The sequence below is a fragment of the Podarcis raffonei genome, chromosome 4 (assembly GCF_027172205.1).
Source record: "Podarcis raffonei isolate rPodRaf1 chromosome 4, rPodRaf1.pri, whole genome shotgun sequence".
NCBI lineage: Eukaryota > Metazoa > Chordata > Lepidosauria > Squamata > Lacertidae > Podarcis > Podarcis raffonei.
This window is the reverse complement of record NC_070605.1, coordinates 55,647,877-55,936,234: the sequence shown is the minus strand read 5'-3', so window position 1 is coordinate 55,936,234 and position 288,358 is coordinate 55,647,877. Positions and strand designations below refer to the sequence as shown.

The window sequence follows — 288,358 nt, the reverse complement described above, 5'->3', positions numbered from 1 at the left end:
TTTAATAGTATGTCTTTATTGAACTGGTTCCTAAAGTTGGTACTGATTTGTCAACTTTGCATATTAATTTTGACTGACAATGCTACTTGGAGACTGGCATTCATAGCCTTATTCAAATAAAGGTGTGCTGCTCTGCATGTACCAATTATTGAAATTTTAATAAAATAGTACCTGTGGAGAGAGGTGTGTGGCATCAGTCAAGTTAAAGAGATGAATGAAAAGACAACCATTGGTTGCTTCAGAACTAAGATATATAAAACCCTCCATTGAAGGATGTGCCACCAAACCTCATTCCTGTGACCTGCTGACTATCACAGTTGGAGTTCTTTGTTGACTTCACATTCAACAAGTGTTTTTTCTCTATATATACTACCTTTCACCTCACTAGGATTCCAAACACTCTGAGTGTAGAAATGTGTTTAGTATAGAGATGCGTACTGCACTGATCAGCCAATAAAGTAACAACTTTTGTATTACCACCACTGTTACCAGTGATGTTGCATAGATCAGCTCTGAGATTAAGCTCTTTTCTTGCAAGACCGTTTCCTTATGTTTTACACAGAAAGGTCAAGAGTTACCACCGTTTCCTGAGAAACTCAGTGCCTTGTTTTTTACAGTGGGGCTGGCAGTCTCTCAAACTAATGTTCAATACATTGCCAGTCTGGGGAAAGCTGAGAGGAATTGATTCTGCCTCAAATGACTCTTATCAAGAAGAGCTAGCCTGATATCCTTCAAAATACAGTTTTGAGGCAGAAAATGTTCAAAGATAAACTTGAACACTCTCCATCTTTCTCACAGCTTTCTTCTGTGAGAAGAAATGAGGACTAGTTCTTACTACACGAAAATGCACAGTGATTAAATGCTGAGCCACACCGTTCATTAGCATACGTTTCACAAGCAAGGCCATTTCCATGAAGGTGACGTTACCAATGGCAGGCAGGCTCCACCTGCTTGGTGACTGAGGCAACCCTGGGCTCACCTTCATTAAGCAAAAGGACTTGTCTAACAGGGAAGGTCTGTGAGGACCAAACCTAGGAAGTTAGAAATATGCCGTCCTTTTCCTCTCACAACTTAAGGCTGCCTCCCCTACTTTTTTCCTCTCTGGCTGAGCTCTGATTCTGGTAATAGTTGTATGACAGAAATAAATTCAATGGACACATACAACTTCTGCAGCAGGGGAAAAAACATCACATGTTGAATTTCTGCATGGCATACAGTCTTCAGAATGAAAACTTCTGAAATGCTTCTTCAGAATGAAAGTGCTCTCAAAATGAAGGTGCTTCTGAAAGCTGTCAAACCCATGGAGTTCTATGAGGGTTGCCAAACTTTTTCTTGGAGAATTATGCTCTGCATTCCTTCAGGGCCAGTGCTATCATTAGTCCAGTGAGGCAGCCACCTTAGGCTCAGGAGGCCACAAACTCTGAAGGACACAGTCTTATACAGATTAGTTTTTGTTATACCTTAAGAATTTTATCATTTTTTAAGTAATCCATACATTAAAATGGTATGCAGGCTCTTTAAAAATGGGACACAGTCTAACTTCCATGTAAGCTTTGTGCAAGCAAATCAGCATGAATGTTCCATAAATAGCTCACCTGGAGGAACTTTTCTTGGGATTATCAAACTTCTGTTTGTGCTGTGATTTGTAGGCCCAGGTCTGTGATATCCAGACCCAGGTCTGAGTGGGGTGTGTTGGTTTTTTTGGTCCCTCCAGTTTCCCCAGTAAAACCCAGAGTTTCTGCTGAATTGGAACAAATGGCAATCTGGTTTTTCACAGATGCTGTTTGTTCTGATTCAGCAGTACACAGCAGATTTTCCCATGTAAAGCGGTGGGACAAAACAACAAAACACTACTCAGACCCATGTCTGCAAATCATGACACAAATGGAAGTCTGGATGAGTCCCTTATCTCCATGCAACAGTTACACATGGTCACATTCCACCCCTTCCATGTGTTCCTTACTGTCTTGATTGACTGAACTGGGCAACACCTAAGAACCCCGTTGGTCCAGCCCATTCACAGGAGCAGTCTTCATTGCGCAAGGGTGAAGAAGAAGTGCACTGCCAAGCTCACCTCCTCCTCACTAACCTTCTTCTTTTTCAAAGTCTCCCTTTGAGGGCTAAAGGTCAGCAGCAGGGAGCCTCCTGTAAGTGTTTTAGAGCTCTGATTATGCACTTGCCTTCCTGATGACTCCACAGCAGGTTGAAGTACAGTACTTTTGAAATGGAGATAACAGACATGAATGGGAGATTAGAAAGGAGGAAACTCTTGCAGTCCAGCTATGTGGTGATTGCTATACCATTTCCAGCATAGCTGGTATCAGTGTAAATTTCAAGATAGTTCTGATCAGGCACCTCAAAGGAGGAGCATATGAAAGAGAGAACCAGCCATTATCTGTGTGTAAAATCTTCCTAACTGCAAACACAAATGATGAAATCCCTTTAACAGATTAGCTGTGAGAGATTATTAACTTTCAAAAACTTTCCATCGTTTCTGTTCCTGTGGCTCTCTAAAGTAGCTCAGGTTTATATGTGGCCTTTGCCAGCTAACACAAAGTGCATTGTTTTGAGAGTGTGGTAGCAGAAATGTTCAATCTCACCCACCTTCTAGCCTGACTTTCCCAATTTATGTTTGCAAGGCTTTTGAATGACTATTATAAAGATGACTTTATTTTCAGGGGCTACTTTGGAGGGTATACTTTGTTCCTGCCCCCACAGAGAAAGGAAGCCAGGTTCTTTCTCAATGTGAATTCACAACTTATCAAATTTAGCCTGATCTGCACCATACATTTAAAGCACTATTATGCCTTTTTAATGAGTTATGGCTAACAACAACAATAACAATTATGTATGTATGTATGTATTTGTACCCCACCCATTTGACTGGGTTGCTCCGGCTACTCTGGGTTTAAATAATATTTTAGATATTCTAAGCCAAGTTGCTCTCATTCCCTTTATAGTAAATCACCCCATGCCTCTGTGGGGTGGGGTGGATTTTTCTTTTCATTCATTACCAGGAGAAGTTTGCTCATGCACTTCTTAGACACTCAAGAGAGAAGCTGTCACTGTAATTCATGGCAGCAAATTGCACTGTCCCTTAAAAATGCTTCTCTTTCCTTATCCTGAAACTCCTGCACGTGTTTGGAGTTTATCTCACTCTGCTTAAACCATGAGTCAATACATTAGCAAGGATAGTGGAGATTCATACGTCCTCTGGTGTTTCATAGGCATAGAGTGTGGTGCTGATGATGCCAAGGTTGCAAGTTTGATCCCTGTATGGGATAGTTGCATATTCCTGCACTGCACTAGAGGATCCTCAGGCTCCCTTCCACCTCTACAATCCTTTGATTCTATGATTCTCCCCCAAAGAATCCTGGGAGCTATAGTCCTCTGTTCCCCTCACAGAGCTACAACTGTCGGAGTGGTTTAACACTCAATCCATATTCTTGGGGAACTTTGGGAATTTTAGCTCTGTAGCTCTCCCTCTATTTCCCAGGAAGTAGAAATGACATGACCAGATGGATATCAGATGGATGGTGGCATCCATCCCTCCACAGCATCTCCTACTGTCTCCTTCATTATTTTCTGCTGTTGGAACACCAGAAAATAGGAAGCACAGAAGGGAGATACAGAATGGAAATCTTACCCTTCTTGAGACAAGTCCAAGACATTTCGCTGTCTAAAGCAAAGGTCTCTCCATTTCAAGTACAGAATTTGATTGGCAAGGGGATCTTACTTGGATGCTGGTGATGGGAGAGCATCCTCCCCCCCAGCTGTGGCCAGGAATCATGTTAGTTTAGGGGGCTCAAGGCAGGTCACATGGCATATGCAGCACTGTCCCCTAACAAAAGGAAATGATACTGGAACTCAGAAATAATATGACTGTCGCTGCTGCCTCTCCATCCACCCCAGCACCTGCCACCTCACTCTGCCTAATGATAGGGCTGCCCTGATTCTGCCTCATTCCCGCCCAAGACCAAAAAAAAAAAGGAAAGGAAAAAAAAAGAATGCTAGCTGTAGACAAATCACTGGCAACAGTTATTACTGTACCAATGGGATATAACTTTTCCCTGTGCCTATGAAACACCAGAGGACGTATGAATCTCCACTATCCTTGCTAATGTATTGACTCATGGTTTAAGCAGAGTGAGATAAACTCCAAACACGTGCAACGTTTTCAGGATAAGGAAAGAGAAGCATTTTTAAGGGACAGTGCAATTTGCTGCCATGAATTACAGTGACAGCTTCTCTCTTGAGTGTCTAAGGAGTGCGTGAGCAAACTTCTCCTGGTAATGAATGAAAGGAAAAATCCACCCCACCCCACAGAGGCATGGGGTGATTTACTATAAAGGTGATGAGAGCAACTTGGCTTAGAATATCTAAAATATTATTTAAATCCATCCAAACTGGGAGTTAAGCATTTCACCACCTGCCTGGCCTGAGCACTGAGAAGCCTCAGGGCTATACTCCAGGGTTTACAGTGTTATCCTGTACATGTTTACGCAGAAGTGAGTTCCATGGTGTTCAGTAGGGCTTACTCCCTGGTAAATACCTTTCAGGCTGCTGCCTTCATTTCCTGTGGACAAGACAGCATTGTAGTTTTGTGGTTTTTCTGGATACTTACATACCACACATTTAAAGCAACGCCTTCCCCCAAAGAATCCTGGGAACTGTAGTTTACACCTCACAGAACCACAAGTGTGGTGTAATGGTTAGAGTTTTGGACCAGAACTCAAGGAGACCAGGGTTCAAAATCCCTGCTGAGCCACAAAGCTCACTGGGTGACGCTTGGACCGGTCACTGCCTCTCAGCCTGACTTAACTCACAGAGGAGTTGTGAGGAAAAAATTAAGAGGGGGAGGACTATGTACACCACCTTGAACTGCTTGGAGGAAAAAGGTGGGGTGTAAATGCAACCAATAAACAAACTTACTGCCTTGCTGTTCTGCTAGTGTCTTTCCCCGCCCTCCTCTCCAGCGATCTCCAGATCCTTGTGGAATCTCCCCACCCACCCCGCTCCAGTAATTAGCTTCAGTGCTTTCTTCAAACCTAATTGCTGTGAGGATGAGAATGAGAATCTGGATAGATCTGGATAGATGACTGACTGACTGATTGGGTAAAGGGTGTGTGTGTTATGCCTGAAAACAGATTTGTGAGAGGCTTGTGTGTATGAATATGTGCATTCATGTATGAAGGTGTGTATGAGAGAGTGTGTGCATGCCCACTGACAGCATTCATCCCCAGAAGATAAAACACAACAACAAAATGTGGCCCTCAAGATAACCCCCCACCCCTGTTATAAAAGGCCAGGCACCATCTTTGGCTGAGGGCTCGGCAACTCCACTGGGTGGCCTTAGACAAACCAGTCTTTCAGACCCACTTTTCTTCTATAAAATGGGAATAGAAATGGCTGGCTTTTCACTCCTGAGTTGCCGTAAGCATTGCTGAAAAAATAGTGAATATGAAGTATTTAGGAAATTCGTTGTGTAATATGCCCATTTATGGGATTTACTGGGCACACTACTGTCAGTTCACTAGGGCATTCACTGGGTGGAAATTGAGCTGAAAGAACATATGAATTGTGGGTCAGGGCTTGGCCAAGAAGCAAGCTGATTAGGTCTGCAAACAGGCCTTCATCAATGTGGTGTTAGCGTTCAGTCAGCACTTATTCTGAACTCTGCAGCGGCAGCCTGGAGGGGAATGTAGCACCCGCTGTGGTTGCATCAGAGAATGCACTTTCAGCTTCTGTGTCTTCCCACCAGCGTTGAGCCTGTTTCATTGAAACTCAGCCTACATTGATGTTATTGATTACTTTACAGCTATGCAGGCTGAAGTCCAACCATCTGGTTCACTTTAATTTGAAACTATAATGGGAAGGGAGGCCCAGATGCTGTCAACACATGCCTAGGATGTTATATTTTACTGAAGGTATGCCCTTGCATTCACTTTTCAGTATATATAATGTGTCTCCATCTCCACTTGATCTGCAGCAACATTACTTGCATTCCAATTGGGTTTGCCCTTAGTAATGTGCATGGATAAAAGCTGCCTTTGGCTCAGTTCTTTCAGTTTAATTGGCTTGGGTACTGGAAACTTTATCTGCTACAGTTACTGGCTAGAGAAGGTTTGCATGCAAGGCCAGTCCTACTTTAAAGCAGAGGCAGGTGCCTCAGGCGGCAGATGCTGAAAGTCAGGGATAGGTTCACACTGTGCCATCCAGACTGCTGTGTGTCCACTAATCTAGCCGGCTGCCCACATGTGCTGCAGAGGATGCTGTTCCATTGTCTCTGTTGAAGAACAATTCAACTATCAATCTGGTCAACTTTTGTACAGTGAAAAGAGGGAGAAACCATATTGTCCTTCTCCTTACATCAAATACCTTGGGCCAGGCCTGTTTGCCTGTGATGCCAAATAACTTTCAATCAATGTAGTTTATGGGTAGGCCTGCTGAGTACGCCTATCTTTTGTGTTCTTTCAGAGGTGTTTCTTGTGCATTCATCCTGATTTGGTTGCAAAAAACATACACAGAGGTTAGGGCCATGCCTCATCTTTATTGAGCATTTGTTCTGTTTGCAAGGAGGTTATATGACAACCACAAAAAGGCAGAATTCCCCAGCTTTGGTGGATGGGGCTGAGGGGAGTTGGAGTCCAACAACACAGCAGAATTGAAGCCCTTTTGCAAAAGAAGAAACCAGATGTTGACTTTTCACCAGTCTCCTACGTATTGCTTTTAAACTGGCTTAAAACGAGTTACTTGATTTCAAACTGGTTGTTTTAAACTGGTATAAACCAGCCAGCAACCTGGCTTGTCTAGGGCTTATGTGCTACTTCAAGGAGTAAATGGCCCAGATGGCTGATTGTTCTGCCTTTAAGGCATCAAAGAAACTGCTTCAGACTGAAGCCAATTTTATTATGAATGATGAATTTTGTGGATTACCACATGCTAGCCTTAAAGGATAAATAAGTTAACAACTGCATCAGCCTTAGAGAGATCAAAAGCAAGAATGCACAAATGCCTTCAGTCATGAAAATTACAGTAAATGTGTAGTTGAAACAAACTATTCATAATAATAAAATGAAATATCACAGATTTACATGTAATAATCCAAAGCCATGTTTTGCTCATCTAAAAATTTAAAAATAAAAGGTTGAAACCTCTTCATCCATCACACGGCCTGGAGGCTTTATCAGTGAGGTTTATTTTTAGACGTCTCTATACCAGATTCTTCTGTTTAAGCACTTTCCAAATTGCATGAATTATTGTGAACATATAGGAACGGTGTTCAGTGATCAGGCCATTTTAATTCAGATTTGGGTAACTCTTTACATTCTCTGCAAACTGATTTTCTCTGGGACTTGGGAAAAATATATATATAGTGTGCTTTCAGGTTGTACACACCATACATTTAAAACACGTTCCCCTTCCAAAGAATTCTGGGGACTGTAGTTTATTCAGGGTGCTAGAAACTGTAGCTCTGTGAGGGGAAAACTATAGACCCCATGACTCTTTTTGGGGAGAGAGGAGGTAAAGCGCTTTAAATATCTGGTGTGTACACAGCTTGTGTGTTTAGCTAAATCTGGTACAGTGACAGCAACCCTTTACCTCTGGCTATGTACAGTGGTACCTCAGGTTAAGTACTTAATTCGTTCCGGAGGTCCGTTCTTAACCTGAAACTGTTCTTAACCTGAAGCACCACTTTAGCTAAGGGGGCCTCCTGCTGCCACCGCGCTGCCGGAGCCCGATTTCTGTTCTTATTCTGAAGCAAAGTTCTTAACCTGAAGCACTATTTCTGGGTTAGCGGAGTCTGTAACCTGAAGTGTATGTAACCTGAAGCTTATGTAACCCGAGGTACCACTGTACAAGCAATTAGCTCTGTATCAGCAGACACTTCTAACCATTCAGCACTATGGCGAAACTAGTGCCAGTCTTCCTTCAGTATCTTGATAACCATGCAAAGTATAATGAGAGCCTTGCTTTAAGGGAGCACACTTTTCCCTCCTCCTCAAAAATACAGTCCAGAAAAGGCATTCACAGCCAGCGCTTAACTCAAGGGATAGCTTGATGGCCTATCACTGGTCAGGCCACACACTAAGCCCTAAACAAAAAGTCACTTTTCATAATCAAAGAAGGGTATGTTTACAATTGTATAGTAGGTAGTACACTATTATGCAAATTCACATACCAGACAGCCACTAAAGGGCAATGTTAAGGTAAAGAGTCACTAAGGATTAAATGTTGGATGTGCAGGCATAAAAAGAGTCAGTTTTGCCTCTAGCCAGTCAGAAGCACATTAAAAGGTTTATTAAGTAGGAATGACTTATTAACAGCTTCAGCTAACTCAAAGCACTCCTTACTCGGCTAAAAGAAAGTGGCAATTATGGTTATGTATTTGTAAAAAACTCCAATTCGTTTTTGGGATTTCAAAAAACTTGGCAATACTTTGTTGATCTAGGATGTGTCAGTTTACAAATGATGAAACCTTTGGCCAGCTGGGTGATTTGACTTATTATGTTTAAGAATTTTCCATTGCAGTTAGATTCTGTGGGTGAAACGTTATCTGAAGATATATCCTACAAAAGCTCACAGATAATTTCTGAACTCCAGAAAAAGCTGATTTCCTCAGATCAGGGGTCAGCTAGGGTTGAAAGGATCTGTCAATTTCTGCTCTCTCAGTTTCTCATTTTTCTAGTCTTAAATTCAGTTATCCACATTTCTGCAGAAATTTGCAAAAAACAAACAAACAACACTTCATGGAAATTTCTCCTAAAAAACACATTTTTGTATGCAATGTACACATTTTTGCAAGAAATTTCTCCTTTTAGTACAGTGGTACCTTCGGTTACATACGCTTCAGGTTACATACGCTTCAGGTTACAGACTCTGCTAACCCAGAAATAGTGCTTCAGGTTAAGAACTTTGCTTCAGGATGAGAACAGAAATTGTGCTCCGGCGGCGCGGCAGCAGCAGGAGGCCCCATTAGCTAAAGTGGTGCTTCAGGTTAAGAACAGTTTCAGGTTAAGAACAGATCTCCGGAACGAATTAAGTACTTAACCCGAGGTACCACTGTATGTTATTTTCAACAAAATACTCATTTTATGCACATGTTCCCCATTGTATCCATTTTTGTAAACACTGATTGGAGAGCTGCATTGCAAAATTCTGATAAGCATGAATTTCAAAGGATTTCTGTGTTTCAATTCTCATATTGTTTCAGAAAGTGTGGATTTGACAATTTCACTTTCAAACTGAATTGAATTTCTCCTCCAACCCTTCATCCAGCTTGCTTGCTTACATTCAGTGTTGGCTATCCAAGCCCAACTGCAAGTTTAACCAGGAGACTTGTGGGTGTGAAGAAGGGTGCGTGGGGAGGTAGAGGACTTTGGTAGTCACTGCAGGTTGGGGATAGGATTAACAGGTTGGGGATAGGATTAACTTTCCTATTAAAAATGTTTCCAGGTGTCAGAAGTGAGCCAGCAATAAATAACATTGAGTAAATGAAAACTCTTTATTAGAAAAAGAAACAGTATCTGCACAGGAGTGCCAAGCCTAATGAGCACAGCAACTCTTCTTTGGTACGTCTTGCCCCTATGAGCAGTTGCAGAATCTGAAGGTCCCCACCTTCCCACAGCTGCCTAAGTGTCCTCCTCTCCAGGGCTTTCCCCAATCAGTCTGAGACTATACTAGCATCCCTGCCTTTGCTCCTACCACTTCATGCCTCTCCTGGTTCTGGAAGACCGGGGGGAGGAAAGCTTGTTGCAGCAGCAGCAGGAGGAGACCCTTGTGCTTCTTCACCAGCCTGAGTCATCTCTGCCTGAGTCTTCTCTGCTATCCTCTCCTGCTTCTGCTTCAGCTTCTGGACTTCTCTCTGCTACAGACTCTCCCAGCTCACGAAACCCTGTTACCTCTTCAGCTTCCAGCAACTCCTCTTCCTAGTCTTCTCCCTCTGACCATTCATTGTTGTTCCACACCAATCCCCGGGCTCTGAGCCTTCTTCCTTTGTGGGTTCCCCAGCTGGTGCCTCTCACCATTCCTCTGCATCCAACCAGTCCATGTAACTGGGTAACCCTACTCCTTGTAAAAGCAATAAAAACACTATTCCTGTACTTATGCTAATATCAGGTATTCTGCACACCATCAAGGTTATGAACATTGTGAGTCATTTGCCCTCTGCTAAGGACAGCCATGTTGAAATTTTTTTCAGCAGCCCCAGCATGAGAATCATTCCCTCCCCCAGCTTAAAATATGGGGGCTGTGCCACTTTTATGTTCTGCAAAGGGGCTAGCTCCTTGTTGGCACCAACATTGCTAGGTTTTTGGTTTCCCCAAACAGCACACACTGTGGTTTGATCACAGTCATGCAGATTTCCAGGCCCAGCAGGAAACTGAAGTCCTGTGAAAAGCTTTTTATGTTCCATGGTGTTGTGTTGTCAGCCTTGAACACAGTAAGCATCATCCACTTTGAAGATAAAACAGAACAGATGCCTGTGTATTGTGGGCTCCATTTTATTTTATTTTATTTTTAAATGCAGTTGCTAGATTATTATTTTTTAAAAAAGAAAATTAAATCTCTCTTAAAATTATTTTGTAGGCCTTTGAGGTAATAATTAATAAACACAATGTGTTGTTACACACACCACAGTTGCCTACTGGTCAGAGTTAGTACCAGCACATAAATTTTGTGATATAAGACTTGTTTACACATATACAGTGGTACATCAGGTTGAGAACTTAATTCCTTCCGGAGGTCCATTCTTAACCTGAAACTGTTCTTAACCTGAAGCACCACTTTAGCTAATGGGGCCTCCCACTGCCGCCGCACCGCTGGAGCACGATTTCTGTTCTCATCCTGAAGCAAAGTTCTTAACCCGAGGTACTATTTCTGGGTTAGCGGAGTCTGTAATCTGAAGCGTATGTAACCTGAAGCGTATGTAACCTGAGGTACCATTGTATTCAGGTTGTGCATAAGATGGAAGCACTCACAGCACTAAAACACCAACAGATCGTGCCCTGCTATTGTCCTTTGGAGTTCAGCACAGGAAAGATTCTTACAGGGAGCAAGTCAGGTCTCTGCATGTGCCTGCCCTTCAAGAGGAGATTGAATATTCTTCTTTCACCCTCACCCCCATCTCTCTCTCTCTCTCTCTCTCTCTCTGTGTGTGTGTGTGTGTGTGTATGTGTGTGTGTGTGTAAGTGTAAGCTGAGCCCTGATTCCCAATCAGTTCTCTCCTTCCAGTGTAGACCATCCATTCAGAAACACCCCATTCACAAAAGCTGCTTTGGCAGAGTCATCAGATAAGTCACCAGCATTCCAGCTTGTTCCGTTAACCCTCTCCTGTCCAATGCTCAGTTTTACAACCAAGAATCACGGGACTGGGAGGGACCCCTCAGATGGCACCTCCCGAATGGGCAACTTCATTTGTATGTGTGTGTGTAAACCCCCCCCCCAATATATATATCATAATGCCAGGCTAATGGAGAACATTTCTGCCTGTTATATTGAAGCAATTCATCGTGGGCTTAAAGGACAAAGTTCTCTCTGAAGGTGATACGGGCTCATGCAGCAGCTCTGAACTTTCGGTTAGAGAACAACACCTACGCTGCTGGGCTGGCTGCCAAGGCAGCTGCACCCACAGAAGGACTTAGCCGTGCCAAGATGAAAGAAATTAGCCTTCTACCAGCGTGGCGGGTCCCCCGCTCCTTTCTGCCTTTTCTTATTTTAAAAGGAACAATTTAGTGTTTATTGCCTACCAAGCTTTATTGCTATTTTCTTCTTAACCTTCAAAATGTGTCTGCTTCCTGACCACCAGCACCTCCAGAGAAAGTTTTGAGGACCTCTCACACATATCTGAAATGACAAAACCTGCTGTGTTTGCAGCTGCTCATCAGTTATTGACTAAGAAGGGCAGATGAGCTATGAAAACAGTCAGTCCACCCTTCTCCCCAGCCACCTCTGTCTGCCCCTTCTGTGTGCAGCACTGGCCTTATACGTGCTGGCTTCATAACTTGTCACCTGGCTTCTAAAAAGATCTTAGAGACAAGAGGAGCTCTTGCTCAATGGTCAAGAGGCAGCTTTGCACAGAGAGCTCAATGTATCCAGCAGCCTGCCATATTAAGGAGGACTTTTATTCATATAAATATGTGCTGCGCCAAGGAATTGAATTCAGATTCACAGGCTATTGTTCAAAGGATGAAGACAAGACATTGTGTTCTATGTTTCATGCCGTCCAGACCTGACTTTTCTTTTTTTGAATGACAAGATTTATTAATAAAAAACAACACGAATATAGGAGGTTGACTTGTAAAAAGCTGGCACAGCCTGATTTAGACTGCCTGCATGCTAGCCGTCACTGTTCTGATAATTGCTACCTTCTGGGATGTATTAATTTCTGATGCTATCTTGTCTGTTCCTTGCCTTACATCACTTCACCCCTTCAGCTGCCCTCCTGGCAAGTTCTCAGCCTACTTTGCTTACCGTATTATCTTTTCTAATGAGTGAGCTTCCAGTAATAACTGCACAGGGGAGGCTTGGCCTCATTCTTGTTAATGTGCCTCCCATAGTCCATGTAGGGCAACCTGGGAGGAGTCCACACAAGGTGTGGCTGCAGTGACTCTACTAGAATTGAGTACAAGGCGAGGTTGGAGTTGATGAAGCCGTGTTAAGAGATCAGCACAAATCAGCTGATCCTACACTGGTCGGATGATATGCTACTCTTGTCTCATGAAGGGTTCTCTTTCTTTTCATTGGGCTGGGGAAAAACAACCATCCACCATGGTTTGTTCAGTCCCACTAAAATACCTTACCTAATAATCCTCTTTGTCAAGCTAACATACAGGGCTGGCCAGTGACAATTTAAGCATCCTTTTGCAAATTTGAGCCTTATCATCTCTGTCTCCTCCAGCAAACTGAGTGACTTTTATCTGTGGCTGTGCTTCAGTGGAATATTAATCACTAGCCCTGGCTCTTCCTTTTGAAGGATATTTTCCTCTCTGGAGGCCAGAGCCGGCACTACTATTAGACAGATGGAGGCAGCCACCAAATGTGTTTTTCCTCATTATTCCTCTCTGTTGAAGGGCAGAGCTCTGAGCATGTTACGTGGCCTGTCATACCACCCCCACCCCTTAAGTCCTCAGGGGCAGCGGAGGACACTGTCCTGTCACCAGCATGGAAGTAAGATTTAAGGGCTGCTCCTGTTTGTCTTCTGTAAGTGGAACTGTGGGGGCAGGAGGTGCCAATCTTGTTCTTTGCTTCAGGCAGCAAAGTGTCATGTGCTACATCTGCTGAAGGCCTAGCTAAATGTGAGCCTACAGTGACAAAATATGATGGTTTTTGTTTATTTTTACTTACAGACTCACTACTTTTGGAGGAGGAGATTTGGCATAGACACAGAGGGAACGTGCTTAACCTTTCCCATGTCCCTTGCTTTCCCAATGCTCCTTCCTCAGCCCCAAGATTCCAGATGCCCCCCTTTTTTGGCAAGTACAAACACATGTCTGGAACTCTGGGGGGGGGAGACAGTGAAGCAATAATAATAATTATAATTTTATTACTTGTACCCCACCCCAGTCACTCTGGGCTGCTGTGGAGGGGACGAAATGCAGCTGAGCAGTGGCAGACAGAGCAAGGGTGAAGCACACGCACACCAGCTGTTTACACTGTGCAGGCCATGATCACAACTCCCTCATAGCAAATACTGGCAACAGGAGGTCAGGGAAATGTCGTCGCCCCACTGACAGCCACCGACACACATTCTTCCCTGCCCTAGGCAAGCAACTCCCAAGTGCCTTTTCTGTAACAAAAGTGGCCAATAGAGTTTTATTTGAGTGCAGTGTGTGTACTCAGTGCATTCCTGAGTGCAGTGCACAGCTAGATCATCATAACAGGAGCACCAGGGAGTGCTACGTTGCAGTCATATGCTGGAAACCAGTGAAAGCATTGTGTGGCAGGGAATATAATCCTTTTCCCCATGCCAGCCAACCAGATGGACAGATGCATACCTGCTAGGAAAAAGAGAGCTTTGACCCTCAAATCTAAGCAGGGCAGCTGGTGAGGGCTGTGCAGAGCCCTGCCAATAAATATTGGGAGTGGGGGCAGTTTATAGTGCATGGTGCTTTAAGATGATTTAAAGAAGCCACTTTCATAAAAGGACTGTTTTTAAAATGAGCAGGGAAAGCAAGCTCAGTCTTGCCTGAACATTGATATCTCCTTGAACATTCAGCCTGTTCTTAACTTGCTAGAAATCGCAGGGGCACAGAGAAAAGCAGCAAGCCTTTACAAGCAAAATCCATTTTGAAGGAGACATGACTACCTCCCCTGCTCCCCCGTCCTCCTCCAATAATGAAACTAGCACAGTCTGATGAAATGTATCCTGGAGAAAAAAGCCTCACCAAAGAGGAGTGTTAAACTGCTAGTGTGGAAAGCTCTGCCACTCCCCCACGCCTGCCCTGTACGTCAGTTCAGTTAAGGTTCTGCAGGTCCTCAAACTCAGGTGAAACTTGTAAAAAGTGGCTTAAACTATTCATATGCATTCTCTTGGGTCTGCTGGAGGGATTAAGGCATGAGTAGACAAACTAAGGCCTGTGGGCCGGATGCAGCCCAATCGCCTTCTAAATCTGGCTTATGGACAGTCCAGGAATCAGCGTGTTTTTACATGAGTAGAATGTGTCCTTTTATTTAAAATGCATCTCTGGGTTATTTGTGGGGCCTGCCTGGTGTTTTTACATGAGTAGAATGTGTGCTTTTATTTAAAATGCATCTCTGGGTTATTTGTGGGGCATAGGAATTCTTTCATTATTTTTTTCCAAAATATAGTCCGGCCCTCCACAAAGTCTGAGGGACAGTGGACCGGCCCCCTGCTGAAAAAGTTTGCTGACCCCTGGATTAAGGAAAGACAGGACATTAAATAACCTTTCACTCATTCCTGGGGGGTGGGTAGGTACCAATGGTTAATGACATCTGAGTCAGAGTTTAGAGGATGAAAGCACAGGCCTGCTTGGAACTGTTTCTTGCAAAAAAAATAAAATAAAATATTTCTATTTTTACCTTTATATCTCACCCATTTCCCCCAAGGAGCTCAAGGTGACATACATAGCACTCCCTCTCCCAGTGTTATCCTCACAACAACCCTGTGAGGTAGGATCAGGTTGAGAGTGAGTGACTGGCTGAAGGTCACCCAATGAACTCTATGACTGAGTGGGGATTTGAGCCCTGGTATCTCAGAGCCCAGTCTGACACTCCAACCACTATGCCACAGTGGAGCTCTGTGAACCTTGCTTGAGTTTGAGACCAAACATTTAGCCTTCCATGTTTGTGTTGTCTTCTGGAGAACCCCTTCATGAGTCTGCCACAGAACCTCTGTTTCTTGCAGATGATTCTAGGGAATCATCATTCAGGCCGGGTTAAAACTGGAGGGAATCAGGTGCTGTTTGCGGGGGGTGGTGGGGGGTGGTGGTCAGACTTGTGGATTTCACCAAGCTCTCCCCACCATTTCTCCCATAACTCCATCAGAATGCACTGTGATATACCCTCCTTCCTTGCACACAATTATTATTTCAATTCATGAGTTATTTGCCACCCAAGGAATCTTCCCAGAATGTTAAGAGCATAAAGCATAATATAACATCGGAAAAAAGAGAGGAATGCATAGAATAAAAGCCATACAATAACCTATAAAACCAATCCATTTCAGGCCTGTTGGTAACTAGGCAGCGATATCAGATTTGTGTGAGTAACTGCCTGTCTAGATACGCCGCTATTTTGTTTTGTCTCCATTGCTACTGTTCCATGTAATGTCTTCTGACCTTGCATCAGCCTGATTGCAGAGGTCTGTGGTTTTGTTATGAGTCTCGCAGTGCACTCACTGACTCTTTGTAGGGAGGAAGCTTGTAGGATAGATCTGGTGTTATTTTCTACTATGCTGGACACATCCCCTGCTCTGAGCCAATTCTCCCCAATAGCTCATCACCCTTTAAAAAACCCTTTGTCCCAATTTGTAAGTTTAAGTGAGTGAGGACTGAAAACCTGAGTCACTGGTCCATCACACGCGAGGTGGTGTGATGTCAGCACAACAGAAGAGTGAATCAGGTTGTATGGTCTTTACTAGCAAAATACCAGCTGGATCCAGCAAGCAGCTGACCTCATCCACAGTTAGTGGAGCTGGCTGTATTTCTCGGGGACTCTGCACTGCTTAAACTTGATCAGAGTTTTACCTAATAATGTGAGTAAAGGCACAGAATGACTCAGCAGAGAGGAAAAAACCCATGGCCCCAGGCAGCAGGATGGTTCCTTCCGTATGCAGAATGAAGACTGCAAGGAGGTTAAATCACACAAATAGGTTGTTGTGCCCTGTGATTTGATCCAGCAGGGCTGGCAACCACATTTTCTGAGCCCACTCCAAAAACTGCACTTAGGTGCTCAACAGAAGCCTGACCCTGAGTGTATTGATCTGTGCTCCTGGAGGGAGAATGGGATAAAAAGGTTGCCACCTTCACAAGGGATGGGGGAAGAGAAGAGCCGGAGCAGGTGCAGCCACTTTCAAGCCCCCATCTTTCTCCTCTGATTTGTATCTGGTTAGAGATGAGCAGCCTCAGGCACAGAGTTCATGTGCAGCCCTGTGGGCCTCTCTTAGTAGCCCCCATTACTCTCCCCAGACCACACTCCCTCCTCAGCCTCACCCAACACCAACGCTGCTTTGCACCCTCCTTGCGTTCTTGATGCTGTATGTGAGTATTGCCAGGCGTGGAGAGTCCTCTCCCCCTCTGGTAGCATCAAAGGCAAGAATAACAAACAGTTCATATTTTATAGTCCTTTTTATTCAGTCATCTGGTTGCAAGACAAGAATCCATGGCTCCACACAAAGAGAGTTGGCTACTCTGAGCCAGGCCTCTTCCATCCCCAACAACGGGAAGTCTCAGGATCCCACCCCTCTGCCTTCTTTGTTCTAGGGTGCGGAGGGACCGGCATACCCGTGGAGATGGAGGATCCCCCGTACTGTCCAGGGAGGTCTCTGCCAGCTGCTCTCTCACCTCCCCTTCCTCCTCCACTATCTTGTAGCTCGGTAATTCTTCCTTGAGCAGTATAGCATCTCCTTCTCTCTCTCCTCCTGAAACTGCTGTAGACAAAGGCCATTTCTGGCGCACTTCTGGGTTGGAGAAGCACCGGAAACAGCTTGTGCACATGTGCACGGGCCTCCTCTGACCCAGATGTACACCAGAAATAATGCTTGCGCATGTGCAAATAACACTTGCACATGCGCACAAGCTATTTCCGGTGCTCCTCCAACCCGGAAGTGGGCAGCCGCACAGTGCCAGTAAGAGCAGGCAGCGGCGGCGGCGGGGGTCACCACGGGCCAGATAAACAAGTCCCTCAGGCCTTATCTGGCCTGCGGGCCTTAGTTTGGGGACCCCTGGTCTAAGCTGCTACTACTTGTACTGCACAGTTGTAAGGACCCAGAGACGGAGCACTACTTCAGAACACAGGGTGCAATTGTTTACTGAGAGCAAGATGTAGTTGGGAAGAGGTGAAGTTGTCATCCTTCTCTTACAAAACCCCAAGAACCAGGAGAACATGGGCATAGCCAGGATTTATGTTGGGGGAGGGCTTTATATTGGGGGGGGGCAGAACCTCAGTTAGTTAAGTATTTTTGATTGATTTACTACTTGAGGCGGGGAGCTATACCCATGCAAGAGACGTGGGAATGCAGAAGCTTGCAGGAAATACTAGAAAGCAAACAGGGTTTTGTTCCATACAGACCTCCTAAATGGTGCTCTGGAAATTTCCATCCCAGCTGATGCTGGAGAATTACATATGGCCCTGTTAGTGAAGAGTTCTTGTTCTTGAAGAGCAGAGGTGGTGCAAACTCTGTTTAGTCAGAGTCTTCAGGTAACTGATAGGACTTTTTGTGTGCGTATTGTCTTCACCAAACTGTCTGGGCAACAGAGGTTCCTTTATAAACAGTCTGCTTCTCTATCTAAACACACCATTAAGAGACTGGTGGCTAGCACACAAGGAAACATCCAATTATTATTACCTTAGGTCTAAATATTTGCCTTGCAAGTGAACAAACAGAAATAGAACCTCAATAAATACTTAAACTGTTACTTAATAGGGAATTTAGAAGGTCATGTATTGCCTTAAGGCTGATGCACACACACACTTGTATAATGTGTGTGTGCAGTATAAGTTGGACATTGTTTTTAATTCTGAAGCTCACAGAAACACTTTCGTATTGTCACTGCCTCATCATATATATTTTTTGCAGGCGGAGTTGGTGTCTGCATAATGAAAAGTTGAAAATAAATGGGGAGAAATATGAGACATTTCATTAGATGTGATTATACTCATAATTATCTTACCTGATTCATTAGAAACTATGTTAATATCAGCAAATAATAAACATGGAAAATTATTAGAAAAAACTGCATAGAAATAAAACTAATAATAATAGTAGTAGTAGTAGTAGTAGAGATGGAGTTTATAAGATAGAGGATGCCTTTGCATATGATAAATGATTTCAAGATCAAACAATGTGCTGCATAAGTTTGAATACATTTTTGTTGTTGCTTGTAAGTTCTTTTCAAGTCCTTTCTTGGTGATACTGCCAATGTTCTTCTGAGTCAGGTTCAGAATTTTTTTTTCAGGGGTCATAAAATATATGAATTTTATAAACCCTGAATTTTCTCTTTAGCTCATATCAAAATCTAAGTGAGGGAATTCTTGGCTATCTTTCTCCATGGCACCACCAGTCCTCCATGTAAGCCTCAGGGGTAGAGGAAGGAGGGAGGCAGAAAATGAAGAGAAGAGAAAGCCTGTTCTGCAATATGTTATTTTAAGATGGAAAAAGAAAGAGTCTTGTAGCACCTTAAGGGTGCCATATTTGTTGTAGGGTGAGCTTTTATGTTCTAGAATCCATTCCATCAAATGCATGAAGTGGTATCCTCATTTGTCAGACACACACACACATTCATTTTCCCATTCCCTCCAAGAACTATTTGTCTGCAAAAACTCACTTTCTGTTAAATTCCTAACCGGTGTCTTAGGTTAGCGGAACTTTGAATGAGCTAGTTGCAAACTGCACATTCTAAAGTTAAAGTACAGTCCTAACCTCAGGCAGAAATTCAGAATGCCTCCTCCTGATTTGTCCTATGATTAATGAGACATCATTGCCAACTCCTTTAGGCTTCATTCTTCACCTCAGCAGAAGTACAGCTATCATCTCAAAGAAATGAAAAACTTCAAAAACTCACTGCAGCAAGGGGGCAGAATGTGGGATTTTCCACGCTCTGCTTTGAGATGATCCAAGTCCCCCTTTTGCAAGCTATGTGTTACGATCGTGCAAAGACATGAGCCATCATGTGCTTGTTGCGGAACGGCATCTCAGACAGCACGCACATTGCAATGGCCCCAGCGGGCAGATAAAAAGTTGTACTTTATCTGGCTCAAAATGGGAAATGTGCTAGATCCTGTGCAGCCAAAGAACAGCTGACTCTCTGGAAAATGCCTCCAGCATGAATTAGTGTAGAGTTGTAAATTTGCAAGCAAAATTACCCACCTTTTTTTTCTTTCAAAAAACAAACAAACACAAAACTTGTCTGTAGTGCTCAGATAATGAAGACTAAATCTGACCACTTATGGATGCAGGAAACTTAAAAATCCCATTTTGTAAAACAAAGCAACGCCTTTCTCCCTTTCCCCTTGTAATGCAGGAGTAAGAAACCTCAGGCCCTGGGAAAAATATGAATATTGCACTACAGGCGTCTTCATCTAGCTCTCAGAACTGGGCCACAAATCCACTCACCAGGACACAGCCATTACTACTCATTTTTTGCATCCTGAGTCTTTCTTTTTGGCTGCAATGTGACCTTATACTCTAATAATACCTCTTGCTTGCATGGTTGGAGGATGGAGAGGGATGTGCAAGTGTGTGTTGAAATTAGCTTATATGAAGGTAAAATTTACATTTGTTGCATCTCCCACTTTTGCCACTGGCAAAATACAGTGGAACCTTGGGTTATGTACTGCCCTCCTTATGAACGCTTCAGGTAACGAGCTCCACTAGCCCGGAAGTAGGTGCTCCTGGTAGTGAACTGTGCCCCAGGATGCGAGCGGAAGTCGAGTGGCAGCGGTGCGGTGGCAGTGGGAGGCCCCATTAGCTAAAGTGGTATCTCGGGTTAAGAACGGTTTCGGGGTAAGAACGGATCTCTGGAATGAATTAAGTGTGTAACCAGAGGTACCACTGTACCTTCAGAAAGCTGCCCAGTAGAGAATATGACCCTCAGGCTCACAAAGTTTCACCATCTCTGCTATTGTTGTTGACATCTGGCTGTAATGGCATATCATCATGTTTCTGTGCTTTGAAGGTCCTGAACCGGAAAGGTGCAACAAAGACTGATTTCTCTTGTGCATGCTGCTAGACAGGTCTTACTGTCAACATTATGTGTGCCGGGGGCACAAGATGGCTCAATACAGGCCAAAGTCATCAGTGCACATGGATTGCCAGAAATGAACGTGACTGTTTTGGAAAAACAAACTATGCAGTGCTGTATTTCTGGAGGTGGAAGGGCTTAAGTCTGCTTTGAATTCACACTACCTGATCTGGAAATCCTTTCTTCCTCAATCAAGGCAGGTGAGGGCTGGTTCTGGTTATCCAGTTGTGAGGGGATGGTTCTCTGCGCATACTCATATGGGCTCCTCTATTCTTGTGTACTGAACACTGCTAGGAAAGCCACTCCCAAAGCTGAGCTCAAAGCAATCTCTGATTTTGAGTCATAACCAAGATTATGTGAGCCTAAGAGATTACCTGAAATCTTTTGCTCCCCAGAGCATCTGTGAATAGTTTAGGTGGGTAAATTAAAGGCTGCAGCTTAACCACACGAGACTTTGATTAGTTAACAAATGGTTAATCAAAACACCCAGCTCATCACTCTTTAGAAGACTAATACAGTAGTCAGGACTTTTTTTTTAGTGCTATGATGTAACATCTCTTTTCTGCTTTCCTGTAAATGATTACGGGGCTTTGCAATCATTGCCTTGTCTGTCCTTCAATAGAAATACAGCAATGTTTTGGACACCAAATTTACCACAAGGTTAGCACATTTGCCACGTAATTCAGAACATGTTTCATAACTTTGTAGGCATACATGTTCACACAGTAATCGCCCATGACTTGGCTGGCGGTTTCATTTCCAGTTCCTAGATTTATTTTTAGTCAGCTTGGCAAAGTGGAAAGTTTTGTTTCCTCTGTGTTGGAGAACGGCAGCTGCCCCACTTCTGCCACTGCAATACATGGGTGCATGTTTGCTGTCATGGGAACCTAGTGGACACTGCCTGTGATGTCACTGGTGATGATGAGTAACTGTCAGGAAAGGTTGTATGTCCATAGTCACATGCAGCCTTCTGGAAAAAAGGAAACACAGGGCAACCTGCTTCATACTACGGTCCGCCACCAATTCAAAATAATCCAAGCAGTTCTGTACTCTACCTCTCAGGACATTTCCAGCTTTCCTCAGAGAGAAACTGACTTCAGTAGAAGCTGCTGAGATCTCAGCTAGTTAGCTTCACTATTTTTGTGACAGATTTGGGGAAGTGAATTAATGAAAAGCTTTCCCCTTCTGCAGCAAGTTCCCCTTCTGTTACATTTGAAGTTTGTCAGTATGACTTTGTTGGATCAGGGACAGTTGCAGAGTTGTGATAAGGTTTTAGATGCTCCCCTTCTCTCCATAAATGACTGTCTAGGTAACCCACATCTTCCTTGGTTAACAGTGTTGCTATCAGCCGCCTTGGTGAGGATATGGACTCAGACGTGGAACAACTTGCTCATCGACAAGGTCCTTTCCTCCCAACAAGCCATCTTGCATAAGATTAGTAGTACCAAGAATCCAAAGCGGGTGAGAAGGAATCTTTTTGGCAAAACTATTATGATGGAAGACTCTCTTGCATAAAGTTGACAGTGAAGCTGACCCCCTCTATTCTTCAGTTTGTTTTAAATTGTTTCATTGGATTGTAACATTGTAGGATTCTATGGTTTTAAGCACCCACATACCTGGCCAGGATATTGTAGTGAAGTAAGAAATCCATTTATAATTATAAAATAATAAAATGGGAATGATTCACAGAAGAAAAAGTCTAAGGGACTGAAGTTGTGAATTAAGGCATATCTTTAAGACCACCATCCCACATAACAGAAAGCCTCTTTAAGATCTCTGCACTTAAAGAAGCTGAATTTGCAAGAGGCAAATTGTTTAGGCTTTGAGGTTGTGTACTCTGCATCACATTTCACATGCTTAGTTACCAATGAAAGACAGGACTCCTTCATAAAAGTAACACATGCACTGAATTACAATCTGAATTCTTTCAATTTATGAGGATGTACATCTCCCCCTCCAGTATTATGCCAGTCACATGCCTGGCATGTGAGTTGGGGCGATGGGGGGCAGAACTAGCTACTAAGCAGTAGGCCTGTATATCCATGGAAAGATGAAAGCATCAATCCAGACATAAAGATGCGACCTCCAGGGCATCTGATTGGGTCAGGTTTGGGGGGGATGCTTGTTTTCTGTTTTCTGTTGTAAACACTAACAAAATTAGCACCGTATTAAGTTATCCCTTAAAGTCACCCTTTAAGAGGGAGTGTTGGAAAGCTCTTCTTGTGGGAAGTAGAGATATTGGATGCATCTGTAAACAGGATTGTATTTACACACACAGAAAAGATCCCAAATATTTTCCAGCTGTGTTTGCATGTACATTTGTAGCAAATGCCTCCATTTGGGCCTGTTTTACATGACTCACAGCAGAATTTCACAGTATTTCAAAAACCCCATACTAATTAGAAAACCACTCCAGGGTGTGTGTGGTTTTTGGAGTCCAAATCAAGAACTTGAAAAGTTCCACCATTGAAGGCAAGCACTATAGAGTATATGCAGTTTTATCAGCTATTGTGATCGTGTTCTTCAGGAGCATGTCTTGTTGGCACATACACAATTCACGCCATTCAATTTGATAGAGACATGAGATCTAGCTAAGTAATGTATGCATATGGGTATTTATTGCTTCTGCTGAAAGATTGTCAACCTTGCAGGAGATGGAGCTGCTTCTCCGCAATACGTTTGCATTCAAATCTTGATGGACACTGATATGATGGAGAGTATTGCCCCCTGTGTCAACCCCCAGGACTTATTAGACACTTAGATATGTACTTATTGAATTGCTGGTAAGTTTCAAAATTACTGTTAAGAATTCATAAGCGCATAAACACAACTGTTAATATTCGTACAAGAGGTTTTAATAACATTTTAAACATCAGACTGTACATTTAAATTTACATCATTCTCAAGATAAAAAATACTTTTCTTTTACAATATTTTTCATTTACAAACCATTTTTTTCCAGTGAAGCATTTTTGTTTTTGGCAGTAAAAATAGCTGCTACATATAACTTTCTCCTAACTGCTTAAAAGGAGTCAGAATTATTTCCAAAAATAGAATTCATATTTTAATCAGGATAGTTCATGAAGGGTGAGGGCAAAGGTTGGGGAATGGCCAACTGAAGAAAAAAAGTAAGGACTATACATATAAATTGTTTCCAAAAGGACATGCATAAAAGAGATATGCCATTAATAAATATATTTGAAAACAATATTAACATTTTCAATTTCAGTTAGAATAAAAGGCAAATTGGGCCTTTTATGTCCCAGGCTATATTATTAGTCTCTTGCAAAAAAAATGCTCAAAGTGTTTTTCAGCCAGCCATGAATTATTCTCCTTGCACAAAAAAGGCACTCAACATGTGCCTATGTGATTTATCAACTCCTTCAGTAGATTAAATACTTGTTCCACGATGCTTAAGTGCTGCTGTTCTGAAATGAAACCTTAACTTTCCTCCTCTTTCAGATGCTTATATGAGCTTAAATTACAATATACAATATGTTAAATAGGAGCATTAAATTGCCAGAGAATCATTATGAACGTGCTTATATACAAACACAAATTGCAGACTTTGAAATGGTACATATTTCCTCCCTCTTTGTGAGGACTCTCTGCCACTGCTCCACCTGGCTCTGAGACTACAGTTTATTTGCGGAGGGCACATGTGCTGCTTTGGCAAGAACGCCCAATGCAAATTCAACTCAGTACCCAGACTTAAATAAAGGATGCCTAACCTTCCCTCTCTTAAATCACACGTCATGACATATAACATCTGCAAGGTTGTTATTTTAGGGTTTGTTCAAGCTAGAAATTCTGGTGGCTATCAGCCTTTGGTATGGGTAACACCCTTAATTATATGGTGGTATAAATAACCAGAACTCTAAACCCTGGAGTACTTTCGTATCTTCCAAGTTACAGCTGGGAACTGTGTTGACCTCACTCGTTGCTGCTCAAAAGGTTGGACACATCAATATCTGAAGCCATGGTGCCCCCAAATACGGCCATTTCTCTTTCCTTGGACTTCACCTGGTTCACAAAATCACTTCTTTTAAGGTCTTTTACAGCGCCCCACTCCAAACAGCCAGAAGGTAAAACTAATGACTGGTGCAGGAGGTCCCAGTTCACAGTTCATGCGTTGTTGCATTCTTCCATCAATGCTACAGAAAATTGCAACGCTCAGTCTTCTGTGTCTGGCTGCACTCCTAGCATTGCATGCAGCTCCTCTGCTGTATAGCCCAACAGATTATGTAGGTCACATACAAAACGGTATACGTAGCGCTTCCCTGAAGTCTTGTGTATGATGTTCTTGTCATAGTAATAGCGGAGGCCGCGGCTCAGCTTCTCATAGTTCATTTTGGGCTTGTTTTTCCTTCTGCCCCATCGCCGTGCAACCTTAAAGGAGAAAAATGTGGTAAGAGTTATTAATATTCAAGGCAACCGCTGAAAATCTGGATTTTAGGAATGGAGTCATTTAGATTATTCCAAATGCCATGTTCTTTAAACACTAGCACATCCACAAGGCCAAGTTAACTGGAGCATACTAGGAACAACAAGTTCAAAAGGGAAAGGTGGAATGAAATGCCTAATCCTTAAAAGCTTAATGAATAGCTAAAGACATCTAGGGCATCTAGAGAGTTACAAAAAAAGGAGGTTTTAAATAATGAAATACTTCCAAGTCACACTTGAATTATGAGAATTATGAGTATATCTGAAGTGAAAAGCTTCAACAAATTAACTTTGCTGCAGCATTTTTATAACTGAAATAATTTAAATCATGAAGCAACCACTTGATACCTAATAGAATTCATTCATTCTCTCATTCTCATATAATGTTCCTATCCTGGTTCAGAGTTACCGTATGTCTTTAAAAAAAAAAGCAAGCTGGCCAACAAACTATACATGGGAAACAAGTTTTATACATCTAGTTAATACTGCTTATATTAAGGTGCAGAGTACAGGCTGTCCTTCCTCATAACTCCACCTAAGAGTAGGCGCCAAACAATTTCTATTCATGACAACTGAACTACTAACCTCATCTGGATCTGTTAATTTAAACTCCCATCCATCTCCAGTCCAGCTAATGAATGACTGACACGATTTGTCAGTTAGAAGCTCTAAAAGGAACTGCCACAATTGTATCGGTCCACTACCTGTTAATACCAAGATAAGATAAAATTATTGTATACTGTCATACATAAATTAATGTGTTAAAGAGACTAGCACTCAGGATTTTAGTATAATTGCTTAGTATAACTAAAGTCTTCCTGGGTAAAGGTAAATATGACACCAGAAGTTGAATCAGAAAAAATAAAATATACAGCTGTAGTTAACAGGATTTTCTTACAGTAGATCTGGATTCCCAATCTTAAAAAATTCATGGCAGCAACTTGAAGGAAGCTTCCTGCTCTCCAAACTGTTGGCTATACTTTGCAGTATCCCTTATGTTTCACTCTGAAATCCGCCCCAACAATTGAATTTCATCTGAAACATGGATTTCAGAAAAGAACTTGCACTGGGCACAAAAGAATTGTTGAATTCTGCTGTCATTTAGCTTTCATACACACAGAAAAGTGTACAAATAGTGGCTTTAATTAATCTTTATTTTGACGGTAGTCCGATATTGCTCCAGTTACATTTGTAATGGCTACCTCTGTTGTCATTTCACCTAAATAAAAACGCACCCCCACGGGGCATTATGCAATCGGTGAAGGGGCAGAAAAGCCCCAGAGGCAAAAAACAAAAAAGGTCAAGGAAAATATTGTAGTACTTGCCTGTAAACCCAGCTAGAATTGCTGCTGGTATAACTGGTTTCCCTTGCTCCACAGGGTCACTCCTTTCTTGAATGTAGTCTTTAAAGGACATTGTGGGTTTGTTCAGACACAAGGACTGGCTGCAGTCATCATCAAAACTCTCATAAGATGGCACACGCTGGACATCCACCAACGAGGACTGGCTGTTCCAAGACTGCAGCAATGAATCTGAGCCTTCATAACTTTCTGTGCCACTGTCACTTGAGTCATGCTCTTTAGGTTTACCTGAAAGTATGGAAAAGTCAAAAGTTTGGGTTCACTCAAGTTTTTCTTTGTATTAGTATCGCAGCTAAAAAATGGAAATGATAGGAACACCCAGGTTTGAATGGATGAGGCTGAGAATACAGGCTCAAAACTGCAATCTTAGGCTGGATCGAGACATATCAAATAAGTGTTTCAGTTAAATGCGTTGTAAATTAAAACAGAGAAAACAGGTGGCACAATGTTATATCGCATATACAACGCATATCAATCGCATTTTCCTTTGCCAGTCTAGCTGAGTCCTTAATTCAGTGCAGCAAGCCAATGAGAATGCAGCTTAGTTTCATCTCTTTTCTTTTTAACAGTTAGTCTGCCCCACTCCACCAATTAAGAACTCAAATTAAAGAGGTTGCAATCCATCGTAGTTCAGATTATGTTTAAGTCCGTCAATTTTGCCCAGTTGTAGTCAGTAAGAATACTACTTTGAATCCAAGGGTTTTACTTAATAGATCAGCACATCACTTGAAATTGACTGCAACACCTCAAGGACCACTTCTCCTCATATGAAACAACCTGGCCCCTGTAATCATCATATGAGGCCCCTTTTCTTTGTTACTATGGTATGCATTTTTGTTTATATATTGTAAATCGCCCTGTGATCTTCAGGTGAAGGGCAGCACAGAAATAATTAAGTAAGTAAGTAAGCTTATGAAATTTATAGCTTAGTTGCCAACAGCTTAACAAGACAGGTTTTTTTTCTTTAACAAATTGTACTGTACTCCGTTGACCTATCAAAAGGCACTATGAGTTCTCAGCATCTCAAAATAATGATTTGTGGTTGAGTAATAAAGAAGTAAGTTGGGTTGCTAACTCAGAAACAATAAGCTTGGGTTTTTTTAAATACATAATTGCTAGAGCACATGTTAGGAACTGTATTATATTCATGTTTATTTCTCGGAATCTTCTATACTGTAAGCATTATGAACAACAAGGGATCATAGGGAAGTGCAATCTTACCAGAGTTATCCAACATCAAGTTCAAGTTGTTTCTTGCGAAGTCCTGGTTCATGGAGCAGTAGTTCACATTGACAGTTTCTAACTGTGCTTTAGGAAACATCTGATATTCTTGTTTTAGGTTAACTACATTTGGTCCAACAGATGTCTGACATAGGTCATCCAAAAGACTGGATTTTGGATAGCTGAGGGCTTTTGGATAGCTGGGCACCTGAGCACAATACTGTGCTTGTTCTATGTTAATACCTGGGGAGGAAATGCACATTTGTTTTTATAATACTCATTGCAGACTCCCCTAGAACAGTATCAGAGGTCAAGTAGAGCAATACATGTATGGCCCTAACACTTGTTAGCACAATGTCAAATGCCAAACATGACAATTAGTCAACTCAATCTCCCCTGGCATCTATAACCTTCTCACCTCTCCCCAGGCAAATATATTGGGGTTTTTCCTTTAAGTTTCTAGTCCTAACACATCAGCATTTTGAAGCATATCCATTCCATTTATCACCAGTTCCTGGCAAAAAAACATACACCCCTCCCCAAATAACTTGACTACCTCCCTCACCCGTCTGAAAGTAAAAGGTATATAAAGCAACTTTCTGTAGATTGCTGAATATGCACATGCAATTTCATCCAGGGTGTATACTCTGTACAGCACAGGTATGAAATTGGCTATCTACTGACATCAAAAGGAAATTCAGTCTTTCCAGCTTTCCTTAACTGTTGTAATTAGCCTAATTAAAGATACTTACCTAATGTGTTGTTGTTGACCCAGTGCATGGATGAAGTGAGATGGGCGTTTTCCATATACTGATCTTGTGGCTTTTCTTCACTGTCTGGAAATAGAAAAAGTATTTGTTTATACATTTTGGACAGGGGAATTTGCTTTCATCTGTTAAAAGGCAACATGTGACATTTGTATAACACTTAACAAAAAGTTTAGCATTTACTTTTGCAAGTTTACCATCCACTGCCCCCAAACAAAACTTGTCATATGTTTCCTGGCTCATGCCACTACTCTGGTTAGACTTATTTACCTTTTATCATTTGATCCAGATGTTCCCAGAGAATATCACCCACATAATCAGGTGCCAATTCCAAGAAGCGCTCCTTTCCCAGTCTGCACAACTCTTGCCCATCCATGGCAAACCTCTCAAAGTTCACATTTACCAAACTAAATTCATTGGTGGCCCAGATAAGCCACTGGCACACCTGATGATGTGACCATAACCACGGATCTGCAAGGAGCAAGACAAACAAATTAACATTAAGGAAACTCTCTGCAGGACACACACTTATGCCTACTGGCTGCTGCCTCTTTTACTAACGCCTCTCCATATATTCTTTTGAGAAGCATCCAGTAAACTAAACCTACACCAAGCTCAGGCTACAATCCTCAAAAGATCATTTGCAAGCATTTAGTTTAGTTCAGAAACTCTCATTTTGTTTACTGGTATTATAATAAAACTACCTTTCTAAGGCTAATCAGTGTAGTCTTTTGCATTAGAAATAAAGTACTTACTATTTGGAATACCCAGTCTGCGCTGTTCCTTTGTGAAACCACTGAAAGTTGCTTTTAAGGCCTGACTCATCACAGCCTTACTGCATGGGGTTAAGAGAGGCAATTCACAGCTGTTTGATTCTGAAAGGCAGAAGAGTTGCAATACTTTAGAAAAGGGAAAGGGGGGGAATGTTTAAGTTTCTTCTTTCTCAACAGCAGCAATGCTTTGTTATTAATATAGATTTTGGACCCAACTGTATTCTTTACAGAAGTTGCCAGCGACGTAGTATTAGAAGAGACTAGCAATATTTCAACACTAGAAAAGAACATAAAGTAACCGTGTTTAGAATTGTTTGCAGAAACATAGTAATTATTCCGAACTTGTTATTTAGCTCTGCATTCCTTCAGGACAGGATCACCAGCATTGCTATCAATGATTTTAACTCGCTTTTTGTAAGAAAGAGTTTGCCTTTGGTATACGGAGTCATAATCATTTCAAAACCACAATACTTCGCTTATCTATGTTCTATTGACTATTTCGTCAGGTGTACAGCACTATTATGGCAAGAACAGTGTTGCTGCAACTGGGGCTCTGACGAACTATCTGAATTCATTTACTGATAGGCTACCTGCCAGTGTGACTTTCAGAGTAAAATACTACTTTCATTATCAGAAGAACTAAATGAACTTTGCATCCTGATCAGTTTCAAGCCTAGGACCAAGAAAGCAGTCATAGTGCTCCTTTGCTTGTAATGGCTTTGCCATTAATTCCAACAACTATGCACATCTTTGTACTTTGCTAGTCAAGCTAATGGAGCCACATGCACAATCTGGACTGAGAATTTTAAATTTATATTACGAGGGGTATACCTGTGCCCAACTCTACCAAGACATTTCCTACATAAGCACTATAGTGGAACCTCTACTTACAGACATAATCAGTTCCGGAGGTCTGTCTGCTGGTCAAAACAGTGCGCTAGAAGAGGCGTCTTGTGCACGTGTGCATTCAGCAGTAGTGCGCTTCTGCGCATGCGCAGACGGCAGCAGCCATTTCTGCGCATGCGCAGATGGCAGAAGCTGCTTCCACGTACGCGCGAATCGTGGCAAACCCGGTGTTTACTTCTGGGTTTGCCGTGGATGCAACTTGGAAAGTCCGCGAGATGAGTCGTATGTAAGTCGAGGTTCCACTGTACTCAAATTAATAGGAGCTACACATGAGCAATGACTTTGCTTCAACGCTATCCTATTATGAATAAGAGGAGATGCCCACAGATTGTGCCTTCTCTAATTTTACATACAGGTGACTTCGGACCACATCCTGTTTTAGAGTATTCCATTCTATTAACTAGCATGACAGTGGTGTTACATTTATTAAACTGGTATTTACCATAAGAAATAGAATCAAGGCCTGTTGGCACTTCCTGGACTGTCTGATCTTCATTTAATGAGGGAAAGTATCCAGTAAACAAAGAATTTCCACCTTCAAAGCAATCAAATGCAGGCTGCCGCTGAAAAAGAAAATACAAGAAGTTCAGTTTGGATATTTTAGTACACGCACAAGTTTATAGTGCAAATGTGATATGGTTATGTAACTCATTGTTCCAGGAATCTTAACAGCTCCATTCTATGTTAAGCAGCCATTTCTTAGTCAGTATCATTTCCCTTGAAACTGACTAAGTACATACAAAGGATTGACGTTGGATTTCCTGATTTACTAAAATCTGTAGCAGTAGTTCAAATAGGAAGTTACAAAAGCATCTTCAGATTCATAATGTCATGGAGCATATCCTTGCAACACTTTAAAAGCAGAATCTGAAATTTGAATTAACAAAGGTTTAGGTATTATTTTAAAGGATTTGCTTTATTTTATGAAGCACTGTTCGCATTTGAATGACCACATAGCACTATAAATTCTATTAAGGGGGGAATAGGTATGGTCTAGACTCTAGAAAACAATGGTAGACACACATGAAATCTGAACAGTAATCTGAGGTTTGAGGTTTTATAATTATTTACTTTCCTAAGTAACTTCCTTTTTATGAAGCTATTCACCAGAATAGTTTTATGAAATGCACACTAACTGCATACTGATATACAGAAACTGCACACTAACCTTTCTTCTAAATTGTGTATAATATGTATAAGCACCTATTTGATAAAACAAAAATCACACACACACGAGAATACAACACTACCATCTTTGTAGCAGCCATTGTAAAGCAAGTCTGAAATAAAAGATTTGATACATTCCACTATTTTTTTCACCCACTAACTCACAAACATAGCCGTTCACTGAAATGTTTTCACATCATTAAAATGGTTAGCTTGTTGAGGTGTTAAGATAGACTTCCAAGAACAATGTGTTTGACTCTCTACTGCTTTTATTAATATATTTGTATTCAAATGGTCAGGGAAGCAGCATATCTATGAAGTTTGGGTGCCAGTTTTGGGTAACTTCTCTAATACATTGCTACTGATTTCACCTTTTAAATTCAAAAAAGCATATCACAGGGTGGAAAAGCCAGCACAAAGTACATCTCTCAGATGTGTGCCTCTATTGGCTGGTTTTAGCCCAACACTTATTTAGTCAATGTGATTCAGTCTAGAACAAAGAAACTGTTCATATAGACATTACTCCAATAAGAAAATTCAGCTTTAAGAACTTAACTTGAGCAAGTTGCTGTACAAATGAAATGATTAATAATAAGCCAGCTGTCTAGCCTTCTAACAACATAAATTCTTTCAATGTTAACTGATAAAAGATCTGAGTCAACACTTTCAACATAATCTGGAAACTCCTGTGTTTTGTGTAAACAAGTGACCCTTGTACTGAGTCACTGGAAAAAATGCAGCAGAATTAAGAGTGAGTAAAAGGCATGCTGTACTGAAAAAATGTTTTGAATATGAAACTAAACAGCACAACGAGCACGTTAAAAGCATAGACACATAAAAATCCTGAACAAATGAGGAACAGTTGTACAATGTTGGAACTGTGCCCAGAAGGCCAACGTAAGTCAACCAATATGCCTTCAATATTGTTTGTGACTGGCCTACCAGCCAAGAAAAGGTTAGCAAGCATCTTCCATAAGGCCTACATTTATATTCTTTTGTCTTAACTAAGTAAAAACCTTGAACAGTTTATTGCTAAATTAAGACATAGCTTCATTTTGCTAAATTATTCTGTCTCCGATTCCCTCAAAGGATTGAATGTCAGGCAGTATTGAAAGAAATCAATAGTGGAATTTTTAAAGAGACATTAGTTGTTGATGTCACAGTAAGCCAAAACAAAAGACAAAGCACTTCTCATAGAGGACTTTGAATTTTTAAACTACAGGACAGTTAGGGTGTAAATACAATCAACTGTACATAAAAATGCTACTTGACACCAGCACATTAAGATTTTGGCTATCTCAACAGTGCATTTATTTTATACACCTGTCTTGGTGAGATCACCAGGCAGGATTTGGCTTTCAAATTGCATAGCAAATAAGAAAACAGTTTCTGTTATTCTCTTTTCAAATGTAGAAAGCCTATATGCAAATGTAAAAATAGTTTCATGCATGCAAAATTAAAGTGTTACTGAAAATGTTTGTTTTTCACAACTCACCTTGAGCAGTCCTCTATATGCATTGCACACAGGTGCTACCTGATCCATGTTCTTGATTCCAAAGTCACTCATCTAAAATGAGAAAAGATTATATATATGAGAGCTATTTGTTGACAGGGGGGAAAACCCTTTTGGCTCATGCATGAACAGTCTATCTGCTGCAGTTTACAAAGGTCATACATGAATGTCACCAATTTCCTTCATTCAGAAGGGAGAACATAGGAGAATCAAATCAAGAATTATTATTTTAAAACGTTCTAGCCGCACTAAATTAAACTTTAATGTCCCAGCTCCAAAGAGTTACATAACTAGCTTTCAAACATCACCCCACCTCACAGAAATATTTTGAAAGAGGGTAATTTGCCAAGCTGTATGTGATATGGCTTGGTGGGTGGAGGGTGTGCCACTGACCAATCCAAAACTCCAACAATTAGTATGTCAGACTTGGCTATTTTAACTTACAAGTTACAACATAATGTTCTACCAACACAGAACATTTTTTTATTTTTAAAGATCATTATATACAATTGGGTGCAACCATCAAAGTACTCACTTTGAGAGAAGACTAGGCATCAAACACCAAAATACCAATCGCTACAACAGCATCTTGACATGTATGCTATAAAGGTTACGTTGATGCTGCCTAGTATTTAACTTACAATAAGGATTATGAAATAGGGAGGCATTTTGGCTCAGTGGCTGGACTTTGGTATGGCACTGTGAAATACAAGTTCAAATCAACAGTAAGCCATGAACACAATGGGTGGTCTAACAGCATCTCAGCCAAACCTATGTCACAAGATTGTTGTGAACACAATATTTCATTTTTGCTCTACTTCATTTCTATTGATGAAATCTCTCTGTATGCAGAATGACTCCCTTCAGCTTCTGCCAAAAGTATAGACTGTCTGAATTATAAATTATTACTGAAACACTATAAAATGCTATTGCTATCTAAAGATGGTATTATTCATCATCCACTCATCATGAACAGCTGAATACTTAAGTATGCATGGCCTTAAGTGAGCTTTCCCAAAAATCCATAAAAGTAAGCGTACACATAGATCAAACAAGAAAAAAGGTTTTAATACTTTTTTCAATTCTTTCTAAAATCTCCCCTCCTTTTTTTGTTCACAGTACGAGATCATCTAAAAAGAATACTGTTGGAACTTAATACTGATAGTCATTTGAAAACTAAAGAATTGTTAGAGAGTAATGACACAGCAAGCAGCACCTCATCATCCTAATCGCATCCATTTGGTTAGAGAATCTCCCAGCTATTAGTGGAATTTACTTCCATATAAGTGTCCTTAGGGTCATCACTCTTCATTAAAACAATTACTTTAGAACAGATATATTTTATCGGACCTAGTTCCATATTTTTGTTAGCCTTAGAAAAGGTACACTCTAGTTTCCTACCAACTCAAACACCAATTTTGTACTCACTTGCTCCAATTATCCAATCAGGCCTATACAACCTACAGGCCTGAAGTGAAATAAAACCAGAGCCAATTCTTATTAGCCTCCATTAATTCTTAGTCCTACTAAATGTAAGTAGGCTGCCCTGACTAACTACCCATGTTTCAAGCTCAGCCTTGGGCAGTGGTGTTGTCTGTGCCACCCCACCCCACCCCCCCACTTTTGGCTCTAGACTCTAGAGAAAATGTGAGCCTTGCCCTTGGGCTGTTCTTCCCCAGCACTACCTAATGATCAACTTTTCACACCATAAATATATTTTACTAGGGGTTTCCACAGGCAAACTGTACACACCACTGTAGACATCTCCTCTATTTCCCCATTCACTATAATGGAGAACCTAAAAATAGCTTTAAACTTTTCTCATTTTCGCCAAAGTGGATGAGATTTACAGGTACAGGAGCTCCTCCAGAGTGGATTAAGCTTGCCAAATTGCAGGCAAATAGATCCGGGGGCTTTTTGTGGGGAAAGTAAAAGGCATTCATTTTCTTCCATAATCTCTTATGAAAGCAGAGCAGGGGTTTCTCTCTTGCTCTTTCTTACCTTAAAACAGTTAAGAAGTGGTTGGGTCATGTGTATTCTTGATTCTAAAGTTTTAAAAACTCTGCAGTTTCACATAGGGCCTAGTTTCTGGTGCCCTTCAATAGATCTTACAGACCTTGCCTGTGTCCTCTGATAGGCCACAGGACTCCAATACAGGCTTTAAATCGTGATGCTTTTGTAGAACACTCCTGTGGAGTTCTGAAGAGCTCTGGGTTTGTTTGTGTTAAAGCAGAACGATGAAGGTTTTTTTTTAACACCTTAACTTTCATTATTTTTTTGAAAAATACCTCTATTGCTGGGCTTAACAAAGAACAACCCAGAGTCTTCCGTGCTCTGCAGGCAACATGCTGGACAGCACCACTTATTGCAAAGCCCACAAACCTAGGATAACTAGATATACAATGACATAGTAATTCTGTGTTTAAAAACCTAGAAAATAAAGTGACACTCTGTGCAAGCCCTGTTCTAAACTGGGGGGCGGGGCGGCAATTGCCTACATCATGTTTTAACAAGACTTCACTCCAATTCGCTTCTTTATTCAGCTCCCACACATAACTGATGCACACGCTATTTGATTATTGTTGGGATAAAGGATTTAAGGAGACGAAGAGCAGACTGCACTACAGTGAGGGGAAATGATAACGTACTTTATATTTAATAGTGCCAGGAACAGTATAATGTGAGGTCTCTGACTAAAACTCTTAAAACTACTGTTGATGGAACTGTGATAAGACCTGAGTACATTAACTCAACAAGAGAGGATCAAAGAGAAGGCTATAAAAGCAAGCTTATGGGGCGTTGTTCAGTTCGTCACAATTGAACACAAATGTTTTATAGTAATGCTTTGGCACAGAGTTGGTTTAACCCTTATCTTTCAGACTGGTTATCAGTTTCCAGGAATGCAACTGTGTATCCACCTCATGTACTTTGCGTAAGGAGGTTATCAGCCAACAGATCAAAATGCTGTAATTTTAGTGTAGGGTTTTCCCCCCTTAAGAATTCCACACCTGGCATGAAAAGGTAAGAACATGGCCCAGGTTTTTCTCCCTTATGTCAAGTCTTTAAAATCCCTGACTATTAAAGTGGAAATCCATTTTAATTTAGTGTCACTTTTAGTTGTCTGCTCATATAGAAATCTGTATTGATACTGAATTTTAAAACCTCAGGTTTATATAATGAGCTATTTAAACTTGAAAGAATTTATGTGGTAAGTATGAAATACTTTATATATTAATTATACTGGGCGAACTCCTGGTCTCTGTGTGTTTTCAAACATACATGGGCTCTCTCTCCTCCTAGTCAAAAATACATTTTTTTCTGATAGCTCCACTGACAGTTCTTTCAAAAATCAAATTCCAACAAGCAATGCTTTCTTAGCTTCAAGAGAAGCTTTCTTTTCAAACAGCTTTGTTTATGTAGTTTCCTGAGGTTCAGCACTGGCTACAACTGCATTTTATATTAAAACTGGGTATTATTGACCAAAATCTCCTGAGCTAAATGGGTTCCTGTAAATAAGCATCTTCGACATAAACGACAAATATAAAGAGCCCTTGCCCAACTAATTAGCTGATATTTCTTCCAGTAAAATATAAATAAATGTTACTGATGTTTAAGCAAGATTTTCCTGCATTCATTCATTTTCTGGAGAAGTTTCAGTTACATACATACTGCCATGACTGTAGCATGTTTAAGAAAAGCCATATGTAACACGTGGTGCTCAATTGTACAAGTATGCATAGGTATATCTTCTGGGTACATTATTTATAAAGGGGGAAGGGGAATAGGTGAAGAGATAAACAGCCTGTTGCTTGTTGTTACTCTCTAGCAAATCATAGTATACCAAAAAACAAGTCTTGAGGCATATACTTTTTGTGGATAAAACTAGGCCTTACTTTTCCATTTGCCTTATAAACGCATGGTCAAGCTAGCAGGTAACTAAAAACTTACTTATGTGTAGGTGATTGCCAGAAGCAGTTAATGCATTCATGGTCAACATTTAGTAACCAAAACGTTAAAATACTAAAAATACTAACTATAAAAGATCACTAATGATTTTATCCCCTTGTCCTTTTCAAAGCAACATTATAAACAAGTTAATTTCTTACAAGAAAGTTTAAAAGCCTAATCAACAGTGAACCAGTATTAATGTGAATATGCCACACAAACAACCTATTCACTCTCACAAAAGGTACACAAAAATGCAGCAAGACATTTAGCTGTTTTTTTTTGGGGGGGGAACCCATACAGACATAATTTTTTTAGGGCAACAATTTCCTTCTCTGATCCTGCTCATATCCAAAGAAACATCCATTAAGTGTCATTAGCACGTGGGTCAATAGCATTACAAGATTCATTTATATCGGAAATGAAGACTAATGCGGTAAAAGCCTTCTGCATGCAACACTTTATGCAAAAAAGGAATAGTGATCAAACTACAGATACTGTGACACTTGATCTTAACAGCCCAAATATTTACCAGACTTAATATTTACCAGAGTAAGCAAGAAGAACACACTAAAAGTGGGGTTTTTTTAAAAAAGGTTGTTTTTCAAACTCCTATCATTCATCTTATATGCGCCTCTCCTCTTTCTTCTAATCACATGGAGATCAACTGACTTGCAAAGTTAGATCTGAATTATTCTAGTTCACGGACCCCATTCACAAATCCAAACAAAAATAAATTACACCAACGCATTTTTAGAAGAGCTGCTCTAGTAAAACCGAGATAAGGCCAAAACAACTGCTTTGCCGGGCCGGGGAGATTTTCGCCTTTGATCCCGAAGCACACCAGAACAAGCATTTTCAAGGCAGAACTGATGGCCGAAATCCCAAGAGCCCAGTTCAGAAAGAACTCAAAGAAGCTTCCGGGAAAGCGGAAAGACCTGTTACTCGCTAAGCAAAGCAACGCCTGCTCCCTCGCTCCGCCGGGATGTGCCCGGCATCCCTACGACGAGAACCGTCGTGAGAGAAAGAGAGAGAGAGAGAAAAACACACGGAACAGAAGACCCGTATCCGGCTTGGCGAGATGCTCTTCCACCACAAACGCCGATTAGCGCCTCTGGCCCATAGAGCACGACAAATCCCTGGCCAGAAAGGCTGGGGGAAAGGGCACGGCGCTCTCCGTCTTCTCTCCGCCCCCGCCCCCCACTCTCTCTCGCCCACCTGCGCCCCGTCGCCAGTTACCTGAGCCCGCCTGCCCGAAGGCGCCTCCCTCCAGCCCAGAGAAGCGCGCGCGCGCGCCAGCCTCCCCGAGCCCAGGTTCCCTCGCTCTCCCTCCCTCCGTCTCCCGGCTTGTGTTTGCCGCGCCCGGCGGCCTCGCTCGAGGTCCCTCACCTGGCCGAAGAAGATTCGCACTCCGCCCCGTCGAAAAAGCGCCTTTGCTTGCGGACACCCCCAAAAAAATATCCTTGCGCGGCAGCCGAAGGCGCGCGCACAAAGCACACGGCGACGTTATCCCAACACGGCTCCGGAGGTGGAGGAGGAGACGACCCTCCCGGCAAAGCACCAGCAGCCGCGGCCGAGTGAAAGGGGCGAAGAGGCTCTCAAGCAAACTCCCAGGCCGCCGAAGGACGTGTGTGCGTGTGTGTGAGGGAGCTCGAGGTGGCTTCCCGCCGGCGCTGCTGGTGGCCCTGGAGTGACTGCGTTGCGCTGGCGCGGGTTGGGCACGCCTGGCTTCTTGACGGGGCGAGGGCGGCGCCGAGGGAGGGAGGCGGAGCGCGAGCAGGAAGATCCGCCCCTCGGCTCTGCTGCTGCTGCTGCTGTGCTGCCGCGCCGCAAGCAGGAGAGCAGCCCCGGCTGCCTGCGTCCCCTCGACGGAGACGCCGGGAAGCCTCGAGGGGGAAGGGATGGAGAGGCTCAGAAGAAGCCTACTTCGCAGAACAAGGCGAAGGAAGACCAAAGCCCTTGATCTCTCTGAAACTGAAGCTTTCCGAGCACGTCGAGAGCGCAATGACGAGAGCCTTTTTGGATCAGACCAAAGGCCTATCTTAGTCCAGCATCCCGTTTCTCGCAAGGGCTAACCAGATGCCCGTGGAAGCCCCCAAATAGGAAATGAGCTTGCCCTGAGCTTATTGTTGTCATGCTCAGGAAGAAAATCCATAATTCTTAAGTTTATCTGTAAACTGTCGGGGGGGGGAAGCAGGGTATAAATAAATATTATAATCTTATTATTAATAATAATTTTATTATTTATACCCCGCCCATCTGGCTGGGTTTCCCCAGCCACTCTGGGCAGCTTCCATCTGAATATAAAAACATAATAAAATGTCAAGCGTTAAAAACTTCCCTATACAGGGCTGCTTTCAGATGTCTTCTAAAAATTGTGTAGTTCTTTGACTCCCTGAGTCTGATGGGAGCGCCCTACTGCCAAGAAGGCCTTTTGCCTGGTTCCCTGTAACTTCACTTCTGGCAGTGAGGGAACCACCAGAAGGCCCTGGGAGGTGATCCACAGAAAATATATATATATATTGCTCCACACAAAATGTATGAATGAATACACCTCTATCACCTCTTCCACCCCCCTTTTTTAAACAAAAGCCCCAAATGTTGTGGCCACTCCTCATAGGGAAGTTGCTAAAGCCCCATGATGATTTTGGCTATCCTTTTCTGAACATTGCCCAACTCTACAAGATCTGAGTGATGTGCTGACCAGAAGTGTATGCAATACTGCTAGTGTGGTTGCACCATAGATATGTATACAGGCATTCAATATTGGCAGTTATAATTTCAAACTTGTTCCTAATGATCCCTAGCATGGAATCGACCTTTTTCATAGGAAGGGCAGAGTACAAGGTTGATGGTAAGTGAACAGACATTTCTGAGAGAGAGTGAGGAAAGGCTACTTCAGGGGTCAGCAACCTTTTTCAGCCGTGGGCCAGTCCACTGTCCCACAGACCATGTGTTGGGCCGGACTATATTGGGGGGGGGGTGAATGAATTCCTATGCCCCACAAATAACCCATAGATGCATTTTAAATAAAAGGACACATTCTACTCATGTAAAAACACGCTGATTCCTGGACCGTTCACGGGTCGAATTGAGAAGGCGATTGGGCCGCATCCGGCCCGCGGGCCTTAGGTTGCCTACCCCTGGACTACTTTTTACCATTCATGATCTAACTGATAATACAAACAAAAGACGAGTTAATGCGCATTAAAGGATAGCTCGTTTTTTACTTAGCTTGAGGGTGTGCCACAAAGAGAGGAGTCTAACCCAAACACTGGAGCCAGCTTCAGTATATTTGTGGGGCTGGGCCCCTACAAAGTCAATGGGCAAAGTTGCGGGCACCCACAGTCTTCAGCATGAGATGGCGCCTATGAACCCAAATATGCAATATATTTAGTTACACAAATAAATGTTCACATAGATTCTATAGACATTGTATTGATCATACCAATTTCTAGGGCCTGTTCGTGTTATTACTGCTTACATGCTACAACGGCTTCCATAGACAATGAAGTGGCCTTGATATGTTAGATGGTTCAAAACTCTTCATTTCCACGGTAAGTGATAACTGGTGATTTCTCCAACTTTCCTGACTGGTACCATGGATTATGTTTATATGTGGTCATAAATTGTATTCCAGGCACCAGAATAGCATTTATATTTAATTGATGTGATCTGAAGTAAATGGGCTGTGAGACCCACTTTTTATCTCCTTACAGAACACACTGCATGTGAGATGTGCTAGTCCAGGAGTATATAGACAAAAGCACATCAGGCCTATTTTATTATTATTAATTCTCTTAATGCAGGAAGCTCTTGGACTGAATTGCAGACTACATCCCATATCCCGTAGGTATGTTTAATTATGTATATCATTATTATGTTGTTCAATACAAATGCTTAGGACTTTTCAACAGTTTTGGAAACTCACATTTATTTGCTTTTCAGTCCACTCTTGTACATGTTACGTCTCAGTGTGCCCGATGGGGCTTAGTCCCAGGTATGTATGCATGGACTATCCCTCCTAGTTCTAATTATTTTGCTTGTTTTCTTGGAAATAAATCCCACTGTATTATTCAGTGAGGGTTACCCCTAAGTAAGCAAGAATAGGATTGCAGGCTCAGCTTCTATATCTGAAAGAACAGTATCTCTTGAAGAAGTATTTATGATATGATAATGCTTTGGTCTCTTTAAGGTTGCATTTTCTGGAAGCTATCATATGATGAATGGTGGCAGGAATGAATAAATATTTCCTTTAACCCTTTGGTGTTCTTTGTTTCATTAATCAGATTATTGTACTGTTTACTGTTATGCTTTAATGGCTGCTGGTTTTGTTTTTATTTGGTCTTCCTTCAAGTGCTGATTTTATTATTGTCTTTACTCTGTTAGATTTGAATAAACTAGGGCTCAACAATTTGGGGATGTTATCCTATACATGTCTAATAAGACGTAAGTCTTAGAGCTTTCTTTGATGCTTGCTCCGAGGTTAGTAGTAACAGGATTGCTGCCCAAAATAGACATTTCATTAGGGGCTTTTGTACTGTTTAAATTTATATTTTTGCTGCTGTTTGGTATGTTTCTAGCATTTTATTCTATATTTTAATGTAATGTGAAATCATTTCTGGCTGTCATTTTCCACATTCACTGCCTTGAATGCCTATGGGCAGTGAGATGACTCCTAAACATCTTTTGTAATAAATTAATATCCCTTTCCTAATGTGTGCCTTATTTGGTTTTATGCTCTTCTGAAGGATGCAGAATAAGCTAAAATTAAATGTGTACTTAAGCAGTCATTCATATTGTGATACAGCTAATATGTTAAGAGTATTGCAGCCATCCTGTTGCAATAAAACGCCACTAGTTCTTTCTCAAGGGCCAAAGGGTTTATTTCTACTCAACTTCCTCCTTAATATACCAAACAGTCCCCAGGAGGACACCAGCTCTCATTATTCTATTTCAGGCCTTATTTTAATAGGTGTTATGTTAATGCCACACAGCTGCTGGAAACATAAAACATTCCATGGTCATTTAAAAAAATTAAGCTTTACCCTTTATGACAGTAGAGGAGGTGATAAACCGAATGTAGGGTATCCCCCACGGCCAGTAGTGCAGAAAGTAACTTTAAACATTCCCATGATTTTCAGTTAAATATTTCAGGACTGCAGCATTTGGGGTAGACCTAATTGGCTATTATTGAAGGATGTGAGGCAGAACTGCGCTTTCCTGATAAACGATGTAAAATAAAACGACCAATATCACAATGCCATTATGCCAATCTATTCCGCAGTTGATATGCTGCGTATGGTTCTGGCTGCCTCACCTCAAAAAGGAGATTGTAGAGCAGGAAAGGGCAACCAAAATGATCAAGGAGCCCTGTTCTATGAGGGATGTTCAGAACATTTGGAGCTTTTTAATTCAGAATGAAATGGTGGGGGACATAGCAGAGGAGTATAAGAAGCGTATGGTGTGGAGAAAGAAAATAGGAGGGGACACACACACCCCAATCTCAAATTTGGGGCTGTGTTGGAAGATTCGGGACAGTGCATAGTTAAACATAGCTTAACAAAGCACTTATATTTTAAATCAAGTGTAAATGTGCAATCATTGTACTTTAGATGAGATATACCATTGCAAGCTCATGCTTCTTTTTTTTAAAAAAAAACAACCTTGAATATTGAACATTATTATTATTATTTATTGAATCTATATACAGCCCTATACCCAGAGGTCTCAGGGCGGTCCCTCCCTTTTACTTTGGGCCCAACTATTGTGACATTAATGTGCAGTTGTAGCTGTGCTTTTTTGTTGTGTGGAAATAAGTTCTTTCAAACTAGGAAGCACTTGGGTTTCAGGGATATTGCAGCTTCTCAGCACATGGATTGCAGTGTACTGTTGCAAGCGTAGTAAAGTAATGATCTCCCACCAGCAGGTGAAGTTTGGGAGTAGTGTCTTGGGAGTGGTTGTGTGAGTGATACAAGGACCTATTGGACTTGTGTTTGAGACATCACTGATGATGATGAGTGAGAGCACACCCACATAAACCCCAAACAGGCCGCCCCCATATTATGAGCCTAACCCCAGTACTCAACCCACAAAGAGAGGAACTGCACATGCTCGACTGAAACGAACAGACCAAAGTTGGAAGACCCTTTGTTGTTTATACTTCTGGCAGTATTCAGTACAGTGGTACCTTGGGTTACATACGCTTCAGGTTACATACACTTCAGGTTACACACTCCGCTAACCCAGAAATAGTGCTTCAGGTTAAAAACTTTGCTTCAGGATAGGAACAGAAATCAGGCCCCGGCGGTGTGGCGGCAGCAGGAGGCCCCATTAGCTAAAGTGGTGCTTCAGGTTAAGAACAGTTTCAGGTTAAGAATGGACCTCCAGAACGAATTAAGTACTTAACCCGAGGTACCACTGTATTTAGATGTTTCATTTAAATTTCAACAGTGAAACTGAAAATGGACTTCTCCAGATTTTCTGTTGAACCTGGTCAGTTTTCACTCCTATGCAAGCCCCACCCTGCCTGTGCTCCCTTTCTTAGGTGCTGCAGTTTGTGCTACCCAGCTTTAAAAACAGATAGGGAGAGTCTTTTTCCTTTCTGGAACCTTCTCCACATTCCTTTGAACATGATCTGTCAGGGCCAACATGCTGGTGATGGGAAGAGTTGAAGATGGTAGTGGGTGGAGCAGAAAGTGGCCCTAACACCCCTTTTCTCAACCTCTCTTTGCCACCACCTCCCCCCCCTACAGGTTGCCCTTCCCTGTTTTAAACATAGCGGTTTAGGAAGGGACAAGAGTGGGTTTCCCCACATCTGCAAGGCTGTTCCCCCTGCAGTAGTATTACTCCATCCCTTTGGCAGGTGGAGGCCCTGGATGGAGCTGGTGCCTGTGGGTTGAATAATACAGGACAGCTTTTGAATAAAAGCTTGCAAGGCCACCTCACAAAGGATAAACAAAGATGGGAGAGACACTTTAAACTGTGGATAACCCCCTTGAGACCTGATATCTGATTTCTGTTCTCAAATGTGTACAATCAAGAAGATTATGACAACAAACATTAAGGGAGGCGCACAAAAGCACTGATTATGATGATAGCACTTCTTAATGCAGCAGAGGCATGATCTAATAAGGCAACATCTGTTAAACTCATAAGGGAAGCCTCTGCAAATTGTATGTCAGCTGGATAGTGATTTTAATTATAAGACTGATGAGAACAATTATACTGCCCTTTATATTGAGGAAGCAGCTGTCAAAAAGGATAAGATGGCAGAATGGGGGTTCTTTGTTCTTTGTCAATTATTTCTCTCTCTCTCTTGTATGCGATGCCGTGAAAAAAATGTTTAAACATTTTCCTCCTCCTTTTGAAATAACTGTCTGATAAATGAGAGGTTTGCTTCAATTCTGGACTTTTCACGATATGTATATATTATATATGTGTGTGTAATTTTAAGATGGGCCAATGAAATCTATGTCAAGGTTTCAATTTTCAAACTTAAAGTGCACAAGAGCTGCAATCCTCAGTGCTTCCTCAGTTACAGATCCAAGGACCAAAACAGTGAAAAGCTGGACTTACAAGAAGGCTTCATACATTTAAAGCCGACCCCTTTCAACAAATAATCCTGGGAACTGTAGTTTGTTAAGGGTATTGGGAATCATAGCTCTATTAGGGGAAAACTACAGTTCCCACGATTCCTTTTTCGGGGAGTGGGTACGAAGAATGTGCTTTAAATGTGCTTTAGATGTGTTATAGTTTTTTTTGCCATGGCCTGGGCATGACTTACTGTTCTTCAGACAAAAAAAGAGCCTTGTGTGTGTATGTGTAGTGCTGCACATGTCACTGAACAATGGCAACACCATCAATACTGTTGTGAAACCCATTGAGAGCTGTACAATTGTGAAATCTCTGGCTGGGATTTTTTATTTTATTTTTAAAGCAAGCTCTTTTTCATGATAGTTTTCACATTATTGCCAAATGCCTAAATCTGTGAACACCAATTGAGAGGAAGCTATGAAAGTGTTGCTGCATTATAGTTTACTATAAACGGCAGTGGAATGGAATTCTCCACTCATTCTTGGCATGACGTTTGACATGCCTGAGCCTGTAATTTTCTGTAAGCATTTTGGAGTCCCTTATTCTATGGGTTCCCTCTGCAGTTTGGTTTATGTGGTATGTTATATATATATATATATATATAAATTGTTAGATGTCACTGGAAGTGGGCACCACGTACTTCCATGGATATCAGTATCCTTAACTCCGTCTGTTTTAATGTTTGTGTAAAAATGCCCCGGGCACTCCAGGCTTGAATCATGAGCTGATCTTGGGAAACCTGTTTGGATTTTAAGAAATATATGCATAAAGTAAAGTGGGGTTCACAAATTTATTGCTTATCAAGGGATTGTTGCTTTTGTACAAGCCAATTTTGAAATGAAATTGCATAAGCTGAAAATCTTCCAATTATCTCTTTGTGCTGGTTTGTACCACTGTTTCCTATCATTTTTTAACTGTAAACAAAGCAACATTTTACTGGGACATAGGCTACTAAGGGAACATGGATATAAACCACTGGCATCTCAGAGATTTATAGAAGGATACTTTTAACTAATAAGTGGAACAATATGCTTGCTTGAGATAATACAGTATTGATAATGGTTTTCCTACAGAGCTACACTAAATTTGTACTGAATACTTTTAAGTATCAAACCTGGCAGGCAAAACTGCCTCCTGATAAGTTAAATGATATGGTGGGGGGTTGTAGTGAACTTAAAAACAAAAAAACTGACAACAAGCCTCAATTACAGGGCTGAGAAAGAAGGGAGCTTGTTTTGAAGGGGAACACCTCTACAAGTTTAGTAGTGGGTCTCTGGATTGGAGTGTATATTGTACACGCAGCTCCAGTGAGTAGATGCAGGAGATCTCTCCACTGTCTTCTGAGAGCCATGGATGAGTTTTTTTTAATCAGAGGCCACATTTGCACATAGACCACTATTTGTTTGATTGGAACACATGCTGAAATTATTTAGGGAAGTTTGAAAGAAGATCATGATGTACCCTGTGCTCTGTGTTGCATAATACAGATGATCGTAAATAGCAAAGTGGATTTTTTAAAAAAATGCTGTGAATTTTGAATGGGTTATGATTTTGCAATTGACCCATATTTGCCTTGCATAGTATCTGCATGGGAAAAGAAGTGGGAAACTGAATTTTGTTATTACATGACATGCAATCTGCACAGTTTTGCTTCTTGTAAGTCAGTGCTTAGTCATGTTACCACTGCAGCTGTTACTTATGGTTGCTCGATCAGTGTAGAGTATATTCCTTTGGTCAAAAGTGAGAAATGCATAGCACATGTGGATTTTTAAAAAAATTTTTTTTATTTAATTCATGAAAGAAGAAAGAATACAAAAAAGAAAAAAATATAATTAATGTCCTTTGTATACATTTGGACAATAATTTACAGATAACAAAACAAATATTCATAAATTAACACATTAATTGTGAGCCTGGGTCATTCAGATTACCATTGTGCAATAAGATGGGTTCTGCACGCACAGAAGCAAGTAGTAGACATTCTCAGAGTTCAAGAGCAAACATCCCAGCCCTGTGAAAACATCAGTGGCAGGTGTGAAGCAGGGCCAGTGAGGAGAATCACCTGAGAAAAGGGGGCGAGGCTAGGCAGAAGGTACAGCTTAGAGAGGGTTCCAAGGGCCAAGTAGACAGGCCTGGAAAGCTGCAGCCCACACCCACCACGGGCCTGAGGTTCCCCAACCTCTGTGTTACGACATTCAGCCAAAATAGCTGTGTGCTGAGAGATATTCCATGGTATAGGAGAAAAGTCTGCAGTTTGTAATATTGTTGTGACGGAGAATATGAGGAGTTGGCTGTCACTTAGGGTGTGTAATGTCCTAGGTGAAGTGGCACACTCCAGAACTGTACACCTGGCAATTGTTTACAGAAAAACATGGGTAGGTAAACTCAGTAATCTGGACCAAGCTCATTGCACTTAATAGTAGTATAACTATAGGACAAAACAGCTGCAGCTCATTGCCATAGGGAATTCACAGTAGATCTCACCCTACATTATTGTTTTTCAAATGGGTCACGTCAACATTTCCCCACAGTGTAGAACTGAATGATTTGTATTATTTATAAAAGGCATCACCATAAGAAGTACTTGGTGTAAGGGGAGCAGTGCACATAAATAAAGCTGACTTACTAGTTGCCGTCCATTTTGCATATGTGCATTTGATGTTTCTTTTCGGTATCTTTTGATGGTGCCCATGGTAAATTTTCAGCCAAATCCTAAATATGCTTACATCTTAATATTACTGGAGAATATAGTTAGGATTGCAGCTCCTAGCTTTCCAGTTTAGCAACATCATTTGGAAGAGAAAAAACGAAACTTGCCATAATTAATCACACCAGCAATATTAACCATAATATTTACAGTACAGCGGTACCTTGGTACTCGAATGGCTTGGCTCCTGAACAGATCAGCTTCCGAAAACCACAAACCTGGAAGTAAGTGTTCCTGTTTGCGAACGTCCATCGCAGCTTTCGCTTGAGTGCAGGAAGCTCCTGCAGCCAATTGGAAGCCGCGTCTTGGTTTTTGAACGATTTCAGGAGTCCAATGGACTCCCAGAATGGATTAAGTTTGAGAATCAAGCTGCCACTGTATATAGCCATGGGAAATGGTTAAGAGTTCTGAGGGCCTCTCAGCTGCATTATTGTGTGATAAATAGTTTTAGCAGAGGGGAACTCATAGAGTTGGAAGGGACCCTGAGGATAATCTAGACCAATTCTCTGCAATGTAAGAATATGCAGTTGTCTCATACGGGGATCGAACCTGCAACTTTGGGATTATCAGCACCATGCTCTATGAAGGATCAGTTGTTAGATTACATTTGGTGCACCTATGGACAGAGAAGAGACCTGCAGTCCTAGAAGAAAAGAAGTAGGAATGTGCAGACAGGTAACTGAGCATCAAAGTGTCCATGTTCATCAGGCACTTGTCTTCTCCCTCATTGGCTTTCAGCCAGGGGTAACTAATCCCATGTCAGGGATTATGTGAGTTAAGATCTGCAAACCTTGGTCGCAGCAATTTGAAAAATTGCTACACAGAAGGCCTTTGAGGTTGCAGAACTCGCCACAGCCAAGAACTCTGGATTTCCTTGCTGCATCAGGTATGATTAAATCACCTGCATGAGCCCACTCTCAGGGTTGGTTGGTAAGACTTATGCAGTTGGGTGAACTGCTGAAAATATATGAGACAACCCACTAAAAGAGGTTGGAAAAACCAAGAAGCTCGTTTGTAGGGTTTCTGGTGGCCAGCAAATAATTTAAAGTAGCAACTAGTAGAGAAATGCAATGGGGAATGTTCCAAATATCTGTGCATAGACAGATTAGAGAACCATCCTTGATCTTGGTTTGATTGATTCCATTTGAGAGCCAGTGTGGTGTAGTGGTTAAGAGCGGTAGTCTCGTAATCTGGGGTACCGGGTTCGCGTCCCTGCTCCTCCACATGCAGCTGCTGGGTGACCTTGGGCCACTCACACTTCTCTGAAGTCTCTCAGCCCCACTCACCTCACAGAGTGTTTGTTGTGGGGGAGGAAGGGAAAGGAGAATGTTAGCCGCTTTGAGACCCCTTAAAGGGAGTGAAAGGCGGGATATCAAATCCAAACTCTTCTTCTTCTTCTTCTGTCACAAGTTACATTTCACAATGCATGCCAACCTTCCCCAACCAGGTCCCTTCCAGATATTTTGGACTATGACTCCCATAGCCCCAGCCAAGCATAGCTATGTTGGCTGGGGCTAATGACAGTCATCGTCCAAAACACCTGCAGGGTATCAGCTTGGAGATGAGTAGTGTATGTTGATGCCTGAACACTCACAAAGCTGAGTATCCAGTCGATCAAGTCCAGTCACCTTTAATTTCCCAAAGGAATTCCGATTATATCGCTTCCATTTTGCCATTGGCTTTTTGTAATAATACTGCTGTCAGAAATGTCTCCTTTAAAAACTGTTACTCAAAAAGTAAATCAAGGACACAACCCACTAAAACATTTTTTTTCTTGTATACACTTACCAATGCTCCTTATTTACTTTTTTGCAGAAGATTTATATACCACTTGATTGTAATAAAACCCTCATAGTTGTTTACAGAAAGAATAAAAGAACAAAAGTATCAGTAAAAATTAAAAACCACTATTTAAAATATTTAAAATAATAATTAAAACCAGTGATAATTCAGATTGTGCTCCAGTCCTTTTGCAACGTGAGACTAAAGCAACTTGCTCAATGTCGATCGAAGTGGCTTCCAATGCTCCTTCCATTGGTACTGGAGAGAAGATCACCCTCAAAGATTGTGTTTGGCAATGTAGACCAAGTGACTTGATGAATAGGTCATGCAAGATGTCAATACCAACAGCTAGTCTACATAGTAAACAATGTCAGTCACCCCTAATTACTGGGATATAACTACCAGTCATTAACTCCTCTTCACACAGTGCTAGTATTTATAGAAATGATTGCTATGCTCTACTTAAAATTGAGATGCACACTTCATTTAATTGAGAATTAAATCTGAATTTGTCTGAAGTGCTCTAAATTCCTCTTGTTACTCACCTGGCTATCATTCACAAAGATTATATACCTTTGAATGTGACGTGTGCCTCATTAACATCCATTAAAGCCACCTACAGCATGCTGAAAGGCTGGCAGTTACAAAGGAGCTGAATAATTAAGCCAATTATCCAGAATTACTTATTGCAATAACTTCTTGAAAAACATTGATGTAAGAAATATAAAAGTGACTGATGGACAGAGCACAATTGTTTTTGTTTGGATTTTGTAGAACTGAACAAGCTGGGGTGTTGAAAGAACCAAAAGGCATTGATGGTCAGTAATATCCAGATTGCGTTTTGAACTTACCTACCTTGTGATATGTCAGGGTGATCTTGAGAAGAGTCTACTGCCAGGATGGGCTTGTGGGGTCTACGATGCGTGAAGTCCATCAAATGGAGCCAAGTGCAAAATAGCGACTGGGCAGGGGCAACATACTCTTAGAACACTACCATATGACCTGTTTATTGAGTATTCATCCTGATCTGTTTGCAGGGAGGTTAGGTAACATTTGCTATTTAATGAGCATTCATTCCAATTTGCTTTCAGGGAGGTTAGAGTAGGATCACCAGATGTCCCCGTTTCCCAGGAACAGTCCCGGATTTGTGAATAAGTCCCTGGACAAATTCCATCCCCAGAATGTCTGCAGATTTCATCTAATGTCCCTGGGAAACACAGCAGCAGCAGCAGCAGTCTCAACAGCCCAGAGAGGTTGGCTCTGGCCGGCTTCAGAAGCTGCTCGGAAGTCCCCATATGATGGGGGTGCAGGGGCTCTAAGATGCAGCTTCTGGGCTGCCTCCAGCTTCCCTGACCCCAACAACTAAGCTGTGAAGGGAGGCTTCATGCTGCCTATCGGAGCAGCCTCCTAACTCCAATTTGCGTGCAAGCAGGAGCAGTGTGGGGATCTCTCAGCTGTGAAGGGAGGCTTCACGCTGTATCAGAGCTTGCGTGCAAGCAGGAGGGGGCAGGGATCTCTCAGATAGGCAACAGGAAGCCTCCCTTCCCCGCTGAGGGATCCCTGCCCCCTCCTGCTTACACCCAAGTAGGAGTTGGGATGGGGCTGCTCCGAAAGGCAGTGTGAAACCTCCCTTCCTTCTGCCCCCGCCATCACTTCAGCATCAACATCCCAAACGTGTAGTATGTATGTATGTAGTCCCGGATTCATTGAAAAAACTCTGGTAACCTTAGGTTAGAGGACATTGTGTCAAAGCAAGCAAAGTGCCGCTCTGGGCTCTTTTGGAATTAAGGGCAGATTAAAATGAATGAATGAATGTGATACCCCACACTCCCCTGTGCATTTCCCTGTCCCTTTCTTGATCACCCACCCAAAGTTCAGTCTGTTGCAGGAGTGTGTTTGTTGCGCAAGACCTCCAAATTAACTGTAACAGTGGACCCTCAATTTGCCAGCATGCGATTGAATCCCACCCAAAAGTAGTAGCAGGCTGGAAGTGTCCTTAGGATGAATAGTATTGTTTTCAGTACCAGCACTGAATTCACAGACCACACACACACACACACACACACACACACACACACTGATTTTGTCCTTGAGCTTTCTTCAACTCAGTTGCCTAAATTTTAGGTGTGTGTGCATGTCCTTTTTGTTGTTGATAAACAAGTGAGAATCAGAATCCTGGCTGGTCTATTGCATATCAGAGATCTACCAGTAGCTCTCAATTCACTTTCTGTCTTGCCTACCTGACCCCAACCCCTTGCGGTCTACCATGGCAGATTAAGCTCAGAGTATGTAGGAATTTATATGCCTATTTGGTGCTTGGCTGGTCTGCAGACTCTCCCTCTCTTCAACTCCTATCTTGTCAAAACCCTGCTTAGCTGCATCTGACACCCCCAACCCTTTAGGGGTGTGTGTGTGACTGAGTGGGGATCTGCAAGATCTGCCCTGCAACAACAGAATTGCCTCCACCACCGCCACCTCCACCACCTGGGGATTCCTGCTTGTAAACATGGAACGCAGGATGCCAGCAGTTTGTCTTGGGGGAAGAGATCATGAAGTTCAACATATGCAAAAGGAAAAGCGGCATTGCCTAAACTGTGTGCAGTGCTCTGCACTACCAAACACCCATTTTCAGATGGGAATGTGAGAATACACATACTGGAAAAATGAGATTAATTTTAAGCCAGACACTTAAAAAATGGGTTTTTAAAAGGTGTTTCTAAGAGACGCTCTCAATTAGCATTCCAGTTGTGATGTGAAGCTGGAGGGGATTGGGGTGAGGAAAGTTGGACCATCTTTGATCTAGATCCTGCGTCTTTAAAAACTCAATCAATCCACTGTGCCAATAAAAAATATTCACAGAATCGAAGCCGTTGCAATTTTCGCTCATAAGGGGAAATGCTCGTTATGAAAGAGCACTTAATGTCTCAATGGGAATGATTTCCCAAATTTAGCAGAATACTCCATGTATTTCACCTCATTTAAAATAATAATAATAATCTGCTAATCTTGCTCCTTGAAAACCGAGGACGTAACAGTTCTTCACTATCATGTTGTCTGTTAGCTGTTGGCCTTAGATCATCAGCTTATGAACATGATACAACGTGGCAAGAAAACTCACGTTTTTTATTCTTCCCTGTAGGCTTTACTCACTCCCTATTTATTACAGATAATAAAACTTGCAAGTGAGATGTGAGGGAATTTGACACCTACTCGCTGGAAACTCACCAGTCTGTCATCCTAAACATAGAAACCACACTGACAGCAATTAGATGGAGTTGTAATCGGGAGCAGGAATGTGGTCTGAGCAATTTACTGTACCAGGATATTCAGCATATAATCTTTGACAGTAACATCAATTGTTACTAGAGTTTGAGAACTTATCCTTTTGATTCCCTACTCACCTGAAAGCTCTCAACATTCAGGTTCAGGGAACAGTTAAGAATTTCAGTTTCTATATAAAGAAAGAGAGGTAGGTAGGTAGGTGGGTGGGTGGGTGGGTAGGTGTTTATTTTATTGTTCTGGGGAGAAAATCCTAAAATCCTAGCAGCTATGGGGGCTTCGCCCCCCAACATTAAAATATTTGAGAGGACTGCCCCCTCCAGTTAATGGGCATTCGCATTCAAATGGTGTGTGTGCACTGCGCCATGTGGGGCAGGGCTTACCTGGGTCCCCACAATATTTTATTCAAGTTAGTACCCCTGCCAGATGGTCACTGTTTTAAATTTGCCACACACTGGCAAATTTAAGTTGCAAGGTTACAGTTGATTGGAAAGTCTTGAATTTTAAAGGTGCGGCTTATTTGCGGGTGCGTCTTATATTCAGGCCAATACGGTATCATCATCATCATCATCATAGCATAAAATAATAATAAACACCCAATAAGCATCAATCCCCAACAGTTCTTTACAAGAATTTGTAAAGATGTGTTTGGTAAGTAAAGGCTCACAATTTTTTTTTAGCTTTTGCCAATAGGCCATTGTGAAGATATCTAGCTGGTGCATCTTCAGACCCATGGATGAATTGTTTCTCAATATTTTCTAGAGGGGAGGCCAGAAGTCCAGGCTGTCAGCTATTCATGGGAGAAATTCAGGCACATATTGGGAATTTATGTGTTTGCAATTAAAGTGGATTAAAGCACTCCGTTGCCCAAGTTCAACAAATCCATTTTAAAATACACACAGAGAGACTTTTTGTGGTTCACAAAGTGATGCACTGAAAAGTATGGAATTAATTAACAATTAACGGGAAGATGTATGAACACCCTCAAACGGATCAAGATAAATGCTCATTGTTATTGAATGGAAACAAATGCTCAATAAAAACTGGACATGGTCTAACTATTGTGTACTACATTCATTGGCCACTGTTTTTAACCAACTGAGAAATAATTTTGCAGTTTAAACAAAAATTACATGACAGAGCCCAAGGCGAGCTGCTTCAAAAAGAGGAAACAAAACCTTAAGTAAAGGAAGACAAACTACCGTATATTCCCTTTTGATGTTGCCAACTTGTACCTTCAGAAGAACAAATTGTCTAACTTCCTTCCTATGTGGCCATTTTATTGCTCGCAAAGATGGCAATTACTGGCAAGCTTCCTATTTAAGGTCCTGATTGTGACACTTGGAACATAAACCTGAAGTACTAATTGTGCTGAGCAGCATAACCCTGCGGTGACCCTGGGTTTTTTTCTGTCTTGTTGAAGGAAGAAGACTTCTCCAAGTGGTTTGTCTCCTTGCTAAAGTGGCCTGAAAATGCAGGCGGCAGTGCTGGCCCATCAGAAGAAAAAATCCAAACAGAAGCTTATCTTTTTAAGGACCAGAGCTTTTTTTTTTTTAACCCAGTCAGAACTTGGTTCAGGCACCTTTCAGGTGGATGCCATTGCCATTATAAGAGAACAAGGCTCATTGTGAGTTCTGGCAGCTCTTTTCCTAGAAAACCAGCACTGATTAAGGACCCACTAAAACACTACAGACCAGTGAGCTTGCTTCTATGTTGGAATGATTTTCAGGCTCAGTATTAACTAAAAAAGAAAATGGGGTGAGGGGAGCACAGAAAAAGATGTTATTGCTTGAGGATGGGCTCCTTCAGATGACCTGATTTGCTTACATCAGGTTTACACAGTGGTTAGACTATTTCCAGCCTTTAATGAGCATTTGTTCTTATTTGTTTATGGAGTAGTTGTATGACCACTTTCATCCTGCATTCATCCTGATTCGCTTGTGGAGTGTTTACATATCTTCCCACAAACCAATTACTGACCCTGCACTTTTCAGTGTAATTCCCCCATCACTTTCCACACCTCTAGAAGTCCAACTGCTTTAAGTGGGTTTGCTGTGCTAGGGCAGCAGAGTGCCTTAATCCACTTTTGAAGAAACTTAAATTTCCAACATGAGCTTGAATCCCCCCTATGAAATACTGACAGTCTGGAGGCACACAATATGGTAAAAGTCCCATGTGCATTGCACTGCAGTCTTTAGATGATTCAGGAAGCACTTGCAATAGTTTAACCAGTGCAAAACAATACAGGTTTTACCACATCAACCTTTGTCCATGAATGCTTTGGTGCAATCTGTGGTCTTTTGCATCAGGTACAAGCTTCTTTAATTAGTCTGTAAATTACAATATTAAGATGTGGTGTTGTCACCAAGCTGCTGTTGGGAACAGTCACTGTGCTTATTTTGTATTTATGCTTTAATTGAATTAGCACACAATTGGTACTTTTTGCATTTCACTGCTGCTTCCCCCCACAGTTTCCCCCTTTATACCGTGTGTGTGTGTGTGTGTGTGTGTGTGTGTGAACTAAGAACACGTCAAGCATCTCATGAAATGGATTATAAACCACTAAAGCTTACTCCATAATCAATATATTCATCTTTAAGGTACCACCATTTTCCCCCCTTTTTCCATAGTAAAATAATATATTGCACAATGCTATCTTCTCTTCTCCCTCCTTCCTTAGCTCCATGGGGCCTGTATGGAGAAAGATAGCCAAGAATTCTCTCCCTTAGATTTTGATCTGAGCTGAAGAGAAAGTTCAGGATTTGGAAAATTCATATTTGCTTTTTGAGCCCCCACAGTTTCTTTCTGAGTCTGACTCAGGAGAACATTGGCAGCATCAGTAAGAAAGGACTTAAATAATCTTACAAGCAGCAATAAAATTGTATTCAAACCTATGCAGCACAGCACTGAATTTGGAAATTGTTGTGCATATTCTACCTGTATGGCTGTTGAACCTAAATTCAACACCGTATTTTAGAGTGCAACATATCAACAGTTTTTCACATTGTATCAAGGAAGCCCCCCTCATACCCAGAGTGGAGAACATCATGATAGCCATCTATCAGGACATCTGTGTACCACCAGTTAACCTGGTAATGCTTTTAAGGCTATCCAAGCAGGATCCAAGACTGGCCAAACCATTAGTTAAGGACCAAAACAAACAGTGTTTCCTCTTTGCATCCTGGCTTGAATGTTTGATTCTGAATGAGGACTTGAAGAATTTTTTTATCTCGCAAAGGCTGAAAAGGTGGGTGTCGACACATTCTCTGATCATCTGGGTAACTCCCCAGTCATGTCCGATTATGCATTAACACTAAAAGATAGCAGGGATTGTGGGAGGTGAATGCACAGTGGACCCCTTAGTGCATTCTGACTTCTGAAGTGCAGGCAAATGAAAAGGCTTTGGACCTAACTATGATGGAGATGAGGCCTTAGTGTTGCATGCTTCCAGTTCAACATCTGCAGTGGGAACTCGTGCATAGGTATGGGGAGAAATTTCGCTTGGTTCTCATTTTAATGGAAAGCTACATGGCTTGCTCTTTCCAAAATGCAGCGATGCACTTTGCAGTCATCTAAAGTCCTCCAGTTAAACGGCAGATTATGACTGCTGCTGAGGCCAGTAACTAATTGCCCCAATTTGATCCTGACCTGCTTTGCTGTAGGATGCTTTCTCTTATACTGTACTCAGCCACTTCTGTGTTGGAACAGTAACTTTTATTACTCATGACCTGTTGCCTTTTATGGCTTAACGCTTTGCCGTGTTTATTGATAAGGCGCTAACAGTAAAGTTGCATTGCATATAAAAGTCTGGAGACGGTTGGTGAGAATACAGAACGTTCTGTTTGGGTCAATATCTTTTACAAGGAGGGGATTAGTAGGTTTCATCAAACGGCTGCTTTGACAGATTAATATTTTACCACCACAGCAGGAGTGGCGCTGCGCAGATGCACAAAAGTTAAACTGCCAGGTTACTGGGCCCTGAATCAGAAGTGAAGGAAGCCCAACCTGTAGCTTTCAAATACAGACACCCCACCATTTTTCATTAATATGGCAAGTTGGGTGACCTGTGCTGTTCCTATGTTTGCTGCAGCTTGCAAGATTTTCTGGGCCCAATACACTATATATATGGATTGGGCCCTCCAAACATACCTTCCATCTTTTTCTGATGCAAGATCAGTATGCGCAGCTTCCGGAATGTGCTCCAGGGCAAGTCACATGACCCGTGTCTTGCTCTCACCCCCCAAAAAGCACAAAGAGGTGGTTCTGGGAACTTTGGTGGGATGCTAAGAATTCTCTATACACAGAGGGCACATTTTATCACATGTGGTGGAATTGTAAACCCATCAAAAATTATTGGGAAATGATTTATAATTAAATGAAAAGAATGCTTAAGATAACCTTTGTTAAAAGACCAGAAGCTTTCTTGGAAGGTATTATGGGACAAGACTTGCCAAAAGAGTGGAAAAAACTATTTATGTACGCTACAACAGCAGCTAGGATGTTACTAGCCCAAAGATGGAAAAATGACAAGATACCAACGAAAGAAGAATGGCAAGAAAAACTGACGGGGTACGCCGAAATGGCAAAACTAACTGGAAAGCTAAGAGACAAAGACAACAGAGATTTTAAAAAGGACTGGAAACCATTTATTTTGTATTTACAGAAATACTGTAAAGAAGTGGACTCACTAGCAGGGTTTGAGTAAACATTTACAATTAGGAAAACAAGTAAATAAGTTAAGAGGTAATAAGGGGGAAATAATAAAGGGTAAGATGTAATATGGAAGAATATGGTATTAAATGATAAGACTATAATAATATTTAACTTAAAGATTATAAAATTAAAATAGAATAAAACAGGCAGGAGAAGTAAATATTTAGAGAACCAGAAGAAGAAGTTGAGGTAAGTCACAGGAGGGGTGGGGTGGGGAGAATAGGGATTTATATATTCTTTTTGTGATAATAAGGATTGTGTTGAATATAAAATTGTAAAATTAAATTATTATTTTTTTAAAAAAATGTATTAAAAAATTCTCTATACACTATCATGAGCCTCACTTCCTTCAGAGAACTAAAATTCCCAGGGTTTCCTGGAAAAAGAATGTATTCTCAAACCAGGTTGTTATATGGAGGTTAATAATGTTTTACAGCTTATAAATGTATTGATTTGCCAATTGAATAATATGGCTTTTGCTTTAATTGTGAAGTTTAGCTTATTTTTAAATTTTTGTTTTGCTAACAGTTTACATATTGTAATCATCACACTGGTGGTTTGTTAATTGTTCCATCTTACTTATGCTGTATCTGCGATGTTCTGTGATGTTCTGTCATGTTATTGCTATTTATTGCTTGTTAGCTGCTTTGGGATTCAATTGAAGAAAAAGTGGCACAGAAATATAATAAATCAAATCAAATCAAATACAGACCCACAGAACGGAGATGACTGTGAGTGCTGAATGTACCTCAAGGCAGAATAATCCAATTGTATCTGAATCATCTGAGGAAAGCACATTTTCTCCTGACTACTCCCTTCCTGGAATCCCCCCCCCCCCCCGGGCATGGCTGAATTCTTGCTTGATCCTTGTACAGGGAGATCCTATGCAAAAGATCTCTCTCCTATTCCCAGGGCACATCCCTGAATAATGTGGTCCTGATCCTGCACATATCGAGGAGTAACTAATTGAGATCCCCCATCCCCATCTATAATTCTAGATAGAAAATATTAGAACAGAGTCTACAACACTGCAAGCTACCATTTTTAAAAATAGTACACTAATCAACACCAGCAATAGTACACTAATCAACACCAGCCAATAACATGAACAGCACAGATTAGGCAATTCCTACTAAAATACTATGCAACCATGAAGTCACTTAGAGGAGGCATACACAGGAGATTCCAATCCATGAACCATTAGAATATTAGAATTTTAATCTCGGTTAAGGTTGTGGGTTTGAGCCACACATTGATTCCTGCATTGCTAGGGGTTGGACTAGATGACCCTTCCAATTCTGAGAGTCTACGAATCTATGTTACAAGGTAGACAATAATCAATGCACATGTGTTTTTCATACGCTAGTCATTCCACAATCCCTCTTGCTCCAGCAAAGCTTAATAAAACATTGTGTTCTCTAGAGAGGCAGTGAAATGCACTCATGTGCCTGTGATTGGATTCCATGTACCTGTTTTTGCTGGACGGCAACCAGGCAGAAGGCACCAATCACATTTTAATCTTTGCAGGATAGTCCTGCAGATGCTGATTGAAACAGCAAGATGTACAGTGGAGGAGCAACGAATGAGATGGGTGGGGCCCTTGGTGTCGCAGCTGCTACAGGAGAATTGCCACAGTGTGCAGGCATATCACAGGGGTGGGGAACCTGTGGCCCTCCAGATGTTGCTGGACTACAGCTCCCATCATTCCTGACTGTTGCTCATCCTGGCTGGGGGTTACGGGAGTTGAAGTCCAATTGCATCTGGAGGGCCACACAGGAGGTGAGCTGCTTTGTTGTTCCCCACAATGCTCTTTTTAAAGCTTAATGAGGTGCCTCTTAGAACATAAAATGGACAGCGCTCAGCTAGCAATTAGGGGCCCCGGCTCAGGAGCGGAAACTCAGTAGCCTCCAGGCAAAGTCGGAGGTTTCCCTGTTGCTAATTTTGAAAAGCGTTCTTCAGACTACAGGGACTTTCCCGTAGTTTGAGGGAAGCCCATTGTAGCTCTCGTGATTTTGCCCTCATTGAAAGCTGAGCCATGGAGGCAGTGTCATGACTAGGGCAATTTGGGATCTGAATTCTGATGTGAACTGATCTGATCTGGAACTTTGTGGACTAATGCTGGTTTGTTACTGAACGAAATTCAGAGTGTTGCTGTTAGTATATAAAACCCTTAAAAGCTTGGAGCCAGTGTACTTGAGGGGTTGACTTACCCATATGTGCCACCTGACCACTTCAGTCTGTCAAACTGTTACAGGTGAACATAATATGCATTCTGCACTTGTAAGGAACCAATCTTTGAGCATAGCAGCACCAACACTCCCTGCACATTGACATCAGGCAGGTGCCTTCACTGAGCTCTCTTCAGTGCCTGTTAAAAACATTTTTGTTCAGGCAGACATGCAGAAGGTGACCTGTGCTTGAATCTGTTTTCAACTGTTGGTTTTAATTAAATTTTGCATTTTTAAAAAATATTTGCTTTTAATTTTGTCTTTTATTGCCAATTTTAATATTTGCTTTATTTTGTAAACAACTTAGAAGTTCCTTTTACAATAAAGTGGTGTGTGCGTGTGTGGATTGGAACAATGTAATTATCTTTTGGATTTCAAAGTTCTCAGAATTTTTCAATACAATTCTTGGCTCAAAAAAATGTACCAAAATGTATTAAAAATGTGTATTTTAGGATAGTACTGTGTGTGCGTCCCAATTTTCCTATGAAAACATCTATCAAGAGTACAAACATTTCTTCTTTCCTCCCATCTTTGACAAATCTATCAGCAATCATTTTTGTTGATATTTGTTTGAGGTGGTGTGGGAATTGGAAATTTCAGCTTGATAAACCAAGGTTGCCCCCTTATCTGGGAGAACGTCCCACAGAACACAATAGGACTTGTTTCTGACTAGACACGCCTTAGATTGTAACTGGACTGCAGGCGTTATCATAAAATCACACAAATCCTGGTTTTATTACAATCTTTTTAAGTAAAGATCAATGTTTGCTTCAGGGAAAGACAAACTTCAGGTGTGCTTTACCTTCCAGGGTTATTTCCACACTCCATTAACAGGCTGAGGCAGGCTTTTAAAATAAGCAGCCTTATGTTTCCATGTACCTTTGATTAAGAACAGAGAGTCCTTAGCAAAAAAAAAAAAAAAAAAAAAAAAGTAATGCACACGTATGGAGTGAGACCTTGCCTAAATAATTCATATCATTATCCAGTACTTCTTAACGAAACCTCTGGCACAAGTTACACAATGCATACAACCTTCTCTCCCCCCCCCCATGTACGCAAATGAGCTACATCATCAATTTCAGTAAAACATTAAACCAGTCCAGCAGAATACAAAGCCCTTGGGCTCCATCAACTTGGCTTTGTGGCTCACCGTATTGTGAACGAGTGGAAATGCATTGTATATTATTATTTTCAGTGCCTGCAGTGTGTGTGTGTGTGTGTGTGTGTGTGTGTGTGTGATCTTCTAGTCTTCCTAATGCTTTGTCTATGTTCTGGGACTCATTTCTGATTTATAGGAATGTGGACTATATCCCTTCAATAACCTGTGCAGCAGAGCTGCAGGCCACTATCCTTTCTCACTAACCAGGAGTGGCCGATCCAGTGTTGTCCCCTCATCCATGATTGAACGTTTGGTCTCTCGGTTGCTTGGGCTGGTCCCACATTGGGTCCTTATTGATGGTCAACTTCTATGGGTATTCCTCAACAAGTGTTCTGGGATGCATTCTTTGGAAGGGAAAGCAAATCCTTATCACAAGGCCATGTCAACCCCGTTTCCCAACAAATGCACAGGTAGAACATCAACGGCATTCAGACCTCCTGGCTTTTTTTGCTGGTGAATGTGCAAGATCAGGAATGTTGGATCATTGAGGCTTTGATTTAACCCTCCCTCTTTAGCACAACGTGAGTGATCATTTCCTAATCTTGGAGATCATGATATCCTCCTGTGACTTCGTCTTGTTTTTGAACCTGCCTCCAGCAATCATTTCTTGTCTTTTCGCTGCAAAAGAGAACTGTGAAATCAAATGTGCATGTTATCTAGTCATGAGGGTGGTGGAGGAAATTATTGCACTTGCACCTTTTACCGGGGGTGTATATCCTCTGAGTAGCCCCAAAACTATGTGGAACTAATTATTGTGTTGCAAATTGATACTGAGCATCAACACATGAAGTTGCCCTACGCTGAGTCAGACCATTGGCCCATCTCACTTGGTATTGTCTACTCTGAAGGACAATGGCTCCTTGGGCTCTCAGTGGAGTTACCTCTTCAGCTACCCTGTCCCCAGACCAGAGGTTTTCCCCAGGATTTCCTTATTGCTCTTGCCTTTTAGGTAGTCAGGGAGTTATCCTGGTGCCTTACACTTGCAGCACCTTGTACCAGGGACAGGAAACCTGGTGTCCTCCATATCTTGATGGACTCCAACTCCCATCAGCCCCAGCTAGCACAGCCAAGGGACGAGGACAATAGTTGTGGTACAGAACATCTGTAGGATACCAAGTTCCCTCACCGCTGCTTTATATTCTCTATCACTTATACACAGCTGCTTCCTTTACATTTTTTTTATTCAGTTTTGTAGCATTGAAGAAGGAAGTGTTAGAGATATGAGGTCAGGGCCACACACAGCAACCACACTACCTGTCTGTGCCTATCTGTGACATGGGAGCTACTAGCCACATAAACCACCCCATGAGGTGGAGAGATGTAAAAGCGCTCCTTCCTAGCAGTGAGAATAGCAATGGAATGCTAATATTTTGGGGACCAAGATGGTTGCTTTGTTTTACAAATGCAAAAAGCACTGCCACTTTATTCTTCCATAGAAAATGCAAGCGTATAATGTTAATGCAAAGCAGTCCCTGTTCCTCCAAATTCCTCTTCTAGAATTTGTATTGCTATCTAAAACCATAACCTCAGAGCATTATAAAATGTTTAAATAACATCGTGATTTCCTTTCAGCTTCCGATGATATTCTGCTCGGAACATTTTGAGGTGCAAATTTTTCTCCAGGGTATGAATGAGTTCAGTTTTCTAATTTGATTTTATTAAGGAAATGAAGTTTTCTCCTTATACGGACACACAAATTTTAATGCACTCAAGAGATGTTTCGATATTTGTGTAGGTGTTTTTAATATGTTATTTCCCTTAATTGTATTTCCTGCTCACTAAATTAGCAAAGCCCTGATTTAGAGGGATTAATCTTTTGTTTCTCCTCACCCCTGGTTTTAATTGTGCTAGTCTTCACAAGCATATAATTTAATTATACACTTGTAGCATTCATTTAGTGGGGGTCTGCACACATTAGGGTAGGGTTGCTTGTAAATGGAGTAACAATCCATTTATTCAGACTTCCTGTAAGTGGATTGATTCTTTTCTGTGTACAGAGAAAAAACTAGGTCCCTAATACAGGATTCTCATAATCTTTACACCCATTTTTTAACGTAGGCTTTCACATTGCCATATGTAATTCAAATAATAATTTGAGAAGCTTCTGCCTTAGCTAAGCAGTCCAACTTTTCATACCAAGGGGGCCACAAGAGTACTTAAACATGGAACCTGCAGACTGCACACTGCCTTGTCACATGGGGAAGGGGGCATTATGTAGTCGTGCTTTTGGCAGCCCTGTTGCCATGAATCCCACTGTGTGACCTCATAGGATTGGGGACCAACCAATTGGATTGTTACAGGCTATAGACTTCAACAACAAATCCCATATGGCAAACCATAGCGTGTCAGGGGTTGGACTGAGAAGGACTGGTGGGGAAGCTTCCCCCTTCTCCCGAACCTTCCCGAGAACAGGTGGACGGTATAGATTTAGAACAGTGGTTTGCAGAAGGCCAGAGTTCAGAGGCTGCAGAGGGGAAAAGCTTGGAAATATTGGGAGAAGAACAGCAGGAAGAAAAAGCATTGGGGGAGAGACAGCTGACATACGCAGTGTCTTTGGAAAGTACTCCTGAGCGCGCACACCCCTCCCAGGACTAGGCAGGCATTGAAAGTAGTAGAACAGAAAGCTCAGATCAGCCGGCACAGGGATGATGTAGAATAGGAGCGACGGAGGGGATGGGACTTTACTCGGAACAACGTCATTATCTTAGGGAGATTGCATTCCTTCGTCTCTCTCTGTGCACAGTGAATAAATTACTTGGTAAGAATTCTTCTTGTTTATCTGTTTCTTGGCTGCCACCATGGGAGGGATTGGATTCTCTGGAGCCTGACATTGGGTGGGCTCCTAACATAGCAGAATAAACACCCACAAATGCATGCTTAAACAGACTGCCATTCCTGACTTTCGGAGTGCAGTGCCTACATTTTAGGACCTGCACCTGAACACATTAAGGACTGGATTTCATAACAAACCGAGTGAGTTTACAGCTGCGGAAAAGAGTTACCCTGTAGCTCAGTTTGCACACTTTCCAAACCAGCAGTCCCCTTTGCATGGTGTGGGAGCAGGTCATAATCGCTGGATTTGCTTAAGTAAAATTTGTGCAATCACTCCCATCCACTCCAAAGGGAAGAATCACACAAATCACATGGGAATCTGTATTCCATCTGGAGCACCTGCTTCACACATGATATGATGCGTATGGCGGAGGGGGAGAGCCCATGTCCCTCTCCACCATATGAGTCACTGACCTAATCGCCCAATGGTGTCATGTATGTGAAACCTGCCACAAACACATACACAGGTTCCTGCATCTGCTGGAGGTGAAAAGCTATATGGCCAGCCTTGCAAACAGTTGTGACATCCCTAAGCTCTAGGTTCAAGGAATGTATGTATAACTGTGAGAACTCTTAATTCAAGAGTGGTGAGAAGATAAAACTAAGTTGATGACAAATGAGAATGCAAATCAGTCAAGAACAGCTGCTATGAGAGGAGTTGAATTATTATGGCGTGGCACCACTGAAACTTTATTTTTCACCTCTGTTAAAACTGAAATTATTTTCTGGGGGCCCCTTTTAAAATTAAATAAATACATACATGAAAACTGTCCTTCTGCCTCCATTAGACTGAATCAGGTCAATGAACAAAATATTACTGGCAATGCCCAGCCCAGCCAGAATTTATTATCTCAACTGCAATGTTAAATATTAACATGATAGTAGCACAGAACACACAGTGAACTGTATCCACCCACATGGATAAACAATGGTCCCTGTGATTAAAACAAAATAAAAATGAGCAAACCCTTTGGTGGCACAGCATGAAAAACAATTTGATCTAGATATCGCACATTTGTTTTTTATTGTGTTGTATAAAAAAAATTATAGTATGCTGTCTGAGGACAGGGAAGGGCAAAGGGAAGCTTAGCAGAACATATTTTACCGGACAATAAATACGCTGACGTCTAACTTAATATCCGCCTTTTGGCTGTTCCTAAAAACAAATACTGTATACTGCGGTTCTTTGGGTGTTTCTGATTTCTTGCATGGATCCAGTTCCAGGACAGGATTGTATTATTTGTGCATGGCTTGTGATTAACTGGTGGTTTGTCTCTTGGAGTAATTCAGTCTTTTACACTATTGTATCTTCTTTGTTCTGATATTCTGACTTTGACTAAATAAGCTGCTGCTTTGGGGGGGGGGGATGTTTTCTTTCTTTCTTCACCGTTGCTGATTGTGTTTTGTATTTGTAACTGATGACTGAGCGGCAAATCACGCCCCAGAGATCCAGCAGAATCAGCTCATGTCTGGATATCTTATGCCTTGAGTTCCAAGAACTTGGGCCTGTGCAATTCAGAGAGGAGGGAGCACACAGAGTAGAATTCCCCCTATCTAATAGGTAGAGGTAGATCCAGTTCTGGATCTCAGTGTGGCTTTCTGCAAATACTGATGTCAAATACTTAGGTCAGGAATGGGGTGACTTACAGCCTTCCATATCTTGTTGGACCACACCTTCTATCACCAGGGCCGGATTTAGGTCTGATGAGGCCCTAAGCTACTGAAAGTAATGGGGCCCTTTATATGTCCAGCTGTCCTTTGTCAACAACAAATTGTCATTGTTTTTTGTGTTGAATATATGCTGTATGGTAATTTATGGACCTAATAGGTATCTAAAGCCATTTGCACGTAACAAAATATGTATTTTATCGAAGTAATTGTTGAACTGAAATACAATTAAGAAGAAGTATATTAACAGTGAAATAATTATTAAGCTCTACCTGTATGTAGGTTTTATTTTATTTGCTTTTTTATCTTATATTTTGGAAATGTACATCCAGTTGTTTTTTCTTTAATTTTTTGGGGGGCTCCCAAGAGATTGGGGCCCTAAGCTATAGCTTGTTTAGCTTATATGTAAATCCGGCACTGCCCATCACCCCTAACCTTTGACTGTGCTGGAGCTCAGTCTTCCTAAACTTTGCCACCACTCACGAACTGTTTTACTGGCTGTAAATAAAGCAGCAGCAGCAACAGCATGTCCCATGTGAGCTGAGCAATGCATGAGTCTAAATGAGCAGCTAAGCCAGCCAGCCAGCCAGCTCAGGCCAGAAAGAAGCAGACATTAACCATGCAGGAGAATAGGAATGGATGGAGGAAGGAAAAGTTGGGTATGTGTGTGGCAGCAGCCAGTTGAGATGGCCCCTTCAATCTGCTCAATGGGAAAGGCAGCTCCATTGTCAGCTCTGGAGGTCTCATCTTATCATCTCTGAGAGGAATGATGGGCCTGGCCAAAACTCAGGTCTGACAACCTAGTGCCCAGCTAGTAGCCAGAGGATTCCCATCCACTGGGCAAACTTGGGAGGACACAAGCCCATTGCATGTTCTAGATTCTGGCCATGAACAGCTCTGAGAAGAGGCAAGGCTCTCTCTGGCAGAATCATCAGTCCCTGGCTGCTCAATGCAGCAGCTCCATCACTTCAGCCTCAGCTCCTTGCTTGGCTGGAAGGAGATGCTGTTTTCTACTGCCCAGCTTCCAGAAATCAGGCTGCAGCAACTCCAAGCAACTGTGTTGTGAGTTTCCATCATGGTGCTGCCGCTAGCTTAGGTCTCATTGAAGGATCAGGCTTAGTTTATACATTCAAAGTGATAAAATGGTACACTTCATTCCTTCAGTCATTTGATAGCTCTATCATGTTTTTCAGTCCTCGAAGGCAGCTTCTAGGTTAAAATGTAAAATACAGCAAAACCCAATAAGACAATCAATACAAGAACAAAAGCCAAGAGCATTATATTGCTTAAAACAACAGCAGCAGCAGTAGTAACAAGAGAGGGTATAAAAAGGGCCCGTGTGACAAAATACAGAACTATAACAGGAGGCTGACAGCAGGGTAGATTTAAAGCAAGATGAAACAAACAAAAAGTGATCACTATCCTTCTAAAACTCTAGTGAGAGGGAACCAATTGAAACTCACACACTTCTGTCTCCTTGCTTTCCTCATATTGTCCCAGAGAGTCGTTTTGTTTTAAAGCTTTATGGCAAATTTCCTCTCGCATAGGAGGTGCATTACAGATGGGGATAATTACCAAGTGATAATAATAGTACATGATCAGCTGAATTTTCTGTTACTGAAATGTCTGGGTGGGGGCAGGGGGGGAATGAGCTGCGAGCATGTGGAAACTGATACTTCTTGTGGGTCTCACACATGAATGAAAGGAGCCACAATTAGCATTTTATAGGAGCGGCTGAAGAAATTATAGAAGGAGTGGGTATTGTTCTGAACATTTTAAAAAATGAAACTGGGTTCTATTTATTTAAATACCTAAAACTTCTTAGAATGGCAGAATTCAATAACTGTTCTGAGAGGATTTCTTGTTCAGTTATTCTTCAGAGCAGATGTTATTTCATTTTCTTATCTTTTCTTGTGGCTTTGTTATCTCTGAGTTTATTTCTTCACAAAACCGCAGGAAACACCATAATTTTTAGTAGGCTTTCTGTCACCCCCAAGGGTAGATTAGCATGTTCTCTGGTTAAACCACTGGCCACAGTTTTCTATAGCCAGGATCCATGGATGTGTTAGTGGAATTTTTGCTGGCTGGGGCTGTTGAACGTTGTAGTTCAAAACATCCAGAGGGCACCAGGTTGGCAAAGGCTGTGTTCATGCATTCCCTTTCCCTCCTGCAGCTGAGAAGACAAATTGCTTTCTAAACTGCTCATACCACCATATTTTCTCCTGCTTCTCACACTCAAGACCTGAGATATAGGTGCATTTAATGTGGCATCTGATTGAAAAGGCAGGCTATTTTGCATGTGTGGCTTTGTACTCTGTTTTGGCGATTCTAACCAGGCTGACAAGTAAGGAACATACTGCAGTGAAAATGGAGCCCATACATGTAGGCTAAATGCATGACATGTGCTTTCCAGGAAAGCTCCTAAAACAGCTCAGAGTTTCATGCAAGGCAGAACAGACTGTTAAGAGCTTCCTTCTGATATTTATGTTTAGATGTCTTCTGTATTGAATCACAGAATCATCTAAAGGTGATCTCCTCTGAATCCAGACTGCTGAGCACCTGGTCCCCATTTCTAATGACTAGGGTCATATGAAGTAACACATTACTCATGTTACAATGCTATAGAGCCTAAAATTTTGTCTATGTGATTTTACATAGAGGTTTTTTTGCTTTTGTTACAACAATTTAATTTCTGACTTATTTATAGTGTTTTTCCCCTGTGTGTGTAGATCTAGCCTAGATGAGTCAGCCTGGATAGCCCAGCTGGTTAGAGCATGATGCTGATAATGACAAGGTTGCAGGTTCGATCAACATATGGGACAGCTGCATATTCCTGCATTGGAGAGGGTTGGACTAGATCAGGGGTCGGCAACCTAAGGCCCATGGGCCATAAGTGACCCATGGGGGTAATTTAACCGGCCCATGGACCCCCACTGCCTGCTTGGTTGGCTCCTGTGCACTGCGCTAAACTGGCACGGAGCAGAGTTCCCCTTCTGCGATGCTGGCCGGCTTCCCATTGGCTGAAGGAAGCTTCTGCAGCCAATGGGAAGCTGCACACGCCTCCTCCGCACTGGAAGGAGTGCTGGAAATAGCATTTGAGCTTGCGTGCATGCGTGCGCACACACACACTCCGGCCCACCGCAGCGTCTGTGGGTCCATGAACCAGCCCAAGCCACAAAAACTTTGCCGGCCCCTAGACTAGATGATCCTCCGGGATCCCTTCCAACTCTACAATTTTATGATTCTATGAATGTGTTAGGGATTAGGTTGAGAGGGGAACCCATGATCCCCCAGTGGGTTGCTGAACTATAACTCCCATCATCCCTGATCACTGGCCATGCTGGCTGGGCAGGATGGGAGTTGAAGTCCACTAGCACAGTGAAGACCACAGGTTCCCTACCCTTGGATTAGGAGAAAGGGATTTCATATTAGCATGGGGTGCTTCCAGATAGACAAGCCATGGGATTTCTTCCCCCCGCTAGAAAGTGAGAATTATCCCTCTCAGATCATTTCGTTGACAGGGCTCTTGAGCCTTCAATAGCTGCCTAAGAGAAGAGGTTTTGGCAGGCACAGCTTAAACAGCATGATGCGGGTAGAACTGACGCAAAACAACATGCTCCACATAGCAGCGTCCACAGAAGACATAGAACCTTGTCCCATATTGGTGCCATGTAGAGATCAAGAGACATCATGGAACTCCAGCCAAAAGCTCACCTCGGACAAGGAACACATCGAAGAAATAAAACACCGTTGCTGATTATCACTCACCTCATTCTGCTGTGTGTTTCTTGAGAAGCCTAAGATTACAGACACACAAATGAATTTGCTAATTGCTATGACTCATAAACTGAGTTGGCTTTGCTAGCAGAGCTGTTTGCTTTCCACAGCCCATTGAAATCCTCTTCCTTGTTGCTCTACTGCAAATAGTAATGCTTCCCCTGGTTGCTTTTCTGGGAGGCTGCTGTGGGCTGCTTTGTTGTTATCTTAGACAATGTCTGTCAATAAGATGCGTACTCTTACCATTTTCTCCCTCTAAAATCTATTACACTTTACAGTTGTACAAAATGCACCTCTACTTTTCTGCTATTGCAAAATGGAAATAAACCATTTCACATATCATTTCTCAATATTCGAAACACATTTGAATCGATGTTGCTCAAAATCTTATTTTGTCTGAATGGAGGAAAGACTTCTTTTGTGGTACTGTGGGAAAATCTTCCTGATTTACACAAAATACATTGTATGTAGGAAAGTGGGTGCTTCACCATTTATTTATTTAAAAACTGTCGTTATCTTTACATTTGGATCCTTCCCCGCCCCCCTGCCCAGAAAGCAATTTGAGAAAGAAGGCATGACAGAATTGTACCTGTACTGACTTTATACAGATTGGTGCTATTTGATCGGGGCTAGTTATAGGGATCATATCACTAACTAACTTGTTACAATAGCTTCACTGGCTAGGGGTCAGTTTTGGAGCACAATTAAAGTGCTGGTTATGAGCTGTAAAGTAGTTCAGTGGGTCACTATGTCTGACTGTTAACCAGAAGGTTGGTGGTTCAAGCCCACCCAGGGATGGCTGTGGACAAAATTCCTGGATTGCATGGGGTTGGACTAGATGACTCTTGGGATCCCTCCCAACTCTACAATTCTATGAAAGCCCTATGCAGCTTAAAGGTAAAGGCACCCCTGACCATTTGGTCCAGTCGCGGACGACTCTGGGGTTGCACACTCATCTCACTTTACTGGCCGAGGGAACCAGCGTACAGCTTCCGGGTCACGTGGCCAGCATGACTAAGCCGCTTCTGGCGAAACCAAAGCAGCGCACAGAAACACCGTTTACCTTCCCGCTGGAGTGGTACCTATTTATCTACTTGCACTTTGACGTGCTTTCAAATTGCTAGGTGGGCAGGAGCTGGGACCGAACAACGGGAGCTCACTCCATCGTGGGGATTCGAACCGCCAACCTTCTGATCGGCAAGCCCCAGGCTCTGTGGTTTAGACCACAGCGCCATCCATGCCCCACAGGCACCCGCATCCCACAGCTATGCAGCTTAGGTTCAGGCTATTCCCTTCCTAGAGAAATTAGACTGTCTCCCTTCTTGTTGTCATTCCACCAGTAGATAAAAACTCTTTTTATACCAACAGGCCATTGGAAACCGGCTGTTTTTTATTATCTGTTCTGAAGTTGGGGTAAGAACTGAAGTAGCAAATTTATATAAGAGCAATTGTAACAACACAACACTTCATTTCCAGGCTTCAACTGCACACTGGAGTGCCTACCCTTGACTTACCGGTAATTCACCCGCGTAGAGGCACAGCAATGTGCCATTTTAAGTGGAGATTCCTCTTGAACAAGTTTATTGCCCATGGGAGAGGGATATGCTATCATTCCACTTGAAACACAAAGTGATTTGATTGGTGACTTTTCCCCTTCCGCTTCAGTGGTGTCTCTCGCTCAAAAGGAGGTGCAGCAATGCACTGCTTAGTATGACACCCCAATTTGGTTTCTCCTCCGCTGGTCCTGGGCTGTGCTTTGCACACATAGCCTGCAGCTGCACAAAGAGCAACTCAGGAACAATGAGAATCAATAAGAGATATGAGCTAGTTTCCAGTCTCAGGGCTGGCTGAAGGAAAAACAGAAAAACTGCTGGGGTGGATTATAGTGTAGAATGGAAGGCGGGTCATCTGCTGCCTGCCAGTGTTTTTCTGTAAGTGTCCATCACCTCTATCTGTTTTACGATGCAAACACAGGGTTGGGAAACCCATGTTTGCTCTATAATGTGTGTTTCTACCCTACAATGCAGTATTAGGCTGTGCACACATTCCCATTAAATGGTCACCATTTACATTCCCATTTACTTTAGCTCCCACTGCTGGGATTTGAAGGCAAGTACGCATGTTATTATGCCTGATTTGAAAACATATGCCATGCTTAAGCTGAGGTGTGTACATTTGAGACAGCCGTTGCCCATGTGCAGAAGACAGCAGGGAAACCGAACAGGTAACGCACAACGGGTAAATACATTCCTGCCCCACTTTGGTGCATACAGTAGTGATTTGAAACGCAGTGAGGAGGGAGCAACATTTAAAGCTGCTAATATGTTCTTCTTCTTCGGCGATCACTCATAGCCAAGGAAGATTGTCTTCCGTAAACACGGTTTTAACAATGAGTCCATAAGTGACTGTGGAGGCCAATTCTGGATCCACATATCCGTCCACAGTGGGGACATTGGTTTCCGGGTGGGAGTTGATCACGGTGTGGATTTGCCAAGTGTGCCTTCCTCTTAGTACGTTTCTCCCTTGTGTCCTGAGTTTGAGTGTCTTCAAAGCCCATGACACCTTTGGTAAAGGCTATTCTCCAACTGGGGCACATGCAGGCCAGTGTTTCCCAGTTGTCAGTGTTTATATACTACATTTTAAAAGATTTGCCTTGAGACAGTCTTGGTCTGTAATACAAATACACGGAATTACAAGTGCTAATGTGTAATGGAAAAATAGTGCCTTGAAACACACACAGATAGAATATGGTTTAGCAGCCAGTGCAGTTTATTTACATTTGAATTACAGATGTGGGACATGTTAACACCCACACACTCACACCACTATCACAAAAAACCCTGCACTAATATATATAAATCACACAAAAACATCCTGACAACCCCTGACCTTCGGTGTATGAAACCAGTCTCTTGTTTGCGTGACTGGTTTTTTTGTTTCAAAAAGAGCTCTTTCTGTCTGCTTTGACATATGCTAATATGGAAATGCTTTCTTATCATAGCAGCCTAGTCAGTTTTGGCAACATACCAAAAGTTCTGCATCAGCTTTAAAATAATGGCAAATCCCTCTGAATTTGTACCTAATGAATCTGGCTAACTAGGCTTTTATACCCTTTTATAAAAAACATTCATCCTTTCATCTGATCCTACTGACAGCACCGGATTATGGACATTAAACGATCTAGGAAGCAGTATCACAAACAAGGACAAGATGGGTGATTGTAAAATTATACTGCAGTCAACACAAGCGGCTTTTCGGAATTCAGCAAGCAAGTATTTGGTTTTAGTGCCACCACCTGGCTGAAAACTGAACTGCTACAATTTGCTTTGGCACAAGTATGTCTTCATTTAAGTTAGCACATAGGAACATTATACCTTGGTTATACACTTTTTTCTTTACTTTTTATGAATGCTGAAAGTGTAGAAAGGCCAGCTCTTAATGAGTCTGGTTAGTTATGGCAGTGCCTGAGCGTGAGGTTTTTCCTTGTGACCAGTTATCCTGATCTGTTCACATGACCCTCTTGGTCGTCTGCACAGGTTTCATGTGCACGTTCAGTCCATGGGCAGAGAGGGAGGATTCTTAGCCTCTTCAGGACTGAATAGTCTTTTGTGTGTTACAACATGAACTACACTGTCTGCCATTCACCTTCTCTTAAATATTTATTTACGGTACTTGCTTCATTTGTATCCTGCATTTCCTCCAATGAGGTCAAGGCAGCATTCGTGGTTTTCCCTGCCTCCATTTTATCCTCACAACAACCTTGCGAGGTAGGTTAGACTAAGAAGTTGACCCTAGTTCGTCTACTGAGCTTCACGACTCATTGGGTCTCCCTGATTCTCGTGCAACGCTCTAACCACTGCACCGTACTGCCACCACATATAACACAAGCAAAAAGTGTCTTACAGCCTGTGCCTGTCTATTCAAAAGTTAAGACCCATTGACTTCAATGGGCCTTCCTCCCAGGTAAATGCACATAGGGCGAGTGTTCAAAACTCCCATTGTTCTAGGCATATTTTGCGACAGGGAATTTCTTTAGCACGAGCAGTTTCTGAGCTCTGGGTGCAGGACTGCACCTAAGATTTCAGATTAAAACTGCAGAGTGGAAGGAAAAGAGGACCTTTTTCTACCCCCCCCCCCCACTTCCAGCTACTCTCCAAAGACTGGAGAAGAGACCTTCTTAAGAATATTAGGGGGTGGGCAGGGGGAGGACTAGACCGTGTGAAAAATGAACATAATATTTTAGCTGCAGTTCATTCATTTTCAGCTTTGTATTCTGGCTATTAAAAAAGTGTGCCTAGACATTCTGTTGTCACAACCATAACCTAGCCTTAATGTGCCATTTAGCTCCTAGATTTCACATCTCAGTTTCTAACACTGCATAGGACTGCAGCCTGAAATTCCCACTAAATCAGCGCTAAGGATGAAAGTCCCCAGAGCACAGCAGGGCACTGAGCAAAGCAAGCAAGTGGTTTTTGAAATGAGCTGCTATACATGTGAAAACTCTGTTTTATTTGATTATAAATTAAAATAGGATGGTCTGGAGATGCCTGACTTCACTGTATTATGCTTTTCAGTCAGGATCTTCTTCTTCTTCTTCCTCTTCTTCTTCTTCTTTGGATGCCCGACAGTGGGACTGCATTGAGATCCTGGATTATTGCCCTGCTGCCTAACCTTGGTGAAGCTAATACAGTGGTACCACAGGTTAAGTATTTAATTTGTTCCGGAGGTCCGTTCTTAACCTGAAACTGTTCTTAACCTGAAGCACCACTTTAGCTAATGGGGCCTCCCGCTGTTGCCGCGCCGCCACCGCATGATTTCTGTTCTCATCCTGAAGCAAAGTTCTTAACCTGAAGCACTATTTCTGGGTTAGCGGAGTCTGTAACCTGAAACGTCTGTAACCTGAAGCGTATGTAACCTGAGGTACCACTGTAATGAGTAATGGAGTGGTAAAAGATAGGTACATAATGAAGAGCTGGATACTGGGAGGATGGTGAAGCGCAAGAACCTGGGGCCATGTGTCTACCCTGCCTTGATGTGAGAAAGACTATAACATTATTGTATCTCACCACCTGAACACAGTTGGGTGAACTGGCTTTTGTTTTCCTGTTGTGTTGAAGGATGCTTGTTCTTCTGGTGCAACTACCATTGGCAGCTGGTAGGGAGAGTTGTTGTCAAAACTACCAGCCCTCCATGCTATGAGTCATTCATGGGCGCCAGCTGGTCATGTGGATCGATCACCATCACAACATGTGGTTGTTGTTTTTTCTCCGTGGAAAGAATTCTTGGTGGAGGCCTGCAATACTTTGTAAACAAACAACATGGCGGAAATTGCTTCCGAATGGGTAAATAACTGTATGTTTCACGTGGATGGTACTCAGAGACCATTAGCTGCTGATTTGCCACCAAAACAGGACATTCAATCTGACCATTTTGATTTGGAGAAATCCTGCCTGTTCCCATTTCAGCCCCGCATTGAAGGCGCCCGTTGAGCTCACTGTTATATGAGGTTTTATGGAAACAGAAAGCACACTGCTATCATTGTATTCTCTCATTCAAAGCTGAATTACCTCATGACAGAATATTTAACTCGGCTGGCCTCCCTTTGTACTCATATTTCAACGCAGCACATGAAAGAAATGAAGAATAGGTTTAAACTTCATTTCAACTGTTGGAGAGTTATGGGCCATTTTGCCTTTCATTCAGTCAGTCATTTGGGTAACCTCTGGTTCTGGGAAAGCAATATAGGCTGAGAGGAGAAGCCGTTTAAGGGAAGGCATCTCCCTCGTGAGGTCAGGCGGTTGACATATTTGCCTCACATAAAAGACAATGTTTTGCTTTGACTTGCTGCAAATAAAGTGGGAATTTCTTCTCCAGTGCCTTACTTGTCTGGGCAAACATTAATTTGTATAAATATGGCCTATGCCATTTTCCTTGAGAAGGAAATACACAGTGACCTTCTGCTAGTTTTACAAAAGGCTTTGCATTGTTAAATGTCAGTCAGGTATGTGTGTGTGTTTTAAAAAAGCGGAATTAATATTTTTCCAAGGCTAGAAAGGTGCCCTCTGATGCCTGGGCAAGACAAATGCTTCTTGTCTAAGTAGTATGATGTGGGCTATCTAAATTATGTCCAGGAATGAAGAAACCATATGGGAAAGGAGGGTTAGTGTAGCAAATGAGGAATATCACTCACAATCAAAGAAAAAAAACAAAAACAAAACAAACCTTGTCCCAGTCAGTATTTTCTAAAATGGCAGTAACTCAGGGATAACCTTCTCAGGATCTCTCAAAACTCTGTAACAAAGTTCTAGAACAAATGTTTGTCCAGATATGTGCTTCCAGGAGTTGAATCTTTGGGTTGTATTCAACTAAGTTACAAAGTTGACTCACTAAAATCTGAGGATATGACTAATATAGCCATTGATTTCCGTGGGTCTCCTTTGAGTATGACTTGGGATATGTTCACATTAGTGGCTTGAAACACTGAAAGGTCATTTCCCCTGCTGTTCACACCATTTTCTCTGTTCACACCAGAGCTGTGTGGGGATGTTTTCAGCTGATGATTTCCTTCCCCATGCCAAACACCAGTCTCATGAAGCTTTCATTTGCACGCACACCATTATCTGTGCATGCACAAATGTTGCCTGAACTTACTATCATTATTTTATGTTGTTAATTTTTTTTGCCATTGCTAATGTTTACCCTTCTCTTTTTAGAAAACACTTCTTTTATGAACATCAAGTGGGATAGCCCAGCTTTTTCCTCTGAAGCACCTCAAGTATGCATTTTACTTTTTTAAAAATCCAAAACAATGTACTTTCTACCAGAAAATTGGTGTATTATCCAATGAAACCAGGACAAAGTTTATTCATGGCTATTTCCTTCCAGTCTTGTTTCAGGCCTCCCAGCGCCATCAGGTTGGGCACTCTGGAAAGCAGGATACAGAGGGGGTTGGTCTTTGGTTGGGCTGGGTTCCTCCTTGGCCTGCATAAGATGTAGTACAATTCACTCCTTGTCCTGAATCCATTACAATGGCCTGGGTGCTCATGTGGCTGAAGAGGCATTTCTGAGTGCCTACAGGGTCCTCCCCCGTGCTTGAGAGAAACACTCTGTTGCAGCTGATAGAATTAACTGCAATGTGTGCTTGGTTGCCATGCGTGTGTGTGGTGTTCATGAGTTTCTCTGATTTGTAGACATGCCCACAGGCCCCCAAAAGTCAGTGATCCCTGCACTGGCGACAGTCAATGAAAGGTGTAGGGAAATCTGCCGTTTGGTGGCATCAGGACACACAGGGCTGACATTTTTTGCACAGCCCCACATTTCCTATAATGTGTTGAACTGCCTGTGATTCAAGCTAAAGAGTGTGGTGCTTATTTCTAGGTTTGGAGAAGGGCTCGCACACACCAATCTGTCCCCATAGTTTACATGCCCTGGGACATTTCAAAACAATAAGTAGTATGGCGGAGTGGAAGGCCCTGGTGGGCTTACATGGTGGTGCTGTGGGGGCAACAGTGGTGTGCCAAGCAGTTTCTGGTTGTTGAGTCTAGCTGCCATTTTAATTTCCCTCAATGTCCTCAATGTAGTGTCACTCTAGAGCGTTGTGAGGAATTAAAATGGCAGCTAGACCAAGTTGCCTAGACCCAGTTGCCTAGTGGTGCTTGGAACAGCAGGATGGGAAAATAAATTAAAGGGGCCTGAGAGTGGGTGTTAAGGGGGACAGTTGCCCAAGGATGCCAGGTGCTGATGCCAGTCCTGAGGAACAGCAAGGATGAGCAGCGTGAGACTTCATGAGTTGACTGTCAACTTCCTGCCAGGATGTAAGCTTCAGCAATTGCCTACCTGTGACAACAGCCCATTTCCTATCATCACTACCAAAATCCTTTATTCTGGAGATGCCAGGGATTGAACCTAAGTCTTTGTGCTATCGAAGTATGCACTCTCCCACTGACCTTCAGGCCCTGCTCAGTGGCACCAGAGTTATGGGCCTGGCTTGATGAAAATGACAAATATTTTCATTTATTATCAGAATCGGACTTGTTGAAAACAATGTCAGGGTTATGGGTTTGAGGCCCACACTGGGCCAAAAGATTACTGTGTTACAGGGACAAGATGGCCGCCGTGGTCTCTTCCAACTCTACAATTCAGCTGCTTTTCTTTTGGAGCACATAGTGACAAATCCTTCTTTGGAAGAGGATTTTGTTCTTTTGCTCATGCTGTTTGCCACGTTTGTGTTAAGGTGAAAGAGTCAGCTAACAAAACATCGATGCCCTTTGAGGTTTGGCTTTGCGACTCGTTTTGCCTTTGAGCTGAGGGAACATTGTACGGATTTTCCCTGCATATTCATTTTCGTCACTAAATAGATTCATTTTGGCTATGCTCGTGTCGCTTTTCATGTTCCCTTTCTTTGAACATTTTGCGTTATTGAGTTTCACTGGCACAAATTCATGGAAAGTGAATTTCAAAGCCGAACCCATGAGCTTGATTATTATTGTTTCCAGTAGCACCCACTCGGCCTTTGCTGCTCAGCGCTCACAAACATAAAGGGTTTTCAACTGCGGCTGTGAGAGGACACAATATGCACAGGGGCAGAATTAATTCGCTTGCTCAGAACTGATACAATTAAGAGTAGTTTCACCCAACAGTGTGTTGCACCACATTTTGGACTGGCAACTCAAATCCAGAACAATTCTGTGAAGTTCATCAGCTCCATTCCTATCCCACAGCTGGGAAACTGCAGCTGAGCAATGGTGACCATTTAAGATCCAAATCCATTATTGTGCAAGCCATTGTTAATATTTTTGACCAAAATCCTTTGTGTTAGGTACCCCAATCCAGCATCAGGGGTCAGTATGCTACCTTTCAGTGTACCTTTTGTTACCATTTTTATTTCCATTAACTTGTTTACTGACCCAGCAGTTGTACAGAGTAAACAGGCATGACTACATGCGTGTTCATAGGGGTCTTGATAGTGCTCCAGCGCACGACTTTTGTGCAGCATCCACACAATGCCATACCATAGTACAATTGTCCTGTTTAATCTGGATTTACTACTTCCATGGAAAATCTGGAAAGTTTATCCCCCTGCTTGGAAAAACAGCAAATCCAATTAAAACGAGCCAGCATGTCGATGAGGGCAACATCACTTGGATGCTGCACAAATCCCTCAGCATCCACAATAAATGACGATATGAAAACGCCCTAAGCTGCATAGGAAATGGTGCCAATCAAAATCATCTGGAGAGCTTTGTGGTGATAAAAATGTTGAGTCTCCCATGTCCAAGGCCAACACACTGTGGTTGGAGACAGACACTTTTTTTTTTAAGGAGTTGTTGGTGATTTGAAATAGGAGTCATCCATCTTTTACCTCTGGTGAACATAGGTATCTTAAAAAAAAAGATTCAGAAACCTGCTGGGGTAAAATGTGTGTGTGTGTGTGCGCGCACACACACACACACACTCATGCACGCACTACAATAAGGAAAGTGATGTTTCTCTCAAACCTCTTTCAGCTTAGAAAACATTGTCTATCATCAGCTATATTTGTGGTGGCAATTTCTACTTTTTTAGGTAAAACAGATTGTACTGTTGTTGTTGCTTTTGTCTTGGAGCATAATCATGAAATATTAGTCCATTCCTGGAGCAAAATAAAAGGCAGGCCTCAACGAGAGATTGGTAAATCTGTCAATCTAAGTTTCTCTCCATTTCTCTCTCTCTCACAGTCACACACACCAGTCTTGTGTTCAACTTGCCACATTTCCATACTGGAGTACAATTCTGTAAGTACTCCTGAACACTCATCAACACTTTAGTGTGCATTTCTCCGAATACTCACCATTTTTGAATGCAAGTTTACCATATATTTATGTGTGTGTGTGTGTGTGTGTGTGTATACAGTGGTATCTCTAGAAACGAACGGGATCCATTCCGGAGCCCCGTTCATATCTAGAAGTAAACATAACTAGCGACGGCGCGTCTACGCACGAGCGCGTTGCTTTTTGCCGCTTCTGCGCATGCGCATGACATCATTTTGAGCATCTGCGCATGCGCAAGCAGCGAAACCCGGAAGTAACGCGCTCTGTTACTTCCGGGTTGCCGAGGAGTGCAACTCGAACGCACTCAACTCGAAGCGTCTTCAACCCGATGTATGGCTGTATATGGAAGCAATTTCCCTTAATAGAATGCATTTATGTGTTTTCCTTAATGTATGAATTTATGCACACTATCCCATAATATACGCCTTTCTTGGTTGGAGAACTGCAATGCTTAATTTGGGAAAGGGTACATTTTGAGGGGCAGCTGTGCTTCAGTTCGCATACTGTTTCAGAAAGGGAGAATGAGGGAAGTTTGCATCAAAACAAGAACTAAATTTCTCCCTTACCACTGGCCTTCATGCAAAGCTCTTATCTTTTCTCATCTCCTCTGGGCCTGCCCCTTCCCCTTCCCCTGCCCCGAGAAAGCAGATACAGAAAGGGAAAGAGAGAACATTGAAATGGGAGCACTCCAGAGGAATTACATCAGTGTAACCTCTGTGGTACGTTCCGTGTGTTGTTTTTATTCTCAAAATCAATAAACACTTTAGGGAAGAGAAGAAGAAGAAAGGAACCATACAGTAGTACACACAGTGTGTGGTGCTGGCACATTAAGCCAAGAGAGAGGGAACCTGCAAAAAGCACGATGAACAAGTGAGTTATTTGTGCGGCCACGTGATCCAAAATGGAAGACATGTGTCACGCTACAGATCTGTGTGACTTGGCAAGCAGGCACCAGACAGGAGCTGCGGGGCCTCCTGGGTTTTCCACCACCCTTCATATTCTTGGCTGTCATCTTAATCCTCTTTAAAAACCCACCCTTTCCAGTGATTTGATTCCCTACATCTTTTTTTCATCTCTCGGAGCAGCCAGAAAGAGAAGCATCCTGTGCAGCTGAAAGCTGTTCGGATCCAGAACAGCAGAACAAGACGCACTCCGGAGGAGAAGCGTTGGCCGCTCTTGGCTCATGCCACTGGCCAAGAATGTGTCCAATGTGCATCGCCCTCACTAGCCCACACAGCAAGGGTCCATGATGGATCACCCCTTGAACTTGGATGTTAACACGCTCCTCCTTGCTAGCATTTAATTACGATGAGAAAATGTCATACTCTCTGTGTGCCGATCTGAACATTGGCTCACAGCTAGATCTTATAGTAAGTGTCCCTATAGAATATTAACTGTGTGCAGGCGTGAGTGCACGCACTGTGGCTTTCTTTAAGAAAACACCACATCTTGACTAAATCTTATTTTACTTCTTTGGCAGAATATCTTATTCCAACTGCCTTTCTCTGGTGTTTGTCGGATTTGCTATTAGCAGAGACTTGGTTTCCCCCTCTTTCATGAAGTAAGAAAGCCTCACTAATCTAGTAGTCTTCCTGCTGTGTTCTGAGAAGCACCAGAAGAGGTCCTTCTGTTAGAGGTTCCTCAAAGAAAGGCCTAGTAATGCCAGGCAATATTCTGTGAAGCAGAGGCAGATTTAGGGCAGAGCAACCGGTTCCGCTGCACTGGGTGCCACAGTTATGATGTAGTGAATTGAGCAGAATGGAAGGCAAGAGGTGGGGTGTGCAGAATTCTGGCCTCGCATAGAGTGCTGCTGAAATTGGAAAGATCAAAGTCTGCCCCTGTGTGAAGGATACCTAACCTATAGTTGCCAATTGCCCTGGCTCCCACTCACGGGCACTGTACTTGAGCTCTCAGCTCGGTTTTTGCCAAACGCTTTGTTCCAAAATTCACCACACTGCCCAAACGTAGATCAGGCTACAGGTTACGCAGTTCAGAAATTCATAGCAGAGTTCTAAGGTATGTGGCTAGGAAGGGGTGCCAACTTGAATAAAATAGGGGGGCAGGTAAGCCCCGCCCCACATGACATGGCACACACAGATGATATGAATGGCAATGCCCATCAACTTTTTTGGGGGCAGCCTACTCAAATATTTTATTGGGGGGCCGAAGGGACCCCGACACCTTGGAGTTGGCTCCTGTGTGGCTAAGTAATGGAGCCAGTGTGGTGTAGTGGTTAAGAGTGGTGGACTCGTAATCTGGTGAACAGGGTTCGCTTCCCCACTCCTCCACATGCAGCTGCTGGGTGACCTTGGGCTACTCACACTTCTCTGAAGTCTCTCAGCCTCACTCACCTTACAGAGTGTTTGTTGTGGGGGAGGAAGGGAAAGGAGATTGTTAGCTGCTTTGGGACTCCTTAGGGTAGTGATAAAGCAGGATATCAAATCCAAACTCTTCTTCTTCTTCTTTTAAGTGTAAGTGAAGACCATGTCCCAACACTTGACATGTCCCCTTAAGCTCACCTTTTGAAGAGTGGGGTGGGTATGCAGAGAGAAGCTGTGAAATCCCTGTTTCTTCACCTTGTCAGTTGATTTCAGTCAGAAAGAGGCAACCTGGAGTAGGGTCACTTCTGAGGGTTTCAGAGCCAAACCAGATGAGATGCCCATTCCTGCCTCTTTCGAAAGACCCTTTACAAAGTGTAAGTAGTCATGTATGGCCTCATATGGATCAGGACCCTGGGACCCTGGTGTAGGGGGTAGGTGAGGTCTAATCTTCCCCCTTCACTCAGGTCCTCAATCCAGATCAGACTGCATGCACCTGGTACTTGCATCAAATGGGAGCTTCTTAGAAACCAGTTTTAAAAAGCAGGGTCAGGGCCCCCAATTCAGATCAGGACTTCAGTGAGGGGCAAAGGGTTAAAACCCACCCACGCCTTCCCACCAGCATCTTGATCTGAATCAGGGGGCCCATACTTACTTTTAAAAAGCTGTTCACAAAATGGCTAATTGAATGAATGGTGTTGTGTCTAATTTGCCCTCGGTGCACAAGGAGGCTGGTAATGGAAAAGGCATTTCCTTTGGTAAGTTGGACCCAGACTGTTTAGGGCTTAAAGTTTAAACACAACACTGCTTGGATCTGGAAACAAGCTGGGAGCTAACTTTGCTGTTTTAGTACAGGAGTTAACGAGCTCTTTTCATCTCACTTCCAAAGCTGTAGAGCAAGAGGCCACGTATTGTGGTAACTGAAATTCCCTGATAGTCTTCAGAAGGTAGTCCCACAAAGAGTGAGTTGCTGTGGTCTGCTGTGGAGGCTATCAAGGCACAAAGCACAGTGGCCAGGCTGTCATTCTCTAGGAGAATGGGAGCAGGTGGCGCTGTGGTCTAAACCACTGAGCTTCTTGGGCTCGCTGATTGGAAGGTCGGCGGTTCGAATCCGCAAGACGGGGTGAGCTCCCGTTGCTCTGTCCCAGCTTCTGCCAACCTAGCAGTTCGAAAGCAGTGTAAGTAGATAAATAGGTACCGCTGTGGTGGGAAGGTAAATGGCATTTCTGTGTGCTCCAGCTTCCCGTTGTGCCAGAAGCAGTTTAGTCATGCTGGCCACATGACAAGGAAAGCTGTCTGTGGACATACGCCGGCTCCCTCAGCCTGAAAGTGAGATGAGTGCTGCAACCCCATAGTCACCTTTGACTGGACTTAACTGTTCAGGGGCCCTTTGCCTTGCCTTTGCCTTTCACCATTCTCTAGGAGTGGCTGTAGGTGGCAAACTGGCCTAAGCTGATGAAAACAAACCCTGCTTGTCACAGCACTCTCAGAATAATGCTGGGTCAAGCCCCAACCCTAAGTTATGCACCTAATTCTTTGGGGGAAGGGTGACCCCATCCTACAGAGGGGAATCACCACCTCCCAGATCAAGTGGGCCCATCACATCTTTGTTTCATTTTGTCTGGGTGGAATTCCTCACCACCACCTTTGTGGGACAGCAGGATGGGCAGTGAAGTTAGGTGGTAACACACCTGTAGCATCATGGAAACCTCTTGGATTCATCAGCCTTAGGAGACAGGGCATCATGACTGGTCCACCATCCTGCAGGAGCTAACCATCACAATAATGTATGTGGAGCATTATAAAAACACCATCTAGTTTCTGAATATTAGTATTATTTTGGGAAATGGTTCCTTTCATCTTGATCCTGAACACATTTCCGCGGCAAGAAGCATCCCTGAGTTACAGTCATAAAATATATATAGTAGTGAATAAAATACATAAAAGCTGTATCAAATATAACTAAGAATCTCCATTTCAATTCATATCAGATCCTCCAAAAGCTTACAAAAATTCCTCTGCCATAACTCTTCACAAAAGCTCAGCCAGTGTCTGTCAGAAAAGCAAGGTCTTTTTTTGGAGTTTAATTGCTTAGATTGAAACATCACAAAGCACACTTCCTTGGGAAGGACATTCCATAGTCTTGATAGGACCCTTATGCTGTTCTTTCATCACATTTGATTGTGTCATAGGTTTCTCATATTTAAAGTTGAAATGTCCTCTTAGGGACTTACATGAGAATTAACAGAATAATTCCTATGAAGCACTTTGCACAATTTAGGCTACACACATTACCAGCTTACAAAGCAGCTAGGTCTCTCCCCCCACCCCGCCCCTGTGTTTAAGTTGAATTTGCCCATTGCTCTGCACATCAGCAAGGGCTAAGGTGTACTGAAGTCACTTGCTATATGTCCACACCAGGGAGCAGAGATTGCATGGAAATGTCTTCTCCTGGTGGAATTGCCTCATCAATTTCCTTGCCCCATCTCTGCCCCTGGAAATCCAGAAGGGAAGGAAGGTTTCTCAGGTGTAGGCACACTTGGGATTCCATGAAACTTGAATAAGGACACATGCTCAAGCTGGATTGAAGCTGGCTTGGGGTGGGGGAAAGCCACATAAAAATGCAGTATCTCACTAGAAACTACAGGATAGCTCTGGATCCTGGATAACATTATGTGTACATGGATTCAAAAATGAGCAGTGGGAGCACACTGGAGCCAGAGGAAATGGTAATGTGTATGAAGTCTAAGACTGCAAGCCTAATTATCCTTGCCAGGAAGAAAGTTCCACTGAATGCAGCAGGACATAATCCTGACCAAGCTGGTGGTCTGTTACCAAAAAAGTATAGTAATGTTTGGACACTAAGCCTTTGGTCCTATCCACACTTACTTGGAAGTAAGCCCCCGACAAGTAAGCAGGGCACTGCGAGTAACCAGAGCATACTTTTGAGTAAATATGCACTGAATTAAATGACACAGCTGCAATACTAGATGACCGTATACAAGCACGGGAGAAGCACATACATACCTAAGGTGACCACTTCTGCAGTGTCAAGAAAGAGGAAATGAAAAATAGAGTACAGAAAAGATTCCTAATTTGCATAAAATATGTGTATGTTAATATATATGCATTTATCATCATCTTTATTATTTACTGAATTTATATACTGATCTATACCCGCAGGTCTCAGGGCGGTTCACAGGATAAAGGTGCAAGCAGCAGACTTAGAAATCATAGGTAATGTCCAGTCATTCATGGAATAGATCTATTGAAATCAATGGGCAAGTCATTTAAGTTCATCGTTTTCTGATGTTCAGCAACGGGCCCAGGACAGAGCCCTGTGGCACCCCACTTGTTACTCGGATGATGAGGAGCCATTAGTAAGTACTCTTTGGGTTCAGTCAGTCCAGAAGGGGGTTGCAGTGGGTGCAGGCCACCCTGGGTGTCACCACTGAGGGAGGTGACAAAATGCTGGGCGGCACTCACTCTTGGGAGAAACGCAGTGACTTGGGCGTGCACAGGCTCTACGCTGTCCAAACGGTCCGTCTGCTGCCTCCCCCCCAGCTGTAGGGCGGCTGAGCGGGAAGAGGCAGCCAGACTCCGGAGGCCCGGCGGTGTGCCCTGCCCCAGGCGCCAGAGCGGCTTCTTCCGCCACTGAGTCAGTCAGCCAGCTACAAATCTACTTAACAGTCACATCCTCCAGCCCACATTTTACTAGCATCAGGGACTTTGTCAAAAGCCTTACTTATGATACACTACATCCACAGCATTCCCCTGATCCATCAAGCTTGTAAGTCAAGTGAGAGAGAGAGAGAGAGAGAGAGATTCTTCTGGCATGACTTGTTTTTGAGAAACCCATGCTGCGTCTTAATAATCACAGCATCCTTTTCTAAGTGCTCACAAGCCAACCATTTAATTATCTGTTCTAGGGCTTTTCCTGGTACCTACGGTACATCAAGCTGACCAGTTGGTAGTTACCTGGGTCTTTGTTTTGAGAGCTTTTCCTGCAACTGATTACCAAGCTGAATGGGCAACTCACATCCTCATTTAAAACCTGCTTGCCTTTTTAACCAAGTGATCAACTGCAATGAAAACTTTCAACACACCTCATGCTTACATTCCTCGTGCCCGCACATATGGCTGGTCTTGGATTGCAGCCTCAGTGTCTAAATATTATTCTGATTTCTTGTCTTGAATCTGAGGCCGATCCTAAATATGTCAACTTCAAGGGAATTTATAAGCAGCCTAATTGTGTGCAAGATTTCAGCCAAGAGCAGAAAAGACTTTTTGGTTCTGTCCACAACATCTGAAGTCTTGCTTTTCATTTAGAAATGCTTGAATTCAAATGTGCTTCATGCTCATCTATTAAAAGTTGAGTTTAAAAGACTCTGAATGTTTGTTGGATCTTTGGCTCTTCCTAGGAGTGGATTCCAAATAACAGAAAAAAGAAGAAAATTTAAACAATGTTTATGCCTCGATGCCTTTTTTTTTTTTTAATGCAAACATAGAGCAGGAAAGCCCCATTACAATTCTCCCCTCTGAGACAAATAATCCAAACCCAACTCCGCAAGATTTGTAACACTATGATCTGCCAGATTTGTAGTGTAGTTTAGAAGCACATTTTATAAAAGTGTGAACTGGTGTTTCATGAAACCCCAGGGATGTTTCATTTTTATATATGTGTGGAGTAATACTGGACGAGCCTTTTGAGCTGGCAGTCTGCTGTTGAAAGGCCTTTTCTAACTCTCATAATAGTGCCTTTATATGAGTGTATTTGCAAAAATATGTTTAAAAAACTACACTGTGTAAAAAAGAAAAATCAAAGAGCTATAGTTTTAATCTCTTTTTAAAAAATCTAATAATGAAATTTGAAATCCTTCTTTTTAAAAAATGATTTCTGAACATGAGAGGTAGCATATATATTTTTAAGGACAATGGGGTAGATTTAGCCATAGCTGCAACCTTCAAACAGAGGAACCTAGCTTGTCCCCATCAGCAGAAGCCCTTTGCAAGGACTTCCACTTGCTCCACCTGTGCGCCACCTGTGCCCTCTGAAATTGACTTGGGGGAGTCAGGAGAACCCCCAGAACAGCATACACTGGTACCTCGGGTTAATAACTTAATTTGTTCTGGAGGTCCGTTCTTAACCTGAAACTGTTCTTAACCTGAAGCACCACTTTAGCTAATGGGGCCTCCTGCTGCTGCTGCGCCACCACTGCCCAATTTCTGTTCTCATCCTGAAGCAAATTTCTTAACCCAAGGTACTATTTCTGGGTTAGCGGAGTCTGTAACCTGAAGCATCTGTAACATGAAGTGTCTGTAACCCGAGGTACCACCGTACTGGGCAAGGAGAGGGAATAATCACTCCGCTTGGCAAGCTGCAATGCTTACCCAGTGGAACATTCAGAAGAGAAAGACACTGAATTCCAGAGAAGATCTGAAATTTTTCAATAGTTCAGGAGCAGCTAAAAAAAAAAGAATAAATAAAAGAAATTGTGTGAATTAATATATATTTTGGCAACAAACGGTGGACTCCTAACCTATAAAATGGTTGTGAAAATCCTATAATGGGGGTGGTAGCTTATTAGAGAAAATAATAAACTAGTAGGAAGTCTGGGCGAATGGATCATTTCTCTGCTCCACCCAGCTCTGTAGTGTCAACACCGGCTGGCAGCAGCTCTCCAGAGCTTCAGAGAATGGACCCTCCCAGCCCTACCAGGATATGCCAGGGATTGAACCAGGAACCTTCTACATGCAAAGCAGTTGCTCTAGCCCTGAGCTATGGCCCTTCCCCTTCTTTCCCAACAAAGATGGCCACAAGAAGGAGTTCCAGAGCACCTTTCTGTAGGAGAGCAAAGTCCATGTCCATAAAAATGCACTTCAAAACGCTTCTTTTTTCTTTTGGTTTGCCTTATTTGTTTCTAGCTCTGTCCTGCATATGCCCAGAAGATAAGATAGAATTAATAAGATTTGTTAAAAATGACTTAGCCATGGGCAGCGATATTATTACAGGAAGTGGTATATTTCCTGTGGTGGCTCCCTCTCCCATGCCCCTGCCTTTTGAAGAGGAAATGACTGAAAATAATTTAAGGTATATCATAAGGAACTCATTAATAGATTCATCTACATTGCTATGATAATATTTCCCTCATCATATGGCTCACATTCACATCCCAACACCACCTTTCACTAATAGGGTATGTAAGTTTTAGGCTCATATGTTTACGTATTTTATAAACCAACCAATTAGCCTTTATTTTTTAAGGGGGGGGCCTGCCTTTTATCACCTACCGGTTAAGCTTTCTCCTCTTTTCCTGAGGCAAGAAGGGGAGGGAAATTGGTCTAGAGCAAAGGGGAAGGTGATCAGGAACTAGGTCTGTGAAGAAGAAGAAGAAAAAGAGTTTGGATTTGATATCCCGCCTTTCACTCCCTTTAAGGAGTCTCAAAGCAGCTAACATTCTCCTTTCCCTTCCTCCCCCACAACAAACACTCTGTGAGGTGAGTGGGGCTGAGAGACTTCAGAGAAGTGTGACTGGCCCAAGGTCACCCAGCAGCTGCATGTGGAGGAGCGGAGACGCGAACCCGGTTCCCCAGATTACAAGACTACTGCTCTTAACCACTACACCACACTGTGAAAAGTTGGGGGAAAGACCCAACTAGTGATACAGGAACCAGTTCAGAGGAGGATTCTTCAAATTCTTGGGTAGTGACCAAGACACCAACAGAGAAGATGTCAGGCAATCCCATCCCAATCCAACTGAAATAACGCATGTGTGAGATGCAGATCTTACAGGCTAAACCAGGCATAGTGGTCAGGGATGATGGGAGTTGTAGTCCCAAAACATCTGGAGGGCCGAGTTTGCCTATGCCTGGGCTAAACCCATGGTCCCTGAGGGATAAACCGTACCTTTTGCATGTTCAGCACAGGTGAGAAGGAATGCATATACATACTGATGTAAACGTGCATAGTTCCTCCATGCAAGTGGGATCCCACATAGGTTCCCCTCTCATGTCAAGGAGCACTAAATGTGCATGTTCTGGAGGAAGGGAGAGTAAGAAGGGCTTCAGCTGCAGCAGCGGCCTCATCCACAAGGCTTGGATGTTTGTGTAGAGCAGAGGTGCACAACCCTCCAGATGTTGTTGGACTACACCTCCCATCATCCCTGATCACTGGCTATGCTGGTTGGGGCTGATGGGAGTTGTACTCCAGAAACATCTGGATGGCCGCTGGTTGTGCACCCCTGGCGTTGAGCTTTATTTCATAGACTTCTAGAGTTGGAAGGGACCATGAGGCCATCTGGTCCAACCCCTGCAATGCAGGAATCTTTTGTCCAATATGGATCTTGAACCCATCACCCTGAGATTAAGCGTTTCATGCTTTACCGACTGAGCTGAAGAACCTGGGAGACTGAGTTCTTAATGCCTCTCCGTTTCAAATGGAGCTGAATGGCATTCTAACAGAATTAAATTTGGGAAACTGATTTAGTTTTAACTAAAAGCTAAAGGACCATTACATGAACTGGACCAAGTACTGAGATAAGCACTCCAGTGGTCTTTCTCCGGGTACCCTGGTGTTATGTACTGAGTTGAATAGGATCCAAAATGCAGCAGTATGATTGGTCTTAGAACAATGCAGCAGTATGATTGGTCCGCAGGAGCCACCCAACCCAGCTCCAGATGGAAGTGAACCCGCAACCTGATTGGCCTACAGGGGAATCCCGGAATTAGCCAATCACGTGTGCCCATTCTGTAAATAGTGTATATAAAGCAGATATTTGGGGGGAACTTTCATTCCTCACTACTATGAGCTGAATAAAGAGCATGAAATCCACACTCGACTCCGAGTATATTTCACCTGCCATCTGAGGTAAGGGCCAGAGAGAGGACCTCTGCTGCTCTATTAGCTCTGGCCAAAGACTTTTTATTTTATTTTCTCAGGACTCATTTTCATTTTTTACAACTTTCGCATTAGTCGGTGCTGACAACATACACACGTGTTTAGAAAGCTGCTTTTGTTCCTTTATTTAAATTTGTCTACTCTATCTTTCATTGCAAGCCACCCTGAGAGTGCTAACTGAATGGGAAGGAGGGTGTTAAAATGGATGCATGTACAGTATGTAGTGTATGTATGAGTGAATAGAACAGTGATCCTCAGATCCACTGGCTCAGAGGTGGGGAACCTCAAGCCTGGGGGCCAAATGCCACTCTCTAAGGCTCTCTGTCTGGCCCCCAGGACACTCCCTAGTCACACCTGCTCCATAAGCCATGCCTCTTACCATGACTTTCATGAGTGTTTTAGCCTGGCTAGACTATATCCTCGATAGGGATGGGTGAATCTGTCACTTTCAGTTCCTTCCAGTTCCTCATTTCCACAGTCTTAAGTTCACCTCCCTGCATTTCCACCAATGTGCTGTATTATTGCTGTCAGGAAGGGCGTTCTTGAACTATAGCAGTATGAAAAATGTTCAGGATTTCAGTAGGAAGCTACAGACATGCACCAAATGGAAATGAAGTTGTATGAGAGCAAAACTTTGCAGGCATAAACAGTTTTGAAATTAGGATTCCTCATCACTGCCCTGATGCCATCACAAACACAAATAGTCACAAATGCACAATAAAAACAGTGTCCAGAGGGGCCTTCAATCAACCCCAAGCCCCCCTCCCAGTCTCTTCAATTTGGGAATTTTATAACTAGTAACCTTAATTTTGTATGTTTCACTGCAGGGCAAATAGCAAGGGAGGGTTGTTTTACATCACGAAAGCATCACAGGGAAAGAGTTACATATTGCCAGCACTTCTCCCCAATCTGATCCCTGCCACTACACAGCTAATTACAAAATTATGATCATCACCACTACCACCATTGAGAGCAACAGCAAATCAAAATCCAAGGCAGACCTGGCCACACATCTCCTACTACTCTACTAAAATGGTCTCGTTTAGTGAGAAATTCAGTGTCTGATGACAAACAAGGGTTATTTTAGTTGCAAGTGTATGCTTTTATTCGCATCTCTCTCTTTTTGCTCTAGTCTTATGGATATTTTTTACATTCTCTGTCTTATGTAAATTGGAATAGGTTTGGAGGTTTCATTTGATTCATTTTATTTTCATTTCTAATAAGCCATTTTCAGAGTGACTATCTGCTATATTTAGAAATTATTTTTAGTAGTAGTAGTAATAGTAGTAGTTGTAGAACTTTTTTTTAAATGCAATTTACTTTACTAACATATTGGGAGAAATGCATTTTAAAACACAAGACGGTGGGGGAGGGAGGAGAGAAAGGACTTTGGTTGTAAAATGTCAGTTTCTGAAATGTTCCAGTTATGTGCAAACTGCCTGTGTAGCTGCAGTTCACAATTGCCATCTGAACATCTATTTTTCCAAGCATTTAAGAGGAGTGATGTGTACATTTTTCATGTGTAATTAGGCAGTGTAATGTGATCCCTTTCTGCAGTCAAGCTGCCATGTGCTGTAGCCTCACTGAATAGCTTCCAGATTTCAACCCAATCTCTTCTGTCTAGACTCTACGTTGCTGGTTCTCCCCCTCTGCCTGCCCCCTCCCTGCCTTCTGAGCCTAAAACAGGCTCCAATACAAAATGCCAAAACCAGAAGTTTTTTTTTGTCCGTCTTTCTCATAAAGATTTGGGACAGATCTCCCAGGCCCAGACAAGGGCTGGATCCCAGACTTCTTAAGACACGTGTCATCTGAAACTGACATTAAAGACTCTGCAAGCTTTTCAGCAGGTCATGCACACACAAACAATGGCTTTAAAAATATGGTTTTCATTAAAAAGTGAGTATTTTTAGAGAGGTGTGGTTCAGTTCAGATGAAAAAGGAGGGGGTATGAACAGAGAGGGAGGGAGGGAGGGGGAGAGAGAGAGAGAGAGAGAGAGAGAGAGAGAGAGAGAGAGAGAGAGAGAGAGAGAGAGACTGAAACATTATTTACACTGCTGTAGAATTTATAAGGCTGCTTTGGGGACTGAAGGAAAATGAAACAATAGATGCTGTCCAAAAGCCAGGTGCATCTCATGCAGACAGTGTTTATAATCAGGGCAAAGTACAGCTGATTTGAACAAGAAAGAAGTTTCTATGGAAAACCTTCCAACTTTATTATACTTCCAAACGTACACAGTATGTACTTTTAACCGTAAATCTTATCCCTGGGGAGGGAAAAAAAGATTTAAAAATGATTTCACAGATCATGGGGGACAGTTTTTGACACTGCAGCAACAGTTTGCTGTTGACTTACAGGCTTTCTTTCTTTCAGCATCTTTTATTCCAGCCGTGTCATTTATTTCCTCTAACGAAGAGATGCATGTATGCTGCATGAGCAAAAGTTTCATTTATTTGAAATTGGATACTCCGCATTGTCGCTTTAGGCTCAAGGTGTCTTGCAAACATTAAAAACTATCAAATACAATGTAACCCAATGAAATTCAGTTATTTCTCAGAACTGTATTTTTTTCCATGTTTATCCCAAAACCTTGTTACAGTTTGAAATGTCGCAACGACCATGCCTCCCAAAGCCACAGTCATATGTTGTTGCTTGTTTGTTTTCATTTTGGAAAACCAAACTGTGTAACCTTCTCTGTTTTCATTTTGCCACTCATGAGCAGGGGTGGGGCACAACTTTTTATTTCCATTCGCTATAATGTTGCAGTGGTCTGCATCCTATATGTTCATTTCAACTGCATAATTAGTCAGTTTCCAGGCTCTATACCTGGCCATAGTTGTTGCCCTTGGACTGTACATTGCTGAGGTTCAAAACCTTTTGCCATGTTTACTTGGAGGTGAGTCGCACACATACAGGTAGTCTAAATATTGCCTTTACATTAAAGTTCTCAATCACCAACTTCCCACGTGCTCTAGACTACTCACAGCTCTACAGGTGTGGAGGCAAAACGATGGAGCCGTAAGCTGTACAACTCAACTGTCGAATGCTCTCCTTAGGGAAGCTAACCTGGTACCTTTTCAGCATCAGCTTAAGTCTTTTCTGTTCTCCCAGGCATTTTAAGACCTGGTTTTAGACCACTGTGGTCCAGTTGGCAGTTTTGATGTATTTGATGGCAGTTTTAGTCTATGCTGGTTTTTGTTTTGATTTTTACAGTGCTTGCTTTATTGTGCTGGCTATGTGTTGAGTTTCTATGCCCATTGCCTCTTTATGGTGCTTTATTGTGATATGGTTCTGTTGTTATGTTCTTCTCTTATGTGTGTGGCACCTAGAGAAATTATTTTATGAGACATTTCAAATAAAATAGACAAGCAAATGTATTCTCAGTTCGAATCCCCTCCTCTATCATGACTGGAGGAGTGTGGAGAGGGTTGATGTCTGAGGCTGTCCAGTCCGGTGGTTGCAATGGGTGTGGTTTTAGCCAGGTTCTTTACATATTTTTGAACCAGCAAAGTGGGTGGAACCAGCCCTTGAGGAAGCCTTCCAGCGCAAATTCTAACGCAACCACTCCCCCCGCCAATCACACTCCATCTTTGCCCATTTCACACCTCATGCTAACATTTTATGACCACATAGGTCTATGGTGGCTTGAAGTTACTTCAGCATGACATTGTGCTGTGCCATGATAATGCTCAATTGCATCAAAGGATTTTGTTGTGATCCTATTCTGCTTTGCTGACAGGAGAGGAAAGGGTCACACAACTGGTTGCTTTCAGTTCAAACTGGCTTATTCACAGGTATTTCCATTTCAGCTGTTGCAGTGTTCTTATTTCTCATGTTAGTCCCTTTTTTCTCTTCACAGCCCTTAAATTCTTTTCTTTGAAATTAAGCGTCTCAGGTATGCAGACATATCCATCTGGTCTGTGTTATTTCTTGCTGTTTTCTACCCAAGCCTTTGGTTTTATCATAATTTATTTCCAGGTTAATTCTTCTGTTCTGGGAGAAATATTGAGAAACTTCCCGTCTTCTGCTTCCAAACAGATTTCCGCCCCTTCCCCTGTGAAATGAAGATTATTCTTCTAATCTGCCACATTTTCCATCCAAAGCATTCTTCATCTTGAAAGATAGCATGATCCGCATTGCCTCTGCTCATATGAGCCTCTTCTCATGCTTCTGAGAGCTCTATCTCTGACGAGCAGCTCAGCTAGTGGGAAAGAAAGAAGTGGCCTTTCCCATCACGACATCCAGGTTATAGGAATACTCTCCTGAATGGGGTTTGGCTGGGCCCCATTTTTAAAGGAGCATGGAAAACAGCTACAATTCTTCTGATGCAGTAAGTTTCCACTGCAGGGAGTTTTTCATGGGGGAGGGGAGAGAATTATATGCCTCTTTTTTTATATACAAAATGACACAGCCCCTCTATCTTGCTATGCAATTTATTTGCTTATTAAATATTGCATGTATTGTTACACTGTAATTTTTGCAACAATATTAAAGGTAAAGGTACCCCTGCCCGTACGGGCCAGTCTTGACAGACTCTGGGGTTGTGCGCTCATCTCACTCTATAGTCCGGGAGCCAGCGCTGTCCGCAGACACTTCCGGGTCACGTGGCCAGCGTGACGAAGCTACCCTGGCGAGGCAGAGCCGCACACGGAAATGCCGTTTACCTTCCCGCTAGTAAGCGGTCCCTATTTATCTACTTGCACCCGGGGGTGCTTTCGAACTGCTAGGTTGGCAGGTGCTGGGACCGAGCAACGGGAGCGCACCCCGCCGCGGGGATTCGAACCGCCGACCATGCGATCGGCAAGTCCTAGGAGCTGAGGTTTTACCCACAGCGCCACCCGCATCAATATTAGGATAGAAATAATTTAATGACCCTTGGTAGAGAAAGTACCTATCATGGGTTAGATCCAGACTAGGTAGACCTATCAAAACCTACTTAAGTTAATCATCTGCTCTCCAGATGTTTTGGATTACAGATTGTATCAGCCCTTGCCAGGATATGGTGTTGATGAGAGTTGTAGTCCAAAATACCTGGACACCAGGTAGCAAAGACTGGCCTAATCAATAACATTCCTGCAGTTACTAAAAAAAAAGGTCTTTGTTTTGTTATTACATTGCAGTTAAAGTGCAAGATCAATTGACTTGTACTTGATTTAATTCTGGTACAATCTGAAACTGATGGTTAACTTGTTTTATTTACAGCTGCCTTTCTTATTTGGAGAGCGCCATATTTTTTGTTCTCTGCGCAAGCTGGTCATTGACTGCAACAAAGTATTCATTCGTTAACTAAAAATGTTAATTTGAAAAACAAAGTGTCAGTTCAATCCTGGGTCCAATGGCAGGATAAAATGTCCTCCTTCTCACGCTGCAGTGTGAACACAGTAGAACACCAGTTTATTGAACTTATTTTGGGGGTGGTTTAATTCCTCTGCTCCTGGAGGCTATGGTACCAGCATACCATGAAAAGAGTTCTTTTCATGAGATCTGGATCCTTGTTTTGATCACTAAGGAATCTTATGACAATTTAGATAAATCTCAGCCAAACATCAGAATTATCAGGCTGTTCCCTGGATCAAATGTCTCATACTTTTGAGGCTTTTCTACCATAAGTTTGAGACTGATCCAGACCGCTAGTGGATTCAGAAAGAATATATCTATTCACACCCACTGAGGCTCTTTTTTACTTTAAAAAAGTCCCACTGAAATCAGTGGGATTCACTCCCAGATAAGCGTGTATTGGATTACAACCTAGCAGCACAATATTATTCAGGTCTACTCAGAAACAACTCCCACTGAGTTCACTGGGACTTACTCCCAGGTAAGTGTGTACAGAAGTGCAGCATAAGAGCTCCTTCCAGAGAGAGAAAAAACATGTTATTCCGTTCCTGTCAAAGCAGCTTGGAGAAACCACTCAAATGTCCAACTCATGTCAAAAAGGTTGTGAGCAGAGAAAGGGATGTGTCAATCTACTCCTCTCTGCTTTGGTTTAAAATGTCATTTTTAAAACTAGGGAATCTTTTTAATGAATGCTATCCAAATGTGTGATAGGTGACATTAGCATGACTGTCAGCTTTTCATACAATTGCTGGATTCTAGTTATTTTCGTAGAGGAAATGTTCATTTCTTTGATTTCAATGGCGAAGGCAACTGCTGGAATGATTATCTTAAACGTAGAAAACAGACTCCCCCCTCTCCCCTCACGAAAGTATGTTTGTCTTTTCAAATCATGATATGAGAGTTGATGCTTTGTTTTCTTGGTAGTGCAATCTTTACCACTGATAGTTAATGCTTCAGGATTGTATTAAAGATACAAGGACTTATATTAAAGATAGCTGATACTTTGGGCTTTTATTAAATATGCTCTTTCAAAACCATTCCTTTTTCATAACCAGTATACAGATTTGTCTGAATTCTTCCTAAAGCAACAAATATGAGAATGACAAGGGAAACTGCATAGATACTCCTCTGAGTTTGGCAACTTTCTCTTTAGCCTTGCTACATCTTAAGCAAAGAGAGGTAAAGCTGAAAGAGCAGTGAAACTTAAGTGAAGTATTTCACCTAAAATATCACTGTCCAGTGTGGGAGGGGGCAACCCTGCTTTCTTTTATATGGCAAACATTAAGAATATTAGAAAAATGCTCCCATGTTTCTCATTAATCTTTCTGCAATGCTAAAACAAGCACCATTATCCTAAACCGGCTATTTTTTCCTGGCCTGTGGGCTTTAATAGGTACCCTGAACTCTCCCACCTAGAAGAGTTTCCTTATTCTTTCCGATAGCAGCTGGCAGATTTGCACAATTTACTTTGCAGTGTGTTAGCAGATAAGCCTAATTGCACAATATACTGAAATTTCAACCTGGCCCAAGGAAACAATTAAACAAATGGTTAATTTGTACTAATCACCTTGATTATTATTTTTTTGTACTGAGAATCTTTCCTGATCAGGACTGGATATAAATGCATAGCAACAAACAAACATGAATCCAGTTAAAATATAATTTCAGCAACAGTTCTTTTAATATGTAAATACGACATCAGCTGTGGACTTTGGTCTTTCAAATTTCAGCATTGCAATGTGAGAGGCCAAAATTCAGCATCTCTTGCCTCTTGCTTTCCAGTCTACTCAATTCACTCTTAAGGACCACCTGCTTTCAGAATTCCCTGATAACATCGAGGAATACTGGACCAAACTAAAAACATCCATTATTGCAGCCTGTGAACAAACTATTGGATACCAAACCAAGAAACACCAGGACTGGTTTGATGAGAATGACAGTGAGCTTGAACGCATGATTGACAAGAAAAGGAAGGCCTTTCAGATCTAGCAAAGAGATAGAAACTGTGCCACTAAGAAAAAAACCTATGCCAACGCTAAGGCTGAGGTTCAAAGAAGAACCAGAGAACTAAAAAACACCTGGTAGATAAAAAAACCTTAAGAAATCCAGCACTTAGCTGGCACTCATGACGCACAGAGTTTCTTTAAAGCCACAAAGAATGTCTATGGACCAATAAATCATGGCATATGCCCCCTACGCTTAGCAGACGGTATCACACTTCTAAAAGATAAAGAAGCTATTGCACTGCTCTGGAAAGAACATTACCAACATCTCCTTATAAATATAAAACAAAAACGAATATGAATATGAATCCAATAATATTGACTTCCTAGAAAGTATGCTTACAACTGGAGCTTTAGTGGAAGCACACATAATGGTAAACTGATTCTCTTGGTTAAAATAATAAATATGTTTGTGATTCCCACCCCCCGGCAAAAAAATAAAATTGATTTATCCTGCATAAATTTGTCACTAGAGCTCAGTGACAGATGTACAATGTGTTTCATATTGTCTTCTTTTTGCACACCATGCCAGTTGATGGGGGTTATGCATTATGCAATTTTATGGAACCCTTTGTGGTCGCCATGTGTTACTGGGAACTACGGCGTGTGCAGAAGACTTAAACTGCAGCAGCCATACTTGCCAAATGTTTTAGACAAAATCATGATCATTTGCACTGAATTTGTCTTTATCAAAATCTGCTCTTCATGCCCTGCAGATGATATTTCTAGACCAAAGTGGAACAATCTGAATGGTTAGATCAGACCGATGTAAGAATGACATGTCCTGAAGGGAATTTACTTTTGTGTTTTGGTGTGATGGCCAAAACAACAAATAAAATAAATGATAGTGAACATAAGATGAGTCTGCTGGATCAGGCCAATGGCCCTTCTAGTCCAGCATCCTCTTCTCACAGGCTGGCTGACCACATGCTTGTGGGAAGCTTGCAAGCTGCACATGAGTGCAAGAGCACTCTGCTCAGCTGTGATTCACGGCAACTGGTATTCAGAGGCATATTAGATTACTTTGCATTTTCCACATTCTCCACCCCCTCCCTGCAACTTCATGGTTTGGCTCACATGTCTGAGTTGCCTGGAGTGATTTGCTCTTCAGGCATATTTATTGTGATACACCTTTTCTTAGCTTCTGGCATGCTGTTGCTTGGATTGCATTGAGTGGATGCAAACTAGGTTAGTTCTTACTGGAGTTCTTACTACCAGTGATTTAAATGGGAACCAAGTACAATCTCCAGAGTAATCCTACTGAAGAACTAGGGAAGCACAGAGTAGTTGATATTTCACCACATTCAAAATCCCACTTGCTTATGCCAGCCAGCCAGAATGGGGCAGTTTCCCCCCCTTATTTTTACAGGGCCATGAGGGGGAATGAGGATTTGACCCTTTGCGGGGTTCATGGAGCTTTGGATCTAGAGAAGCCAATGTCTCCAATCCTCTGCAACTACTTGCAGGGGAACCAGAGGCAATAACTTCTCATCCACCGTGACAAAACTAGAGGCCTCCACCACAGTGGACACTGCTGACCAATGGTAGCAGAGAAGCAATGAATGCACTGCTCTGCACCCTTCCCCCAGCCATCTACACAGGGAGATTAGGATGCCACTCTATTTAACCTTGAATCCAATACAGAGAGTCTGTGTCAATTGTGTGACTTGATTTTCTGGTTTTAATTTACACATGATGTCTTCTCCCATTCCAGGTTTGTAAGCACAGTCCCAAAGTCTCCAGATGTTACCTTCAAACATTATCCAGCTCATTTTGTCATTGTTTTCTCAATATTTTCCATTTAGAATCTGGGATGAAATGTTGCCAACGTCAGCATGTCTCCAGTGGAATGTCCCAAATATATTTTCCAACGGTAAGGATCTCTGATAAAAGGACTGAGAAAGACTTTGGAGAGCTTCTGCCAGTCAGAGCTGAAAAGGCATGGCTTACAGAGATCAGGAGTAAGACAGTTCCTACCTTTAGGCTTTCAATCTAATAGACATGGCACATGAGGGAAAATAAATGGGGTGAGGAAAGGATATAAAGTAAGCATAGGTACCAGTTTTAAAATTTAACAATTTTTTAAGCAACCAGTTGGGATGGAATTGGTTCAGGTAGCCTGATGGAATAGCTGCCACTAGGGGACAGTTGAAGGAGGATCAAAAGCAACGAGTCTCTCAAGAAAAGTGCTCAAATAGTGCTGCTTTTGCTTCATCTGCAGCCTGATAGAATGGCTGCTTTTAGGTAACACTCCACAATTCCCTGATCAGTGAGAATTCCCAATAAAGTGCAAGTAGGTTTGCTTTCTTTTGGAAATGTGAACATGGGATTTATGGCATTTTTGAGATATTTTCTTTATTTACAAAGTCAAGTGTAAGCAGAGTCAAACAGCAGGCACTTCTGCAAGGCACAAGAGTCTTTGCCCCACATCAGATTCCCAGAAAGAAGGCCTGCGCTTTCCACAAAATCACATACCCCCCCACCTCACCCTTCCTTCTCCCAAACAGCTGCTGCTTCACTTACTTATACCTTACATCAGCCCCTTCCTCTTAGCTAGAAGAGAAGCTCATTTCTGAAGGCCCTGACAGCTACTGAGATTAATATAAGGAGAGATCCTCTGGTTAGAAGGGAAACTCTTCTAACAATTAGCTCCCATGAAGAAACATTAACTGACCATTCTGAACAATCTAGACTAAGGAATCCATGGCCCAGAGTCATCACCTATTTAACAGTGTGCAAAAAAATAAGGTGTCATATAGCTTTGTGTTGATTACAGGACTTTAAACCAATGCCTTGCCTAGAATAGATGGTGGATCAGGCAGTTTGACTGGAAGTTAGTAGTATTCAGGACTGGATCTCATGTGCAGCTACAATTAAATTCCTATGGCAGAAGGAGATAGTGCGCAAATTGCTCTCATCTGTTTTCTGGGCATCTATCCAGTTTGAAAGGATGTCTCAAGTACTAACTGGGCTCCAGCTACATTTTAAAAACTGATGGAGAAAGTTGTGGGAGCATGAAATTCCTTGAAGTACTTGTGTATCTTGAAGACTCAATAGTATTTGGTAGGACAATAGAAGAACATGAGATCTGTTTGATGAAAGTTCTCAGTTGTTTGGGAGCAACGCACCATGCTAGTCTAAATGGCCTTGGTGCAGTGTAAAGACTATTTCGAGACAAGCCATCCTGCTGCATTCACAAGCAGAAAACTGTCTGGCTCAGAATGAAGCTGTGTCCAGTACATCAACAAGAACTTTTTACATTGAAATGGTCGTTGTTGGATAAGGTTCGTGATCCTCTGTATGGGGCCAGATTTACTGTGTATAAAGATAATGATCTACTCATATGCATTTTACACATGCCAAATGCAGTTCCATGGGACATTGATCCCATGCTGCTTGGTTGACATATGGGTTTACTTTTTAGTATTGTGCTGGCAGGAACAACATAGGTATCTGAAGAAGTGTGCATGCACACAAAAGCTTATACCCAGAACAAACTTAGTTGTGCTACTGGACATTTTAAAAATTTATTTTGACTGTGTCAGACCAACATGGCTACCTACCTAAACATAGGTGTTGTTACTTTATCTTAAAGGTAAAGGTAAAGGACCCCTGACAGTTAAGTCCAGTCGTGAAAGACTCTGGGGTTGCGGTGCTCATCACACTTTACTGGCCGAGGGAGCCGACGTTTGTCCACAGACAGTTTTTCTGAGTCATGTGGCGTGCTTTCAAACTGCAAACACTTAATGAAGACATGGTGGTTTCTTGGACTGAAGAAGCCATTGAAGGAATCAAGGTACTCTGTCAATAGATGAGTGTAGCAGGAGTAGTTAATCAGCTGGCACTTCTCCAGGGCAGTTCCTCTTGTACTTCTGCCACGACATTAAAATGAATAATCTAACTAATTTGAAGAAAGAAGATTTGCAGCATGTGCAACCAAAGGACTATAACTCTGCTGATGCTTGGTGACCAAATCAAATCAAAAGTGTATCCTGTGCTATAAAATTTAAGCATCCTCATGGAGGACTCTTTCTAAGGGAATAGGGTAGGCTAATTTTAAAATATGATTTACATCACCACTAAGGATTTAAATGCCCAGTATGATCATGAAGGCTGTGCATTCCACAGTGGCACTGCTGAGATTTCAGGAATGATACCTCGGTAGTATTGTCACTGTGTGATGCAAAGCCTTCATGATGATTCTAGATAGTTAGATGAGAGCTGAGAGCAGAATGGGGACAAAAGGTGGGCAAACTGCTGTTATTTATCCTATCCCCACTTAGGAAGCACACCCACATCATCTCCAAACTAAGATGACTGACCAAAGCTCTATGCAGAAGTCAGCATTTATTTCATTTCCTGGTTTTGGGTCCAAGACAGCTCTGGTCACCCTAACAGATGATCTCTGCAGACAACTGGATCGAGGCGGGTCAGGACTGCTGATTCTCTTAGATTTGTCAGCATCCTTTGACATGGTCGATCACGATCTTTTGGACCACCACCTCGCCAACATGGGGATACAGGGCATAGCCCGTAACTAGTTGTGCTCTTTTATCTCTGGTCGGGGACAGAGGGTGGCACTAGGGAGGGAAATGTCGTCGCGCCGCTCCTTGGTGTGTGGAGTGCCGCAGGGCGCAATTCTTTCCCCAATGCTTTTAAACATCTTTATGCGCCCTCTTGCTCAGCTTGTCCGGAGCTTTGGGCTGGGTTGCCACCAATTTGCTGATGACACTCAGCTCTATCTGCTGATGGATGGCCATACCAACTCGATCCCGGACACACTGACTAGATGTTTGGAAGCTGTGGCTGGATGGTTTCGTGGGAGCCGATTGAAACTAAATCCTTCGAAGACAGAGGTCCTCTGGCTGGGTCGGGATGGTATGGGGATGAGGGACCAACTCCCTTCTCTTGTGGGGGCCCAATTAGTGCCATTGCCTTCCGTTAAGAGTTTGGGTGTAATCCTTGATGCCCCCCTTTCCATGGAGGCACAGGTTACAGCAACAGCCAAGGTGACATTTTTTCCACCTTCACCGCATCAAGCAGTTGGTCCCTTACCTTTCCTGCCCTGACCTGCCCACAGTGATCCATGTGACGGTCACCTCCAGGCTTGACTGCTGTAATTTGCTCTATGCAGGGCTGCCCTTGAAGCTGTCCCAGAAACTCCAGCGGGTGCAGAATGCTGCAGCGAGGCTCCTCACAGGATCTCTGCCATGGGAGCATATTCACCCAGTGCTTTTCCAGCTGCACTGGCTCCCTGTGGAGTACAGGGTCAGATTTAAGGTGCTGGTTTTGACCTTTAAAGCCCTTCATGGCCTAGGACCCTCCTACCTATGGGACTGCCTCTCCTGGTATGCCCCACAGAAGACCTTAAGGTCCATATATAGCAACACCCTAGAGGTCCGGGGCCCTAAGGAAGTTAGATTAGCCTCAACCAGAGCCAGGGCCTTCTCAACAATGGTGTGGTGGAACGCTCTGTCTCATGAGACCAGGGCCCTGCGGGATCTGATTTCTTTCCGCAGGGCCTGTAAGACAGAGTTGTTCCGCCTGGCCTTTGGCTTAGAATCAGTTTAATTCCCTCCCCCTCTTTCTTTTACTTTCTCCTCCTGTGAAGAGGCTACATCCTAATGTTTTAATGTTGTATTTTAATCTTTTTTAAATTGTATTTTAATCAGCCCGGTCTTGGCTGGGGAGGGCGGGGTATAAATAAAAAATTATTATGATTATTATGATGATTATTATTTCTTTCCATTTGATCATTTGCTCTCCTCTTCCTTTCCCAATGAAGGAATGATTTTTGAGGCCAAAAAAAGACGTTAGCTTATAAGAAAATAGCACAATTTATTCATGCCCTTCATCTCCCTTACTCTCCTGAAGTCACTTTGAATTAGATTTCCTTTTTATAAAGGTCTTTTGATTTGTGTGTGTGTGTGACTGTGCTTTTCTCATTTGAGGGAACTGCAAAGGGTGAAATTCTGACCCTGCAAGAAGTCAAGGGGATTTAAAAGTAATTGAGTATAGTGCCGTGTGTGTGTGCGCGCGCGCATAAGGATTTCACCTAAAGGGTTATGATCACCCAGCATTTATTTAAAAAAAGGAAGGAAGGAAGGAAAAAGGTCTCTCCAGAAGATGTTTTATATTAATTTAAGTATTTGTTACTGGATAATGTCAGGCTCTCTCTCAATGAAATGTCTTGCGTGGGCTGCCACACCTGCTAAATATAACCCCCTCTTTCTTTTGAAATTCTATAAAGAGGCCTTTAAAGGTTTACATCCTCCAATCTGGAGGTTTAATTGCTTCATTTATAGTTTTTTTTAAAAGGCCTTGTAAATTTCAGAATTTTGGATATTTCAAAGATGAAGCGGCTGTTCAATGAGGGCATGAGGACTGAAATTTGAAACAATTCACTGTGTTAAATAGAGCATTGATTCTATTATGAAGAGGGTGGGGGCAGGGTGGGAGCTCCTGTTTCTCATTCTACGAGTTCTTGGGGTGGATATTTTGTGCACTGATTTTATTGCTTACGGGCAAGTTCAGTATGAATAAGTAGCATGGGCTCACCATGGTAAGTGCACACTGGGGAGGAAGTGATAGATTCTGTTTTATATAAGGTAGTTGAGAATGATTACATACACTAATATACTTTAATCTACATAAACCATAAATCTAATATAAAGCGGATACCCCAAAAACAATTTTATTAACAGAAAGCAGGGCAAAAGCTGAAAGTATTTGATAATTTTCTATTTACTTTGAATCTTTGTCTAGAAAGAATAACCATAGCTGTTGATTAGATTGACATATAGAAAAAATATATAATATATGACCTTCACAAGCAGTAAGTGTGATCTTTCTCTTTCTAGGGAACAGCTGCCTCTGAGACTGCTTAACTACTCTGCATCAGCAAGGTGCCATTTGGAAGTTTAATGTATCGCATGTTGGAGTATGAGATTCATCGATTGCCACCACAACCTTTTGGGGCCTGTGAATGCATTTGCAAACTGGAGAAACTATTGTGGACACCACACACCAGTCTAATTTAACCAGAGGAGGGGACCGTGTGGGCACCAGGAAAAGCCTCTGGGCACTATGCTGGTGACCCCCAGCCTAAACTTAAGCTGGTAACCTCTGGCCTAAACTTAAGCAGGCAAGACCTCCTACATCAGGACAGTTAAACCCATGGCAGTCAGAGGTGCTATGTCTCCCTTGCCAATACAGGCTCACTGTAACACTGTAACATCCAAGTAGGTCAACCAATGATTCCAGAGAGCAATGAAAACAGAGCATTCAGAAGTCCAAATGGAAAGGTCAACAATTACAGAGGGACCCCCTAATCTAAAATAGTTACTCACAAGCAACAGCAAGCCACCCAAGAAAGACACAAGCACAGGGACCAAATCCTGCGATGAATCCAGGTACCGACTCTGACCCCACTCAGGTGGCACCAAATAGCCATTACATTCACCTGTTCACCTTCCAACATGATATATACTATCTGTCAGCAGTGCCTTTCTGCATTCAGCACAGTACAAAGAGGTTAGTTTATTGATCTCTCTCTCTCTCTTTCTCTTCATGCATGTACACCATGGGTAAGCAAACTAAGGCCCGGGGGCCAGATCCAGCCGAATCGCCTTCTCAATCCAGCCCATGGACAGTCCGAGAATCAGTGTGTTTTTACATGAGTAGAATGTGTCCTTTTATTTAAAATGCATCTCTGGGTTATTTGTGGGGCATAGGAATTCGTTCATTTTTTTCTCCAAAATATAGTCTGGCCCCCCACAAAGTCTAAGGGACAGTGGACCGGCCCCCTGCTGAAAAAGTTTGCTGACCCCTACACACAGACATAAATCTGAAATCAGAAAGGACATTATTCAGAAAACCATTTCCACCTCCCAGAACCATATTTTGCTGATGTGACAGTGGCCATTCTCAGCCTACTGCACTAATAAGTCTTCAGTAGACTACCCATTAGAAACATTAGGCACTTTACTTGGCTTAAGGGAAATGGGATTGTTTTACAACATAATCTTATACAGTGTATACATGATAGCATGTATGCTTATTCATCATTGAGCTCAACAGAGCTTATGCCCAAGAAAGATGATCACAGTCATTGTTTGTTTGCATTTTTTAGATGTTGTTATTTTATAATGGAAAGGCAAGACATAAGAGCCAAATAAATGTATTTTTAAAATATGTTGCATTTTCTGGTTTTGGTGGTTGGTTTTCATTGTTTTATGTGGTTGAAGTTGCTTTGTGAGAGCTTGGACCTAACAGGGTGTTATTCTTTTTTTATAAAAACAAACAAACAAATGAATATATAACACACTGATTATTATGATTGTCAGGACAATCATCTAGCCTATGGCTGCAGTGCAGGCTGATTTCTACAGTGGTACCTCAGGTTAAGTACTTAATTCGTTCTGGAGGTCCGTTCTTAACCTGAAACTGTTCTTAACCTGAAGCACCACTTTAGCTAATGGGGCCTCCTGCTGCTGCCGCGCTGCCGCGGCATGATTTCTGTTTCCATCCTGAAGCAAAGTTCATAACCTGAAGCACTATTTCTGGGTCAGCAGAGTCTGTAACCTGAAGTGTATGTAACCTGAAGCATATGTAACCCGAGGTACCACTGTACTTGGTGCCATTTAGGCTTGCATTGCTTGTAGTGCCTTCATATGTGAGCACCCCAGTGTATTGCTATGCCATCCACAAAATATCCACATAGAACCTTCTAGGGCAACTTGATTTGGCTTTAAGGAAAGCTATCTGAGAGGAAGTATTTGAAGGTTGTCATTATTGAGTGTCAAACACCTGTTCTTTCTATGTCACATATAAACTTGAGCTCATCTAGTGAACTTATCCTATTAGATTGAAAAAAATGTGCGAAAAATTATAAATCCTGCTTTTAGAAATGCTAGTGCATAAAGAAGATAACAAGGGCCAGACAAGCTGTGTACACTGGTGACTTGCTATAATATATACAGGATCCCCACACGCCTTTCGTAGTATGGAAAATCAATGTGGAGAAATTTGCTCTTATTCCAATCCTTGCATGTTTCAGCACCATAGCAGCACTCTAAATTGATCTTCCAGATGTTGCTGGTGCACATTGCACATTACAGGTGCTTCAGATCAACTCTGGTGCGCAGTAAATAGCTAGCATATACGAGGAAGCTATATTGGGGCAAAATTGAGATCATTCATGTGGTTTTTGTCCTTTGTGAGACAAGGCTGTTGCCAGAAAGTAATACTGTCAATTGGTATAGGCAGAATTACTCAGAATTAGATCTGTTCTAGGGAGTGCCTAAAAATCACTACTTGTAGAGGCACTTAATCCCCCCACCCCTTTAGAAACAGGAAATGGAGCCCTGAAGGCTTTTGAACTAGAGAGAGTGGGGAGGGGGTATACAGCCCTCTGCCTGACCCAGACTTGGGGGTCTATGTGTGCCTGCTTTTTATTTTTTTTTAAAAAAGAAAATCTCTCTTTTTTCTGTTATTTTGGCAGACTTTTTGGAATGTCTGGGAGCTAAGGGCTTTGCTTCATGGAGCAGAATTCTGAAGCAAGAAAAAGAGAAAGTTATAGACTAAACCACAGAAATGTAAACATGTCTGCAGCTAAAATAACTCCACTTTCATTGAAAACACTCCTCGCTCACAATCAGACTTCTGTGTGCTATGCTCAATAAAAGTGCGTTAATAGCAACCAATTAATACATTATGTAACTCTGCTTTTTTATTTATTTATTATTTTTTAAGAGAGCCCAAGACACTTTTAGCCGCTCGTTTTTTAATTAAGAGAGTACTCGAGTTTCTTCTTTGCCTGCTCGCCCTCGCGTCTGCCTGGACTGTCAGCTGGGATTCGTAGCTGGGATTGAGAGCAGAAGGAGGGGGAGAAAAAAAAGAAAAGAAGGAAGGTAGCTTTCAGGGCTTCAGCCCAGGAGAAGCAACACATGAATAGGGTTTGGTGACGAAAACGGTCCTGAGAAGGGAAATGCGATGGCAACGATCGTGGGAGAAGAGGCATCACGGTAAGATCGCAGCCTGCACGGCTGTTCTTTCCCTAGTACTGGAGCTGATCTGGGAGTGGTGGTGGTTAAAATCGGACCGATCCCAGACGTTCTCACAAGGCACGATTGGCGCACTTGGTTGTTTACAACTCGAGCTTTCTCGGCGCGCTGCGTTTCCCTAGCCTGCGTTGAACCCACGCTGAGCTCTTTTCTGAACCTCAGGTCGTCGCTGCGGAGGCGTTTTCTGTCTAGGATCCGGCCGGGTGGTGTTTGAAAACCCTCCTCCAGCTGGATCTTCCTTAGCACGTTTACTCAGAAGTAAACCCCAAGAGCTCTCGCTCCCTCCTGAAGAGAGCATCGCTCAGCACCAAACGGTGTCCGGGCATCTTTAGCCTAGAATATTTAAAACCTATACAGCTCCTGCCCAGAGCTCTGTAGCAAAAAAATAAACCTAGGTCCGTGGCTAGGCAGGGAGAAAGTTCTTCAAACTCTTGAAAAGTTGGCGCTTTCCCCGCTCGCCTCTCCATCTTCCAGTCACTTCGGTCCGTCCTTCCTACCGAAGGAGCTTTAAAATCGATAACCTTGGATGGCTGGCTGTGGAGCGATCTCTGAGAGGGTGCGGGCTTTGTTTTTGAAGCGATCTTCCCGTCATGAGCGGCCTAAGGCGAACTGGGCCACGCGCACCTTCTCCCCGCGGCATCCTGCGCCGAGCGCGCTCTTTCCCTCAGCCGCCTCCGCTCCCACGTGCGAGCCAAGGACCCCCTTCCCCTCTCACCACAGGAATGGTGGGGGACCGAGAGCCCCTCGCCGCTGGCGGGCGGGCGGACGCGCGGCAAGCCGCCTCCCACCGGAGCCCATGGCCCGAGTCCCGTGGATGTGGAGGGAGCCGCCGGCTCGCGCAGCCTACGCTAAGTCAACACAGGCGCCGCCGCCTCGCGCGTGTGGCGCGCTCGCTTCTGCCTCAGGAGGCCTGACGGGCCGCCCTCGCTGAGGGGATCAGTCGGACCGCGGGGTAGAGGGTGGGGAGGTGGGACGCTCGCCGTGCCATGATTGGAGGCTGCAGGCTGCTCTCTAAGGCCGGAGCCGCCACACGGGGCTGAGCCCTGACGCGAGTCGGGCGGAGTGGTGGGGAGACGTCGTGAGAGCGGGGGGGGGGGGGGACGGGACTTCCCCAACTCCTCCGTCAGCCTTTCTTTCCCGCCTGTCCCGGTGCCGGACGCTGTTGCTGCGGGCGCGCTCCCTCCGCTTCAGGGCGGGAGGTAAGTGCTTTCCCGTGTGGGGAGCGAGCGAGGGGCCGCAGGTAGGTGGCGGGAGAGAGGGAGGGAGGGAGCGGGCGCCTGCGCGAGGCTCTCCGTCTGGGCGGCAAAGCGAAGTGTGAGGGCGGGGGGGGGGCGTTGGGTGAGGGTGGCTGCGCTCGGCGGGCAACTTCTGGGCGCGCTGCCTCGGCTCCGCAATGGGGGAAGGAAGAAGCTCGGCGGGCACCTCGGACGTCCCGCAGCCCCGGTCTAGTCTCGGAGCGCCCAGGTGGCTGGAGCGCTTCGACGGCGGCGACTGTCTTCGAGGCGCGGAGAAGGGAGCCTGGGATAGTTCCGTCGGTAGAGCGTGAGACTCTGGATCTCGGGGTCCCGGGTTCGAGCCCCACGTTGAGCAAAAAGGATTCCTGCATTGCAGGCAGATGACCCTCGTGGTCCCTTCCGACTCTACGATTTTTGGCTGGCTGGGTTCCTGCTTGGACCTTCCCCGATGGGTCGGAGGGTCTGTCTTTATTTGAGGAGGGGGAAAGGGAGAGGAGCTCTGCACATGCTCAGAGGTACCCCGGACTCTTATTTCTTCACAGACAGTGTTAGCACTGAAAAGAACCAGGACAGTTTTGTGTCTTCTTAAAGTCCTAGCACGGTTCTGAATGGGGTTGTGTCCTGCAAACCCCTTCCTCAGATGCATCTGAAAGGAGGACCTGGAGCTCAGCCCCAATGCAGTGTAGGGACCTGCTTTTGGCCTCCAGAGATTTTCTGGCATACTGAATTCCGAATATAGCAAGGCATCTTTCAGGATGCATTTGTGTGTGTGTAGCTCTTGCCCTAGATGCAGGATCCGAAGGGAAGAGGCAGGTTCTGGGGCAAGAGAAGGAAAGAACAGGACAGGGGAAGCATTGTGATCTGGCAGAAGGTGCTGGTGGTCCCACAGCTCAAGAAGTGTAGAAGGAGACAATACTTTTTGTGTGTGCTACTGTGCTGAATCCTAAAAGCACTTGCTAGCTGCCTTTGAGTACCATACTTGGATGGCTTGTGCTCTTCTTCTGTAGGACAAGATGACCACATTTTTTTAACCATACCTCCTCCTCTGCCCTTTCTCTCTTGGTAGTGCCACTTGCTGAAGTACTTCTTAAAAATTACCTGCAGAAGTCATACTTTTCTTTTAAAAATTCATCTGAATGTAGTTAAGCCAAAAGGCACTGTACACATGTTTGGGCAACATCCAAGGCAGCTGTGAAAAACACACAGTTTATACATTCATTTTGCCACATGTGAAGTGCTAAAGAACATCCTGCACTTTTGAAGTTACTACCTGGTTTTTCTTATTAGTTCCCTCTGTGCCCCAACCTCACCCCCTTTTCCCTCAGCCATAAATTTTTTCTTGACTTGGCTCTACCTTCTTTTAAACCAATTCTTAAAAGTTTATTTGTTGCTTAAGTGGAGAATGCTGTGTGATTTTGTGGATGCGTACGTTTACTCGCCTTAGTTCTTAAAACAGTATTTTTATTTTTTTCAGTTCTTCATTTTGCTAATTTTATTTTTAGAATGGTTGCTGCATTTGAAACTATTCAGTCAGGATCTTTTGTCACTTAGGTCTGAATGAGTAAAATTAATCAGTTACATTTAAATTCATTCATTTCAGTTATTTCATTTCAGACCCACCGCCATTCTTACTCCCCTTCTGCATCTCTCAGAGTGTACATAAATGCATACATGCACACACTTTGTAGGTAACTACAAGCCATCATTCAATTAACTGATACAATGGTGCCTTTTTAAATCTGCACAACTCCCTGTCAAAGGTAAAAAGACTCTTAGTTTTGTTCTCCAGCATTTAAGTGTTTGAAGTAACATAATGAATAAGGGTCAGATTTGAGTTTGGTAAAAGGCTCGCATTTGGTTTCACAAATGGCACACTCAGATACAGGAAATTAATTTCTGTGATCAGGTGATTGTCAAGTAAATATAAATCATTTTATCAGATGCTCTCAGTATGTGGTAAAATAAGCAAAGGCTTCTCTCTATTCATGATTGTATTCACTAGAAACCCCAAGTACTGTAATTGCTGCGTTTAAAATGAAAAAAAACCCAAAAACAATTCTGGTTTAAATAGCATTCTGTGGAGTTAACAAAACCTTCAGTGTCGGAATAGTAGTTTGTGTGCTGCATTGTTTTCATGTAGTTTGGAGCCCCACCAGGGAAAGTGGAACAGTTAGGTCTATAGACTGCACATGGAGAACTGTCACATTCCTGAGTTTTAACCCTATAAGCACACATCTATGGTTTGTTTGAAGCAACAGACAAAGAGCGCTTTGAGTTCAGATAAAGAACCAACCCTAAACTCCATTAAGATGTTTTTACCTGGTTTGTGAATATACTGTTATTAACTTAGGTGCATTTATGTTTTGCTTTAGAAATAAAATCCATCTTATGATTGGCACGACATGATACAAAGATTTTTTGGGACATCTGTGTGCATTTAAAGAAGGACAGTTTAAAAGAAATGAATATAGCTGTTACTAACTAGCTAATACTTTAAAACATGACAATTCTTTTATTGTCATAATAGGCAGTAATGGGCAGCAAGCTAGCATTGTTTGGGTCACTTTATTTAAACTCAGTGTGGGAAAATATACTTATGAAGGATTCATTGAATGGGGGAAAAGTTCAAATAGTATTTCATAGATTATAACATTGTATAGCTCTTCTACTTTGTCAAATCTGCTCCCCAAAGTCAAACAAATCCCATAGTACTGCAAGAACTGTATGAATGATCTGTCATGGTTAGTTTTATATGTAATTAGCTTTTTATCTGAGGATTTTGCTGTTTTGCAAGGTACTCAGTTTTGTTACTTTTTGCTGTCTTGCTTAATCACTTTGGACCTTAATATATTTCTTTATATATCTTTAGCAGGATTTCAGTTCTTTCCTGTGTTGAAACACTTTGAGCAGAGTTTGTGTTTAATTTTTTTGATGGTTAAATATAACTGCATAGCAGTGACATGTTACAAAAGCAAAATACATATAGACACAAAGTTTGCCTTTAATATTGTTGTTGGAAATATATTACTTTCTCTTAGCAGTGGGAAAAATTAATCAGTATGATTAATTAATAAACAAATGCACATTCAAACTTTGCTTATTAGCTTGATTTTAATCAGAGTGATCTCCTATGATCATGCTTATGACATTGTTCTATGAAATCTGTGCATATCCTTTATCAATCAATTGAAACTGTTGCCACAGTTAAAGTGTTGTTTTTTACTGTAGTACTGTATTTTAACTGATAAAAAGTAACACTCACAGCACAGTCCTATATATGTCCTATTGTACATGTCTACCCAGAAGTAAGTATAGGATTGCAGTCTTACAACCCAAACCTAAGCATGTCTGTTTAGAAGTAAGTCCTACTAAAATCAATGGGATTTACTCTTGGGTAAATTGGTTTTAGATTGCAGCCTAAATTTGTTGACATTCTGAATGCATCCCGAAAAAGAAATGCAATATGTTTACATCATTAATTGAGTTGACTGAGAGTATTCTCTTTCTGTAGAAGCGTTTATATATAAATAACGTATTGGTAGCACCTCATTTTTCAAGTAATCTACATTTGTAGCCTAACTGGTTTGAATTAGAAATCTGGAAAATATATAGTAGATGAGGCAGTTGACCAATGCTATAATTAATTTTTAAAATTTAAAATAGGGTTTTGCACTTCACCAGTCAATAAAGATTTTGTCAAATCTGGTGAAATAATGGTCATGTATTTGTGTTATTAGAGTTACAAAGAAAATAATCAACAGGTTTTATATATGCACAGATTACATAAAGCAAATTAGATAGCTACCACTGTTACATTAATTTGAAAAAGTTGAAATGAATTATTTATTTTATTATAAATTTATTCTGCTCTTCCTGCAACTCCCTCAGGGTGGCATACACCATCCACCCCACAATGACCCTGTGAGGGTTATTAGGCTGAGATTTTGTGACTAGTCCAATTTCACCTAATGAGTTTTGTGGCTAATTAAGGTTTAGAACTTGGTCTTTCTAGTCTTGGTCTGAAATTTTGTTCATTAGACAGTGATGTTTGCCAGTGATGACTTTTTGTGTTCCTTTCTGGAGATGCCTTTCAGGTAGCCCAGGGATGGGGGGGAACGTGCTTCCCTCCATATGTTGTTAGATTCCAACTTCTGTGGCCTATGTTCAGGGATGATGATGGGCGCTGTAGACCACCAACAACTGCAAATCCACAGCTCTCCCATCCCTTATTTAGGCAATGGAAGAAACATTTCTGTGCTTCTAACTTTGCACCTTGTTGTAGCAAGGCTTGGGTATAAGCTGACTTCATCCCTGCCTTTACTAAAGGATAACACCATCATGGAAGTTAGCTTCCCCCTATGGTGTAGATTCTACACAGTAGCATTCTTGCAAGTTCTACAGTATTTGATGGTTGTCCAGTATTTTCAATTGACCAGTCAACGGCTACTATGCTAACCCTACTTTTAAAAACTATACTCCCAAAATGCAAAAGAAAACTAGAGTTTTGCTGAGTGCACGCCCACCCCACCCTGATTTTGTTGTCCTGGTCATGGAATGCAAAGGGGGGGGGAGATTTCAGAAGTTTTTAAGGGGGACAAAATGTGGGTCTTACAGGCAATGGCAGCAATAGCTCTTCTTAATGGTAGCTGCTGGCTGCCAGCTTCGATCTTGGAAAATAATAGCAGCTACCATCCAGCAGCAACTGGGGAAAGCTATTCATGCTGCCACAAATCTGACAGCAGCAGCAGAAGCACATTTTTTGCTGAAAGTTTTCATCAAATAAATTTTGCTTCATCAGTATGAAGGGGAAAAAGGGTATTTTAGCCGGCGCTGTTGATCTCTTTTTTGTTATTTGCATGTCAAAATTAATGGTTACTGATCATCTTTCAGAAATGCTTTCATATAAGCATGTATGCACAATTCCCTAATAATGAAGAATAAATGCAGATTAAGATGAACCTTGCTCCATCATATTGTGATCCTCAAACTATAGAGTAGCACCTCCAACCCTCTTGAATCTAAGTAGTAGTAGGTCTAAGTTAACGGACAGAAATCTTGACCATGCAGCAGTCTGGACATTCATGTGGCTTTCTTTTTTGGAAATTACATATATAGCATTATCTGCAATATTGGACACAATAGGCCAAATCCAGCTTCCTCCTAATCCTTTAGCATATGCCTCATTGACTTCAATGGTTTACTTCTACAGTGTAGATTTTTTTACCATGCAGTTTATGGAATTCTTCACATCTGCTTAATTCAAAGAGATTTTCGCCTTCATAAAATAAACACCGGCAGGATATTCCTACCATGTAGTATAAAGATATTTGTCCCTAACTTGGGAGTTCATTCAGCGATGCTTTAATTCTATGATAATTTATTCTGTGGTTTACCTTTATATCAAGGAAATTATACTGGGTGCAGAGCCACTCTGGTGACCCTATCTTACTGTAGCTCCAATTCTAGACACCTAAGAAAAGCAGAGCATTCAGTGATGCACATCAAAAACTCCCTAGAAGTTCTCTTTGTATGCTGCCCATGAACTCATATTTCATTTGGCATTCTGTGAAAAGGCAGAATAGAACAAAATTTAATATGTTACTGGTAGCATAGTAAGACTATTGTAGGTATAGTGTTGGCAGCCTAAAATTACTTGGCTAAATATACATGCAAGTTAAAAAGTAGGGAATTGGGTGGGGGTGGGGAAATGAAAGGGTATATATCTAAATAGGGTGTTCTGGATGTATTTGTTGTAAGCTGCATTTTAACTTCTTCTATTTATATTTTTATAGTGGTATGTACGTGTATAATCTGGAAAGTTTGATTGAATACAAGAAATACTAATTTAACAATGAAAGCCAGTGGGTGTTTTCATCTCTGGACTCAAGTTTGCTCTGAGAGCCTATTGTCACAAATGTGTACTTATAATGAAAAATAAAATAAAATATCCCCTTGGGTCAGGCATTTTTCACATTGACTGGAGAACTAAAAGGATACTTGATCTAGAATAAACATGAGCGACTTTGCCAAAGGTTTGGGCCCCATACCATATCTGAATGAAGGCAACCCCCCCCCCCCAATTAATTTCAGTGGAATTTCCTCTGTTTGGGATTGTGCCCTAAAGGGTCCCCCCTCCAAAAAAAGCCTTATATTATTACCACATTTTCTGTGTCAGTGTTTTTCTTCTTCTTTTTTTAAGTGGAGATTTGTTACTGGAAATATGTTGCATTTGAATTCTGCTTGTATCAGATAGATCTCTTTCTCAGCATAACTTGATTCCAAGAAGAAGAAAATCCCTCAAGCTTATGGCCCCGATCCAGAGCACCAGGCAGCGAGCTCTGCATTCACAACAGGGCTTTTGAGCTTGTTCTTTCTGACAGCACACCCTCCTCCCCCAGTGGCACCTGACAAGCTGGTCCTGAAAACTCAGGGAACTTCAGAAGTGTCCTTTGTCACAGGCCAAGGAACTGTTGTGGGGGGTTGTGGGGGCGGGGTGGACCGAGGGGTGGTGACAAACTCCAACACACTCTTTTAAAAGGGCTTCCAGGGTAGCAGCCTTGCTAGTTCTGTTGTACAAAACTGAACTCTTTATTTTATATGATGCATATAAGTTCCTTCAGATTTATGAGATACTCTTTGTGTAAGGAAATTATTCCACCTGTACATTACTTGTGTACTTACAGTTTTAGCACTACAACTAAAGACTGCAATCCAAAATGCATTTAATAGGGAGTGAGCCCCATTGAACACAGCAGGACCTTCTTCTGAGCAAGTCTACATAGAATTGCATTGCTTAGCAAACTGCTGAAAGACAAACCATGGAACACTGATGCAGGTGATAAACCCCTGGACATTTCAACAACATTTTGAATACCTGCACATTAGAACTGGCTTCTTCAGGTCAGGGTTATGATTAATCAAGCACTTGTAGGCTTGATCAGCCACATATCTTTCAGTCTGCCCCAACACTTTTAGATGCTCTGCTCCACGTACCATCTATTATTAATTAAATAAGTAATTATATTTGTAGACCTGCCCTTATAGTGATCACAGAGCAGTTTCCAGAATATTATAATATAAACAACAGTTACATTTAAAACTATTTAAAAGAGTTGCCAGAATTTTCTTTCAAAAATACTAGGTAGAACTGGGGACAGAACAAAGACAAAACCTTGTAGGGCAGAGCCTGAACATGGGTTTGATAGCAGAAAATCTTGGTCAAACTAGATCAGATGTTTAAGACCCTTCAGAAAAACAATAAAGATTTGTTTATTATTATTATTAGTTTTGGGGAGATGGGAAGCACATCTACTGAATATTTATTAGCTTCTTTTAAGTGTTCCTGAAAATAGATAGCTGCAACCCATGGCTTGCTTGAATAGAATAATCTTTGGAAGGTCTGCAATGCTTGAAGGACAGCAATGGACAGTTGGAGTGAAGCTGTGGTGCTACTGTCAAGAATTTCCTGTCCTGATTTGTTGAACTCGTAATAGATACAAATTGTTGGTTTAAAGGTTTATGAATGGGACAGTTCTCTATAGGTACCAATGTTATGTAGGATTGTAGTGTGCTGCATATGTACTGGTGAGGTCTTGTGACCTAAAGGGCTGTATCAAATGCTGGAATTTCCATGCACCCAATCAAACGTCTTCCTGTTCTATTCCCTCCAGTCCCCCTATGCCCTCAAAATCAGTTCTTGAGAGTTGAGGGATGCTCCAGATCAGAGTGAGTGAGTGAGTGAGTGCTTGTGTATGTTGTTGTTATTATTTATTGAATTTATATACCGCCCTATACCTTGAAGTCTCAGGGTGGTTCACAGAATAAAATGTGTGTCTGTTGGGTGGGGAGGGGAGGGGAAAGAGAAACTGGAAAATCCATTGCATCACAAAAACCACTGGTGCAGCATTGGGTACAAACCAATGTGTTTCATTACAATGTACAGAGCAGTTTCAAAATCCGAAGCAACTGAACTTAAAATAATGGCATGCTTTCTTAAAAGGGCTTATTTCTTATTTGTGGCTGTCTGTACATTGGCTTAAAAAATAGCTACATCATTCCTTTTCTCAAATCAGTTTGATGCTGTTTTGGGGGGGAATGCATCAAAATACACTATTTCCCAAGAAACGACAGGGTATGGATGGATATAGGACAGGTATGGATTGTGGCAAATGTTGTGGGTACACTGTTTTCCACACCAGTGGTGGGACTGCACTGTGCACAGCCCCAGACTGTGGTCAGAGCTGTGCCTCTATTTTTCGGGGTTTCATATGGTTGGTTCAAAAAACTTAATTCTTGAGTTCAAAATCAGATAAAGGAGAACCACTACAATGTTGTTGTTTTTAAGGAAGGCAATAGCTCTTTTATGCACATTCATCCTGTCTTTCTTCAGCAAGGGACAAAGTAGCAGAAGTAGTTTCCAAGTTTGGGATTCCCTTGCTAGATTAAACTGCAGGCTGGATTTGGATGTGCACCTGGATATTCACATAGCGATGTGCATTTGAATGCAAGGTATCCTGTGTAACGGGTCCTCGCTTCATAAAATGATAGAATTGCACAGCTGAAAGTGATCCCAAGGGTTATCTAGTTCAACTGCCTGCACTACAGGAATCCTGACCACAATGTTGTATCTTCAGTATAGGTCTTCAGTATGAGATTCTGTGGAGCATTTTCCTCACGTAAGGAAATAAATACAGCGATGTTGTCCATGACCATGATGCGGTCATTTAGTCTTGTGCACCAGCTGAGTATCCCCTCAGCAGAGCCCATGTTCCTTTCTTAACCAGCATTGGCAAATAAAATGGAAATTGCAGTGACTTGACTATATATACACAATATACACTAGCAGATATTGCTTAGTAATACTAGTTTTTATTTTGAAGTATTTAGAGACTTATCATTTTATCTAATGCAGCAAATGCATTTAATTTTTCAGTAGAGGCAGTATGCATAGTACATTGCTACCATTCAGACCTTTGTGAAACATATTTTGTGAAATACCACAGTGGGTTAAGTGATGGGCCAGTACTATGACTGATAAATAACTGAGCATCATTCACCTGCCATTTTGTATGTTTCAAACACCACTGAGCCAGTTGCTTATGTGGCCAATATAGTTTTACTATGCTACCACTGGTAAAATGAAGAACAATAGTAGGCAAAAATTATGCAAAAACCAGCCCTATTTTAGTAAAAAAAAGAGAGAAATAGGCACACTTATGCAGGAAGCACAGCCAACATGCCATAAGTTTAACTTGGATGATCTAGTCTAAGTAGTTTATTACAACACAAATTTTTGAAGGCAGAAGCCCACTTCATGAAAATTATGAGGTTGACGAAAGTGTGTGTGTCTGTGTATGGTGGTATTCAGCTAAGTTTTACTCAGAGTAGACCTTTTAAAATGAATGGATCTAGCATAGTCATGTTCATTCATTTCAGTTTGTCTGCTTTGAATAAAACTTAGTTGCATACCACTGTATGTAAAATTCTGCTATTTTGCAGAGAATTTGTAATAGCAGATGACTTTGTGGCCTTATTCAGGCCCACTTGTTTTACTGCTGCTGATTATATTGTTTTATTTAGCTTTTACACATATTTTTAATATTGCTGTTATGCTGCCTTGCAGATGTAACTATATCAAATAGAAACTATTATATGTATGGATATAGGTACAGATAGCATTAGGTACAGTGGAGGGGGGGGAGACCAAATTAATAAAGTGAGACCTAAAAGATAACAGAAATGCAAAGAATATATCCTGCTTTCTGAGGTGTGAGACATGGAGTAGGTGTCTCTCAGTGATTTCCCTGTAATAAATTTTTTGTCCAGCTCTCTCTCATAAAAGGGTGATTTATTTAGTTAGCTGCCTTGCAAACGCAAACTGGGAATCGAATGCTGAGTTGTGTGCTTCTTGGCTCATGCAACATCACTGGGAGTAAAGATTTTGCAACAACAACTTAGCTAACAAGTCTCTTGATGATGCATTCGACTGAATGGAGTCCATCCAGCTCTCTCTCTCTCTCCTGTTTTGGTACTGCAGGGCTAAAAAGGAATGAAAAGTAATAAAGACCTATTTTGAGCACTAAAATAAGCAGACATGACTCAGAATACTTGCAGTGAATAGAGTGGTGAAGTAAAAAGGTGCCATTTTTACACAGTCATTTTTCTGACCATAATGGCCTTTTAAACTCTTACTAAAATAGCATATTTGCTCAGGCACTTTTCTTGGAAAACTGAGTAAAATGGAGGGGGAAAACTTTGCAGGATCTGAGCATTTTATTTTCAAAGTTTGACACAAGTTGTGCAAAAGAGACCAATTGGAGGGGGGGTCAATTTGAGTACTCTTGACAAAATTAATATTTCCTTTGTATCTATTTTGGGCAACCTGCAGTAGTAAGGCAACAGTAGTTAGATTTGGAATTGTTCACTGAATTCCATCTGCATTCCATGCCCCATATGGAAAAGAGAGTATACAGTGGGCATGATATGAAACTGAAAATATGCAGTGACTTGGTCTAATTTTAGCATTAATTGGGATGTGCAGAGACAGAATCCATATGCACAGACTTTGAGGAAATGGCATTCCATGACTTGATGCAACCAATCATGATGCTTGATTAAAGGAACCTTCGAGACATCAAGACCTCTCCCACCTTGAACGAGCAAACACCCCTTTCCATCACAGGTCCTCATTAACTGGTTCTCACTGCACTGGCCTTGAAGGACTGATAAGGAGGCACTTGCATTTGGTGTCAGTGCTTAGGAATTTCTAACAATTCTTTCTAACACAGACCAGAAAATTCCACTTCGGGTGGATTTCTTCTCTACAGGTGGATAGCTCAATGAAAGCATTGATCCAGGCTGCATTCAGACAGCACTTTATCCTGTCTTCCTGATGTTTCCTTACCTATTATTTTTTTTTGTATCTTATGTGATCTTTCACAGGACATAACAGCCACTTCTGGAAATCTAGTGGAAGTTTAGTACTCATTTCCATGTTGGTTGTTCCAGAAAAAATCCACTTGCAGCCCCATTAACTCAGAAAATTGTGGGAGTTTTGTGCTGTAATTTCCCTGGAGTTTTCATTATCACACCATCACTGCTCACATGATGACATTTGGAGTGGTATCCCAGCATGCAGTTCTTTCCCACTGCTTAAAATTTAGTGTGACATGGGGTGGGCGGGACTTTTGTTCCCCTGGGTCCTCTTGCTTTTATGACTTGGTTTGTTCACTGCTGGAGTGTTGGTCACTATTATGAGGTGGACTTCAAATTCTACATTTGGATTTAATCTTGTGCTGCATTTTCCAAATGTCAGCTTTCTGCCTGTGTCATGATAGTACCTTAACCATTTTTCTAGCCATACCTGCTAAAGGGGTATACAACCATGCTGCAAAGATAGGTGCCTCTGCAACAACAACAACAACAACAACAACAACAACAATTTTATTTGTACCCCGCCCATCCGACTGGGTTTCCCCAACCACTCTGGGCGACTCCCAACATAATAAAACATTAAACATTAAAAACTTCCCTAAACAGCGCTGCCTTCAGATATCTTCTAAAAGTCAGATAGTTGTTTATTTCCTAGACATCTGATGGGAGGGCGTTCTACAGGGCGGGTGCCACTACTGAGAAGGCCCTCTGCCTGGTTCCCTATAACCACACATTTCACAGTGAGGGAACCGCCAGAAGGCCCTCAGAGCTGGACCTCAGTGTCTAGGCAGAATGATGGGGGTGGAGCCGTTCTTTCAGGTATACTGGGCCGAGGCCATTTAGGGCTTTAAAGGTCAGCACCAGCACTTTGAATTGTCGGAAACGTACTGGGAGCCAATGTAGGTCTTTCAGGACCAGTGTTATATGGTCTCGACAGCCACTCCCAGTCACCGTCTAGCTGCCACATTCTGGATTAGTTGTAGTTTCTGGGTCACCTTCAAAGGTAGTCTCACGTAGAGCGCATTGCAGTAGTCCAAGCGGGAGATAACTAGAGCATGCACCACTCTGGTGAGACAGTCAACGGGCAGATAGGGTCTCAGCCTGCGTATCTGATGGTGCTGGTAGGCAGCTGCCCTGGACACAGGATTGACCTGCACCTCCATGGACAGCTGTGAGTCCAAAATGACTCCCAGGCTGCGCACCTGGTCCTTCAAATCCCAACCCCCTCCATGTAAGCGTGAGTCAAATTTTATGAAGGGTGAACTCCCATACACCTGCTTTCTGTTACTTACAAGCGTGATTTTGGCTTAGCTTCTGCTGGATTTCCAGCCTAGAGTTATAGATTATTTGTGTGTGTTGCAAGATGTTTCAATCCACTGGATATAACAATATAACATTTGCTGACTTTCCTAGTAGCTAGGGTGTTATGGTCTGTTCTGGAAACACCTTTAACAATGTTGGTGTCTTTAAGAGTGAGAGCTGAGACTTGCAATTGGCATGCTTATGTAATATGTTTAGTGCTGCCACTTTAAATTCCAAATGCGAAAGTCTTAATGTTTGAGTGATCTCCCTACATAAAAACTTCATACACATATAAGACTAGCATGCCAGGGAAAAACCTAACCCAGTACCCTCTTTCCCTGGCATGCCTGTTTTGGATATGGAAGGAGCTTAATTAACTAACTAAATAATTGGAGGAGCATTCAAACACAGAGTGAAGCAATACAGTCCATCAGCAAATAAAGGAATACTTTCACAGAGTCTACTTAAAATGCTCAGTGTGATCTCTGGTGCATGGAAAGGATGAGGCAGTAGTGCAGCACATTCTATGTATTACACGTGGCTGCTGTCTCATTTAAATGCACTTTTGTGTGTGTCTGCTCATACATGTGCAGTGTTGGCAATGGTAGTGGCTGGCACAGAGGGCTGGTGCTGTACTGCTGCACTCCCAACAACTGAATGACTACCACTTACTGAAACGGTGTGCGGATGCAGCAGAATGGTGGTGCAGCAGGCACACAGCCAGGGAATACTCCACTCTTGCACCCACACAGCCACAACTTTGCCACTGCTCTCCTTACAATGCTGCTTGCCATAATGATGTGAGGGCAGGGCAGGGCTGTGGTAAGGTTGTAGCTATGTGGGTTCACTGGAGGGAGCATCAGATTGGCACTGCTGGTGTGCCCACACAGCTCTAACCATGCCACCAACCTTCCCTACCTGTCCTGGTAAGCAGCAGCTGTTCTGCTCCACCACTCCTGGTAGCAAGCTATCTATGCCATAGATGGCTTGACACACTAGATGCATATGGGCTGGCACATACCGTTCTGCCAGTGCTAGGCATTGTATGTTTCATTATATTGTCCCCTAGTCTCTGCATTTAGAACTGTTTTAAATTTCCCTTTGTAGATCTGATAGGCCACAGAGCTTTCTAATATTATGAATCTGTTGGTTGTGCCTGTCTGGTACATCTAATTGTGTTTAGACCTCTTCTCTTCAGAATAAGAAAATAATAACCCCCTTGGCCTTGTACTCTGCCACTCCAAGTTGTAGCTTGAAGGGCTTGACTTTGCATTATCTTTTCACTTTGTCCACACCTTCTCTTTTATCTTAGTTAGATTCAGCCTTCTATTAATCCTTCTTCTACAGCTAATATTTTATCACCTGCATCAATGTGTCACTTGCTATTCGAGTTGTGCTCAAGTTATTGCTAAAGTTGAAGATTAGTTTACCTGAAAATGTGGCATGGGTGTGAGTTTAGCTGACTAGATGGACTTAAAACCCACGAGACCAGAACACACATTGAAGGTGTCTTCAAACAAGACAGTGATCGTGTGGAATGTTTATACCTAGCGGGCAGCAGGTTGCAGAAAACTGGATAAATGCTTTGACCGTGGCCAGAAAAAAAGAGATGGAAAGAGACTGACCTTCTGTGACCATTTCCATATTTCTTGTTATTTTATAAGCACACCTAGAAGCTTTCTTTTTCCCATTCTTTTAGCAGCAGAATGGGAACAGAATCTGTAGAGCTACTCAACAGGTTAAATGGATATCATGCTATGTATATAGCTATAGGCTTTACTGGGCTTCAGAAAATATTGGATCAATCCCCTACAAATCACTGCCAATTTCATTAGGTTTTATTAAGTTTAATAAAGAGCCCAGAGTCCATACACCCAAAGGGCATAGGGTTCATACATCTTGATGAATCCAACATGAAAATATAAAGTGGAAATGTAATAATTTCACCAAATATATTTGACTAAGTAGGGACAGAGGTATTTCAACAGTGTATTGGATAGTTACTGTAGGACATTATATGCTATTCTCGTAGTATTTTTTTCTCAAGACCAGATGTGAACTGGAGTGTTTTCTTAGGCTATCTGTGCTTATAATACATACACAGCCGGCATTATTGATGGTTTTATGCAGCTGTGTTACATTGAATATGATATTTTCTATTTTTGTAAAAATAGAAACTTTCCCTCTTTTAAAATTGCTTTTGTGCCTTTTATTCAAAATGAAAATCAATCTAAGAAAAAACACATTGGGGTAAATGATGAGAGAAATAGAGCAGTACAGGGTGAATTATTGCTCTCTGAACAGTACTCCAATGAAATGGAAACATAGATGCTTACAGATGGAGGCTTTTTCATGAAACACAGCATATGGTTCTACATCAAAAAATAAGAGTCCTAATAAAGACGTCCTTGCTTGTAGCAGTGTGCTGTACATTGACTATGTTGCACCAGGATCTCTCTGCCCAGCAGATGGTCAGCACTGTGAGTTTTAACAGTGTTGATTATCTGTTATGGAGGTGGGTAAAATAACTTCAATCAGCCCTTCTTCCTTCCAGACAAGGGGATTGATGCTTTAAGATCTGAGAGGTAGGGTGCTGGCACTTCTAGACGGTTGCTATCTTCAATCATATACCAGTAAATTCAGACTGTGCAATTAAAGTTCAGTAGGTGTTCTTGCCAAACAAACCTGTGTGCCAAAAGAGGGAAAAGAAAAAAAGAAAATTGGACTTTTTATGATAAGGAAAAGTGGACACTGGAAAGTATGGGATAAGATTGCTTGATGCAACACTGTCTAACTTCCCTGCAAACAAATTGGAACAAATGCTCAATAAATAGAAGACATTGTCTAACCCCCACACAAACTTTATGCAAATTGAGATGAATGTTCAATAGATAAGTTATGAAAGCAACCTTATGGACCCAGTTCAGTATGACACAATGTGAATGTAGATGTGGTCTTGATGTGGTTATTTGCACTTCCATTCCTCAAACAGCACTGTTTCGTTATAAACTGTATGTGGAAAAATGTTTCAGCGCAAAGCTTTTCCCTATGCTATGTTGGTGACTGCGTATATCGCCTCCCTTCTATATTTTTAAATAGCAGGGGAGGAGATTGTTAAGTGCTTTCATTGTTTGTGATGCTAATTTTTCAAGAGCAGTGAGGTGGTCAGGCAGAAGAAGGGAAAAACAAGATATAGAGACTTATAGAATATATGACTTCTATGAGGCAGGAGGTTCCATGATACATTAAAGTCAAGTGTTAAATGTTAATAGTGCTATACTGAAAAGCCTTTCTACACTTTCCATATTTTTAGCCTATCTCTTATTTTCAAACCAATTATTACCACTAGCCACAATTTTATTTACTTCAGTTGGTAGCAGAAGGGGAGGAAGAAACCACTGTTGCCAGGATCAAACCTATTTCATGGCAATCATAGTGTGCCCTTTGGTCATGAGAGCAATCAACAACTTTAGCTAGAATTGGGTGCCAATGCCTTTAGCTCATATGTGTTTCTAGCCTGAAGAGCTAAAGTAGGGATATGAAACCTCAGACCTGGATCCCAAATATGGCCTTTAAGGTACTCTGTTTGGTGCCCAAGACTCTTGCTTGGCCATACCCCCTCTCAACTAATATCTGTAATATTATGTGGCCCCTTAAAGGTTCCCCACAAGGAAATTTGACCCCGAGGTCAGAAATGGTTCTCTACCCCTGAGCTAAAGGATTTAATCAGAGGTGTGGTTCCTTTTGGTGGAAAGCTGTTGGGGGCCACAATCCAGTAGCAAGAGGGGCCAGAGCCACATACAACCATACATCATAGCTGTCAATGTTTCCCTTTTTTTAAGGGAAATTCCCTTATTCTGAATAGGATTCCTCACAAGAAAAGGGAAAAGTTGACAGCTATGCCATACATCCTTAATACAGACAGAGCTATTTCTCATGGAAACAGAGGCATATATTTAATTCCTAGTAGCACCACTCTGATTTCACCTTCCATTTTCTCCAGAGACTTTTAAAACAAAGTTTATTTTAAAGACTTTCCACCACCCTTTATTTATCTTGACTGCATAAAAGGCAAAAATAACTCAATAATTCAAGAAGAAGAATGCAAATAATGCTAATGCACAGCTGAGCTGTAAGCCCTGCCTTACAGCTATTCAGAGCTTCAAACTTCAAAATCCAATTGTCTCTTGAAAATTACATACATGCAGTTACAACATTCAGGGGCAACTGTTTTTGTTTCTTGTTTTCATCTGCAAGAAACATGGCTACCTCTCTGTTGGGAAATTCTTTTTCTGCTTTGAACTTCTTGCGATGGAAGGAGCTGCAATTGCCTAGTGAGAAAGAAAGACAAAGTGAAAGTTCTGATTCAACTTTTAAAGAAAACTGTTACGTGTTAGTTTGGCGTTTACCAGCAAATCCCGTATTTGTATTTCTGTTCAGAATTAATTTAGACTTGGGAATGCCTCGGCTTATTAGTTCCATCATCCAATAAGAATCATCAGATGGAAATGTTACTGAGTATAAGCATGTGCACTTTGGAAATGCTGACAAATAAATTAAGGAAAGAAAGTTGACCAGTGTTCACAAAAAGGGTAATTCACAGTCTCACAGTGCTAGAACTTGGGGCTGTCCAATGAAGCTGGATTTTGGAAGATTCATGACAAATAACAGGAAGAACTGAGTGTTGGAGAGCCCTAAAGACAAACAGATTTATTGCTATATAAATTCCATGGACCAGAGCTCACATCATCAGGTACATGAACTGTTGTAGTCAGTTGACAGATATGTACGGTATATATAGGGGTGGGTGGGTATGTATGTATGTATGGTGAGTCCAAGAATAAAAAATAATGCAAATAAACGTGTAGTATCTCTGTGACATACATTGCAAATCTAAATTGTATTCAGTCATAGAAGATAGTACCAATATATTTAATGGCATTCCTTACCTGCCCTTCAGCACAAGATCCCAGGATAGATTGCAACTCAGTAATATAGTATTAAAATCAGTTTTTAAATTACATTAAAAACGTATCAGAATAGAGCAGAAAAAACAGGATGGGTCCTAAAAGTGTATCTCAAGTGGCCCAGGGGAAAAAGGCACATATTCAACATATGCCAAAAACTATACATTCATGGTTCCAGACATAGCTCTCACACAGCTTATGGAACACCCTAAAGAGGAGCTATAGGGAAGAAGAAGGTCTTGCATATATTTGGGGCGTAAGCCATTTAGGGCTTTAAACACTAAAGTGAGCATGTTGAATTGCAGCCATAAACCAACTTGCAACCAGTGCAGCTGTTTTGAAACCTTTAAATGGAATACTAGCCAGTAAGGTGCTTCTGTGTTTTGGACCAGTGGAAGTTTCTGCGTTGTCTTCATGGCAAGTCCCATATAGAGTGCATTGGAAATAATCCAGCCTGGAGGTTACCAATTGGTAGAGATTTTAAACCCTGATTATTCAGGTTTAAATCTGTGTGCGGTCTAGATTGGTCTGGGTTGACCCTGGGTCTGACTGGGGCTACTCAGAACCATTGGATTGAGCTGTGAATTGGGGGCCCATGCACAACCCCAATGTTCTCATGCTGGTTTCTGAATATTTTCATGTTTATATCAGACTTAAGTGTATTTGTTTTCTTCAGTAAAACGAGCGAGAGAGAAATATTGGAGTCTAGGACCCTTGCTCTCTGTGAGCCCAGTACATTAATATCCATGTTTCTACCTCTTGGTGGCACTGCTGATGGGAGCGTCTTAGCAGGGTTGGTGGAGTAGCCCTGCTTCTATTATACTGCAGCCTAAAGTTTATTTATTGTTGCAATGAAAACTCTTTGATTTGGACAGGCACAAGAAGCAAAGGCCTTTTCAGGTTGATGCTCTATATAATCCCCTCCCTTAGGAGACCCATATGAACTCATTATTAAGCACCTTCTGGTAACAGGTGAAAATTTGACTGTTTAGAGGCTTTACTAGTGTGTGTGTTTTTATGCTGATGAGCTGGATATTTTTCACTGCTCTTGTTTGTTTTGACTCTGTTTTGTTTTGAGCTTGTTTGGATTATTTAAGCCTAAACTGTTAGCTACTTTGAGTTTCCTAGTGGATAGAAAATTTTAAAATAAATATAAAGTTTATGGGCCAAGCCACTGTGAATATTATTCATGTCCTATACAGTAAGTGTTAGCTTCAAAAAAAGGTACCAAAACTGCTACAGCCTTCAGAAAAGGACAGATGTGTCAGCTGTCAAGGATAGCTGTGAATAAGAAATTAATAACATGGTTGGGCTTTGTGGCAGAATTTTCATGAGTGCTGAGAAAGTAGATTGTTTTGCTTAAGGACAGCAAGTTGCTTTCCTAAAGGTGTTACAGTTTATCCCAGAAAAATAAAAGCTTATTTACAATGCCACTATTGTCTTTATATTTTGAGAACATAGAATAAAACTCCCTACAAAAGATATTATAAAGCATTTTATAGGGGTTGTGCGTAAGTGACAACAACCACTGCTACTTGCCCCTGAATGAACAAATACAAAGCTGAATTCAATTTGCTGTCATTTACAAACTGTTGAGCAGTGCTTTTGTAGTTTATGATGTCAGGAAAGCACTGGGGTGAATTACAGCCTTCTGTTTACTCAAGAGCTATTTGTTATACAATGTGTTAAAGACATGGTTTGCAAAAAAGAGAAACAATTAATGTAATGTTTCTCCCAGTGAGAAAAGTGGGGAAACAATGTGTTTCAGTTCAGTGTCTCTGCTCCTATTTCATACTACCTTGCGTTAAAAAAAGGGGGGGGGGATATTGCATCTTTAAACTGATTTCCAAGGGCCTTCATTTTTCAGTGCTCTGCAGGAAAGGTTCATAGAGTACATTGAGAAAGATGTTTTTGTTCCCCCCGCCGTGGGTTTCTGTCCCAAGACTGCCAATTAAATTATCCCATAAATCCTCCATTATAGGTAGTAAAACCTAATTTTAGATTTCCTGCCCTCTACAGTGTCTTGCTTGATTGCTACCAGTTGGCTAGAAGTGTAACCTGTTAAGCAGACAATTGTAGAGAATTGCCTGTTCCTTTCTTTGCCACATGTGAAGGTTTATTAATTCTAGGGATTTGCTCATAGGTTTCACTGGCAAAGTTTACCAACGAGTCCCAAAAATGTTTTGTAGCTCCTCAGCTTGGCCATCTTGTTTTAATGGGGAATATATTTGCTGTAGAAACTTACGTCGCAACACATCTCAGATATTACAGTGATAAAAATATTTCCCCCTTATACAGTTCTCATAACCAGCTGTCGTGAGTAAGCACATTTAAACCTCTTTCTAAATTGCTGGCTGCAAAACTAGGTCATAGAGTGTCCCACTAAATCTTCCTCTCCACTCCTACTTTTGCAGTTCCATCTAGTCATTCTCTTCCCCTCCCCTCCACCCGTCTCCCTCTCACTCAGAGAGTGGCATGTATGTGAAGGTCATACAATTTATAAAATAATTTAGAATATACTTTAGAAAATAAAAAGAGAGAGAATGTAAGAAGAACCCTACAAGCAGGACATGAGCACAACACTCTGCCACACTATTCTGAGGAATATCACTACCAATACAGAAGGTATTATACAGCCATTATGGCTAGTAGTCATTGATGGCCTTATCGTGCATGAATTTGTCTAAACTCCTTTAACAGCAATCCAGGTTAGTGGCTCTGTTGTGGAAGCAGCAGTGTTGCTGCTGGCAAGAAATGTGGGGTGAAGCAAAACAAAACAACTACCACTGTACTGATGCATTGCCCAGGCTGTCCCATCAGCCCCAGCCTGATGAAGCCCATCAATGATTAGCTATGTATGTCTTTTAAGGATGTGAAGATGTGAAATGTTCCTATATCCATAGAATGATAAAGAAGAGCTGTGATTCAAAGGGCCCTGCATTCACTCTATGGTTTAGTTTTGCAGAAACCAGCCCCATGGAGTCTCCAAATTCTTCTCAGAGCATTTGAGAATTTTGAGGAAGATCGTTTTGAATGGAGACTGCTACTGCAGTGTTGCATGGTATATCCCTCGCCTCCCCGGTTACTCCCGAAACTGCTATTGTGTTAAATCCCAAAATGGCTTTTCTGAACACGGAGGAAGTTCAAAGTGTAGTTGGGGGTTCTCTGCAGGCAGCTTCTGAACAGGAAAAGCTGCTGGGGAAAAAAATATCAGATGTGCAATTGAACCATGATCCATCTGGCCAAAGCATGCAGACCTATTCATAAGATAGGGTAGAAAGGTAGTTGTTATTATTTTCTTCTTCTGTAGAGACTATGATTACTTATTACCTACCACAAATCGCTTGGAAAACTTTTTTGTCACTTTGTGCATGTAAAAAACATTCATCACTACCACCTCTGGTGGTAGTGGTTGCTATGGACTGTTGAAATGACCCAAGAACTGCTGACAGCTTGGATCAATATTTTGAGAGCTGTGAATTCTTAAGCGCAGAATCCTGGCTGCCAGTTTTCTTGGCTGGCTTCTTGGAGCAGCTGTTTTAAGTGATACAAACAGCAAACTTGTATTATTCGGAGCTTTGGAGAACTTGTAGTTTTAAACAGACAGTGGAAATAAGTGGCCTTCAATAAAACAGCCAGAGTGAATTGTATTACCATTACTCACATGACTTTTGAATGATACTCAGAAGTTGCATCCAAGCTGAAGGTTAGTAAGCCCTAACCATGGTTAAAGCCGGAAGGGGATGTAGGAGATTCTCATTGGAATGAGGACTGCACAAAGCCATGCAGTCTACTCTTCATCCCTTAGCCTTGTTTAAGAGAATGGGAGTGTTATACCTGCACTGAGGTTAGGGGATATTTATTGTGAGGGACCCAAGTAACTGAACATTTGGAGTTAAGTGAGAGGACCTGGATTTTTGGAGTGATGCACCAGGAGGAATAAGATGGTAGGTAAGGAATTTGCAAAGCTAAGCAGAGTCCAGTATGGTTTCAGATTGGATGGGGGACTGCGTGTTGAGATTCCTGCATTGTAGGGAGTTGGACTATATGACCCCCTGGGGTCCCTTACAACTCTACAATTATATGATTCTAAAAGAATAGCTCTGTGGAAAGGAGAGAATATTCAAAATCAATTCAGCACTGATGGGAGATCTAAACAGTATATGCAAACTAGAATTTATACCTGCACTGAGTCTGTGGGATATGCTCATTTCTGGATCTGGGTCTTTAAACAAGAGAACATACAACAATGTTTATTGTTTTATCTATTATCTCATTTATTGCATTGGAATTTTTGTTTTAAGGTGAATGCTGTTGCAGCTTACCATGATGAAGGGTGGCTTATGGATATTTTAAACAAATTAAAATAAATGTTTGAAGGGGGTTGGAGAGGGAGGTATTTGTGAAGTGCTGTGGCCCTTCAAGAATAACTGTTGAAATCTCTACCCCCTGAATAAGAGGGTTGAGTGAGGTAGACAGAAAACTGTGGAGATTTTTCCTTTTGTAGGTGCTCAATCAGATATTGCAGACTTTATGATTTTTTTAAAAATTAAATTTGTGAAAATATATGCACGTCTAGACACTTGTGTCCTTGGGCTAGTGTTGCATGGTATATCCCTCGCCTCCCCGGTCAGGGCCAGGAATCTAGTTAAAATAAATAATGCACTGATGTTTCCTCATAAGATTAAACAATTTTATGCCAGTTACCTTTAGTCATTTTCATTTTTCTTCCAATACTGTTGCTGCTGGGAATACAGGACTCTCTCCTGTCCTGCATGAAATCTGCTTAAACATGATTCAGAGCACATGTTTACTATATAATAATCGAGTCTGCAATTGTTGCATGAGGAAACCGTCTCTAAGGTACTTTAAAAAGTGAAACGAGCTTATAATTTTTAGTGTTGCTGGTTCTCTGTTATTAATATATTAGTGAGATTTTCCCCCAAAGGCTCTTATGAGTCGCAAGAGCTATTATTACTAAGTGTTGCATGCTCATTTATTTATGCAGTGCAATGGTACACTTAAGTATTTGCCATCTAGAAAGCATACATAAATAGTACATAAAGTTGGTTTTCAGAGGTTCAGTCATAGCTGTCAACGTTTTCCCCCTTTTTAAGGGAAATTCCCTTATTCCAAATAGGATTCCTCGCAAGAAAAGGGAAAAGTTGACAGCTATGGGTTCAGTTCAATTTTCTACAGGATCTGATTCATAACATGCTAAAGTAGAATTGCAAAGTGGTGAAAGAGGGAGTAAACACTGTTTACTGAAACAAGCTGCACGTTCATAACCAAATTAAATGGTAGAGGTGGATATCAAGAATTAGCTGGCAAGTACTATCATAGTGGTATTAGCTGAAGAAACCTAAAGTTGTATATCCACTCATATGGGTCAGGAAAGTGTAGAAGAGAAGGATTTTAAGTTGCATTTTTCAATAGGAAAAAGTAAGCAAATTCAGTGGGATTTAAAAGTGCTTCATTTTGGCTTGTTTACATATTTTGGTGTTTATGTGCCCAGGTCTATTCAGTGAAATTACTGGCAAATGGGGACTGACTACCATACGAAAACTTCATTCTTTGGGGACAATTTCTGTTAGTGAACATTTTGAGCCCAACAAAGCTCTCCTTCCAAGAGAACCAACTGAAACACAACTAAAAATGCTGGGACATATCACCAGCTAGTTGTCTGTTAAAAGCTGCTCATATTGTTTTTATTGTTGACAAAGCATAACTCACCATATGCTTATTGGTACAGTCTGCAATACATTAAAATAATGTGTTTTGTTTAGTAGTGCTGTTTTATTTCTATTATCTTCATAAACTTTCCTCTTAGTATCCATAAAGTAATAATTTCTAAAATAGAATACAGTGGTACCTCAGGTTACCTTCTCATCCTGAGGCAAAGTTCTCAATCCAAGGTACTGCTTCTGGGTTAGCAGAGTTTGTAACCCGAAGTGTTTGTAACGGAAGTGTTTGTAACCTGAGGTACCACTGTAATAGAATAGTACAGCTGGAAGGGACCACAAAGGTCATCTAGTCCTACCCCCGCAATGCAGGAATTTTTTGCCCAGTGTGGGGCTTGAACCCATGACCACGATTAAGAGTCTCATGGTCTACCACCAGTAATTAGAGAGAACAAATTTTGTTGGCTTTCTTTGCTTTGCTAGTTGAGTGACATCTTTCATGCCTTTTTCTGAAAGCGGAGAATAGGATTATTAATGATTTTTCTGTGGACTTCCAGTGCTTTTAGATATCAGGAGTAGCTCCCCCTCCCCAATACTTATTTACTTTTGAGGACTGAAACAGAAAGGGACAACTGTTAAGGAGAATTTACCTAGAGTTTCGTGGCATAATATTACCTGACTTTAGGTCTGCCTCAAAGGTTCTGAAGACTGTGTTTGATTTTGGGGTGGTTTTCTTGGTAGGGTACAATTTCTATAAGAAAAATGTTACTATATGTCTAATATATATTTTCTGTGTTTGCAATGGGAGATGTGCAGAGCAATGCAATATTTACATTATGCTGGAGAGAGATTGCCACTAAGCTGGCAAATAGGCTCCTACATCCAATGTGTGACTGGGTCGGGATGGAAGGGGAAAACCATGGAAATGGCCACCTGAGCTGGACCCACCTCACTGATCACCCCTCCCCACAAACTGTCCTGCATCAGCCAATGCCATGCAGGCCATAACCAACAGCGAGAGACTGGCAAACAAAGACCAAAACCCTCTCTTTCATCTTGAGAGCTATCACACAAAATTGTACCACAATATCTTCAATAGCATGCACTTTGGAATGGTCTGATCTGCCATGTTGATTCAAAATAATGGGGAATATTAGTTAAATTACTTTTGTTCACAGTTCATTGAATACCTATAGTTCACCTTCCCAGCCCATGTTCATACAGAATGGATTGTGCCTGTGATTAAGGTCAAGCTATCACATAGCTAGGAAGCACATTTGTAGCTGTGCTCTGTATTATCACTGCTCATGGTGGAAAGGACTGTCCTATTGTTTCAACCTTTAACGGTAGTCTTAAGCTTGACATGCTACCATTGAGAACTTTGTGGATTATTATGTGCCATGGGTGGGACAGTGGTCCTTGTGTGCCACAACTGTGTCACATATAGCAATTCTGAAGTCTGCTGTGGCATTGCTGTCAACAGTTGGGTCCAACTTATGATACTGTGCATTTCAAAGTCTGTGTTGCTATATATAACACCAGTCTGTAAACTCCATTTGGACTTCTAATTGTATACTTCTATTTTTATTTTGAAAGTGTTGATATTGTTATTATATGTCTGATATTAAATTTAAATTTTGTATGGATATAATATTGCCAATTCCATATATACATGTGTGTGTACATACATATATGTATAGTGAGACAGTTTCCAAGCATAGTGAAACTGCATACTCTACCTAGCATGGAAGAGTCCTGTGGACCAGCTGCTGCAGATGCATTGAACATCAGATTCATATTCTCATCTGGTCGCCATTGAAAATAATGGCTGTAAATGGTGATGAACATCCCTATCCAGTATCATTAGCTCCACACAGCAAAGCATGGCTGGAGGAGTTGGATTGGTGCCAATGAAATGTAATCAGAAATTCTTTGAAACTTGGAACTCTTAGGATATCCATTAGTCTCTGTTATCATGACACTTAAGAACTTGTAGAGTGACCTTTACTTTGCTTCAAAGCCAAAGCCCCACAACAGAGCAGATGGAAACTGTAGCCTTACTTAAATCAAACTGAAAACTGAGTCTCTACTAGCATAATCCTAGTCATGAGCGCCCCTAAATTCAGTAGGGTTTACTCCATAGTAAGAACACGTAAGATTGCAGCAGAATACATTTATTAGCTGGAACCAGAGGAAAACACACTATATGAGTGAATCTCCTATGCAATTGGCAATCTGAATATAATGCTGTGCGGGGAGTAATCAATGATGTATCATTTGTGGACTAAAAACAACAACATGCTAATCATATTTGCTGAATTGATTTTCGTTCTGGATATGGGATGAATAAGTGAACTTGAGCTATTTCCGCTTCCACTTCTTGGACATCCCTAGCCATTTAATATCTACTCTGATGTGGACATTTCCTAGGCAGGGAACTTCCCCTGCTGTGTTGTCTTAGATAGTGAGCACCCTTTCAAAGGACAAAGGAATTGACGAGCTGCATTTATACTTATGAAAATAATTAGCTTCAAGGCCTTAGATTTTACACGTCAAAAAGGAGAGAGATTTTATTCTTCTTGTATGAAACTGGTTTAATCTCTTGGCAAGTGGAAATGATGTGAGGCCAAAATTATGCATTTGATCACTGTGAAGTATTTATAGATATTATTAAGATGTACTGTACTTGAGACAAAATGAAAACAACACAGTAAAGTCCAAAAATCACAGCATTATTTATTGAGGATGACATGTTTTTCCAGCAGACATGGTTTAGGTGTGGACATAACATATTTTTATTTCTGCAATATATACTAGCATTTTATTAATTTTTAAATGGCATTGGGCAAAAACAGCCTTTTTTATATACGTCCTCCCATAATTTTTGTAATAAAATGAACACTTATTGAAAATATCTTTCCTTTTAAAATATTTGATGTTTGCACAGCTGTTATTTTTTCCCTTTTAAACTTCATTTTAAATGCAGGTGCCAACATCAAAAAATCCAAATAGATATAAGGAGTTTATGCCAAAGAATAACATGGATAGAAAGCATGAAGTATTATAAATAAAAAGGATTCCAAGAATGTCAGCATTTCTGATGCAGTTTGCTTCAAATATTATACAGGTTCTTCATAATGACACAAGTTTCAAAATAAAACTTTTATTGGTCAAATGGTTGCTATTTTGGTGGCTCAGAGAAGTATATATACGTATATATTTCCCCAGCCACTCTGGGTGGCTTACAGACACAAAGCATTATGTCTTTGCTCCAATAGCGACCCATTTCTGTAAACTGATAAAATAGCTTTAAGATAGGAGGAGTTCAAAAGTGGCTTGTTAGGTTGTGAGTTAGAACTAGGAAAGTGATTCCTTCCCCACAACAGATCCTGAGCTTCTGAGTCCAATCATAACCAACAATCTGAAGTATGTTGCTAAATAACAGAGAAGTAAATAACAGCATTGCTGCATACAGTTACCTTGATCCAGAGACAGCAAGCCACACAGACTGACTGCTGTGCAGGACAGAGAGAAGGGAAACTGCAGTCATCTTTACAAAACATCACAGTACACTATTTGGAACTCTATAGGATTCTAAGTAGCTGCAAGGCACACAGCCTAGTTTGAACCAAGTATTAGTAGGCATTTGTTTGAACCAGAGTTCTGTGTTCATTTTGCTTCATAGATGTTGACTAGCTGTAAGTAGGGATGGGGGAGAAATACCGTTCAATTCACAATTCCAGCTGAATTTGTTGAATTCACACTTTCTGGGACAATATGAGAACTGAAACACAGGCATCCTTTGAAAGTCACACTTACCTGAATTTTGTGACGTAGTTTTCCAACTGAGCAGTGCTTACAAAAATTCATGCATTAGGAGAAAGTGTACATAAAATGGATCTATTCATGAGAATTACATACAATATTAAATTATATTAGGAGCCATCGTTTGCAAAAATGTGTATGCTAATCAAAACTTGAGTACAGCAATGTGCTTATTAGGAGAAATTTGCAGTAAAATGCTGTTGGATTTTGATGAGGCTTAAAAATAGCAACCTCAGATTGCTGCAGAAATGTGAAGAACTGCATTTAAGAGTGGCAAAATAAGACACTGAAATTGAGTGAGACTTGGAGGATGGTGACAAGAAAGAGGCCTTTTTGGTTGTGGCTCTCCAATTATGGAATGCTGCTCCCAGTAAGGCCTGACTGGGGCTGATCTTATTTTTTCATTGCCAGATTAAAACCTATCTCTATTCCCAGACACTTGGTATTGTGGGACAGGCCAATTACATAGCTTCTGGCTGGTAATTGTGAATTGGTATTATGCAAAATATGCTTTTATCCTGGTTTTATTACAGTGGTGTCTTTTAAGTATTTATGATGTTGTTTTATTTTGTTTAAATTGTTGTTACGATTTTGCTTTAATTTGTTTTGTATCTTTTTTTAAAAATTGTAAGTCACTGTGGGACTAATTTTGTGTGAGGCATCTTCTAAATTAAATAATAAATGGGATGCATTTTATTGATCCCAGTAGAATTTATTTCTAAATAAATGGGTCAAGAATAGAAAAAGTACACAACTGAACAGAAGTGCAGTGCCCATTGGGTACAGTTTTAATTTGATCCAGCCTCTCTCTCTCTCTGGTGTGTGTGGTTGTGTGTGTATTCCCATGGGCTGTGTGGTTTCCCACTAGGAATGCACAAAATTCTTTAACCTCCATTTGGTATCACATTCGTGTATATGTGTATCCTGTAACAGGATAAGCATCAGAGATTAATCATTGGTGAACATTTTAGTACAGTATTGAGAGAGACATTTAACTCCTAAAATATGGAAAGCGGTCATTACAGTTAAATGTGTCAGATGTGACTCAAAGGTCTCCTTTCCTCTCCTCATTCTTTTAATTTCATTTTAACTACATTTGCAAGTGGTCAGGATTGAAGATATACACTTTGGGGATACTGAGCTTCTTAATGCTATTTTGGGAGATCCAGGAATAGCTGCACTGCATTTCATATGGATGCATAATCCAAGTTATATAGCTTTGAATAAGAATGTGGTCTTGGGGTGGGGGGGAAGATAGATGAAAGGGTCTAATAATAACCTTTTACAGGTTGTTGCCTAAAGTTCCTACTGTAGGAGAATTGACTTTAGTATCATTTCCTCTCTTAAGATGTGAGGGTTAGAATATAAATAAAGCAATAGATTTATCTAACTTGTAGTGTGGAAATTTGACTTCTACGCACACATCCACATTCTGAACAGGGATTTACAGAGCATCTGCTACACAGATGTAGTCATTCAGTGAACCTCTAGGAGCATGGCAAGGTTGCGTAGCTGTATTCATTCATATACATAAATGAGAATACTACTGAGTACAATTCTCTGTCACCTCCCTGAAGAGTGTACTAACGATTTTTGAAGGAGCAAGGATTATCACTATTCACAGATATTGTAAAATGCTTTACTCTGTCCTTTTCAGATGATTCGGTATGTAGTTCACTGTTTATGTAGATAGCCCCAAGAGGTTCAATATGTTCTAAGACAATGTCTAGATGCAGACATGGTCTATATCCTGGTCACCTAGACCTGGAGAGAAGACCTCAAGAAGCTTGCCTCCTACAGTTCTCTGTCTCCACTGAAGACACAGAGGAACTGGGCCCAGTCCAAACTCAGTCCTAAGAGCCCCATCTCAGAGATGCCTTCCCAGGCCCCCCAATAACTGTATCCTGAGCCATTCCTTGATCCCTGATTCTCTCCATTGCTGTCTGGGTCTCAGGAACAAAAGCCCAAGTGGACTGGATTTCACAGGATAATGTGCTATAAACAGGGTCTATGTTGGGAGGACAGGACTTCTCAGGAGGAGGAGATGAGACATATGTAAGCAATAACCCAACTGGAGGTAGTATACCTAACTGACAACCAGGCAGCAATGCAGCTGATAACCAGGCAGAGGCTGTGACTATAGAAGTCTCCCAGTCTCCTCTGATCTTTGCAGGACCAACAGCTCCCTTCTCTGATTGATATGAAAGCTCTGACTAAATTGTTGACTCTGGCTTCTAGTCTTCATATTCCATCTCACATTGTCCAGGCAGGCCCACTGACCCTCCAGAGGAGCTTTTTGGAGAATCAGGTAGTTGTATTGGGAAGGAAGGGATGATATGTTTTCCTTTGGTGAACTCCCTTAACTCACCTTAGGATGCAAACCAGTCTGCTGTTCAGAGGTACCACCGTTGCTCCACCTGAAAATGGTTTCAGTTGTTCCCTTTGTAGTGATTTCAAACCTGTTTGCAGAAGTTTCCAAAAACTCCCGCTTTCCCTTTTATGCAGGCTCTGAAGATCTCTGAGATTTTCAGAGAGATTTTCAGTAGCTTGCAGCACCAACTGTCACTTCCAATAGCTTCTCTATTGATTTTCTTTCAGTGTTCACTGGTTAACATAGCAACCACTGTTACTCATCCAGCTGTCTCCCTCTCACAGGGGTGGGCATGCTCAATTGTGTCTGAAGCCAGGGTTGATGTCATAGTACTGGCAAAACTTGAGGTTTTTCAGAATATTTTCCTCCTAGTGGGCACCTTCTGCCCCAACCTTTTTTTCTTTTGGTTTTTGGTTGCGTATGATGAGAGAACAGAAAGTGTAGATAGGTAGACCATGAAATAAACACTCATTTTTAGGCTCACATGGCTTATTGTGTTTGAGACAGATACTATTTCATGTGAAGTACCCTTGTTTAGGTTTGCATAATATGCCAATTTATGACAAATTAGTCCATTTACAGCCACAAATTATGTATTTTATGACTGCAAAGTTAAGAAAGCCAATAATAATCTGGCCCAGGGAATTTCTGGCATTCTATCAAGAGCGCATATGATATATCTGAGCTCCTGGGGGTTTGTGTAATGGCAAAGTCTGAGTCAGATGAGTACCAGTTTCAGTGGGACTCTGGGTGCAGACCATCAGTTGTGTTGTTTCATGTGTTTCATTCATTCTAGAAGGACTTATCTGAGGCTCTCTAATGTGGGGGGGGAGATGTCTAATCCTTTCCGTACACACCATTTTTTCAGCCACTCACTCCTTATACAAAGGTGGCAATTAACCCTCTTGATGGAAAGACAGGCATGGTAAATGGACCTGCCCATTCACCCTAGCCGGGCTTTAGCAGTTTTGCAGAGCAGAAGTTTCAGTCAGGAAAATAATGTGGGAAGAAAAGGTAAAACAGCCCTCTTCTATTGCGACAGCATCATTGTTTTGGTCCCGTTTGATCCCTACGTATGTATGCTTTTCAGAGTTTTCCTCTTCATTTTGAATAGGTTGAGAGGTCTAACCATTATCTCCCAGGTTCTGTGTAGTTTGGCCATGTGATTCTAATATTTGATCCTATTGGTTGTTGTCATAGCAGCTTACAGGAGCAGGCTATTAGAGCAATCATATGCACATATTATTAAACACTACCCCAGTTTCCGAGTGGTGAGATATTCCAGGGGCTGCAGGTGCTCACCCAGGGTTTGGTTTCTCAGAATGAGGGACAGTGGAGACTGTGGTGTCTTTATGATATGTGGTTTATTTACACATATAAAACCTGAGTCTACAGTGGAGGGGCTCACAGCATTAACAACCCAAGGAGGTCTTGCTTCTCCCACAGCCACAGTCTTGGATTCAAGCAAAGATCAGGCATGGCTCTGTCTCTCTGGCTTCCCAGCCTGCTTCCTCCTGCTTCTACTTATAGCTCAAACACCTCAACTCTTTCCTTTGTTCTTTCGAACTAACTAACTGTCAGTTGAAGGAGTGGGGTTCCCACCCATTTGGCTTCTGCCATAGAGCCATTTCCTTTCTTAACTTACAGCCTGTATTTAGGGGGTCATTACCAAGGAACTTTTCTAGCTATGCCTGCAATTGAACCTTTGTTGGATCCAGGAATTAGAAGAGACTCAGGCATACAGCTTACCCCACCGAAACTATTAAAACTCATCAAATATATGTTTTCCAGGTGACCTAGGCAAAGTTTCAGGAAGCTCAGCAATTTTCATTAGGCTAAGACAGGTTTGTAGGGACATGGTTATTTATAGTAATAAAGGTAGGAATGAATTTCTTATGAACTGAGTTGATTTTAAAAAAAAGATATTTAGAAAATTAATTATATGTACCTAATAATAGTGTGCATCATTCATCTGTGGCAATATTTGCACATAGTGTGATGACAAAAATAAGCAATTGTTCATTATTAGGATTTTCTTTGTCACATCGTCACATTTTTTCCAGTGGCTATAAAAATGTTCCACACAACCAAGAAAGTTAAATAAAAACCACACAGAAGTGTGCCTAGCTCCTCTTTCAACAGCTTTTTGGCATCATCTGTCAAGTCTGGCATTTTCCAATTCATAAACTCTAATATTTTAATGTATGACATTTAAAGAGCTAAAAATAATCACTCTGCAAGAAAAGAACAATGGATAATGTTGTTTAAATCCAGAAAAGATTTTGCAGTTAAAAAATAAATTTGGCTAATTTGTAAAGCAATCAATCATTAGAAAAGCAAGATCACATTTTTTGTGTGAAATTTTATATACCCAAAGAAGTCACACCAGTGGTCATATAAGCGGGATTTTTGCCTGCACAGTGAATGATTGTCTACATCTTTAAACCTGAGTTTCCTTTATTCTTTGGGATTAGGTTTGGGTCTCTTAAGTAAAAGAGAGTTCTCCAAAAATATAAGACTTTGTCACAATGTAGTGCTTTGTTTATTATTTTATTTAGAATGTTTACTAACAGGATAATTAGAAAAATCTCAAAGTGGTATATAGGAAATAAAAAAAATACAATACATGATACAGTAAAATAGGTCCAACAGGATACTCAAGTGTCAGTGGCAAACATAGGCAAAATGTAAACAACCAAAAAAAAAAAAAAAAAGGTTTAAGCAGGCTGAAAACACTGAAAATACAAAAATGCTTACCAAATTTAGGGAGGCAGAATTGTCCATAGAATAGGAGCCATGGCAGTAAAAGCTGTGCTCCAACTAGCCACCAAATGAATCTGTGGAACACATGGCACCACCAGGAAGGTCTCATCTGACAACCCCAGTAATTGAATCCATCTATGGGGAGAAGGCGATCTCTTAGGGGTCTTGGTACCAAGTTGTTTGTAAAGGTAAAGGTAAAGGTAAAGGGATCTCTAACCACTAGGTCCAGTTATGGCTGACTCTGGGGTTGCGGTGCTCATCTCGCTTTATTGGCCTAGGGAGCTGGCGTACAGCTTCCGGGTCATGTGGCCAGCATGACTAAGCCGCTTCTGGCGAACCAGAGCAGCGCACGGAAACGCCGTTTACCTTCCCGCCGGAGCGGTACGTTATTTATCTACTTGCACTTTGACGTGCTTTCGAACTGCTAGGTTGGCAGGAGCTGGGACCGAGCAACGGGAGCTCATCCCATCGCAGGGATTCGAACCGCCGACCTTCTGATCGGCAAGTCCTAGGCTCTGTGGTTTAACCCACAGCGCCACCCACGTCCCTCACCAAGTTGTTTAGGGCTTTGTAAATTAGTAAGAAAAACTTCAACTTTGCCAGGTAGCATATTGGCAGTCAGTGCAATTCTTTTAATAAGTCATTACCTGCCAGTCTTTCTGTTGTTTGCTCTGCACCAGCTTAAGCTTCTAGATCGATATTAAGGACACCCCTCCATTGTCTCTCGAGCTTAAGGACATGGACTATGTATGTAGAGACAGCAACAATATATCATTCCCCATAGCACCAGCTGATCGCCCTCCCACTAATCTCAGACATCTTAGCTTCTGATACTGTACAATTCATCCCTGGCTGGCCCCTTGAACACCTTCCAGGCCCCACCCCTTACAAATCCTCTTCACACCCTTCTTGAGTGTTTTCTTGGGCAGAAAGGTGTTCTTCAACACTGACAACGCTTCCTATTTGCTTGGAAGATAGAATAGATGGGTGGGTATGCATAGAAACTTGTTAATTAAATGTATATCCTACTCCAGCTTCCAAAGGATCCCATATGTGCATTTTTATGCACACTTTAATCTAGTATATACATTTTTCTATCCATTACTTGGCTGAAGAACTGCATTGCAAAAGAGGAGTGAATTTCAAAAGATGGCTGTGTTTCAGTTCACTTTTAGAAAGTGCAAATTAGGTTGATTCACCTTTAAATGAACTGAATTTAATTTCTCCTCCATCCCCAGCTGTCATTGGCCTGCATCTCACCCATGTGTTTCCCTGGTAAAAGAAGAACATGATGTACCTCCAACTCATTGCTAGAGGGTAGGATACTGCATACAGTGACATCATTTCACACTGGGGAATGCTTGAGGGAGGTTTTGGTTTCTTGAACCCCTTAACCATACACCTGTGATTTTCACAGTATTTTGGATCCCCAGAATATGTTTTTTCTGCCAATGAGTGAATGAATTATCGTATTATTCTTTGGAAGAAGATAATTGTTTCTAATTTATAAAGTGCTTAGCACAATATTTAGAGAGCTGACATTTGGGTGTTGGTGGAAATACCTATCTCTCATTATTCTATTACCTCCTAGTACCCCTGCTTAACATATTACAGCACAGATAAGCTGAATCTGGTTAGTTGTCAAGGCATGACTACCGACAATTTATGAATTGTCTTGAGTTAGATCAATGGATAAATTAAAAAGAAAAGAAAAGAATGAGCCCAGCAGCTTCAGAATTCTGTAAATGGAATGTGAATGTAATTGATATAATCAATATTGATTTTAATAATTCTATGTATGTAGAGCAGTTGGGTTATAAATGGTCTTATATTTCTCTACAAAGTATATTTTTTAAAAAATCTTGTACTGACATGATTCTATCTTCTTGGCTCTACAGTTGCCTTGGGGTCTGACCTTCTGGTACATACGCTGGCTGTTAAAGGACATGATTCAAACTGTCCCAGATCCAGTAGCTCATATCAAGGTAAATTTCATGTTTGCTTACAGGTCTCTTGACAGCTGATTATGCATTAGCTAAATGTCTATCCAAAAGTGGCTATGGCAAGAGAAAGCCAGTGAAAGGGGATTGGGGAGATACTACACAGCTTCTGCTCCTCCTCCTGCTTACCACTAGAGCTCCTTCTATATCTACCGTATTTTTCGCTCTATAACACGCACCCGACCATAACACGCACGTAGTTTTTAGAGGAGGAAAATCCGTAGGCATGCCACCCGTAGGCATTCCCTCCATAACATGCACAGACATTTCCCCTTACTTTCTAGGAGGAAAAAAGTGAGTGTTATGGTGCAAAAAATACGGTAATTTGTTTGGGGAGCCAGCTAGGACCTTCTGCCTTAGAACATGCCACCAACTGTGCCAGGGAGAGATTAAAGAAGGCCAAGTGGCTCTCTATGCTACATAAAAGTGTCTAATTTTCTCAAGTCACTCATGGTGGCCTTGGCATTCTTTGAGTTTAATGCAGGTAGGAAAATACAATGAGATGAGAAGTTGAGGCAGTTCTGGACTTGCTATGCATATATTTATTTCCCTTCAATAGTGATGAAGCCTCCCAGCAACTGCAGCTTATCTGGATGGTGCTGGGATGGTGCTGGGTGGGTGAATCTAGTGCTCCTGCTGATGGGTCCATGCAGCTCCAATCTTCCCACTGCCCTACAAAGCAAACAGGCATGCAACACAACTAACTAACTTCTGGAAGTTCTAGAAGTTTAGATGGGGTATCAGTTAAGTAAACCTCACAGAAAACTCCTGTCTGTGCTTTAGTTTGATAATATTCAAATTGCTAATCCCTATAGATTGAATACAATATTTGCAAACCATTTCACCGCCTACTAGAGTCACTGATTGAATTTGCACATTTGAGTGAGAATTAGAAGATGTTCAAGATATAGGTCAGGCCAGGCTGCAATTGAAAAAGAAAAATCACTCAGCATTCCTGCCACAAACACCAGTAGGGTTTGTATTTTAGGCAACTTACTTGATCTCAGGCAAATGGTCGGGAGCCATGAACAATAGGAATTTTCTTAAGGGTGGGTATGCACTACATTTTGTTGGAGGGCCTGCTTTTGCATTTCCTAATAAAACATGATTCCATTGTCATTTTGCTGCACATTCCTGCATTGTGTCTTCCTTGTGTAACAAGGCACAGCCTGTAAAGTTACAGATACCACTAGAGAAATATTGTGAAAATGTAATAGTGTGATTGAAGCCCATCAGTACAGATTGAATTGAATTTCCTCTCCCTTCTTTGTATTCTTTTGATATTGTAGTGCTGAATGTTTGAATGAGTGCATAGCCCTGGTAGGTCTAAACACAATGACTTCTCCTATAAAGGAGATGTCACTTTAAAGTGGAAATCTATGTGCTTTTATGTAACATGCATTTTAAAAAACGAGTACTTCCACGTGTTTATAAAACACCGAGCATGCTAGATCCTATTCACTTACTTGGAGCTTGTATCACTACAGCTTTTTGAATGAAGATTGGGTTGCTTGTACTGAATCAAGATGTGCATTTTAACAGGGTTTGATTTTGCTAGTAAAGTATGGGATCAAACACAAAGGCAGTTTAATGGAAGAACTGTATGCCTGTTAGAAAAGGAAAGGCTTTGCCATTAGCGTATCTATTTTTCCTTTGAACTTCATTCTTAAAAAGGTAACCAAACCAGAAAATTTCCTAAACTTTTCATAATGAGAAAGAAGACTATAAATGTTTTTGGAAAGGTCAGAACTTGCCTTATTCCTTTTGCAAGTGCAATTCTAATTGCAGTTTATGTTGGCTTTCATGTGACTATTTTGTTCTACTGTTCATTAAAAACAAGGAACAAGTAGTGGTAACTATAGAAACACATTGTACTAATGATAATTCAATGTGATGTTGTTCATTTGTAAAAGAAGGCAAGTTGTACCAAGTTCTATTTTCAGTGGAAAATACTTTTTTTGATCGCACTTTTGGAGAGAAGCAATGCTCAGCATATAGCTAGTCTCTATCATTTGACCCTTCCTTTAGCTTTCTGTGTAAAGGAGGTTTGGTTTGGTTTGGTTTGGTTTGGTTGATAATGCTATTGATTAACCACTCTAGTTATCCTAGGTGCACATGGAAATTTCAGATTTCATTGAATTGAACAGGGCTTACATCTAAGGGAATATGTTCAGAATTGTGTTGTTGGATGAGCTTGGTTCTCAGCAGGTAAAATGGATCATTGTATTGGCAGTTTAAGAAATGGAACTGTCCCATGACTTGCTGTGAAGACAAGTCAGGGAATACAGAGTGCTTTGCTGCTTTGAGTCCAAAAGAATTCCATTTGATTTGGGGTAATAAGACAAGGGGAGATGGAGAACATTCATTCTGCCAGGTGCTGATATTTAGCTTTAATGAACAATTCTCAAGAATTGTGTTTGAGGGACTGGGGTAATGAAGATGAAGATATATATTACCTTAGGTTGTAATCAGCTTCATTTACTCAAAGTTAAATTAATGGACCAAGTTATATTTATTAAGTTCAATGGATTTGAACTCTGAATAAAACTTAGTCAAATGTTATCTCCTGTAATTAACTGTGTATATGGGTTTTCTACCAAATTATGGACTCCTGGAATATCTCAGAGGCTAGCTACTTCTGTGATAGGAAAACCCAGCAATATGCAATTTTTCAAATCACATAAGTTGCTGGTGCAAACTTTTTTTATCTATCCCCTTTAGATGTTAACTTGAATCACACAGAGAGGGGGGGGAGAGGGGGAGGGGGAGAGATTTGAGCAGCTACAAGAGCCATTATATTGTTGAACATTGAACATTGAACATATGAGAAGTTACTGTATTTTGTTACCAACCAGCCATTAAAAATATTTAATTCCTTGTTTTGAATTCTGACTCAGATGCTCAGTAGTACTACTGTTACTAGTAGTAATAATAATAGTAGTAGTAGTAGTAGTAGTAACAATAATAAGTTCATCACCTGAATAAGTTTGTTGAAGGCTTTAACAGATTTGGTAGGTTAGATTGCTAAATAATAGTATGGTTGCAGGATTGGCCCAGGATGTTTTGCCTCTTGAGGCAAAAAAGAAAATGCTGCCCCCCACTTCCTTCTCCTCTGCAGCCCCCTGCCTCCTCCTCTTCTGCCTCCTTCCATTGCTGACACCATTTCCCCTCCAAACTCCCCTCCCCTCCCCTGCAGGTGGTGGGGGAATAAAAGGAGGCTTGAGAGAAGCGGGTGTCAGAAGAGGCAGTGGCAGCTGCAGCAGTGGCAGTGAGTGGCATGCTTCTTGGAGGCCAGAGCTGCCACCTGAGGCAACTGTCTCACCTGAGCTCATGGGTAGGCCAGCCCTGCTCAGTTGAGTGATTTATTTAGTTATAAACCATTTATATTTTGTGTTGTCAGTTTATGTATGTGTATAGTACAGAAGCACAATATTTATTGCTGAGAATGAACACTGGAATATTGATTTTTGGATCCTTTTGAAAGAGCAGAAGGGGCAGCCTGGTCATTGTTTTGTTTCTGACACCCCTGCCTCTGACCCCCATGTCATTCTGGGCCATTGGGAGGGGGAAATGGTGTCCACTAGAAAAATATTGAGAGAAAATTAAGCAAAGTGGCTTTTTTCTTGCAGGATGATAAAAAGAAAAAATCTCAGGTTTCATCACAAGAATGCCTTACAAGAAATTTCAGCTCAGCTCTACTTCATTTATCTTTGGTTTATTTAAAAGTCACACTTTTTTTTTTACTGTTATTTAAGTTAATTATGGGTCTATTTTCTCTCCAAGATAAAATCAATTATGGATCACCATATGGCAAACTGACTTTCTTTATATCACAACTTGTGTAGCATATGCTTTTATTTTTTATTTGCTGTCTTCTTTGCTTTTATGAGTAGCAGAATAAAAAGTTCACAGTATCTAACCCTATTCATTGAGTTCAATGGCACTTACTCCCAGGTCTAGATATCCATATTTTTAAGCTAAATAAAATGTCCTCAAACTTGACTGATACTGACATGGTTAATTCTGAATACTTATGGAAATAAGAAACATGGGGGGAAATCAGGGTTGCTCATAAATATGCAGAAATTGTTATGCAATCAAATTTTTCATCATAGCAAACAAGTTAAAATGTGTGTCGTTCACATTTATTTTGTTTTTAAATTTCTTTCGGTTCTGTGGATTGATGGAATTTTTAGTGAAATTATAAGAAGGAAATTCTTGAATGCCATTCTGTCTTCTCTCTGTGTGTCAATTAAGAGAGAAAAAACCAGCACAAAACTCATTGGTTTTTATTTAAGAAGAAGTGAGAAAGAACCTTTTCTTTGTTTTATAAGTCAGGATTTCTGAACAAATCCAAAAATCATTGCCAGCAGCCAGATGGAGAACAGTGCTAATGATGTGTTCAAAGGGCAACATGTTACTTTAATCTTCCCCCTGAATTTGATATGAGTTCGTTTATAGATTTTAATGATTTCTATTAAATATCCAGGGCTGGTGAGCATCCCCTCATCCCTTTCCCTGGCCTCCCACTGCTATCTATACAGGAATGGAGGAGCTGAGCTACCACACTAGGTTTCATTTTTACTATGGATGCTGGCATACCATTTAGAAAGTTGCAGAGAAATACATTCCAAAAGTTTGTTGTCTTCCACTGTCTTGACTATAATAAATGGCTAAGCTTTCTGTTTTTTCTGTCCTTATAAATGGTCTTTTTCTAAAGAAGAGAAGAGAAAAGAAAAGAAAAGAAATGATGTTCTGAATTTGTCCCTGCTTAGTTGCATCAATTATTTGTGGCTGAAATTATCTTTTTTTGTATCTATAAACATCTTTTATAGATTGAAGGAATTTTAGATTTTCCTATGGTCTTTTGTTTTTACATTTCCCATTCAGTGAGCCAGTTTGTATGCTTGCCCAACATTGCAACCAACAATTTGCTGTTCTGAGCAGGCCTCATAACAACAAACGGAGTAAAAGCTTTCCTACCAGAGCTGATTTTACAGCAGCCCAACAAGTCACAATGCTTTTCTGTTTAGAAACACATGTGAGGGACCTCATTGCCATAGGTATAGTTTATAGTAGGATTGGATGAGTGGTTGGTTAAAGAAGAGAACATAAATGAAATATAGAATGTGTGCAGGGCTGTCTTAAGCATACGTGGTGCTGGGGTGCAAAGATCCGCCCCCCCAGTTGCCCAGTCCCAGGTGCGCAGAAGGGCAGAGCCGGCTGGCCGCCTCAGCGTCTCACTGGCTCGGTCGCCCCCGAACTTGCGGCGCAGAGCCTACCGCAGCAGAAGAGCCCACCGTGGCACTCCGACCGACAAGCGGGCTCTTCCCCGGACTCAACTCTTGGGCCCCGGACTCTCGGCCTGGTCACCCTGAGAGCCCGGCGCCCGGGGGCCCTGCACCCCTAGCGCCTGTGGGTGAGACAGCCCTGAATGTGTGACTTTGAGATTCTGAAGAGAATTTTTTTTTTAATGCTTGATACAGGGGGATGATTGGCTACAGTTGCCACAATGGACAAACCTTCACTGAAGCAGCCATTACAGATTCCTTCCCATCCTCCATAACGCCATACCCTCCAAGTGTCCCTATTTTCCAGGGACAGTCCTGGAATTACAAAAGCCACCCCAGTTTCTGATTTCATCCTGGAATGTCCCTGTTTCCCCCACCAGTGCCACTACCGCTGAGCACGGGGGGTGGGGGATGAGCTGGTGGTTGTCCTGAGTGGCAGTGGTAGCAGTGGTGGCTGCAAGAGAGCACCCCATTACCTTTCCATGGCATCTCCATGACTGCTGCTGCCAGACTCATCCCTTGGTTCAGGCAGAGGCAGGACTACCCTGGACGGGAAGAAAGGGGGAGCAGAGCACAAGGAGTCTGGAATTTAAAAAAAATTACTTTGTGTGTCCATGTCCAATCATGCCCCTTTCTAAAATTTATTCATTGGTGTTTCTCTTTTTGTAAAATAAAATCTGGATTAAGGGGTTTTCTTAGGACCGTGGAGGGTGCATGCAGTGGCAGAAATGCACTGCTGGGGGTGGGTTGCGAAGGGTCAGTTGGGGGAGAGTAAGAAATGTCCCTATTTTCACCTGAGGAATGTTGGAGAGTATGTAATGCCTGATTGACCAACTTTCATTGTTCAGAAGCAGGAAGCAGGTTGCATTCCCGTGTCTTGCATGGATTTTGGTCAGAGCTCTTAATCCTCATGAAACTTCAGGTGACTAGGCCCAAAGCATTGTAATGTTGCTAAGCCTAACCCAGAGTGAGAGAGACAGTTCCTCATCTCCTGACAAACTCACGTTTTACAAGCAAATCCTGTGGAAGAACAAGGAACTCTTGTTGCTGCTGCATCTAGTGATAGCTGTAGTAATGACTGTTTTGTTTTGTGATTTATTTATTTTTGCATGCTCAATGATATTCTTGTAATTTTTTATTTTATTTTAATATTCATAAAAGTGATGTATGAAACATATGATCAGCCTAACACAGTGTATGTGTTCTTGTGGAAATAACCAGAGACATTGGTTCATTCTAATTTCAGATACCCATAATTTGGGTAGAATAGAGACACTTAACAATATCTTCACCACATGCTTTGAATGAATGTTCCTTGTATCGTAGGCTGGTCATATTCAAAGCAGAAAGGAAGAAACACATGTGCAGTCTTACAAAAAAAAAAGTAAGCAAAAGGACACAGACAGGCAGAAATGTAGACAGAGACAATGTGTCTGTCCTTAGGACCAGCAAAGTAGCAGCCACATTCTCTTCCACATGTGCATTGACTTGTGTGTGTTGTGTTAACCAGATGTTGGGATGGCTCCTATATTTGGAACTATGAAGCCAAAATCCTAACAAAATCAAGCCAAATCCCTTCTAACAGAATCAAAGTTCAATACTGAAATTAAGGCCATCATGCAAGATCTTATTAAAACATTTCTCAGTGAAACAATTATGAATGCTCTTTATTTTCTTATCGACACAGTACATATTTATTGTCTTATTATCAATAGCAATCAGCATGCTAACTTCCCAGAAAACAAAAAGGTATCTCTTATGCTTTAGCTTACATTCTATGTTTACCATGAGATGCTTCAGGATAAGCAACAACAAGCTTTTAAAGCAATCAGATCCACTAGACTGATAAATAAGCTTTTCATCTGCTGCTATAAGAACCATAAATAGAAAAGGTATATGCTTTAGAACTGTATTAGATTTCCTATAGTAGCAATAGTAATTACAAAAATTATGCCACATATTGTGGCTATTAATAAAAATATGCTTGAAGTGATGATCAAAGTAAATCACCATCCCTAAAACAAGGCACTTATCTAATGAAGCTAAAACTGATGATGTGAGATAATGGAGTGAGGAATTAAACTTTTCAAGGTAGTTCTAATATATCTATGGTTGCAAACCAATGGTTTTTTAAGAGCAAGAACCTTAGATGCCATGTGCATACAAGTGTTTCAAATGGTCTCCCCTCCACTGATCCATTCCTATAATTTCTGAGCACTATACTCTTTTTTTTTTAAGAATAGTTTTTTATTAACCGACCAATCACATCAAATCAAACCAAATTACATAAATTCCAAATTACACAGCCGAATTTTAAATTTTTGTTGGGGGTACCCATATTTCAAGTTCTGAAGGGGATCCAATCAATTTCTTGCTTCTTACTGCTGTTTTAATGTCCACAAATCTAACCTTATGATGTTCACAGTACTATCCAGTCCTTTCTTCTTGTTTTTCCACATCTCTTGTTGTTATTTTCATATATTTTTCCTTTCTCTTTGTGACCTCTGATAGTCTCCACAAGCTGGTTACACAGTTTGTAATCCTGCGTGGATATTATTATTTTTTATCCAGTAGCCATATCCAGACGTTTTCCATGTAACATCACTTCTATACATCAAAACAGTCTTAGCATCATTAATCTTCACCAATCTGCCTCCTTTCTCAAAACCTCTGAGGAGATTCATCAGGAATGCAGTCTGAAAACAAGTCTGTTCCTTCTCTCGGCTATAAATCCTTTGGCAAGATGGCGACTCCGAATTAATTGCTGTGCCATTCCAAAAGCTCTTATTGCTTCTCGATCTCCATAAAGCATACTTTATCTCCACACAGACCTTAATCATCCTGCTTGGGTCAGTTCAACCAACAATTCTAATGAGGAGGGGTTCTTGTAAATCACATAGAAGGAAAGTAAAAAAGGTCCCGCCCCCCATTCAGTCCCGTTGTCAACATACCCAACCTTTGGTGTATCTTCATCGTAAAATATTCCTGTTTCTCCAACCCGTCGTCTTCTTTCGCAGAGGTCACTTAAATTAGCAGACTTCACTCCCCTTCTTCACTTGAAATATGTGCATTTGCTTCTTTTGTAATCAATTATTCCAAATTGCTGCAGCTAGTGCGCGATCAGAGACAGCATCCAGGAGAGCCGAGGTCCACACGGGGGCATTCTGTCTAGGGCCCTCACCCCCTTCTTTCAAATTAGGGGGTGATTTATGGGCACAGCAGGCAAGGGCAGTGTTCCCCATTTCCTTGGGGCAACAAGGGAGGCTGCCTACTCCCATAACAGCCTCTTAATTACCCCGTGTAGGTCGGAGAGATGGTATTGTTGGCCATCTTCCAATGCGCCCCCTAGTGGCCCCCCAAGCACTATACTCTTTGAGGTATTTATCCTTGCAACACTGTTGAAGTAAAGGGCTAGTTTCACAGCAGCAATCACTCCCACTTTGTAGGTGTCCTGCACTGCTACTGGACTGCCAGTTCGGAAATTTTGACAGCATTTAGTGGGCAAATTTCCACAGTATGATTGTCTCACAAAATCTGTGCACCAACATCCAATATTTGCTGCCCATTGATATCACATTTCACTAGGACTTCCGTAGTGTACTATGGTTAAAAGAATTGCTGCACCAGACTTGAAAGCACTTGTGCTGGCTATTCAGTGCCTAACCAGTAGACAAATGCGAATAAACCTGATCAAATTTAGCTAAACCAATATCTGGTAGCCTTTTCAGGCAACTGTACAGTATAGCTGCAGTAATTCATTTACAGTAATATGCTTGACTGTATGATCACTGGAGTCAGGGGAAATCCAAGCAATGCAAGGCAATTATTATGCTATACCAAGCTGCAGAGGTAATTTGAATGCACTTAATGCTGTTGTAAACATTTCCACGTTGAATTGTTAAGCAGCTGCCTTACATTTTGGAGTATAGCAAAAGTTGTCAATTTTTAGCTTATTTGCATGGCTTCATAGAGAATGAAGTTTCAAAACCTTTAATGTTTGTGGTGGTATTTCAGACTGGTAGCGTTAGGTAGTATTAGAGAAAGATGGTGATTCATTCCTGTATTAACCCCATAACTCATAGTTCTGCAGGCCTTTAAAGATGATTTAAGATATTTTTGGATTTTAAAACATTTGCTATTGATTCATTCTGCTGTGTGTGTCCCGCCCCCTTGATTCTGCTGCTGTTTTATTATTGCTGTGGTTTTAGAAAGTATTAAGATCTGGTCTTCTTTTAAATTCTGGAAGTTTTCAAAATGAATGCCTTTCTGAGGTATAGAGCATCAGGGGAAATCAGAGGAGAAAAATAAATGTCCTAATGAGAGATGCAGAGTTGTCTCCCCTCTCTTCAGATTTATGGCAGAGCTGGTAACTGCTATGGCTAGGGAAAGCATTTTAAGCAGGGGTGCTCAAAGATTCAGGCAGCGGTGCTGGAATATTAGCAGATATCGAGGAAGGCAAAGATCACCTTAATAAACAGACCTCCCTTCTTAATTCTGCCTGAAAATGGCTGGTGCAGGTCAGAAACAACCCAATGCTGCTCCTTGGACCAAGAGTCCTCAGTAGTGTGTTGATTTCTTTGCCCCACACCAGCCCTTTTTTGAGGTGCCACAACTTGAGCTCTGCCTGTTCAAATCTATAGAGGTGCAAAGTTCCACTGACTTGGCTAGACAGAGTTAAAAGACGCTGTGTTTCAAAAAATGACTACTGCAGGGAAATATACATATTTATTTACAAGACTTCTTTTTCAGTACACACAACATTACCTTTCATGAAAAGGTAATGTTTGCAAACAACCCAGTCATTTCTGAAGCAAGCATAGAGATGATTGTGTATGCCTAGTATCGTGGATCCCTAATGTGTAATATGCTACATATTGAATTGTTGATAATATATGAGGCATAGCATTCTTGTTTACATGTGGAATAATTTAGATTGTGGCTTTTATCCTGAAAGAATTACTGAGCATGCTACTAAAGAATGTTTGCAGGAAAACTGTCCTTCATTAATGAATTGAAACCAATGCCTGGTTGAAATATGGTGAGATATGATAACTTAGGTTGTGCACACACTACCTTTCACTCTGTGTCCAGTGCACTCTGATGTGTTCATTTGGGGAGCGGCACGTGCATAAAAGTAGTCACAATCCATACCTATTCTGTCATTTCTTATGAAATACTGCATTTTGATGGCATTTCCCAAAGCAGCTACAATCCAGATTGAGAAAAATAATGGTAATGTAAACACAGCCTGAGTCTGTAGTGAAATGGCAATACAGCTACATTCCTAAAATTCTTAAGGACCTAATAGATTTGTTTTAAGAAAAAAGAAATATTCACAAAATGTCAAACACCACTTTTTATTCAGTCACTGAGTAATTATTATAGAGCTTGAATAAAGAAGACCTGAACTGTAGCTCTCCCTAACTGTAGCATTCTACAGGCATTGGACCAAAGCTAATAAACAGGAATTTTAACAACCTATTATTTCCTCTTCTCATTTAGGTTTTTCTGATATTAAAACAACAGTAAAAAACACACACACCTAGTACTGCACTGACCATCTAAAATGACTAATATGGCAGAAATATAAGGTGGTATCCAATTGGTGGTATCCTCCCTGTGCAGAAGGAAAACATCTGTCAGTGGAATATGGATGGAGGCTGTTCCCTCTCCCCTTCTTCTCCGACCCCCCACAATATACTTTGCATGGTTGGGTGTTCACCAGGAGAAAATTTTGCAGCACACAGGGAGCTGCAGGGGGAAGAAGAATTGCTCAAAAATGGCCTCCCTCCCTGTTTCACTAATGGGTGCCTTTGGTCAGTGAACAGACACCAACTGGACACCCCCCATAAAGAACTGGACTACCACATGTCAGTCTTTCTCTTCTTCCTGGTAATGCCATGTATAATGCACATGTAAAATGTGTGAGCTAGTATTACTTGCTGGTAGGGAAGTGTGCAATGCAACAGTGCCACTGTACAATATCAGGAAGCAAGAGGGTAAAGAAACATGGAGTTGCACGGAACCATTTATTTGTGCATTGTCTGCTAATCCTTGACCTCGCAGGATGGATGTTCATCTTGTATCATGTTCTGTATAAATATGATTTACAATTAGTAATACACACACTTATTTTGCTGTGGAATTTCTTGCTCTGATAACCCTGTTTTACCCAGCTTGTTGGATTTACACTGATTTCTCAAATCAGCTTATATTCAAGAACTTTGGCTTAACTGCCTTGTGAATCAAGCCATATAACAGAGCCCTGTTTTAGTGCCTCTGGCTTCAGAAACAGAGGAAAATTGTTCCATAGCCAAAAGTGTGACTGACTTGGCTGAGCAAAGAGTTTCCTCTGTATTCCTTTTTTTTTTTAAAGACAGCATGTGGTTATAGTTTAAAATCATTATTTAGTTGAGAGGCAAAACCCTACCAGAAAATGCAAGAATATTTGCATGGTCAGTACAGCTAACATGATCTTTAAGCCATTTTTTGCAGGTATGCAAATCCTACATTATATGACAGGTGAAGAAAATTCTGCATAACAGGAGAGAAAGCTATTGAAATTCTTTTTCTGAAATGCCTAGCTGCTGTCCATACATGAAAGGTTTTAGTTTTGGCATTTATAGAATACCAAGTCAATGCTTATCAGTTTCATTGTATCATCTAATGTGATGACACCAAATTGCTGCTGGTGACTGAGGACTTGCTATTTGACTTATTATGATGTTTGGCCTAAACAAAAAGAAAAATTGAGTATTTGATAATAATAAGCATATAGGAACATGTATAAAATTTGTTAGATTTGCGCCCTTAATTATGCAATGAATAAAATATAATAACCTAGCAAAATGCATATATTTTAGGAGAGTTGCATTCATAGCAAGATTTCTTAGATGAATTGCAAGTTAAATTGAATTAATACATTAAAGTCGGAATCATCCATTTTGTATTAGAGTTACTGAAGCATTTACAACAGAAAATTCAGAATATGGCAATTCTAGACAACTTTTATAATTAATATCCCTTTTGTTTTACAATGCTGTGTTTTATAATCTTTTATAAGAATCTATATTGGTTTCTTCAAATAATTGTTTCATAATGTGCTGCTAGTTCCACCTCATTTCAAAAATAACTCAGAAGAAAGTTTAAGCAGGAATATACCTAAAGATTGGTGAGGTTGGCTCCTGCCAAGGGTGCAGGCACAGGAAGGCACAAGAATCATGCCTCTCCATTCTAACTTGGAGTGGCTAAGAGTCCACCTGCCCCTGTGCTCCCCAGGCCATTTCCCTACTACTTGGGTAGTCGGGCAAAGCACAGAGGCTACTCTGGGCGCCTTGGTGGAGGAATCAAGTTGCTGCCATGGACCATCATAGCAGCCCTATGGGGCCTCCTCCCCAGTCAGCCAGCAGCACTATTAGAAATGTGAGCAGAGCACCTGGCAGGGTTCAGAGGGAAGAAAGACAGAGAGTGTGGGTGAGAGTTGCAGGAAGGGGGAAAAGGAAGGAGGGAGACAGAAGGGAAAACAGTGAGCAGAGGAAAGGAGGCAGGCAGCTGAACAGACGGGAGGAGGAGGGGAGATGGAGCAGAGAAGATCTGACCTTACCCAAATGGCTGTGGAGGAAATCACTGGTGGAGCATGAAAGGCAGCGAAAAGCAATTTTTTTGAGTTTCTGGTCCATGGTCTCTCCCAGCTTGCCAAGGGTGCAAGGAGCCTGAGTTCGTCTCTGAATTTGAGGCTGCAAAACCATGCAAACATTAATGTATTTCCCTTAATTAATCTTGCTATTTTGACATAGAACGATCATCTCCACCAACACTGAAACCATGTCACAGATGTAACAATCATTCAGGTTACTTGACATTTTGATGACCTTCCAAAATGTGGTTGATATAGACATTGTTAAGCCTGTAGTAAAAACGATGTAATTGTCTTGTAAACAGCTTGAGAAACCCCACTGAAATACATCAGTCCGATTGCTAACATTTATGAACAAGGTCCCTCACCTACAAAACAAAAAAGTACATTACAAGATTATCTTCATTGTTTGATGCATATATTTTAAAATAATTTTTGGAAAGCCCACAAAGAGGCTCAGCATAAATAGCTGGTTCTTGTGAACAAGAGGCACTTAACTGCAAAAATCTTATGATGGTTAATAAAAAGGCTTGTGTTAGCTTCATTAGCTCAGTTCGTAGTCCCTTGCAGTGTTTATATTTTTAGGGAGTTGGAAATTAACTACTTAGTGAAGATGGATTGGTTGATAACACCACTTTATGCACAAGTTGCTCACAGAAGGCGATACAGTTTACTAGGGTCACTATCCCAATGACAGTAGAAGCTCAAATTAGTTACAAACATGCTTATTGGCTCATGCAAGCACACCACTTTGGGATCTACAGCTGGGTGAAATACGCTAAAATAGCCCTCCTTTCCCATGTAAGAAATGACAGTGAATCTCTAGTAGTGCACACAGATCTTACATAGATATTGTGGGGTCAAGGCTCCTTTAGGGAGAGGAAACAGCCAGAAGTATATTAGAAATGAGCAGCAGCAGAAAAGGTGTGAGGGAGTACAAGCTGGAAAGTTTACTAAAGGCTACAGACACAACATACATTTAACACACATTTCTCCTCTGCAAGTCTCTTGGGAACTGTGGTTTACCCCTTACAGAGCTACAGTTGTTAGCACCCTCAACAAACCAAAGTTCCCAGGATTCTTCAGGGAGGAAAATGTGCTTTAATGCTCTTGTACTAGAACAAAATGAAGTGTGTGTAGTTAGAGTGCAGCAGTTTCCAACATTGCTTCCTTATACAGGAAACACCACTGATTTCAGGGTCATAGCCCATGAGACAACTTCTGAGAATTTGAGGGTTACCTTGTTTTTTATGTGAGTCTTTCTCTGGGCTCATGATATCACACTGCAGCCAGTGTCCCTAACTTCTGGGCTCTTGACACAATAATTTTTTTTGTCTTCCTTTCATAGTGCATTAGACTCTGCATTATTTAACAGCAAGAATCAACCTCTTTTTCCCTTTCAGTGGGAATTTAGTGATACGTTTGTAAACTGTGCAGGTTGGCTTATAAAAATATTAATAAATTAATAACAGCATTCTGGGGGGGAGGGAACCTTTAAAATACTGAGTTGGTTTTGAATTAGACTTCGTTGGAAACAGCTATTATTTTCTACAAATAACGTAATTATGGACTTCCATTTAAAAATAACAAACACCAAAACCCTACATAGCTCTAAAATTCAGGTTTTAATATTTCTAAATTTTGATGTTCATCCTTTCAAAAATGCAAATGAAACAATTTATCATTGACTTGAATTTCTTGAAGGTTGCATTGATCTGTAGTATTGACAGGCTGAAATTAAATTTTCAAAGTATGGCCATTTTTCCATTTAAACTTTTAGAAATTCCTAAACAAACAACAACTAGAAATTGAAATTTGAAGAGTGATAATCTTTGATTTGTTTCTTCGAAAGCAGTCTTTGCTTTCGTGAAATCATTTCAACAGAATAGTGTTTTTCATTTAAATCCACAGAGGTGATGTAATATGGCAGGCAGGTCCAACTTCTAAGAGACTGTGATCTACTCCCACTATAAATAAAGTGGCAGTGATCTACCCATCAAAGTTGTTGAGCTTTTTGGGGGGAGGCTGAGCCAAAGTTATTGAGCTTTTTTCAGGGGGGTGGGGGAATCAGGGTCACACGATCAAACAGGATCGAACAGGGGCACCCCACGATCAACCGGTAGATTGCAATCGACCTGTTGGACACCTCTGTAATATGGGATGTAGCCTTAAGTTAAAATAGCTTTTCTTGTTGCCTTGGGCTCAATGCCGTCTTCTGTACAATTATGGAAGACGAGTGGGATATAAATTAAGAAAAACAAATAATAAATGTGGGATCTCCTCCCTCAATTTCTCTCAGTACTCCCCCTCCTTCCTCACCACTGGCACCCTCTAATAGAAACTCAGGTGGTCACTGCTGACCACACTGTAGCCAAGGCAGCAGCACTAGAAATCAAGAGGGGAGTACAGTGGTACCTCGGGTTAAGAACTTAATTCATTCTGGAGGTCCGTTCTTAACCTGAAACTGTTCTTAACCTGAGGTACCACTTTAGCTAACAGGGCCTCCTGCTGCTGCCATGCAATTTCTGGTCTCATCCTGAAGCAAAGTTCTTAACCCGAGGTACTATTTCTGGGTTAGTGGAGTCTGTAACCTGAAGCGTCTGTAACCTGAAGTGTCTGTAACCCAAGGTACCACTGTACTGGACCCCACACCTAGTTTTGCAAGGGGGGGTCCACCCAAGGGGACAAAAAACAGCTCACTAAGAACCGAACATGCTCAGCATCCACAGACTGTTCTCCCTCCCCCCCCCCCCACAAACTGATGAAGTGGGAGAGTGCAGTACCCTGCTTGAGATCCTTAGAACTTGTAGTATCCCGGAGGAGGACATGGTAAGGTGGCAAGAGTCCCACATAGGAGCACTTGGGCAAGAAGTTGAGGATACTTGCAATATGTTGCTTTCATCCTCTGACCTACTTTTGCCGACCTACAGAACTCTAGTGTGCTTCAGATAATGTCCACAACTACTAACTGCCAGTATAGCTGCTTGATATTCTTCTTGGAAACCATTCAGCCTTCAAAGCTGGCAAGCATACCTTGTGTCATGATGCACATCCTTTCGCTTTGCATAAGTGTTTCTTTTAATGAGGTAGTGCAGTGCAGCTCATTGAAATCGAAAACACATGATATGCCCCAGGCGAAAGAAAGGCAATAACTGCACAGATTTTTGAAACGGACTCGTCATACCACAGGCTACCATTATAACAGAAAAAACAACAAGAATTCTAATATAGCTGTCTGCCCAAATATATTAATTTAAATTGAATGGATTTTATGATATTATAGCTGTGAGGCACAATGTCCTACTTGCAAGCATCTTCAAAACCCTTTTTGGAAGGCTCCCTTAAAATAATCTTGGTTTGCCATTTTGATGGCATGTGCATTTGGGAACTTGCCACCTCAGCTCTCCCAGAAAATAGCTTTTTATCATTTGGGTGACATTTCATGGGATTAAACCCACAAGTGATGCAAAGGAACCGCTTAGGGTTTCATACTGAAATGCCTAAATCTTAGTTATACTTTGAGGAATGAAGTATGGTAGCTAACTTTTCAGATGACGCTAAATTATTCAGGACAGTGAGAGCTGAAGTGGACTGCAAAGATCTCTCCAAACTGGGTGAACAGGCAACAAAATGGCAAATGTGATTCAGTGAAAATCAGTGTGAAGTGATGCACGTTTGGGCAAACAAGCCTAACTTTAAAATATACACTGATGGGATCTGAACTGTCTGTGACTCTCTGTGGTGGTGGGGTGGGGCTAGTAAATGATAATGTCAACAGAGTTACAGTGGATGTGAAAAAGGCCGATTCCATGCTAGGTATTGAAAATAAGACTTTCAGTATCACAGTTTCTTTATGGATACATGGGTAATACAGTATACAGTTCAGAGTGTTCCATTTTATACTGAAATCTTTCCAAACGTACAGAAAAGTGCAACCAAAGTGATAGAGCTTAGAGTAGCCTCCGTACAAGGAAGGCTACGTAACTGAAGCTTTTTAGTCTAGAAAAAAAAGACTAGAGGGAGTCATCATAGAGATTTATAAAATAATGCATGATATCTGCAAGGTGAATAGGTAGATTTTCTTCTTGTAGCATTAAAACTCAGGGACCCCTAATGACACTGATGGAGACTTGAATCCGGACAGGGAAACACTTTTTGACGTAATGCATAATTAACATGGAATTTGCTGCCATAAGCTGTGGGGATGACCGTTAGCTTAAAAGGGTTGGTGGCATCCGTCTGTCTTGGGAGACTATGGAAATGTGCATCTTCGGGGGTGAAGTCAAACTGTTGGAGAGTTACAGCACCTGCTGTGGTTGTAGAGACCAATATGGGAGAGATGTGCTTTGTTGCAGCTGGGGCAGATGAAAATATCTGGTTGTGCTACTACAGGTGCACCATGGCAGATGGTACACCAGATGATAAAATATCCAGAGTGGCTGTAGCACAGCAAAAGCAAGATACAAATAAACATTTGTGGTATAAAAAGTTGTTGAATTTCATTAGGAAGTTACAGGATATGCACTGATTGAAAGTAGAGCAGTGCAGCCACCCCAAAACCCTTGCAGGCACAAACACTGTTACAAGTGGACTCACGTGTAACTGCCCCAGTAGCATCATGAACACAAATCATGCTGAATGTGCAATAAAAGGGAAATCTGCAGGGGCCCTGTGACTTAGAACATGGCAGCTTCCTGTGTTTATATATTTTCACCTAGAATATTTCTGTACTCTGTATCCTTTCACTGCCCGGCTGTTGACTCGTTTCTCGTATCTGTCCTGAGGCTGAAATGGCATTCCATGAACGTTAGACAAGCTCAGCTTTTTATTCTGAGTTCACAAACTTTCCTTCTGAATACAAATATTCTGCCTGACCTCAAGTGCTAAGCACTTGCTTGACAAACACATTCAGTTCCCACTTGCCACCAATCCACTTGGCTTGCAAGTTGAACCAGAAGCTGTCTGCACTAAATATTAAGAAGTTACAGTGGGCTTCTCCACCAGCATTCTTACATCAGGGCCAACTGTTGTAATGTTTTAGTAGCACATTTCTTTAAGTTCAAATATATTGTGCTAAAGCTAAAGTGTCATCAAATCCAGAGACTTATTGAACATTATCTACAACTTTTCTCTCTCTTGACTTTCCATGTCCTCTGTGCTTGTGTTACTGATCACTAGACCTGCAAGATTAGAGGCTTGGGAAAGTATGTGAATCTGCTGTTCTAAGTAGTGTTGGAGGATACTCAAGCTTGTGTTGGATCTGGGTGTTTTCCAGCACAATGTTCTTGTTTATAAGGCCTGCTTGGCTTTTATAAAGCAGCAGCTTCTTTTTTCTATTATTGAGGCCTCGAGCTGTAACTCTCAACGGGCCACGTCCCAAGTAATTTTGAGGGCTTCCAGCAGCCACTGATTTGAGTGAGATCAGTGGAAACTGCACAGCGCACTATCTCCCTCAGGATTTAGTTAACGGTCTTCTGCTTCTAGAAAGGGAGTTTAGCAACATCACAGCACTTGCTGTATCTCTTCAAAACTCAGGAACCACAAAACCCAACCTCTTGGCAACCGATTAAATTTAGCAAATTTTAATGCAATTATGTGGGTTAAGTCAAATATTGCATTCCATGTTTTTCCCTCCTAGAGAGACTTTGAGAGAGCAGGCAAACTTTGCTTTGGCTAGTTAGATTACATTTATAATATTGTGAGAAATGTGTTTGCTTAATAAAACACTGGCATTAACATAGCCTGCAAAAACATAGCTCTTAAAACCTACTTCTGAGCTGCTGCTGCTGCCCTGACTTGGTGCTCATAGTGGAGAGCATAGAGATGCTGGCAGCCACAAGGTGTTGCTTGTCTCCTCATTCTTGTGCTGGAACTCAACACCTGACACACCCCTGGTATGGAAGGCATCGTGAGTTCTGCCGTGCTGGAACTCCCTCCTTGTATCTGCCCATCCAGGTAGCCCCAGAGTTCCTGAGCTGGCACAGCAGTGCTGCTCTTGTGGTTTTTAAAAGAAATGAAGTGGTAAGGGACTATGTTGAAGCTCCTCAACAAAGAATTGTACTCTGGGTGCACAGGAATGCAGCATCCTGTTTATCCCTCTGCGGCTGAAGGGACCTGATAGAAAGAACTAGGCTGCAAGAGAAACTGATGCATAATTTTTAAAATCTGCTATTTATGATTTGCATAACAGAAGAGTCAGTGAAAATGACAGAGGGCCAACTTTTATTGCAAACAAACCATTTCCTCAGTTCAGACACGATGCTTCTCATTCTTGCTATTTTTTATTATGCAAAACGTGCCATGTTCATTTCATGCTTTACTCCCACAGAATGAGAGAGGATGCACTAGAAGCACAAAATGTATACAAGACTGAAAGTTTTCCCCAGACCATAATGATAGGGTATGACCTAAGAGTCACATGCTCACCTCTTTGCCACCATATAATTATTTATTTATTTATTTAGTTAGTTAGTTTTATTTTTTTGCATGCATATCCCACCTTTCCTCCAAGGAATTCAAGGCGACATACACACTCAGCTCCCCCCCCCCCCATTTTATCATTGCAATAACCCTGTGAGGTAGGCTAGGCTGAGAGTGAGTGACTGACTTGAAGTGACCCAGTGAGCTTTATGTCCAAGTGAAGATTTGAAACCTGGTGTCCCAGATCCTAGGTCTTTTGACGGCCAGTGCAATACTGCAGATTATAGCAATAGGATGGTGCCACACTTATCGTACACAAGCGCTTATTTATCAGTGAAGAAACTTTCAAGACTGTGCCATTTGCATTCACTGTGTAATTTATGAGCTGTTTTTCTTAATCCTTCTTCCATTGCCCTGTTCCTAAGACTGGTTACAGCAGCAACAGAAGTATGGAGTCCCAATCAAGGGAAGTAATAATACTGCTCTATTTTGCCTTGGTCAGACCACACCTGGCTGGAGTACTGTGTCTAGTTCTGGGCACCACAATTTAAGAAGGATACTGACAAGCTGGAACATGTGCAGAGGAGGGTGACCACAATGACCAAGCATCTGGAAACCAAGCCTTAAGAGGCTAAGTTGAGGGAGTTGGAATATATTAAGACTAAGAGGAGATATGCTAGCCTCCTTAAAATATCTAAAGGGCAGTCACATGGATGATGGAGCAGGCTTCTTTTCTCCTGCTCTGGATGGTAGGATCCAAACCAATGGATTCAACTTACATGAAAGGAGATTCCGACTAAACATCAGGAAAAGCTTTTCGGCAGTAAGAGCTGTTTGACAGTGGAATGGGCTCCCACAAGAGGTGGTGGATTCTCCATCCCTGTAGCTTTTTAAGCAGAGTTTGGATGGCCATCTGCCATGTATGACATAGCAGAGATTCAAACCAAATGAATAAGAAGGGGCATTCTGATTACAGTGCTAATAATAAACACAATAAACTATGGCAGTACACTGATTTTTCTCTAGCATTTGACATAGTAGGCATCTTTTACAAATCATACACTGCTTAGAACTAGATGGAGAGGAAGGATGAGAAGTGTAGAACCTTGTAGCAAGTTGTGCTAGGCAAATCCTGTGTGCCTACTGTTTTGCAGAAGCCTGTTATAATGAACTTGCAGATGATCAGTGGCCAAACAGACTTGCCAAGCACATCAAACTGCTTTGTGTTGTGGAAGCTTCTTTGTATTCCATGGTAGATATAAATGATTTTTGGATCACAGCATATGAAGCCATTGGGAGATGTGACAGATCTGAAACTAATAATGAAATCTGAGTAAAAGGAGGGGGGACCTAAATAAGAGGGGTATGAGGAAACAGTCCCCCCCCCTTCTAATGTAGGCTTTGCTCTACTTAGTGCGTACTGCTAGGGCTTTTGCTCTGTGGCTGGGGGGAGGGGACTGGAGAACAGCTTGCATTCATGGCTCTTCACCTTTAAGCTGCAAATAGGAACCAGCTGCAGAAGCCCCTTGCTGGACTGTAATAATTAGGGTACTGCTTCAAAGTGGTACTTGAAGATGTAGTTTCACTTTACTGCAAAGTAATTGTTTTCTAAAGCTAGCTCAGTATTTCACAGAGTGGACAGTATGTAAGTGTGTTGCCTGGAATATACACTCCTTTGGAGAGTCAAGTTGAGAAGGAGCAGAAATAAGCCTTCTAGCAGCTCAAATTTAGGTCAAGTAATGTGAATATTTTGTATGTGTGTGTCAGAATTTGTGATGAAATAATCAGGATTGCTGTTTCACTCGTGGTGAAACAGTTGTTAGAATGCTTCATTACGAAAACCATTTGTTGGTGAGCTGGTGTTGAGTAGAGTGCTGAATATGACCAAATGGATTGGACGCTATAAAACCAGCCTTGGGCCAAAATGGTCTACTTTTATTTATTGGAATCAAATAAGCAGATTTGCTATGACTTCATTTTCCATCAAGATTACTAGGTGCAAATGCTACGAAGTTTGGTGCCAGTGTGTGGTCTCCTGTTCAAATAAGTCAAACGTAGAGCTGTTTTTTGTTGCTTCAGCATCAGAACAGGTTGTTGTGACAGAAAATAGTTTTTAACTATTTGTGTTTGGAAAGAGCACTGCTAAGCATACTTGTAGGAAAGAAAATTGGATCTGCATGTTCATTGCATAAGTTCCACAGCACGTGTGAGGGGGAGAGAGAATCATGGTGGCCAAAGGGTGACAGCTTTGAATTATTATGAATGATCTGGATTAGTCCCAGCCTTTCTGGTTCACTAGGATCTATATTCAAATATTTCACATCTGTTTCATGTTTTCAGTCACTAAGAAGTACAAACTGTATACTATCCCAGTATTAGACGTCTGTCTGCTCCTATAAAGAATTTAGCTTGTTTCAAAATAAATGTGGTTTTTCCTGCCCTCCAAATTTGCAGATTAAAGTTATAATCTTATGCAAACGTGGAAGCAAAATAAATTGAATTCATTAAGGTGTTACTTATCTGTAAATATATACATGACCCAATATGTAAACCACACAAATATGAAACAGGCAAACCCAGCCAAGATGGGTATAAAGTATAAAATTATTAGTAATAGTTTTAGTATTAAGTTACTGTTTGATACTCAAACAGTATCAGTAACTTCCATAAAAGATTAAAGGGGACTAGGTCATGGATTGGTGGAAGGAGTCTAGCATGGAGGGATGTGTGTGCTTGAAGTCAAAGACAAAAAAAGGATAGGGGTGCTGACTCAAAACTTCTTTGCCGGGTGTCTAAAGAGCATGGGTAAAATGAGAGAGCCTGCCATTTGCATATAGAAGGTCCCATATTCACTCCTCCACAATATTTAGATATGGCTGGGAAAGAGTCCTGTCTGAGACCCTGTAGTGACAACACTGAGCAAGATGGATCTATAATCTGTGTAAGGCAGCCTTTGCTGTTCTGAAAATGCATACAGGGAATTCATTGATCCAGACGGGGCTAGGGGATATGTTGGAAGAAGCCCGTACAGGTTGACTGGGTGGATGGAAGGCAATATTTAGTTTAGCAGAGCAAGCTGAGGGCAAACAATGGAGTCAAATGCTGTTGTGAAATAAGGGAGAATTTATATTCTCAGCCTGTTCCAGTGGCCTAATCACTTCAACTAAATCTTTCATTTTAGAAGAACACTGAGCACCATCTAGTGACTAAAACACATATTCACATTCAGCTCTGCAGATTTCAAATTGGCTCAGATTCGGATAATTTCCATTTGAAAATACTTGCCATCTTTCTTCACTGTTATGATATACAGACTGTGAAGCTAATCATATTTACTTGTAAGTAAGCACACCAGAAATTACCTTGAAACAGACACATTTAAACGGTTCTATTGCTCAGATTTTAAACTTATTAAAACTTATTTATGAAGATAACTAGAAGAAAGTTCTTTTTAAAATTTATTTCTTTAGTATCACAGCGAATTATAAATTATGATACAGTACTTTTCTGTTTTAAAAAAGCCCATTTCTTTAGAATCAAAGAAAAGGGCAGAGGATTAATAACCATGATAATTCACAAAAGTAGCATTATGAAAATAGAGATCCTTTTACTTGAATACAGTGTAGTTAAGCTGAAGGATTAACCCTGACTTCTTTCCAAAACTAGTAATGTTAAATTTACTTTAACTAACATAATATAGCTTCAATTAGTTATTAGTAGAGCTTAACAGTAGTTTTTACTGTTTAATTAAACTTCACTTGAACTCTTCTTAGGCAACATTTTCAGCTTGGGGTTCCCAGATGCTGTTAGACTACACAGGATCTTGTAATCTCTGACCATTGGCTAAAGTAGATGATGGGAGTTGTAATCCAACAACATCTGGGGAACCAGAGTTGAAGAACACTGGACTAAACCAACCCCCCTCAACTTCGTCATCTTTCCACCGAGATGTGAGGATTGGACCGTACAATTTTGACATGAGGATTACTCCTCTGTGGAAATACTAAGGAGGAAGCAGTAGGAAAAGGTTACCTTGTATTAACGATAAACCCTCAGGAAGAACCTGGAATATGACTGTGTTTGTGAGAACAGCTATACTAGACCTTAAAACTGTCTAGAAACCACCAAGTGTTTAAGTGGCAGAAGAATCTGACATGTTTGGGGAATAAGCTTGAGGAAAAGAATGGTCTAACTTAGGTATCCTCAAACTCGGCCCTACAAATGTTTTGGGACTACAACTCCCATCACCCCTAGCTAACAGGACCAGTGGTCAGGGATGATGGGGTCTAACTACAAGACAGTATCCAAAGTATGCAAAGAGGCCAACTCTCGTGAAGCGGGTTGGACTTGGTCCAACCATGCACATTCTATTCTACCAGCATTGGGCAGTGGAATCATGAAGTAATCCTGGCCCTACTGCCATGCTAACTTCTACCCTGCCTGCTACAGTCAATAAAATTTGGCCTGATTTCATCCCAACACTCAGTGTCCTTTCTGTTCCTTTGCTGCTCTTCTGGGTCACATAATGCACCAACCAGGGGAAAGATGCAATTACCGTACATATATTTAGCTCGACAGATATGTAAAAAGCCCAGTAGAACTTGTAATATATACACTGCTTTTGTTTTGTTTCATTTTTGCTGTATTTAACCCCCCAAAAAAGTATATGAGTGGTCACTTGTATTCTGGCAAAGTATTATAAACATATGCTTTTACTGACATAAAATTAATACCTCCTAAGAAAAAATCCCAATAACAGTTTTAATTTTTTTAAAATTAAAAAAAACCCTAAATCGTCTCCAGGGGTCTCCACATCTCCTGGAAACATTTGAATCTAAACATGCCTTTTCCCTTTAGCAATCTGTCACTAATTGCTTAAAGTCATTTATAAATGGAACTTTGAAAGCATAAACATTTACATTTTTATTTTTAAAAGAATAACACTTTGCTCTTTAAAACTGAATGTATAACTGCTGTACTTTTTTTAAAAAAAGTTTAATCTCTGAAACATAATCATAAAAAGAAAGGAAAAGACATCTCTGTTTCCTGGCTGGGCTTGAAACTTGATTAGAAAGTGTTAAGTACAGAATTAAAATAATGTAGAATAGGTTAAAAACAGACCGTGTTTTGCAAGAGGGATTCAGGTGCATGCCAGAATTTTAGCCATAAACAAAGTGGATTAAAGCACTCTGTAACACTAGCACAACAAATTACTTTAAAGTAAGTTGATTTTTTGCGGTTAAGAATGTGACAGGAAAATCCACTGAAAAATGTGGCATGAAAGAATAACCCTTCAAGCAAATGAGGACAAATGCTAATTGTCGCAAGCAAATAAGAACAAATGGTTAATAAAAACCTGGTACTATCTAACCTTCACATAGGGATGGAAGGATCTGTCAATTTTGGTTTTCTCAATTTCTCATGTTTCCAGTCTTAAATTCAGTTCTCCACATTTCAGCAGCCATTTGTAATTCATTTTTTTAAAAGAAAATCCTCATGAAAATTCACCAGCATTTTAGTGCAAATTTCTCTTAAGTGTCCTGACTCCCATTCATGGTTGCACCACCACCATCATTACTATTACTATTAATATTAATTAATTGGACTATTGGCTGGATTATTGCCAACATCATTATTCCAGAAGTCACTAAATTGCCCAAACATAGGTTACAATGTATGCAATCAGCGGTTATGTCAGATCTCCAAGATACAAGATACAAGGTATAAGCCCAGACATTATCCTAACAGCTGACATGCCCCCTGAACTCTCCTTCTGAAGACCAGGACAGTCAAAGTCATTCGTGCAGTTGGTGTCCCGAGCCTTGAACTGGGCAATCAAGCCCAGTGAGAAAGCTGGATTTGCTTGCACTGGCACAGCCAGCATTCCATCCTTGGAGACAGGGTAGAGTTGATATGGCTGACTCACTGTCCAATCTCGCCTGAGATAACTCCCTAGTGGTGGGGAATGCATCAATAATGGGAAGTGGTGGTGAAGTAATGTCAGGCAGATTGTGCTTGGGCTGTCCAACAGCACTGAGGAGAGACTTCCTCCTCATTTTATACACCTCTATCAAACCCACACACCCAACTTGTCTTTACTCTAAATTAAAAAGTCCCAAATGCTTCAACACTTACTCATTTGGGTTTCCCCTTTTCTATACCTTTTCCAACTCTACAATATCATTTTGGAGGTGAAGCAATTAGAACTGTACGCAGAGAAAAGAGCTCATGTGGTGGTTTAATGAAGAAACATAGGAATGGGGAGCAGGGTTCAATGGTTCAAGGCAATTTTAAAGGATTTTTTGTGATTTCCCCCCTCTCTTGTGCAGCACCCCGCCGCCATTATTCTGGAGGATTCCCAAAGATGTGAAGCTCACATCTGTCATCATTCCATTGCATCAGTGGAGGGACAGCAATTGGCTACAACTCTCTCTCTTTTTTTCTGGTTTCTAAAAATATGCTTTTTTTGTTTTGTGCTTTAAAATATTCAATTCTAAAAAAATTAAAATCAGTTATATTAGCTTTGTCAGATACTTTATTTAGAAGTGGAAGGGTGGATACATATCCTGAGAAAATAAATGCATTTCAACAGTAGATACTTTTAAAATATTAAACAATATTTAAACAAACCTCTTAGGAATTCTATGTTACTCTGTACCTAAAACAATGAGGAGATTCCACTTGAGACTGAAGAGTAAGAATGCATGTTTTTGTTGTTGTAAATATTATGTTAGATAATCTTCATCTACAAAACTGGAATGGAATTTTTATGTTTTATCTTTAGAGCACAAAAAGTTTCTTTTGAGTTTGGTGAAATTGTCTCAGGTCAAGTATTGTACAATGTTTTGAACTGGGTTTTCTTACCCATTGTTTAGAGATGAAAAGGGTGGAAAATAAACAAACTCCAAGAAATAACATTGTTCCTCATTCTTCCACTTTCTTACTCATCACAGTGAAAACAGTTATTATTCTACCTTTTAACTGTTTACAGTTTTCTTGATTTTTTCATAAATTGGTAATGTTTACGTTTGACTTCTTTGAGTTATCTAATTCGGTGAAGCTCAGAATCTGTTAAAAAGAAAAAAACAGGAAATTTTTAAACTTCTTATATAGGAAGCATGATCGAAAATACAAATTATGTATGAATTTCAAATATTTGGGACTGACACATTTTTTAAAAAATCTAAATGCTTGTCTCCATTCCAAATAGTTTGACAGATAATGTATACATTGTATACACTTTTCTTTACTTAAACTCTTTTTTGTGTTGCCTTAAAACATGGGTTATTTTGTCATTCTAATTCTTTAGCACCATTTCCTTTCAAAGCAGCAAATGGATTCTCAATAAACTATAGAGGCTACTATGAAGGATGGCTACTATGGGTGAAGTCTGGCTTCGCTCAGGTCTGCCTCCAACTTATTTAAACCGGCTGCACTTGCATTCAGCAGCACAGTCCCACCTGCCCCACCCTGTATGTTTTCACCCTGCCTGAAGGTAAGCAGGCACTGTGTGTATGTGACCTTGCTGTGGAGTTACTTAGTCACTGTATTCGGGGCCAGGGAAGAATTTGCCTGCATGCATGGGGATCTGCCTACCACTTTATAGCAACTGTCACAACTTGCTAGTGGAAAAAAAGGCATTGAGTTGGGCACTTTGTCTAAGCGATGTAGTTGGGAAGGAGCCCTACCCCACTATTGATAATCAAAGTATCAGGGCACCCCAGTAAAGGGGTCCAGGGGGAAGGTGTCTGTCTGAATGCCCAGACAGGCGCTAATGGGCCATAGAACTCCCCAAATGGCATACTGGAGGGATTGCCCTATTATTATTTATTATTATTATTACTCTCCTGCCAACCTAACAGTTCGAAAGCACGTCAAAGTGCAAGTAGATAAATAGGGACCGCTCCGGCGGGAAGGTAAATGGTGTTTCCGTGCGCTGCTCTGGTTCATGAGAAGCGGTTTAGTCATGCTGGCCACATGACCCGGAAGCTGTTTGCGGACAAACGCCAGTTCCCTCGGCCTATAGAGTGAAATGAGCGCGCAACTCCAGAGTCGGTCACGACTGGACCTAATGGTCAGGGGTCCCTTTACCTTTATTATTATTATTAATTGAATTTATATACTGCCCTATACCCAGAGGTCTCAGGGCAGTTCACAGAAAAGATCAACATTAAACCCACAATATATATATAATCAAAATAAAAACAACAACCTAATAACACGCCTGCCCCCCCCCCCAAAGAGCCACATTTTAAAAGGGCATATTTGATGTGTGTAATGGAGGGATCCATAACCCACAATTGACCCTGATGAAATATCCAGCCAGCAATCCGGCTGGTTGATGCAGGATGCATACCTAGTGCCTATACCAAAGCCTACTGACATCTGTAATCAATAAAGTTGTGGTCATTTCAATCCCAAGGTGTGTTCTCATCATTTTTTTACTGCTTCCTGCATCTCAGGTCCAGCAACCTTAGGCTTACTGCGCCTGGGTCTCCAATGCCATGTTCATGCTAATGAAGGAAAAGGCAAGCAAAATTAAGTTTCTTCTATCTAGAATACGCAGCTTGTACCTATGTTAATATCTTAGTGTGGATCATTATTTTCACACGGAAAGAATTCTGTTATACCTTTCACTGTGAGGACAGCTCCTTTGTAGCTGCCTATGGTGGCCATGTGTCCCACTTTATAGATGGCAGTCCTCTATTTGAAGACATCCTCTATTTGAAGGGCTGTTTGGTACAAGTCTGGCTTAACGATAAAGACGCACAAGAAAGCCCTGAAGCTACCCATTAACATCTGTGTAGATAGATTAGCATATGCAAACCTGTAGTTTCTATTTTGGTGAGGTGATACATTTCCTCTTTTTCTTTTTGATGATGCAGAAGTGGGAGCAAACATGCACAGCATGTACTGACACAAGTGTCTGGCATTCAGGATACATTTAGGCTCTCTGAATCAGACCGGTGTACACAAAGTGGGTAATGTGTGAGAGAGGTGGAGCCAGCATTCTTCCCCCCCCCCCGCCTCATGGGAAAGTTTGATTATGATGATGCATGCGAGACAGAAGATCCAGTGCGCAGCACTGCTATTCATCAAATACTGGGACACAATCAAGTTGTCCAACTATGGTACATAAGCATTTGAATGGTTAGTACAATTTCCCTTCTGTAACATTGCCCCACCCCATCCCCATTCATACATTTTCCTGACATGAGGCCAGCTTTATTGAAAATAAGCCTATTAAAACAGATCTGGAAGGCTATAAACAGACAATAGGTATTGAGTTCACCACTACAGCGGCCAAAGGGAGCTGCTTCAGGGTGAGCTGAAAGCAGAGGCTGTAGTGAGTTCAAATTCTCCCATCCGTGGACTTCCATTCTTCCCCTTTTCAAGGGAAAGGGTCACAGTGGTAAAGGGCATGCTTTGCGCAAAACAGGTCTCAGGTTCAGTCCATCACATCTGAAGTTAAAAGAATTTGGTAGCAGCAACTCTGAAGAGCTGCTGCCGTTTGGACGAGATGGACAGACAGTTTGACCTGGTATGAAGACACTTTGTTCTGTAACAGAAAAGTTCGGTGTTGTTGGTATGCTTCCGTCCTCTGACATTAGTAGGGTTGCAGCAATTTACCCCGAACCTAAATTTGGCCCTAAATCTTTAATGCCCTGGGGAGCCCCATATCAAATTTGGCCCAGTTCATGCGACATCTGCATCCTGCTTCAGTGTGGCACACCATATTTACTGCACATCATATCACACCTGCTGACACTGTCATAGCCAATTGACATTTATAAAAAAAAAAAAATCTTGTAGCTGCATATCGTCAAGAAAAACAACATTGTTTTAGGACCTCTTATCTCTTAGCTCCCAAATATCCTGTTTCTTCAAACTGCAGTAGCCAGGACCAATAGAAACCTCTTCCTGCCACTGGCTGACTTCATTTCCCAGAGTTAGCACAATCTCATCCGCTCTAAATAACTTCATCAAAACTCCTTTCTGGTCAGAGTGAAGCAATAATTATTATTGGTAATTATTAGCGATCAATAACCTAGATCACATTATGGCGAGTACTATTAAGGTAAGAAAGTGAATGCCTTTTTATTAGACTTTTTTCAGAATTGTTTTTTTTTTAAATTTCCTTTCTAAACACCAGTAAGGTAGAATTGGGCAACACCCCCGCAGCCACAATAGAGGACAAGTAGATTTCCTTTGTACTGCCTAGTAAATTTCCTTTTTCCTACTCCCTGTCCACAAGCCTTAAAAACTTGAAACTCAGAAAAACTTGGGTGTTTTTTTTAAATTCACCATTCCGTGCTCTGGATTATACTTGCAAAGCCCTATTGTGGGAAGAGCTTCTGAATTTTCTTGTTGTCTTCGTTTTTAAAACAAATTTTGGATATGTATCTGATTTGGACCTTGGACTGCTGTAAGGGAACGGGGCAGTGATTGTTGAGAAATTAAGTGATATGTTTTCAGGTGCTTTTAAACATTTCCTTTATTTATATGGAAGCAAACATATTTAAATAGAAATTTAAATTTTGCTCCCATTTGGGTATTGTTGATTTTGTTTTATAGACATCTAATATTCAGCAGCTTTGTCAAATGTCACTGAAATAATGATAGCAATTTAGTTAACTTTTTAGAATGCCTTTTTGGTTGTTGTTGTTTGAAGGTAATAAAAATTTGTTGAGGTTTATGACTTCAGCCTGAGCATTATTCTTAGCTACTTTTAGAACAAACTGTGCAAGGTGACAGTTTTGTGGAGGTTTCAATTATTTTGTTGTACATATAAATAAGCAGTTTGTGCCGCTGTAGTAAGAAGTTTTGTAGCTCATGCTACATATTTGACAATAAGCTAATTGCGGAAGAAACACGCCCTGTGTAATTAACAACCTGATGACAATGGTATAGGATTTATATTAATGAACTCTCTTTATATGCCTACATACAGAGATCCACTATTTCATTCACAGCATTAACTTTCTTTATACTTTTCTGAGGCTTTACATAATATATTAGCAACCAAACCAGAATAAACAGCACAACCCTAACCATGCCTACTCCTTCTGAATTCAATGGAGTTTTACTCCCAGGTAAGTGGGACTAGGGCTGCAGCTTTAGTAATTTAAACTGGTGTTTGGTTTCACAATAATGACTGTTTTACTTGGTTTGTTATTATTTATTAAATGTTTTGTATCCCCAAGTACTGAAAATACTTTCATGGAGATAATATTAATTGTGGGGTTTGTTTTCATGATTCTGCATAGAGATCAAAATTCAAATTTGCTTTGCATTGATGCATTGAAAATTAAACGTGTAGAACCCATATAGCAAAAGATGAAAAATTCAACTATATCAACCTTGTTGTGAGCATCAAGCTTGAAATGAAGATCTTAAGTCTTTTGGGATTAGATTTACAGATGCATAGTTTGATCATGTCAAGACAAACAACTAGCTACAGATGGGATCTTTGATTGGGTCAACTTGTTTAAACTAAAAATAGCTTGTCAAGTCTGTTTACTGTCTCTACATTGTTGTTGCTTTAAAAAAACAACCACAATACACTAGTGAGTATTGTGTTTAAAGTTGATGACATACTTACATGTCTTTTGGCATTCAATTTGCACTTGCTAGCTCCTATTAGTACTATATAGGACCAAACATGTTAACAATTAATCTAACTGTGCAATTGGCATTTTATTAGTCAGTACTTCTGCAAGTGTACTGTCGCATGGTTCCTTTTCTTTTTTTCTTTCTTTCTTTCTTTCTTTCTTTCTTTCTTTCTTTCTTTCAACTATGGAGTTCAATACCTTAGAGAGGAAAAGTTCTTAATCCCTCAGTAAACATTTTATTTACAGCTGAAATTGCATGTAAAATTACACATATATGTGTGTTTTGGTTTTACTGATGGTGATGGGACTATGAGGAGAATTAAATGCATTTCTGTGGGTTCAAAATTAATCTGTACTGTAAGAAGTATAATAAGCTATATTCTCAGTTTATAGGCATTGTTGTGTGGTTGTTGTTTTGCAAGATAACCTGATGATTATTGCTTCTAAGAAAAGATGAGAATTCTAGTCAAATTGCATTTAAAAAATACAATTTGATCTGTGTCCCAAGAAGTATGGGTATCCCAATGAATACCACTGTGAGGTTAGCCTCTATTTACACTAATCTTACCTCAAAAACAAAATCAGTGTGTGTCGTGGTATTGCTTAATAGGCATTTTAAAAAGCCCATTTCAGCATCTAATGCTCTATGTAGTCCTAGACACTACAGTGTCAATATGACATAAAAATAATAAACATTGGCTTTATTAGTCAATATTGACATCAATTTATATAGGCATGCAAGCACATACATCATGCTTTAAATATGTGCAACCAGACTTTGTCATATGCGCATAAAATAAATTAAGTGCTGAACCACGGATCCTGGACTAGTTTCATCCATTTCCACCAGGCTTTAGTGGGACTTTTTGCAAACAGTTTGCAAACTGCAGTCTTGCTAACATAATCACTACAGCCATAAAGCCTGGAGTGGGAGTCATATGTATTTAGTGTTTTTGAAGAATATTAACCCCAGTTGCTTTTAATAAGAGTGCAAACTGCTTTGTAGCAGAAGATTATGAGATGGTAATAGTTTTGTGGCAGGGATGTTTTGCTATAATTCAGTATAATGCATGGATTGCACCCCTATTCCATTTATTATATCTTATTCCCGTATCCTTATTTAGATCAATTGGATGTTCTCATTGCCATCTTTACAAGCCAATTTAAAATGTTGGTACAATTGGGGCAGTTTTTGTCTGGTTATCAAACTGGGAAGCTTACAGGCCCTTTTGTTATTCTAACACTAATTGCAAGCAGAAGATTAGTATAGTGTACAGATGGCATATATAAACCCAGTGACTGTAGACACCTTATAATCTGTAAAAGGAACAGAAAGTAATACACATCAAGCTTTCATTTTCGTTTAGCATAGAAGTCAATATTGCTAGCTGATTAGAGTAAAAATAATTATCCTGATGTTTCTTTTTCCTTATTCAAAAATGGTGGGATAAAGGTTTAAAAAAATGCCTGCCTTCAATTTTTTCATCAGCAGGCTGTGCTACCTTGATTCCCTTGGCTTTATTACAAAACTGTATTTACAGTTTTGTAATAAAACATATTTTAATGAGTACTGCATTTTCTGAAATGGCATACTGCATACATTTGTGGCTAGCTTTCTCAGTTTAAGCCACCCAATATACCTTGGACCATGTCAATAGCCAGCTTTTAAATGCTAGTTTCCTTTTTTGTGGTTGGTTAGGACACTCTGCTATTTGAGATAAAATGTCTATGTATTTAGAAAAGTAATGTTTGAGGTTTCAATAGTCGCTAGAGTTATCTAATTTGATTTCTGCATAATTCCTTTGCTGACAATATCAGTTTATGTAATTCAATCTCAATTACAATAGCAACATTTGTTTATTTCTAGTATAAAAAAGAATGTCCTTTATTTCTTAGATTATATAGCTAATTCAATTAAGGAAAATCGGCCCATTCAGAGAATGGAAAACATTTCTATGAGAAGGTAGGTTTGATTACAATGCAATAGAAGTCAGCAGTATGCAATTCTTTTTGTTTCTCATCCCTTATTTTTGCTAACATCATTGTAGACCGTTTGCATGAAAACCGGAATAAAAGGTTTTCACTCCTTTGCTGTGTAACTTGTCAGATAGCTTATGCATATCCTTAACTCTCATCTGGTAAATGGCAGTCCACTTAAAATGCATGAACACAATGGAGAAATAGCTAGTAAAGCTTAAGTGTCAATGAAATATATGGGACTGAGGCACATGGTTAAGAGGCATGTCTTTTTAATGTTCTCTGTACTGTACCACTTGCTAAGGTCTTGGACACCCTGGAACTAATGAGCCTTTGTGATGCAAATAAGTATAATAAGAATTTTGCTTCATTTAGTTTAACAGTTTGCTTTGACATTGTGGCAATCCATAGTATGGTCCTGAGTTCTTTTTAAAATAAGTATCAGGACCATAATTGTTTCTCCCTTAGAGATAAAAAAAGCAATCAATAATGCACTTGAATCAGGGCTGGATTTAGGTTTGATGAGGCTCTAAGCTACTGAAGGTAATGGGGCCCTTTATATGTCCAGCTGTCCTTTGTCAACAACAAATTGCCACTGCTTTTTTGTGTTGAATATATGTTATATGGTAATTTATGGACCTAATAGGTATCTAAAGCCATTTACACATAACAAAATATGAATTTTATCAAAGTAATTATTGAACTGAAATACAATTAAGAAGAAGTATATTAATAGTGAAATACAATTAAGAAGTAGTATAATAATACTGAAATAATTATTAACCTCTAACTTTAAAAAAATCCCTTTACATTTTTGGGGGGCCCCCAAGAGAGTGGGGCCCTAAGCTATAGCTTGTTTAGCTTATACGTAAATCCTGCACTGCACTTGATGTATGTAGCAGGAATGAATTTTATTTATAGCGTACTAAATCTTAACTCTTTTTAAGGCACTCTTAGCCAGTGTTCCATAAGCACATGAGGAGGGGAAGTGGGATGAATGCCCCAGCTCTAGATCGCTGTTCTCATTGCCTCTCAACTTTGGAAGGAGACTATGTGCAACAGGGGGGTTTTGTATTGGACAAGGCACTCCTCATTCCAAAAATCTGGGAAATCAGGGTCCCGGAACATGTAGTGAGCCTCCATGGACACAAAATGATCCCTGGTACAAAGGTTTGCATTCCATGACTTGGAAGGTGAGGAGGACAGGCATGGTGGGAAATAGAGTTAGCTTGCTCATCTCCACTTCTAGACTCATATCTTTGCTGAACACCCAATAACAAAGCCTAAGAGGGCTTATTCTTGATTAGACTGAGGATGAATTTGATCCAGATATTTGGCTTTCAGGCAAATGAGAGTCTCCAAGTACAGAGCAGATGATAAAAAATGCCTAGTGCTTGGTTTATTTTCCAATAGCGTGATATTTACACAGAATGCTGTTTAAGAGGTGTGTGAGATTCAATGAGATTTAGCAAACACAGGATTAAATTTACCAATCAGGGAAGAGATGTGGGTCTGAAAAGCAATGCAAGGGCTCTAAAAATGTTGAGGAAAATAATACTTCTAAAAAACTATAAACATACCAATGTTGGATTGTACAAAACTACAATCCAATGTTGAATCTCTTACAAATAAACATGAATGATGAACAGAGTCAAGCAGATGAATCCAAACTCCCGATCCGGCATGCTGGAGGAAGATCGGATGGAACAGAGGAGTACTTCAGCCCTGCCTCCTCACTCTGGGTGGCTTTCCAGTAGCTAGACTGTGTGCATGTTGCAGAAGTGCTGTTTTCTCTGTTAATAAACCAGACCTGAATTTTTAAGGGGGGAAATACATTTGTTGGTTTGTTTGTTTGTTTACTTGTAAAGATGGCATTTATTGTGCTCTCAAGAACCATTTTTAGAGCAAGTTTCTCCTTCCTTGCTACCTAGCTAGCTAATTTAACAAGTCTCCACCTGTACTAGATGACATTTTTATTATTTATTTCACAAAATTTATATACTTGGTTGTAAAAATAAAAAAATCCTCAAAGCAGTTTGCAACAGCATATAATCAGCACAGCTTAAAACAGACAACAAACTATTCCCACAACAGCCCCTGGAGTGCTATGATGGTAGAAAACTACCCTCCCCCCGCCCCACCACTATTTAGTGTTTCATCCTGAGGTCAGCTCAGGTGAGTGACAAGTGGAAGGGTCTGTATTTGTTATAGAGACTTAACTAGAACATGCCCCGATTTTATTAGGCAACATCGTGATGGAGTGAATTCCTAAAGCATTGTGGTGGATTACTTTCTCCCTAGCAGGGCTACTATGCCTTTGAAAGCTGTGTAACAGGCAGCAGAGTGCCAGGCAAAGCTTTACTCATCACTACATTCTCCAGCTGGGCATGAGTACAACTTTTCTGCTACGGAAAGAGCTCTCTATTCCATAGGACTTGTCTTGGGACAAAAATATGGCAGTTCCACATAGGAATAGATGGTTTCCCACTAGTCCCTGCTGCTAGAAGACTTGCTGGTGGTCTAGTGGGTGAGGTACACCCTGTGCCTCTCTTAGTGCTGCAGAGTTGACCAAATGCCAGTGGATAGCAGCTGCAACAGATGGTTCCTGTGACTACATGTTTATTAGGGGTTGGTGAGTGAATATTTGAGAAAGGTACTGCTACCTAGGCGCTTTCTCATTCTGCATGTCTTCAACCAGGCCTTTGGCTGATTGACATCCGATGCCCTTTTAAATGTATTGTGGAAGAGTGAGGTTATTGGTTTGTTTCTGTTCTTATTTCTGTTGTGTATTTTGTGTTTTTCATTTTGTAATTTTATGTTGTGAACCACCCTGAGATCTAGAGGAATAGGGTGGTATACAAATTTAATTCCAGCTCCTCACTCTTCCATTGGATGTGCAATCAACTGATGTTTGCATTGTGTGTAAACCTCTGAGGCCAAGAACCTGTAAGAGTTAAGAACATAGGAAGAGCTGCTGCTGGATCAGTCCAAAGGACATTCTAAAGCAGCATTCTGTTCTCACAGTGGCTAAGCCCAAAGCAAGACATTGGTGAAATAGGCCTCTGCTCAGAAGAGAAGTATTACTCATCTACATTGGTTTCTCTGGTTATTGTGCTTAACCTTGTTTAACCAAAGCTCCCTGTCACCAATGTTCTCTAGACACCAGTGCGGAAAGAAAGAAAGTCATGTATGTGCTGTGATCCTATGCTGGCTTCTCAATACTGCTGGATCTATGGCATGATTGGCCACATTGGGATCCCTACTACACTATCACAATTTCACCATGCTCTCATAACTTTGAGTTATGTCAGCATAGGGAGATTTGCATGCTCAATTAGTGTGACTTTAGGATAGAATTGCACCATTAGACAGGTGGACTCATGAGCATGTAGCACATGTCTTGGTTTGCTTTTGTGAGTCATTCAGACCTCTTTGCTCCACAGGAACAAATGGTCCCTGTTTGGGGCTTAAGCAAGTCTGGGTTGCCTGTTTGGTATTAGGGGAGGAAAGAGAGAGCAGAAAAGGACTCATGCATGGATGACCCTACTCTGGATTGTCTTCTCTTCCCATCTCATCCAGAGAGATGAATTTGCAATTCCAGTAAACAATTATTATAGAATGCTGTTCATCCACATTGCTAGTATTTATGTGCATTGATGTAGTTTTGACCTTGGACAATAGAAGATGCCAAAATAAGAAAGGTAATTCCTTACTATGAGTTGAGCTCCAGGTAGCAAGGATTGCATTCTAGTGATTGTTAAAAACATAGCAGGCTCCCCTTACTAACAAACACTCTTTTATATCCTCCTTGTTCCTTGTCATATAATAGATAACATAAAAAATTTCAAAATAGAATTTATATGCAGTGTATAGTCTACACTTCCTACATAACAAGGTGGGAGCAGAACCATAACTATTATATCTAGGGAGCACTAAACTTGTGAACATAACAAAAGTTCTTTCTGAACCATTAGACTCTAAACGTTTCGAGGATGCATAAATCCTTTGTTCCATTTTGGCTGTTTTTCTCTCTCTTTTATTTCAAAATTGGAAAGTTTTTTCTCACTTTTTATTGAATACTTCACTAAAAAAGTTCATTTATATAACAAAAGTTGCAGAAAGGTCCCAGCATTGGAAATTGATGGAAGCTAAATAGGTAACAATTGTTACTACAGAACCAGGACCCAGTATAGCCAATCTTAAACATTCTTAGTTCAATGTCTTATTTCCATGAGAGAATTATGTGCCCTCCTTTCTAATTCTGCAGGACATAAAAATCTCTGGCCAGATTATTCTCCCAATCAAACAAATTGCATCCTTTGTTTTCTCCAAGCTATTGTGCTGTGTTGTGTCAAAAATCTAAGGGCAATGGCTAGCAACACACAATACTGTGAACAATCCACCCTAGTGTAGCTGTTGCCCATCAGTTCTGTAACCCCCATTTCATTGGGCTTTTTCATGAACCACACTGAGGTGCATGTAGATTTCATGGTAGCAGCACTCAGAAGATTACATTCCCATGTCTTTGCTGTCTTAGATCCTCTCTTAAACTTCTAGACGTTGTTAAACAAACAGCTATACTCTTGAAGAAACAGTGCTAAAAGAAGCATGATTAATGAGACTAATTTGATTAAAAGTGCATCTTGATTGAGTTATTAAGCATGTTCAGACAAATGGAATTTGAACACTACCCCCCAAGGGAAATGTAATAGTTTTAAAGGGTCAAATTTGTTTCTTAAAAATTGCATTCATAAGGTAGGATGAAGGCCAAAACTTCCTATTCTCCTTTAATATAGACCAGCTGCAAATCTGGGTCTACTTAAGTATGTACTACACTATATAGCTTAAGGTTAACAGCAATTCAGTCACGCAGCGATAAAGACAGCTTAACATGTGTACTTGTGAGCAGTGGCGGACTTTGGGCTCTCAAATTTCAACGATGCCCTGTGTGACGCTAAAATTTGGCACTCCTCCTCACCTCTGATGCTCCATTCTACGGCCTTGTTTTGGTGCTTTTTGTAGTGCAGCACCCAGTGTGACTACACCAGTTGCACTACCCTAAAACTGCCTCTGTTGTGAGAGGAAAAGATGCATTTAGAGTAACATCATTAATGAAGACTCAGTACTAATGGTAGCTGTAAATAATTGCCCAGGATTGAACATATGTACTGCTGCACCCAGTGCGATGTTACAAGGCAACATTATTTGAGGGCAAAAGCAGATAAACCAGCATAAATTATTCTTATAGCACATGAGTTGCCAGTGTGGTGCACACAGGTGCACATTCACCTGAACAGACTTTCCACAGAGTCCCATTCCTTCTGTCCCTCCCTTTGGTTGAAATTAGGCTTGAAAGAAGTACAGTGGTACCTCGGGTTAAGAACTTAATTTGTTCCAGAGGTCCGTTCTTAATCTGAAACTGTTCTTAACCTGAAGCACCACTTTAGCTAATGGGGCCTCCTGCTGCTGCTGCTGCGCCGCCACTGCACAATTTCTGTTCTCATCCTGAAGCAAAGTTCTTAACCTGAAGCACGATTCCTGGGTTAGCAGAGTCTGTACCTGAAACATCTGTAACCCAAGGTACCACTGTATTCTATTAGCTATGGTGGAAAGCTTTGTTGAAACTCAATTGCAACAGAGGAGGGGCGACCTCGGGGGTCCCAACTGCAGAGGTAACACTTCACTTCCCAGTTACAACCCCTCCTTGCTATAATTAGGCTTGTGAAAGCCTTCTACTGGCTCTTTGAGGGGGGTGATCTTCCAGGAGTTTGCACCTGTGGAGAGATGGTTAACTCTTACTAGTTGTACTCTCCTTATTATGCTTGGGGGGGGGAACAAAAACACTTTTCCCAAGCCTAATTTCTGGTTTGGGAGATGTCTAAAGTGCCCATGGCAATAAAAAATGGGCTCAAAACTTTGGGTACCCCATTACAGTGTTTGTGCTGGGGAATATGTTTCCATTCCTAGCCAGTTTTCCAGAATGCCCTGAGTAATTTATCCACTTCCTGCTTTCTGCAATTTCTAGCTACAGTGGTACCTTGGTTCTCAAACGTAATCCGTTCCGGGGGTCCATTCCAAAACCAAAGTGTTCCAAAACTAAGGCACACTTTCCCATAGAAAGTAATGCAAAATGGATTAATCCCTTCCAGACTTTTAAAAACAACCCCTAAAACAGCAATTTAACATGAATTTTACTATCTAACAAGATCATTGATCCATAAATTGAAAGCAATAAACAATGTACTGCAGTCACACAATCAATCAATCAGTAGCTGAACTGGGTTCCACACAGTCGCAAAAACAAAACAAAAAGAGGTGCAAAAACAAAAACGCAAAATAGATAGCAAAAGCAGACAGACCTCAACGTAGCACTCAAAATGGAAGTGTGGTACTCAAAACGGAAGCATAACACTCAAAATGGAGCATATTCGACTTATGAAAAAAGTTTGCAAACCGGAACACTTACTTCCAGGTTTGCAGTGTTTGGGTTCCAAGTGAGTACAAAGGCGTTTGAGAACCAAGGTACCACTATACCTGCATAAACTGAGACATTACATAATCCAGTCTAGTTTTTGCTATTTATGTATTAGGCCCTGGAATGAGTTATTTATCAGAACTGTAAACTGCCCATTAATCTTTGGATGAAGGATGGTATATAAATTTCATAAAGAATAATAATAATAAATCTGTCTCCGATAAGTCTTGTAGTGCATTTAGTAAACCTTATTGTGGCATTTTTTTTTTGGACTAGAGTAGGCTTCCTCAGGGTTTGTTGACTTTGCTGTAAAACAAATTAATACGGCTATGCCTCTGGAAGTTGTATGAGCCAAGGGTCTCTGTGATTTGGGCGTCTACATTTTGTAGAGACTTTGATCCATGCATAGTTTGTTTGCACATCACTTCAGAGGAATACATGGAGCTTGCAGAGAGGCCAGCAAGCTCGATTCTGCTTCGCTCATGCGCATGTGGGCACAGGATCCCAAGTAGGAAAATAGCAAGCAGCTCCTGTTTCCCTATGTTGTTTGCCTTCGTTCTCCTTTGGTTTTCCGTCCATCTTTGACTGGGTGTCCGGTTGCTCACTACATTTTGCTGCTTTTCAAGAATTGGAATGTACAGCTAGGCTCTATCACTCTGAGAAATATTCTGATCAGAGTCTTAAAGTGGTACAGAAAGGCAACATGAAGATTGGTGCCTAATTGCAGTCCTTAAATTGAGGGCGGGAAGGAGGGTGAAAGCAAGGGCAAAAAAGACACTTGAGTAACATTCTAAACAATGGGCCGTCACTGGAATGCTGAATGAAAACATCTCATCCTTTTTTATTAGACAGAAAGCAAACAATGCTATGGAATTTGAACAATGCTGTAAAGGTTTGTCGTAAACAAGATACTGTTCTTCATAGGAATTTGCTATTCTTGAAACTATATATATATGTTGTGTGTGTGTGTATGTGTTTATTGCTGTGATAAACAGTAAATACGCTGCCACAGCACTTATGATGATAATGAGCCCGTAGACAGATACTTCCTGCCTCCATTTCCTATTCTGATAGCTCACCAGATCAGGGAGTACCAATAGAGGAAGTTCTTTGAATTGGAACTTCCTCTTCACTAATATCAGGCTGTATTCCTAACCCCACATACCTGAGAGTAACCATCAATGAATTTAACAGGACTTACTTTTGAGTAGACATAGTTACAATTATCTTGTACTTCATTGAAAGGCTGTTCAGAAAGGTCCAAAATAAACTTCTCACTTCTTTAGATTTAGAGCACAAAACTGGAACCTTTTGTTGATCCATAGCAATTTTAAAAAATCATTATTAACTGATTTAGAGCCAGCTTTTAGGGCACTGCTGCCCTTCCAAGGAAAAACAAACATAGAAAAATATCCCACTAAAAACCACATAACACCCCCTGAAAACTGAGCAGCAGTAATTAATACAATAATGGTAAGTGATTAGAACAGTTAATAAAAAAGTAGCAATTAATTAAAAGATAATAATAATAATAAATTATTAAACGTTCCCCAAAATTGAGCCATGTGTATTACTTGAGGAAGAGACTTCCACAGACTTGGGGGCCTAGAACAATGTACAATGACTGATCTTTTACTGATGTTGTATATGATTATGTTTATAAAATGCTTTTTGCTTCTGTAGTTTGGTATTAATGTATTTAGAGACATTATGTTAAACTCAATTTTAGTGCTGCTCAGAGTAAACCCACTGAAATTACTGGAAATTACTAATTTAGGCCCATTAATGACACTGGGTTTACTCTGAGTAGGACTAACATGGGCTGAAACCCACTTTTATTTTTATTTCCTGAGAGAAAGAAATATGAAAAACATTTAAACTTAGGAAAAAAGCAGTAAACTCAGATTCTGTAAAGTGAACACAATATTTGTTACTAAATGTGCTCATGTCTGGTGTACTTGTCTGCACCACAGAACAAGGAATTCAGCCTGATTGTGTCTAAATTTGGCACTTGGTGAGGATAAAACCAAATTAGAAAGTGGTTCATCAAACTTCATTTTCAAGTTAGAAATAACTCACTTTTAGTAGCTGATGGGCTGAGCAATTTTTATGGTGTTTTTAATTATGCTGTTTGTGTAATATAAAACAATTATTTTAATGCTTTTGTTTAATATACATTATGGTCTTATATTATTTTTTGTTCAACATCTGGTAACCATTTTTGGTGAAGAGTGGTATAGAGATTTGCTGTTAAATAAAGAAGAAAAGAAAATCCACTAGTTTGAGATCCAATCATGAAGATACATTTATTTAGACAGCACAACAAATAGAGATCGGAGTCGTGTCAAAATTTTTGTAATTCTCAATGCATGTACAGCAGGGAGTATGCACTGGGCTTAAGATCATGTTGGTAACCTCAAGTATGTTCCAGGAAAGTATATACCAACCTCAGCCCACTTTAAACTGGTGGTAAGTACTTTCATGACCAATATATGCCTGACTATATCAGCTGACTGGTTTTTTAAAAGTACAATGAGTTGTAGTTTGTCATACACATTGTTAGTCATGCTCATAGTAGCCCCATTAATGGGCATGACGAATAATTTCAATGGGTCTACTCTGAGAAAAGTTTAGTTACATACAAGCCATAATTTGGAAAACATTCCCAGGATCACTTTAAATTTCCCTCTGGGACTTAACTGTTAGTAACCTGTTGCACATAGCAGTAGTCATGGTATTGAAATGTGACTGCATAGTCTACACAGAAACTGGGGTTGCCTTTAATGTTGTTTATAACAGTTGGGCAGAACTTGTCAGGTGAAGGTTAATTGCACTCCAGTTAAAGCAGTTCTCTGCACAGATGGGTTATCAGGACTGAACACTCATTACAAGATTAATCTCATTTCCGACAAGACTTCCCTTTCCTTCAACTGATTTTGCTCAGGCATTGGACCTGTCATCAGCCGTTAAGAGAAGGGTGGATTACCTCTGGGATATTTAATGCTTGTGTGCCATGAAACAATACAAAATGTGTGTCATATCGGCAAAGAACATCTTTAGGAGACAGCACATTTTCATAGCATTGTGAAGGTCGAGATTCATAAACAACTGAAACAATTGCAGTGCTTTGAATTAGCTCTTTTAATGAACCCAGGTTTAAGCAGATTCATCTTGAGATCTCCTTTCAGATGTCAGTGCTGTTCCAAACAGATTGTGGATTTATGAGTTTTGCTCAAAATATTTTGCCCTGATAGCTCACAAAAACCATCAAACTATCCATTTTTGGGAAATGGAAAGCAGGACAGTTTCCGTTAAAAGTTGTTTTGGCCAGAAGCAGTTGTATAAATATGGAAATGTAAGGATGCCCAAGTTCATGCAAGCATGATTCAAAGGCACAGGAGCAACACTTGGGGAAATCACACTCTGAAGAACTAAAGGAGCCTCTACATTATCTTGCACACCCGCTTCTTGAGTTTTATTTTCAAACTAGGTAGGCTTCTGTTTTCTCCGCAGGCTGAATATATAATCCAAAAGCAATATTGGCCAGAAAAGTAATGAGTAAAATAGACAAAACAAACTCTCTCTCTCTCTCTCTCTCTCTCTCTCTGTGTGTGTGTGTGTGTGTGTGTGTGTGCGTGTGCGCTTGTGAAAAACAGGTATCACCCAAACTGCACATGATCAGGATTTAATCCATTAACATTTGCTGTTGTTTTGATCTAATTAATGGCTACTGTATTATATTTTATTTAACAAAATGTTTTCTTCTTCTTCTTCTTCTTCTTCTTCTTCTTCTTCTTCTTCTTCGGTGATCACTTGTGTCTGAGTAAGATTGTCTTCCATGAACACGTTAACTAGCCCCTCCCCCATTTCGGGGTGAGCAGAGTGGATCTTAAATAGGACTGCTCAGTCATGGATACAGCTGCCGAGCTACTCAACTGCCTCATTCCTTGAGTCAGAACAACTGAATCTGTATCCACCACCCATATGCCGGTACATGACTAGGGGCCTCCAGATTTCACAATTCTGCCCCCATTGCCATTTGCCGATCACCATGGGACTTCTTTGGGTTTGGGATGGGTTTTTGGAAGGCGCCTTTGCGTGAATTTATGTGTGTAGATCAGTGCACGCTGACCAACGCACACTCTTCGCAGTAAGGCTCTATTCCATTGGCATGGGTATCAACATGACTGGCCAATTCTTATCTGCTGTAGCCTTCATCCGCCTTCACAGCCGTTGTAACATACCACCTGTTATCTTCCGCCTGTTCTGCCATTGAGGACACCTTGGATCATTCTTTGTCTAGCTCCTCCCCTTTGACAAAATGTATATACTACTTGATTCATCTAAAAAAATTAATCAGTTTATTAGAGAGTTGCTGTAGCAATAGTGGCTGAGAAAGTGAGCTCTGAATCAGAAAGTCGCCAGTTCACATCTCACCTTTGCTGTGAACTCATTAGGTGGCCTTAGGACAGCCTCTTTCTATCTCAGCTTCAGTCCCACCACTACCATGCCCATGTTCAATAAGGGAGACAATAATACTGACTTGAGTGACAAGGTCGTTATTAGGATTAGAACTAAATAAAGCAATGTGCAAGGGGTGGGAAATCTTTGGCGCTCCAAATGTTGCTGAACTCTGACTCCCAGGAGACCCAGCAAGTGTGGCCAGCAGCTAGGGTCAATGTGAGTTGGAGTTCAGCGACATCAGGGAGGCCAAACGCTCCACCCCCTGAAATATTCAAATGTTAAGTATTATTATTTAACAAACCATCATAGATCAGTTTTCAATGCAGAAACAGCCCCAGAAAGAAGAGAGGTGAACTTTTAAAAAACAGTTTTTAGAGTTTTGCCTTCAGGCATCTTATTTCAATATGTGCTTTAATTTAGACACATATTTTCATGATTTTTAAAAGCAGAATTCCTGAAAACACAGCACCATAATCCCAAACCTGATTCTGTAGTTTTCTCATTATTATTATTATTATTTCTGATCTCCCATAACTTCCAATATTTCTTTGTTGAAAATAGGGGCGTCCCATTCCATAATGATCATTTTACTATTTATATGCCACACAACTTAATGGGTTCCCCAGCACTCTGGGCAGCTTCCAACATATATAAAAACATAATAAAACATTAAACATTTTAAAAACTTCTTTATACAGGATTGCCTTCAGATGGCTTGGGGGCTGGATAACTCCATACCCTCCAACATTTTTCCAATGAAAGTAGGGACATACTAAGGAAAAGCGGGATATTCCGGGATCAAATAAAAAACCGGGATGGCTTCTCTAAATCAGGGATGTCCCTGGAAAATAGGAACACTTGGAGGGTCTGGCCTGCATATTCAGTAGTGGGGGGCGCTTGCCCAGATTGAATATACTTAGAAGCATGCCATATTTTTAATACTACTTAGGTTGCAATACCCTAACCATTTACCATTTACTTCTGAGGTGGCAGGTATAACATTGCATGGTTAATGTGCTTAGAATTAGAATGCCAGTCTCCCTATCACAGTGGTTTTGAACCAGTGTGCCGTGGCACCCTGGTGTGCCTTGAATAGTGGTCAGAGGTGCCACTGGCAGCATGGACCTGCATACCTCCTCCCTTCCCTTCCTCCTCTGATGCCCTCTCACACCAATGGCCCTGGCTAAAAGATCTCCAGGCGAATGTTGCCTCTGAGGCCAACCAGGGGGTTCTGGTTGCCAGGAGCTGAGGCATCCTTGGAGTAAGCATGCAAGTGGTTGAGGACCCCTGAGGAGAGGGGAGAGGAGAAGACGCTGGGGAACCCTCCACAAGAGAGGGTGACCAAAAAGGGGTGAAGGGCAGAAGGATTGTCAGGCAAGGGGCGACATAACTGGGCTGCTGTGACTCAGAGTGTTTTCCTCACAGGGGAGTTGCAGAAAGATTGTAGTTGGTCAAGGGAGCCGTGGACTCTAAAGGGTTGAAAACCTCTGCCCTATCATATCGAATCCTGAACACCGGCATTTATAGATATATAGCAAAATGATAATAAAATCATTAGCTATACAGTCCTAGAGAAGTCAAAGGATCCATGATAATAATATTGTTGTTGTTTAGTCGTTTAGTCGTGTCTGACTCTTCGTGACCCCATGGACCAGAGCTAATAATATAAATGTCCATAATTTTATGAGTAAAATGGGGAAGGAAAACATTGCCCTGAAATCACTGATTTCATAGGTCTATGTGAAAATGGTCAGCAGATCAGCTACCTATATGAGAAAAACCGCAGGGGAAGCTTCAGGCAAAAGTAATCTATTACAGTACAGCAAATGAAAAGGAATTATAGATTTGGAAGGGACTTCAAAGGACATCTAGTCCTGCTGGTGCAGGGAATCCATTCATAGCCTCCTTGGTGGGGGGGCCATCCAGCAGCTGCTTAATAACTTCTAATGAAGGAGAATGCACCACCTTACAAGGTATTCTGCTCCACCATCAAACAGCTCATACTATCATAGAAGAACACATAGCCTTATCTGGAGCTAAGTTTATTTTGGGCATTCTGATATAACCAAAATAACACAACTTGGCAAAGATCCTGCCTGCTCTGTAACTTCCATGAAACTTCAGTAAATTCCAAAACAGAAAACAAAATATTAATAATACCAATCAACAGGCTAGCAAGTATGTTTACACAGTACTTCCTGTCGTGACCTCTAGCCAGCAACTGTTATTTGCTTCTGTAAGAAGCCTTTCCATTGACTTTAAAGGGTTCTGGATGTCGCAAGGACAAAAGGCAGGAGGAAAAGGGTAATAAGAGGAGAATTCTAGGCCATGCCTATGGTCAACTGCCCATAAATTATTGTGAGCACAATGGAAACAAAGATGTCATACCACAGCAGTCCACTGAAAACCTATTTATTGAATCAAAGTCAAGAATACCCTGGGTTATTCCAGGACACACCAACAGATTTTTATCATTTCCAAAATAGTGTTAAAGGCTCAAATCTTATCCTCATAAGCTCTGCATGTGAATTCCATACTGATTATTCAATAGTGGCACTTTGCACAATTTCAGAAGCCGTGTTCTTTAAGGCTGCTTCCCCAGAAATGGAAATCTACTGGGCAAGTCATGAAACAATAAGCCCCATCTCCATACCACACAAATATACACTTATACACTGGTCAGTTTTTGCACCATGCTAAACCAAACCATGGCTAAGTGTGAAAGAGCAAGTGTGCTGGTGCGCATTTAGAAAATTGCATTTGCTCCTTCCCCAGTCCAACTGTGACTGTGGGTTAAGCCATGGTTAGATATAGGGCTATGTCCAAACTCAGACCAGTTTTTAATTTTAATTATTATTTATATCCAAAGGAACCCAGGGCAGCAAACACATAAATGCTAAAATAACTAAAATATCTAAAAACATGCAAAAAGCAATTCCAATACAGACACAGACTGGGAAATAGCTTTTCCTTGAAAGAGGAAATTCTTCAGTAGGTACCAAGAAGACAACAGAGGTGGCACCTTTCTAACATTTAACAGTCCATCTCACTACAAACCATGAGCTGTAACCAAGGTTTGTTCTTGACTTGCCACTCATGGCTTATCTGAGTGAGACAAACTATAAACTCAGGTTTGGATGCAGTAGCTTAGCTCCTGGTAGCACAGTGGCATCAGGCCCAAGAGAGGAGCAATTTTCTAAATGTCTGCCGTAGTTTTAAGCAGCATTTAGAAGAACCAACTCCCATAGAAAACTGCCTGCTTCCGATATCTTTTACTGAAGATCTGCTCTAAATGACTCAACCTTTGGAGGTGAAATTGATGACTACCCAGGACTAGGCCTTTTTTGTAGTGGCACCTCATTTGTAGAATTTCTTCCCAGGGCACATTTGTGAGGTATGCATTATCATTTAGATGCCACTTAAAAGCTCTAACTTACCCAAGCATTTGATGGCATTTAATTTAGAGATTTTTACTGATTGTGTTCTGTTTTGACTGTTGTTTCTGAGAACTGCTGTGACTGTATTCTATAGTATTGTCTTGGCTACAGCTGTTGGTTAGTGAATCAAAGAATTGTAGAGTTGGAAGGGATCCCAAGGGTCACCTGGTCTAGCCCCCTGCAATACAGGAATCTCAACACACAGTTCCCCATCCAACTTGAAACCATACCAATCCCTTCATAGCTTTGCAAATGTGCTAGCAGTTTTATTGCCTTCTAATAAAGAAAGAGCTTAACCAAAAGCCTTGGCTTGGACAACACACTAAGCCAAATCTTCACTTGGCTGAGCATGGTGTGGGGTCACAAATGGCCAGGGAGGAGGAGTAAAGTGGTTGCAAGCTCCTCTCCAGAAGCCTGTACTGGTAAGGCCGAAGTTTGTGGTGTTGTCTGATCAGGCTCATGGCTTGTTTCCTCCCAGACAAACCACAGTTTATAAGCCAAGAGGAAAAGCACAACAACCCAGGTGCTGGCTTGTTTTTGTCCATGGGTGGCACAGCAACAGCAAGATGAGCCCTGTGGGAATTCATTCAGCAGCATGCCTCCGCATAGTGCTTGTGCAAACTATTGTTTTTTTAGCTCACTAATTTTACAATATGGATGAAATTCAAACGAAGCAGAAAGTTAGAGCATATTGCCTGAAATCTTTTTAGTAATTGAGAGGTCTAGTTTATGTGTATCTGTGTGTATCAAAATCAAAAGCTCATTTGTTTTTCACTGTACATTTTGAGTCATTGCTTATTATAGTAATCCGTATTATATACCTCTTGGGTGCAAAGGAATGCCTTAAATCCTGTGGAAATGAATGAGGCTCACTGACTATAAAAATATGTTGGTTTGCACAGTGAAGACAACTGAGGACTGAAGCTCCTTGGTCCTAGTTTTTCAAATGTACTTTCTTCACAGTTAAAGAGTTATTTGACTTCAAAATTCACAGTCCACTGAGCTTGCTTGCATGAAACAATCTACTATGTGACATTAACTGGCATGATATACAGTATCAGGGTGCTTCCAGACAGGGGCTTAATACCGCAAATGGTTTTTTTTCAGAAATCCCAAATGAATCACTGGCAACAAGCTCGATTTTCTGCAGAAAGGGTAAATCCCAAATGGGAGCAGGCAGTATGAGCTAATATTTTGATACCAGTATCTTTTGGATGCAGCAAAAATCTTACGTGCATTGGGAGTACCAATCCCACACTAAACACAAATCTGTTAGTACTCTCAGTAGTGTATTCAAATTGTTACTGTACTAACTATATTCATGGCATTAAGCACAAGCTGTTTATCACCCAGAATGTTTTGCTGGTTTCTTATACTATCGTGTTCCTGGAAGTGTAAGAGCCCTGGTGCACTTCAGTTGGGTTTCTGGGCAATTTTGAAACCTCAAAGCATTTGAAATCACTGGCAAGATGCCTGCTGCATATTTACAGTTACACAGCTCTTTTGCTTTTAAGGTTCCTCTTTCCTTTTTTCTTCAAGTCTCTAGGCACAACCAAAACAGCGGGTTCTTTCTTTTTGGTATGCTGCATTGTTCTGTGGAAGTGGGTTGCTTGGAGTTCACACTTTGTTTTCCTGTTGTTTTTCTGGGAAGTTGGCTGTGCTGCAAAAGATATGGGACTAATTTGTAGGAAATGGATTTGTTTGGGGAAGCAATAAAAGAGCAACTGCTTACACGCTCCCCAAATGTATGTTTTAATGCATGGCACAACTTAATGCCTGCAGAAAAACCTGCAGTCCGCTGACCTCCATAATTTTATAAAAACTTTTCTTTGACCTTCCTTCCTTACTTTTGCTCTATTATTTTTAAGAATAGAAAATAAACCAAGTGGAGTATTTCCCTTCAGATATATCTTGAAAGTGGCTTGTTACATAGTAACAGCAATTAGTGATGAATGGTTGCTACGTTGTGGCTGTGTTCTAAGATTTGAGGGAAAGCAGGTACTGTATCTTCATAGTTGGTTGTGCAACATATGGCTGCTGTAGCCATCATCCATCAGTAATGATTGCCAATCTAATACCTCATCTAAATATTCATTTAAAAGTACCACATACCTCTTTTAAGACTTTTCCACCTCAGAATGTCATTAGGAAAATGATACATTTGAATGGAACTTCACAATTTAAAAGCACAGACAAATTAGCATTCCATACAAGGAGTTTTTGATATGGTACAGTCATTCAGTCACACAATTTGAAACCAGCATTCTGGAGTGCTACATTCTTGGTAGGGTTCTTTTCATGAACACATACATCAGCCATAAGACAGCCAGCTTTTGAATCCTTTTATTGATTGGGAGAGTCACAGAAAGGTAGTAAAATAGTTAATATAGACATAGTATTCTCAGATAGATAGATGGATGGATAAATAGATAGATGATAGATAGATAGATGACAGATAGATAGATAGATAGATAGATGATAGATAGATAGATGTACAATGGTACATTGGGTTAAGTACTTAATTCGTTCTGGAGGTCCGTTCTTAACCTGAAACTGTTCTTAACCTGAAGCACTATTTCTGGGTTAGCGGAGTCTGTAACTTGAAGCGTATGTAACCTGAAGCGTATGTAACCCAAGGTGCCACTGTACTATAAATATCACCAAAATAGAAAACTTGAGTACAAATACACAGTCCACCCTCCTACACACACAGGACCAATATGAATCACCCCTCCCATTTCCCAAGGTATATAGCACATGACTGAGCCATTACAGATATTGGGTGATCTCTGTGTGTCTGCTACATTCCTATCCATTCCTTTCTCACACCGGGGTACAAAATCCTAAAATAACTTGATAGACATCTACAGACCTCCTGATTCCAGTAGTATCCTGGTGCATTATGTGTGCACCTCCCACCAGGAGTTTTATACTGAAGGGTGAATTATTTCTAAGTTCCAATTTTAAGTAGGTAAGTTATATTTTCCAAACTGGCAATAAAATTATGACCTAGGGAGGTTAAGGCAACATTTTTCTTACTTTTCATGCCAAGAGTTTTTGTTGTTCAGCTGCCCTGTCATAGATATTATGAAGTTTGTGTGCCACTCCCCCAAGCTCTGCCGAGTGGTAGCAAGATTCCATGGGGTTCCAGGGCTGTGTTTCCATTGAGAAAAAGGAAGTTCTAGTGTCTTCAAGAAATATGGTTTATTGTACACTCATTTACACCTGGCGTCTTCAGAGGCGGGGGTACAGAGTATTATACCCCAAGAGTGTCTCTTGTTGCCCCTCTCATAACTTCAGCAGGCTTGAATCCAAAGCAACAGTCAGTCATGGTTCCTGGTCTCTTGGTGCAGCCTTCTCCAGCCAGTGCCAGGATGGTTTGCCTACTTCCTCCTTTTTGTTCCCAGAACACCTTTAGATTTCAAAAAGGACACATTTTCCTGTGACATCACACCCCACTGTCACATTGACAACTTGCCAGTTCTCCTGCCTTTGTCCATTCCTGGGTGCGTTGGGAGAAGGACAGTTCTTTTGCATTTCCAATGGCCCTTAATGGCTCAGTACTTCCCTAGCCAGGTGAGGCTGGTTTGCATAAGCTAACCCAGGAATTTCCTGTCTGGCACAGTTTTGCAGATTTTATTTCCCTTCATATCCCAAATATTCTCTAAATGCTACCATTTTATTCATTTCTACCATTCATTCACAGACCCAGGTATACCCTAGATCAGGGGTCAGCAACCTTTTTCAGCCATGGGCTGGTCCATCGTCCCTCAGACCATGTGGTGGGCAGGACTATATTTTTTTGGGGGGGGAATGAATGAATTCCTATGCCCCACAAATAACCCAGAGATGCATTTTAAATAAAAGGACACATTCTATTCATGTAAAAAGACTCTGATTCCTGGACTGTCCATGGGCCGAATTGAGAAGGCGATTGGGCCGCATCCGGCCCACGGGCCTTAGGTTGCCTACCCCTGCCCTAGATCTATGACAATATAATAACTTAGTGGTACTTAGTCTGATTTGATAAATCAGTTTCACAGAGGCAGAATACATTTCAGATGTATTCAACTCTTTACACACGCATTTTAAGCTGTATCATCTGTACACACACTGCCCATTTGCACAAGTGATGCTTACATTTAATTTCACTTTTCATGTTTCCTTCATCTGTAATCCAAATGTAAAACCTGCATTGGCTAGAAATACATTGGATTTATCTCCTATTTTTCATCCTGCATAAACAATATCCACAAGTCAAGTGACATATTCCAGATTCAAAGATAATCTTCATGCCACAGGTCCAATTTTACTGCAGACCATTATGCGGTTGCTATTTTGAAAATGGGGAAAACTGGGAGGAAGAGTTCAAGTATGCTATAATGTATGATGACAGTCTCACTTGCTAGCAATTTAAGGCAACAATTGTATACATGCTTACTCAGAAGTAAAGTTCCATTGAGTTCCGTGAGACTTACTGCAGATAAGTGAGTGAAGGACTGCAACCTAAGACAATTAATTCATAGGCTTAGTTCTGGTAAAGCAGAACTCATGGAAATAATGTTTCCATCTAATTAGATATTTGTATTTACTTCCTCATAAAAATAGGTAGAATAAATAGGTATTAATATTGAAATCATTCATTCCCCCACCTTCATTTGGATAACATGTCCACATACACACCTGCAACAAGGCTGAAACTTTGCATTCCTCAGTTTGCTTGAGGTCTGGCATTACTCATCAGAGAAGAGCTTTCAAAAGCTATGGAATGGCTTTGTGCTTTAAAAATGTATGTGCAGTGCAGCAAAAAAGGCACACAGCAGCAATTCATTTTGTGGCTGCGCCACAGAAAAAAACCTGAAGTGATACATTTTTCATCTTGGAGAAGCACATATCCAGCATCTGCTGCTGTTTAATTTACTGTTGTTAACACCTTCAGTGAAAGGATTTGCAATTTTCCCTAAAAACACTCCAATGACTGGAACAACAAGACCCAACCTCTTCAGCTGGAATAAACTATGTAATTTAGAACAACTTGCAGTACTTAATTTGTATACCTTTTGGCTCTTCAACTTTTCCCCTTGTTGTGGTGATGAGGCTCATTAACTAATTGGAAATTGTATAGGGTTTTTTGTGGTTTTGTCAGAAAGCAAATCATTCTAAGGACCATGAAGTGAATATTGTAGTTTACAGTTATATAAAATGTACAAAGTGTTGTTAAGGCTGCTAAGAGTTGTTAGGAGATCCCTAGTCTCCACACACAACTACAAATCACAGCTCCCTGGTTGTTAAACAACTCTGGGAACTATAGTTCTGTGAGTGGAATAGGGGTATCCTAATAACTCTCAACACTCTTAACAAACTGCAGTTCCCAGGATTCTTTGGGAGAAACCATGGCTGTTTAAACTGGTATGATATGGCTTTAATTGCATAGTGCAGATGGGTGCTTACTGTCACTGCTGTGGATCAAAACCTTAAAGTTCTGTACAATATGCATAACTTTTCTCGCAGGTCATTTTGTTGCTTTCTCTTCTCTGGATTTCAGGAAGCATTATCAGTTGTGAGTGAAGACCAGTCTTTATTTGAGTGTGCCTACGGAACTCCCCACCTTTCTAAGGCAGAGATGACAGCCTCCTCTTCCAGTGAATATGGGCAGACGTCAAAGATGAGTCCACGTGTTCCCCAGCAGGACTGGTTATCGCAACCTCCAGCCAGAGTCACCATCAAGATGGAATGCAATCCAAATCAAGTTAATGGCTCAAGGTAAAAAAAAAAAAGTTTAAAGATTCTGCATCTGTTTGGGCAAGGCTTTGCGCTCTGAATCTTCCTGAATCGAAGAATTAGGAGCAGACCTAGTACTTAGATGATCCCTTCCCTGCTGCCTCCTTTACCAGGTAGACAGGCAAACAACACCAAAACTAGGAGATCCAATGCTTATTTAAATGTGGGTTCTCTACTAAAGGAGGCAGATGGAAGGTGGAATAAATAATATTCCCAAAGTGCTTTATAGAAAAGTGCCTTTATGCAGCTCAAGTTATTGTAACATCCTAGTGCTGCTTGCAGAATGGCAAGTGGATTGAGGGAAAACAAATAACAGTAGGCTTAATATTCAGTATATTGAACAAGAGTGCAACTTCTCTTTAGCTTTTTCTTAATTAGCTTCAATTTTTGTGTTTTTGTGTTTGTGGCTAACCTCCCATGCAACCTGTTTTTCAAAATGATTTGCTATGAAGAAGATTTGCATCAGCAGAGCACTTTCAAAATGAGGTTGTGAGACCAAGTGTGAGACCACACTTCTGCTTGCCTCACTGTCCCCCCCCCCCCCGGGGAAATCCCACTCTTTACCGCTGAATTAAAGCAAACATCAATCAGTTTTTCAGCAGATTGACATTTGCTCCAATTCAGTGGTAAAGCGTGGGTTGTATACCCAGGGAAAGCAGTGGGAGAAATGGGAAATGACTTGAAGCCATGCCTCGAAAGCACAAGACAAGCAGGGAACCCATTGAACCCATGCTTTGTAGACAAAGGACAAGCAAAAGTGTGGACAAGCCCCATGTTTAATGTTGTTCCCATAGTGGGCTAAAGGAGCTGTAGACCAAACACCATTCAAAATTATATGCTATCTTTTTGCTTTGGGGCAGAAGCATGCATTTACAAACTTTAAAAAAGAAAAATGCTTTGGTCAATTTCCGCATATTAGAGTTATCCAAATGCAACTTTAATCCTTATAAAATTACTTGTGTGCGTTGGCTCTCATGTCTGAAACAGACTAATTGCATTGGTATATTTCCAGGTCATTATCTGGGCTGTGTGTTGGAATCTTTTGATTCTGCTGCCATGAGATTTTGGCCAGAAATGCATCATGTTCTAGGTTACCAAAAGTTCATCAGTAATACAGGCTGATTTCATTTTGAGTGGCCCTCAAATTCCCATGATATTTTAAAATGTGCACTTTACAAATGAAGCTGATATGGAATGTATAGTAAACTGATGAGTCCAGCTCTACGTACCATTAGGTACAGCGAGGCAGCCACTTCACCTGATAGACACTTAGTGCCAGCAGGGGCAGCTCCTTCCCCCTAGTGATCCCTCCTGAGCCTTCCCAACAGGTTGCAAGAGTAATTCCTCAGAAGAGGGCAAAGCATCAAAAGCCCATAGACCATATTGTGAATTCAAATAAAATAAAATCAGCTCTAACCTCATTTCTTGGTGTTTGGTAATGGTGGACATATTTGGCCTTATGGCAGAGGCAGTTTAGTAATGTAGATTATGTTTGGTCTACTTACAGATATGGGGGGGAAAATGTTTCATTAAAGCAAATTCTGTGCATGTTCAGGGGTATGATGCATCTTACGGGCAGCAAAACGTCTTGGTAGGTCCTTAAAGCTAGAAAAATGTGAAGCTCTGGTGCAGCACAGTCTTCAAATATCCATGAGTTCTTATTTCAAGTAAAAAATTATCCAGACATTTAGAACCTTGGTTTGATGCCAGGTGTCTAATCATGGAGGAACTGTGCTAGTTTTATTCATGCAGCCTTTTGGTCTCAGTGGGCGAGCATAAGCTAGAAATTCAGGTGTTGGAGGGGCCCCCAAGGAAAGCAGTTGGTTCAGGCATTCAATAGAGCTACTAATGTTGAAATTGCCTCAAGGAAATGTGATTTGTTCTCAACTAGTGGTCATTCTTCATGTAAGCAAGTACATCTCCAAGGATAACCTAGTTTAGCTGATATTTTGGTTCAGCTTAGCACAGAAAGTGTGGAATTGTGTTGGTTGGTTGATTCCATTTATATCCTGCTTTTTCTCAAATGATTTCTATGTGGGATCCCCACCCCCATTTTATTATCACAACCATCTGTGCGGTAGGCTAGATTGGGAGATAGTGATTAACCTAAAGGCACCCTAAGAGCTTTTTGTGTGAGTAGAGATTTAAACCTGGACACTAATGTAGGTGTAGCCAAAGAGGTACCTTCCGGTTGTTTTGAACTCCAACTTCCATCAATCCACGGTAACATAACAATAGTGAGGGATGATGGGAGTTATAATCTAGCATCTGGAGGGCATTGCATTGGTTACCCCAGCTTTTACCACTACACCACACTGATGCTTATGTGGTTCACACACCACACACACACACACACACACACTTCTGCTTATGGGCAGCATGCTCTTCTTTTGGCAGCTTCAAACAACATGAGATTTCCTACTCTCAGAAGCAAGCATAGGAGGGCTGTGGCTTCCAGCTCACTCTTTATTTTATGGAACCACAAGCACAATGTGCTTACAAGTTCTCGAAATGAAATACAACTTGGGAAATGTAATCCATTGCCATTATAATAGAATTTCGATGAAATAATAAAAGGAAAACAAGAAAAAATGGATTTAGAAACTTGTAGGCCAACTGGGAAGCTATTGTGGTTTTGGTATTGGTACCAGCATATCAGATTTCAGAATTCTCCCAGCACCAATATAATTGTAAATTAAGTATATAAGGAACATCATTTTGTAACTGCCAAGTTAGAGCTCCCACTCCCTTAGCCCTTTCTTCACTCTAACCTCATACACAAGAAATATTGAAGTGTCTGCTCTAATGGAGAAAGGATCATGTGTAGTAAAACTTAAACCAGCTGTTTCCCTCCATGCAAAAGCAAAGAGCAGCGCTGGTAATATTTATAGCTTGCCTGGCCTCCAGTGAGCCAGATGCTGACTGCCTTAATTTGCTATGATGGCCTTAAGGCACAAAGCAGCTGGAATGTGCAAAGGAATCAAGGAAAGAGGGATGGGGGATGAGTGGACGGCCTTCACGTAACTTTATTATGGTGTCAAAAACATAGAGTACAATGTACTATATGTGCATCTTGATAAACACCCATCTCTCATTTATCTGAAGTTATTGCTACTTGTCTGTAGCATTTTGATGTGGTCAAGTTGGGCAAGGCACTGGTACCATTTTTGACCAGAAACCAGCATACAAGGAAGAATGGATTCTAAAACATGTTGGCCTATGGTTTGGGTCCAGGGTTGTGAATGAATTACAGCTAGGCTTCGCTCTTTGCCAGGCACACTTCCCTGTAGACTGCTTTTCTGTTATTATCATCTGTCCCTTGGCTATTCAGAAATCAAATAGATTTTCCTTAAACAAGCCTTTACCTTGTAGGCAGCTTCCTTCCTGATATTTGTAAGCTACTGGCTACCTATATGTTGGGTTCCAGTTGTGCCTACCCTTGTTTAGCTCAGGACTTACAGCATGCACCAAACTTCAGATATGCAAACCCTCTACAATTAGTTGATTCACACTTTTTTCTAGAAACAAAGTAATACCAGACTTCAAATAACAAAATCCACATACTCATGTTGGCAGTGGTACAGGACACACCCGCATTTAAATGGCTAGGTTTCCTTACAATGAGCATGAATGTGGAGAGCCATGCTTTCCTCAACTTCTTCTGTGTCTATTTCAGGGAAATCAGGCCAATAAAAGAAAACACAAAATAAAGTGTGAATTGGCTCTAATGAGACTGGTATTGCCGTGCGTAAAGTAAAAATAAGTGATTTGGCTGCATGTGAAATGAGGTATATCCATTTTGTCCATCTTTCCCCACAGTTTTCTCTCTCACTACAGCTGAACTAAGTTCTCATGAGTTTCAGAGAACACAGCACAGGTGCTTATTTGTTTGGATGTTGGGGGCAGGGGTTCAGATCTCCCACTCCACATGTGGGGTTCACTTTGCAGTCTCTGGGGCTGGGACCTCTACTAACTTGTCATTTTCCTGAGTTGATTGTGAAGGTAAAATTCTTGAGCACATGCTTCTGGATTCCAGGGAGAAATGCTAATTTGGTCTTTTCTCTGTTTATATTCAGTTCAGTGACCCACCCTAGCAACTCCCAAGAAGTGTGCCAAATACTGATTGCTACCACTCAATCTTTTAAAGTGTACACTGAAAAGTGTTTATTGTACTTTTAATGCACGATTGCCCATGACAATAGGACAGACTGAAACTGATGATTATATACTTCATTGTTGCAGGAAGAAGTTTATATCTTTTACATTCCATTGTTGTTGTTTTTCCAGAGGAAAGAAATAATGTAAATTTGTACAACGATCTAAAGCATGTTACTAGCAATACTTCTCTTTTAAATTATTCAAAATCATTTTTATTTACAAAAACACAGTAACCAGACTGCACTGTCCATTTGGGTCTCATCAGCATTACCAGTATTGTTATTTAGCCCTTACCCTTTTTCTTGAGGAGGTGGGTGGGTAACAGTGATTTTAAATAAAAGTACCACATGTTTGATTTTTTTTTTAATGGAATGTTGTCACATTTAATTCTGTTTCGACATATGGCAGCTTCCATGCTTGCAGTTTGCTCTAGAATTAATGTAATCTGCTTTCTTTGTTACTGTGAAAAACCCAAATGATATATACACTTTACCATTACTCCCATCTTTTTGAAGGCTTGGTTCATAAGCACTCAGTGTATGCATATCTCTGTACTGGTAGGAGTGGTGCATAACTGGAAATCCTTTCTCAAAAAGGCCTGCCATATTACATCACTTTCAGGTAGCAAATATACCAAGACTTTGAGAGGAGCTGAGTACATAAACTCTAGTCTGAAGTTTAGGCCAATTTGTCTCCTAACAGCATGCTATTTTTATGCCTGTTTTTATAATGTATTTATGCTGATTTGCAATTTTTTTGTGGTTTACTGATTTGTGCACCAGTGGAGAAAGACAGTATGCATATTTTTAGAAGTTCAAGCGATGCAGCAATGAGTGTCCATCAGGCCTAAATCATATGCCTTCAAATCCAAACTCCATTTCCATTTCCAAAAATAAAGTAATATGGAGTCAGATCCTCAAGTTTTTACAGATCCAGCCTCCACCAGCGGAAGGCATTTTAGTATCTAAAGTAGACTCCTGGAACAGCATTGCTTGACAGATAGATGAGCATTTCAGATCAGCATATAGCAAAAATCCTCTTTCACTTGTGAACCTGCTTACTGAAAAGTATTATTCAGGAAATCTTAAATTGTTTCCTTAGGAATTCCCCTGACAACTGCAGTGTGGCAAAAGGAGGAAAGATGGCCAGCAACACAGAAAACATTGGCATGAACTATGGAAGCTATATGGAAGAAAAGCACATCCCACCACCAAACATGACCACCAATGAACGGAGAGTTATTGTTCCAGCAGGTGAGAAGACAAATGTTTTTAAATAACCTTTAAAACTGGGCCCACCCAGTCATTAAACACAGTTGGCCATTCAGCTTAAACACCTTTAGTTCCACACTAAGCAGGATCCTGGTGTACATACTTAGGAATATATCAGTTGCAGCTTGCCCGGTGAGGTGGCACTGCAGCGCTAGCTTCCTGGCCACTTCATTGGTTGTAGGGGTGTTGTACCAAGACCGGAAGGGAGAAGGTGTTGGAGAGATGTCAGAGAATTCTAGTGAAAACAGAAAAGGAAGCAGAAATTCATGCAATTTGCTTGTTCATCCTGCAGTCTAGAATGGAAATCACTCAAGCCAACATGATTGGTATTCATTCACATAGGTGTGTTTCAAAGTCTGTAAGTAATATGTAATTATAGTAATTACTTTTTTACATCGTTTTGATGCTTCATTTACACTGAAATCAATGTAAGTTACAAAAATCATGTAAATAGGTAATGTATGTAACTTGCATTAAATAGTGGACAGTGAAGCAAATAGTGTAATATTTGGCAGAAACTGAACTGGAGCAGAATGGAAATAGCACTGATTGTGATGAATACAGTTTGGAAGGGAAACCGCTGCCTTCTGACATCCCTATAAAAGGTACAGTAATCAAGTTATGGATCTCTGTGTGTGATCCAGCCCACAACTAAGCATTTCTAGTCTTCTGTAGGATTTTGTGAGAATAGGCAGACCACATAAGCCTTATGGCAGAAGGAAAGAGACATGAACTGCCAGTTGGAATGAACTGAAGTTATTCCCTGGAGCTCTTAAGGATATCAACACCCCATTGAGTCCAGATATATATCAACTGAATTCAAGCCTCCATAACAGCAATTTTGCATTTTTATAAACAGGCAATTACATTTTTGATAAGTACAATATAAATTATTAGCTATGCTGTGGTCAATTGTATCTTTTGTGGTAGAGCCCCTAGATCTAAAGCAGTAATTAGTACACACACATATACCTGCTGGCAAAAGATGTGCAAGTAAATGATAATCTAGGATGGCTAGTGTGTTAGATATGGATGGATGAGCCAGTGCTCTGTTGAATTTTTGTTGAATTTCTGGCATAAAAGTAGCTATTCCAGCTGATTATCACTGCTGGTAAACCTTGAACATCAAATAGGGTTGTTGATTCCTCTGTTTTATGCACATTTTGGAGAGTCAAAAACTAATCATAATATTCCCTTATCACTTGTGGTTTACATTGGTATATGGGGCTAATCTTTAATGAAAAGAAGATTGACCTTTACTCATGCTACTCTAAAAGGAATATATATTCTACTTCTGCTGCATTGCTTAACTTTCCCACAGTTATATAGTGACATGAATCTATAGGAAAATTAGATGTGGCTAAAACGACAAGTTGAAATTCTGTCAGTTATTTGTCAAGCTACACACTTGTTGCATAATCTTCTACACATACTCAGATAATGCTTTGCTAACAAACTGATTCAGTGGATGATAAAAGTGTTCTGAAACAAGCCACAAAGCAGCAGCACTTCCCAAGCAATCTGGTCCAAAAATGGGCCATTGATACATTTCCCAGTCTCTGAACCGTGAGTGATCATAAATAGCTTTCTTCTATCCACATCTGTCTTAAATACATTTGGAAATTGTTGTAAATGTTGTTCAGGGAGCAAGAGGTCTGTAGGCATAAACAGCTGTTTGCTGAGCTGCACAAGAAATATTTGAGCAAAGTCCTGCTATCTGACTGCCAGATGTTTTTCATTTATACACAGCCATTACAGATTGCAGGATGATGTGGCAAAGAAAAAGGGGTGGGGGAGCGAGATTAATAGTTCACAGCTAAGCTGGGTCACGGTGCAGGGCCTGGTGTTCATATGTCTTGCTGGACCACTTCCATGAATTAGAAGAGAGTGACACTGAATTACTGTGGTTGCACTCATGCCTGCAGAATTGGTTTCAGTGGAGGGCATTGGGTGACTATACCTCATTCTCTGGCTGTTAAGCTGAGGGGTACAGGAGAGGATCCATTCTGTCCCCAGTGCTGCTCAATATCTGCATGAAGCCATTGGGAGCAGTCAGTAGAGGATTTGGGGTGTGGTATCATCATAAGTCTGATGACACCCAGCTCTGTTTCTCTGTATCGCTCAATCAGGTGTGGGCATGCTTGGACACAGTGGGGGGCTGGATGAGGGCTAATGAGTTGAAGCTGAATCATAACAAGCTGGATGTTCTAGGAGTAGGTAGCTTCAATGCACTGGAATCAAGCAGTTTACCTGTTCTGGACAAGGTTGCATTCTTCTTTATAGAGCAAGGGTATAGTTGGGGCTGCTCATTGAGCAATGGTTGGGGCAAGGGGGGTGTTGCTTGCAAAGGTCAGAAGATGATAAGCTATGCTCCAGTGTCTGCACAGACTTAAGACCAAGTCTGCCAGGCTTGATATTCAGAAGGAAATGGATGACAGCCTTTTTGAGCTGTCAGACGAAACTGATGAGACCAACAAAGTGGGGGTTGTTCTAAGACACAGAAAGGTAGGAACCTGACAAGCCCATTAGATAAGCAGGGAAACTGGTGAATATCTCTTTAAAAGAAGGAATGCAGTAGTGGAGGGTTGGGCATCTGCTTTGGAACTAGTGGAGGCGAAAACTGAAGTCATTTTGGATCAAATTGTGGGGGGAATCAGTCTGAATTGCTGTTCTAAGAATTGTGACGGAAGACCTGTTAGTGGTTTGGGATCAGTAGTCAAGAGATCAAGGGTAGAAAGTGTGCAAAAGAGGGAGCATCCTAACAATTTGCTTTCTGCAGGAGGACCACCAGTAACCAAACCCTGAATTCCATTTACTGTAGGGTGTGTGGACAGGAAAACAGCTGTGCACACCCAGTTCCTCAAAATTGAGAGGAGTGACTATTCCAATGACTTGGAAACGTCCCTACATATTTGATGCTTCCCTGTCTGACCTGAATGGCAGATTCCTCCTAGCCAAAGGTTCCATTGGTTCTTAGACATCATTGTTGGAGTGCTTCTATGCTCCTAATACAGGACAGTATGGCTTCTTTCAAACTTTTTTTGGATACTTGGCAAAACTTCAAAACCTATGGGTCAATATGATAGCTACTTTTTGAGGTCATGACCTGTGGGTGATGTTTTCTGCCATTTTTTAATTATTTTTTTTACTTTTGAACCACAGGTCACATTTTCAGCCACTTTTCAGGGCCTCCTGAAAATATATTTGTGATTTCCTGATTCCTGACTATTGAGTACTGTTCTAGAAACTAACTTTGTGGTTGCATTTTAATTTGTGTTTATTAAAATGTTAGCTTACTGGTTTTGCTTATTGATTCTCTTTTAAGGTTGTAATCTGCCTTGCAATCAATATGGAAAGTGGCTTAAAAATAAATAAATGCAATTTATAAATAAATAATAAATAAATGGCATACCTTGGCTAAAGAGTACAAAGGGCTACAGTGGAAAGGGTAGTTAGTTCCACTTTAGCATAATGTCTTCTCATAATAAGCACTATTCAAGATACATGACAAGAAAAATGAATGCTCAGGCATGTTTTTGAAAGTGTGCCAACCACTCTGCCTCAGGCATTAGGTGCAATTTACATCCAACTGAATTCAGTAAAAGAGTTTCCATTGAGTTCAATGGGGATAGATGGCACACATCCAATTTTCGCCTCAGTTTTGGTTCCTTTTGATGGAATAAACAGATTCCTGGGACGAACACACTGAGCCAGAATAATTAATACTGGCTTGTATTCAGCGTAGCACTAAGTAACGCATTCCGATGGTGCAAAGATTTATGCTTATACACAAAATTTTACCCCCTTTCCTCTCCCCAGGTGCCCCCTAAATCTCCTCTGGGTTTCCCCCCAATCATCCACATCAGATTTGGGAAGGGTAACAGAATGTGCATGGGGAGGGGAGGGGGTGAAATCATAAACCCTTGTGCTAATGGAACAATTGCATTGGATGCTACCCATTGTTCAGTAGTGCATTTGCTATGGGGGAGAAGCTCAGTCAGTTTTGTAGCAGAACTCATTCTCCATAACATTAACACAATGAAACTTTCTGCTTTTCAAAACAGATCCCACATTATGGAGCACAGACCACGTACGCCAGTGGTTGGAATGGGCAGTCAAAGAATATGGCCTGCCAGATGTGGACATTGTGCTGTTTCAGAATATTGATGGGAAGGAATTGTGTAAGATGACCAAAGAGGACTTCCAGAGGCTAACACCAAGCTATAATGCAGACATTCTTCTCTCACACTTGCACTACCTCAGAGAGAGTAAGAACCTTTTCTTTGTTGATGGCTTCCCCCCCCAAAAAAAAAGTTTTGTCCACTGCAATTTCTACTGTAATGCTTATTTCAGATTTCTCTTTCAAATGCTATGCTCACAGCGTTCTTTAAGCGGACTTCAAATCAGGGAAATTTTAACCATTTTAGATATTACAAGAAAACAAAAAACCAGTTCAAACATAATCTATATAAAAAAAATTGTAATGTTTTTTCTGGTCACATGCATTTCCCTTTTTCCATTACTGAAATGATCATTCTAAATGAGATTATATACATAATAATTTGAAAGGAAATTCCAGGCATGATTTTAAATGTGTGTGCACAAAGGAGCAGTATATAAGACTCTCACAGAAATAGGGCTTGTATGATGTTAGGGTGAACAAAAGAGTCCCCTGAATATAGATAAAATTAAACTTATAAGCAGCATTCAAAGATGAGAGGAGGAGAAAGTGAATTTGTTATCTGTGATATAGACAATGTTGCATAACTGAATAATAAAATGTCAAAGAACAATTTCTGTTTTTAAAAATCAGGCAGTGCAACACCAATATGACATTGTTTTTCACAGGCTTTCTAGTTGTCAGTATTTTCTACAATATTCTTAATTAAAGCCCTGCTTCCAGCATTATTATAAACCCACTCCCACAAAGAGCAGAATGAATTGATGCTAGGCTGACCAATAAACAATCCTATCAGGATAAAAGAAAATGGTTATTAAGATAATTCTGAATATATATTTTTAAAATTTTGGTGTTGCTTTTTGTTTTGTAGCTCCTCTTCCACATTTGACTTCAGATGATGTTGATAAGGCCTTACAAAACTCTCCACGGTTAATGCATGCTAGAAATACAGGTAATGCTGTCACGGCTCCCCTCCCTATAGGCCATTTTTTTAAAGTTAAGGTTATCTATGTGACAAATGCATGCTAACTGTAAATTAAGAAAGAAAGGCAGGGTTTAAGAGTGTAATATGCTTCCTAGTATTGGTGGGAATTGCTTTCTCTCTCTCTTGCTCACACACACACACACACAAGCCATACACAGATAAACCATTTAGGCTCAGATACAGTAATTGATTTGGATGAAGCTCTTCATGAGTTCTCTTAGAAGGAAATATGGCCTCTGAGAAAGAGAATATTCATGTACCTACATCCTTTTTATGTGCACGAACACACACATGCAAGCACTCAGATAATACTCTCGCTATTGCTTCTCATCCCAAGAGTGAAACATAAAGACGAAGAAGAGCAGACACGTGTAGCTCAGCTGTGCCATTTCCTGTGGGAGATTGTATGTTTGGTCTCCCTTGCTTGGAAAAAAGCCCCCATATAAAAGTAGCATGTTAGAGATAAGAGAGCGCTAGCCTAGTCTGCTCCCTAATCTTCAAATTTTGTGTACAGGAGATCTCTATAAATCCATTATGCAACTGAACATCTTAATGAGAAAAGAGTGAAACAGGTCGTCTGAACAAACAGCCATGGTGTACCTCTCAAGCACTTTTGAAAGCATGGCCTGTATCCAAGTAGAGCATAATTTAAATGTAGGGATCTGCATTCAGTGTCTTTGATCGACTGATGCAGGTCTCTTGGTTTCCTGTAGCAGGAAGAAATGTGTGCTGTATTGAGCTGCCCATCCAAAAGAGTGCTCTCTTGAACATGGCACACCATGTACAGAATGCCCTTGCTTAGGATGCCCACCATGCAGCTGCACTGCCATCATTTCAGAGCCAGGTGAAAGTTGTTTTTTAATTCTCCCAGGCCTTCTATGTATTTTCAGGCATTTGTGCCACTGTTAATTTTTGGAGGTTTTGGCTCCCTCATTTGTTATTTACTGATTCATTTTGTTGCATTGATGCTGTTTTTATTGATTTTTTTTAATGATAAATCATTTTTTTTGTAGCTGATTGATGGCCTCCCTGATAGCATCACTGCTGAAGGTGCAAGATATAGATGTTAAAATAAATTTATCTTGTAAGAAACACTGAACTCCTCAATTGCATATATCCCAAAGGATATAATGGAAGGAAAGTACAGGGAATCATGCTACACAGGAAGCTGCCTTATAGAGAGTCAGACCAGTGGTCCACCCAGCTCAGTGTTGTATATGCTGATGGGAGCAGCAGCTTCCCAGGGTTTCATATAATAAGTATTTCCCAAGCCTGCCTGGATTGAACCTGAGACCTTCTGCATGCAAAGCAGATACTCTGCCACTGAGCTATGGCCCTTCAATGAGCTATGTTCATACTGATGTAAGGACGGGGAACAAGCACCAGGGAAGCAGCCCATCTCCCCACTCTTGCAGAAGACCAAGAAGCATGGAGGGAATAAGTGTTAGTCCTTCACCTTCTGTTCTCTTATCACTTGTATGCCTCATTTAGAGGCATCTTGTGCCAGTTTTGTGGTTTGAGTTAGGTACCAGGCCACAATTTGGCCAGGATCTACTTTGTAGCTCAGCAGATCAGGTTATAACTTGGAGGGAAAGAAACTTCCCATTGATTCTCTGTTTCTAGAAGTAAATTTGGTTCGTATGTGGGTTATAGGAAAGGAAACTAAAATCAAGCTCTTGAAATTGTGCATCAGAAGACAATGTAGATGTATGAAATTTCTGTATCTTTAATCTGATTAAATAAAAGTTTGGGATATCTCATTATCATGCCTGGGGGTTTTGATGACTTATAGTGACCAGAAATAACAACTCTATAAGGAATAGAAAGTTTATTATTCTCTCTTGACAATGTTAGAAACTAATAGGGATTTTTCACTGTGATATTGTTCTTGTTACATCTATATCTTCCCTATCTTCCACAATGGAACTCAAGGCCATGTACGTACGGTTTCCGGATGGTCCCACATCTAGGCACTAATTAATATGCTTGATACAATTTTAAATAAATTGATATCACAATCCCCCTCTTTTGCTGTACACAAATATCTCCTTAGAACAGACATGATGTACCATTCGCCTCACTGTATCTTTTTTTAAGACTCAGCTACACATACCCCTGATTTTTTAAAGTAATATGGGAAGCAAGCCCTGTTGTGCACTGCTGTTCTGTACTTCTGTTTTGTTATTAAATCTGTTGTTTTGTGGTTTTATTTTATAATTATAATTGCACACTGTACCTTTTTTAATTGTGATATATTTGTAACCTGCCCTTGGGACCATATACATATACATATGGGTTTTCCAGTATCCCTCTTTGTTCATTTTATTTATTCAGTTTATAGCTCACTTTTCCTCCAAAAAGTTATGAGTACTGTATGTGATTCTTTCCCACTCCTCCTTTTTTATTTGAATCTGGGTCTCCATGGTCCTAGTCCAAAACTGAAACCACTACACTGTACATTCTACGTGTAAAAGGAATAGTAAGGAGCTTGTATGTTCCTTCCAACTCTACTTTCTTGCTGTTCACCTATTAGAATATTAATTTATCCAAGTCCATTTGACCCTTAAAAAAGTTTACCTTGGATACAGCAGTTGTATGTATTAAGTGATGGTTCTGTGGCTATATATGCCTTACCAGGCTTCCTCATTCTCCCTGAGAATAACCAGCTCATAGCGAGTTACTTCATGCAATAACTAGGGATATGCAGGGTGGGGAAAATAATTGATATGCCTGATAAACCTAACACTGACTTACACAAAGACTGAATAAAAAACAAAACAAAACAAAAAAGCTTCTAATTAAATCAGTTGAAATGTTACTACAGTGTCTTCTAATTGAAAAATAAGAATATTTTTCTTTCAATGTACTGTCCTGATTTCAGTTGAATTACCTGATAGATCAGATGCTTTATCATAGTCCAACTCCAATGCACATATAGTCATAAGTTTTGTTCCAGTGCATATTGAAATGCAAAGTTATCCTTATTTCTGTTTTATTCTTGTATCTAGGAGGTGCAGCTTTTATCTTCCCGAACACTTCAGTTTACCCTGAAACTGCACAAAGAATTACCACCAGGCCAGGTATGCAAATACACCATCCGATTTTCTCTGTCTGTCTGTCTCTCTGTCTGTCTTTCTTTCTCTCTTTTTAAAGTGCTACAGTCTGACTGGCTGTTCTTCCTATCATGCTCTTTCCTCTTACACAGAAAACTAGCACTAGATATAAGACATATATAATTGTACAGAAGATGCCTCAAATATAATGTTTGGGAATCTGATTGAGCATGCAAATGCTGTTCTCTGTGGACAGGAGGCAGAGGTGCACAAACAAACCCCACCCCTGGTGTCTCCATGCATGTTGGCCACCCCTGGTCAGTTTTTATTAAACAGGGAGGTTCTGCAGGAGGTGCTTACTCACATGAGTAGAATGTCTGGTCCAATCAGGGACTGGTTCCCAATCATGCAGAAGGTTTTATTTTAAGGTTTGGGTTAAAATAGCCACAGGTGTTGGATAGCCCAAGGCCATGAAAACACTAGACAGGAATAGAAGGAGAATGTGTTTTAGCACTGTTTGTAAACTTTTTGTGCAAGTGCTGGGGGAGGGATCCATCTCCAATCTAGCAAGTGCTACCATACTACCAACCTTACTGTATGCTTGTGAAACATGGACCACTAATAATAATAATAATAATAATAATAATAATAATAAATTTTATTTATATCCCGCCCTCCCCAGCCGAAGCCGGGCTCAGGGCGGCTAACAACTATAAAACAGTACAAAAGTACAGCACAAACAACACTCTAAAATCTTTCATTATAAAATTAATTTATTCAAGCCACTGGCAACCATTGGGCCAGAGCTCCGCGAAGATTGCCAAGGGAGGGAGTCAGGCTGTGCCCTGGCCAAAGGCCTGGTGGAACAGCTCTGTCTTGCAGGCCCTGCGGAAAGATGTTAAGTCCCGCAGGGCCCTAGTCTCTTGTGACAGAGTGTTCCACCAGATCGGAGCCACAGCCGAAAAAGCCCTGGCTCTAGTTGAGGCCAGCCTAACTTCTCTGTGGCCTGGGACCTTCAAGATGTTTTTATTTGAAGACCGTAAGTTTCTCTGTGGGGCATACCAGGAGAGGCGGTCCCGTAGGTACGAGGGTCCTAGACCGTATAGGGCTTTAAAGGTTAAAACCAGCACCTTAAACCTGATCCTGTACTCCACCGGGAGCCAGTGCAGCTGGTATAGCACCGGGTGAATGTGATCTTGCAGCGAAGACCCCGTAAGGAGCCTCGCTGCAGCATTCTGCACCCGCTGGAGTTTCTGGGTCAGTCTCAAGGGCAGCCCCACGTAGAGCGAGTTACAATAATCCAATCTGGAGGTGACCATCGCGTGGATCACAGTGGCTAGGTCAGGACGAGAGAGGGAAGGAGCCAACTGCTTAGCTTGGCGGAGATGGAAAAATGCCGCCTTTGTTATAGCTGCAATCTGCGCCTCCATGGAAAGGGAGGTGTCGAAGATTACACCCAAACTCTTAACGGATGGTGCTGGCACTAATTGCGCCCCCGCAAGAGATGGGAGTTGCCCCCCCAATCCCATATCGTCCCATCCCAGCCACAGGACCTCTGTCTTCGAAGGATTTAGCTTCAACCAGCTCCCACGTAACCATCCAGCCACAGCTTCCAAACATCTGGTCAGTGTGTCTGGGGCCGAGTCAGGATGGCCATCCATCAACAGATAGAGTTGGGTGTCATCGGCATACTGATGGCAACCCAGCCCAAAACTCCGGACAAGCTGGGCGAGGGGGCGCATAAAGATGTTGAAAAGCATCGGGGAGAGTATCGCACCCTGAGGTACTCCACACACCAAGGAGTGGCACAATGACAATTCCCCCCCCCAAGCGCCACCCTCTGTCACCGACCAGAGAGAAACGAGCGCAGCCATTGAAGGACTGTGCCCTGGATCCCCACTTCGGCAAGGCGGTGGTCCAGAAGTTCGTGATCGACCATGTCGAAAGCTGCTGACAGATCTAGAAGAATCAGCAGCCCCGACCCGCCTCGATCCAGCTGTCTACGAAGATCATCTGTTAGGGCAACCAGAGCCGTCTCGGTCCCATGACCAGTGCGGAAGCCAGACTGGAATGGATCCAGAGCCGATGTTTCATCCAGAAACCCACCAAGCTGTTCAGCAACCGCTCTCTCAATCACCTTACTCAGGAACGGAAGATTTGAAACTGGGTGGTAATTGGATAGATCTAAAGGATCTAATGATGTTTTCTTTAAGAGCGGGCGCACCACTGCCTCCTTCCGTTCCCCTGGGAATGTCCCCGTGCCAAGGGGCAAATTGATGATATCCCCCAGGAGGGCCCGCACCTCGTCTGGACACGCTCTAATCAGCCAAGATGGGCACGGGTCGAGAGGACAGGTGGTGGGCTTTCCAGCTCGGAGGAGTCTGTCCACATCGGCTGGGGATATCTGGTCGAAGTGGTCCAATACTGGACCCGAGGACAGTCGAGGGGCCTCCAGTTCCTTTATTGTATCCAAATTGGCAGGGAGGTCATGGCGGAGCAACAAGACCTTCTCTGCAAAAAAGCTCGCAAATGCCTCACAGCTGTGTGTCAAATTGTTATTTAAATTTGGCTGTCCCTCAAGGGACGTTAAAGACCTGAAATAAATAATTGAATACTAAATAATTGCGCCAGGCGAGAGCTAGCGGATGCAATGGAGGCCGAGAAGTAAGACTTCTTAGCAGCCTTCACCGCCATCTCGTAGGTTTTCATAAAAGCCCTATAAGATGTTCTTGAGGCTCCATCACGGGCACCCCGCCATACTCGCTCTAGCCGTCTGAGGTCCCGCTTCATTTTCCGGAGTTCCTCGGTAAACCAGGGAGCCCGGTTTCTGCGGGGTCGCAGAGGACGTTTAAGTGCGATCTCATCGATGGCTGCCAGGAGCTGGATATTCCAGCCCTCAACAAGCTCAGTCAATGAGTCGCCAGGGGGAGCAAGGTCCCGCAAGGCTTGGCGGAATCTATCAGGGTCCATCAGCCTTTGCGGGCGAGCCCAAATCGGCTCGCCACCTAAGCAGGGTGGGGGTGGAAAGTCAATCCTGGCTTTCAGAGCGTAGTGATCAGACCATGGCACCTTCATCGAAGGAGTCATGATCACATCTATACCTACGCCAAAGATCAAATCCAGCATGTGGCCTGCTTGATGTGTGGGGCCCGAAACAAACTGGGAGAGCCCTAGTGTCGCCATGGAAGACACCAGGTCCAGAGCCTGTGAGGAGGGAGTGGCATCAGCATGGATGTTGAAGTCCCCCAATACCAATAGGTTAGGGAACTCCAAGGCCCAGCCGGCCACCGCCTCCAATAGGCCTGACAGGGTGGCTGCTGGTGCGCTAGGTGGCCAGTACACCAGCCAGACAGCCAAGCTCTCCTCGGAGCCCCACACTAGGCCAACACATTCAATGCCGGGGATCGATGGCGATGGTAGAGCCCTGAAAGGACAATCTTCCCGGATTAATAATGCCACCCCTCCCCCCCCCGGCCCACAGTCCGCGACTGATGGAGGACGGAGAAACCCGGGGGCGCCATCTCTCGTAAGGTAACTGTTGCCCCTTCGTGCACCCAGGTCTCCATCACACAAGCCAGGTCAACCCCCTGCAAGATAAAGAAATCTCACAGGGTGGTGGTTTTGTTGCCTATAGACCTGGCATTGCACAGCACCAGTGACGGAGGTGAGTAATCCTTGCTCACCCTACCCTCGTCCCTCGGGATGAGGCGCAGATTGGAAGGGGTACGAGCATATCCATATCTCGATCCCCTTCGCCTATAACATCTGCCCCCACCTCCATACCTCCTTCGCCCCTCCATGGTAGCAATCCCAAGCCTCATAGTAGCCTCTATTGATAGCAATTAATGTTATTCTTTCGCAGCCTAAAACAATAAAACCTTAAAACAATAAAAACAATAAACAAAAACAACCCAGAAAACAATACAAATAAAAACTGCAAAAATTACAAATTCATCAAAATCTAACAAATTCCCAAGTCCACCCAAACATCCATCCCACTCCCATATATAAAAAATCTAAAGGGAAAGGAAAATTTTAAAACATGTTAAAAAGAACTCTGCACCCCTCCAGGTCCTCCTGGGCAGTAGCAGCATCAGTGGCAACAACCGTCCTTGTGAGGCCCCACCCTGGGCCAGATAGTAAGTGGCAGGAGCAGTCCTTCTGAGGCCTGTCAGGCCCCGCCCCGGCCAGGTGGTAAGTGGCAGGAAGGAGCAGGGCCTTCAGGTACTCACACAGGGGAGTCCTCCTGGGCAGCAGAACAGTCCTTGTGAGGCTTCAGGCCCCACCCCAGGCCAGATGGTAAGTGGCAAGAGCAGGGCCCTCAGGCACTCACACAGGGGAGTCCTCCTGGGCAGCAGAGCAGTCCTTTTGAGGCCTGTCAGGCCCCGCCCCAGGCCAGATGGTAAATGGTAAGAGCAGGGCCCTCAGACACTCACACAGGGGAGTTATCCTGGGCAGCAGAGCAGTCCTTTTGAGGCTTCAGGCCCCACCCCAGGCCAGATGGTAAGTCGCAAGAGCAGGGCTAAACACCATCTCCAACTCCTTGAAAGATTCCATCAATGGTGTCTCAGAAAAATTTTACATATCACTTGGGAAGAAGAGTTTGGATTTGATATCCCACTTTATCACTACCCTAAGGAGTCTCAACGGGACGCGGGTGGCGCTGTGGGTTAAAGCCTCAGCGCCTAGGACTTGCCGATCGAAAGGTCGGCAGTTCAAATCCCCGCGGCGGGGTGCGCTCCCGTCGCTCAGTCCCAGCGCCTGCCAACCTAGCAGTTCGAAAGCACCCCCGGGTGCAAGTAGATAAATAGGGACCGCTTACTAGCGGGAAGGTAAACGGCGTTCCGTGTGCTGCACTGGCTCGCCAGATGCAGCTTTGTCACGCTGGCCACGTGACCCGGAAGTGTCTGCGGACAGCGCTGGCCCCCGGCCTATAGAGTGAGATGGGCGCACAACCCTAGAGTCTGGCAAGACTGGCCCGTACGGGCAGGGGTACCTTTACCTTTAAGGAGTCTCAAAGCGGCTAACAATCTCCTTTCCCTTCCTCCACTACAACAAACACTCTATGAGGTGAGTGGGGCTGAGAGACTTCAAAGAAGTGTGACTAGCCCAAGGTCACCCAGCAGCTGCATGTGGATGAGTGGAGATGCGAACCCGGTTCACCAGATTACGAGTCCACTGCTCTTAACCACTACACCACACTGGCTCTCTAAGACAGGTGAACTAATGCCAGTGTAGTGGAAGAAGCAAAAATCACCAGTGCCGAAGCAGTGATTCTTCAATATCTACTTCATTGGACTGATCATGTTGTTTGGATGCCTGATTATCATCTTCCAAAGCAACTACTCTATTCTGAACTTAAAAATGGAAAACATAATGCTGGTGGTCAACAAAAGAGGTTTAAAGACTCTCTCAAAGCAAATCTTTTAAAATGTAGTGTAAACACTGGCAAGTGGGAAACACTGGTCTGTGAGCGCTCCAATTGGATTTTCTTTACCAAAGGTGTCATGGACTTTGAAGATGCTCAAATTCAGGGCGAAAAGGAGAAACGTGCTAAGAGGAAGGCATGCTTGGCAAACCTTCATCTTGATCAGCTCCTGCCCGGAACCTTATGTCCCCACTGTGGAAGGACGTGTGGATCCAGAATTGGCCTCCACAGTCACTTACGGACTCATTGTTAAGACCGTGTACATGGAAAACAATCTTACTCGGCTATGAGTGATCGCCAAAGAAGGAAAAAGAATGTATTTAGTTGCTGCAAGAAATTATACCATGCAAATCTATACATGTTTGTAATGTAGGAAAGGAAGAAAAGATTCATAGTTGTCTATCTGGTGGCAATTGCATGTTTTTAATTCATAACTGTGAGCAAGATGTGTGTGCACATAAAGAATTTTGAAGCTTCTTAAGAATAGCATAGGAGCCAACTCCTAGGGCCTGAGAGGGCTTTGTCCCTCCCCCCCCCCATAAAAGGCGATGGGCATTACCATTCAAATGGTGTGCATGCACCATGGCATATGATTATGTGGGGTAGGCCTTACCTGCCCCCCCCCCAGTATTTCATTCAAGGTGGCAACACTGGGACATAGATACAGAGCCTGCAGCTCCCTAAATATTGATACCCATCATTCCCAACTATGAACCAGGCTGACTGGGACTTCTGGAAATTAGAACTGGAATCCAACAACATCTGGAGGGCCACTGGTTCCGCATATGAAATTATTTTGCAGAGTGGCGATTAGACAGATCATTGCAGGAGTGATTTTGATTTTAGATTTCCTGCAGTGCAGCTATCAACCATGTTGAATAGTGTGTCATCAGGAAAATTACTTATTTCAGAAACAATCATACATGGAGAAATTTGACCTTTGATAGTTAAGCTCACATATATTTGAGATAATTTCTTTTTTACACAGATATACCTTATGAACAGGCCAGGAGGTCAGCCTGGACAAGTCACAGTCATCCTGCTCCCCAGTCAAAAGGTAAAGTGTCTTCTTTTTCTTTCATAACTGATAACATTTCCTGGAAATGCCATAGCTGCTTCAGAAGAATTTGATTCTGACAATTAAATTTCAGGTGCAAACCAGCTTATTGAAGACCTTATATAAACAGGTTCAAATCATAGTTCATTTGTTGCTGTTTGGACTTTGGCCTGATTAGAGAATGAAATATCCATATAAATTATGTGAATCCTTTCTTTAGCATCCAGAGTTTAATATGTAACTGTGAATAGGGATGTGATTTCATATACTATACCTGGGTGTTTACTGTTTGTTTGATCTTCATCTGATCCTGGTCCATACCTTCCATGACTTTGCAACTGCTTCATTTTAGTATACTATGACTTCAGAAAACTTCTTAGTTGTTTTTGTATCATATTATGTGGGGTGTGTGTGTGTGTGTGTGTGAGAGAGAGAGAGAGAGAGAGAGAGAGAGAGAGAGAGAGACTGTCTGAAATGTTGAGTAGGGCAAAAGCGGGGACAAGTTGGATAGTTGGAGGGGTGGGGGAGTCGATAGGGAATGCAATTGCAAAACATTGGGATTTCAGCTTTCTTGATAGGGACTCAGGCTCTACAAACAAAAGCTACTCATTGCCTTGATCTGGGCACTCAGCTGTGTGTTTTTCCCCCTAGCAGCCCAAGCATCATCTTCAACAGTGCCCAAAACAGAAGACCAGCGCCCTCAGTTAGGTATGTCTACCTGCAGCTATTCTCCACTGGTATAAATCCCCTAAAGGGGCCATTCTGGGGTGTGGGGAGGGATAGGACAGGGCAAAAAGAGACTTATACCTATTCCAAACCACTTTCAGCTCAGTCACATGACCTAGCACGTGGTATACTTGCTCCAAGTTCCATCTGAACATAGTTTAGAATAGGGGTAACTTGAGCTTTCTTATAAGTTACACCAACTTTCTTTAGATTAGATTGTTCTGCCAGGTGCAGCTCTATCAATCATAGGCAGTCAACATAATTCAAGATTAGTTTTGCATTGTAATATAGTTTAAAATAAAGATCTGTGTAGCATTTATTTATTTTAATCAATATAAAATCCCTTATTTTTGCAAAATATGCCAAAGCTGTTTAACCAGATTCTGATTATACACATTACTGTATAACCTATATTTGAAAAAAAGCTTTCTTAATATCTTTACAGCATTTTGGTTTATGTCTCTCTCTTTTTAACCTTTCTCTAGATCCCTACCAAATTCTTGGCCCAACCAGCAGCCGTCTTGCAAATCCAGGTAGGAAAAATAGTACTGCATTAGGATGTTTATCTAGAAAATTCATATAGCAAAGCACATGGAAATTGGTAATGGGAGGTATAGGCAAGCAACATCTGGAAGGCTACAGACTCTACATTCCTAAAACAGATATTGTATTCTTCTTTCTTTCCTTTTTAAACACCATTAGATCCTCACAACATATTACATCATCGTAGAAACATAAAACATATTGTTACTGATAGATGAAGTTGGCATTGTCAAAATCATGAGTGACCTTAATTAACTGACTAAAAGCTAACAGGATCAAATAAAAAATAGAGGCATCTAAGAAGGTCATCACCACAACTAACCCATCCATGTCACTGATTGAAAGAGGTTTGCAACATAACATGTTGGCTACTGCTTGAGAAAAAGAAGTAGACTCATATAAGCAGTAACTTGGTGCCTTAGATCATTAAAAGCTAATGACAACAACCAAACCTAATTGTATCTTGCACTGGTAAGAGATGCTAAGCAACCCTTACACTATTGCCATTATTATTATTATTATTATTATTATTATTATTATTATTATTATTATTATTTATTATACTATTAAATCCAGTGATTGGCTGTGTTAATCTTACTGTGCAAAATTTGTTCAGATTTCTCTGGTCTTCATAAGTAAAGAAAACAGTATATTATAACATGGCCTACAGAACCTGATTAAATGTTCCAGTTTGATTTTGATAGATAAGCAGCCCTTCAAATACTTTCTCACCAGAATCTGGCACAGCTGAAAATACAAAGCTAAATGTTTTCCATCCATTACTCAATTCATTTTTCCTATTTTTCCTCCTGCCCACAGGAAGTGGGCAGATACAGCTATGGCAGTTCTTGCTGGAGCTTCTCTCAGATAGCTCCAATTCCAATTGTATCACCTGGGAGGGCACAAATGGAGAATTCAAGATGACTGACCCTGATGAAGTAGCCCGACGCTGGGGGGAGAGGAAGAGCAAACCCAACATGAACTATGACAAGCTCAGCCGTGCTCTCCGTTACTACTACGACAAAAATATAATGACTAAAGTCCATGGTAAGCGTTACGCCTACAAGTTTGACTTCCATGGGATTGCTCAAGCTCTCCAGCCACATCCTCCAGAATCATCCATGTACAAATATCCATCAGACCTGCCCTACATGAGCTCCTACCATGCACATCCCCAGAAAATGAACTTCGTTGCTCCCCATGCCCCAGCTTTGCCCGTCACTTCCTCCAACTTTTTTGCCGGACCCACTCCATACTGGAATTCACCAGCTGGAAGTATCTATCCTAACACTAGGCTCCCGGCCACCCACATGCCTTCTCACCTTGGCACTTACTACTAAAGGAAGAAACAAAATAAGAAGAGGACATTTCTCCAAGGAATACAATGAATTGTAATGAACTTTATTGGAGGATATGAGCAAAAAGTGCCTAAAAGACATGACAAGGTTGACTGGGACCGAAAAATGCCATATACAAATGCTTTTTTTTAAAAAAAAAAGGGTTACAGGAGAGTATTAAAGAAATTTAAAGATGCTATTATGTAAATTGTATGTTGACATTGAACTTACACATCAAACAATGAAATACTGTTCTAGGTAGAAAAGTATGTAATGACAAACTATAAAATGGGTTTCAGGAAAAGTTTATAAGCTTTTACGTCACGATTGATATGCTAATGCATATTGGGACTCTACTACAGCAATATAAGGATAATTCTGTTACAGACTAGGATACTACCTGCATTTTTAAAAAAAACAAAACAAAAACAAACCTACAGAACAGTGTCATAAATATTTGTTTCTCAGTGCAGCAGTTTCAGCTGGGATGAACTTAAATACATTCCATTATTAAGAGAGAGGGATCAGCTATTTCAAAACTGTGAAGACAATGCAAGCTTTACGATTCCTTGACAGTGTTAAAGAGCTCTGAGCCAAATATTGGGACTGAGAATGTGCTGAAGGGCAAGTGTGTGATTGTAGACAAAAGGGCACAACACACCAGGAAGTCCTCTAGTGCAAGTTCTACTAAAATGAACTGGACCTGCACAAGAGCCCCTGGGTCGGATACATGAAGTGGAAAGGGGTAAGAGAAGGGAAGGGAAGAGTCATAAGAGTGAAGGAGAAGACATTTCCTGTAGATATAGGGGAAACTGAAAACTGGACAGTGTTTGAACTATGAAGAATTACTTGTTTGGACTTGAGAAATATTCTGTTGACTATTATGCCATTTCCAGTATTATCAAAGAAAAGACTTGATTTTTTATTAAGTCTAAGAAGGGGAAAGTTGTAGTATCAGAGTATGCATCTCTTTATAAAAATGTAAAACTGGAATTGTCTGATATTTAAAAGTGACGCTTAGGACCTCATTCTTCTAAAGGGAATTTGTTTTCTACTGGTTGAAGGTAAGAGACAATCCCCAGTTGCCAAAGTCTGAAATCATATAGATATTTTTGTTAGGCAGCGCCAGTTTTTCTTTTCCGAGTCGCGAACGCTGTGCGTTTGTCAGAATGAAATATACAAGTCAACGTTATTTTTTTTTCTTTTTATATAATAATTATATAACTTATGCATTTATACACTACGAGTTGATCTCGGCCAACCAAAGACACAGAAAGGGACAATCAGAAATATTGTGGCCTTGAATTTTAACTCTGTATGCTTCATGTTTACATTATGAACTTAACTAGTACTTAGAAAGCAGAATGTATGTAATAAAATAAGCTTGGCCTAGCATGGCAATTCAGATTGACACTGTAGTCTGCATTTTTGTGACTTTGGGGCCAGCGGTGTTTTATTCAAAATGCAATTTCCTTTTTTATTATCTTCAAAAGTGTTATAAATGTGGGCAGTCTTGGAAAAGCTAAATACACGCACATACTAAAGGATAAGGAAAAGGGGGCACATTACCATATTGGCCCAAATATAAGCCTCACTCCCCCCCCCCCAAATTCTCACTGTGAAAAGTTAAAGTGCGTCTTAAATTCATGACCTAACAAAAATTGGCTCCTTTCGGGCCCCTCGTCCCACCCCCGCTGCCCGCCTCTCGCAAGGGCAGGCACAGGAGCCATGGATCTTGTGAGCGGCAGAGGCACCGGCGGAGGGAAAAGCGGCCCAAAAGGAGCCCTTTCAGGCTGCTTGTTCTTCCTCCTCCGCTGCCGCCGCCACCAGGTTAGTGGCGTGGTGAACTGGCTTATAGCCGAGACAATAAGTTTTCCCAGTTTTTGTGCTAAAATTAGGTGCCTCGGCTTATATTTGGGTCGGCTTATACTCGAGTATATACGGTAATTTGCTTGTGGAAAAGAGATATATACCAGCACATTCATTTTGGGAAGTGGAGCTCTGAAGATCCTCTTGTGTCTCCCTCCTTCAGACTGCTTTGTTATATTGTTCCCTTTTGGAGTCCTATAAAAGAACTTTATGCCTCTCCTCCTGGCCATATTCATGGCCAGAGTTCCATTTCATTCTGCTGCCATGGCTTGCAACGGGTTCCTCCCACTGCCAAGCATGCAAGCTGCCACAGCCATGTGTTATATGGAGTTTCTAAGGGCCCATATAAAGTCCTTTTGTAGGTTCTCTATCAGTAGGAGAAAATAACAGGGGCCAACCAGAGAATATTGAGAAGCAAAGCAGCTAGTAAGCATGATCTTTATTAAACTGTTGCAACAGGGTCCCCCGCTCACCCCACGCAGGGAGGGAGTAGAGGAACCCCGAACATTGATGTGCATGCTCATATATAGACATTTGAAAATTACCTCCCCTATAGCTCAAGACCACCCCCCAAAACATCATACATACATCACTGAAGGGGCGCTCTATAGCAGAAAACCTGTGTGCCAGGATAACTGATAATGGTCACTGATTGCTTTTACCTGGGCATCCTGGCCATTCTTTTGTGATGGTAAATACTCAGTTCCTGAATCCAGGTCACAGGCTCACCCTATTCATACACAGATATGCCCTTAAGACAGTTTTTGTGAGCAAAGAGACAATGGGGAGGCTTTCCCATTTCCTTCTTTCTTGCAGAGAAACATTTGAGGTCAATTTGGGAGAGCCAAAATGGTTTCAGGATTGCTCTCCTGTACTATTTCAGACACATAGTTTATATACTTATGTGTTTGCCTTGTAAATTTATGAACATTTATATATATGAGATCTTAGAATTCCTATAACACGTACCATTAGACATCTTCTGCCAGATCTTGTACAAAGGGCAGCTGGAAGATGCATCAAGCTGAACACTGAGAAACAGGGACTGCAGGGTAAAGGTAAGAGAGTTGAGGAAAAGCTTTGAGGCTGATGAAGGGGAAGAAAAGGGAGGACTCGCATAAACTGTCTGCAGCATCATTTGTTTTAGGTTGTTAATAAACCTTTGGCTACTATCACCCTCAGAACATATTTTCATTGCTGCTTGACCTACACTGTACTGTGCCTGTCTCATTTATTTTGATGGTGCATCTCATAACTTTGCTACTATCGTTTTGAAGCTGATCATGTTTGAGAATGAATCTCCAATCAAATTAAATTTGGGGTCAGGGCTGTTCTCAGGTGTCAGCATTGGCATGGCCATACTGGGATCCACTACTGAGCCCTAGAAACCATCCCCTGGCAAGCATTGCGGCTGCTACTTATTACTGTTGCTATATGTTCATCTGCCCACTCCAAGTGTGCAAGCAGTGATGAGAACAAGGAAGAGGAGGAACATTACAATGTCTCCATGAAAATATTTAGGCTAGAGCACCATATTGGCCCAGATATAAGCCACATCCCCCCCCCCAAATTCCGATTGTGAAAAGTTAAAGTGTAATAGTAATAGTAATTTATTATTTGTACCCTGCCCATCTGGCTAGGTTTCTCCAGCCATTCTGGGCGGCTTCCAACAAAGATTAAAAGTACCTTAAAATGTCACACATTAAAACTTCCCTGAACTGGGCTGCCTTCAGATGTGTGGTTTTATTCGCGACCTTACGGTATCACTGCTGAAACAGCTGCCCAGGCAGGCCATCGGAGGTGCGGGACAACGGTACGCCACCCGCCCGCAACTCCCAATTCTCCCCAGAGCTGTCAAAATGAAGGGGGAAGGGGGGGACTTAAGTTCTCCACATAACTGCATTAGTCTGTGAATTTTATTTCTTTTTAAGATCCTCGTGAAAATTTGCCAGCCATTTAGTGCAAGTTTCTCCTAGTATAAACATTTGTATATGCAATGTTGCCTGCTTTGTATATTTTGCAAAGTTCCTTGATGTAATAGATTTTATGACATACCGGTACTTTCTTTCACTACTCATTTTTATGCACAGCCCCCCCAAATATGGACATTTCTTTACAGATTTCTTGGTTGGAGAACCAAATCACAAAATTTGGTGAAGTGTGAATTTTGAAGCATAGCAGTGTTTGAGTTTGCATATTGTTTCAAAAAGTGTGAACTATGTAGGTTCACATAAAAATCTTAACCGGACTGGGCTTTTAGTTGTTATAGGAAAATCCTTGGGCTCACTTGGATTACCAAAGAAAGACACCAGCCAGGGATATAGGAGCAAAACAGCAGCCTGTAGGCCTGATTTTTATTTTAAAGGACTGTTGCAACAGGACTTCCACCCACCACATGGAAGAAGCAGGAACAAGCCCAGAACAAAGGGATGCTTCCTCTTTTATAAGTTTTCTCTTTTCCCAGAAACACCTTTGGTGAAGCATCATGCATACATCATACGTATGTCACAAACGAGGAGGGGTGTCTGGCAGAAACCAGTTCATCAGGTTATGCCCCCAACCCCCTCTTCCCCTCCACCTTACCCCCATCAAGTGATACAAAGAAAATACTTACAAGTTCCTGGGTTTCCTGGTCAGGTAATCACACCTCTTTGTCCTTAATCCATTCTTGGGTGGTTTGCTATTGTCCATCTGATGACTATCTGTGTGACACCCATCTGCTAGGATGCCAGTGATGATCTCTTGTGCAAGAGGCTGCTGAGTACGTGGTCTCAGGCTTGAGGGATAATGGCTGCCCACATCCCAAACTCCCCCATTGGTAGCCATTCCTTTCCTGAACAGAACAAAGTTGGAATGGTGCAAATCCATACTGGAGCGATATTATATGACTTTCTAAAGTTTTTCCAGTGAGGCCAGTACATAGATACATTTATCAGTGAATTGTTGCATTTGGTAATGTGGAGCGGAGGCCCTTTGAATAGAGATAGGAAAAAACTGTGATGAAGTGTTTTGTGGGGACATTTGCAGTAGGGATAGTATTGATTTTGGTAGTTGGGGTGTGTGTGTATGATGTCTACTGGAGGGACACCCACACCCACACAAAAACCCTTTACATAAATTCCTGTAACATAGTGTTACAGCTCCAGCTCTCTGAAATTGATTACCAGCTGAAATCAGACATGCACCTAGTGCGAGAAAGTGTTTAGGTGCTTACCGAAGACATTTTATTTTAAAAGGTTTTCCCTGAGGTGTAATCCAATCATTTATGGAAGATCCATTGTATATTTGGTGAAATGGTTTCATTGTTTCTAGTGTTTTTAAGAATGTTTTTATTGTTTTAGGGTTTGCTGGATGTATTTTATTGTTCTTAGAGCTTGTAATTTGGTGTTTTATTCTGTTTTTACTGCTTTATGCCATGCAGCAGTCTATAAATTTGTATGAAAATAAAAACATCATCCCCCTTCCCTACTCAGCATTGAAGAGAATGTAGGCATCCTTAGTTGCAGAAAACTTGTTGAGAGCATCAGATACTTGCAGAGATTTGGACAGGGAAGATAATGTGGAATTACATCTTACCGTTGTCTGCATTTTTATTTCTAAGTAATACAGTGGTGCCTTGGTTCTCAAACTTTTTTTTTAAATAATCTTTATTAAGTCTTTTTATCATCAACATTTCAATCAAATAACCAAAAATACCACACACACCCTGCGACTTCCCTCAACTTCCTCTTCTGGTTTTTTCTTTTATACTATCCTCTCCTGCTTATTTTAACATATTTTTTAAATTAATTTTCCAATAATTTTTTTTTTGACAAACAAACAAATACACAAACAAACATAAATCTCAGCCTTATTTACATCAATCTTAGTAACATTGTTAAGTGACTTCCCCGTATCCCCCTGGTTGAATTTCAGTGTATATCATTTTAACAGTTTTCCAAAACCAGTGTTCTTATAAAATTAACTTAATCACTTAACATCTTTCTTTCTTTCAAATTTGGCATTAAACATATTAATTAATCACATTACATATTTAAATCCTAAGCCTATCTGATATTTGCAAGCTTTTCCAATTAAGTGAACATATTTAACTAAATAGTCTTTAAATTCTACCCATTCCTCCTGGTACTCCTCCTCCTTCTGGTCGCGGACTCTTCCAGTCAGGTCGGCTAGCTCCGAAAAATCCATCATCTTCATCTGCCAGTCTTCCACTGTTGGTATTTCTTGTGTTCTCCAATTCTTCGCTAGCAAAATTCTTGCTGCAGTTGTGGCATACAAAAATAATTTAACATTTTTGGGGGGCAATTCCAAACCTGTTATTCCAAGAAGAAAGGCCTCTGGTTTCTTAATAAATGTATATTTCAACATTTTTTTCAATTCATGTATGTTCAGGATTGGGTTGGGAGATGTGTAGCTCAATAAGGGCTCATCCACACTCCTGTTTGTTCCATGTTTTCTAGACCCTGGTCTGAGAGGTTTTTCTTTTGTCCTTCCACTTCCCTGAGGAATACCTGCTGGTTACATCTGAATCGGAACAAACAACAACTGTGTTTCATGAGACAAATGGAAGAAATCACAGGACAGTGTTATCAGTGGCGTAGCGTGGGGGGTGCAGGGGGGCCGGTCGCACCGGGCACAACATCTGGGGGTTAGAGTTAGGGGGTGCAAATCCAGGGGTTAGGGGGCACAAATCCAGGGGTTAGGGAGCGCAAATTACTTGCCTTGCCCCGGGTGCTGACAACCCACGCTACGCCACTAAGTGTTATACAGTTGTAGAAATAAGAAGTCACCAACATAAATATGATAAATAAAGTTGTGTGAACTGATGAGACTGCATGAAGATTTCTGTGCTGCTGTTTTTTTAAAAAAAAGCTATGCCCTATTTCTGTTTCTTGCTGCTTTGGAAATATTTTCTACAAACTTTTTATTATCATTTCCATCAACATTTTGTGTTACAATTTGTGCTAGAAATTCTATTGCAAGTAGAAGAGCTGTAAAGTAATTTGGTGGTAACTGATTACTTCATTCCCAAAGAGGAGCAAACAATCAAAAAGGGTTCTGAATAGCAGTCCTTTTGTTTCTCTGAGCTTCTCAGCAATTATGACTTTTATTGTGATACACACACACACACACACACAGAGAGAGAGAGAGAGAGAGAGAGAGAGAGAGAGAGAGAGAGAGAGAGAGAAATGCTTTGTCACCACTATCAGTAAATGATGTGGTTCATTTTCATTTCAATTTTTCACCAATCAGTTATAAAAAGAGGTCATTCCATCGGTCTTTTCTAGCAATCAGAGGGAATTTAACTATGTACCAAATATTAGCTTTCTACCTGGTGGGGTAACCTAACCATTTTGATACAATTTGCCAGATCAAATAGGCTTTTTTCAATGTAGGTCAGTCTTTTCCTGTTAAAGTGGCATAATAGTGCTTGAAACGTATGGTGTAGATTTGACCTTACATTATTAGCTCACCTGTTCTCCAGTAAAAACAACAACAACAGGGGAGAGAGCAGGCAAAGATGTAAAGGCTATTATCTATGATAGTTCAGTGTCTTTGCTTCAAAACATTTCTAAATACAGCTTAAATTTTTTTTTAACTTGTAAAGGCTTACCTAACTTGTTCTTCATTCTCCATCTTTTTCTTCAAGGAGGTGAGATCAACTGACAGACTTGACTAGATGTCTAAATGGTTGTGTGGAAAGAGTCCTTTGTGGAAAGAGCTCTTTGTGTACTTGTTTTAGACTATCTATTGAAAGTTTTCAGCTTCCCTTGTTGAAGTACAGGGCCAAGTTGTAGTCTTTCTCTACTGCCTGCTGCTTGCTTAGGAGTTTCTGAGCAAGTGACAAGTTTCATGCCTTAATGGTGTCACACAACAGTTCCGACACACAAAGTATCCTTCAGGCCAGCTCCATCTTTTGGAAGCGCCACCACAGTGCACAACACCCCACAATGCCTTGTGCTAAACCACCCATCTAAAGAGATCCATACACTTTCTCTGCCGAGGCTGACGGGAGCATTGGAAAGCTACTTGAGCATGACAGCTGAATATGGCTTAGGGCTGCTTCCGGGATTCACCTACCTAATGAAGCTGCCTTCAGGGTGTTGTTGTTGTTGTTGTTTAGTCGTTTAGTCGTGTCCGACTCTTCGTGACCCCATGGACCAGAGCATGCCAGGCACTTCTGTCTTCCACTGCCTCCCGCAGCTTGGTCAAACTCATGTTGGTAGCTTCGAGAACACTGTCCAACCATCTCGTCCTCTGTCGTCCCCTTCTCCTTGTGCCCTCCATCTTTCCCAACATCAGGGTCTTCTCTTCTCATGAGGTGGCCAAAGTATTGGAGCCTCAGCTTCACGATCTGTCCTTCCAGTGAGCACTCAGGGCTGATTTCCTTCAGAATGGATAGGTTTGATCTTCTTGCAGTCCATGGGACTCTCAAGAGTCTCCTCCAGCACCATAATTCAAAAGCATCAATTCTTCAGCGATCAGCCTTCTTTATGGTCCAGCTCTCACTTCCATACATCACTACACATCAGGGTAGAAGTGAATAGTGACTATTGGCTGCCTTATTACAAGGCTCTTGCCACCTGCTTGGCTGCTCTCTGTCATTAGGGATGGGACAAGATGCCCTCAGATGTGTGTGTACTGCCATCTGCTTACAGAGAGAATAGTTCATTGGTCCCTAGGTGTGCAGGTAGGAGAAAATGCATTTGCTCCCCCCCCCATTTTAAACTGTTGAAGACATAGTTGCATCCTGGAACCTGGAACTGTCTCTGTCTTCTAGCTCACCTTCTTCTCACTACTTCTCACATAGAGGTAAATAGGCATGTTGAGACAATTCCTTACACTTCTCTAGGTGCCGGCAGCCACTTACTCTTCCAGCTTCAAATAGCATAGCTGCCCAGGTAATTCCATTGACGTGTGGGCAGTCCTGATGGATGCTGTGCCCTCGCATTGATTTGACCTTACTAAGAGTAATTCTTGGAAGCGCTTGAGGAATTCTGGTAGCTCAGAGTGCATGGTTTGCATCTTGGAGTCTCAAATTCAACCCCCCCCCCAACATCTCAGTGCATGCAATAGGCACCACCAGGCAAACCAATGCTTTATTATCAGGAAGCTTCTGATGATATGATGGTGCTGCAGGATAGAAATCTGCTGGGGTGAGATCTAACCCCTTCCCCCCTAATAAATTTCATACCTTGAGTGTACACACAATCTCTCCAGAACCATTACTTAGGGTGAACAGTGGTAGACCTCCATTTTGGGGACCCCTTCTCAACCAGCAACAAGGTCAGGGTAACCACTGTTCTCTTCTTCAGTGGGGCTGTTCTACGACAAATCACCACACCTTTACAACATCTGTGCTACTGACTGTCAAACTTGGAGATTGTTGAAATATATACAACAAAAAATCAACCAGAGTTGTGCTAGACTCTAGAGTCTACTAGACCCCAAAAAATTAAGCAATATGGAATAAAGTTGTTTCTTGGGCCCCTCCAGAATTAGGGTCCCTTAAGCTTAAGCTTCATTAGTTTTATAGTAGATCCACCCTGAGGGTGAATATGGGTTTCAAATATATGGAAGCATTGGGGCTCCACTTCTGTGTTTGGAAGAGAGAGGGCCTTCAGAATTAATGATATGGGAATCAGCAGGCACAAGAAGTTGACTTATCCCAGGTCTGATTAGCTGTCTTTCTTGACCAACATTAACACCCCTGACAGGTCGCAGCTCTCCCATATCTCAGGCAGAACTCATCCCCATAACCATTTACCTGGAGCTGGGGGTTGAATCATGGACCTTCTGCATGCAAGTAATGTGTTCTAATGAACAGTAAATGGGCCTGTGCTTTCTCCCCAAAATTGCTTTCTTCAGTTTGTATGACAGAAAGTCCCTCTGAACCAGTCATGTTTCTCATGCCTTTGTTGTGGGGTGGGAGGAAGGCTTCCTAAAGTCTTCTGCTCAGTACATTATACACATTATAAGCCGTTGCCTACAGTGATATGGTGCATTAAATTACGGTAAACTGTCTATGGATATTCCACTTTATGCCAACAGATGGCACTAGAATTCACTAGGAAAAAGACTGACTGAAGATGTTGCTTGAGGAACAAATTCATTTTTATGCGTCTCTTCAGCTTCCTTCCTATTTACTTACTTTAGCTCCTGTAATTCAGGCAACCAAATAGTTCAGCTAAGTACAATTTATTTTATGTTGCTGTGAAACATTGTTCACCATGGGCGAGAAATGTACCCAATAATATGTCTCCCCTGCCCTGCAACAATCACTAATTTGATAATGACATATTTTGCCCTAATTCTTCTTCTTCGTTTAAAGAAATGCCTAAAATGTAAATGCCCCATAATAAGGTGAGAACAGGACAGCGAGGACATGGAAATAATTCATGTTATATAATTTATACATATTATGCGAAAAGAACTGATTTTCTACAGCCTCAGAAATCTTTGGTGTGTCCCCCCCAAAAAACCCCAGTGTAGTATTTATGAACACACAATATTAATCTACTGAGAATGTGCTGCATTTTTAAAAGTTCTTTAAATGAAGAGAAACAGAAAAACTGTTCAGTTTTCAAGGCATCTTTAAGCACTTACATATAGCACTAACAGCAGAATCCTATTTGTCTACTCAGAAGTTAGTCCCATTAAGTTTAATGGAACTTATACTCAAGTAATTCTTCATAGGATCGAGACCTGGATCAACAGGCTTTCAGTTGCTACCTGGTCATTCATTTTCAATCCCGCCATATGCTTGAGTCATTTTCAAATTCTATTATAACAACCTATAAGTTCACATGAAGCAATTGGATTTGTGGCAGCTCAGTGTCCTCAGGGAAAGTATGTAGGAAAGCAAATATCCCTTGCCTTTTTTTGTTCCATATCTCTTTCATGAAGACAAATCTTTCTTTCGTGCCCCAGCACCACTGATTTCTGCCATGAAACTGATTCTAGACTGGTGATGACTGTTCCTGAGTAAGTGACCCGATTGTAACCAAATAGCTTATACTACAACACCAAGTATTGTCCAGTCACAAGGCATCAGTTGCTGATGTGGTGGTGGGGTCATCAAATTGCATATGAATCACTTTGGTTTTCCTGGAAAGCCTCTGTAAAAATCTCCCTGGAAGAAAAATCCCCTGATATACCCATATCATTAGAGACAGGAATAACTCAATCAATCAATCTCCTTTATTGGCATAGAAAAGTGCATCGTATACATGGATCAGAACATGACACAGTTAATGAAACATAGTAGGAGATACTTTAGGATAAAACTGACCAGACATTGTGAGGTATGAAAATGGCTCTTAGGACCTATGGTGATGTAATTTCATAGTGTCACTCAAAAATCTTGCCACATTCTCAGCATTGTCATTACTACAATTGTTCAGCAGATAAGACACACCACACTGTGATTCTAACTATTAACTCCCATTTCATGAACCCCCTGTCAACGAAACTGATCCAGCTCGAGCCATGAACTTCATGGTGGGCAACCGCACCACTGGCGATTATTCATCTTTGGCAGGAATAACTAATGTAATATGAATACAAACAGCAGCTCACCTGAAGAAATGTGAAGCCTACAAAATTTAAAAAATAAACATATACTTGTCTATGAGCAGGTCTGCCCCTGCCCCACACCGCACAAACACTGACTCTTCCCAGTCCTTATTTTAAAGTGTCTTATTGCAGGTTTTAAATCTTTACAGGCTTCCATGATTTCCTATTAAGTATTTGATAATTCAACAGGAGACACTCCCTAGGGGACTCAGCTAGACTGGTAAAGAAAAGGCAATTTATATGCATTGTACATGCAATATAACATTGTGCCACCAGATGGCGATGTAGAGTTCCGTTTTTCTCTACCTGTTTTCCCTGTTTAAATTTACAAAGCTTTAAACTGAAACATTTCTTTGATGTGTCTGGCTCCAGCCCATGATAGGTTAATAGCTCTAGTGATGCGCTATCATGCATTGTATATAGAGCATCACTGTAATTTGTAGAAAGTATAATGTTTACACTCTGTAATAGTTTTTATATTTTTTTTTTCATTTCTTTCAATGGAACACACTGAACATAAACAACTTTAGCCAGGTTGGGGCAATTATATTTTTATTTACAGTACAGAGCTCTGAATTATAATGGACCCAATCGAGCCAAAGTTATCCACGGTGTGAATGTCTCATTCAAACAAATGATGCAAGTTTATCACAAACCCCTTTGCTTTCATTGAGACTTTCAGCACAACTCCATGCATGTCTACTCAGAAGCAACTCCCATTGAGTTTAATGGAACCTACAGACAAGTGAGTGGTACAGGATTCATGATGACAAACTTCAGCTGGATCGGGGCCTTTTAATGTATGTGTGTGTTTAAAAATATCTAAACACTAGGTGGTGCTTTGCATTAGAACATTAGTTCTCAATTCTAGAGTCCTGCATTAGAGCCCATTTCAAAATGGTCACAGATTATCATAACACCTGTCCCTGCTTTTAAGATATAGTCACTTATTCTGATTCATCTCAGCTTTATAGACCATAATCCCTTATATACCCTGCCAAAGATACCAGAATCCCACTCCAAAGCAACTCAGAGCAGGGCTTCCAGTATGGTTGCCCCTGTTCTGTGAAATATCATTCCTATAGATATCACAATCTGTACTCTCCAGAAACAATCAAGGACATTTTTCTTCTGTCGGGCTTTCTCAGCTGCCAAGGCCTTTAATTTGGCTTTCTTTGGTTTTGTTTTAAATGTATCTGCTGTTTTTTGTTTGTTTCAACTGTTGTGGGATTTTATTTTATTTCTACTGTTTTTATTGTACATTGCCTTGAGATGCATGTGTGGAAGGCAATGAACTCATTAATATAAACATCAGTAAAATGAGGTGCTGCTCTTCACATCTACTACCCCACCCCTCTTCCTGTGCCCCCTCCCACTTTGGGCCCAAGTTGTTTAGGACTTTGTAAATTAACACAAGAACCTTGAACCAAGAAGCAAATTGGCAACCACAGTAGATCTCTCAGCAGCAGATTAACATGTTCCCAATAATCTGCTTCTGTGAGCAGTGTGGCTGTTGTCAGGCATGATGAAAGTCCAACATTTCTGAAGAGCTTTGCATTGGCTACCCTGGTGTAGACTATACTGAGCAAAGCAGATCAATGGTTTGGAAGAAAATGTCCTGCTTAAGCTGGTTCAGCCAGTTCTTGTGTCTTTCTGCCAGCAGAGGGGATGTTTTAACATGACCTCATGGGGTTCATTGCCAATGCAGTGTTGATACAATAGCACCAAATGGTCCAATTGTAAGTGTTGGCCTTGGCCATCTATCAGAGAATAGGGGTATTTTTATCCCACAGATTGTCTGCCCTGCACATTTGCAAAGTACAAATATTTAGTAAGTGGAATTTTTCGCAATCTGCCTACAGTTGTTAGTTCAGAATAAAAGCTACCAGTTTGATCCTCCAAAACAGCAAATGTAAGCCTAATGTTTAATCGTAAGACTTCTGGCAGAGTCGCTGTCTCTGCAATGCCAGGACAACAACTTGTTTTATGGTGCTCTGCTGATGTTGCAGATGATTTATCTGAGTAGTTTTCAAGTGTCTACATTCAGCAAATGTAGTGTATGTGGTATATGAGGGGTAAGGGGAGAGGTAGCACCTTAATGAGGGACATGTCGTGCTGGGATAGTTTGCCCACCCTTAGTTTCCCCCCACACACTCTGCTCTTACCTGTGGCTCCTAGAAGCTGTCAGCATGTGACAGTGGCCACACTCCAGGAACAGCTTCAACTGGTGTTTCATAATCCCTTGGTGAGTTAGGGACTTCCCATGGATGCAAAGATAAGCTCTGGCAGATTGAGCGGATGAGACCGATAGCGGGTCCAGTGGTCAAGAAGGTGGATTCTGCACATGCTGTAGAGGGAAGTGAAGGGCAGGTGGAGCTCATCATCTCAGGGGCCCATCTAGGAGAAGGAAAACTCTAATCCTAAACCTCTGCTGACCTTGCGGGCTACCTTCAGGAGAAGAATAGGCTAAGGAGCAAACCCTACACAAATCCAGAGTGGACGGTTGGATGGTGCCTTGAATGCCTCCTTCTGGCAACTCCTATAGCCAAGCTGGTGCTAAACATGTTGCTCTTCTTTCCTTTGGACACATCAGTGAGGCTGAGAGGGGGGGTCTTGTTGTCTGGGCAGGCCAGGACCTCCATACACATTGCCCAGGCTTGTGCCCCGGGGAGGTGCTACTAATGCAGCGGTTTGACTTCAACCCCAGAGGCACACTCCATTGTCTCTCTCTCTCGAGAGATGCCCACAACAACATTCAATGAACTATTTCCACATCAGCTTGGGAACCTTACATCTATTATAGACTGGAAAGGGATCTTGAGCACATTCTAGAGCAAGGGTGGCTAACCTCTGCCCCACCAGATACAGTTTAACTGCCTCTCCCATCATTGCTGACCATTGGCCATGCTGGCTGGGCTGGTGGGAGCTGAAACCCAATGAAATATGGTTGATGCCACATTGGCTACCCCTGGTCTATACTGACTGACAATGGTTCTCCAGGTTTCTAGTCTTTTCTAGCCCTAAATGGAGAATTGAACCTAGCTCTTCCAACAGGCAACGTATGGCTCTGCCAGTCTGCTGCAACTCTTCACTGGTGGCCCAGACACTGTGATAATCAACAAAACATTGATCCAACCCAGCTAGTATATTAAAAGGGTAGGTGGAATAGTGAGCAGTTTGGGATCAATGTGTCCCATATGTCAGGCATATGATCTTGCTTTAATTAAGACAGCACAAGTTCCATACAGATCAAATGCTAGTATGTATTCCTATGTTAGTACTTTTGGAAAATACGTACACTCTTGGAAATTTTTTTTGCAAACAAGCAACATATGTGGCTGATTGGAAGTGGTGGAGATTGGGGAAAGAGAAAAGACACAATGTACACAAAAAGGCATAGTCTTAGAAGTCCTAAGCATTTTCCTAGAGAGGAGGATGGCTTCCAAGGTGTGCAGTGGCTACCTGGAGCCAACATCCAAGAAGTTATGGTGAGACCACTAAATCAAATCAGCCTTTGAAAATTTCCTTGTGCTGCTACTTGTGTTGTTGTCAGGCAGACCAACAGTAACACTGATTAAAGGTGTGACAACAACAGCTTCAATGCAACCAATTCATATTTGTATGCTTTTAGAATGGAAAGCAGCAAAGAACACAATGCACCTCTAGGCTATACCAGAGTCTACAACATATCAAGAACTGGTGCCACTACTGGGGGGGGGGGGTTGGAGCACCAGAACAACCCCAAAACCTGATAATTCAGACATCTCTCCAGCTCAAAACATTTCCAACTACTCTTTCAAATTATACTTAATCCTCTGATGCATACCTCTTGGTATGTATCATTTAAACCTCTTTTGTTATGTATGTTTCTAGTTATTACATCCCCCCTTTTCTCATTATGGGCCACTGCTGTTCTGCACAATTGTGACATAAAACAATTTGAGGGTTTTTTGGGGGAGGGAGCAAGAGCAAAAGGAAGAGGGGGACCTCAAACAGGGGTGTCAAGACAATTGCCCCAAATGCACTGATTAAATCTTCATGTTTTGCAGTTTCTTGGAAAATAGGAGGCTACTTCATATCATTAGTTCACCTCACTTACTGTCATCTTCCTACCTAGAATTGAACCAGGAATTGAACCAGGATTCTTTGGCATGCAGGATGTGTGCTCTGCAGTGGAGCTCTGACCATTCTTCAACAGCAGAAATGAATTTTTGAAGTAATTAGGTTCACTGAGAGTGCCAGTGTGGTGTAGTGGTTAAAGTATAGGACTAAGACCTGGGAGACCACGGTTCAAATCCCCATGCAACCATGAAACTCACTGGGTGTCCTTGGGTCTGTCATTGCCTCTCAGCCTAATGGTGGTGTTGTGGGGGTTAATGAGGAGAGGGGAAATCATGTAGGCTACCTTGAGCTCCATGGAAAAAAAAATGGGATAAAAAAATGCAATAAATAAATAAATAAATCTCTGCTGGCAGGCTATCCGAGATAATATATATATTCTTTCCTAGCACGATTTATTCAAAACTTTCTGGTTTTGTACATCAATGTGTGCATGTAACAGAACATAGTTGTCCAGGATGTGGGTGGTGCTGTGGTCTAAACCAGTGAGCCTCTTGGGCTTGCCAATCAGAAGGTCGACCGTTCAAATCCCCACGATGAGGTGAGCTCCCATTGCTCTGTCCCAGCTCCTGCCAACCTAGCAGTTTGAAAGCACACCAGTGCAAGTAGATAAATAGGTAGGCAGGAAGGAAAACAGCGTTTCTGTGCGCTCTGGTTTCTGTCACAGTGTTCCGTTGCACCAGAAGTGGTTTAGTCATGCTGGCCGCATGACCTGGAAAGCTGTCTGTGGACAAACGCTGGCTCCCTCAGCCTGAAAAGCCATGTTTGACTGGTCTTAACCATCCAGGGGTTCTCTACCTTTACCTTTTTACCAGGACTGAGTGGAAGCACGTTTTCACACAATGCTGTTCTCTGTACCAGTGAAGAAATATTTGACTAGGAACAGCAGTTGCCTATTGTTGAAGGCTGACACCTGTTTGTGGGTCTTGCTGGTGCTCTCCCAAACACACAGCAGTAGCCAGCTCCCCTGCAGAGATTTCAGCCAAAACTCACAAGCAGGCTGACACGATGGGCACTCAATGAGCAAGTCAACGTTTTGTTCGCTTACTTTCTCCACCCACCCCCACTGCCCTCCAGCTGGGGTAATTTTAGATTCTAGAGGAAATGTAAAGAAAACAAGCAAAGGAAATGTTGGGAAAGTAGCTGTTCTTCATCTAGAGTCATTTGAAACTTAAAACCTATGCAGTTTTGCCAGACCTTAGTGACAGAATGGTAGAGATGTCAGAGCTGGAAGGAACTTGGTTGATCTTATCCAGGCCTCTGCAGAAGCAGAAATTGTATCTAATAGCTTATCTTGTCATATGAATATTTATTTATTGCATTTGTTAATGCATTACATTTTTAGCACCTCTTGCCTCCAGTCTGCTTAGAGTGGTACACATGCTTCACACATTCCACTTCAACAACAACCTTGTAAGAAGGTAAGAATGAAAGTTAGTGGCTGGTTTGAGGTCATCCAGTGGTTTGAAATCAGGTGCTCCAGTGCTCTATCTTTGTATATAATTGTTATTAAATTTTCCATTTAAAATGCTCATCTTACATCTTTAAGATATCAATGACTTCCCTTCTTCTCTTTCCATGGTTCATTTTACATATCATAAATCCCTGCATATTTAACGCTGCCAGCATTTTCAGCTGCACACAATTATTTCCCCTGTATTCAATAAATGTTTTCCAATCATCTTTAAACATATGTTCTTCTTGTTCTCTTATTCTGTATGTTAAGTCTGCAAGTTGTGCATATTCTGTCAACTTAAGTTGCCATTCTTCTTTGGTTGGGTCCTTGCTCATTTTCCACTTTTGGGCTAACAAAAAATAACCTTTTTGACACCTGGGAATTTGTCTGGGGTTTTTTTTGGGGGGGAGGACTTTGAAACTTTTATTCAATTCATTATGGATCATTTCCCAATACTCTTTTACCCTTTTACTAGTCCGCCAGCTCTATTATACCACATCTCCTTTTTCATCTTCACTGATATACAGCATTGGATGTATTGCTGAAACCTGCTTGCCAGGATTGTCTCCAGCTAAGGTAGGATGCCAGGTCTCAGCTTTTGAACTTCTTTTTTGGAAGCCAGGACACAGTCCTATAAAACAGCACATAGATGCCACCTTTGTTCAACGTGGACCATTATATGATGTATGATGATGACCTCTGTCATGAGAGAGATGGGGAAATGTGTCTCTCTTGATTCTCCTTGACCTCTCAGTAGCTTTTGATACCATTGACCATGGTATCCTTCTGGAGCAGCTGTCTGAGTTCTAGTCCTGTTTGTTTGGCCATTTCCAGAGGGTGATGCTTGGGGAGTGCTTTTTAGCCCCGTGGAACCTTCAATGTGGAGTTTCTCAAAATTCAGTTTTATCTCCTATGCTGTTCAACATCTATATGGAACTGCTGAGTGGGGTTATTCAGAGTTTTAGAGTATGTTGTCAGTAGTATGCTGATGACACACAGCTCTGCTTCTCCTTTGCATCTGCAGGCGTGGATATGCTGGACCATTGTCTTGCCTTGGTAATGGACTAGATGAGAGCCAAGAAATTGAAGCTCAGTCCAGATAAGATTGAGGCACTGTTAGTGGGTGGTTCCCTAGACCGGATGGAAGGTTGCCTGCTTTTGATGGAGCTACCCTCCCTCTGAAGGAGTAGGTATGTAGCTTGGGGGTACTTCTTTCCTGTTGCTTAAGGCTCAGGTGGCCTCCATGGCATGGAGTGCCTTCCATCAGCTTCAGCTAGTGGCCCAGCTGTGCCCCTATGTGGACAGGGATAGCCTAACTTCTGTTGCCTATGCTCTGCTGATCTCTATGTTAGATTATTGCAACGTGTTATATGTGGGGCTGCCTCTGAAGACAGTTCAGAAACTTCAGCTGGTGCAGAATTTGGCAGCCAGGTTGCTCATTGGGGCAAGATGTTGCCAATTAGTTTCTGGGCCCAATTCAAAGTGCTGGGTTTTTACCTATAAAGCCTTGAACAGCTCAGGACCACAATACCTCAAGGACCACCTCTCCCTATATGAACCATCCCAGACCCTGCGATCAGGCCCTTCTTCATGTGCCTCCTCCACAAGAGATCTGGAGGGCTGCAACATGAGAACAGGCCTTTTCTGTGGTGGCCCCCAGGGAGGCTTGCCTGGCAGCTTCATTACATATCTTTAGGCACCAGACAAAAATGTTTGTTTTCAATCAGGCCTTGGGCTGATTAATATTCTATGTCCTTTTAAATGTGTTTGTGAGAGGGGGGATTATTGGTTTGTGATTGTTTTTGTTTTTATTATGTATTTTTTGTTCTCCTCTTTTTATGTTGTTAGCCAGCCTGCAATCTTCGACTGAAGGGTGGTAAACAAATTTAATTAATATACTACTACTACTACTACTACTACTACTACTACTACTATATAACTGGACATTTTGTTATTGATACAAATATTGGCATATGCAAATGACATACACAAGTTTAAGTTGTGAGAGCAACATGGAGATAGGGGTTTTTTTTTAACAAAAGGGAAAGGGAAAGCCATGGTGGAGATTCATTCTTCATTATGATAAGTGTTATGGCCAATCTACTTCAAATGTTTCTTTAAAACTAAATTAGATCTTGCCGAAGCCTTCCATAATACATAACAATGAAGATAACCTATTCCTCAGCTGACTCCTCATCTAATTCCCCTCCCCCCTTTCTCCTTATTTGGCTTATAGTCAATTGTCATTTTGAATAATTGTAGATTTTAAAAATTAATAAAAGCTGCTCTCCTTCCTTATCTTTTATGCAATACAATGTTATTCTGTTCAGTGGCATGGCAGTTCTAACTGGGGAATAGGCAACTGGGAAATGCACCGATTTTTCTTCATCCTAATGAGGAAATGATGGTGTTTGACTTTGTCAGCCAAATGTTTGCTTTTGACAATCCAAAGGAAGGAGAGATCCTAATTCATCAGGGGAAACAAGAGCTGCTGGGCCTTAACTCTGAGCATCAGAAACAACAAGGCAAGTGGAGATTAGGTTTGTCGGTCCTTCTTCCTGTTCCGTTTACTGCACAGGAACTGGTGGTCACACTCTGATATGTCTCTGATATGTGGCAGGAATAGTTGTAGTAATTTTCACAGGTTATCATCTTCAAATGCCCCATCCTGTTTCTACTAAGCATGTAGGGTATAAAGAAATATCTAAACTCAACACTCCTCATTTTAACTATCCAAAAATATCCACATCGGTTTGTTTTAAATGCGCAAATTCCCACTTAGTGAAGGCAAGCCACGGTGATGTAGTATTAGCTGCATTTTGACTAAACTTTGGGTTCAAATCCTTATTCATTCATTATTATTAATAATAATAATAAATTTTATTTATACCCCGCCCTCCCCAGCCAGAGCCGAGCTCAGGGCAGCTAACACCAGTAAAATTACAGTAAAAACGTAATAGGAAAAAAACCTCAATTTAAAATACAGGTTAAAATGCAATTTAAAATGCAGCCTCATTTTAAAAGTAGCCCATAAATCAAAACCATAAGGGGAGGGAAACATAAGGGTCAGACTGAGTCCAAACCAAAGGCCAGGCGGAACAGCTCTGTCTTGCAGGCCCTGCGGAAAGATGTCAAGTCCCGCAGGGCCCTAGTCTATCGTGACAGAGCATTCTATCAAGTCGGGGCCAGTACTGAAAAGGCCCTGGCCCTAGTTGAGACCAATCTAACCACTTTACGACCTGGGACCTCCCAAATGTTGTCATCTGTGGACCTTAAGGTCCTCCACAGGGCATACCAGGAGTGGCAGTCCCAAAGGTACAGTGAGTAACCTTAGGCTCATCACTGTCTCTCAGCCTAATTTACCTTTCTTCTCAAAAGCTGGAGGCATGTCACCTCTCCAGCCTCTAATGGGTATCTCATTCCATTTCCAAATACTGAGAGAGATCCTCAGCTATCAGGAGACCATCTACTGTCATTAGCAGCCATTGATGAAACATCCACTGATCATCTCAGATGAAGCTATCTCTGACTATTAGCCAGCCAAAAATTTGACAAAAGAGATGACCAGCCAGCAGCTGCAATTCTAATTTGACTTTACTCAGCTGTAAACAATTTGCAATGAACCAAGCCTCATAATTATGGGAACAAAATCTACTTTTAGAAATCATTGTGAGCAGATTTGAAAAGTTGTGGTCAGGCAGGTCCCACAGCCTTTTGAGTAATGAGGCCTTCTGTCTGACTGATGTAATCGGAGCAGCGGGCTCTCAAGATTTCTCAGAACTCGGTAGCAAATGATTCGAAAATGCATACAGTTCAAGCTAGAAAAAGTCCTCCTCCTAATTATCTTGTGATTCATAACCAACCATTGAGATCCAAATCTCATGGCTGAAGGTCAGATCTATGAATGGAAGAAGGGATATTCAGAGTAATGCAGCAAGTTTCTCCAAGAGTTGAAGCTCAAATTCTCAGTTAAGTATTAGTACTCAGGTATGCAGACTGCCATGTGCAGCATAATAATAATAATAATAATAATAATAATAATAATAATAATAATAATAATTTATTATTTATACCCCATCCATCTGGCTGGGTTTCCCCAGCCACTCTTGGCAGTTCCCAACAGAATATTAAAAGCATGATAAAACATCAACCATTAAAAACGTCCCTAAACAGGATTGCCTTCAGATATCTTCTGAAAGTCAGATAGTTGTTTATTTCCTTGACATCTGATGGGTGGGCATTCCATAGGGCAGGTGCCACCACCGAGAAGGCCCTCTGCCTGGTTCCCTGTAACCTCAATTCTCACAGGGAGAGAACCGCCAGAAGGCCCCCGGAGCTGGACCTCAGTGTCCGAGCTGAACAATAGGAATGGAGACACTCCTTCAACGCTTACCTCATCAAATGTGAAGGCCCTCATTTGGTTACAGCATGATGCTGATAATACCAAGGTTGCAGGTTCAATACCTGTGTGGGACAGCTGCATAATCCTGCATTGCAGGGGATTGGACTAGAGAATGCTTAGAGTCCCTTCCAATTTGACTAGAGAATCCTTAGGGTCCCTTCCAACTTTACAATGCTATTGTTCTATGCTTTTATGTGCAATCACGTACATATTTCTAAAGTGGTCAGAAGCAGTGGGCCACAGCAGCCTTTGGGTGATATATATGTATACCTGAGTACGAGAGAGAACTAAACAGCCCTCAGGGACCAACACTTTGGTTTGTGAGGACACTAGATTGGGCCCTTAATTATATATTGTAGTGTTTGGACCTTGCTGAAAAGAGTTCAGAAGGGAAAGCATAGTTTGAACAAACACAGGGAGGCTATTGGAAATACCCTGCGGTAAATGTGTATATGGTTCAAATGCCCAGGGTCACAACAGGCTTACAAAGGTCAAAAGAAAGTGTGTTTACTGAGATAGCACTTGCAGAAGACGAGGCCCCTGCCATCAGTTGAGTTGCTTAAATTACCTTCCTGTCTCAGAAGCATCAGCAATCGCTAGTGTAATGGCTTTAGGGGTTGCTTGTGCGTAAGTTGCCGCCGCTCTGGGCTAGGTTGGCTGGTTAAACCATTTCTCGCTGGACAGCCATCCACTCCGTGGCTGTTCAGTCGCTGGCAGAATCTGTCAGTGGGCGTTTCTTAAACCTTTTCCAACATAAAAGTTGTTTGACGCCCAGTCTCCTCCTACTCTCCCTGCGCGGAAGTCTTCTGCGCAGGGAGGGCGTGGGTAGCGGAGGACCTGTGCTCTCCCCGCTGGTGTCCAGTGAAGAGTCCCGGAGCCTGCTCTCTGCTTCCCCCATTGGCCCCCCTCTATCCCTGGTGTTGCGCCGATTTTCTTCCCCAACTGGAGACCTGCCTCTCTCCCTGCTTGGCCCCTCTCCAGCATCGCTGTGGAGCCTCGCCTCCTCCTCTAGTTCCGATGGCAGTTCCCTGACAGCTAGTACACACCTTAAGCCCTCCTTGCTGAGCAGTTGGACATCTTTCCTCCCTGAGCTGAATGATCAGCATTTGTATGCATCTTCTCTGCATTCACATCAACAGCAGCCACCATGTCCTCAGGAATAAGCTTTTGCTACATTCCAGCTACAATCTTTATGCTTACAAGGCAGGAAGTGGAGACCAGATAAACTCTCAGAAGGTTTTATGAGAAATAACTAATCCCTTTCAAGGTGGCTAACAATTTAAAAAATGCAATGCAGTATCAATAACCGTAACATCATTAAGGAAGCCGGCATTTATAATATACAGCCCCAAAATATTAAAATATAACACTTAACTGAAACCATCAGCAGAAGAATAAAACAACTCAAGAAAAAGTAATTGGAAGCAAATGAATCTTTAGGGCTGTCCTGAAAACTTGAAGTGACAGGGCCTTTTGCAGTGTTGATGGTGGCGGATTGAAGAGCTGATGTTTCACTGCAGAAAGGACTCTCTTTTCTGCCCACCAGCTGAAGTATTGTAAAATGTGCATATGAGGAGAGGAGGGTTCTCTGTTGTCGATCTTGAAGCGCAGGCAGCTGGTATGGGTGAAGGCAATCTTTCAAATATTCCAAAGGCAATACTGCAGAGAATGGTAAATACTAAACACTGCCATGGTTCATACACATCCTGTGGCATGAAGCCTGGGGTAAGTATAGTTCACAAAATAAACCTCCTGTGTTCTTTTAAAAATTGGCTGGTGGTGCTTCCTGGGATATGCTTAAAGCCTTTCTTTTGAATGTGACACCCCTGAAAGGCAGTTAAACACAGAAAAGAACTGGAAACCATATGATATTTGCAAATCTTGTGACACCTTGTTACAAAGCTTGTGGAATGCTCGGCAGCACATCCATAAACATCAAGTGCTTCTAACGAGCACACATTTGCCCTTAAACCATAGCTTGCTGTCTTGAGATTAAACTCGAGTTTTTCTGTAGGGTTTTCTTCTGTGTGTTTTTCAGAAGTTTTGTTTACTATATCTAGGCAGAGTAGAACAAGTCACAGTATACAGTTAGTTATAAGTCAATTGTCTTTTCATCATGCACTGCAGGAGTTTGAATGAAAGTATGTTGTAGTTTTGGACCAAGGCTGTTGATCCGATGAGCCCCACAGGAAATATTCTGCACTAAGAGGAGGAAGTGAGTTAGGAGGCAGCTGAGCCCAGGGGAGTGGAGAGAAACAGAGAATATATCATCAAGACCCCCCCATCCCCTGCCTGCCAAGAGACACATAGTAATAATAATAACAACAATTTATTATTGATATGGGTTGCCCAGCCACTCTGGGCAGCTTCCAACAAATTTAAAGAACATTAAGCCCAGTAAAGCACAGCAAAACATCGAATATTTAAAACTTCCCTAATATCAGGATTAGGCCCCACTGAGACTGTGCTACATCTGTCTGAGCAACTAGAACTGTCCAGGACACTCCCACAAGCCAGTACACTTTGCATGGGGGATAGAGAAAGGGAGGATATAAGCCAAGTCTGCTGGGGGCAGCAGGTTGCAAAATTCAGAGGTGATCCAAAGGGCAGGGGCATAGCATGGAGGGGCCAGGGGACCATAGTCCTGGGTGCATAATTTTGAGGGGGCACAAACCAGGACCTCTGTCCTGTCCTGCATGCTGCCAGGGGTCTCTGGGCTTGGAGCCCAGCCTGTCTCGCTGCTGGGTCCCCAGCTCCCTCACTGAACGGCCGTCTGGCCAGCGTTGGATGGGCAGGCAGGGCAGCATGGCCTCACTTGGCTCTAGTGGCAAGGGTTGGCCTGGCACAGTGCCTCATGCCTTACCCTGGCAGCTGACACAACACCACTGCCAAAGGGGGAACACCAAAATGACTATCTTCCTTGGGTCACTTCCTCAGGGTGGAGCCCCTTTGAATTTAGTGGGCATGACTGTGCATTTGAAATTTTGGGCTTTCCCCTCTCAGGGAAGTATTATGCGATTTCCTCCCTACTCTAGACCACTTCCAGTCTGAGAGGAAGGAAGTAGCCTCTAGAAGTGCAAAAGAGAAGTGTTTCATATCCCTTGAGTGAGAGTCCTTTTAGAGTGGAAGTGTGCCCTTCCTGGGTAGGAAACAGGAGAATAATTTTTTGCCCCCAGGTGAGAGCTGGAGGTGGGTTAAGTCGGATATTACTGTGCAATAGGTATCAGCCAGATTAGCTAATAGGGAAGAGGGCATGTTGGGTAAGCCTTGAATGCACTCTGTAGCTCAGAGGCATTCTTCAGATTTCAGCATAATGCAACTGCAATAGGTAAAAACCAGAATAAATTCAGTTACAGAAACATAAAGGAGGAAGGCATGAATGCCAACATCCATTAGTGGATGTTCTTTATTCAAATGAATCACACCATTGAAGTCAATCCATGGGTGAGTAATTGGTCTTCAGTTCGAGGAAGTGTTGCATGTTGCATCATGTACAGTAAAAAAGGATGAAACAGAATACCTCAAAGGGGGCTATCAAAGTAAAGGGCAGATTTAAGAAAGAAATAGCCAGCCATGAACTCTGATTATGTGCTAAGTTAATATTTATAGAGCAGCAGTGCAGGCCTGAACTGGTCTGTCAGTCTTTCTTTTTAATTTTCTTTTTACAAAATTGTACACACATAAATAATAAAACATGGCATGACTAACAAAACAAAACAAAAAGGAGCCTCTGGAGGAGGGGGGATAAAATACTAAACATATTATTTTACAGTACATGATAATAAGATGTTTACACTAAACCAGTAAGATGAGTTCTTCAGATAGTTCTCATTCCAATAGGGCTATGCATATGTTATAGGTACACAGGTTATTTGAAGGACTGCTTGTGCCCATATATGTCTGCTTGTACTTTAAAATCAGTTGCATTGGCAAATACTGAGGACAGCACCTTCACAGTAGTGGCCCCTACCTTATGAAACAACGTTTCAAGGATTCCTTTGCAGCAGCTGTGGCTTGAATTTATTATATATATATATATGACAACATACCTGGTAAAGTTGGGTGTGGCTTACAAAGAAAGAAAGAAAGAAAGAAAGAAAGAAAGAAAGAAAGAAAGAAAGACTATTTGATCTTTAGTGTCTTTAACGCAGTAGTGCAAATATATGCCACACAGATGGAAAGTCACACAGTCACCTAAGCTGTGAGAGAAGCAGGCTGAAAATTATGCAAGTATAGCAGGAAGAATTTAACCCTGAGTACAGAGTCATTCCATTTGTACTCTCTCCCCATTTTATTCCATCCCCCAGTCCTGTTAAAAGTCACTATAGTGAGGTGTAGTAGTTAGAATATTGGACTAGGTCTGCAGAAACCCAGGTTCAAATCCCCGTGCAGCTAGAAACTATTGACTGGAATACTATCTTTCAGCCTAAGCTACCTTGCAGGGTTTTTGTGAGGATAAATGGGAGCTAGGCATGTACATCACCTCAGGCTACTTAAGGAAAGGTAGAACAAACAGTTCATAGAATCATAGAATTGTAGAGTTGGAAGGGACCCTGAGGATCATCTAGTCCAACCCCTTGCAATGCAGAATTCTTGCCCACAGCCATCCTTGGGTGGGCTCAAACCACCAACCTTCTAGTTAACAGCCAGACACACTGACCCGGTAGGCCACTTGAGGGTAGTTTCAACCTGCCCCCACCTCAAAATCAGTTCCTTAAGAAGCTAGCTGAAATGATGTAACACTTGCTTTTTCTTACAGCTGATATAATGAGGGCACAGGCATCCTCTTTTCCCTTTTCCTACCTTTCTCAAATTGTTCAAAAACATCACTAGCTTTACCTGTTCAACTTAGCTGGGGGAGTGAGGGAGGGATAGATAAATCATAACTTCTGTAACCGTTTCAGTTTCAAAGAAATCAGATTGCCAGCTCACTGATTATTCTATTCTATTCTATTCTATTCTATTCTATTCTATTCTATTCTATTCGTCGGCTGAGTGGCCAAATGCTTGGAAGCGTTTTATGGCTCTGTCCGTACTTTCCAGGCGGCCTGTATGTCAGACCTCCTTTTGGAGGAGAGAATCGGTGACGATTTCAAGCTCTTAAGGAGCTCTGCCAGCGAGAACCGCATTCATTTATAATCTTGGGCAGTCACAGTGATGTGGTGAAAGAAGAAAGCGAGGGAAATGGGGCCAGTTGGCTCCCGGGCTCCGACATGCTTAATAACTTCCTAGATAAGGAAGGTATTTCTCCACCCTTCCTTCTTCATGCGCTTTAAAAGTTTTGAGTCCTGCTTGCTATACAGAATACACTGCGGTGTGCCTGAAAATCTGGGAAATTTCAATAATCCTTTCTCCCTCCAGAAAACTTGGGCGTAGGTGGGCTTATAATGCATCCAGTCTGTACTACTTGAGGTTAAATGAACTCAAGTGAAATAGGAACAGCAAGGTGGAAAACAAAAAACCTTTGCTTTGGATCCATGTGTTTTGGGTTTTGTTTTGTTTTTTTTTGTCTTGTGCTTTTGATATTTCTATTTTTATATTTTAAAAAAACCCCAACATATTCTCAGTCACAAAGTGATAACATGGTGACATATCAAATGCCCCTCCCCACAAAAAAACCACAATGGGAAAATAGAACCTAAAGATTAATCCAATCCTATATACTATGAGCAAACTCATTCTTAAAGTGTGAATCCTTATATATAGGGAACCGGGCAGAAGGCCTTCACGGTAGTGGTGCCCGCCCTCTAGAATGCCCTCCCTTCAGAAGTCAAGGAAATAAACAACTACAGTATCTGACTTTTAGAAGACATCTGAAGGCAGCCCTTTTCAAGGAAGTTTTTAATATTTGATGTTGTTTTGCTTGATGATGATGATGACGGGAGCCACCATGGACGGGGTATAAATTATTATTATTATTATTACTATTATTATTATTATTATTATTATTATTATTATTATTATTTAGTCAAAGTGGCAGTATCTTTCCTCGCACACCGGAGAAGCAGCAGGGTGTTAGGGATGGAGGAACCCCAAGGTTTTCAGCTGTACAAAAAGTATTGGGGGGGAGTGAGGGGGTTTGAAATCTGAAGTAAACAGAGAAAGTCCTAAACAGCTCAGTGAGGACTGAGCATGCTCAGTGACTGTGGAATGCTGAGAGGCTGTTAGGGATAGAAATCAGGGAGGGAGGCAGGGAGAATAGAATGGCTTATCCTGGAAAGGTCATGGATGGCTGAAGGGAATACTGAGCAGGAGAACTCTGCACATTGCACCTCTCGTAACATTAAGAACACTTACCACATTTGTAACATGAATAGCTACCACCACTACTACATAAAGTTTCAGTTTCTTAAATGCTGAAAGGAAATAGGATAAAATAAACTCTTTCATCAATATTTTATTGCTTGTCAAAATGTGTCTCCTCCAAGTTTACTTTCTGCCTTGCCCTTTTGAAACTCTCAATTGATGTTTCAATTTTTCCATTGGCAATAGTTCCCAGACTCTTTCATATCAATTCCTAAAAGTATGGCGAAGGAGGACCTTTCTGTTGTTAACTAGCTGCAGTTGGTAGGGGAGTGATTGTATTTCCTCAAAATTTAAATGGGTGTATACATTTATCCCTTTTGTATTATATCAAAAAGATTTAAGCAGAAGACTACTTGTGTGGAGTGATGATTTTGAGGCACAGAGGTTTTGCTTTTCCAGGAAAAGAAGATATACTTGTTGATCTTATGGTATGGTTTTAATTTAAGAGAACACACCATAAAATAGAGTGTACAGAATTCTTTCCCTATGATTTATCAAATATATTATTAGCAGAAAAAGCAAGTGGAAAAACAATGCAGCTTTAAATGGCATTTTAAAGATACGTTCACTGGGATTTTTTCATAATCTATAAAAATAGAATGGACTTTTATCACAGAGTAGCCAGCAAAAACATATGTTCTTTGTAGATTGCACAATGCAATCTAATACTTTGTCTTCAATACACACACACACACAATTTGTTTTAATAACCTTGTACGACAAAGATGCAATAAATCAAGCAACCAAGGCTAAATGGCAGTTATCTTCATTTCAAAGTAATGTTATTTTCATCACAATCAAAATGATTTTATTTACCTTAAACATTTCAACACAGCTCCTCTTTGAGGCAAATAGCATATACCATTCATATACTGTATACTAATGGTGGGCAATCTTTGGTTCTCCTGGTGTTATTGGACCAAAGTTCCCATTGGTCATGCTGTCTGGGGCTCCAACAACATCTGGAGTGCCAAAGATTTCCACTTAAGCGTTACTTGCATACGTGGCTATCTAGCCTGTTAAAGTGGTATAAGAGTGCTCAAAATGTATGATGTTGCTGTAAAATAAATCTCTCTAAACCACAGGTGCTCTGACACCACCTACTGAGCAGTAGAGACTCTCAATAACTATGAGGAATAGCTGTAACAAAGAAATCTAGGATGGTTCCTCCAATTCCCCTCTGGACTCAATCTGGAAGGCAAGTGAGGGAAACTGGTCCCCTCCTGTCACTGCTTACATTCGTCAAGTCGAAGAGATGCCTAGCATTGATATTGGACTTCATGCAGGACTGTGGGCCGCATCATAGATGACCCTCAGGGTCCCTTCCAACTCTATGATTCTATTGATTAGCTATGAATCCCCACAGGTGTTTGATGATGTAACCGATGTCTGACACCAGCCCTGGGTTATGGTATGTGAGGTGCATGTGTTACAAGAAATAACTAATGTACCAAAAGATAACCTAGTGTGGCCTCCTGGACAGAATCGAGCTATTCCTTCAGACCCTGAAGCCTGCTTTACAAGAATACCTGGGTTTGGGCTTGCTTTAAAAAAACACACAAAAACCAGAGGTTTTCCAAACTCTTTAGACCAGTGGAAACATTTCTGTGTTGGAGAGAGTGATGTGGGCACCAGTCACAAAATGGCCGCAAGGGAGCATAGCATTATGCAACATGGCTGCCATGGGGGAGAGGGCATGGCATAATACAAAATGTGTCATGGTGAAGTTTTTCTCATAATTGGATTTCCATGCCAGAAAACCCTTGAATTCTTCTGTACAGCTGCTAATGGCACAAGAACCCTGTGTCCTCCAATGCTAACTCAAAATCAAAGCCTGCTCAGCCATCCTATATCCACTTACCTGGGAGTAAGTTTCACTAAACACAAAGGATTCAACTAACCCATTGTGCTAGTGGAAGACAGCACAAGGACTCCTTTCCCATATCTTTTCCCTCCATGTGTTCCCATGTCTGCCCCAAATTCACCCTGGAGAACCCCCAGAACAACATGGAGGAGAGGGGTGATGGTTTCATCTGACAAGCAGAAATGCTTGCACTGATGGAATGATAATATTAGCACAATACTGAAGTCTTCCCAAAGAGACTTATTTCTGAGTAGACATGTAAGTTAACAGTGAATTCTTAAGCAGTGATTGGTCTTTAGCTCCTTAGGAAAGAAGCCCAAGCCTCTGCAAAGATTTCACATCTTGCATTTGTCATTTCTGTGCAGGAGGGGATCTTTAACATCCACCCACACTTCTTGTGTGGTAATATTTGAAGAAAATTACTTCTAGGGAACCCACCACAGGAGAGATCTATCCTGGCTGCTAGAAAAAAGAAGGGCAGACTATGGAGATTCCAAGGACTACTATAAAATAAGTCCTTCCCCTAAAGGGGAAGGGAAAATGACAGCTTTTAAGGACTCTAGGAATTCCTGTTACTGTTGCCAAACAACTCACTTATCAATCAGAGCCCTGACTGCACTCATTGGCTAAAAACACTGCTAGGTGGGAGCAACCAGGCTAATTCATTTCACAGAAATCTCTTAGAGGGGACCTGCACATTTTGCTTCATGAATCTCTTTCTACAAAGGAAAGAGGCTTACTTCTTTAACATGAAAGCTCAGAGTCTAGGTGTGTCAAATGGAGACTTTCATGAATGCCATGGCACCCATGGGTGTTGGATTGACAACCTCCGGGATGCAATCTATCAAAATAATTTTACCTGATAGATGAACAGTAACAACAGGCTAACAGTTAAAAATGAATATTTGACAGCAAATGTTTCAGAAATCTTTATTTAAGAATATTAAACAGTGGTCCAAAGCAAAACAAGCGATCTTTTAAATACATGACTCTAATGCTTATACATGTCATATCATAAAAACATCGGTAGCATTTCCCCAATAATACATTTCTCTTTTTCCTTTTACAACTCCATTCCTATATATCCATGGCAGCTTTATTTTAAAAGGGGGAGGAGGAGGGATTCAAAATAGAATTTTTGGCCAGACTAGGACAGCCTGATCACCTGCACTGCTGTGTATACGATGGCAGATGGGGAAGAAACTATACTGTCCCTTGGAGCCATTCATTTTCTTTCTGTTACTTTCTGTTTTGTTTTTGTTTTGTTTTTTGGCAAAGACTGGCAGAAGGAGCCTGTGAAGTGGGAAAGAGGGAAATGATTGTTTCCCAAGCCATTGTTGCAATATTTGTGTGGTTCCCCTAGAGTTTCTTGCTCTGCTGTGCCAGAAAGAGAGAATCCAGAGCAGCGTGTCTCCAACTTTTCCTGTGGGGGCAGGGGCACATTTAGAAATCAGAGATGCTGCTGTGAGCACCACAACATACCCATTTCATAGAAGAAAAACTGGTGCTCCTCAGAACCACCATCAAAAGAAAACGAAAAAAAATACCTACATCCCCCAGGAAATAGAACACAGACAGAAAAACAGGCAAACTTCTCAACATACAACTATAAAAAGCTCCTGTCCCTCAGGTTGTTTTGCTTTTTTAAAGGGAGGTGGAGGCATCCTTGGTGAGTGCCAAGAGTTAGGGTGTTTTAGGGAGCTATAGAGCCTATGGGTGCCACAATAGATCTCCCTCTGTTTTTGCACTTCTGTTCTTCTGATGTGATTCTCTAATCCTCCCCTATAGCACAGACATTTACACTGGTGGCCAAGGGGAGAGACATTCTGTCTGTAACAGATGTGGATGCTTTTGGAGGGATGGTGGTCTGTGTTTGTACAACCCCACACTCCAAGTCCACATTGCACTGGGCAGTCATTTTAGAGGCTACCGTCTACTGTCATTCAAATTGTTTCCGCTCCGTGAAACTGATTTCTAACGACACAACCAGAATGTCATTTCCCTTTTCTTAAGAAGCATGAAAATCTGGGTAAATAGACACTGACAGTGCAACTCTATGCATGTCTACTCAGAAGTAAACCCCCCTGAGTTCAACTGCACTTACTTCCAGGGAACTGTAAGAGGATTGCAGCCTCACTATACCAAAGAATATATAACCTTTCAGAACCTACTCTTTCATCCTACTTATATGGCTAATCTATGTCAAATAAATATCGTGAGTAAATTTGTTCAATATACTGAACTTCACATAGGTTAACTGAAAATCAATCTTATGAAAATTGCCATATGGCAGAGTGTTAAGACACAAGGAGAGGCCATAGCGCTCTCAGCAGGTCCAAGATCTTGTATCTCCAGTCTCAAATTCTAGACAGCCACTGCAAGTCAGTGGAGACAATACTCATCTAGACAAACCTCTGACTCAGTAGAACGCATTTCGTATGTTCCTAGAGTGGGGAAGTCTATAGCTGTGTATTTACAATGGAGCTGCTGCCTCTGAAATAAGAGACCATGTACAGTTTAGTTTCACCAGCGAAGGCTGGGAGATACTCCCTTTCTGAAGCCTGGAGAGTCACTGCCAATCGGTGTAGACTGAACTCAATGGACTTATGGTCTGACTCGGTACAAGGCTACTATCTATGCTTCCTTAAAGATATTCATCTCAGTTACAGCATCCTATACACAAAAGTCATTTAATTTTTTAAAAAAGCAAACCACTTTGATTAATGATGCAAAAGTAGTGAATGCGCCCCACATCTTAGGCTGTGTGCACACACTAACCCATTTGCAGCACAAAAAAATGTAGTTTTTTCCTCAATCTGGAATTGTTCTTGCTTGTCTTCAACATGCTGCTTTCAGTCTAGATTGAGTCTGGATCCTGCTGTCCACAAGGATGGTTACTTGACACACATTTGAAAACCCTCCCCTAGGTTAGGTTATCCATGCTTTTTTCCTCCCTGCACACACCCCAGATGAACAGAGAAGGGAGTGGTGACTGCTGTCTTGATTGATGGGACCATCTATTTCAGGTGGACAAACAGAGGGGGGCAGGGGTTAATGCAGATTCAATCTGCTATGACCTTTTCTTTATAAAAAAAACCAGTTTCTCAATAAGGACTCTTAAGGGTCAAAAAATAAGCAACAGATCTAGATGGTGTACTTGGTTTTCATGGATTCTAGAATAAAATGTCTTGTTTGTGCAGCCACAGCTGTTTGGATGAGTTTTTGATGCCCTTCCATTTTCAAGGGTGTGTGTGTGTGTGATGATAATTCAAGCTGTATAAATATTTGTTGTGGTTGTTGTTGGATGAGAAATCAAACATTGCTTTGCTGTAAAAACCTTGTCCTGCGCTCCCTTTCTCTTTCATCTTCTTTTCTATATTGCTCTTCTAGTTTTTGTTTTTCAGAGTCCATACTGTACAAGGTACAATCTGGACATCTTCTGATCTTCTCAAACTGACTGAAATCTGCAACGTACTTCCCATTTGGAGAGAGAGAGACCACAGGCATAAACTCAAAACCCCAGAAGATCTCCTCTGGGATATACGATGTTCGGCTCTGGCAGACGGCACTTGTTGACTCTACGGTGGCATTCAGGAGGACAACCAGTTCAAACTCTTTTTCTTTCAGGTTTTGGGGTGAAAGGTCTCTTAAGGGGCTGCTCTCATCCAATATGTGGTAAAAAGTCAGAGGTAAAATCAGGAATGGACTCTCTGCTGCGGAGTCAACATGGAACTTAACAGTCGCTTGGTTAAGCAGAATCCTCTCACCTTCTTTAGTTTCGTAGGACTCGAGAAGCTTTCCTGTCAGCTGGCACTGAATCAAGAGGCTCTTTCTCATGTTTGCCACTCGGATTACAAGGCACAGTTGCCCATTGTGCTTGGAGATGACAGCACAGTGACTGAATTTAATGGTCTCGGCCCTTTTTTTGGGTCTAGCAATTTTGGCCAGGAAAGTCCCCGTGATGAAGATCTCAATCAAGGTGGTGAGAACCAGCTGAGCAACTAAAAGGAAGATGGCATGAGGACACTCTTCTGTGATGTAACGGAAGCCATAGCCAATGGTAGTCTGCGACTCCAAAGAAAAGAGAAATGCTCCTGTGAGTGACCTCACATGCATGACGCAGGGGGCCTGGTTCTGCAGGTGTTTGTTCCCTTCCAAATCTCCATGAAGAAAGGCAATAACATAGTAGATGACTCCAAAAAGAAACCAAGTCATTACAAAGGTAGCAGCAAACAAGGTAAGTTTATATCTCCACTTCATGTCGATGACGGTCGTCCACAGATCCTGAAGATAAAGGAGGTAAATGCCATCAACCTTGTCAATCCTCACATTGCTGTGGCCACTTTTGGACATCACACGAGGTTTGCTCCTCTTCGACTTAGTGATGTTGCCGTTCACTAGTGGCGCTTGTGACATATTGATCTGGGTGGCTTCCATTGTCAGTGTCCTAGACCTAAATAGATGGGGAGAAATAGTTTTTTAAAAGAACAACAACAAAGCTATGATAAAACAGACTCTATATTAAAATCACCAGATTATGATTACATTCCATATTTATGGGCAAAAATCTGCTACACTTTGAAAGTTTCTGGCATCAGCATGCAATGTTGCACCAAGTTAATTTCATAAGCAGAAAGTAATATAATTTCCTCCCTGGAGTTCATGTCAATATAAATGACTTGACTCAAGAGTCCGGAAAGTAATTTTATCAATTCAGTCCTACATTGTATTAAAATATTTCTTATATTTATTATTATGGAAAGAAGACAGGCCTCTCTTTTTAAAAAACAATAACAACATTAATTTACTGAATGTGATCCACTAAGGAGACAAATATTCCATTAACACTAGACCAATTTAGCTATGATTTTCCAAATCAGTTCTATAATTATGTCTCCCTTAGAAATGCTGGGGGGAAAGATTTTTAAAATGAGCATTTTGATTTCGATTTTCACAAGTCCTCAATGCCTAGCTGTGTTAGAGGGGAAATAAAAGCAAGCAATCTTGTGAATGCCTAGAAAAGAGTGTGAGAAAGAAATATTTGCACCTGAAAGCTCTTCAAGGCTGTTTACATCATAGGCCTCTCCAATTTCAAAGAGTCAGTGGAAAAAACAGGAGGCAATTCACAAATTCAGCTTTCTAGCAATGGGCCCTGCCCTTAGCAAACACAGAAGGGACTGGACCACAAGTTTCTCAAAGTTTGTTTACTGTGAATCCTAGCTCAGTGCAGATGGAGATGAAGTGTGTCTCTGTCCAGGACTGAGCAAAGCACAAAAAAACCAGGAGGTGCCTGTCTTTGCCAGCTTGATGGGACAAAAAAAGACACGGCTTCCACGACCAGACAGTGGTTACGCAGCACAAGGCCAGAGCAAGTTAGCAGGAGTTTCCAATAACAAAACTTCCTGTGCTTAAATCCCCCCCCCCCACAAAAAACCCCCATGCATCCTTTGTACTCTGGCAATTCATGCAGCTAGTATTGTTTTGTTCCATTGTTTGGCTTCAAGAGAGAACTTTAATAAGTGATTCATTTTTATGAACCACAGGAGAGAGAGAGAAATACTTCTCCCTTGTAACTCCTTAAAAGAACATTTCTGGAAATCAACGTACTTGTAGTAGACATGTGTGCCAACCCAGGATAACAATGTAATTATTCACTAATGCAACTTTCCTGTTTTGTCAGTAAAAAAATATTTATGTTTACACCCATAACTGAGTAACTGCTGGCAGGCTGAAGGTAAATTTGTGTTTATTTTTATTTCCTTAACCAGCTCACATATGACAACTCTTGAAAGCTCAAAAGGAGAAGGGGGAAAACACCAAGGATCCCAGTAAAAGAAGTTTTGTGTGACAGTAAAAACAGCACCACACACACACACACACACACACACACTGCAACATGTCCGGAGGAAAAAGACAAAGTCCTGATGATGTGAGCAAGAACAATAAAGAGAGGAGGAGGGGCAGTCCATCAGAAAATGTGCTTTAGTTTCAACGGACTAACAACTGGGACATGGGCAGGAGGAAATGCAGCTTAGGTAATGGCATACAAATCCCAACCCGGAAAACCATTTGAGAAGAAATGCATGGTACTTGTTCACAACCTTTGGACAAGAAAATATACTGTTTGGTTTTTTTAACCAACGGACAGAGAACAGTACCAGATTTTCTCTCAGCTCCCCAAGGTTTCTCTCAGCTCCCCTGCAGCTTGTTACTTTCTCTCTGACGTACAAGTGGAGCTTGGGTGTGAGTCACCCATACTTGCCACTGGGAGAAGATGGTAAATTCATTTACACAAGTAGGAAATGAATGGAAAAGCCCTTGTGCTGTTGACCAGAATGGGGATGGAGAAGTTCCATCTGCAAAACAGAGTCCGTGAACCCATAAGGAATTGTTGAACTGAGCTGCCTATAGTCACCCAAGGGCAAGAATTAATTTGCCAAGGTAACTAATCCTCATTTCTTCTTTTAACATACTGCCCTTTTGGGTGTTGGCAGCCCACCGTGCAAAAACATGACTCAGGAATTACAAGAAATCAAGCAGCTCCTGCCACAACAGGAGTGCGTAAATCCACTAATGAAGAGGGCTGCAGCTGACCTCTCAAAACTGAATTCCTTCCTAGTGAACACATCATGGAAATAAGCAACCTTCTGGCCTAGTCAATTTCACCCCTCAAGTATTGGAGGTGGAGGTGGTGAGAGACAGCCAGAAGGCTAGACTAACCATGTACAGTGGTACCTCTGGTTACGGACACTTCTGGTTATGAACACTTCAGGTTACAAGCTCCGCTAACCTGGAAGTAGTTGCTCCTGATTGCAAACTTTGCCCCAGGATGTGAACGGAAATTGTGCGCTGGAGGAACTCGTGCAGCGGGAGGCCCCATTAGCGAAAGCACGCCTCAGGATAAGAATGGTTTCAGCTTAAGAACGGACCTCTGGAACGAATTAAGTTCATAACCAGAGGTACCACTGTATCCTTTACAAAAGGCAGTCTTCTGCTTGAGGGAGTTCTCCATTTGAAAGGTGGTCTGGTACGAATCCAGGTTAGACGTAAACAATTCTAGGAAGAAAGAGTAGGGACCTTGAAGGCTCCCAACAACAGCAAGCACCTAGATAGTGGACTGAACAGGCGCACAAGCCACCTGGTTATTGACTTCCCCATTGTAGCCAAATGCATTGCATTGCTATTTAAATTATCACAATTATTTATAAATTTTCATCTCTACATATAAATCAGCAAATACATTTTTTATGCAGATTGGTAGTTTCTCTTGTCATCTCATTGGTGATACATTTCCTCTTTCTCAACAATGCACAAGTGGCCGCAATAAGGAGCATTTAGCCCCTTAGAAGGGCAACTTGGACCCAAAGGAGCTTGCTGAGATCAGCTTGCAAGAGAAGAGTTGCAGCCTTGAAAAGAAGGGTGAAAACTCCCCTTTAGACATGTCTTCTGGTGAGGAGGCATCATGTCTGCATGGGTCTACTCCAAGTCATTTCAAGCAACATGCCACTTGGAGCTCCTAGCAAAACACATTTCCTGAAGTGCCAAGGAACATGGTGGCAGTGGGATCAATTTTCTAATTGCTTCCTAGCAGCAAATGACTCAGGAGCTCAAATTAGCGCAGAAATGGGCAGACAGAATTTTCATTGGTTCTGCCAGATGGAGCCCTATTCCTCCAATCCTGAAAGAACTACATTGAGTGACCTTTTTGCTCCCAAATCCCATTTGACAGGCTGGTACTTAACTTTAGAGCCCTAAATAGCTTAGAACCCAAATATCTAAAAGAGGACCTTGAATACCAGCCAGCCCATGCCATAAGATCTTCAGTGGAGGTCCTTCTCCAAGTACTGTCCTTAGCTCAGATGCATTATGTAGGCACTAAGAAGAGGGCATTCATTCATTCATTCATTCATTCATTCATTCCATTATCTGCAATAGTGCCCCAGCTCTAGAATTCCCTCCCCAGAGAATTCCTTCCTGGTGCCAACATGACAACGACTTAAAACACTTTGATTTGCTTAGGCATTATAAAGCATGATATTGCTTTAGTCTGACTTTAGCTGTTATAAGTTTTTGATGCCTCCCAGTCTGTAATTGTTTGATGGACTTACACTTTATTGCAGAGCTTTCCAAACTTTTCATGTTGATGACACACTTTTTAGACATGCATCATTTCGCAACACTGTAATTCAGTTTTACTAGCAAACCAGAGATTAAACTAACCCCTTCCCAGCCCCAGGAGGAGCATAGGTAGTGTTTGCGCAACCAGAGGCGGAGCTAGCTTCTCTGGCCCCGGAGCGCCACACATGCTGTGCACCCGGGGGCGGGGCTAGCCACCCATGGGGGTGCTGCCCACGGCAAGCGGTGAGCGTCCCAGGGGGGCAGGGCGGCAATGTCACCCCCCTCAGGGATGACACCTGGGGCGGGCCGCATCTACCGCACCCCCTTCTTCCGCCAGTGCACACAACACACTTAAACACTGTAGCTGACACACTGACGTGTCGCGACACACAGTTTGGAAAGCTCTGGTTTATTGTATTTTCATTTTTTAAGTAATGCTTATTAAAAACCATCCTGGAATCCAGTGGTTGAATGGCAGTCTAGAAATCTTTTAAATAAACAAACAGACCTGGAACTAGAATGCAGATTGAATACAAAATATCTTGCACTGTATGTTCCAGGGAAACAAGATGTGGAAAGAGATGTGGTGGGCACATCCAAGTCAGCCGTTTCCAACCTGGTGCCCTACATATGTTGTTGAACTACAGCTCCCATCAACATGGTCAATGGTCAGGGATGCTGTGAGCTGAATTCCAGGAACATGTGGAGGGCACCAGGTTGGGGAATGCTGCCCCCAAATGGTTGGTGGAACACCTTAACCCTGAGGCAGTTAAAAAGGTTGTTAGGCAATCCTCAAGCAAACACATAACAGCCACCCGAAAGAATGGACAATAGAACCACAGGAGCTGCCTTATACTGAATTAGACTATTGGTTCATCTAGCTCAGAACTGTCTACACTGACTGGCAGCAATTTTCCAGGGTTTCAGACAAGAGGCATTCCCATCCCTACTTAGAGATGTCATGGATGGAGACTGGTACCTTCTGCATGCAGAGTAGATGTTACAGCAGCCTTTCTCAACCTGTGGGTTCCCAGATGTTGTTGGACCACAACTCCCATCACCCCGAGCTAGCAAGGCTCAGGGATGATGGGAGTTGTAGTCCAACAACATCTGGGGACCCACAGGTTGAGAACCACTGTGCTACAGCCTTTATGGATTAGATCTTGGCTTGTTAGCCTACATCCAGTCCACCATTGCACTCACATGTCAGGCTATAAGAACATGTCCCCATCCAATGTCCCCACCCTATCCAAATGATAATAATAATTTATTATTTATACCCTGCCCATCTGGCTGGGTTTCCCCAGCCACTCTGGGCAGCTCCCAACAGAATGTTAAAAATGCGACAAAACATCAACTATATTGCTGATATATTTTTCCTTTTCCTCCTCAGCTTACACAGAGTCTTCCAGCTTCCTTATTTCGCCCCTCCATCTCCATCTATTGACTCTTAAGAACACAAGACAAGGTAGCTTGATCAGGCCAATGGTCCAACATCCTGTTCTCACAGTGGCTAACCAGATGCCTGTGGAAAACCCACAAGCAGAGCATTAGCAGAACAGTCTTCTGCCCACCTATGACTCCCAGCAGCTGGAATGCAGAAGCATGCTGCCTCTGACAGTGAAGGCGGAACATAACTTCATGGCTAGTAGCCACTGATAGCCTGGTCCTCCATGCATTTGTCTAATCTTTTGGTGGCCATCACTGCCTCGTGTGGAGTGAGTTCCACAGTTTAAACTATGCACAGTGTGAATAAGCACTTCCTTTTATCTGTCCTCAATCTCCCAAAATTCAGCTTCATGTGATGTGCATGAATACCTGTGCCACGAGAGAGGGAGGAAAGCTTTTCCCTATTGCTTTCTCCATGCAACGCATACATTTATAAACTTCTACCAGGTTTATCTCTTGCTTGTTACTTTTCTCTAACCTAAAAAGTCCCAAATGATGCAGCTGTTCCTCGCAGGGGAGTCGCTCCGTCCCCTTGATTGTCCTTTTCAGACCCTTTTCCAACTCTATCCTTTTCGAGGTGAACACAGCATTCCAAAAGCAGCTGCAGCACAAATTTGGAAAACAGCATTACGATATGAACAGTTACATTTTCAATTCCAATGATCCCTACCATGGAATTTGCCTATTTTCGCAACTCCGATATGCATCAGAATCTCCTGAAGCAAGTCTAAAAGAAAGTGCACACATGCACACATCACAAGAGAAGAAATCCCCCCTCCAGCCATTAAACATGTATTATTATTATTATTATTATTATTATTATTATTATTATTATTATTTGAAGTCTTACATTGCCTTGGGGTGATAAGCCTCTGAAGAAGAAGAAGAAGAAGAAAGGAACTCCAGACATAGGGAGCAACCCACAAGCATGCCTTTCAATTTGCCCTCATGGCTTGACTTGTGGTTCTCAATGTTATCAGGCCCTCATGACCAATTTAGTTGGGACACAGGGCAGGCTTTTAGGGCCTTCAGTGTCTAATGAGCCCACATTCACCTCTGGCATAGCAGAGTGAGGATTCAGCTGTGAATTTCCAAAACAATGCACAGCATTTTCCCAGGATTGTGCCTTGGGTGAAGGAGCTCCAGGTTCTCTCTTACACAGTTCAAGATCCCAAGCCTGCCCCTGTACAGAAGGGCCGCAGCCTCACTCTTGGCCACTGTTCCCTTGGCTCCAGTGATTTTGCCATTTTTTTCACTGTGTGTCAAAGCAGTGTCTTCTCTATTATCGAGGTTATAAAGCTCTGCATTTCTGAATCCCTGACCTGTTAAAGAAGCATTAGAATAGCATCTCACCAGTCCTTGGTGCCTTCCTCTTTCCATTTGTGTTTCTTTATTAGGTAACATTCACGTATCCACTTTAGTCACTTCCTTTCTTATCCTGGAATGGATCCCATCCGATCCTGGCTTCCCCCCACCCCACCCCAACTTCCTGCATTCTGTTTCTTTCATCATCTCTCTTCTCATGTGATCCTGAATTCCTGTTGTTTATATCCTTAAAGCCCACAGAAATCCATGGAGGTTTATTTTTTCCCTTGGCAGAAGTATCCCCCCTCCCCTTTTCCTCTGCCATGCTTGTCAGAATAGGGGCTGGTTGCCACAAGGGGCCATTGGATACTCAATTTTGTTGCAATGATGGTACCCGCACTAGGAAAAGACCCTGAGGCAAGCAGTAAACTTATCCTCAAAGGCTAGTTGCATCCCCACCTCCTCCCTCCAAGCTTGACTGACTTCTGCCTGGAAGCATGAAAGATTGCATTCTTTCCAAACCTCTGCTTTGTTTATTCCAATATTCTCTGTCGTAAGACTGGATATTCCAGTTAACTCGCAGAAATGTGCCGTCCACTTTCTTAGCCCTGTCAATGTCACTTGATGTACAGTGGGGCCAATGAGCTCTCCAGCCCAATTTTGAACTGAGATGAATTTTTTTTTTCCTTTTGCCACATCAGTCATCAAATGCTCCCCTGCTTTTCTGCTGTGACACAGAACAAAAATAAAAGAATGGGTATCTCTTTTCCACTGCCATCTCATACGATGGGTATGGAATAAATAAATGATCTATTTGTGGGGAACATTTCCATGAAAATTGTGAAGTTGGGGTAGGACAGAGATCGCAATAAAATAGATGCCTATATCCCTGGAAGATATGGGCAGGGCAGTGGTGAAGCTGGATTATTTTGTACTCTGGACTTAATGGTCTTATGATGGTGTTGGTTAGAGCTATAAACAGCCATGCAAAGCCAACAATTATCATTTCTCTTCCCACACCAACATTCCATATTTTACAACTGATATGTTTGGAGGAAGGGAAAGAGCTTGCCAACACTGCTTAACAACAACAACAACAACATCTCTGAGCACGTGCAGTTTTGCATTTGAAATGCACTTGCCTCATAGCACCATCCTGATGATTACAGGAATTGTAGTTTGGCAAGGTGCTGAAAATCCCAATGCTTGCCCTGTCTGTTGTGCACAGAAACATGATCATAGAATTAGAGTTGGAAGGGACCCCGGGGGTCATCAAGTCCAACCCCCTACAATGTAGGAATCCTAACTAAAGCATCCATGACAGATGGCTATCCAACCTTTGCTTAAAAACCTCCAGTGAAGGAGAGTACACAACCTCTCAAGGGAATCTGTTCCACTGTCAAACAGCTCTTGGGGTGACATACAGTGGTACCTCGGGTTAAGTACTTAATTCATTCCGGAGTTCCGTACTTAACCTGAAACTGTTCTTAACCTGAAGCACCACTTTAGCTAATGGGGCCTCTTGCTGCTGCTGCGCCGCTGGAGCACGATTTCTGTTCACATCCTGAAGCAAAGTTCTTAACCTGAAGCACTATTTCTGGGTTAGTGGAGTCTGTAACCTGAAGCGTATGTAACCCGAGATACCACTGTATACTAGTTTATGGCTGGTGTGTCCATATTTCCTGAGCTGATTGTGTTTCTTTGAGCAACATTTTGCAGTCTGTGGCTCAGTTACTTGTGTCACCCATGTCTTACTAACACAAGTGTTTGTGGCAGGTACTAGCTAATCTTAATCAACGGATAAACTTCGATGTTTTAAAATACCTTCGGCATTTAAAATAGCTGTGCTTCCTTGCAGGCATATAAATATATTCCAATTATACATTTGCCAAAAAACAAACAAAAAAACCCCAGTTTAACCTCTTGGATATCAAAGAATGTTCATATAGTTCTGTTTAGAGCCTTCTGTTGGATAGAAGGTTAGTGTATCAAATAATATCTTATGCCTTCATGGAGACTTTACGGACAATGCATTCAGCAAATCCAATAGGTTTATGGCATATGGCTTGTCATCATAAACTATTTATTTTAGGAGTCATCTCAATTGTTTTGTGTTAGATGTATGAGTGGGCGAAGCTTTTAGGATTACAGTGGTACCTCTGGTTACGTACTTAATTCATTCCGGAGGTCCATACTAAACCTGAAACTGTTCTTAACCTGAAGCACCACTTTAGATAATAGGGCCTCCTGCTGCTGCCGTGCTGCCGGAGCACGATTTCTGTTCTTATCCTGAAGCAAAGTTCTTAACCTGAAGCATTAGCGGAGTCTGTAACCTGAAGTGTATGTAACCCGAGGTACCACTGTACTGCCACAATCCATGCAACAGTGAAAGGCTTGCAAATTGCTATTGTTATTTAGTGACCAAAGAGCAGGCTGTATTACATTTGATGTTGGTTGACCAAAATTGTTTTTTCATGGAAATCAAAACCGTTTTAAAATGCAGTGACTCTTACATCTGCTATTTTGTTTAGCAGCAGGAGTTCTAACAAAGCTGCTGGAATAGAGACAGCACCTGTCAGCGCTGCCCAAGGTCCCAGCTCACACAAGACCAACGCTGCTTCTTGCTCAAGTTTAAAAGTCTTTATTGAAGTTCGGTCTCATTTCCAGACGCGCAGCGCGCAACGCTACATCTATCCATCAGACCGTAGAAGTCCCATCTGAATCTCCTCCCCCCTGACACCAGCTTAAGATTCTAGCCTTACTCCACCTCTTCCTCTGTTCCTTCTTTCTCTGGGTCCTTCTGCTAGTCGGAGTCTCAGCCCTCCGAGATTCCTCTGACGCTGATTCTCCCGACTCCTCCCCCCCCCTCTTTCGGGCTTTAGGACCTGGCTCCCAATCCGGGTTTTCTGCTGTCCCGCGCTCCTCCACATTTGAACTTGGCGCGCGCGCGCAGCCTCCCACTTTCCTTCTGACCGTTACACTTGTGTCACTGCTCCCCCTTTCGGGGAGGCTAGCTGGACCTGGCCTTCCCTCCGTCTCCCCACTCCCCGATGGAGGAGAAGCTGGTCCTGACTCACGTGACTCTTCCCCCCCACTGTGCTCTGGTGAGGGAACTGGCCCTACTCCTCTGCTACTCCTTTGGTACTCCCCTCTGGTTCCTTGTTTATGGATCGTCCCCTCTGGGATTCGCCTCGCCCTTACCTTAGGCGCCCCCTCCTGGGAATCTTCAGATTCGCTGGAGAAGCTCATGGAATCTCTCGGTCCACTGTCATATTCCCCTACGCTCCCCTCTGATTCCTCTCCTCCGCTCTCTATTTGCTCTCTCCCCTGCTCTTCTGCTCCTGAGCCTCTGACAGCACCTTACACAAAGAATCCCCCATTCCCTGCTGCGAGCAGACGATTAATATTTTTTTACGTTTTATTTTATGAATGACGTTTCCGGAGTTGCAGCATTCTCAGGCCTTTTGCTTCTCTCTTGCCAACTTCCTTGAATTCGGACACCTTCACAGTGGATCTTCATTAGCCCAGCTTGACATCCAAAACAGAGTTCAGTGATTTTCCACTTCTCCCTCTCTCACACCCTTGCCCCAGTTCATGCTGTGTGAATATTACCTGCCTTTTTAAGACAGAGTGTTTCTACAGATATTAGCACACTGAAGAGCTAAACTTTCCATTCCTACAGCTCCACGTGCCAGATCTCAACTGCAGGTCACCAAGAGATTTTATCATCTGCATGCCCATGCAAAAACAACACTGAGCATTTCAGCTCTGTATCAGTTTACGTCTTCAAAGTGCTAAGCAAACATTAATTAATCCTAACCACAGTCCTGCAGAGAAGGCAAGTATCTATATCCCCATTTTACTTACATAGGAGGAAAGGAGCCTAGTCATATGCAGATCCCTGTAATGACTGGCTAGCGAGCCAAGAACAAAACTCAGGCATCACTCCCAGCCTTTCGCTTTCTTGCAGTGCTCTAGTTTCAAGTTTCCCCTTTCCCCTTGATTTTTGATGGGCCTCCTGCCTGGCATCACTTTCTCCATACTCTAATCTCCCTTTTCTTTTCAATGTCTGCACAGACTCCTGCTTATTAATTAAGAGTGACACAGAGACAAGTGCCTTGTCCCGCCAGCCCCCAGTCTGGTGATCTGTTAAGCTCAGCACAGTCATTCTCCTGTCCATTAAAACAGCTTGCCCAGAATGGTTGGTCTTTTCTACCGCTATCTCTCGGCTTCTTCACATGATGCAGCAATCCATGACATCATGGAGCTCTCTGTGTGCATGAAGGCTCATTTGTTTATCGTTCTTAAAAAGCATATAGGATAGCTATCAGTGCTACAGAGAATAAGGCCCCCATCTGCACTATATATTTGAGGCAGTATCGTACTACCATAAGCAGTCGTGGGAAACTGTAGAATCCCAGGAAGTGTAGTTTGGTAAGGGTTCTCAGAGTTCCCTGGGAAAAGGGATTCACCGTTAAACCACTCTGGGAATTGTAGCTCTGTGAGGAGAACAGTGGTCTCCTAACACTCCTCAACAAACTATAGTTCCCAGGATTCTTTGGGGAAAACATCACATTAACAATATTCCAGCTGTTACTATGAAACCAATGCAGTATGGGCTATGTATGGAAAGTTATTACAGGTTGTGTGCCAAGATGAATAATGCCAGGCTTAACCCTGCATAACTTGGACCTAAAGATTTATGCTGCACATCACCCTAAACTGTATTGTTATAAATAATACTATTAATCACCGCTTGATAATACTATAGGCATGTATAAGTAGCACATACTTATTTGGCTTAATATCTAAACAGTGTGCCAATCACACACACACACACAGAGAGAGAGAGAGAGAGAGAGAGAGAGAGAGAGAGAGAGAGGAGAGATTCCTGTCTTTTTATAGCACTTAGTTATTAATGAATACATTTCATGCTCCAGGACATTTTTGCCAATGGCAGGTATGGGCTAGAATGGATCCAGGAGTTCCCTGGATTCCTGGTTTGCCATCCAAAAATGGAACAAACATTGCATCATTGGGGGAGTTGTTATTTTAATGTGGATTCCCGGACTATTCAATCAATTTCAACTGCATTCAGTGGGACTTCCCAAAATTGTCTCATTGTTTTATTTCATATGCTGGCCAGCCTAGCGGATTCTTGAATCCAGACATGTATTTCAATATTTTTGGCACAATTTTGTTTTGTAGCTTTGTCGTAGATATTATGGCATGGTATTTTCTGCAGTCTGCTAACAAAATTTGCAATGATTAGTCTCCCAGAGAGACTCTTCATTAATGAACTATAATTCATTATTTTGCCAGATCTGTTAGGCTTAGGGATGAGAAAGACATTCAGTATTGTTTTGTATTTAAATGTGAACTCACCTCATTTGCACTTTCTGCAACAATATGTGAGCCAAAATACAGCTATACTTCCAAATATACCCTTCTCATTTTATGGTGCAGTACAACAACCAAAAAATTACAGACTAGAGGGGAATGTGCATAAAAATTCATATTAGCGAAAATATCATTATAATGCTTTATAGGAGGGGAAATTGCTTCCAAAAATGTATGTATTAGACAAAAATGTATGAAACACATACTAAGAGGCTGATGAATTTTCATGAGAACAAAAAAAATTAAAAAAAATTGAATTCACACCGTGACCTGGAAATGTGGTGAATGGACCATCCTTAGAATGGCCACCCTGAGTTGTAGCAGATACAATTTTGGTGGACTGCTACTTTTCATGTGTATGTGTCAAATTTCATTAAGTCTTTGTTTCTCTCTATATCAGCACTGCTTCAGCGTTTTAAAAGGATGCAGACATATGGCAGGGTCTCAAAAATATCACATGCAAAGATAGGAGGGAAAACTTTTACCCTCTTTAGCACACAATTTTACATCCTGCAGTTAACGTTCATTGAATTGGTTTTTGACTTCAAAACATATGAGCCATATAAAGCAGTGCTTTTTGATAATGAGTTCCGATAACAAGTTTATGATTACTTCTGAATTGCACTATAGCAGTAACACCCATAAAGGAAAAGTCATTGGAAAGTGAGGGCCTTTTTGTACACATGAAATTAAGAGTACTGCAAATACAGTACAGTGGTACCTCGAGTTAAGTACTTAATTCGTTCTGGAGGTCCGTTCTTAACCTGAAACTGCTCTTAACCTGAAGTACCACTTTAGCTAATGGGGCCTCCTGCTGCTGCCGCATCTATTTTCTTCTGCACTGCCTGTCAGCTGCAATCTCAGTTGCAACTTCAGACTAGACTATATATAGTATCCGTGGGGACACACCAATATCACTGGATCCACAATGCCCAAAAGTTTTAGTAATTGTTACAACAACCTTTAAAGATCAGAAAATATCATTATCCCCATTTTGCAGATGGAGAGGATAGCTGAGGCAGAAGTTTGGCTGGTCTACCCGGGGAGTTTGCTATTAAGGTGACAATTGAACTGGGGGGTTAATGAAGACAATCCTCTTACAGCACAATCCAGTGCATGTTTACTCAGAAGTAAATGCCACTGTGTACAACAGAGCTTACTTCCAGGTAAGTGTGCATAAGGACACAGCCATTATCTATAATGCTAGAATGACCTAAAAATCTATGGTGTTTTAGTGAACACCTGCCCTTGTGTCTAATTCTGCACATATATGCCAGCACTAGTTGGTAGGGTCAAGCTGTTTCAGTTGCAATCCATCCAATTCCACACCCTCCCACTTCTGTTCCCCACTAGTTCCCCAACATCACATTCTACTGTGGCTAATATCCAACTCAGGATGGTTGTTCCTCTGCTTAACCTTCTGTGTTTATAGCTTTGTTGATAATCTCAAAGCTATCACTTTCTCTACTTTACACAGTCAGCCAATCCCCAGTAGTCTTAGTCATAGGACTCTCCCCTTGGTCTCCAAACTCAAGACTAGCTGCCCTTACATAACAAACCCATGAAGTAGATATTTTATGCAGGAGGAATTAAGGCAAAATGAGTTGTCCAGGCCCACCAGGAATTTCACCCTTCAGACCACAGTGTTTTGAATTTTTATGTGTTATGTGAAGGCCACAACAAGGTCTGTATTTCAGCCAGAAGTCATCAGTGGCTGAGCATCCCCTGGCAAGATACACAAAACAAAATTGATGAAATGGATCCCAGTCCAGAGAAGGTTAACCATGACTAAGTCCCACGGGCATCAGTTGGGTTTCAGTTGGTTACGACAGATAATTTGACCACTAATTTCAGTGAGACTTGAGCATTATTAACTTCATCCAGATTGGAGCCATTGCCTCTGAGCACAGCAGCTCCTCAGGGTGGGGTGAGTGGCAAGGCATCCATGATATATGGAGTGGTATATTAGCCTTGCCACACTTTCGGAAATTAACCACTAGCCATAGCTCTCCAAACCAGGAGATTCCCAGAACAAAGGATTATTCCACACATGGCATCGTCCTTGCAAATCTGTATATCACCATGTATCTCAGTTTCCTTGCAACCCTGGGGCCTTTCATCTTGAGCTATTTATTTCACCATGGAAATGTGCAGCTGTTGGCATTTGCCCTTAAAGTAAGCAAATTGCCATATGGTTGTGCAGGTGTCACAGTCACCTTGAACGACTGCCTGTGACATGAATGATGCCACATTGGCCATCTTACTGATAGAAGAGGAGTTTTCCAGTTAAAGCAACTACCTAGAGGAATGGTGGATTTTCTTCCTCTGAAGGTCTTCAAGCTGGACTGTCATCTCTATGGGGTGATATAACTCTGGATTTCCTGCAGCAAGCAGCAGGTGACATTAGCTGTCCTACAAGGCCCTCCAACCTTTTGATTTAAGCAACACCACTCTCTCCCCATGCCAGTTCCATTTTTATGTTATTTATTATTAGTAAAACTTTGGAGCTGAGCATCCTTGCCGCTGTCCCCAGCAGACACACACACACACACACACAGACACACACACACAAATTGCAACTTTCATGCAGGTGTCTGTTCACCTAAATACTAAAAAGCAGCAAAGCCCCACCACTTTGCAAACGTTCTTTTCTTCTTCTTGCAGCACAATTCAATGCAAGCTTACTCAGAAGTAGACTCTGTACAAGATGCTCCTTAGAAATAGTGTTTGGCATTTCTAAGTAGCCACAGTTATATGAAGTGTGCGCCTCCTCTCCATTTTTAAAAATACATATATCATAACAAAGTCTGTTTGAATATTGTGGATTTTGGCTTTATACTTTGTTGGTTTTTTATTCCTAGGTTGCTTCCAGATAACCTGCTTAATGTGTACCCATCCTGATTTGTTTGTGGAGAGATTAAACAATGCTGTATCAAGCATGTATTGTGTTGGCCTACACTTTCCCACCACTTTCCTTACTGCAAAAAGTCCAATCATTCGTGGAAGCAGGTTTGTTTTGCAACAACTCCCAATCCATAATCTGAATATGCCAGTATGTGAGCAAATGCCATTAAAAATAATGACAACGTCCATCTGTCAATCTATCTATCCACACACACATACACAATGTGGTGGGGCAAACCACACATCTCTTCTGTGAAAGAAATCTTGTGAGAATATTGCCCAGAGGCTAAAAGAAAAAGAAGAACCATGGGAGATAAGTTCACTAGCTAAGCCCTTCTGAAATATTTTGGAGATAGGAAAGTCCTTCCTCACTATGGAGGTATGGAGGCAGCGATTTCTGTCCCATTCTGTGTTCCTCACAATCAGCACTTGTTTCATCTCTCCACAATTTGGCTTCTGCTAAAACCTTCCTTTTTTTGTATTTCTAACTGCTATAGACAAAACTAACATAATAAATTATGTAATTAATTATGCAATTAATTTCAATGCATATCAGTGGAAGGGAAACATCAAAAACAGTTACAGCAAATCCTGCTACATGATTGCTTACATGATTTCCATTCCTGACCTTGGGTGAACATGTGAATTCGGGCCATTTCTGCCCCTGTGTCCATTTATTGAATTCTCTGACATCCCTACTCTTCACACACTTATCTTGAAACACACCCAAAGCATAAATACTCTACATTTAAAAAAACAACAGGGTTGTACCTTGGCATGGCTTTTAATTGAAAGAGAGACATTCAATCCCTTTGTATTTTTAAGAGAAGCCTTTCCCAGTTCACGAGGCTAAACACACCCCTGTGCTAAGCACATAAAAAATATGAAAATGTTTGCATTCATTTAACACATACGCTAAATACAAAGAAACCCATGGAATGAATTGCTGTTTATGTACACAAAGGAAAGGGAATGATTAACAATCGGCTGAAATAAACTTTGGGGTAGATTGTTAAAGCTTCAGCATGGGGCCTACACAAAATCTATGGCTGGTACCCCTATCACTCATGACCACAGCTCATTGCCAGCTCTCAATTTGGGAAAGCCTTTGGTCCTTTGGGCAAGGCCCCTTTCGACGCAGGCCTACCTCCTCCTTGCTGCCATTGTCACCTGCTGTTGCTCTCCTTGCCAATGCTGCCTTCTTGTTTGCCAAGGAGAAAACTAGCGAGCTAGTGAGCAGTGGCAGTGGCTGCTTCCTCCTCCTTACTGCACTTGTTCATCCTCTCTGGAACAACAAAGGAGAAAGCGGCAACAGTGAGGAGAAGGAGCAGGAGCTAATGGGGTCTTTGCAGTGTGACATCTCTTCAAACCACTGGATACCAGCAGGTGCCTAAATACGTCAATCTCTGACACCAGCCTTGCTTCAATCAAGAGAACTACAGGTGCTCAAATTCCCACGCAACACATGCAAACACTGACTGGCCAATTCATTTCAAAGGAAGAACCTGAACAATATGTGCATATTTTTATGCATGCACATATTTATGGATGCTGCTTCTGAAAGCAGTGAATCAGAGTCCAAACCAAATCTTGTAACACGCACATGCACACACACACGTGTTGAATTGTATTTTTTAAAGGTTTTTAAAAAACTATTTAAATGTGATTGGGGGGGGTTAAAAACAAAAGAAAAGAAAAGAAACAAAAACAGTACAGCTTGATGCAGAAACAGGAAGAAATGGACACTTCCAAAAGTGTCACTGACCAGAAACAGACTGATTCATCCATTCCCATTTCCAATCAAAAAAAAAATTCTGTTTACATATTCAACTGGAGTCTATAGCTTTCCTTCCTCCTTCTAAGAATTAGTACAGCTTTGGGGATCCATTAATATAACTGAGCTTGACAAATGTCCATGGTGCTTTCCTAGGACAAAAATCAGCTTGTCTTCTAGCAAAAATTTCATGATCCGTTTCTAGATTATTCTTACATATATATTTTTTCTCACCAATCTATGTATGTGGTCAATTTATAGTTTAAAATACTTTTTCACACGCACACCCATATATGTTTTCCACTGAAGTCTGTGCTTTTTCCGAGACCCACCCAAATTCCAGTACTTGGCTGGCGAATGTGCCAAGTTTTCTTGCTCTCTATGCAACGAATGGAAAAAAAATGCCCCCCTTTTTTCCATTTCTGCACATTCTTGGAGAAAGGAAGGAAAGTGCTCCAGAGGAATTTGGTCCTACCTGTTGTTTCAAATGTGAAACATGAAAGCGTCTCAGAGCAAGTAGCCTGGTGCCTGCAAGTGAAATTGTGTTCTACAAGAATCACTGAAATTGAGTATGATTTCCAGAAAGAAGCAGAGGAGAGTGACCATGTTTCAAAAGAATTATAAAACAAGAAGAATGCAAGATCCCATGATTCTTTGTTCCAGTTCAATACTATGTCAATGAGTCCCTTGAATTCATTGATGTTTTATGAGGGAGGTGAAAACATCAAAGCTCAACAGGGAAAACTATTGAGTTTTCCATAATGAAATGATAGCTTTCAGCTGCAGCTTCACATCCTTTCTTTAATGAAAAGCAAGTTAATAGATTTCAGCATTTCATGAAAGGCAGAGAGTTTGGCTGTCTTTTCCTTATGCTTGAAGCATAGGAGACAAGGGATGAATTTGTGGAAGCTGAGTTGAAGGAGGCCACATACTGGCACTGTTTTCAGATGATAACTCTCCCTTTACCTCCTGAATGGCTTTGACTTTCCAGACCAGCATGCTTGACGAGTGACCAGCTCACTGACAATGATGCTTTTCCTTCTCTGCATGGACATTGCCTGCTGCTGGATGCTAGCTTGCATTGTGAGCTTACCTAAATCTCTTTCTCACTTCTTGAAGATGCAGCCAGCATGTTAGGGTAAGATAACAAAGAAATAGCCCCAGAGGCTTCCAGCACTGCTCTAACCCATACTTCCCCCTATTTTCAAAGTCCAGAGGCCTTCTGTAGCTAAAATGACACCCACTTGAGGGAGTTATCAGCCCACAAGAGGGAACCCCAAAGTTTGCTGGAGTACAGCTTTATTTGGGTGCGGGGCATCTCTATGAGGATTGAGCATGGTCAATAGCCACATAATGCTGACCAGCTCTTGGTTGGAGGGAGAGATGGAATGCAAATAAGGCTGCAGTCCTATCTGGCTGTAGGCCCCATTAAATTCAATAGGTCTTACTTCCACTCAAAGCAGGAAACATGCTTCAGAGCAAATAGAAAAAGCTGGCTGGAGGTGCCAGGGGATAAATGGAGCATATTTATAGATGACCTTGAAGTTCTCGCTTAGATTAGGACAGGTGTAGCATTTTTTTCCAGGACAGAGAGAACATAGAATCAAGTGCAGGAATACAAAAAACAAAACAAAAAACAGTTAGGCTATAGGGAGAGTAATAGGTTGGGGACAAATCATGGCTTAGGGTAGAGAGGGGACACACATGGCTGCACGCCTATCGAAGAAACAAGGCTGAGGAAAACAGACAGAGAGTGAAAGGCAAAACAACTTACACTCAGCAAAACGTGCGCCCAGCTAACCAGCAGCCTCTTCCTGCTTCTTTTTCAGGGGCTGGTGGATGGGGGAGAGGGAAATAGCAGCAAATGCTGTCAGAGCCATCAAATAAAATTACTTCCACCAGGTCTCATTCTACATCCTAAGAAGAGTTGAGTCATCCTTTTGCTCTATTTTGTGTTATACTACTGCTACTCTGTGTACGGTGATGCTTCCTAAAGAACTGCAGATTGTTGCCATAGGAGGCAGGAATACCTCTTTGACCTCCCAGTCTATGTGCAGATGGAGTCACTGTGTTTATTCCCTCTTCTGAGCCGCATAACAGAGTGTGCCCCCTCCCCTGCATATCTGGTGTTGGGTAGGACTGCTGACCAATTTGGGGCCAGGGACAGCAGGCTCCTGCACATCTCAGAAATGTAAGGCTTCCCCTAGGGAAGTTTTGCTAGCCTTCTGTGATAATATGTGGCATCTTCTTCGCTTTTCTTGCTCCACTTTGTCCTCCAGAGCCCAAAACAAGGCAGCAATGCCAACTAAGTGTTCCTGCTGTTGTTTTAGTTCAAACTGTGCCCATCTAGTTCAGCTTAGCTCTGATTAATGTAATGGGAAGGAGGGGTGGCATCTCTATAACAGCAGAGACCCCCCCCCCATTCTATGCTGCAGATACAATTCAAATCACCCTTGCCTGTGGTTGTGTGTCAGTGAAGGGCTTGGTTCCAATTATTGCAGAGTTAAATGCATGCTTAACTGTCCTGAAGCATGTGAGGAACATCTAAAAATTAGAGAAAACAATGGAGTCCAGCACAGCCAAAATCCCTTCCATTGAATGCGCATCAAAGAACCTTCAGAATGCTTTTAGAAACATAATTTGGGGATTAGGTGGTAGCTGACTATCCTTTGTTATGGAAAGTTTTGCAATGCTACATTTCAAAAGAAGACAGATGAAAACCTCTGCATTATCAATTGCACATAACTTCAGCAAAATGAGGTGGTGTGGTGCTTGTTTATTTACATTTCATGCTATCTTATCTTTATTACTGTTCTTTTACAGTCCTGTCTCTGCTCAAAAGTTCAACAATCTTGAGAACGTCAAACGTTGAGTCCTGAAACGATTGTGCTAAATAATGTAGGACTGTTCACTGTCGCTGAGCAGATTTCTACAATCAGATCCAGGCAATGGTAATGTGACAATCGGAACACATAACTGTGTGTTTCATTGACTTTTCCAGGACTAAAGGAAGGTGGGAACTTACTATGGTGTTTTCCAAGTCACCTGTTGCAACAGAATAACAAATATTAGCCTTTGCCAAATACTTCAGTTATGTACTAAGGCTGATGATGGATATCAGCTGAGTTGAGACTGGTGGGAACAGAACATAAACACTGATATGGCAGTGCAACTGTGGAAAATAAGCATACAAGGAATGGCCATTAAGATTCTACAAATGATTTCTAAACCTAAATTCAAATACAGTGATACCTCAGGTTAAGTACTTAATTCGTTCCGGAGGTCCGTTCATAACCTGAAACTGTTCTTAACCTGAAGCACCACTTTAGCTAATGGGGCCTCCTGCTGCTGCCGCGCCGCCAGAGCACGATTTCTGTTCTCATACTGAAGCAAAATTCTTAACCCGAGGTACTATTTCTGGGTTAGCGGAGTCTGTAACCTGAAGCGTATGTAACCTGAAGCGTATGTAACCCGAGGTACCACTGTACATAAGATGAATTTGATAACTACAGTACCACAGTGTTGTTGTTCTCACACACTGTATGTGGTTCTTGATTGGACAGCATAGGAGCATCCTGAGCTAATTTATTTGTTGGTTTCCCACTTTGTTCATCGAAGGCTGCAACCTGATACCCACTTACCTGGGAGCAAGCCCATTAAACTCAGTGGAGCTTATCTCTGAGCAGCAATGTATGTTTATACTGCAAATTTGGAAAACGTGCAGTGATGCATTGAGACCTAACTGACCAGTGCTATCCAGGGAATTTTATTTTGATGTGTGTTTCAATCCTCTGCATGACACAGGAAAAACAAAATGCAACCAATATGTATGAAGATAGGGCTGGCCAGCATTTTATCTTTTCTGTATTAGAAGCAATAGCTGCTGAAATCATCTGTGAGATTATATAGTGCCTTCTTGGGCATCTAGTCATTCTGTCTAGCCACCAAACCACACCCAGGCAATGGACTGGTGGTACCACAAGCAGAGTGCAGGTGCCCTGATTTAAGGTGACTGCAGCACAATATCACTACATCATCTGAGCAAATGAAGCTAAACAAAGCCTTCCCTCAAAGAAAAAAGTTCAACAACAAGCCCACAGTCACCCTCCAAGACATTAGCTAGTTTGACCTGGTGGAAAATTCCTCCCCTGGCCTAAAATATGGCTGTAAGCCTTGAGCAAAAGCCATTCATCAACTTTTTTCAAGAGAAGACTTACCTAAGGCTCCACGCTACTGATCTGCCTCTAGCTATAGAGGACCTTCATGCCCTGAAACTCAAGGAACAGTCTAGATAAAGGTAGGAATTTTTCTCATTGTGATAGAAAGCTTAAGTAACTCTGATGGACACCAAGGGGATTTAAATTTGGCTGGATCCTGCCCATGCATCATACTTGTAGGCATGCCCTATTAGACAAACACATGGGACAGCAGAAGGTCACATCCACACCATACTTTTAAAGCACATTTAAGGCACATAGCTCTCTCCAAATAATTCTGGGAAGTGTAGCTAAGTCACAAAGGTACAATTCCCAGCACCCTTGAACCCCCAGGATTCTGAGTAAATTGCAGGAAAATATCATAGAAAGAAACCCCAAATGGGAAGACTAAAGGATGTGGCTGGGCCATGGAGTTCTGGCAGACGACAGGTGCAAGCCCTCACTTAGGCTAACAGGGTGAAAGGAAGCAAGCAGCCTGCTTGTCCTTATTGGGGGGAGTAAAACAGGGGCCAGGAGTTGCATGCTATAACCATGCAGCCTTGTCCCAATTCTGCCTCCTCCAGGATCCTTTAAGGTATGAGGTGGTCTGTCACCTTCAATCACTCATTTTGGGTGGGTAATGGGATAGTAGTGCTTCCACCCATTCAAGCAAACCTTCCAAAGGACTCTTGGAACTGCAAAGGGAGCAAAGGCGTTCAGAGCTTACAGCATCCTGAAGTGGGAAGAAGTTATGGTTGGAGATGTACAAATCATTTCTCCCTCCCCATGCTTTACCACTCTGGTTTGGGACTAGGTAAGGAGCTTAGCTCTTCAAATCTGAGTTGTTCAACAGCAAGGTTTCAATATGGTCAGGGCAGAGCTTAATTCTTTCCCAACCCTGAACCTAGGTGGTGTAGCTATGATCTAACAGGAGAAGGAAATGGATGAAAGGATGAAAGATGAGTGGCACACATCTCCAACTCCAGTTCTCCTCTCCCTGCAATCCTCTAAACTCTTAGGGGTTGTCTGCCCCCTTCTTCACCTTAAAAGGTCCTTTGTGAATGGTTAATGGAGACTGAAGTGGAAAGCACTTTCTCCAGCACAAATTAACCTTCCTCCCACAAGCTGTGACAGAGGAAGCTCTTATGCCAAGTCAGACTCTCAGTCCATCTAGCTCAGTATCCAGGGGTCAGCAAACTTTTTCAGCAGGGGGTCGGTCCACTGTCCCTCAGACCTTGTGGGGAGCAGGACTATATTTCGAAGAAAAAATGAACAAATTCCTATGCCCCACAAATAACCCAGAGATGCATTTTAAATAAAAGCACACATTCTACTCATGTAAAAACACGCTGATTCCCGGACCGTCCGCGGGATGGATTTTGAAGACGATTGGGCCAAATCCGACCCCTGGGCCTTAGTTTGCCTACCCATGGTCTACACTGAGTGGCAACAGTTTGAGGCAGGGGTCCTTCCCAGTCCTGCTTTGATTTGCCAAAGGTTGCACCTGGGACCTTTTGACAACAAAGTATATTCTTTTCTACTGAAAGACAGCCCTTCTCATGAAAGGGACAGTTCCATATAATAGCTTATAGGATCCTGGAGCAGGGAGTATCTAGGTTTATGGGATGTGCACCCAACCCCAATGTTTCACCCGTTCTCACACAGAAATCAGGAAAACAGCAAATCCCCCCCCCAACTTGCTGTGCTGGAGGATTTAAGGCAGGGGTGGCCAATGTGGTACCCTCCAGATTGTTGCTGGACTCCAATGCCCACCTTGACCACGGGCTCTGCTCATTGACGTTAGGGTCAACAACACCTACAGGGCACCAACATTGGCTACTACTGGTTTGATGAATGTTTGCCCCAGCCCCATTCTCAATGATACAGCAAGAGCAGGAATTTCCCCCTTATTTATTCTCCCTTCCTGGCCATTCCTCAGTGTCTCCCATGCTGTAGAAACAAAATAGTAAAGTGCTGCTTGAGTCTGTAGTAACTCATTCATGAGTGTTCCTTCTTTCCAGTAGGTTAGAAACAGAACAGCAGGGCAGCAGCCTTCAAGCACTTGACATTTAATGGGTTCTGTGAGATGGCAAACTTTGATTTTAACTCTTTAATACAGAAACTTGTATCTGGTATATTTCTGTGTTTCATTTCTGCATATAGAGAGACAGACAAAAATACTTTGGGGCAAGAGAGAAAGGAGAAATAATATAAAAACACCAATATTTTACTTAGGTGGCTTTTTTAAAAAGCCAAAAATGATTTGAAACACACAGTCTCAGGGCAGTATGTAGAATAGTTAATTTCTGTTGTTTTTGGCTCAACACCTCAGCACCGTCTGGTACTTCAAGGTTTAGCTCTCTCTTTCTTACCAGAGGCTGCCGGCTGTCTGTGTTAGCTAAAGATATCTGGGGCAATAAAAGTGGAAGAAACAGCGCTATCTATAAAATCAGGACAAACAAAAAAGAAGTTTGGAGTCCCTGAGTTTATGATTGCCACATTGACTTGTTTCTTTGCTTGACTGAACAAGTTTAAAAGATCTGCTTTAACCTGTTTTAACCAGGATCAGATACAAAACCTGAACCTTGGACACATTTAGGTCTGTCCAAGCCAAATCTAAAAATGTGTACAGTCTTTGGATGTGTGTCTTGTGTACTTGTTAGAAGTAACGTAATTCTGGGTTGGCCACAGACAATTTGTGGTGCACCTACCTCAATGGTTCTTGAACAATTTTGGGGGTTTTTCTGAATTTTTTTGTCATCAAGAGCCCTTTTACAAATTACTACGGAAATTACTGTTATTAATTTGATTTCTTACTCCTCCCCACCCCCCTTCACCCCGAGGTCCTGTGAGGGAAGCACATTTTGGACACTGCCACTAGTTAAAGGAACAAGGTTGCTTGGCGTGATTTGTACAATTTTGTTAGATTGTGTTGTAAGCTGCCTCAGAGAGCCTTTGACTGAAAAGTGACATGCACAGAATGAAGTGGTCAACTTAGGTGGTAGAATTTTGGACCGTACCTTTTCAGAATTCAGTGGGGGTGTACATTTATGTGTCATAAATTTGATTGCTCTACATAAATGATTTTCTACATGTATTAAATTTCCTACAGCATTAAAACTTCATAATGTGCTGGTTTAGGCAATTTTTAAAGTGCAGGGAGTAGTCAAAATTTTTGCCTCTCACCTGCAACAATCTAAAGTAGTTTAGTCTAGAATTCTTAACCTTAGTATTCTGATATATTCTGTGTTATGTCTAGGATGGATCTTATTACATTTTCCCCAGATCCATCAGGATGTGCTAAATGTTTGGGATCAACACTTCATGCACACAAATTTTCAGTTACATAGATATATCATATCTCAGACAAAACAGTATCTATGTAGTTAAAGAATTCAGGTCAATGACTACTGTTTCTTTCTCTAGGCCTTGAATGATCTTCAGCATACAAATGGATGCCTGGTCATAGCATTTTTATTTACAGTTTTTTTAAAAAAAAACTTACAAATTAACATTGTTTAGTGAGCTTTTCTCACTTTTGAAGGTATATCAGAAATCACAAAATGCTATTGGACAAACCTAGCAAAATCAAAAGCTCTATACCCCACTATTTGTAATGGGAGAAATGTAATCATGTACTTAATTCTGCCATATAAATGAACGGGAATTGAAAGTAAGCTGTGCACTAAGATCTAGTTGCGAACTAAGGCATTTATTTATTATGGTATTGTTTAATGATCATTCCTCTGTTTAAGATTGATGGCTTAAAACATGAATATTTCAATATATTGAAAGTAAAGGCATCATGATTTGAACAGCAAAAGGGCACAATTTATATCAATAAATCAAAGAGAAAAAGGTTAACCCGTTGAAGTTAAAAATAGCATACATCTTCCCGTTTCGCATTAAACATCTAGATCTGTTGTTTTCTGGAATTAGCACAATGTGGAAAATATTAATTTCGCTATAAATCTGTTTTAAGGCGTACGTTCTAAAAGGGGATATATGACTAAGTTGCCGCAAATTAATGGTGGGCTTTGCAATTCTATCTCACTTTTCATACGCTTGGAAATAAGACGGTCGTATTCTTCATGCAAGTGTTGTTTATTTTATGCCTCCTTATAATTAGTACAAAAACTCTTGTGGAATACCTTCTTATGCACATAGTTAATAGAGACTTTAAAGAGTTCTGATCGAGTTAAGAAATACAGCAATTAAAGATGATTTTTTTAAAAACGAAAAGGAAAAGTGAACAGATAAACAACACCAGGGTATTTGAGCAGAATAAGCATTTGGAAACTCTTTTTAAAAACAAAACAAAAAACACCCCAATGGCCCAAGAAAAGGACTGGCAAAGTAAAGTTGAGGGATTTATCACCGTCACCACCCTGTAGCACATCAGATCATCAGGATAACCCATCAAGACTACATACCTTTATTTTTCTTTCCCCAGACAGAATTTCATCAGCACTCAGCAAGCTTGGCTTCCCAGATAGTTTGAGTAACTTTAAAAGGGATTTAAAAAAAAAGAAATAATCAGGACAAGTCTTAATCATCAGCTTTGCATTTCTGTGCAATGTTGTTCAGCTATTGCTAAGGAACTATGCATTCCTCCTTATAATTTCCTCTTACCTGTAAAAGAGCAAAGTTCAGATTCCTTTCTTGAAGTTACTCTCATGTCAAGCTGGATGGCCCTTCCTTGAAGGAGTGTGTCCCTCAGGTAATGTATCTGTGCGTGCTTTTGAAAGCCCTCCTTCCCCTCCACACTCCCACCCAACGTCCCCTCGTACTTGCTGTCAGTCAAAAACAAGTTAGAAAGAGCCTTTTCTGAGTTGGAATTACCTGAATGAGGAAGCCAGAGGGAGGGAAGGAATCTGAGAGGAGACTTTGTGATTTCAGCAGCATGTCTTAAGGAAACCTACAGCGAAGACCAGGAAACCGTATAATTCTAATGAATTCAACACCCTGTCAGGAGCTGAGCAAATACCTGATTGAAAAGAAACTGATGTACTTTCAGAGGATGTCAGTTAATCTTTGAAGAAACTTGATCAAAGTCCCTTCATGACCTTATTGCCCAAATAAACAAGTGTAAAAAGCTTTGAATAAATCTTGATATTATCCTTTTTAAAAAGAGAAAGAGAAATGGCTGAATATTCCTTCCTTTTAGGGAAATGGCAGGTTGATTGTGAGGCAAATACACAGCAGGTCTAGCTTAATGTGCAGGTCTGGTAATAACCATGGACAGAGTCGATAGCCCAGAATATCGATGGTTCCCAGCTGATTGCTGGCACCGCTGTTTCTTTTTGATCTCTTGTGTGTGGCATTTCCTTTGTTATTTACAAGACATGAGAATTAAACATTGGGAAACACTGAGTGTGGAGAAAGAGAGCTATATTTTGCCACTCTTAATGGTTCCAGGATGTCTTGGGCATTATGGTTTTTGATGTGATTTCCAGAAGTAAATCAGTAAAATGTAGAGCGAAATAGGAGACATTTGCCTTTCAGAAGACTCAGTCTGCTAGCCCTGGAATATTGTTCTCTGATATACACATTACCTTTCACTTTTTTAAAAAAAACCCACTTGTTTACAAAAACAATTACAATTGATTTGTGGCCCTAAAAAGGGTCCCCAAAGCAGCTTTAATAAAAACACAATCATAACCAATTCAAATACAATAAATCCGGGAGCAGAATAAAGAAAGCACTAACATATCCACCAATAGGAGAACAACAACAACAACAACAACAACTATATTCAGATTAAAAGCTAGTCTCAACAGTATGCCAAAATAGTAGGAGTATGTAAAAGCCCCAGATGAAGCACTAACCTAACGTGAACGGCCCTACTTTGGAGCTATTCAGGCTATTCAGAATACAAGGCAATTTGGATCTGAGGTGAAATAGGCTGGTCCCAAAGTTCTAGATTTGCCTCAGAGATTTGGAAGGGTATTTTAATTTTTAACTTTTTCTGATATGTTTGATACATTTCTGAACCTCCTTCAAGCACTCCCAACCTGAAGAAGCAACTCCCCCAATATCAACCATCTCGGGTCCCAAGATCAGCTGGGCTGCCGCCTGATTGGTAATGGCCTGCGGCAAGGCCTTCTTGGTGGTGTCTCTCCATCCCTGGTGAGGTGCTTCTGGCTCCCTCACTAACAGTCAGAAGAAATTCTACTGGACTTGCCCCACCCCAGCCAGCAGTCGCTGCAGCTTTTAATAAGTGAATGTAGGGAAATGGTTAACACAGAGTTTGTTGCAACATATCCACTAGACATCCACTATTGCTCCTTCCAATTCCCCAATTTTTAAAAAAGTAAATAATTAAACAAAAAAGAGTCGGACATGACTAAACGACTAAAGAACAACAACAACAACAACGGAAATGTATTATAGAGAATCACTGTTGCTTGTTCACTCTCCCCCTCTCTAGGAAGGTCACAAAACAAATACTAAGCCTAGACGCAAACACAAAGTTCCTCAAAGTAAGAAATGCTCCCTGTTGCTGCCCTGGCCTTCAGGGAAACAACTTTGAGCAGGCTTAGAACCAATGTATGATTCTGTTAGGCTAATGCTACTACATAGGGCTGCTTTTGAAGTAGTCCTGACTCCTCTCATATCTGCTATAGTGGCTGTGCAGGGCAGGCCTCATAACAACAAATGGAGTAAAAGCATTCCTACCAGGACTGACTATCCAGCAGCCCAGTCAGTCACATGGCTTTTCTGCTTAGAGACACATGGGAAGAACCTCTTTCCAAGCTACAAAGGCATGAGCAAAGAGCAAATGAAAAACACAATCAACCAGTGACATAGCATGGGTTGCCAGTGCCCAGGGCCACATGGAGGGGGTAGGTGAGAGGCAAACGAAGTACACATGCACATTCAGCTGCCTAACAGTGTCCATGTCACCCAGGAGATTGCAAGCCCAGACATAAGAGAAGAAGAGTCATTCTGTTGTCTGAAGAGGTCACTTTCTGTTCGCATGGAGAAGCCATTTTCAGTGGAGCCCAGTGATGGAAGTGCACTGCTGTATTGAGGCAGCACTGGGTGTTGAATTTTTTATGCCCCTAACAATTTTGGGCCCAGGACAACCACCCCTGTGCCCCCCACAACCACGCTACGCCAATAAAATGAACTTTTGAGAAACAAAGCATGGTTTGTGCGATCATCTGTGGTAGTTATTTGAATGGCTAAATTTACTGCTCTGTTCTATAGTATCGGTGGACTGTGTGCAGACTTAAGCAGGCACCCGGATAAAGAATTATCATGTTATCAATGCATAGATAGCCAGAGACCTTTGCTTTAAATTACCAGCATGAACAATAAACTTTTATCTAGGGATGGTTCCTGGAGGCCCATAAAAAGGCCTCTGACCCTGCTTCTGTTTTCATTAGAACATTAGCCAGGGGACAGGCTGGGGCTGGGCATCATTCCTTCTAGTAGCAAATGCAGGTGGTTGCGTGTCCATCAGTCTGGAAGCCAAATGAGGCAATTCCCAAATAAGGGAGCAAGTTTCAACATACCTGGAGGGCTCCCTAGATATATTGGTAAATTAAAAGAAATGAGAACTTTAAAAAAATAAAACCCCAAAGGCCTAACAAGTACCTGTGAGAGCCTAGACTTCCAAGAATGTTGATAGCAGTTGCGCCTAGAGGGTGTAAAGGAAGTTGGGCAGGCTGTATGAGGGCTCCTCCAGAAGACTGTTTTTCCCCCCATTCTTTTTTCCCCCCAGTTATCAATGCAGAAGAACATTCTTCTTTCGCCTCCTAGTACAATTAGCAGTCAATCCAAGCTGCAATGCATTCCAAATGCAAATCTTGAGGAATTTTCCAACACAATGTGACCTTTATCATTGCAATGCCATAGGGAGTCAGGGGGAGTTAGAGAGCAAGTATGGTGCAGTTGTAAGCACGTCAGACCAGGGCTATTCATGAAACTCGCTAGATAACCTTAAGTCAGGTCAGGCCCATCACTTACTCTATTCCATTCTTTGTTGGACCACAACTCCCATCATCCCTGACCATTGGCTAAACTGGCTGGGGATTATGGAAGTTGTAGCCCAACAACACTGGGGACTCAAAATTGAAGAGTGCTGCTTAGTCTACCTCACAGGGCTGTTCTGCAAACAAAATGGGGAAACCATGCATGCTGGTCTAAGCTCACTAGAGAAAAGGTGGAGTTAAAATGTCTGTGTAACATATGCACCTTCAAATTGCCTCTGAGTCCATCAGTTTCTCAGCAAGCCAGATCTCTTTGCTAAAAATGGAATGAGGCTTTCCAGCTAGCTGAGTATTTAACCTTTCAAACTTTTACGGCCTGTGAAAAATGGAGTTCTCAGTTAGTGATTCTGGAAGGAAATATCACTGCATGGTGGTCTAAAGGACTGTCATCTGACTCTTCTCAGAGACTGCAAGATTCAGGGCAAGTTTTGTTGAACTATTGGACTTGTGTAAATACTTGGACGATAGTGTCAAGAATCAAGAAAATCACTGAGACTACCAAAAGTTAAAGTTACACTAACACAGGGACAGGGAACTTCTATCCTCCAAGCCTTTTCATCTGGTCCTCAGGGCACTACCCAGGTCTCACCCCTAACCTACCCTGCTCCACACCCTCTGTGGGTGGGTTTTGCCCAGCTACAATATGTCATTAAACTGTTATAATACCCCTTGGTCCCTGGGTGGTGGATAGAGAAATGGGTGTGTAGAACCCACTGGTTTTTTGTGTGGCTGGAATGTGGACTAATATATAAAGGTAAGAGTCGCATCCATTGATTCACTCATTTTTGCCTATGACATGCACATATTTTTTCTGGTCTCCACCAACCACCGGTATGCAGCCCCCATGTGCAAATGTAACCCTCAGAACTTCACCCTAACATTAAGGAAAAATTGCTTTGTAAGTGGCACAGTAACCCCAAATGACTGGTAGGCACATGTCTTCTGATTGCCACTTGCAAAAAGGATGTGGGGGTATCTGTTGTCTTTGCTCAAGCTGGTGCAGGCTTCCTGGAGTGCTGTTCCTGGGGTATTAAAGCTGTTGCTATGAGAAGACCCAACATTTTCCCAGCTCCTTTCCAACCCCATCCTCAATTGAAACCACAGGCTTGATGAACTTGCATAGTGATGACTCTCCCTTGCTACATACTTGCTACCTTCTTTAAAATCTATGGGAAAATGCTGGCCAGGGGGGATAAACCTATGTGGGTGTGGGTGCGTAAATACTTCAAACCATTATGACAAGTATGAGGAAATGGCAATGAATTATAATCTCGTCCAGATTTTATATGCAGTATCTGAAGAAATCTGTAATGGTAGAAAGAAGTATGAAAAAGTTAACGTGATCAGATTGTGATCAAGGGGATGAAAGGGACATCCTTTTAATCAAGGTGAGACAGAATTACCTCTAGAATTTTAGGTACCAAGTGTATCCAGGGCAGTGAGCTGTTCAATTGTTTCCATCATAGCCCCTTGTTTTCACATGTTCCAAAACACAGGAAAATGTTGACCTTTCCAGTTACATATTTTATGTGTTTAAAGCTTAAAGTTAAGGGTACAACATGTCTCTTCAAACCCTTTTCATGGACACAGGCTTTTGATTCAGGTTATTTTTACACTTACTTTCTCACCCATCCTTCACAGAATGTGAGGACTAAATATAAGGGGAAGTGAGCTCTCCGCCACCATACACCCACAACCACACACACATAATATAAAGGCCCACAAATATGGAAATCGTGATTTTCAAAGGTTGTAGGATGTGAAAAGGTTTGCCTTTAAAAATTACATATTTCCATTGATTATCAAGTATTCATTAATCGCCATCATTATTACACAGATACTGGCAAATTACCTGTCAGTATGATGGACTGAATGTTCCTTCACACACAAAAGGGTCTGGCTTTGATTTATTTCTCTAGAAGAAAGTGGAGAGGTTGATGTAGCTGCTGAAAGACCACAATTGTGGTCTGAAAGAAATCTCTTCCTGCCCAACTTCAAGAGTTTTACAACCTTCTCTCTGGAGGTCACAGGAACAACTGACTTGGATGGAGGTGGGGAGTAGAGATAACGGATAAGGACTATGATGAAGACCTGAAGAGGAACATTGAGTCCTAACGCCTTGCAACTTTCATTGTGCTAAACCTAAGTGGTGTGTCTACAGGTGCTGTAGGAGATGAAGCACACCACTGTGGAAGTCTAACATAATCAAAGGACACAACAGCAGAATGGAATTCATATACGATGAGTAAAATGGCTCTCCTTAGGATGGGTGGCAAATGTGTGCGTCTCTATGCCATGCGTCACAACAGAGACCCACTGCAGCCTTCCTGTTGACCATCCAATGTCAGGAGTGAAAGGCAGATTTTCTCCTCACTACTTACTCTGACATTACTGCTTCCATATAACACCTTTGATTATCAACTACTATGGCAACAAATCAACAAAACTTGGACAACTCTTTCATTATACTAAAGGGCCATTCTTCCAACAAAAGAGAATATTCAAAGCTTAAAACAAAAACAAAAAACTTGCTATCTAGTTAACAAAAGACTATCTTCTTAACAAATGAAACTGAATATTGGATGTAACTTCTTACATAAGGTCTCAATGTAACTGTAAAGCCTAACTTCACATATGAAATGGTACAAAGGAATAAGGAATTTGAGCTACATGTTGAACAGTAAAATATGGATCCACACATCCATATTTATTATGGTTCTTAATCTTTAAGCTAGACTCTGGCTCTTTCTGCGCTAAACCTTTAAAGCAGCATCATACCACTATTTAGTCATGATTTCCTCCAAAGAAGTCTGGGGACTATAGTTTTTTAAAGGTGCTGGAAGTTGTTAGGAGACCCCTATTCCCCTCACAGAGCTACAACTGCAGAGCAGTTTCATTCCTTTTCCCCAGGGCACTCTAGGAATTGTAACAGAGTGAGTGCAGATGGGCCTTAGACAAGACATCAAATAGAAGACTTCTTCAAATAGACAATTATTCTCTAAATAGACCTTCAAACAGAGGTTTGTCTTCTGTTCACTGAAACACAGGCAATATAGATTATGTTATCTTGGACAACCATCTCAGAGAATCCAAAAATATTGACATACTATCAACAGACATTGACCCGCAGAACACCTACAAAGCCAATGGTAGGATGGGGCTGGAGATCCTTCAAAGAAGTGCAACTCTGCAAAGTTACAAGAAGAAAGAACAAAAATGGACTGAAGGGGAACTTGATAAGCACAAGTAACCTCAACAACTCATCACAATAGCCGGTCAAATCCATATACAATGAAAAATATTTTGGGTTTTGTTTTCTGAGTATATTCAATTTTACCCCTTGATCCATTTTATAATGTGATGTTTTAATGCTAAAACATACAAAATATATAACTTTTCTATAACTTGTCAATAAAAAAGAAAGAAAAATGGGTAATGGAACAAGCGATCAAAATAGCAATGACAGCAAAAATGTTTCAAAAATAAGTTCTGAAGAGTGACTAGTGGGGTGCCACAGGGTTCTGTCTTGGGCCCGGTCTTATTCAACATCTTTATCAACGACTTGGATGATGGACTCAAGGGCATCCTGATCAAATTTGCAGATGACACCAAACTGGGAGGGGTGGCTAACACCCCAGAGGACAGGGTCACACTTCAAAACGACCTTGACAGATTAGAGAACTGGGCCAAAACAAACAAGATGAATTTTAACAGGGAGAAATGTAAAGTATTGCACTTGGGCAAAAAAAATGAGAGGCACAAATACAAGATGGCTGACACCTGGCTTGAGAGCACTACATGTGAAAAGGATCTAGGAGTCTTGGTTGACCACAAACTTGACATGAGCCAACAGTGTGACGCGGCAGCTAAAAAAGCCAATGCAATTCTGGGCTGCATCAATAGGAGTATAGCATCTAGATCAAGGGAAGTAATAGTGCCACTGTATTCTGCTCTGGTCAGACCTCACCTGGAGTACTGTGTCCAGTTCTGGGCACCACAGTTCAAGAAGGACATTGACAAACTGGAACGTGTCCAGAGGAGGGCAACCAAAATGGTCAAAGGCCTGGAAACGATGCCTTATGAGGAACGGCTAAGGGAGCTGGGCATGTTTAGCCTGGAGAAGAGGAGGTTAAGGGGTGATATGATAGCCATGTTCAAATATATAAAAGGATGTCACATGGAGGAGGGAGAAAGGTTGTTTTCTGCTGCTCCAGAGAAGCGGACACGGAGCAATGGATCCAAACTACAAGAAAGAAGATTCCACCTAAACATTAGGAAGAACTTCCTGACAGTAAGAGCTGTTCGACAGTGGAATTTGCTGCCAAGGAGTGTGGTGGAGTCTCCTTCTTTGGAGGTCTTTAAGCAGAGGCTTGACAACCATATGTCAGGAGTGCTCTGATGGTGTTTCCTGCTTGGCAGGGGGTTGGACTCGATGGCCCTTGTGGTCTCTTCCAACTCTATGATTCTATGATTCTATGATTCTATGTGATGAGAGCACTGAGAGTGCAAAATGTGTATTTGGGGCTTTATAAAGCTCTAGGCAAGAAACTCGGCAGGAAACACCAGCACAGTGGGAGGGCACAGCTCTTGCTGAGTTAATCAATTATAAAGCAGCAGACATTAAAATGTACAGAGCATGGATCCCACAACTGTTGTGGAACAATAGCGAAGCCCCCATTCTACCCTGCCAAAAAACTGTACATACCTCTAAGATGCAAGAAATCTCTCACATTTCCCATAGATAACAGCAAAACTTTCCAGAAGAACATGGCTATTAATCTATGACAAAAATACTGGTAACACCAAAAGTCCCATTTTCTGAAGAGAAGATTGCAGCAAAGATGTCTGATTCTGTTTGCAACAATGATTAGACAAGAAACAGAAACGTGTGCCAATATTTTAATGCGCAACTTGAGAATAATTGTTAGACCCGTATCTTAACTCTTGCTTGTTGTTGTGAACATAGTTCTTGGTGGAAAATGCAGTGAAAATCATGGCATTATCTCCCAGCAGCTCTCACAATATTGTAGGCTTGGTTCCCCCCGCCCTGGTGCAGTCATAGGCCAGCTGGAAGCAGACTGAGATGTGGGACTGATAAAGAAACTCTTCATCGCCTTAGGTTCCAGCATTACTGAACACCCCCGAGTACATACTTTATCAGGGTGTTCAATGGCAATAAAAGAAAGAATGTTAAAGACCCACAGATTGTCTTAAGGAAATTTGCAGGAGGAAATGTCAGGGTTCCAATGGTCTCATAGTCCAAGCAGCATATATGGTGTCAATGTTTCATGGTCAAGATTCAACACAAGCAACTGAAGCAGCCCTACTATACACATTCTTATTGGCAAATTAGTTTTTGCTCAGCGGATATGGGAGAACGTGTTTATGAAGGTGTAAGGTGAGTGAGAGAATAAAAAGAGCATCGTGCTCATTGTTCAAATCATGGATGTCATGGCTGAACCTCAAAATCCTTCTGTTCATCTTTTCACTCAGAAGAGGTACAAGTCCATTTCAAAACAGGTTGTCCCATGCTGTTGTTTCTCTTTGACCATCATCACAGCACATTCTGACCACTAGCAGAGAGTCTGAAGCAGGAATAGGGAACCTGTGACTGACCAGATATTATTGGACTCCAACTCCCATCAGCCCCAGCCAGCATGGCCTATGGTCAGGTTGATGAGAGCTGTAGTCCAGCAACATCAGGAGGGCCACAGGTTCCTGATCTCTGTTCTAAAGGACCCACAAGAAACAGAAACTGAATTTCCAGGTATCCATAGTGTCTTCAACTGTGGTCAGTTTATTTCTCGTAAAAAAATGCCTGTTCTCAAGAATTCGTGAATCAACTAATGTCCAAGTCAATGGTGGTGTTGGGACAATGCGGCTGCCACATGGATCGTGTTTGGAATTGCTGAAACAGATAAATGTATGTCTGCACATGCTATTGCCAAAGTCATATGAAAGGGCAACAAATGGGGTGATCTGAAGACAATCCTGGCTGCTGCTACATTATCTTTGTACTGGATGGAGACTGAATAGCAACAAAGCTTTAGGGAGCACTCCCTGTGCTAACTCCATAGTCAAGATGCCACTCATGATTATTGGTCCAGATTATTATTATTTTATTTGTCCAATAAAATTTTAATTGCATAATATTTCAAGAAGCTTGTGTATATGTTTGTTCAATCACGCAGTGTGGCAAATCCATGTTTACCTAATAGACTGCAGTGATTTAATAAAAACTCCCGCAAACTATCCGGTAAATAATATATTTTTTTGTTATTATCAACACAGGTGCCAAAAATAATGAACTTCATTTATCCGTTTTGGCCAGATTGTTAGGAAACAATTATGTGGGGCTTTTAAAAAAATACATTAAAATTTGGATCATATTCAATGGTACCAAGACTCATCTCCATTACAGAGGGCAGGGGAGAACCAGTCGTGAAGTTACATCCAAAAGGCTGTTTTTAATTAACCAGCACTTCACCTTTGAATACCCTTGCTGTGTCAAGATATTACTGCAAATATTGTTTCTGAGATCAGTTACTTATCTCAAACTGCAGCAAAGACTGACAACAAGGTGCTGGATTTTAATGCTAGAGAAAGTTCCTGTTGTCTTCGTACTGTGCTTCTCCTTCCAAAGTCCTCACAAATACTTTTCATGCTGAATTTCTGCTGCTTTGGACCAAGTTGAATTTTGCAATTTGTATTTTCCCTTGAAAATGGCAGTTGCAGCAGCAAGTCATTAAAAATGAAAAACACCATTTTGAAACCCCTTTGCTCAGCATTTTGCCTATTGAATCCATATCTTAATGATAGACGCTTCAAGAGAAAAGATTGATAGACATGTCTGAGCAGATGTTTGATGATGTGTTAAGCCCTTTGGGAGGGGGGTGTCTAGTAAAACAAATAAGAGAAAATGGAGCATTATACTGATGTGGATACAATCAGTTTCTGCACAAGTGTAAGAATTCTGATACGTTGGATAAAATACGGCTTGTGAGCATGTTTATAAACTCCAATCTCGAGCCTTATTTCAGTTTCTTTTAAATGGAATCTCAGGCTTTACTGTACTTTACAATACTTTATCATACATTACAATGGCTACTAATCATGATGACTACAATGTACCTTCACTGCTGGAAGCAGTTTGCTTCTGAATACTAGTTGCTGGAAATTGCAGGAGAGGAGACTGCTCTTGTGTTCAGGGCCTGCTTGGGAGTTTCTGATTGGCCACCATGAGAACATGATGCTGGACTAGATGGACCATTGGTCTGATCCAGTATGCTTTTCGTATGTTCCTAAGTAGTTAAAATAGTCTATAAAGATTTATCCCCCCCTTGAAAGTGAATGTGCTAGACCAGAGATGGTGGTACTTTTACATGCAAAGTTTTGGAAGGAACTATTGGGAAGCAAAACACTGAAGCCTCCAAGTGACACAATCTGCTCTTCATATTTACAGGACAACTCAACTCAAAATAAGTGTGCTTCAAAAATATTTTTTAATGAATAGGAAGTTTGCTTAAAAGAAGCTTTTCATTACTGATTAGGAGTGGGGGTTTTTGTGTTTAATCCTGCTCCCAGATAAGTCAAATTTAATTCTGTAAAGCTTCATTTAATTCCTAGGAAGTGTCGATATTGGGGCTTAAAAAGTGCAGTGCTTAACCAATAGTAAGTTAATTATTACCTAATTTGTGCTAATTATGAAAGATAAAGCCTCTGGGTGGACAAGTACTTTATCTTGCTTTCAAGACTGGCTGCATAAACTCCAACCTTCAGATGGCTTTTAAAACTTTATAGCTACTATTTTGGCTGATAGCCACTTCCAACATTTTGCATTTCCTAGTCAGAAACCTTCAAGCATGGGGCGGGGGGGAGCATGCCGAGTGCATGCAAACTGCCGCAAGTGACCATCACTGCCACACCTGCTTAGTTGCATGGACATGTATTGAGAGAAGCTAAGTATGATTGAGTCTTTCCCACGTATAGGGCCAGCCCACTGAGGTGAACAGGAATCCCGCATGGGTGCCCCACCACCACTGGAGAAGTGAGGAGAAGCAGCAATGGCAGCTTCAGAAGAGATCCCATGGAAGCAGTGGCTCTGCAGCGGCAGGAGATGGCACCGTGGCCCATCCCTGCCCACATATTTGGACCAATGCTCTAAAACAGAAGTAGGTGCTAGCATCATTTGACATTTTATATAAGCACTGCATTGTATGTTTTTTGCCCTCAGGGAATCATAGAATCAGAGCATTGTAGAATTGGGAGGGATAGTCCAATAAGCAGTTGTCCCATACGGGGATCAAACCTGCAAACTTGGCATTATCAGCACCCTGTTCTAACCAACTAAGCTATCCAGGCGTGCTATATAAAGTGCTATTTGTGTAAGAAACTAAACAGTAAACAACTAGGGGAGTTGTTAGGAGGTGGCCCAGGGGGCATGAGACATGGGTTGTTTGCACTGGGCCTTAGGTCCCCTGTCCTTTCTCTCCCTTTTTAGACCATTTAAACTTTATTTTGCTGGCTGGGGACGGTGGGAATTGTAGTCCAAAACATCTGTAAGGCACAAGGTGGACAAAGGCTGTTACAGGAGCAAGAACCTTGTACAACTTGGGCCCCATGTCCCAAGGAAGCCTGACCTGCAGAATTTTTTGTTGTGGGGTTGGTGTCTTCACTTTCCCCCTCTTTCTTTCTTTCTTTCTTTCTTTCTTTCTTTCTTTCTTTGCAAAATCTGCTGCTGCTTCTTCTTTTTAAAGGAAGCCTTGGTACATTGAGACTATGCACATGTGAAGTGTGCAATGATTAAAAATTAGGAACATAAGAAGGTGTCTTATACAGAGTCTATCTAGCTCAGTACTGTCTACACAGACTGGCAGCAGCTCTCCAGAGCTTCAGGCAAGCTTCTCTCTCATCTCTACCTGGAGGCGCCACAGATTGAACCTGGGACCTTCTGCATGTAAGGCAAATGCTCCTAGTACTGAGCTACAGCCTTTCCCCACTGTGTCACTAATCTATTGCAATTCACATCACAAA

The 288,358-nt window shown here is 41.6% G+C and overlaps 3 protein-coding genes and 1 long non-coding RNA gene across 24 annotated transcripts; 1 reads left to right on the top strand and 3 right to left on the bottom strand.

Moving 5' to 3' along the window:
* Nucleotides 1–23,259: 23,259 nt before the first annotated feature.
* Nucleotides 23,260–38,271, bottom strand: ETS2 (ETS proto-oncogene 2, transcription factor). Of its 2 annotated transcripts, none has more exons than XM_053386733.1 (10): nucleotides 37,906–38,271; nucleotides 32,554–32,625; nucleotides 30,334–30,454; nucleotides 28,968–29,087; nucleotides 28,483–28,683; nucleotides 28,198–28,281; nucleotides 27,446–27,688; nucleotides 26,185–26,452; nucleotides 25,449–25,563; nucleotides 23,260–24,809 (listed from the first exon to the last, which is right to left on the bottom strand). In XM_053386733.1, the coding sequence occupies exons 2-10, from the start codon at nucleotides 32,623–32,625 to the stop codon at nucleotides 24,594–24,596; spliced, it is 1,440 nt and encodes a 479-aa protein (XP_053242708.1). In that variant the 5' UTR covers nucleotides 37,906–38,271; the 3' UTR covers nucleotides 23,260–24,593. The 2 variants fall into 2 exon arrangements, with proteins under 2 accessions (XP_053242708.1, XP_053242709.1); XM_053386734.1 differs by lacking the exon at nucleotides 37,906–38,271 and adding an exon at nucleotides 37,756–37,776.
* Nucleotides 38,272–105,538: 67,267 nt separating this feature from the next.
* Nucleotides 105,539–218,001, top strand: ERG (ETS transcription factor ERG). 13 transcript variants are annotated; one of them, XM_053386716.1, is made up of 12 exons: nucleotides 106,794–106,882; nucleotides 139,998–140,076; nucleotides 140,658–140,744; nucleotides 193,617–193,834; nucleotides 199,112–199,263; nucleotides 203,346–203,549; nucleotides 204,333–204,413; nucleotides 207,455–207,526; nucleotides 213,916–213,984; nucleotides 214,639–214,692; nucleotides 215,196–215,243; nucleotides 216,073–218,001. In XM_053386716.1, exons 3-12 carry the CDS (start codon nucleotides 140,706–140,708, stop codon nucleotides 216,591–216,593), a joined length of 1,458 nt encoding a protein of 485 aa, XP_053242691.1. In that variant the 5' UTR covers nucleotides 106,794–106,882; nucleotides 139,998–140,076; nucleotides 140,658–140,705; the 3' UTR covers nucleotides 216,594–218,001. The 13 variants fall into 13 exon arrangements, with proteins under 13 accessions (XP_053242689.1, XP_053242698.1, XP_053242690.1 ...); XM_053386713.1 differs by having other exon boundaries at nucleotides 214,636–214,692; XM_053386714.1 differs by lacking the exons at nucleotides 106,794–106,882; nucleotides 139,998–140,076 and adding an exon at nucleotides 105,539–105,644 and having other exon boundaries at nucleotides 214,636–214,692.
* A 4,757-nt stretch (nucleotides 218,002–222,758) lies between these two features.
* Nucleotides 222,759–224,283, bottom strand: LOC128412366 (uncharacterized). The gene is made up of 2 exons (XR_008330064.1): nucleotides 224,074–224,283; nucleotides 222,759–222,983 (listed from the first exon to the last, which is right to left on the bottom strand). It is a non-coding gene; the product is annotated as an uncharacterized LOC128412366 (long non-coding RNA).
* A 22,815-nt stretch (nucleotides 224,284–247,098) lies between these two features.
* KCNJ15 (potassium inwardly rectifying channel subfamily J member 15) lies at nucleotides 247,099–276,481 on the bottom strand. 8 transcript variants are annotated; one of them, XM_053386707.1, is made up of 5 exons: nucleotides 276,171–276,481; nucleotides 275,762–275,833; nucleotides 268,907–268,964; nucleotides 266,506–266,643; nucleotides 247,099–250,635 (listed from the first exon to the last, which is right to left on the bottom strand). In XM_053386707.1, the coding sequence occupies exons 4-5, from the start codon at nucleotides 266,520–266,522 to the stop codon at nucleotides 249,495–249,497; spliced, it is 1,158 nt and encodes a 385-aa protein (XP_053242682.1). In that variant the 5' UTR covers nucleotides 266,523–266,643; nucleotides 268,907–268,964; nucleotides 275,762–275,833; nucleotides 276,171–276,481; the 3' UTR covers nucleotides 247,099–249,494. The 8 variants fall into 8 exon arrangements, with proteins under 8 accessions (XP_053242682.1, XP_053242681.1, XP_053242680.1 ...); XM_053386706.1 differs by lacking the exon at nucleotides 276,171–276,481 and adding an exon at nucleotides 275,961–276,097; XM_053386705.1 differs by lacking the exon at nucleotides 268,907–268,964.
* Nucleotides 276,482–288,358: the final 11,877 nt, after the last annotated feature.

Excerpts from the sequence above, each read along its gene's own strand:
- ERG (XM_053386714.1), top strand. The coding sequence starts at position 140,706 with ATGATTCAAACTGTCCCAGATCCAGTAGCTCATATCAAG. Across the intron at positions 140,745-193,616 it reads ATCCAGTAGCTCATATCAAG|GAAGCATTATCAGTTGTGAG; the intron begins GTAAATTTCATG and ends TCTGGATTTCAG. Across the intron at positions 199,264-203,345 it reads GAGAGTTATTGTTCCAGCAG|ATCCCACATTATGGAGCACA; the intron begins GTGAGAAGACAA and ends TTTTCAAAACAG.
- ETS2 (XM_053386733.1), bottom strand. The coding sequence starts at position 32,625 with ATGAGTGACTTTGGAATCAAGAACATGGATCAGGTAGCACCTGTGTGC. Across the intron at positions 29,088-30,333 it reads CCTTGATTCTATTTCTTATG|AATCAAACAGCTGTGAATTG; the intron begins GTAAATACCAGT and ends TCTGCCTTTCAG. Across the intron at positions 28,282-28,482 it reads TCTGGATCAAATGATAAAAG|ACAGTGAAGAAAAGCCACAA; the intron begins GTAAATAAGTCT and ends TTCTATTTCCAG.